Source organism: Bufo bufo, chromosome 5, assembly GCF_905171765.1.
Source record: "Bufo bufo chromosome 5, aBufBuf1.1, whole genome shotgun sequence".
Lineage (NCBI taxonomy): Eukaryota > Metazoa > Chordata > Amphibia > Anura > Bufonidae > Bufo > Bufo bufo.
Window position 1 is genome coordinate 275,083,545 of NC_053393.1, and position 288,358 is coordinate 275,371,902.

Consider the following 288,358-nt stretch of genomic DNA (forward strand, 5'->3'; position numbering starts at 1 on the left):
AAATGATGAGCACGAAATAGTACATAGTTCCCCAGCAGATCGATTGAGGCAACTACTTTTATTTACTACTGGAGAATCTACTCCTACATTTGAAATCCTTGACATGTTAAAGCCCACTTTACAGGATGATCCATTTGCATACTTGATAAAATTTGAACAGGCATATAGAATGGTCATGGAAATTGAGGATGATTCTGAACCCACTGCAATGATAAAGTCATTTGTAAAACGGTTCAAATATCTTGATCCAGTCTCCAGGGAGTTAGCACTAGGAAAGCCTACGTTACAGGAAGCGGCAACATTTATTGATCAAATAAGGAGATCCATAAAACAAAGTAGTATAAGGGTCAAAGTTGCTGCAGTCCAAAAAAAGGATGAAAATCAGGTAACAAATTCAAATCGTCCTAAATCAAACCCTCCCATGAAAAGAGACCAATATAAACAGAAAGGAAAGGTGTCATTTCAAAGAGGACAAGTTACTTGTTATTATTGTGGGAAAATAGGACATTTAAAATGGCAATGTAGGAAATTCCTAAATGAGACACAGAATGCAGGGAAAGAAAATGGTTTTGTGCCAACTGCTCCTCCTCCAGAGCAGGATCAGTCACAATCACCATATGCACCTTTAATAAGACAAATTAGAGAATTAACATTGAATAATTCGTACAAGGGGAAATCTTATGGTAATGAGATTGAGGAGACAACTGGTTTGTTACCTTCCCCATGACTAGGACGAACTATGACCTCTCGTCCTTTGGAATTAGTAGCTCCAGTTTCATTAGATGAGTGTGGGAGACCTTTTGTAAGGGGATCTTCACAGGGCAAAGAGGTGACATTTCTCATTGACACAGGAGCTCAATTAAGTGTGACTAATCAGGATTTACCTCTAACTCCAAATGCACCTGTTTGTACAATTGTTGGTTTTAGTGGAAAGAGCGGAACTAAAGCGATTTTAGCACAGAATGTTAATTTGGAAATACCAGGCTATCTGAAAACTACACTAACTACACTAAACTGCAAAATAGACATTTGGCATAGTACTAATTCTGAAAACATCATAGGAACTGACCTAATGAAAAAATGGGGTTTGGTCATTGACTTAGGAAATAAGGTGATCTGGAAAGATGTTGATGGATCTAAACCTGTAGTCATTGATCCCACTGAATACAGTCATGTTGGTACTGTTTGCCTAACCGAAGTTGTTTCTTCTGAACATTTGTGGCCAGAAACTGGTGATGATGAAGTTTTAAAAGAAATTGTACAATGTACTCCTTCTTTGTGGGCACAATTCAGGAATGATGTGGGCACAATGAAAGATGTATTAGTCAATGTGGAGGGGAGAGACCCTCCTCCCCAAAAGCAGTACAAATTGCCACCTGAATCAATTGGTCCCATGTCTAAAATCATACAGGAACTGCTTGATCAAGGCGTCATTAGAAAGGCAAATTCAGTAACAAACAATCCACTGTGGTGTACTGTGAAGACTGATGGTTCATACCGAATGTTATTGGACCTAAGATTGCTGAATAAGTATACCCCAAATGTGGCACCCATTGTTGCAGATACTCATGACATGATGGCACGACTAAATGCCAAGGCAAAGTTTTTCTCTGTTTTAGACATCAGTAATGGTTTTTTCAGCATTCCTCTTGCAAAGAGCTGTCAATACAAGTTTGCATTTAATTTCATGGATGAGCAATATGTATTTTGCAGATTACCTCAAGGAGCACATTTATCACCTAGCATATTTCATCAGGCAGTTGCAAAAGTATTGTCTAAATTTTCAAGACCCGATTGTCTGTTGCAATATGTTGATGATATTCTTTTAGCCACTGAGGATAAAGAGTTGCATTTGTCTCTCTTAGCAGAATTGTTTTCATTATTGCATGAAGCAGGTTTGAAATTGAATACCCAAAAAGTCAAGTTGTTGCAAAATGAAGTGAGATATCTTGGCGTGTTAATCAGTCCAGGAAAGAGACAGCCTCTTCAAGAAAGGGTTGAAGCTATTGCTTCTCTTCCCATTCCAACATCACACAAGGCTCTGAGACATTTCTTGGGTCTGGTAAACTTTTCCAGAGAATTCATAGAAGGCTTTGCAGAAAAAGCTAAACCTCTTTATGATCTCTTGAAAAATAATGATGATGACTCTTTTGGACCATGGGAAGAGGAACAACAGAAGGCATTTGAACTTTTAAAGCGAAGTATGCAAAACTCTCCAGCATTGTCAACAGCTATGCCTCTGGCACCTTTTGCTTTGCAGGTTCACACCTCAGACACGGCTGTGTCAGCTGTACTCTTGCAGTTGCAAGGGGGAGAATGGCGGATTTTGGGCTATTTCTCTAAGCTTCTCACACCTGTGGAAAAAGGGTTTGAAATTTGTGCAAAACATTTGGTGGGTGTTTATTTTGCTGTTAAGGCAACAGAACACATTGTTGGATTTAACAAAATCATTCTGCAGACTCCTCACTCCACACTAAAACTTCTTGAGAAAAACCTCCCAGGTGTGTCAAATCAAAGATTTGCACATTGGTTGTTGTCCTTATCATCAAAACAAATTGAGATTGATCACAAGGCCAAGTATGTACTTCCTCAATTAATGCAGTATGAAGGGAAAACTCATGAATGTTCAGAAACATTTTATGAATCATATCCTAGCTTGTTTAGGAGAGATGCAGAGAACAGTGATGAACCAGTATTTGTTGATGGTTCAAGATACTGTTCAGGGGGTAAGTATTATACAGGTTATGCTATCTGGTATCCTGATAGAGGATATGTAGTTCAGCATAGACTGCCAGGACATTATTCAGCTCAGAGAGCAGAGTTAGAAGCAGTCAAGACTGTACTGACAATGGATGAGAAAGAAAACAAGAATCCATTGGTCATTTATAGTGACAGCTCATATGTCGTGAGATCACTGACAGACTATTTACCAGTGTGGGAGAGGAGAGGATTTGTAGATTCCTCTAACAAAGTCTTGGTTCATAGTGATACACTCAAGGACATATTCAAAATAGCTTCAAAAAAATCCTAATAGCTATGCTATAGTCAAAGTCCCAGCACATAAGAAAGGCGAACATGAGTTAGTTATTGTAAACAACACTGTTGACACATTGGCTAAGGAAGCAGCTATGACAGGAGAGTTGAAGGATGAAATTGAATCTTTGAAAGCTTTACCAGTGAGGAAAACAGACACGCATTTTCCTTCTTTTGCAGAAGAACAAGCGAAGGATTCGTCCCTTGCTGCTTCTCAGGTTGATCCAAAACCTCCCTTCGTTTGTGAAAACGGGGTTTTGTGTCATGACTGTCAGGGGGAATTGCGTCCTGTTGTCCCAAAACATTTACAAATGGAATTCACCAAATACAATCATGAGAGTTTAGGTCATTTGGGTCAGGAAAAATTGTTAGGAGTTCTCAAAGAGAAATTTTATTGGGACAAAATGGAGAAGACTGTCCAAGATGTTGTTCAATCATGTCTCATTTGTGCTCAAGTCAACCCACGACCTAAAGGACAAAAACCTCCACTTTTACGAATTGCACCTGCTGATGGTCCTTGGTCTACATTACAGATAGACTACATTGGTCCTCTACCTTCAGGTAAACATGGACTCAGGTATGCATTAGTGGTGGTGGATGTATTTTCAAAATGGGTAGAGATCTTACCTGTCAGGAAAGATGATGCTCTGTCTACAGCAAGGGCATTGGTAAATCATGTGTTTTGTACTTGGGGGATCCCAAGAATGATTACCTCTGACAGAGGAAGTCATTTTACAGGAAAAATCATGCAGACAGTTTGTGCTATTCTAGGAGTACAACAAAAGTTCCATGTATCGTATCACCCACAATCTGCAGGCATTGTGGAAAGAATGAACCGAACAATTAAGACAAGAATTGCAAAAATGTTATTAGACAAAGGAAATACATGGGTTGATGCATGGGTTGATTCTCAGTATAGAGTATAAGAGGAACCGTTTCCTCTACAACACAGTATACTCCATTTGAATTAATGACTGGAAGAACAATGCCATTAATATTCCCAAACGAACCATTCTTGTCTACACCTCAAGAAGATGCAATAGCAAGGTCCAGGTGGTTACAGTTATTGCAGGAGAATTTAAATACAATTCTTCCATATGATGCATCTAAAATGCAACGCATGATACCACCTCACTCTTCTAAATTTGTAAAAGGTGCTTTTGTAATGATTAAGACCTTCAGGAAGAGTGGACCTTGGGAAAGCAATTGGGAAGGTCCCTTCGAAATAATTGACACTAGGGGACAAGTAATGATTTTGGTTCAAAGAGCACCAAATGCTTCAAAGAATACTCGCAGACAACAAAAACTGTGGGTACATGTTGATCAGTGTAAATTGTATGTACCAAAATAATGATACCGCTTTTCTTCACAGGGAATGAAACTCTTCACGTTATACACAATTCACAACAAAATAGGATGTCTTCAGAAAAGCTGTTTCATGATGGGAATGTCATTGTTGATGATGATATTTACAACTGCTACGTTCGCAGAATTCCTTGATGATAAAAAGAATAATCATGACAAAGAGACTTCAATCCTTGCACGAAGAAGAAGAGGATTTCGTCTTGAGGATTTTCTGCAAGAACAAATTCAGGAAAATTCCAGAGACATTTCCGGAAGTCTTTGTATGGGTTTTGGTGCTATCTGTTGTATTGAAATACACTTCAGACATGATACACACATTGAATTACATGCAACAGCAGGACCCAAACCAAAGTTAACACAATTACAAGGAACATTCATACATAACAATAGAACTGGTTCATGGGAATGTACATCAATAGATGTATTATACTGGAGTATTGTGATAAAAGGAAATGAGCCAGCTACATGGTCCAGAGATCTCACAAATGATAAGATAGCATTAGGAAAAGTGGGAAAATCTCAAGAGGAAATTTGGTTTCAAACCCAGAACTATGTAAAAATAATGGATCTATCAATTCTTCCCATAACAGGAAAGGTTGATGAAGATTGGGTGAAAAATTGGAGATTCCAAATAATTAGGGAACCTGTTGTAGTTAACATAACCATTAACTTCATAGGAACAAATGTTATTAATCCCGAACTTCAAGTTTCTCCAACATTGGTAAATATTCAGGAAGAAACTAATCCATTATATTTAAAATGCAGCACAAGATTAGAGATTCCATCCGAATCTGTGATAACATGGACTAAAGGAGAGGTATTTTTAGGTAGTTTATCAAATTGTCCAACTAATGTAATTCATAGAGGTCAATTTGGAAATGTGAAATGGTTTGATAAAAAGTTTATATTTTATCAAGATCATCCATCTCCTAAAGATTCAGGAATTTATCAGTGTTGCATATTAACTATAAACAACCATAAACAATATTGAAACTGTAAATGTTACTGTATGGTCACCTACAGAAAATATTTGTACCAAAGTTAAATTTGAATCATCTAGTCCTTTCCAGATTAACCATTTCCAGTCCAAGCCTCTTTTGAGGAATGGTAAATATGTCACCATAATGTGGACATTTAATATATCAGACTGGAAAATATCATCAAAATATCCTAAATGTGGAAAGCATCTTGCTAATATGGAGGAAGGTTTAGAAAGATGGTTTAAAAAGAGTGTTTCCAAGCAAACCAGAACTAAAAGAGGTATAGTAGAAGGTATTTTAGGAGGAATAGGTACCTTTGGAAGCTTGATAAATACAATGAATGTAAATTCATTACAATCAGATTTAAAAACCATAGGTTATCTGGAAAAGAAAGGAATTAAAGTACAGAAAAGTCTAAACCAACTTTTAGAGAAAATGATTGTTAATTCTATAGTTGTTTTAGGATCTTCTGTTTCACATCTTCAAGATGTTACTTTAGGTTTGATCCAAAGTGAACAAGAGTCAGAAGTAGCCAGGGCATGTATGGAAATCCAAATAGAATATTCTACTAATTTAAAAATAGTGGCTCAGGCTTTACAAAGTGGAATTACTCCACTTGGTTTATTGGAAAATTTACCTATGGAATATAATTATAGTATGAGACATATAGATTTATGGGTAAATAAGTGGTTAGGATGTAATAAGAACACATGTATAGCTACCTCATTGATTCCAGTAGCTGGAAGAGAACAAATGGTAGTTCCAGTAACTGTTTTAGGAGTCCCCGTGAGTGAAACACATTTGATTTTTTATCAATTGCAATATACGGAATTTGCATATGATGGTACTCATATAGAACAATTGGATCTTTCTTCATGTTTACACTTTGTTTCTAAAATAATCTGTTTACCGGAACAAGATAAGGAGATTTATCATTCTTGTTTCCATAATCAAACTTCTTGCCATGCACGAATTGAGAATGTATACTCAATTCATGATTTGGTAACTCAAGTTGGTCCAAACAAAGTTTGTGTACAAGTGATGTCTGAGAAAGAAAAGGTTGTAGCATTCTTTTCTTCTTGTGTACATCACGAGAATTTAACCAAGGGTTTATATTGTTTGGAAGGAGACTGGAGAGCAATCTCTATGAATTTAGGAAGACTCAATATTTCTTCCATAAATACAACCCAATTGAAAATCCTTCCAATGAAATTTAATCTCACTCAAATTGACAAATTTCCGTGGGATGAGTGGACAAAAGAAATAAAAAAAGATAAAGGTCTTTTAAAAATATTAAGTGAACAAATAAAAGAAGCAGAAATTGCATTTAATCATAAACAAGGATAATTATCAGAAATAGAACATGAATGGAATATCATGTCTGGAACATCTTGGTGGGGAAAATTGAAGAAATCTGTAAATATGTGGTCAAAATCTTCCACACAAACAGCAGTTGAGAATACGTTATCCCATCCTATTATTATTATATTTATTATTATATTTTTGTGTATTATCTATCAAGTTTTTGTTATGTATAGGATTAGGAAAACATATAGTAATATAAAGAAGGAAATTAACAAAGGAGATAACATTTTGAAAGAAATGTTAAAAGAACTTAGTATACCAATTCTATATGGAATACTGAATCAAAAATTGATCAAACAACCAAGTGCTATAACGTGGTCAATGAGTGAATGTGATACGAATGAGATACGAATGATGAGTAATTGCGTTAGATTAGGAGGTTATGATTGAAGATTTATATTTCAAATCATAATCAGGGGGAAATGTAAAATAATAAACTAACACTTTTTAGTAGGATAGGGTATTTTAAGGACCATGAAAGGTCAGCACTTGTGTGAAGTGTCAATTTTTGACAGGTTGAGACGACAATAGCATTTGGTAAGGTTAGGAATTCTCCTACTTCAGCATATTATTATTAGCTTTACAAATAAGGTATACTTAGAAGATCATGATGTAAGGGGTTTTACTTGTTAACCATATATGTCTGTTAGAATGGTAAATTTAGGATACAATGTAACTCTATGGAGAGTCAACCTATAAAATGGCTTTGTTTCATGACATAGGAGAGCATTCTTTGACGGCCACCTGTTGCTCTCAACACACACACAGACTCACACATACACGTTACTTTGGGGAAATAAGCTTTTTCATTTATTTTAATTGTTTAATTGCTTGCTTGTAACCTTTCAAGACTTATTGCTGTGCTATATTTTTCTCTTTCTAAACTTTGTAACATTCTTTTTATGAGAATTAAATCCTTCTAATTTTTATCTTTCATCACGAACTTTGCACATTTTGTGGGGCTCCTTCTAAAGCATTTCTTGAAAAATAGAGAAATGCTGGACGTTATTCTACACTTACTGACACATGGGGGGGCATCTATGGGGGGCACTTCTTACTGGCACATTATTTGGGGGCTTCTACTGAGGCTACAAAGAAGGGGTATTTTATATGGGGGGCTCTGCATTGTACTAGTATTATCGGGGGGTTTATCTGTTTCTGCAGTATAGTATTGGGGAGCACAGCGGCACAGTATTGGGGGTAGTAGGATGATTCGTCCAGAGGATGATGGAAAAGTAGTAAACTAAGATTTTTTTTTGTTGTTGTCAAAAATGGCGACAAAATGTTAGTCTGGTCTGAAGGTCTGAAAGGAGAAGATGAAGAAAGAGAACATCTACATCAAAGGAGATGTCACTGGATGTAAGAGGTATGAGGCGCTGTATTTCTGTAGTGACGGGATCAGGGGCGTAACGATCGTGGTGCGACAGCGACCAGGGGGGGAGGCAGGGCATGGGTGTGGCTGGAGGCGGGACATGGGTGGGGCCTGGAAGGGGCCCTCCCTCCCTTCTGTTCGGGTTTGGCTTGAAGAAAAGGTGGCAACCCTAAACGCCATGCGCAAAACCCGAGCATGGTACAAAGAAGTTGCGGTCTACTTGGTGCAGGTTGCCTTGTACAACTCTTTTGTACTGTTCCAGAGCTCTGGCAACACAGGGACATTCCTGCAGTTCTAGAAGGCAGTCCTCAAGGCCCTGATCTTTTCTGACCGGGAAAGAGCAGGCCAGAGTACCTCAGGAACTGGAGGCGCCAGGATTGTCCCTGGCCAACACTTTCCAGGTGTGGTTCCCCCATACTGGAAAGAAGGGACGGTCCCAAAAAAAAGTGCAGCGTGTGTAACAGGAGGGTGTAACGGAAGGACACCACCACTCAGTGTGACACGTGCCTGCCCCGATCATCCGGGCCTCTGTTTTGACTGTTGCTTCAGGGAGTGCCACACTTCCATGGAGTACTAACTTTATAATCCCCTTCCCCCATTTTTATTTATTTCTCCACAGTCTTCACAGGAATAGCTGCAAAGTGGAGGAGAAGATTCAAAATCTCCTTTTATTACACTAACATGTTCTTGTAGCCCCTTTTATTTCATTTTTACAAGGGGTAATAGGAGAAAAAGCGCCCCAAAATTCGTAGCCCAATTTCTCCCGTGTAAGGACGTAAAGTGCTCTGCGGGCGAACTACATGGCTCAGAAGAGAAGGAGCGCCATTGGGATTTTGGTTGTCCAAAATCCCAATAGCGCTCTTTCTCTTCTGAGCCGTGTAGTTCACCCGCAGATCACTCTACATCCACATATGAGGTATTTCTCTTTCGGGAGAAATTGGGCTATAAACCGTTGGGCGAATAAGTTCGTTTGCTCCACCATCAGATTCACAAATTGTTCACTGAAAAAAAACAAAAAATGTCATATTCAGTGAAGCCCACTCTGCGAATCTGGATTCCTGGTTGTCCAACAAAGTCAGGAATCAAGGGCTCAAAATCCTCTGGGGTACTCCAGCCAAGTTAACCGGTAGAGGGCTCAGGTGAACTTGCCTGGTGAGCTGGAAAACTAGTACGAGCCCCAGGGCTGCTCATACTAGTGTGGGCCACAGGGTTCCTGGCATGGGGGGCTCCTGGCTCCGCCTGGCAGCGTCTCCGCCGCCTTGGGGCTCATCATCATCACTAGATGATGAGGAGAACGAGGATGACAACAGGAAAGTGGGGTCATCCTCGTCCTCACTGGGGCTCTCCGACTCCGAGAACTGGGTTGTATGCCTCCTGGGCCGAGAACATCCGGCGGGCCATCTTAGAACGCTAAAGGGGAGTGCGTGTGTGTTTAAAACTTTATTTAGTGTGTGTGGGGGGGGGGGAAGCGGTGTGTTTTTATGTATACCCTACCCTAACCCACCCTAACCTAACAGAATCCCCGAAAAATTGCTCACAGCCCAAAAACTCGCTGATCAGCGGTACCAAGCTGATCAGCGGTGGGGTGGGCGATGCGCGAACAGTGGCCAGGCGCTCTTTTACAGCTAAGAGTGCCGGCCACAGTCAGCGCACCTACAAAAAGAAAAAAAATGCGCTTGCGCCCCAAAATATGGGACGGGGGGCAAACTGCAGCACCCCTGGGGGGACGGGGGTCGCACAAGTTGCTGTGGACCCTAGACACCCTCAGATCCGGGTGCTGCACACAAAAAATAACGTTGTTTTTTTTCACTACACCTGCCTAACCTAAAGCTCCCCCTAAATGTTTATATGCCAGATAGCACTTTATGGGGTCTCAGGGGCCACGGGTGGCGGCGGATCGTGTGGGATGCAGATGGACCGACACAGGTCTCCTCTCTTCTTACTCACACAGAAGTCTGTGGGCGGGGAGAGCGGAGCTCCAGGACGTTATCTCCAGGTCAGTCCCTCCAACCAATCACAGACGATCCTCACCCTCATCCTCCGTCATCGCCACCTCACAGGATCTACGGAGGGTGATTGGTGGTGTATATTACACCACTGATCACCCTCCTATTCCGGGTCACTGGAGACCTGAATAACCTGGAAATGCTGCAAACCGCAGGTCTGAATTGACCTGCGGTAAACAGCAGCGATCGCCGGTATGGGGAAGGGGGGGGTCACAGGACCCCCCCTCGGCATTGTCACAGGATGCCTTCTGAATGATTTCAGCAGGCACACCATTCCTAACACTGCCCGCCGCACAGCGGTGATCGGAAATACACAGGTGTCCATAAGAGGTTCTGTCACCAGAATCAACCCTATTAGACCATACGTACTGCCTGGTAGGGCTCATTATGCTGATTATGTATGATAAATAGCTGCAGAGATTCATATGCAAATAAACAATTCGAGCCCTCAGAGGCGGGGCTGAATATTCTGAGCAATGCTCTATAACACCCCCTGTGCTCTGCACCCACACCCCTCCACCCATTGACTGACAGGGCTAGACAGCAGGCTGATGTCACAGCACCACGGGGATACCGCACATGCAGCCGTCAGCGCTGACCGCGGCAGTGCAAGGGTTAATGAGCCGGCGTCAGTGTTTTCACCGATGCCGGTGCATACAGCAGGGGTCCAACTATCAGTGCCTGCCGGACCCCTGCAGCTGATCGGGCGGGAGTAGCTCCTGTGGCCGCCCGATCAGAGCGCTGTACCTGTATGGCACTGGGATTTGTGACCGTGTTTCCAGCGACATACATGTACAGCGCTGGTATCCTATGGGTTAATGACATATTATTTATTATAGTATATGCTATTAAAGAAAAAAACATATATTTTTCTGGGGACTTCAACATGCAAAGCCATTAATGTAACCTCCAAGCTATAACATTAGCACATGGTTTTCTATACTTTGAAGCTATCACATAGTACTGCGATCTGTATGATCATATATTGTGTCTGTGGATAAACCAGTAATGTATATCAGCTTTCTGAGCAGATCTCAGTGTGGTGAAGCTATAGCACACTGTGTGTATAATACACATATATATATATATACAGTAGATATGTAAAATCCAGGATACAGCTCTGTATACAGGGCCTCCTTTACTATAGTGCTGCCCATGTACTCTTAATAAAATAAAAAAGGACTACTTACATCACACACCATTTGAATTTGTCTCTGATCTAGAGCTCAATAAAATATAAAATAGAAATTTTATTAAAAGCCTGGAAGGGGCTTTGAACCCATGAACACTACATGCCAAGCAAGTGTCTTACCACTGAGTTTACCACAGTAAACCTAAGATCCCTTGTGACACTGACTAGTGAAGGACGTGAGATATCAGCGTCACACATCATTTAAATTTGCCTCTTTTCTAGGGCATAATAAAATATAAACATTTTTTAGAGGCTGAAAGGGGTTTTGAACTCATAAAGCCTGGCCAAGAGGCAACAGCATTACCACTGAGCTACCAGCTTTCCTTGTATAAGCTTGGGATTTTTGTTCAACTCATTCTCACTTTGACCCTGACCTATGAAGAGCATAAGTCAAACTCAGATGTCAGAGTCAGGTGTCAGGGTCAGGTGTCACATTGGCATTATTTTGATACTTGACTATGATATCTGACCATGTCCTAAAATGAACACTGTACATATGGTTGCATTTACAATTCCACTGGTGCTGCTCACATGCTATAACGGTTTCAGTTGCCAATTAGTTATCTCAGTTCACACCAAATCCATTAGGGGTTGGCCCTTAAGGCAGATTAGCAGCTTCCCCTTTATATAACACTAACTACTCCAATTGGAGTTCCGGCTACTCCAAGCCTTCTGAGTGCATACAGTCGACGTCGTATATAGCAAATCTGGTTAGCACACCGTATTCTTGGCCGCCAGTTATATTCTTCCCAACCGCGGACCTCTGGACCATCAACACACCCTCTAATTAATCCTTATAGCCCAAAGCCCACAGTCACTGGCGTTCCCTCCACCTCTGCCGTGGTCTAGAGTCTAAGTGCCGGCTTTAATTGGGGGGGACACCACACAAATCCCACATGTATTCTTTAGAACCTGTTATCATGGCCCCCTCTACCCCTCCAGTCCGCACTCTCGCTCGCTTGCTATTATGTCCACTTAAAGTGACACAGTCCCGATCAGAAGAAAAAGGGCATCTAAGTTTCTCACCGCACTTCCAGGGATCCAAGGGAGGGAAAGGAACACTCACGCTCCTCGAGAAAACCCCTCACTGTCCTACCTAAGTCCTGTACATTTTCTTCAGAGAGCCCCTCACATGCTTACCACCCACACCAATGGGGAGGCGACCATCAGATGGCAGGACATCAGCATAAGGCAGGTAATAATCAGCCAGCAGAGGGATGAACAAAGGAACGGGCAAAGCGGTGACCAACACGGCATCAAGCAGTAACAGCCGGCTTCATGGCCGGCCCTGATACAGTAGCTGGATTGGAGCGGCTTCAAGGCAGTAACCCAGGCGGCCTCAGGGCGATGGTCGGGCGGCATCAGGGCTTAACTCAGAGCGGGGTCACATCGGGCTGGGAGCGCGAACGCCGGAAGGAAGGGGGGGTGCGCACGTCACCAGCGTGCGTCCGCACGCATGCTCCTCCTCCTGACAATAACAACTTGATTATAACCTTAAAAACATGTGGTGTCATCACGTTCGGTTGTGATGGCCTGATGGAACCTGCTTGGCGTCAGGGGTATGGAAACCATATCAAAAATGGCCGCTTGCTCATTTGTAAGTAGGGTGCATGCTCATGCCCTTACAGGCCGGCATGCCACTTTTCTTCCGTGGAGAAGATGCAGACACATAGATTATTAAATCGAAGCTCCACAGTTCATGCAGAAGTTGCTGGTCGGAACACGGTAGACCCACGAGTGATCATCAGTCTCCGTGTCAGAGTGTCTGTGGGGGGGAAAAGTGGGGTGTCAAACCGCACTCCCTCACCTCCAGACTTGCCAGTATCCTCTGTATCCATTCCAATCTCCCAGGAGTGTATTAAGAACACCCAAGGGCTGCTTGAAAGTGTCTCCCAACACCAAAAATGGCAGGGCATTAGGGTGTCACCTATGTGTGATCCCAGACACCCCCCAATTTAAGGGAGTAGGTGGTCCCTCCATTCCTCACCACGCGTGACTGTTCCTGATGTTTGAATCAATAATTGCTGTCCTAAAAAAAGAAGACAATTAGAAAACATAGCACATGTTTTCCACAGGTGAAGGTACAGGTAACAACCACATACATAAATGGTGGAGATGACTAAATGACCCTAAATTCCACATTTAGACCTTTGGGCTTCAAAGTTTCTAATGTATAAATCCAATAGAGTTCCCTCCTCTTAAGTAATTTGGTCCTATCCCCGCCCCGTCTTAAGGTCGGTATCTGTTCTAGGATTCTAAACAGTAGATCCCTTTCTGAGTGTTTGGCCTCAGTAAAATGTTTTGATACTGGAAGATCCAATTTTTGCTTCCTGATGGTGTATCTTTTCTTTTTTTTAACATATTTTTATTCAATTTTCCATATAAATGACAATAGTACACAGTTTGTATAGGTATACATACTTTTGTAATTCAAACAAATGAGTACATTAGTCATAGATATTCACTTATGTCACTTAATATCTGACCTGATTGTCCTGATTCTCATATCAAGTCTCCAGCTAAATCCCCAGGATAGAAGGAAAGTATAAATGTGAGCCATTTTGCGTGGTATCTTTTTGCAGCTTTCTTTCCTTCCCTGTCAGCTGCCCACCTGTCTGCTAATATACATTTTTTCGTATGGTTTATGATTTCATTTATTGACGGTAACGTCAATGATAGCCAATGTGACAAGAGACACTTTTTTGTGGCTAATAGGACTACATGGGCTGCTAGAGGAACCTGGGGGCTAGTGGCCTGAAACAGCAATTTTGGTTCTATGGATAGGTTTGTTTTTAATTTATCATTAAGTTCTCCTGTTACCTTGTTCCATAACTCACTAATCCCTTTACATTCCCACATGCAATGGTACATAGTTGCCCCTGGAAGCAGGCATTTAGGGCACGCTGTCAACCTTTTACCATTAGATGTGGTGTTGGTGCTCTTGACATCAAAACCATATATTGCCCTGTGTATAAACCTAAAATGAGTCTCTTTCCAAATTTCACTGGACACTGCTCTCTGTACGTTTCTCCAACCCCTCAATATATCCTCAGCATCTACCTTTATTTTCATATCTCCTGACCATTTTTTAAAGAGAGTATCTCCTGTGTTAGAGGCGATTGTTTTCCTCACCCTCTTATATAGGAAGGCTATGGAGGATTTCCCATGTCTAAATCAAAGTCATTTTGAGAAAATTCTGCCATTGTGTTAATCAATCTACCTTTTAAGAACCTTATGATTTGGTGATATGCCAGATAGTGGTTTGAGTTTAAATCATACTTTGCTTGCAGTTCAGTAAAGGAGTAGTATTGTGACTTCTGGTTATCTCATAAGTCTATTACTGTAGTTATTCCTTTGCTTTCCCATTCCAGGAAATGTTTGTTCAATGATCCTGGTTGGAACTCTGGGTGGTGCCATGGAGATAGATACTTCGATAGTAGGAAGGGGAGCTTATATAGTTTCCTGGCTACTTTCCAAGCCGCTACCGTATCTTTAATTAGTATACTCTTTTTAATCGCAGATGGGAAAGCTGAGTATCTAGTGTGTAATAGAGCATTGAGGCTCCAAGGTTTCACCAACTGCGATTCCAAAGAGAAGTTAGAGAACATGGAGGATCCTCTAATCCAATCTATGCCATATCTCTTCAGACTTGCTATGTTATAGTGTCGTATGTCTGGGAAGCCTAAGCCCCCTTCATCTTTACTGAACATGAGTGTTTTTAGGGCGATTCTCGCTATTTTACCTGCCCAGATAAATCAACGAAAGGCACTTTGCAAGATATTAATGTCTGAATGTTTCAATAGGACCGGTATTGTTTGTAGCTGATATAGAAGTTGTGAGAAGCTTATCATTTTTATTAGATGACATCTACCCATCAACGATAGAGGGAGATGTGACCATCTCTCCAAGTCTGCTTTTATGGGTTTAATTAAGTTTGGGTAATTGAGCAGGTATAAGGACTCCAGAGTTTTTCCAATGTGGATACCTAAATATTTAATCGAAGTGTTCACTATTTTCACTGGGACATCTTTTCTCATTCAAGAATATCTATTATTAGTGAGGTATAGCATTTCGCATTTAGACACATTTACTTTGAATCCTGACACTGAACCAAAGCCAGCGAGGAGGTCAAATACTTTGGATAGGTCATGATGTGGGTGTGCCAAAAAGACCAGCAGGTCATCCGTAAACTATGCATGTTTAAGTATTTCATTTCCCACTGTAATCCCTCTGATATCTTTGTTATCGGCTATGGCTCTAGATAACGGCTCTATAGCCAAGTTGAATAACAAGGGGGATAACGGGCATCCCTGACGTGTTCCTTTTTGTAGGGCAAATCTAGGTGACAGATAACCTGGTGTATAAACTTGTGCAAAGGGTGAATTATATAATGCTGAGAGGTATTGTCTAAAGGGACCCACTAGTTTCACTGCGTCTAAAACCCTATTCAGCCAGTCCAAGGCCACATTATCAAACGCTTTTTCCGCATCAATAGCCACTATGGCCGGGGACTGGCCAAACCTAGGTCTCATCTTCAGATCATCCAATACCGTCAGTACTTTTCTGATGTTGGTTACAGAAGCTCTATTTTGTGTAAATCCTGCCTGGGCGGTGGATAGAAGACCTGGCATCAATCTCGCTAGTCTACTGGCCAGTATTTTGGATATTAGTTTTATATCAACGTTTATTAAGGAGATTGGCCTATATGAAGCAGGTGAGAGTAAGTCTTTCCCAGGTTTCGGAAGTACTTTAATATATGCAGTTTTGGCTGATTCTGACATCTGTTTCCCTGACATATATTCATTTGATAGGGTCACCAGCACTGGAGCTATTTTCTCCTTCATTACTTTGTAAAATTCGGCAAAAAAAACGTCTGGACCTGGGGCTTTATTAGTCGATAATTGGCTTATGGTGTCTGTGATTTCTTCCTGTGTGATTGGTTTATTTAAAATATCTAGGTCTTCCTGTTTAGTTTTGGGTAATGATTTGTTCTGTAGCCACTTCTCGGTTAATGTCTTACATCTTGGGTGGTCCGAATATAATTCTGTATAATATTCTTTTAAAACCTCACTAATTTCAGAAGGTAATGTATGTGTAATTCCCTTGGTGTCTTTAAGGGCTAGTATTGGGTTATTTTTGTACGGACCTTTTGCTAAACGCGCCATTAGTTTCCCTGCTTTATTCCCATATTTAAATAATTGGGCTTCAAATTTTGTCTGAAACATTGCTTCATTTTTGTTTATCCACTCCTCATACTCTATTTTCGCCTGTACCCAAGCCTTTTTATGAACCGTATTAGGACAAGTTTGGAATGAGGTATATGCCTCTTTTAGTTTGTGGCTGCATTTATTTAGTGTCACGAGTTGGAGGTCCCAGGAGAGACCACCGCATCGTCAAGCAATAAACAAACAGAAATCAGGTACAGACACACAAGAGTTTATTGCACAAACACAAACCAGGAAAGGCAGCGCAGACAAAACAAGAGCTCTATGTACCGTCAGCACAGTGGGAGAAAACCCCCACTGCGCCACTGTCTAGTAATACTCCAGAGGGGCGTGACTAAGCAACTCCTGGTATTCACTAGGACCCCAGAAGGTAGGGTTAGGCATTGCCGCAGGAAGTTGCCAGGGTCCACTCTGGAGCGTGAACTAGACAGTGACAGCAGGAACGAATGGACATCAGGTACCAGAAGGTACCGACGGCACATAGGCAAACATAACAGACAGGCAAATACAAAACAGGCCAACTAAAATATAAGCAGGAATACATAGCACGGAAACAGGAGTGACAATGAGCAGAGAAGGACTTGCTCCACCAGTGGTATACTGCGTGGCCTTGCGCATGCCACTCTGCTGCAAAGAAAGGTGCAGCAAGGGTTTGCTGAACACAGACATATGAATAAACACAAAGTAGCTAAAACATAACTGGCAGAACAAATAACAGAAAGACAGGAAAGAGGACGTCAATGAACAAGTAGGAAACCCACAGAGCACAGACAGACAGACAGACAGACATGGATCCCATGGGTCAGCAGCATGGGAGAGAGAGTACAAACAAGGAGCAGGACAAGACAACACACACCAGTAGAGCTGACACAGAACTGAGGAAACCTCAGCCTTATATACATGTTCCATGGGTGCAGCAGAGAAGCCACACCCCTGGAGCAGACAGAGAGGATTAACTCCTAATAGGAACACAGGGGAGTTAACCCATACAGAACCACAAATAGCACACAGAAACAAAACTTCAGCGAGGAGCGCCGAACGAGCAAGGACGGAAGGTCACAGCCAGAGGTAACGACTGTGACATTTAGTTTCTCCAACGTCTTTTTCTTTAGTGATGTTGTATATGCAATTATTTTCCACCGCAGTACTGCCTTAACTGCATCCCAGAGTATTTGTGTATTTTCAGTTGTGGCATTAAAGCGCATATATTCCTCCCACCAGGTAAATAAAGCAGATTCAAATTCCTCATTGCCTATCAAGGTTGAGGGAAATCTCCAAATATAATCCGTTCCCCTGGGGATCTTGTCGGATAATGTGAGGAGTACTGGCGAGTGATCAGATATCACCAATTCCTCTATAGAAATTGACTTTGCTCTGGTTTGCAGTGTGGAAGACAATAGTATGTAATCTAATCTAGACCAGGACTCCTGAGCATGGGAATAATGGGTGTATTCCCTTCCCTCTGGGTTCTTTGCCCTCCAAATATCACATGAAGATTGTGTTGTACATAATCGCTTCAATGCAGTGTTCTTATTCCTCTGAATGGTATTGTGTCCTTCGCCTGTCTTCAAGAAGGTTGCATACCTCATTCATATCCCCAGCTACTATCTGGTTAGCATAACTGTCTGATTGCAACCTATTCCCTAGATCTGCATAAAAGGATATATTAGCGTCATTTGGTCCTTACATATTATAGATACTAAGGGAGTCAGAAGGAGAATCCAGACACACCTGGAGCAGCCTCCCCTCCCCATCTTTATAACCCTCCAGGATTGTATATGGGAGGTTTTTACGGATCAGTGTTATGACCCCTGATTTTGAATGCTCAGATGGAGAGCAGAACACCTCTCCCACCCATAGTTTGTGTAGTCTATTGCATTCCGCTGCACTCAGGTGTGTTTCCTGCAATAAAGCTATGTCAGCTTTCAGCCGATTCAAGTGACGCAGAACTTTCATCCTCTTTTGAGGGGATTTTAACCCTTTCACATTCCACGTTATTATTTGCATACTTTTACTCTACCATTATTTTTTTTTATCTTTGGCTCCAATGCATCTATTCCCCAATATTTTAAAGAATAAGGAAGCATAGCATCTAATTTGAGAACGTGACAGCATCAAACATAACATGCATTTTCAAACTGGTATGATCTCACTAATAACCAGCCTAGGAATGATAGTGTAGCTTTCACTAGCCTCACTTTCCCTTGACTGTCACAGACTCCCATTTTTTCCAACATGGTGGAATGTTGGTGTCTCTCAACCTCATGTCATTCCTCTGCAATGCACAATAGTCTTGATAGTCAAAACCAAAGGATATAGCATATGAAGTTAACATAACAGTAACATTACTATGCCCGGAAGCAACTCAATGATTATACGTCTCAGAAAACCTGATATCATGAGTCCAACTCGGTGTAAGGTGTCATAACTTACAGTACAGACCAAAAGTTTGGAAACACCTTCTCATTCAAAGAGTTTTCTTTATTTTCATGACTATGAAGGCATCAAAGCTATGAATTAACACATGTGGAATTATATACATAACAAACAAGTGTGAAACAACTGAAAATATGTCATATTCTAGGTTCTTCAAAGTAGCCACCTTTTGCTTTGATTACTGCTTTGCACACTCTTGGCATTCTCTTGATGAGCTTCAAGAGGTAGTCCCCTGAAATGGTCTTCCAACAGTCTTGAAGGAGTTCCCAGAGATGCTTAGCACTTGTTGGCCCTTTTGCCTTCACTCTGCGGTCCAGCTCACCCCAAACCATCTTGATTGGGTTCAGGTCCGGTGACTGTGGAGGCCAGGTCATCTGGCGCAGCACCCCATCACTCTGCTTCATGGTCAAATAGCCCTTACTTTCAAAGTTTTCCCAATTTTTCGGCTGACTGACTGACCTTCATTTCTTAAAGTAATGATGGCCACTCGTTTTTATTTACTTAGCTGCTCTTTTCTTGCCATAATACAAATTCTAACAGTCTATTCAGTAGGACTATCAGCTGTGTATCCACCTGACTTCTCCTCAACGCAACTGATGGTCCCAACCCCATTTATAAGGCAAGCAATCCCACTTATTAACCACTTCAGCCCCCAGTGCTTAAACACCCTGAAAGACCAGGCCACTTTTTACACTTCTGACCTACACTACTTTCACCGTTTATTGCTCGGTCATGCAACTTACCACCCAAATGAATTTTACCTCCTTTTCTTCTCACTAATAGAGCTTTCATTTGGTGGTATTTCATTGCTGCTGACATTTTTACTTTTTTTGTTATTAATCGAAATTTAACGATTTTTTTGCAAAAAAATGACATTTTTCACTTTCAGTTGTAAAATTTTGCAAAAAAAACGAGATCCATATAGAAATTTTGCTCTAAATTTATAGTTCTACATGTCTTTGATAAAAAAAAATGTTTGGGTAAAAAAAAAATGGTTTGGGTAAAAGTTATAGCGTTTACAAACTATGGTACAAAAATGTGAATTTCCGCTTTTTGAAGCAGCTCTGACTTTCTGAGCACCTGTCATGTTTCCTGAGGTTCTACAATGGTCAGACAGTACAAACACCCCACAAATGACCCCATTTCGGAAAGTACACACCCTAAGGTATTCGCTGATGGGCATAGTGAGTTCATGGAACTTTTTATTTTTTGTCACAAGTTAGCGGAAAATGATGATTTTTTTTTTTTTTCTTACAAAGTCTCATATTCCACTAACTTGTGACAAAAAATAAAAGCTTCTATGAACTCACTATGCCCATCACGAAATACCTTGGGGTCTCTTCTTTCCAAAATGGGGTCACTTGTGGGGTAGTTATACTGCCCTGGCATTCTAGGGGCCCAAATGTGTGGTAAGGAGTTTGAAATCAAATTCTGTAAAAAATGACCAGTGAAATCCGAAAGGTGCTCTTTGGAATATGGGCCCCTTTGCCCACCTAGGCTGCAAAAAAGTGTCACACATCTGGTATCTCTGTATTCAGGAGAAGTTGAGGAATGTGTTTTGGGGTGTCTTTTTACATATACCCATGCTGGGTGAGATAAATATCTTGGTCAAATGCCAACTTTGTATAAAAAAATGGGAAAAGTTGTCTTTTGCCAAGATATTTCTCTCACCCAGCATGGGTATATGTAAAATGACACCCCAAAACACATTCCCCACCTTCTCCTGAGTACGGCAATACCAGATGTGTGACACTTTTTTGCAGCCTAGGTGGGCAAAGGGGCCCATATTCCAAAGAGCACCTTTTGGATTTCACAGGTCATTTTTTACAGAATTTGATTTCAAACTCCTTACCACACATTTGGGCCCCTAGAATGCCAGGGCAGTATAACTACCCCACAAGTGACCCCATTTTGGAAAGAAGACACCCCAAGGTATTCCGTGAGGGGCATGGCAAGTTCCTAGAATTTTTTATTTTTTGTCACAAGTTAGTGGAAAATGATGATTTTTTTTTTTTTTTCATACAAAGTCTCATATTCCACTAACTTGTGACAAAAAATAAAAACTTCCATGAACTCACTATGCCCATCAGCGAATACCTTAGGGTCTCTTCTTTCCAAAATGGGGTCACTTGTGGGGTAGTTATACTGCCCTGGCATTCTAGGGGCCCGAATGTGTGGTAAGGAGTTTGAAATCAAATTCTGTAAAAAATGACCTGTGAAATCCGAAAGGTGCTCTTTGGAATGTGGGCCCCTTTGCCCACCTAGGCTGCAAAAAAGTGTCACACATCTGGTATCTCTGTATTCAGGAGAAGTTGAGGAATGTGTTTTGGGGTGTCTTTTTACATATACCCATGCTGGGTGAGATAAATATCTTGGTCAAATGCCAACTTTGTATAAAAAAATGGGAAAAGTTGTCTTTTGCCAAGATATTTCTCTCACCCAGCAGGGGTATATGTAAAATGACACCCCAAAACACATTCCCCACCTTCTCCTGAGTACGGGGATACCAGATGTGTGACACTTTTTTGCAGCCTAGGTGGGCAAAGGGGCCCATATTCCAAAGAGCACCTTTCGGATTTCACAGGTCATTTTTTACAGAATTTGATTTCAAACTCCTTACCACACATTTGGGCCCCTAGAATGCCAGGGCAGTATAACTACCCCACAAGTGACCCCATTTTGGAAAGAAGAGACCCCAAGATATTCGCTGATGGGCATAGTGAGTTCATGGAAGTTTTTATTTTTTGTCACAAGTTAGTGGAATATGAGACTTTGTATGAAAAAAAAAAAAAAAAAAATCAGCATTTTCCACTAACTTGTGACAAAAAATAAAAAATTCTAGGAACTCGCCATGCCCCTCACGGAATACCTTGCGGTGTCTTCTTTCCAAAATGGGGTCACTTGTGGGGTAGTTATACTGCCCTGGCATTTTCCAGGGGCCCTAATGTGTGGTAAGTAGGTAAATGACCTGTGAAATCCTAAAGGTGCTCTTTGAAATATGGGCCCCTTTGCCCACCTAGGCTGCAAAAAAGTGTCACACATGTGGTATCGCCGTATTCAGGAGAAGTTGGGGAATGTGTTTTGGGGTGTCATTTTACATATACCCTTGCTGGGTGAGAGAAATATCTTGGCAAAAGACAACTTTTCCCATTTTTTTATACAAAGTTGGCATTTGACCAAGATATTTCTCTCACCCAGCATGGGTATATGTAAAATGACACCCCAAAACACATTCCCCAACTTCTCCTGAGTACGGCGATACCAGATGTGTGACACTTTTTTGCAGCCTAGATGCGCAAAGGTGCCCAAATTCCTTTTAGGAGGGCATTTTTAGACATTTGGATACCAGACTTCTTCTCACGCTTTGGGGCCCCTAGAATGCCAGGGCAGTATAAATACCCCACATGTGACCCCATTTTGGAAAGAAGACACCCCAAGGTATTCAATGAGGGGCATGGCGAGTTCATAGAAATTAATTTTTTTTGGCACAAGTTAGCGGAAATTGATATTTTTAATTTTTTTCTCACAAAGTCTCCCGTTCCGCTAACTTGGGACAAAGATTTCAATCTTTCATGGACTCAATATGCCCCTCATGGAATACCTGGGGGTGTCTTCTTTCCGAAATGGGGTCACATGTGGGGTATTTATACTGCCCTGGCATTCTAGGGGCCCTAAAGCGTGAGAAGAAGTCTGGAATATAAATGTCTAAAAAATTTTACGCATTTGGTTTCCGTGAGGGTTATGGTGAGTTCATGTGAGATTTTATTTTTTGACACAAGTTAGTGGAATATGAGACTTTGTAAGAAAAAAAAAATAATAATTCCGCTAACTTGGGCCAAAAAAATGTCTGAATGGAGCCTTACAGAGGGGTGATCAATGACAGGGGGGTGATCAATGACAGGGGGGTTGATCAATGACAGGGGGTTGATCAATGACAGGGGGGTGATCAATGACAGGGGGGTGATCAGGGAGTCTATATGGGGTGATAACCACAGTCATTGATCACGCCCGTGTAAGGCTTCATTCAGACGTCCGTATGCGTTTTGCGGATCCGATCCATCTATCAGTGCATCCGTAAAAATCATGCGGACATCTGAATGGAGCTTTACAGGGGGGTAAGCAATGACAGGGGGGTGATCAGGGAGTCTATATGGGGTGATCACCACAGTCATTGATCATGCCCCTGTAAGGCTTCATTCAGACGTCCGGATGCGTTTTGCGGATCCGATCCATCTATCAGTGGATCCGTAAAAATCATGCGGACGTCTGAATGGAGCTTTACAGGGGGGTAATCAATGACAGGGGTGTGATCAATGACAGGGGGGTAATCAATGACAGGGGGGTGATCAGGGAGTCTATATGGGGTGATCACCACAGTCATTGATCACGCCCCTGTAAGGCTTCATTCAGACGTCCGGATGCGTTTTGCGGATCCGATCCATCTATCAGTGGATCCGTAAAAATCATGCGGACGTCTGAATGGAGCTTTACAGGGGGGTAATCAATGACAGGGGGGTGATCAGGGAGTCTATATGGGGTGATCACCACAGTCATTGATCACGCCCCTGTAAGGCTTCATTCAGACGTCCGGATGCGTTTTGCGGATCCGATCCATCTATCAGTGGATCCGTAAAAATCATGCGGACGTCTGAATGGAGCTTTACAGGGGGGTGATCAATGACAGGGGGGTAATCAATGACAGGGGGGTGATCAGGGAGTCTATATGGGGTGATCACCACAGTCATTGATCACGCCCCTGTAAGGCTTCATTCAGACGTCCGTATGCGTTTTGCGGATCCGATCCATCTATCAGTGCATCCGTAAAAATCATGCGGACATCTGAATGGAGCTTTACGGGGGGGTAATCAATGACAGGGGGGTGATCACCACAGTCATTGATCACGCCCCTGTAAGGCTTCATTCAGACGTCCGGATGCGTTTTGCGGATCCGATCCATCTATCAGTGCATCCGTAAAAATCATGCGGACATCTGAATGGAGCTTTACAGGGGGGTGATCAGGGAGTCTATATGGGGTGATCACCACAGTCATTGATCATGCCCCTGTAAGGCTTCATTCAGACGTCCGGATGCGTTTTGCGGATCCGATCCATCTATCAGTGCATCCGTAAAAATCATGCGGACATCTGAATGGAGCTTTACAGGGGGGTGATCAGGGAGTCTATATGGGGTGATCACCACAGTCATTGATCATGCCCCTGTAAGGCTTCATTCAGACGTCCGGATGCGTTTTGCGGATCCGATCCATCTATCAGTGCATCCGTAAAAATCATGCGGACATCTGAATGGAGCTTTACAGGGGGGTAAGCAATGACAGGGGGGTGATCAGGGAGTCTATATGGGGTGATCACCACAGTCATTGATCATGCCCCTGTAAGGCTTCATTCAGACGTCCAGATGCGTTTTGCGGATCCGATCCATCTATCAGTGGATCCGTAAAAATCATGCGGACGTCTGAATGGAGCTTTACAGGGGGGTAATCAATGACAGGGGGGTAATCAATGACAGGGGGGTGATCAGGGAGTCTATATGGGGTGATCACCACAGTCATTGATCACGCCCCTGTAAGGCTTCATTCAGACGTCCGGATGCGTTTTGCAGATCCGATCCATCTATCAGTGGATCCGTAAAAATCATGCGGACGTCTGAATGGAGCTTTACAGGGGGGTAATCAATGACAGGGGGGTAATCAATGACAGGGGGGTGATCAGGGAGTCTTTATGGGGTGATCAGGGGTGATCAGGGGCTAATAAGGGGTTAATAAGTGACGGGGGGGTTTAGTGTAGTGTAGTGGTGCTTGGTGCTACTTTACTGAGCTACCTGTGTCCTCTGGTGGTCGATCCAAACAAAGGGGACCACCAGAGGACCAGGTAGCAGGTATATTAGACGCTGTTATCAAAACAGCGTCTAATATACCTGTTAGGGGTTAAAAAAAACACATCTCCAGCCTGCCAGCGAACGATCGCCGCTGGCAGGCTGGAGATCAACTCTCTTACCTTCCGTTCCTGTGAGCGCGCGCGCCTGTGTGCGCGCGTTCACAGGAAATCTCGCGTCTCGCGAGATGACGCATATATGCGTGACTCTGCGCAGGGCTGCCACCTCCGGAACGCGATCCTGCGTTAGGCGGTCCGGAGGTGGTTAAACCTGACAGGGCACACCTGTGAAGTGAAAACCATTTCAGGGGACTACCTCTTGAAGCTCATCAAGAGAATGCCAAGAGTGTGCAAAGCAGTAATCAAAGCAAAAGGTGGCTACTTTGAATAACCTAGAATATGACATATTTTCTGTTGTTTCACACTTGTTTGTTATGTATATAATTCCACATGTGTTAATTCATAATTTTGATGCCTTCAGTGTGAATCTACAATTTTCATAGTCATGAAAATAAAGAAAACTCTTTGAATGAGATAGTGTGTCCAAACTTTTGGTCTGTACTGTATATCTGCCATTAGAATGATTAGACTCAATCATATAGACTCATCACTGGTTAGAAGACTGAGTCCATCGGGCTTATTCTTAAGAACTCAGAATTCTCTTTATCATTATTTCCCGCTTAATTGGGTTAATGTTTAGTCTGCACCTTTTTCTCTCGATGGTTGAGATTTCTCGAACCTGGGTGGTCCTCTGAATGGTGGTTGTGGGACTTGGATTCCCAAGGTGTCTTTGTCTTCTTGCGCTGATGTAAAGGTGAGTATTGTACCATCCTCTTGAAAGACCTTCAGGATGGCTGGATATAATAGCGCGAATCTAGTGTGGTTCTCCTATAACGCAGTGCAGATTGTAGAGAACTCCCTCTGCTTCCTCTGTACTTCAACAGAGTAGTCTCCGAAGATAAGTAGTTTCTGTCCATTTATCTCCAACGCTGTCTTGCGCTTTTTGTAGGCTCTCAGAATTGGCACTTTATCTGTAAAGTCCAGATATTTCACAATCACTGGTCTAGGGCGTCTGGTTAGAGCACCTAAAAGCTTAGGGTTCTTATCATCTTTTCCAGACCGCAAGTCCGGGCCCATTCTGTATGCTCTTTCTGCCTTGCATTTATTGGGTATTCCCAAAGCTGCTGGGATATCATTTTCGCAAATGCAAATAAGATCTTATGACTGTATTGTCTCTGGTAAACCCACGATCCTTAAATTGCTTCTGCGTGATTGATTTTCCAGGTCGTCCACTTTGTCTTTTACGAATCTATGATCCCTTAGAATAGAGTCCAGTTTCGTTTGTAACTTGTTGCAGGAACTTTCTACATCGTGGACTTTGTGCTCCACCACTTCTAGCCTGCTGCCATGCTCTACAGCGGTGTGTTGCAGCTCCTGTAGTGTCACCCCCACTGTGCTAGATAGTGATTCCTGGAGATCTGGAAGAATTCTTTTTGCCACTTCTATGACTAATCTTACATAATCTATGTGTTTGTCATCTTAGTGCTCCAGACCAAAAAAAATGACCAGGAGCCATTGGCTCCTAAACTTAAAAATTTAGGAGCCAAATTTAAAATGCATATAATAAAAAAAAAGGACTTTGAGAAGATGAGACGCAGGTGACAGTAGTGAGCCAGCACTACATATAGGAAAAAACAGCACCACATGCCTCTCACATCCAGGGACATCTTCTGGGGGACAAGGTGACTAAAAATGGCGAATTGCGTGGTTTAGAGTTTTATTTTCTGTTACGGCCTTCACCGAGTGGAAATATTTTTTTATATTTTAATAGCTCACACTTTTTGGGACGTAGCGATATGGAATATGTTTATTCTTTATTGTTTGTAAATTTTATATGTAAAACTGGGAAGGGGGCCAATTAAACTTTTAGTATTTTGTTGTTTTTTTTACTTTTTATTTAATAACCATTTCTTCCCTTAGTGACTAGAACCTGGATCTTTTCATCCCTTGTGCTATTCACCCTGATAGATCTCTATCAGGGTGAATAGGATCTCACACATCTCCCTGCTGCCCTGTGCTCTGTGCACACAGCAGCAGGGAGCTGAACATGGCAGCCAGGGCTTCAGTAGCGTCCTGGCTGCCATGGTAACGATCTGAGCCCCAGCAGTGTAATCTGCCACTGCCACCAATGAAGGGGATGGGACCCTGTGGCCACCATATAACAATGGGGGGGAGGGGCTTGTGGCCAGTGATAATGGGGGGGGGAGAGACTTTGGGGGGGCGCACTGCACTACCAATGAATGTAATTAAAGAGGACATTTCATGGTCCAAAGAATATGAACTTAGTAGCAGGCTGCATAGAGTGGCGCCCACGGATCTAAGTGCACTTACTATTATTCCTGGGCGCCGCTCCGTTAGTCCGCTGTGGCCCCCAGTATTTTCAACATTCAGAGCAAGGAGGAGGAGACGCCAGTCCAATCAGAGCACAGAGCCAGGGAGAAAAAAAAAACTCCCTGGCTCTGAGCTCTGATTGGACAGCGCTGCTGTCAGGGAGAAGGAGAGACACTGGCATCTCCTCCTCCTTGCTCTGAATGTTGAAAATACCGGGGGCCACAGCGGACGAACGGAGCAGCGCCCAGGAATAATAGTAAGTGCACTTAGATCCCTGGGCGCTGCTCTATGCAGCCTGCTACTAAGTTCATATTCTTTGGACCCACGAAAGGTCCTCTTTAACTCCTTTACACAATTGTCTGCAGCGGTATCACAGACCCGGCACCCGGCCTCAATAACAGGGCATGCGTTCTGTGGCACCTGAGGGGTTAATTGCCGCGTATCGCATGCCCTGTTATAGAGGCCGGGTGCCGGGTCTGTGATACCACTGCCTATACTTATGTTTTACATTCATTGGTGGCGCAGTGGCGACAGCTCCTCCCCTCCTCCTCCCCTGCTATCTCCCCATTGGTGGTAGTGGCGGCCGTGTGACAGTGGAGAGGGAGGGACTCCTTCCTTCTCCACTGTGCTACTGAAGAGAACTTAGGCTGCGCAGGATCGCGGCGGTACAGTCGCAAATGGCGACAAGACTAAAAAGTCTTGTCGCCATCTGCAAATTTTAAGGCGCATTGGCGACCGTTTTGGTCGCCATCTGGAGCCCTGCATCTTCCTTCAAATCTTCACAGTCAGCGCTTGTGGATTCTGTCTGGTCGGTAACTTCTGATGATACAGTATTGTCTTCCGCCATGTCTGTTTCCCGTGCTGCGGGTTTCAGCAGCTTGCTTTGGCTTTTAGCTTTGCTTCTGCTCCCCATGTTGCGTATGTAGCGCTCCATATAGAGACGCCAGATCTCTGGAGACGGTAGTCCCGAAAATAACTCCAGTATGCAGGGGATAAGCTTTATGCAGAGTGCTTCTTCACGGAGGAGCGATTAGGCGCGTCTCACCATGTTGGCGCCGGAACCGGAAGCCCTGATGGTGTATCTGTGTCGGTTTAGCTGAGTTTTTAAATCCCAAGTGCTTTCACCCACATATTAAAGGTGACAGGGACAAATCAATAAATAGATAACATGGGACAAGTCGCATGTTAGATATTGTCTGATTTTGATCGTCTTACCCGAAACGGGGTGAACAAAAGAGTCACCTCGTAACATGAGAGTACATCCCTATATCAGATTTGACAAGTCTGTCACCCAAATTGCTGTTTCTGCGATATGAGTATAAAGGCGGAGCTTTGAACTCTTCAACATTCTAAAAATTACTGGTAAGAATTCTCCAGTGTTTTTTCAAAATGGCAGAGATGTTGCCACTGTTAGTGCTAAATTCTGACACAAAAGAGATTCTTGCCTTCAATTGTGTTTGCCACCTAGTCCCTTTCTGATCACATCTTTAGTCAAGGGCTTAATTTTTTCTAAATTAGCTTGAATAAGCTTTTTTTGGAACCAATTTCATCCAGCCTTGTATCTGCCAGAACTGTATCTTGTACAATCTTTTTGACCCTTAGCATTTGGCTAAATGGATCATGGGTCTGAGGTGATGGCTTTCAAAACGTAATAAAGTATTTTTATCTGTGGGCTTCACATATAAGTCAGTGACTAACCTATCCTCACAAATGCTGACCTGAGTGTCCAAAAACTGTATAGTTTCCCTAGAATGCGTCAAAGTAAATTTGACACTAGGGTCAATGGTGTTCAAAAAATTGTGGAACACCATGAGGTCCTCTGTGGCGCCGACCCAAATCAGGAATATGTAATCTATGTAACGCCACCACCCCAGCACATGGCTGAAGTGGTGGCTCACATAGACGACAGACTCCTCAAGATGTGACATGTAAAGATTTGCGTAGATCGGCACCACATTGGACCCCATCGCTGTTCCATGTAATTGTAGAAAAAAATCATCCCGAAATAAATAATTATTGCGTGCGAGTATGAATCTCAACAGAGCAATTAAAAATTGTAGGCAATCTGTGCTGTATTGTGTCCTCTGTAAATTCTCTTGTATTACCCGTATACCCAATTCATGTTCTATGGAAGTATATAAACTTACCACATCAAAGGATGCCAATAGGGTCCCTACGGGAATTTGTAAACTGTCTATCTTAGACAGAAAATCATTCGTATCTCTAACATAGGATATAGCTGACATAGCAAATGGACGCAAAATTTTGTCAAGAAAGATGGCTGCATTACAGAACAAGGAATCTCTACCCGAGACTATAGGTCGCCCTGGAGGAGAGGTCAACGACTTGTGGATCTTTGGCAGAGTATACAGTATGGGTGTAACTGGTTTATCACACTATAGAAAAGTGAGTATCTTCTCATCAATAATGCCATCATCTCTGGCTCTATTCAGTATATCCTTCAATTCTCTGAGTAACATGAACTTAGGATCATTATAAATTATTTCATACACATTGGTGTCTGCTAACTGGAGTCTAATCTCTTCCACATAGGATCTGGTGTCCATGACCACAACCCCACCACCTTTGTCAGCTGACTTAATGGTGAGGTTGTGGTCCGAAGCCAGATCTCTCAGTGCCGTCATTTCTGCTGATGTCATGTTTGCAAATCCAAGTGGTTGTTGGAACGTCTCCTGTTTGAGTTTCTCAATATTGCGTTTGACCGCGATACCAAAAGCCTCAATAGCAGGATGATTGATAACTGGGGAGAAATCACTTTTTAAAAATAAACCTATGCTTTTCAAACTTAACTCAATGGTTTGTGTAGTCTCAGATAATGGTCTGTCCTTTTCATCCGCAAACCAATTTTCAATTTAATTGCAAGTAGAAATCTCTGAAGATCCATTTCTAGATCAAACCATTTTGTTGTGGTTACGGGGCAATAGGACAGACCTTTGTTCAATACAGATATCTGAGCAGCATTAAGATCAACAGAGGATATATTTACCACTATATCGTCTCAAAGTTCTGCCCTTCTGGGGCTTCATATTTTTCCCTTTTCCTCTGTTTGTGCTGTCGTTTCCCCCCTCGGCGTGTTCTGCCAATGCGGGATCCCCTCCTAAAAAAGGCGTTGATGTCGTAATGGGGTTAGAGTTCTCTCTGGAAGCTGTGGCGGTCTCTCTGGACAAATGACTCTGGGATTTCTTTGGTGTAGAGTGGTAGATCCATATTTCTCTCCCCCTGTCTTCCGGTTCCTCCTTTGGTCCCCTTGCCAGTTGTATACATAGCCAGTAGTGTAATCATCCATCTCTCTCATCAATTTGCGTTGTTTCTTGCTTTGTAGATCACCTTTAAATTTTTCTAAAGGGGATACACAATTGGATATATAGGTTTCAAAATCCTCAGCAGATAACACATTTTTAAGCTTCTCTGTAATGTCATCTACTGTACATTCGCTTGTACTAATGCTTTTTCTTTTTGTAAAAATTCCACGTTCAACAAAATGATGCCAAACGCATATTTATTCGATATTTGAACGAATCTTGCACAAAAGTCAGTATTGTTCAGGAATAGGTCCGGTCTTAGATGAGAGCATATCCCTCTCGGAATCCTGTGTGAGAGGTGATATTCGCTCAAAGTGGCAAGATGCAGTTCCAAACTTATTAGACGTTTAGATTCATTTTCGAATCTCCTTTTGATGTCAATAGCAGAAAAAGTGGATAAAAAGGTCACATCTCTCACCGAATTATGTAGTATTCTCTCCTCATCCTCCAGCGTATAGGAAAACACATCCGGGTTAACGCATCTGGTTGTATGATCCATGATTCAGGTGCTTGGCTTTTTATGTTCCAATGTGTAGAAAAAGAAAAAGAAAAGAGCAGAACACATTAAATGCGGGTGCAAATCCTTATGGGTGCCTGCGACAACGGTCCCAAATGCATAAATAGAAAGAAAAAAGGCAGCACTCCAAGGTAGTGATGAAAAAAGTGGATGGTTTATTGACCCACATTTCAGCTCTCTCTCAGAGTCCATAATTAATTAATAAAATACAAAATAAATCACAAATAAAACATTGGGAGCATAATTCATCTGTCTGATCATGATTGTATCAAAATTCATTGCTAGTGATCTCATATAAAGTGCATGACATGATAGAAAACAGTGACATACGTAACACCCAGATGCCCTGCCCTTTTTGGTGTTGGGAGACACTTTCAGAGAAGCTGGTTCAACCTATCGCGAGATTACGCGAACCCTGCAGAGTGCTTCCTGGACGGTGACACGCAAGGAGGAAACCACGTGGAACGCCGAGACCAGAGAGCAACAAGCAGGAAACTAAAAGTATCGGATTCTATTTCGGGAGATACAAAGGACCCAGCGATTACTGGAGCATCAACTATATAAGCGACAGGCATTCTAAAGGGTAAGGTAAGATGGTTTATAAATACGGGGACGCCCCAATTACTAAACCCGATCATCTTCCATACTCTAATGTATATGCCTTACTTATCCCTGAGTGCGGACTCTGTATGCTGTTGAAACTTACAATACCAACAGAGTAAATCCGTTGATCTATATTGCTACATCAGCTCTACATTGTATGGACATAGCTTTCACATAAGAAGAGTAAATCCGTTGATCTATATTGCTACATCAGCGCTACATTGTATGGACACAGCTTTCACATAAGAAGATATTATCAGGTATCTACAAGATCTTTTTCACAGGACATTTTTACACAGGATATTGATCCTATTTTTTCATAGGACACTTTCTCTTATATATTTTTCACAGGATATTTTCCCCTCACAGGACATTTATTGTCTGATTTTATATGCACTTATATGCACAACTGATTGAAGCAATTATTCTTTGAAGCATATTGTCACAAAGCAATATATCCATCCTGCTAGCTATATATAGAGTGAATAAGATCGATTTACATGTGCCAAGACCACTGATCCCAGTGCATATTGATTTTATGATACATTGTATTTTGTATTTGATATTTTATTTTATGTGTGATTTTATTACATAAATATTATCTACTATAGACATACCAGCTGTTTTTATTCTTTCATTTGGATTTTTTAAATTGTCTGCATTATTTCTATTAAACTATTAAGAGACTTTATTATGATTTTTTTATTTTATGTATTAAAAACCCACCCATACAACTTAAAAAAAATATATTAAAAAATTTATGTTTTTTTTCTATGAAAAATTATCCAGCCGATCGCTTTTGGTCTGATCATAATGAAACAACGGCCTTATCATCTGGGGTGTGGCAACATTGCCAACACACTCATAGAGGTGAATATCGCTTCATTGTGATATGCAAGCCCCTTCACCACAACAAGGTAACGATCACGAAGAGGAATTGACACTTGTATGTGCCTTTTTTTTTTTTTTTTGCAGCCACAGTGCAGCACCAGAGGTTAGAAAAATTAGGCATGTACACATGCCTGAAAAATAATGTTATTATTGCAGCCACTGTTGTAGCAGCGGCCGGAAAAATTGATGTTTTCAAGGCAGAAAGGTGACTAAAACATTGCGGCTTGAACCCTAGTTGGTGGCGGAGAATTCACGAAAGTCATCCGGTATGCAGACATTAAATACAGCAGCATGGGGACCATTTTGAGGCCAAGGCATGTCATCAGGCCCTTTGTTAGTCAAACGTATCCCCCACTATCAGTCCCTTCGGGATCCATGCCTCATTCATCATAATGAAGGTGAGGTAATCAACAATTTTTTGACCGAGGTGACTTCTTTTGTCAGTGACAATGCCTCCTGCTGCACTGAAGGTCCTTTCTGACAGGACACTTGAAGCGGGGCAGGCCAGAAGTTCTATCGCAAACTAGGATAGCTCAGGCCACAGGTCAAGCCTGCACACCCAGTAGTCAAGGGGTTTATCGCTCCTCAGAGTGTCGATATCTGCAGTTAAGGCGAGGTAGTCTGCTACCTGTCGGTCGAGTCGTTCTCTAAGGCTGGATCCCGAAGGGCTGTGGCGATGTGTAGGACTGAAAAAGCTCTGCATGTCCTCCATCAACAACACATCTGTAAAGCGTCCTGTCCTTGCCACCGTGGTCGTGGTAGGAGGAGGATTACTTTCACCTCTTCCCCTGTTAGATTCCCGTTGTGCTGTGACATCCCCCTTATAAGCTGTTTATAGCATATTTTTTAGTTTTGTTTTGAACTGCTGCATCCTTTCTGACTTTCGGTAAGTTGGTAACATTTCCGCCACTTTCTGCTTATACCGGGGGTCTAGTAGCGTGGCCACCCAGTACAGGTCGTTCTACTTCATCCTTTTTATACGAGGGTCCCTCAATAGACATGATAGCATGAAAGACCCCGTTTGCACAAGGTTGGATGCCGAGCTACTCATTTCCCGTTCCTCGTCCTCACTGATGTCATTGACGGTCTGTTCTTCACCCCAGCCACGTACAACACGACGGGTCCCAGATAGGTGACAACAACGAGCACCCTGGGATGCCTGCTGTGGTTGGTCTTCCTCCTCCTCAAAGTCACATTCCTCCTCTGACTCCTCTTCCTCACACTCCTCTTCCAGCGTTGCCGCAGGTCCAGCAAGCGATGATGACAAGGCTGTTTCTGGTGGTGATGGTGACCACAACTCTTCCTCTTCACGCTCATCTACAGCCTGATCCAGCACTCTTCGCAGGGCACGCTCCAGGAAGAAAACAAATGGGATGAGGTCGCTGATGGTGCCTTCGGTGCGACTAACTAGGTTTGTCACCTCCTCAAAAGGACGCATGAGCCTACAGGCATTGCGCATGAGCGTCCAGTAACGTGGCAAAAAAATTCCCAGCTCCGCAGAGGCTGTCCTAGCACCCCGGTCATACAAATACTCGTTGACGGCTTTTTCTTGTTGGAGCAGGCGGTCGAACATTAGGAGTGTCGAATTCCAACGTGTCGGGCTGTCGCAAATCAAGCGAGGCGCTTGATTTGCGACAGCCCGACACGTTGGAATTCGACACTCCTAATGTTCGACCGCCTGCTGTTTTAGCATGTTGTTTCGGCGCTGAATGTCTGAAAAGTGCGCCATGGCCGTGTAGGAACGACTGAAATGGCCACACACCTTCCTGGCCTGCTTGAGGACGTCCTGTAAGCCTGGGTACTTAGACACAAAGCGTTGTACGATGAGATTCAACACGTGTGCCATGCACGGCACATGTGACAACTTGCCCAAATTCAATGCCGCCAACAAATTGCTTCCATTGTCACACACCACTTTGCCGATCTCCAGTTGGTGCGAGGTCAGCCACTGATCCACCTGTACGTTCAGGGCGGACAGGAGTGCTGGTCCGGTGTGGCTCTCTGCTTTCAGCGTGACACTGTCGTATCCGGGATGTGGAATAGCCCCTGGGGAGCTGGGGGGATTCAGTTGATGTGCAGCCAGACGCCGCAGCAGAAGAGGACTCAGCCGAGGAGGTTATGGAAGAGGATGGAGTAGGAGGAGTAGAGGAGGTGGCAGTAGGCCTGCCTGCAAGTCGTGGCGGTGTCACCAACTCCGCTGCAGAGCCACGCATTCCATGCTTGTCAGCCGTCAGCAGGTTGACCCAATGCGCAGTGTAGGTGATATACCTGCCCTGACCGTGCTTTGAAGACCAGGTATCAGTGGTCAGATAGACCCTTGCCCCAACACTGTATGCCAGAGATGCCATGACTTCCTTTTCAATCACTGAGTAGAGGTTTGGGATTGCCTTTATTGTGTCAGGCCATATAGTCTGTGTCGGCCTGACACACACGGGCTTGCAAATGGGATTAGATCACAGAAAAAAATTTAATAGAATTTTTTTATCTGTGAGGTATTTGTGAGTAAATGACACCCTGTAATGGTATAAGTGGCGGTCTAGCCACTAGCCAGCGGACACAATACAGACTGTGTGGCCCTGACACACACAGGCTTGCAAATGGGATTAGATCACAGAAAAAAATTAAATATTATTTTTTTTTATCTGCAAGGTATTTGTGAGTAAATGACACCCTGTAACGGTATAAGTGGAGGTCTAGCCACTAGCCAGTGGCCACAATACAGTCTGTGTGGGCCTGACACACACTGTCTTGCAAATGGGATTAGATCACAGAAAAAAATTTAATAGAATTTTTTTTTATCTGTGAGGTATTTGTGAGTAAATGACACCCTGTAACGATATAAGTGGAGGTCTAGCCACTAGCCAGTGGCCACAATACAGTCTGTGTGGGCCTGACACACGGGCTTGCAAATGGGATTAGATCACAGAAAAAAATTAAATAGAATTTTTTTTTATCTGTGAGGTATTTGTGAGTAAATGACACCCTGTAACGGTATAAGTGGAGGTCTAGCCACTAGCCAGCGGACACAATACAGTCTATGTGGGCCTGACACACACGGGCTTGCAAATGGGATTAGATCACAGAAAAAAAATTCAATCAAATTTTTTTTTTATCTGCGAGGTATTTGTGAGTAAATGACACCCTGTAACGGTATAAGTGGAGGTCTACCACTAGCCAGTGGCCACAATACAGTCTGTGTGGGCCTGACACACACGGGCTTGCAAATGGGATTAGATCACAGAAAAAAATTAAATAGAATTTTTTTTTATCTGCGAGGTATTTGTGAGTAAATGACACCCTGTAACGGTATAAGTGGAGGTCTACCCACTAGCCAGTGGCCACAATACAGTCTGTGTGGGCCTGATACACACGGGCTTGCAAATGGGATTAGATCACAGAAAAAAATTAAATAGAATTTTTTTTTATCTGCGAGGTATTTGTGAGTAAATGACACCCTGTAACGGTATAAGTGGAGGTCTACCCACTAGCCAGTGGCCACAATACAGTCTGTGTGGGCCTGATACACACAGGCTTGCAAATGGGATTAGATCACAGAAAAAAATTAAATAGAATTTTTTTTTATCTGCGAGGTATTTGTGAGTAAATGACACCCTGTAACGGTATAAGTGGAGGTCTACCACTAGCCAGTGGCCACAATACAGTCTGTGTGGGCCTGACACACACGGGCTTGCAAATGGGATTAGATCACAGAAAAAAATTAAATAGAATTTTTTTTTATCTGCGAGGTATTTGTGAGTAAATGACACCCTGTAACGGTATAAGTGGAGGTCTAGCCACTAGCCAGTGGCCACAATACAGTCTGTGTGGGCCTGATACACACGGGCTTGCAAATGGGATTAGATCACAGAAAAAAATTAAATAGAATTTTTTTTTATCTGCGAGGTATTTGTGAGTAAATGACACCCTGTAACGGTATAAGTGGAGGTCTACCCACTAGCCAGTGGCCACAATACAGTCTGTTTGGGCCTGACACACACGGGCTTGCAAATGGGATTAGATCACAGAAAAAAATTAAATATTTTTTTTTTTTATCTGCAAGGTATTTGTGAGTAAATGACACCCTGTAACGGTATAAGTGGAGGTCTAGCCACTAGCCAGTGGCCACAATACAGTCTGTGTGGGCCTGACACACACGGGCTTGCAAATGGGATTAGATCACAGAAAAAAATTAAATAGAATTTTTTTTTATCTGCGAGGTATTTGTGAGTAAATGACACCCTGTAACGGTATAAGTGGAGGTCTACCCACTAGCCAGTGGCCACAATACAGTCTGTGTGGGCCTGATACACACAGGCTTGCAAATGGGATTAGATCACAGAAAAAAATTAAATAGAATTTTTTTTTATCTGCGAGGTATTTGTGAGTAAATGACACCCTGTAACGGTATAAGTGGAGGTCTACCCACTAGCCAGTGGCCACAATACAGTCTGTGTGGGCCTGATACACACGGGCTTGCAAATGGGATTAGATCACAGAAAAAAATTAAATAGAATTTTTTTTTATCTGCGAGGTATTTGTGAGTAAATGACACCCTGTAACGGTATAAGTGGAGGTCTACCACTAGCCAGTGGCCACAATACAGTCTGTGTGGGCCTGACACACACGGGCTTGCAAATGGGATTAGATCACAGAAAAAAATTAAATAGAATTTTTTTTTATCTGCGAGGTATTTGTGAGTAAATGACACCCTGTAACGGTATAAGTGGAGGTCTAGCCACTAGCCAGTGGCCAAAATACAGTCTGTGTGGGCCTGATACACACGGGCTTGCAAATGGGATTAGATCACAGAAAAAAATTAAATAGAATTTTTTTTTATCTGCGAGGTATTTGTGAGTAAATGACACCCTGTAACGGTATAAGTGGAGGTCTAGCCACTAGCCAGCAGACACAATACAGTCTGTGTGGGCCTGACACACACGGGCTTGCAAATGGGATTAGATCACAGAAAAAAATTAAATATAATTTTTTTTTTATCTGCGAGGTATTTGTGAGTAAATGACACCCTGTAACGGTATAAGTGGAGGCCTAGCCACTAGCCAGTGGCCACAATACAGTCTGTGTGGGCCTGACACACACGGGCTTGCAAATGGGATTAGATCACCGAAAAAAAAATTATAGAATTTTTTTGATCTGCGAGGTATTTGTGAGTAAATGACACCCTGTAACGGTGTAAGTGGAGGTCTAGCCACTAGCCAGTGGCCACAATACAGTCTCTGTGGGCCTGACACACGCTGGCTTGCAAATGGGATTAGATCACAGAAAAATATTAAATAGAATTTTTTTTATCTGTGAGGTATTTTCTGTCACACCCTGTATGAATGGTGTGCACACAGTGCTGCCTGTGACTGAGCCTGCAGCCTCTCACACACGGGCAGGCAACTGCAATATATGTATATATAATTTTTTTTTTAAAAAGCAGACTGATGTACCAGCCCTGAAAAGGGCTTTTTGGGGTGCTGTCAGGACGCTGTCCTTACAGCAGATGAGTCTGTGTACACAGAACAATGCCCTAGCTAACGCTTTCCCTATTGAATCAGCAGCAGCACTCTCCCTCCTCTCACTGAGAATGCAGATTCCGAATGAATCTAAAATGGATGCTGTCCGGGAGGTGGGACGGTCTGGGAGGGAGGGTCTGCTGCTGATTGGCTGGAATGTGTCTGCTGACTGTGAGTTACAGGGTCAAAGTTTACTCAATGATGATGTATAGGGGGCGGACCGAACATCGCATATGTTCGCCCGCCGCGGCGAACGCGAACAAGCTATGTTCGCTGGGAACTATTCGCCGGCAAACTATTCGGGCCATCTCTTGTTTTCATACCTTGTCCAACTATTTGACGCTTTTCAGAAGCAGAAAGATACTTTTTCTTTCCTTTATTGCTTGAATCCTGTGTCCTGCTTAATAATGTGGAACATCCTTCTTAGTTTTCATTTAATTGAGCTCACCTGGCAAACATTAGTTTGCCAGGTGAGCCCAATTAAATATCACAGGTGTTTGAGATTGATTTCACATTATATAGATGACACTGACATAATGCTGTCAGTGTTATCCAATACATTCCAGGGTCACAACGCATCATAAATCAATATAATGATATGTGACCTCGGCAGTGCTGGGAGTTCAGGCCATCTGAAAGGGGCCTAAGACACAATACCATCCATGAGTTTAATTGAAAAACAAAAAACTGCACTTTTATAACACTTAAATCCAATTTGCATAATAATTTAGGATGCAGTGTATATGCAACTACCTAATTTTTAGCCTGTAAATAAATGTATCTAATTTTTAGTTAATATATACATAGAATATTTATTTATTTATTAATTCTTTATTTCAAACATGAATAGTTTGCAAAACCAAGAGAGGTTCCAAAACTCTAACATTGACGTATAACAAGAGTACAATGAGTATAATCAGCAACAAATATACACATCCAAAGGTTAACATGACTGATTATAGACTCAGTACAGTTGAGACAAGAAAAAAGGATGGAAAAAACATAAAAGCAATGAACAGGTGAAACAAAAAAGGGGGAGTGAGGGAGAAGGAAGGGTGACTTCCACTATGAGGTGCAGGTATAAGCAAGCAATACAACAAGAGGTGCGAATCAAGATCCAAAGACTTCACTAAGAGCCCCATAATTTATGAGAGAGAAAGGAGACTAGGTTCACAGTCCCTGCATGGTGTTGGGGAGGATGGGTCAGACGAGATTTGATTGGAGTTGTGTCCACGGGGACCAAATCCTGAGGTATCTATTCCTCGTTCTACTAGACATACTGGTAAGTTGTTCAAATAGACATATTTGGTTAACCTTCGTACTCCATTCTGGCAAGAAGGGAGGTGATTGGCTAAGCCAGTTCAGGGGAATTAAAGCTTCGGTCGCTGCCAATAGGTGAGTAATCAGATTGTTCTTAGAGGGCTTGTAAATAGAGTTGTGCCTGGCTAATACAACATGTTCTATGGTGAGTTTGAAAGAGGATGAACAAATCTTCTGAATAGTTTATTCAATACGGTTGAACAAATCTTCTGAATAGTTTATTCAATACGGTTCCAGAAGGATTTCAGTAAGAGGCACGACCATAAGATATGAGAGGAGAAGCCATGTGAGGATTAAGAATGGTCTGAACTCCTCATCAGTTAGGGCTCTCTCACACGTTGAGCTCTCTCTCCCAAGAAGAAATATAAGCTGGTCTGGAGGAAGAAGACTGAGTAAGCAGGAAAGAGGATAAGCATCCCACCTTCCTAGATAATATCATAGTAGTTGAACTTGATAGGGCAGTTTCAAATGCGGTGAGTTGTCTTTTGAAAAGAGTCTTGCGTTCAGTAAGGAGCAGTAGTTAAGTCTAAATAAATCTGAAGGATGGCAAGGGACTTGTATGACCGAAAGGTGGTGACCCAGAGGTAAGGGGATTGTTGTTTGGCAGCAAATATATCATGGGCAGGTACTGTGATGTTAAGGATTTAAGTTTTGGTTATATTTATTTTAAAATTATATTAAAATTAGAAAATTTGCCAATCTTTTTGTGATTAATGGGAGATCTGAGGAAGAGTTAGAGAAGAGGAACAAAAGATCGTCCACAAATGCAACACATTTAAGACGCACAGGACCCACCTTGAATCTGTCGATAGCGGGATCCTGGATTACACCCTGCAGGAGTGTTTCAAATACTAAAATAAAAATGGTAGGGGATAGTTGGCAACCTTGCCTCGCCCCATTTGTGATATGAAAGTTGAGGGATAAGAGGTGCCATTGATCTTGAGCAGAGTTTGTGGTTGTGCAAAAAGTTTAAAGACTGCCGAAACGATTACAGGAGGGAAGTTGAATTTTGATAAAGTGGCCTTCATAAAAAAACAATCGATATGGTCAAATGCTTTTTCAGCATCTATCCCTAAAAGTGGAAAGAGTAACTTACATTTATGAGAAGATAGTATCCAACAGTTTATAGGAGTTATCCCTTCCCTCTTGTCCCTTCACAGATCCTGCCTGTGTCTTGCCAATCAGGCCAGGAAGTTGGAGGCTAATATGAACAGCCAGGAGTTTGGCCCGATTCTTTAAGTCCAGATTTAGAAGAGAAATGGGACGATAACTCCCACAAACCTGAGGGTCTTTACCTGGTTTATGGATTAGCGTAATGTGCACTTCTTGTGACTGTTTAGTGAGGGAACTGCCCTGAAGTAAATCATTGCAAAGAGTCACGAGGTGAGGCAGTAAAATGTCTTCAAATTTCCTGTAGTACAAGAGGGGAAGTCTGTCTGGACCAGAGCTTTTCTGCTGTGACCAGGGTCAAAAGATTAGTCATGTCAATGAAGAAAAGATTGAATGGGGCCTAAGGGTATAGGTGTTGAGGTGTTTTGGAGGTTATAAAGACCTGAGTAGAATGAGTGGAAGGCCCTAGCAAGGTCTGCTGTCTGTGTATATGAATCTCCCTGGTTCCCCTTTACGGAATGAATGTATGTCCTTTCCCTTGATTTCTTGATTAAAGAGGACATAGGTTTACTTCCTTTATCACCATGTGCATACAGTTTGTGTCTGAAGTAGAGATACTGCTTGGCATGACAAAGGTCAAGTGTTTGTTTATGCTGAACTCTCAAAGCAGTAAGGCCTTTCTGCCTTTCAGGATAGGGTGTTTTATGAAGCTTTTCAGCTGTTGCTATTTGAGCCAAAAAAGAGTCAATCTTCTTTTGACTATCCTTCTTGACTCCTGTTGTCATATATATACCACAGACATATGCCTTGTGTGTTTCCCATAGTATTGATGGGGTGACATGCAGGGAGCAGTTAAGGCCAAAAAATGATTGGAGATGTTGACTAATATGAGACTGGTTAGAATCTGAGTTATGTAGGGATTCATTTAATCTCTAAATCCACTTACAGCATTTGAGAAAGAAGGTACATGGGGCGTGGTCTGAAATGGTCCGTGGGTCGAGGAAAATAAAAAAGGGAGAGAGAGAGTGCAGATGCAAAAATGTAGTCAAGGTGTTGGGAGGAATTGTGGGGGATAGCATGAAAGGTGTGATCTCTCATAAATGGGTTGCAGGACCTCCAGATGTCTATTAAGCGCATGTCATGAAGCCTGTCTTGAAACCCACTAAGCAGCACCGGAGGAATATGAATTTTTTTTTATTGAGAAATCTATAAAGGGGTCAAGGGTAAGGTTTAAGTCCGTTCACAAAATAATTGTGCCTTCTGTAAAGAGCTGCAGGGTATCTAGAACTTTGAGTAACAATTGGATTTGTCCCTGATTGGGTGCATAAACGTTGGCCAGGGTATAAATTTGCGATGCAATCTCGCCTTTGACCAATAGGAATCGCCCTATGTTGCTGTTTTAACCAAAAAGAGATGGACTGATACATTGCGATAGAGACTCCCATAGAGGCTTAGGAAGTATGACTACTATGATACCACTAGGAGAAGAGGATTTGGGGAATTTTGGGATTCCCCTGAAATGGGTTTCTTGTGAAAAAAAAGGGGGGGGTCTTCAATATGCGTAACATGAGGAGGACATGATTTCTCTTGTTAGGTGAATTAAAACCCTTCATATTAAAAGTGGTTATATTACAGTTTGAAAAGAGGAATAAAAAAGTTTTAACCAAAACTGATTGTTCAAGAAAAAAGATCGGTGCTGTGGATAAACAATCCGCAGTGCAATATGCTATAACAATGCTAATCTACATTGCTTGGTGGACCCGAACATCTCTGGTCAAAGTGCTAAGCTAGAAACAGGAAGATGTACTGAGTGGGGGAGGGGTGGAATAAAACACAAAGACGATAACTGTCCTGACCAACAGTAAACAAGCAGTACCTAATAAAAAAGAATCTAAGAATGCAACATGGAATATAGTGACTTCACATAATACTGCAAAATACCATAACTAAGTATAGAAAACGAGCAAGCCTTAAAGTGGTTGTCTTGCTTCTGAAAATGGCATTTATCATGTAGAGAAAGTTAATACAAACCACTTACTATGTATTGTGACTCTCCATATTGCTTCCTTTGCTGACTAGACTCATTTTTCAAATCACATAATACATTGCTAGTTTCCTTAGTTACGACCACCCTGTAATCGAGCAGTGGTGGTCGTGCTTGCACATTAAAGGAAAAATGTATGGCCTATACACCACCTAATATACCAGAGTCCACAGAAAATCTACTACTAAACGAGATAGACAAGGCGGCAAATCATAATGAGGTCATTATTATGGGGGACTTCAACTACCCAGATATAGACTGGGAAACTGAAACTTGTATATCTCATAAGGGAAACAGGTTCTTGGCAATAACCAAAGACAATTACCTCTCCCAACTGGTTCAGGACCCGACTAGAGGGACGGCCATACTGGACTTAGTATTAACCAATAGGCCTGACAGAACAACAAACGTGCAGGTTGGTGGACACCTGGGAAATAGTGACCATAAAGTAATAACCTTCCAATTATCATTCAAAAGAGCGTTTCTACAGGGAGGAACAAAAATACCAAACTTCAAAAAAAGCTAAATTTAGCCAACTAAGAGAGGCCATAGGCCTAACTAACTGGGACAAAGTCCTCAAAAATAAAAATACAGCCACAAAATGGGATATCTTTAAAAACATCCAAAAATCTCATTGTGAGAGGTACATACCGTATGGGAATAAGAGGTTAAGGAACAAAAAGAAACCAATGTGGATAAATAGAACTGTAAAGAAAGCAATAAATGACAAAAAGAAAGCATATAAATCACTAAAACAGGAGGGTAGCACGGAAGCACTGAAAAATTATAAGGAAAAAAATAGAACATGTAAAAAACAAATAAAAGCGGCCAAACTAGAGACCGAGAGATTAATTGCCAAAGAGAGTAAAACTAACCCTAAAATGTTCTTTAATTATATAAATGTTAAAAAGTATAAATCTGAAGGTGTCGGCCCTTTTAAAGAGTAATGAGGGGGGAATCGCAGAGAGCGACGAGGAGAAAGCAAAGCTGTTAAATATTTTTTTCTCCAATGTATTCACTGGGGAAAATAAACTGTCAGATGACATGCAGAATGTAAAAATAAATTCCCCATTAAAAGAGTCCTGTCTGACCCAGGAAGAAGTACATCAGCGACTTAAAAAGATTTAAAATAGACAAATCGCCAGGACCGGATGGCATACACCCCCATATCCTAAGGGAATTAAGTAATGTCATAGCCAGACCTTTATTTCTGATATTTGCGGACTCTATACTGACAGGGAATGTCCCACAGGATTGGCGCATGGCAAATGTGGTGCCAATATTCAAAAAGGGTCCAAAAACAGAGCCTGGAAACTATAGGCCGGTAAGTTTAACATCTGTTGTGGGTAAACTGTTTGAAGGCATCTCAACAGAAATAAGCAAATAACGCCATATCAGCATGGCTTCGAGAGGGATCGGTCATGCCAGACTAATTTAATCAGTTTCTATGAGGAGGTAAGTTCTAGACTTGACAGCGGCGAATCAATTGATGTCGTATATCTGGACTTCTCCAAAGCATTTGACACTGTACCAGATAAAAGGTTAGTATATAAAATGAGAATGCTCGGACTGGGAGAAAACGTCTGTATGTGGGTAAGTAACTGGCTCAATGATAGAAAACAGAGGGTGGTTATTAACGGTACACACTCAGATTGGGTCACTGTCACTAGTGGGGTACCTCAGGGGTCAGTATTGGGCCCTATTCTCTTCAATATATTTATTAATGATCTTGTAGAAGGCTTGCATAGTAAAGTATAAATTTTCGCAGATGACACTAAACTGTGTAAAGTAATTTACACTGAAGAGGACAGTATACTACTACAGAGGGATCTGGATAGATTGGAGGCTTGGGCAGATAAGTGGCAGATGAGGTTTAACACTGACAAATGTAAAGTTATGCACATGGGAAGGAATAATGCAAGTCACCCGTACATACTAAATGATAAAACACTCGGTAACACTGACATGGAAAAGGATCTAGGAATTTTAATAAACAGCAAACTAAGCTGCAAAAACCAGTGTCAGGCAGCTGCTGCCAAGGCCAATAAGATAATGGGTTGCATCAGAAGGGGCATAGATGCTCGTGATAAGAACATAGCCCTACCACTTTACAAATCGCTAGTCAGACCACACATGGAGTACTGTGTACAGTTCTGGGCTCCTGTAAACAAGACAGACATAGCAGAGCTGGAGAGGGTCCAGAGGAGGGCAACTAAAGTAATAACTGGAATGGGGCAACTACAGTACCCTGAAAGATTATCAACATTAGGGTTATTCACTTTAGAAAAAAGACGACTGAGGGGAGATTTAATTAATATGTATAAATATATCAGGGGTCAGTACAGAGATCTATCCCATCATCTATTTATCCCCAGAACTGTGACGAGGGGACATCCTCTGCATCTGGAGGAAAGAAGGTTTGTACACAAACATAGAAAATGATTCTTTACGATAAGAGCAGTGAGACTATGGAACTCTCTGCCTGAGGAGGTGGTGATGGTGAGTACAATAAAGGAATTCAAGAGGGGCCTGGATGTATTTCTGGAGTGTAATAATATTACAGGCTATAGCTACTAGAGAGGGGTCGTTGATCCAGGGAGTTATTCTGATTGCCTGATTGGAGTCGGGAAGGAATTTTTATTCCCCTAAAGTGGGGAAAATTGTCTTCTACCTCACAGGGTTTCTTTTTGCCTTCCTCTGGATCAACTTGCAGGATAACAGGCCGAACTGGATGGACAAATGTCTTTTTTCGGCCTTATGTACTATGTTACTATGTATACGCACTCCTGAGGTCCCAGCCAGAGTGCCTTGTATTAACTCTCTACATTATAAATGCCATTTGCTGAAGTGAGATAACCCCTTTAATGACGAACCCTAGTACAACAAGTAAATATGACCAATACAGCAAGATGAAGTAACTGGCTGGCTTGTAGGCCATCACTAAATAGAAAAAAAAGAAAAAGAGTACAAATATGAAATAATTGATGGAGAAAAACTCCAGCTGTAGTCACTTCACAGATGCTAGTAACTAATCTCCAGAGGCAAGCCCTCAGACAGGATCAGGCCTATGATGAGAACCAAAGCCATAGCAATATATGTCTCACCCTGGTCACTAGCACTGACACTACCACCGTGGGAGTCATCCGCTTCCTCATCTGCAGCAGGCTCTCCAGGCGCAATCTTGGGAAGCTTCGTCTGATAGTCTTCTGCTGCATGAATCTGCATGTCAGACAAGCTTTTGTGCAGTAACAGGGTCCTCCATGGGACAGCCCTCTTGTCCCTGCCACCTTTCACCATGTTGGGGCTGTACGACAGGTGTTTAGGTCACCATCTTCTTGGGTAAAATGGTCACTAACGAAGAAATTTCACTCCAACACAGTGGATTGGGTGCAAAACTGGCACAACCAGCTTTAAGCTCTTTATCCGAAACAGATGATTGCACAGCAATCAGTGAAGGTAGCACAGTTATACAAAAGTAAAACACAACGCTAAGCTGTCTTGCCATTAACTACAAAGAAGTATTTTTAACTACCAGGATCCTTTGCCTTTTCTGGAAAGCGTCTCCTCTTTTCCTGGGTGCAATGGATCCAGAGAAGCTGACTGCGGTTTTGAATTGGCCCCATGCTACCAGCCTATGGACTATACACTGATACCTGGACTCTACCAATTATTATTCCAAAAAAAACCACTTTGACTTCCTTTATCTCTGCTCTCACCTGCAAAGGGACAAATTCCAGGGAGTGGACATCTGAGGCACAATCTGCATTCAAGCCTCTCAAGCAGGCCTTCCCCTGAGCTTCAATTTTACATCTCCCCAATGTCTTTAAGTAGTTCTTCTTTGAGGTGGATACATCCTCTGTGGGAGCTGGAGCTGTCTTTCCCCAGAAAAGTTCTTCTGGTAAAATGGTTGCCTGAGACTTCCTCTCTAAGTCCTTCTCCTCTGCAAAACACAACTACTCCATCGAAGGGAACTGCTAGCGATTAAGTTCACCCTTGAAGAGTGGAGACATCTCCTGGAGGGTGCCTGTCATCCTGTGATCAACTATACAGACATTAAGAACCTGACATTTCCTTCTCAGGTCCATTGGTACCATATTTTTTGCTTTATGACAAACCTGTCGATAAGACGCAACTCAGGTTTTAGAGAAAGAAAATAAGAAAAAAAAAATCATATCGTATCAGATCCTCAGATTAGACCCCCATAAATATCAGGACATCACATCAGACCCTCATATCAGACCTTAGATAAGCCCTCCATGTTAGACCCCCATCAGACATCAGATCAGCACCCAGTGTCAGACCCCCAATCAGCCCTCAGCATCAGACCTTATATCATCCCTCAGTGTCAGACCCCCATCAGCCCTCAATGTCAGACCCCCCAATCAGAGTTCCTTGCTAGAACACCATCAGACCGCACACACTACATCCTGACTGGTCAGCAACTGGTGTGGCGCGCACAATCTGGTCCTAAACGCCACAAAGATGGTTGAGCTGGTCGTCGACTTCAGGAAGGGAAGGGTAGTCCCCCCCTACCTATATTGACGGATCTGAAGTCACAAGGGTACCCAGTGCCAGCCTCCTAGGCACGACAATCTCTGAGGACCTATCCTGGCATCCCAACATCTCGTCCATCATAAAGAAGGCTCACCAGCGGCTCTACTTCCTTCGACAACTGAGGAAGTTCGGCATGGCTCAGGACCTACTGAAGTCCTTCTACTCCTGTACCATCGAGTCGGTACTGTGCTCGTCCCTTCTGGTGTGGTATGCCGGCTCATCAGCCAGTGACAAGCGCAAACTACAAAGGGTAATCAGCTCGACTGCCACTACCACCCCTTAACTTTATCTTCACAGACTGCGCTCCAGGGCTCTGAAAATATCCAATGACCACTCCCATCCGGGCCATCATCCCTTCAGACGTCCGGCCGCAGGTATCAGGCCATCCCTGCAAGGACATCGAGGAGGCTGAACACTTTCTTCCTAACGGCCATCAGACTGCTGAACTCACCACGCCCCATCTCCCGCCCATAATCCCTCGCCCCTGATGTGCCCATTGGATAACCCTACCCCCCCACCCCCCACCCCTATTACTATGCCTGTACCTGTGCCTAACCCAATTCCGAGCACGATCGACTGTGTCATGTTTGGCGAATGAAGCTGATTCTGATTCTGACGATGTACGCAGTCAGGACATCGCAGCGCCGGCCCCAGGGAGGAGGTCCAAGGTCCAAGGAGAGTGAGTACTGGAAGCGCTTGCAGCGCTTCACTCCCCGCTCCCAGCACCTATTGCACTTCCATATTAGAAGCGCTCACTGGTTTTTGCTTTATAAGATGCACGGCCATTATCCCCCCCAACTTTTTTGGGGAAAAAGTGTGTCTTATAAAGCGATAAATACAGTAATTATTATTCACCCAATTTACCTTTGTCCTTTTTCCATTCTGCAGAGAAGAATAACAAGACCAATGCCCTTTCTTGCTCATTTGACCAAGCTGGCCAGGTAGAGAAGTCCCAGCACTTAATTGATCTTGCCCACATCATTTCTATTGCTCCATTTCAGCTTAAAGTCATTCTGCCAGGTAAGACATACTTACTAAACTATTTTTTATTAACATTTGCAGACAAGACAAAGAATAAGCAAAAATGAACTGTAAAACCTGTAGATAGCCATGGACAGTGAGCTCTAACCTAATGTGTTTTCTCGTGACACATTATATTTCATGTTAGTGGTGAATTTGAGTTGATACGTTTTACCTTTATGCATAAAAAAAACTAAATTTGCGGAAAATTTGGAAAAATTCACTATTTTTTAAATTAGAATTTCTCTGCTTTTAAGACGGATAGTGATACTTTATAAAATAGTTATTATTTTACATTCCCCATATGTCTACTTTATGTTGGCATCATTTTGTAAATGTCATTTTATTTTTTTAGGAAGTTTAAAATTTCTAAGAAAATTTCCAAAACCCACATTTTTAAGGACCAGTTCAGTTATGGAGTCACTTTGTGTGGCTAATATAGTGGAAACTACCCATAAATGACCCAATTTTGGAAAGTTCACCCCTCAAGATATTCAAAACTGATTTTACAAACTTTATTAACTCTTTAGGTGTTCCACAAGAATTAAAGCAAAATGGAGGGGAAATTATACAATTTCCTTTTTTTGTGCAGATTGTCCTTTTAAATCCAATTTTCCTGTAACAGCAAGGGTTAACATCCAAAGAAACCAATATTTATTACCCTGATTCTGAAGTTTGCAGAAACACCCCATATGTGGTTGTAACTTGCTGTATGAGCACACGGCAGGGTGCAGAGGGAAAGGAGCTCCATATTGTTAACGGAGGGCAGATTTTGCTGGAATGGTTTTCAGGTGCCATGTCAAATTTGAAGAGACCCTGAGATACCCTAGAAAGAAAACCCCCAAAAGTGACCCCATTTTGGAAACTACCCCTCTCAAGGAATGAATCTAGTGGTTAAGTGAATGCTTTGACCCAACAAATGTTTCATAGCATTTAGAAACACATGGATGTAAAAATGAAAAATTAACTTTTATTTCCAATATAAAGTTGCTTTAGCCCCAGATTTTTCATTTTCACAAGTGGTAACAGGAGAAAATGCACCCCACAAGTTGTTATGCATTTCTTTTTCACCAATGTAGCTGTGTGGAGGCTTGTTTTTTGAAGGATGGGCTGTAGTTTTTATTGGTATAATTTTTGGGGTTCCTCTTGTGGTAAATATTATATGATTATTTTATTCTGTGGGTTGATACAGTTATGGCGATACAAATTTATGTTGTTTTTTAATGTTTCACTACTTTTTCAGCATAAAATCACTTTTGTGTTAAAAATAAATTATATTTTGCATTGCCATATACTAAGGTCCATAACATTTATATTTTTTCACTAATGTAGCTGTGTGGGGGCTTGTTTTTTTGCGGGATGGGCTGTAGTTTTTATTGTAATCATTTTTGGGTACATTTTACCAAACTGACCAGGTAGAGGAGTCCCAGCATTTAATTGATCTTGCCCACATCATTTCTGTTGCCCCATTTTAGCTTAAAGACATTCCACCAGGTAAGACATACTGTCATGTTCAGGGGTTAGTAGAACTATTTTTATTAACATTTCCAGACAAAACAAAGAATAAGAACAAATGAACTGTAAAACCTGTACATAGACATGGACAGTGAGCCCTAACCTAGAACCCAGCCTGCTTTCCCTACCTACGGGCAGTGCAAGCCCTGGGTAGCAAGACCACAACTGGTCGACATACCTTGCTTTACTAAGGTGCAGAGACAAATACCTAGAGACACAAAGACAGAGTCATGCATAAATAAGTCAGAACCAGGAGGACAATGCAGTACAAAAATGATAGACAGAGATCGGTCAAAGGATGAGCTGACACTGGTGTATGGCTAGGAAGGGGATTAAATAGACCACCGAGTCCCTGGATCAGCACCTAATAGGCGCTCCATTTGTAAGAAACACTAGCACACAGGAATAGTCTTTTTGATCACTTTTTATACCGTTTTTCTGGAGATGAAGAGGGCAAAAATTGTATTTTACCTCCTTTTCTTCTCACTAATAGAGCTTTCATTTGGTGGTATTTCATTGCTGCTGACATTTTTACTTTTTTTGTTATTAATCGAAATTTAACGATTTTTTTGCAAAAATTGTAAAATTTTGCCAAAAAAACGACATCCATATATAAATTTTTCTATAAATTTATTGTTCTACATGTCTTTGATAAAAAAAAAATGTTTGGGTAAAAAAAAAAAAATGGTTTGGGTAAAAGTTATAGCGTTTACCAACTATGGTACAAAAATGTGAATTTCCGCTTTTTGAAGCAGCTCTGACTTTCTGAGCACCTGTCATGTTTCCTGAGGTTCTACAATGGCCAGACAGTACAAACACCCCACAAATGACCCCATTTCGGAAAGTAGACACCCTAAGGTATTCGCTGATGGGCATAGTGAGTTCATAGAACTTTTTTTATTTTTTGTCACAAGTTAGCGGAAAATGATGATTTTTTTTTTTCTTACAAAGTCTCATATTCCACTAACTTGTGACAAAAAATAGAAACTTCCATGAACTCACTATGCCCATCACGAAATACCTTGGGTGTCTTCTTTCCAAAATGGGGTCACTTGTGGGGTAGTTATACTGCCCTGGCATTTTAGGGGCCCAAATGTGTGGTAAGTAGTTTGAAATCAAAATCTGTAAAAAATGGCCGGTGAAATCCGAAAGGTGCTCTTTGGAATGTGGGCCCCTTTGCCCACCTAGGCTACAAAAAAGTGTCACACATCTGGTATTGCCGTACTCAGGAGAAGTTGGGGAATGTGTATTGGGGTGTCATTTTACATATACCCATGCTGGGTGAGAGAAATATCTTGGCAAAAGACAACTTTTCCCATTTTTTTATACAAAGTTGGCATTTGACCAAGATATTTATCTCACCCAGCATGGGTATATGCAAAATGACACCCCAAAACACATTCCCCAACTTCTCCTGAGTACGGCAATATAAGATGTGTGACACTTTTTTGCAGCCTAGGTGGGCAAAGGGGCCCACATTCCAAAGAGCACCTTTCGGATTTCACCGGCCATTTTTTACAGATTTTGATTTCAAACTACTTCGCACGCATTTGGGCCCCTAGAATGCCAGGGCAGTATAACTACCCCACCAGTGACCCCATTTTGGAAAGAAGACATCCCAAGGTATTTCGTGATGGGCATAGTGAGTTCATGGAAGTTTTTATTTTTTTTCACAAGTTAGTGGAATATGAGACTTTGTAAGAAAAAAAAATATATAAAAAATCATCATTTTCCGCTAACTTGTGACAAAAAATAAAAAATTCTAGGAACTCGCCATGCCCCTCACGGAATACCTTGGGGTGTCTTCTTTCCAAAATGGGGTCACTTGTAGGGTAGTTATACTGCCCTGGCATTCTAGGGGCCCTAATGTATGGTAAGTAGTTTGAAATCAAAATGTTTAAAAAATGACCTTTGAAATCCTAAAGGTGCTCTTTGGAATGTGGGCCCCTTTGCCCACCTAGGCTGCAAAAAAGTGTCACACATGTGGTATTGCCGTACTCAGGAGAAGTTGGGGAATGTGTTTTGGGGTGTCATTTTACATATACCTATGCTGGGTGAGATAAATATCTTGGTCAAATGCCAACTTTGTATAAAAAAAATGGGAAAAGTTGTCTTTTGCCAAGATATTTATCTCACCCAGCATGGGTATATGTAAAATGACACCCCAAAACACATTCCCCAACTTCTCCTGAGTACGGCAATACCAGATGTGTGACACTTTTTTGCAGCCTAGGTGAGCAAAAGGGGCCCACATTCCAAAGAGCACCTTTCGGATTTCACCGGCCATTTTTTACAGATTTTGATTTCAAACTACTTCGCACACATTAGGGCCCCTAGAATGCCAGGGCAGTATAACTACCGCACAAGTGACCCCATTTTGGAAAGAAGACATCCTAAGGTATTTCGTGAAGGGCATAGTGAGTTCATGGAAGTTTTTATTTTTTGTCACAAGTTAGTGGAATATGAGACTTTGTAAGAAAAAAAAAGAAAAAAATCATAATTTTCCGCTAACTTGTGACAAAAAATAAAAAATTCTAGGAACTCGCCATGCCCCTCACGGAATACCTTGGGGTGTCTTCTTTCCAAAATGGGGTCACTTGTGGGGTAGTTATACTGCCCTGGCATTCTAGGGGCCCTAATGTGTGGTAAGTAGTTTGAAATCAAAATCTGTAAAAAATGGCCAGTGAAATCCTAAAGGTGCTCTTTGGAATGTGGGCCCCTTTGCCCACCTAGGCTGCAAAAAAGTGTCACACATCTGGTATTGCCGTACTCAGGAGAAGTTGGGGAATGTGTTTTGGGGTGTCATTTTACATATACCCATGCTGGGTGAGAGAAATATCTTGGCAAAAGACAACTTTTCCCATTTTTTTATACAAAGTTGGCATTTGACCAAGATATTTCTCTCACCCAGCATGGGTATATGTAAAATGACACCCCAAAACACATTCCCCAACTTCTCCTGAGTACAGCAATGCCACATGTGTGACACTTTTTTGCAGCCTAGATGTGCAAAGGGGCCCACATTCCTTTTAGGAGGACATTTTTAGACATTTGGATCCCAGACTTCTTCGCACGCTTTAGGGCCCCTAAAATGCCAAGGCAGTATAAATACCCCACATGTGACCCCATTTTGGAAATAAGACACCCCAAGGTATTCAATGAGGGGCATGGCGAGTTCATAGAATTTTTTTTTTTTTGCCACAAGCGGAAATTGATTTTTTTTTGTTTTTTCTCACAAAGTCTCCCTTTCCGCTAACTTGGGACAAAAAATTCAATCTTTCATGGACTCAGTATGCCCCTCAGTGAATACCTTGGGGTGTCTTCTTTCCAAAATGGGGTCATTTGTGGGGTGTTTGTACTGCCCTGGCATTTGAGGGTCTCCGCAATCATTACATGTATGGCCAGCATTAGGAGTTTCTGCTATTCTCCTTATATTGAGCATACGGGTAATGAGATTTTTTTTTTCCGTTCAGCCTCAGGGCTGAAAGAAAAAATTAATGGCACAGATTTCTTCATTCGCATCGAACAATGTGGATGTAAAAATCTCTGCCCAAAAAAAAAAATGGAGGGGAAAGGCGTCTGCCAGGACATAGGAGCTCCGCCCAACATCCATACCCACTTAGCCCGTATGCCCTGGCAAACCAGATTTCTCTATTCACATCAATCGATGTGAATGAATAAATCATTGCCGGGATTTTTTTTTTATTTTTTATATTCAAAGTGTTTGCCAAAGTATATGAACACCGCCGCCTCCTCAGCTCATATGCCTCGGCAAACGTATCTTTTACTGCAGAGGAGAAATCTCGTCTTGCAGCGCCGCATACACCGACTTTTGTGTAATCTGACAGCAGCGCAATGCTTCTGTCAGAAAGCACATCAGTGCTGCAGCTAGTCGATCGGTTGGTCCACCTGGAAGGTAAAAAAAAAAAGAAAAAACCAGGCCGCAACGCAATAAATTTATTAACTTTATAATAACTTTTGAACATAACATATAAACTTTATTGAACTGAACGTTAACTTTTTTTGATTACCGGTGTTTTTTGTTTTTGTTTTTGGGACAATGTGCAAAGCGCAAATCGCCCAAAGATGTGGCGAAGTACATTATGCACTTTATCCCAGGTGAAAGGAGAGGTTTGCAGCAGCTGTGAGTAAAAGGGCCCTAATAGCCCTGTGTGCCTGTCCTGTGAGATGCAATCCCTATGCTAAGTGTACCTGTGTGTGGTACTTCCGGAAACACTCCCCTAAGCATAGGGCAGGGTGGTCAGGGCAGTCAGGACAGAAATAGCGGGTGTCACGCCTTATTCCACTCCTGCTACAGACACAAAAAAAATTTCGGGGTGACGGTTGGGTTGAGGTACCAGCAACGACATTGGGGAAATGTCGCTCGTGTAGACGGCTCACTACACTGGTGGTTGGGGCCACGGAACCTCCTGGATACAGGAGGTTCTCGATAATCTCTTCCTGAAATTTGAGGAAGGATCTTGTTCTCCCAGCCTTACTGTAGAGAACAAAACTATTATAGGCAGCCAATTAAATTAAATATACAGACACCTTCTTATACCAGCGTCTGGTGCATCGGGAAACTAAATAGGGAGCCAACATCATTGAAGTCCACCCGTCCCATTAGCGCATTATAGTCGTGGACTGAGAGGGGCTTTTCAATGACACGGGTTGCCCGTTCAATTTGTATTGTCGTGTCTGCGTGAATGGAGGAGAGCATGTAAACGTCATGCTTGTCTCTCCATTTCACCGCGAGCAGTTCTTCGTTACACAAGGCAGCCCTCTCCCCCCTTGCAAGACGGGTGGTAACGAGCCGTTGGGGGAAGCCCCGGCGACTAGGTCGCACGGTGCCACAGCAGAAAATCTGTTCTAGGAACAAATGCCTGAAGAGGGGCACACTTGTGTAAAAATTGTCCACATAAAGATGGTACCCCTTGCCAAATAAGGGTGACACCAAGTCCCAGACTGTCTTCCCACTGCTCCCCAGGTAGTCAGGGCAACCGACCGGCTCCAGGGTCTGATCTTTTCCCTCATAGATCCAAAATTTGTGGGTATAGCCTGTGGCGCTTTCACAGAGCTTATACAATTTGACCCCATACCGGGCGCGCTTGCTTGGGATGTATTGTTTGAAGCCAAGGCGCCCGGTAAAATGTATAAGGGACTCGTCTATGCAGATGTTTTGCTCAGGGGTATACAAATCTGCAAATTTCTGGTTGAAGTGGTCTATGAGGGGCCGAATTTTGTGGAGCCGGTCAAAAGCTGGGTGGCATCTGGGACTAGAGGTGCTGTTGTCGCTAAAGTGCAGGAAACGCAGGATGGTCTCAAAACGTGTCCTGGACATAGCAGCAGAGAACATGGGCATGTGATGAATTGGGTTCGTGGACCAATATGACCGCAATTCATGCTTTTTGGTTAGACCCATGTTCAGGAGACGGCCCAGAAAATTTTTAATTTCGGAAATTAGGACTGGATTCCACCGGAAAGGCTGGGCATAAAAGCTTCCCGGGTTGGCGGATATAAATTGAGTGGCATACCGATTTGTTTGTGCCACGACTAAGTCCAAGAGCTCCGCAGTCAAATACAGCTCAAAAAATCCCAGGGCCGAACCGATCTGAGCTGTCTCAACCCGAACTCCAGACTGGGCGGTGAAAGGGGGAACTACAGGTGCGGCTGAAGTTGGGGACTGCCAATCAGGGTTTGCCAGCACCTCAGGGACTCTAGGGGCTCTACGGGCCTGTCTTTGCGGTGGCTGCGACGGGGTAACTATTGCACGTGCCACCGTACCAGCTTCAACTGCCCTTCTGGTGCTCGCCACTTCACCATGTTGTACGGCAGTGCTGGTACTAGGTCCAGGATGGGCTGCGCTGCTGGTGTATGCCTCACCACGTAATCCGACAGCGCCAGCCCCACTCTGCTGCCCTTGAAACGGATCCTGCACAACCTGTGGTCTAGCGACACGGGGCCGGGTACGCCTGGTGCTATCAGGGACCTCAACCTCCTCGTCCGAACTTTGGGTCAGACTGCCACTGCTTTCTACAGGTTCATATTCTGACCCGCTAGATTCGTCAGATGAGGGTTCCCATTCCTCATCCGACTGGGTCAGAATCCTGTAGGCCTCTTCAGAAGAATACCCCCTGTTTGACATTTGGACTACTAAATTTAGGGGTATTCCCTGAGACTACCCAAGAAAAAAAGCAAGCCTGTCTTACAAATGGGAGGCTAGCGAAGTACCGGAGGCCGCTGCGATTGATAAAAAATATCAAAACTGATTTTTTTTTATCGCCGCAGTGCTTGTAAAGTGATTGTGCAGTGATAAAAAAAAAATATATTTTTTGTCACTGCGGTGGGGCGGGCGTGGGTGAACGCACGTGTGGGCGACCGATCAGGCCTGATCGGGCAAACACTGCGTTTTGGGTGGAGGGCGAGCTAAGGTGACACTAATACAATTATAGATCTGACTGTGATCAGTTTTGATCACTTACAGATACTATAAAAGTACAAATGCTGATTAGCGATACGCTAATCAGCGAATAAGTGACTGCGGTGCGGTGGGCTGGGTGCTAACTGACGCTAACTACCTAACCAAGGGACCTAAACTATCCTAAAACTATCAGTCAATACCAGTGAAAAAAAAAAAAGTGACAGTTTACACTGATCACTTTTTTCCCTTTCACTATGTGATTGACAGGGGACGATCAAGGGGTTAATTGGGGTGATGGGGGTGATGGAGGGTGATCTGGGGCTAAGTGTGGTGTTTGGTGGGTACTCACAGTGATGTCTGCTCCTCTGCTGGAACCAACCGACGAAAAGGACCAGCAGAGGAGCAGACAAGCCATTTAACACCTTATATTTATAAATATAAGGTGTTAGATGGCTTCTGATTCGATTTTTTAAAAATCAGCAACCTGCCAGCAACGATCATTGGCTGGCAGGTTGCTGACGAAATACTCCTCAAACTTTTGCCGGCCCGCGATGCGCATGCGCGGGCCGGCTCTGACCTAAATCTCGCGTCTCGCGAGAGGACGCGTATATGCGTCCAGGAGGAATCAATCGACCACCTCCAGGACTTGTCGCTGCGTTCGGCGGTCCGGAGTTGGTTAAAGTTTTACTACTTTTTCAGCATGAAATCACTTTTGTGATAAAAATAAAGTCCATAACATTTATATATATATTTTTTTTTTGGGTACATACAACTTTTTGATCATTTTTGTGGAGGTGAGGGAACAAAAACAGCAATTCAATGACTGTTTTTAACATTAGTTTTTTTACAGTGTTCACTGCACAGGATTAGTAACATGATACTTTTATAGACCAGTTCATTACGAACAGGGTGATACCTATTATGTGTAGTTTCTTTTTAAACTTATGATGAACGGATGAGAAAAGACAATTTTTACAGTATTTTTATTTACATTTTGATTTATTTTTTATAAAAAAAAATTACACTTTTTTTTACTTTTTGTCCAACACCCGGCACCCCCACCGATAAGCTGTATGAAGAGAAGAAGCGCACAGTGGGCATGTGCTGTCTCCCTTCTCTGTTCCTGTTTGCTGCTGCTGCTGCTATGTGTCTATGGCAAAGCAGCAGCGAGCAGGAAGTGAGAAGGGAGACGCGCGCACTGCCCTTCATACAGCTGATTGGCGGGGGTGCCAGGTGTCGGAGCCCCGCTGATCTGATATTGATGACCTATCCTGAGGATAGGTAATCAATATTAAAAGCCCGGAGAACCCCTTTAAAAACTGCTGCAAAACCTGGTTGACCCTTTCAGTTTGTCCATTTGTCTCAGGATGGAATACAGATAAGAATAAGAGTTTGATCCTCAGTCTCTTGCTTAATTCTCCCGAGAATATCGAGACAAACTAGACTTCTCTATCTGAGACAATAGACTTGGGTATTCTATGTAATCTAAATATATTGTAGACAAACAAAGCAGCCAATTTTTTTGCGTCAGGAAGTTTCTTCAACAGAATCAGATGACACATCTTAGAGAACCTATCAATGACCACCCAGACAACCGTCTTACCCTGGGAGAGCGGAAGGTCCGTAATGAAATCCATCAAGATGTGGATCCAAGGTCTCTGTGGAATGGGCAAGGGGCAAAGTAAACCCACAGGATGTCTCCTGGGTACCTTGGCCCTAGCACACACATCACATGCCAAGACAAAGGCAACCACATCTCGTGACCAAGTAGGCCACCAGTAGGCTCTGGAGACCAGATGTTTAGTCCCAGCAATACCCGGATGACCTGCCAGTTCAGAGCAATGGCATTCCTCCAAAACTATAAGGCCTAGATTTGTTGGAACAAACAATTTACCAGAGGGAAGATTTGGTTTAAATAAGGAATATTAATGTACCACCAACTGTATCTAATGTCCTTGTCTCCTTCTTTCACAGGTCGTGTGTCGTCCAGTAGTGAAGTGGGGACACTCGCTAAGCACACACCACGATCCACCTACCCAACAAGCTTTAATACCATTTATGTTTATCAAGTAATGTATTTTATACCATGTTCCTAATATGTGTTATCTCCGCCGATACTTCATGCCAATTCATACAGCATAACATAATCCAGATTGATTACCTGTCACCTGATGTAATTTACACTGCTCAAAAAAATAAAGGGAACACTTAAACAACACAATGTAACTCCAAGTCAATCACACTTCTGTGAAATCAAACTGTCCACTTAGGAAGCAACACGGAGTGACAATCAATTTCACATGCTGTTGTAAAAATGGGATAGACAACAGGTGGAAATTATAGGCAATTAGCAAGACACCCCCAATAAAGAAGTGGTTCTGCAGGTGGTGATCACAGACCACTTCTCAGTTCCTATGCTTCCTGGCTGATGTTTTGGTCACTTTTGAATGCTGGCGGTGCTTTCACTCTAGTGGTAGCATGAGACGGAGTCTACAACCCACACAAGTGGCTCAGGTAGTGCAGCTTATCCAGGATGGCACATCAATGCGAGCTGTGGCAAGAAGGTTTGCTGTGTCTGTCAGCGTAGTGTCCAGAGCATGGAGGCGCTACCAGGAGACAGGCCAGTACATCAGGAGACGTGGAGGAGGCCGTAGGAGGGCAACAACCCAGCAGCAGGACCGCTACCTCCGCCTTTGTGCAAGGAGGAACAGGAGGAGCACTGCCAGAGCCCTTCAAAATGACCTCCAGCAGGCCACAAATGTGCATGTGTCTGCTCAAACGGTCAGAAACAGACTCCATGAGGGTGATATGAGGGCCCGACGTCCACAGGTGGGGGTTGTGCTTACAGCCCAACACCGTGCAGGACGTTTGGCATTTGCCAGAGAACACCAAGATTGGCAAATTAGCCACTGGCGCCCTGTGCTCTTCACAGATGAAAGCAGGTTCACACTGAGCACATGTGACAGACGTGACAGAGTCTGGAGACGCCGTGGAGAACGTTCTGCTGCCTGCAACATCCTCCAGCATGACCGGTTTGGCATTGGGTCAGTAATGGTGTGTTGTGGCATTTCTTTGGAGGGCCGCACAGCCCTCCATGTGCTCGCCAGAGGTAGCCTGACTGCCATTGGGTACCGAGATGAGATCCTCAGACCCCTTGTGAGACCATATGCTGGTGCGGTTGGCCCTGGGTTACTCCTAATGCAAGACAATGCTAGACCTCATATGGCTGAAGTGTGTCAGCAGTTCCTGCAAGACGAAGGCATTGATGCTATGGACTGGCCCGCCCGTTCCCCAGACCTGAATCCAATGGAGCACATCTGGGACATCATGTCTCCCTCTATCCACCAACGTCACGTTGCACCACAGACTGTCCAGGAGTTGGCAGATGCTTTAGTCCAGGTCTGGCAGGAGATCCCTCAGGAGACCGTCCGCCACCTCATCAGGAGCATGCACAGGCGTTGTAGGGAGGTCATACAGGCAAGTGGAGGCCACACACACTACTGAGCCTCATTTTGACTTGTTTTAAGGACATTACATCAAAGTTGGATCAGACTGTAGTGTGATTTTCCACTTTAATTTTGAGTGTGACTCCAAATCCAGACCTCCATGGGTTGAAAAATTTGATTTCCATTTTTAATTTTTGTGTGATTTTGTTGTCAGCACATTAAACTATGTAAAGAACAAAGTATTTCAGAAGAATATTTAATTAAATCAGATCTAGGATGTGTTATTTTTGTGTTCCCTTTATTTTTTTGAGCAGTGTATATCTTGTTACCATCTCTCTATAAAATGGGGTCATCTATGCCTGCATTAATTGGCTTGCCTATCCTACGCTAGTTGACGTAATGATACCTCAGTTTTTGTCATTACTTTCAACAGTTCAGTAAGCAGCCTTTCTTACCGCAAGGGCAATCGCCCTATTCCAATATGGCCACAATGAACTACGCTTGCGCATGCGCATTATGCTATCAGTGAGTCCTTCCCGCATAGCCTGTAAGTAAGCGCCGGCTGCTTTCCACGCACGCGCGGTGTAACAGGCGCACTCTTCTCTAGTGCGCAAGCGCGATTTGATGACCGGAACTAATGCGCTCCTCTCTACTGCGCAAGCGCCAACTATTCTCCCGTGGAATCGCCCCATTTGGCACCACAGCCTGGGATGTTTGGAATGACCGCGCAGGTGACCAATAGAGGGAACACTACTACCCGGTGTTCCCCGCCCACCATAGCGTGGACACCAATAGCGCATAGAGCTTTGGCATTTATACCCAGACTTCCACTATGGCGGACATGCCGGCTCCATATGTACATTTTTATCAGACATAGGTAAGAAAGACTACTTCTTCTGTCCACCTAATGTTGTTATTTCTAATTTTCACTGCTGCCGTATACTGTTATTTTGAATCTTCACTGCTGCTGCATGTTGGTTACCATATTCAGCCATGTTTTACACTTGATGACTATTGAGGTGCCCTATGTGAGCCTACTTTGCTTGATTCTACACTTTATACATTATGTATGTTTTTCCTATGATACGGCCTTGTTCGTCACAGATAGTTCTTCTCTATAGACGTTTGCCTTTTACGTATGCCTTCATTAAGATTATGTTCACTACAGGGTGGGCCATTTATATGGATACACCTTAATTAAATGGGAATGGTTGGTGATATTAACTTCCTGTTTGTGGCACATTAGTATATGTGAGGGGGGAAACTTTTCAAGATGCGGCCATTTTGAAGTTGGCCATTTTGAATCCAATTTTTATTTTTTCAATAGGAAGAGGGTCATGTGACACATCAAACTTATTGGGAATTTCACAAGAAAAACAATGGTGTGGTTGGTTTTAACGTAACTTTATTCTTTCATGAGTTATTTACAAGTTTCTGACCACTTATAAAATGTGTTCAATGTGCTGCCCATTGTGTTGGATTGTCAATGCAACCCTCTTCTCCCACTCTTCACACACTGATAGCAACACCGCAGGTGAAATGCTAGCACAGGCTTCCAGTATCCGTAGTTTCAGGTGCTGCACATCTCGTATCTTCACAGCATAGACAATTGCCTTCAGATGACCCCAAAGATAAAAGTCTAAGGGGGTCAGATCGGGAGACCTTGGGGACCATTCAACTGGCCCACGACGACCAATCCACTTTCCAGGAAACTGTTCATCTAGGAATGCTCGGACCTGACACCCATAATGTGGTGGTGCACTATCTCGCTGGAAAAACTCAGGGAACGTGCCAGCTTCAGTGCAGAAAGAGGGAAACACATCATCATGTAGCAATTTCGCATATCCAGTGGCCTTGAGGTTTCCATTCATGAAGAATGGCCCCACTATCTTTGTACCCCATATACCACACCATACCATCAATTTTTTTGTTCCAACAGTCTTGGAGGGATCTATCCAATGTGGGTTAGTGTCAGACCAATAGCGGTGGTTTTGTTTGTTAACTTCACCATTCACATAAAAGTTTGCCTCATCACTGAACAAAATCTTCTGCGTAAACTGAGGGTCCTGTTCCAATTTTTGTTTTGCCCATTCTGCAAATTCAGTGCGCCAATCTGGGTCATCCTCGTTGAGATGCTGCAGTAGCTGGAGTTTGTAAGGGTGCCATTTGTGAGTAGCTAATATCCGCCGAAGGGATGTTCGACTAATGCCACTCTCCAGTGACATGCGGCGAGTGCTACGCTGTGGGCTCTTGCTGAATGAAGCTAGGACAGCCACTGATGTTTCTTCATTAGAGACAGATTTCATGCGTCCACATTTTGGCAAATCCAACACTGAACCAGTTTCACGAAACTTAGCTAGCAGTTTGCTAACTGTAGCATGGGAGATGGGTGGTCTCGTAGGGTGTCTTGCATTGAAATCTGCTGCAATGACCTGGTTACTGCATTCACCAGACATCAACACAATTTCTATCCGCTCCTCACGTGTTAACTTCGGCGACATGTCAATGGCTATAAACAAAGAGAAACTTGTAAATAACTCATTAAAGAATAAAGTTACGTTAAAACCAAGCACATTATTGTTTTTCGTGTGAAATTCCCAATAAGTTTGATGTGTCACATGACCCTCTTCCTATTGAAAAAATAAAAATTGGATTCAAAATGGCCAACTTCAAAATGGCCGCATCTTGAAAAGTTTCCCCCCTCACATATACTAATGTGCCACAAAGAGGAAGTTAATATCACCAACCATTCCCATTTTATTAAGGTGTATCCATATAAATGGCCCACCCTGTAGATTCATGCTCAATAGCGCCTCTATTGGATGACACGTTATATGTCTAATGGATGTTTTTTCTACTTTTACTTTTATGTACCAGTTTGATGAAGGGCATAATATGTAAGCCCGAAACGTTGCTTCTCAAAATGATGTAATGTCCGGCTAAATAAAACACTAATTGCATTGAAAACTTAATGTGGTGTGCTGTTTTAAATTCTGGTTGAATACCAGAGGGAAGATTACTAGGAGCCAAATCCTGACACATTCGTATTTTGACAGCAAGATCAGAACTAACGGCAACAATGACAAGACCAGGGAAAAGAATGTTACCAGGTTCAGTATTAATAGAATCACAAGAACCAAAACTACATGATAAGGCATCCGCCTTCACATTACCAGACCCAGACCCAGACCAGGCGATGAGTAACAATAAAGTTAAACCGGATAAAGAACAAGGCCCATATTGATTCCTATGGGCGGAGAAAAATGCACATGGCTTCAAATTAGTTAGGGAAGACGACCACTGAGATAGTACAGCACCCACTCCTACCTCAGAAGCATCCACCTCAACAATAAATGGTTTAGTCACATCTGGCTGAATAAGTACAGGTGGATGAATGAAGCTTCCTTTAAGTGTATCAAAGGCGGGCAGATCCTCAGGAGACCAAAGGGGAAGATTCTCCCCTTTTCTGGTTGAGTTAGTCAAAGGTTTGGCAATAACTGAAAGATTTTTAATGAATTGTCTATAATAATTATCAAAATTAGGAAGGAATTGTTGAAGGTCTTAAGAGAAGTAGTAACTAGTAAAATGGAGATGTGTAGAAGGGCACTCAACACATGGAATCACATCGAAAATAGTGGGGACATAACCATAATCCACATTTACTGGACTTTGCTTATTGGAAGAAGAAAAAAGATTAAAGAGCACGGATTTCAATTACCCGAAAGACACAATACTTGGAGAGGAACGCCCATAAGATCGAGGAAGAGGCAAGCATTCAATCTTGTGCACCCGAAAAGGATCCATCGAATGAGCTTGACTCGATTACCACAGTGCCTGGGTTAATGACATGTGGGACGCTGAAAGTTAAGTCCGCTACACGTGGAACGCCGTACACAAAATTTCCATACCCTACAGCGGATAATTTGACCACTGCTACAGCGTTTACCAGCAGAAGGCCTCGAATAAGCTCCTAAGTATAAAGCTAAGTAAAGATTCCTACTGTTTATTTGTCGAATATTGCTGTTGTGCCGATTTTAATACTATTCGATTATGTGGGATGCCACTAAATGGTTTTACTACAGACGGCCTAAGACTATACGATTATACATTAGGAAAATATCGAAAGTTCCCACAATTGCAGATTTAGGACCCTAATCTGGATGCAGCGTTGACCTGCGTTTTTTGTGGTACTGGACATTTTAATTGGAACTCCCTCCTCCCGTTATATTATATTTTTTAACAGGTCTATATTGCTCGTTAGATTGGCATTTTATGCCTATATGATATGCTTTTTATTGTGTGTTTTACTTTTGCTGTTTTTACTACTCCAGTTGTCTATTTTAGATTATGCTCAATAAATCGCAATATATTCAAATTCCCATATTTCGATGTGATTCCATTTGTTGAGTGCCCTTCTACACATCTCCATTTTATAACTTTTACCTCTTGATCTGGGTGAATCAATTGCAGTTGGAGCACCATAGAAATCCTAAATCAGGGTGAGCCGCCCCATATATTCTTCGTTTTCTTAAGAGAAGTAGGCCTCACCCAATCAACTACGGTTCGCACTTTTAAGGGATCCATACAGAAATTTTGAGATGACAGGATATAATGCAGGGCGGAAACTTCTCTTACACCAAACTCATATTTACTTAACTTTGCAAACAATTAATGGTCCCTGAATTCTTGGAGGACCTTTCTCACATGTATAGCATGAGATGACCAGTCCGGAGAAAAAAAAAAAATATCATCCAGCTATACAACAAGAAACTCACCCAGGAACCCTTGGGAAAATATCACTTACAAGGTTTTGGAACACAGACGAGGCATTACACAGCCCAAAGGGCATCACAAGGTATTCAAAATGCCCTTCGGGGGTATTGAACTCCATTTTCCATTCATCTTCCTCCCGTATTTTGATCAAATTGTAGGATCCTCTAAGGTCAATTTTAGTGAACCACTGAGCCCCAACAATTTGATTGAATAGGTCAGGAATGAGAGGAAGGGGTACTGGTTATGATTTTATTAAGTTTTCTATAATCAACACAGGGGTGCAATCCACTGTATTCTTTACTCACAAAAAAAAATCCAGCACCCGCAAGAGATACAGATGGCCAAATGTGCCTATTTTTCAGACTATCCTGAATATAATCTTACAAAGCCTGTCTTTCAGACTCATAAAGATTAAAAATTTGGCACTTGGGAAGTTTCGCACCAGGGACAAGTTCAATGGTACAATCATAGTCGCGATGAGAAGGCAAAACTTCAGAGGCCTCTTTGGAGAACACATCCTGAAAGTCCTTGATGAACTCAGGTAGTGGTCCCTCCTCTAGTTCCAGACTGGAGAGCTGGATAGTTAAGCAATAATTAGAGCACTAAGGAGCCCATTTTGTTAATTTCCCAGAACTCCAATTAAAAACTGGACTATGTGCTCTCAACCAGGGTAATCCCAAAATGATACCAACAGACAAGCTTTTCATGACATATAATGATTTTTTTTTGGAAAGAATAGACCAAATCTTCATAACCAAATAAATAGTTTTATACTCAATAAATCTTCTTGCTAATGGAGTAGTATCCACCCCAGACACTGGAATGGGTTCAGCTAGTCTATAAACCACAAGACACAAGGCAGACACAAAATTAAAATTAAAGGGGTTGACCACTCTTTAAGTTCTTTCCTCTAATGTGTGGGAGGCAGGGTGCCTTCTACTGTAAGCCAAGCCCCCTGAGCCCAGATCTGCCATGCAGCCATTTTATCCATGGTTGCATGAGACAAGGAGGAGCTTCAGAGCAAACTCGTCCATGGCAGCAGTGTAGTAGCGCATGTGCTTTTACTAATCTGACCTCTGACAGGAATCAGTTGCTTGTAGAGACGGAACTAGCATGTGATTCCTGTCAGAGTCGGAGCGGGGAGTGGGAGTAGGAGTAGGTGCGCCTGTCCATAATTGAAAATGTCAGAACCCCTGTAAAGTATATTTTTAAGTAGTTAAATGGTGTATATACAGTTGCAAGAAAAAGTATGTGAACCCTTTGGAATTATATGGATTTCTGCACAAATTGGTCATTAAATGTGATCTGATCTTCATCTAAGTCACAACAATAGACAATCACAGTCTGCTTAAACTAATAACACACAAATAGTTAAATGTTACCATGTTTTTATTGAACACACCATGTAAACATTCACAGTGCAGGTGAAAAAAGTATGTTAACCCCTAGACTAATGACATCTCCAAAATCTAATTGGAGTGAGGTGTCAGCCAACTGGAGTCTAATCAATGAGATGAGATTGGATGTGTTTGTTACAGCTGCCCTGCCCTATAAAAAACACACACCAGTTCTGGGTTTGCTTTTCACAAAAAGCTTTGCCTGATGTGAATGATGCCTCGCACAAAAGAGCTCTGAGAAGACCTACGATTAAGAATTGTTGACTTGCATAAAGCTGGAAAGGGTTATAAAAGTATCTCCAAAAGCCTTGCTGTTCATCAGTCCACGGTAAGACAAATTGTCTATAAATGGAGAAAGTTCAGCACTGCTGCTACTCTCCCTAGGAGTGGCCGTCCTGTAAAGATGACTGCAAGAGCACAGCGCAGACTGCTCAATGAGGTGAAGAAGAATCCTAGTGTCAGCTAAAGACTTACAAAGACTCTGGCATATGCTAACTTCCCTGTTAGCGAATCTACGATACGTAAAACACTAAACAAGAATGGATTTCATGGGAGGATACCACAGAGGAAGCCACTGCTGTCCAAAAAAAAACATTGCTGCACGTTTACAGTTTGCACAAGAGCACCTGGATGTTGCACAGCAATACTTGCAAAATATTCTGTGGACAGATGAAACCAAAGTTGAGTTGTTTGGAAGAAACACACAACACTATGTGTGGAGAAAAAGAGGCACAGCACACCAACATCAAAACCTCATCCCAACTGTGAAGTATGTCGGTGGGGGCATCATGATTTGGGGCTGCTTTGCTGCGTCAGGGCCTGGACGGATTGTTATCATCGAAGGAAAAATGAATTCCCAAGTTTATCAAGACATTTTGCAGGAGAACTTAAGGCCATCTGTCCACAAGCTGAAGCTCAACAGAAGATGGGTGTTGCAACAGGACAATGAACCAAAGCATAGAAGTAAATCAACAACAGAATGGCTTAAACAGAAGAAAATATGCCTTCTGGAGTGGCCCAGTCAGAGTCCTGACCTCAACCCGATTGAGATGCTGTGGCATGACCTCAAGAAAGCAATTCACACCAGACATCACAAGAATATTGCTGAACTGAAACAGTTCTGTAAAGAGTAATGGTCAAGAATTACTTCTGACTGTTGTGCACGTCTGATCTGCAACTACAGGAAACGTATGGTTTAAGTTATTGCTGCCAAAGGAGGTTCAACCAGTTATTAAATCCAAGGGTTCACATACTTTTTCCACCTGCACTGTGAATGTTTACATGGTGTGTTCAATAAAAACATGGTAATATTTACAAACCGGATTCCAAAAAAGTTGGGACACTAAACAAATTGTGAATAAAAACTGAATGCAATGATGTGGAGATGGCAAATGTCAATATTTTATTTGTAATAGAACGTAGATGACAGATCAAATGTTTAATCCGAGTAAATGTATCATTTTAAAGGAAAAATACGTTGATTCCAATTTTCACGGTGTCAACAAATCCCAAAAAAGTTGGGACAAGTAGCAATAAGAGGCTGGAAAAAGTAAATTTGAGCATAACGAAGAGCTGAAAGACCAATTAACACTAATTAGGTCAATTGGCAACATGATTGGGTATAAAAAGAACTTCTCAGAGTGGCAGTGTCTCTCAGAAGCCAAGATGGGTAGAGGATCACCAATTCCCACAATGTTGCGCAGAAAGATAGTGGAGCAATATCAGAAAGGTGTTACCCAGCGAAAAATTGCAAAGACTTTGCATCTATCATCATCAACTGTGCATAACATCATCCGAAGATTCAGAGAATCTGGAACAATCTCTGTGCGTAAGGGTCAAGGCCGTAAAACCATATTGGATGCCCGTGATCTCCGGGCCCTTAAACGACACTGCACCACAAACAGGAATGCTACTGTAAACGAAATCACAGAATGGGCTCAGGAATACTTCCAGAAACCATTGTCAGTGAACACAATCCACCGTGCCATCCGCCGTTGCCAGCTGAAACTCTACAGTGCAAAGAAGAAGCCATTTCTAAGCAAGATCCACAAGCTCAGGTGTTTTCACTGGGCCAGGGATCATTTAAAATGGAGTGTGGCAAAATGGAAGACTGTTCTGTGTTCAGACGAGTCACGATTCGAAGTTCTTTTTGGAAATCTGGGACGCCATGTCATCCGGACCAAAGAGGACAAGGACAACCCAAGTAGTTATCAACGCTCAGTTCAGAAGCCTGCATCTCTGATGGTATGGGGTTGCATGAGTGCGTGTGGCATGGGCAGCTTGCATGTCTGGAAAGGCACCATCAATGCAGAAAAATATATTCAGGTTCTTGAACAACATATGCTCCATTCCAGACGTCATCTCTTTCAGGGAAGACCCTGCATTTTTCAACAAGATAATGCCAGACCACATTCTGCATCAATCACAACATCATGGCTGCGTAGGAGAAGGATCCGGGTACTGAAATGGCAAGTCTGCAGTCCAGATCTTTCACCTATAGAGAACATTTGGCGCATCATAAAGAGGAAGGTGCAACAAAGAAGGCCCAAGACGATTGAACAGTTAGAGGCCTGTATTAGACAAGAATGGGAGAGCATTCCTATTTCTAAACTTGAGAAACTGGTCTCCTCGGTCCCCAGACGTCTGTTGAGTGTTGTAAGAAGAAGGGGAGATGCCACACAGTGGTGAAAATGGCCTTGTCCCAACTTTTTGGGGATTTGTTGACACCATGAAATTCTGATTCAACATATTTTTCCCTTAAACCCCTTAAGGACTCAGCCCTATTTCCCCTTAAGGACTTGGCCATTTTTTGCAAATCTGATCAGTGTCACTTTAAGTGCTGATAACTTTAAAACTCTTTGACTTACCCAGGCCATTCTGAGATTGTTTTTTCGTCACATATTGTACTTCATGACACTGCTAAAATTGGGTTAAAAAAGTTAATTTTTTTACATAAAAAAATACCATATTTACCAAAAATTTTGAAAAATTTGCAAATTTCAAAGTTTCAGTTTCTCTACTTCTGTAATACATAGTAATACCCCCAAAAATTGTGATGACTTTACATTCCACATATGTCTACTTCATGTTTGTAGCATTTTGGGAATGATATTTTATTTTTTGGGGATGTTACAAGGCTTAGAAGTTTAGAAGCAAATCTTGAAATTTTTCAGAAATTTACAAAAACCCAATTTTTAGGGACCACTACAGGTCTGAAGTCACTTTGCGAGGCTTACATAATAGAAACCGCCCAAAAATGACCCCATTCTATAAACTACACCCCTCAAGGTATTCAAAACTGATTTTACAAACTTCGTTAACCCTTTAGGTGTTGCACAAGAGTTATTGGCAAATGGGGATGAAATTTGAGAATTTCATTTTTTTGCCTAATTTTCCATTTTAACCCATTTTTTCCACCAACAAAGCAAGGGTTAACAGCCAAACAAGACTGTATCTTTATTGCCCTGACTCTGCCATTTACAGAAACACCCCATATGTGGCCGTAAACTTCTGTACGGGCACACAGTAGGGCGTAGAGGGAAAGGTGCGCCGTATGGTTTTTGGAAGCCAGATTTTGCTGGACTGGTTTTTTGACACCATGTCCCATTTGAAGCCCCCCTGATGCACCCCTAGAGTAGAAACTCCATAAAAGTGACCCCATCTAAGAAACTACACCCCTCAAGGTATTTAAAATTGATTTTACAAACTTTGTTAACTCTTTAGGTGTTGCACAAGATTTAATGGAAAATAGAGATACAATTTCAAAATTTCACTTTTTGGCAGATTTTCCATTTTAATATTTTTTTTTCCAGTTACAAAGCAAGGGTTAACAGCCAAACAAAACTCATTATTTATTGCCCTGATTCTGTAGTTTACAGAAACACCCCATATGTGGCCATAAACTGCTGTACGGCCACACAGCAGGGCGTAGTGTGAAAGGTGCGCCGTATGGTTTTTGGAAGCCAGATTTTGCTGGACTGTTTTTTTTACACCATGTCCCATTTGAAGCCCCCCTGATGCACCCCTAGAGTAGAAACTCCATAAAAGTGACCCCGTCTAAGAAACTACACCCCTTTAAGGTATTCAAAACTGATTTTACAAACTTTGTTAACCCTTTAGGTGTTGCACAAGATTTAATGGAAAATAGAGATACAATTTCAAAATTCCACTTTTTTGGCAGATTTTCCATTTTAATATTTTTTTTCCAGTTACAAAGCAAGGGTTAACAGCCAAACAAAACTCATTATTTATGGCCCTGATTCTGTAGTTTACAGAAACACCCCATATGTGGTCGTAAACGGGCACACGGCAGGGCGCAGAAGGAAAGGAATGCCATACGGTTTTTGGAAGGCAGATTTTGCTGGACTGTTTTTTTTGACACCATGTCCCATTTGAAGCCCTACTGATGCACCCCCAGAGTAGAAACTGCAAAAAAGTTACCCCATTTTAGAAACTACGGGATAGGGTGGCAGTTTTGTTGGTACTAGTTTAGGGTACATATGATTTTTGGTTGCTCTATATTACACTTTTTTGTGCGGCAAGGTAACAAGAAATAGATTTTTTGGCACGTTTTTTTTTTGTTATTTACAACATTCATCTGACAGGTTAGATCATGTGGTAATTTTATAGAGCAGGTTGTCACGGACGCGGCGATACCTAATATGTATACAATTTTTTTTATTTATGTAAGTTTTACACAATGATTTCATTTTTAAAACAAAAAAAATGTTTTTGTGTCTCCAAAGTCTAAGAGCCATAGTTTTTTCAGTTTTTGGGCGATTATCTTAAGTAGGGTCTCATTTTTTGTGGGATGAGATGACGGTTTGATTGGCACTATTTTGGGGTGCACATGACTTTTTGATCGCTTGATATTACACTTTTTGTGACGTAAGATGACAAAAAATGGCTTTTTTTACACTGTTTTTATTTTTATTTTTTTACGGTGGTAACCTGAGGGGTTAGGTCATGTGATATTTTTATAGAGACGGTTGATACGGACGCGGAGATACCTAATGTGTATACTTTTTTTAATTTAAGTTTTACACAATGATTTCATTTTTGAAACAAAAAAAATCATGTTTTAGTGTTTCCATAGTCTGAGAGCCATAGTTTTTTCAGTTTTTGGGCGATTATCTTGGGTAGGGTATTATTTTTTGCTGGATGAGATGATGGTTTGATTGGTACTATTTTGGCGTACATGCGACTTTTTTGATCACTTTTATTACCTTTTTTGGGAAGTAAGGTGGGCAAAACTTCAATTTCCTAATAGTTTATATTTTTTTATTTTTATGGCGTTCACCGTGCGGGGAAAGTAACATGACCCTTTTATAGATCAGGTCGTTACGGACGCGGCGATACCAAACATGTGTAGGGAATTTTATTTTTTCCATTTTTAATCAGTGATAAATGTGTTTTTTGATTTTTCCTTTTTTTTTCACTTTTTTTCACTTTTTTTTTGACCCAGACCCACTTGGTTCTTGAAGATCCAGTGGGTCTGATGTCTGTATAATACAGTACAGTACAATATATATTGTACTGTACTGTATTTTACACTTTGTCTGAACAGATCTATGCCTTTTAGCACAGATCTGTTCAGCACCATGGACAGCAGGATGCCTGAGAGGCGTCCTGTTGCCATGAGAACCTTCCCCGTCTGCTCAGTACTGGTCAGAACTGCGCAGACGGGGAAGGGTAAGGAGGGGATCTGTCGGGGGGCTGTCTGGGGGCTCTCTCCCTCCCCATCGGGGGGGCTGCAAAGGCACGGCAGCCCCTCGATGGGAGAGGGAGGGAGCTCCCTCTTACTGTTAACTTTTTCCATACAGCGGTCCGTACGGACTGCTGTATGGAAAGGGTTAAATGGCTGACATCGCATCACCGATGTCAGCCGTTTATACCAGGGTGCCAGCAATGTGCTGGCACCCTAGTATACCCACTGAACACCAACGAATTTTCAAGGGGCACCGCCCCCACCACCCACAACTCCGCCCCCCCTGCACCTCCCACCGGCAAAAAATCATGCAGGAGTGCAGGGGGGGTGTATAAAATCTGTTTGAGGGACACTAAGGTTTCTGATCCCCGCGGTCAGGGACCGCGGGAATCAGAAACTGCAAAAAGCGCAGCAAACCGCAGGTCTGAATTGATCTGCGGTTTGCGGCGTTCGCCGATAGGGGGGGTCACATGACCCCCCCTGGCGTTGTCACAGGATGCCGGCTGAATAATTTCAGCCGAAATCCCGTTCTGATTAACCCCTGGGGCGCCGGAATACCGATTTCAAGTTAGGACGTACCGGTACGCCCTGAGTCCTTAAGGACTCGGGAAATAGGGCAAACTGGTACGCCCTGCGTCCTTAAGGGGTTAAAATGGTAAATTTTCTCAGTTTAAACTTTTGTTCTGTGATTTATGTTCTATTCTGAATAAAATATTAGACGTTGGCACCTCCACATCATTTCATTCAGTTTTTATTCACGATTTGTAAAGTGTCCCAACTTTTTTGGAATCCGGTTTGTAATTCTTTGTGTGTTATTAGTTTAAGCAGACTGTGATTGTCTATTGTTGTGACTTAGATAAAGATAAGATCACATTTTATGACCAATTTGTGCAGAAATCCATATCATTCCAAAGGGTTCACATACTTTTTCTTGCAACTGTATATATGTATATATATATATATATATATATATATATATATATATTCATGTGTGTATATACACTGCTCAAAAAAATAAAGGGAACACAAAAATAACACATCCTAGATCTGAGTTAATTAAATATTCTTCTGAAATACTTTGTTCTTTACATAGTTGAATGTGCTGACAACAAAATCACACAAAAATAAAAAATGGAAATCAAATTTTTAAACCCATGGAGGTCTGGATTTGGAGTCACACTCAAAATTAAAGTGGAAAAATACACTACAGGCAGATCCAACTTTGATGTAATGTCCTTAAAACAAGTCAAAATGAGGCTCAGTAGTATGTGTGGCCTCCACGTGCCTGTATGACCTCCCTACAATGCCTGTGCATGCTCCTGATGAGGTGGCGGACGGTCTCCTGAGGGATCTCCTCCCAGACCTGGACTAAAGCATCTGCCAACTCCTGGACAGTCTGTGGTGCAACGTGACATTGGTGGATAGAGCGAGACATGATGTCCCAGATGTGCTCAATTGGATTCAGGTCTGGGGAACGGGCGGGCCAGTCCATAGCATCAATGCCTTCGTCTTGGACTGGTGACACATTCCAGCCACATGAGGTCTAACATTGTCTTGCATTAGGAGGAACCCAGGGCCAACCGCACCAGCATATGGTCTCACAAGGGGTCTGAGGATCTCATCTTGGTACCTAATGGCAGTCAGGCTATCTCTGGCGAGCACATGGAGGGCTGTGCGGCCCTCCAAAGAAATGCCACAACACACCATTACTGACCCAATGCCAAACCGGTCATGCTGGAGGATGTTGCAGGCAGCAGAACGTTCTCCGCGGCGTCTTTAGACTCTGTCATGTCTGTCACATGTGCTCAGTGTGAACCTGCTTTCATCTGTGAAGAGCACAGGGCGCTAGTGGCGAATTTGCCAATCTTGGTGTTCCCTGGCAAATGCCAAACGTCCTGCACGGTGTTGGGCTGTAAGCAAAACCCCCACCTGTGGACGTCGGGCCCTCATATCACCCTCATGGACTCTGTTTCTGACCGTTTGAGCAGACACATGCACATTTGTGGCCTGCTGGAGGTCATTTTGCAGGGCTCTGGCAGTGCTCCTCCTGTTCCTCCTTGCACAAAGGCGGAGGAAGCAGTCCTGCTGCTGGGTTGTTGCCCTCCTACGGCCTCCTCCACGTCTCCTGATGTACTGGCCTGTCTCCTGGTAGCGCCTCCATGCTCTGGACACTACGCTGACAGACACAGCAAACCTTCTTGCCACAGCTCGCATTGATGTGCCATCCTGGATAAGCTGCACTACCTGAGCCACTTGTGTGGGTTGTAGACTCCGTCTCATGCTACCACTAGAGTGAAAGCACCGCCAGCATTCAAAAGTGACCAAAACATCAGCCAGGAAGCATAGGAACTGAGAAGTGGTCTGTGGTCACCACCTGCAGAACCACTCCTTTATTGGGGGTGTCTTGCTAATTGCCTATAATTTCCACCTGTTGTCTATCCCATTTGCACAACAGCATGTGAAATTGATTGTCACTCAGTGTTGCTTCCTAAGTGGACAGTTTGATTTCACAGAAGTGTGATTGACTTGGAGTTACATTGTGTTGTTTAAGTGTTCCCTTTATTTTTTTGAGCAGTGTATATATATTATATATATGTTCATGTACACATATACATGTGTATATTTATATATATATATATTGTAAGCATCTAAAGGGTAAGGTTATTGATGGCAAGTATGTGTCACTGAGGCTGCTGCTCTCAGTGATGTAAATCCCGGAGGTAAATGGCAACCAGTGATGTTAGATTGCTGAGTTTGTGGTAGCTGGAACTTGGGTCCGGGATTTAGGAGTGACTGAAGAGTTTGGGTGGGAAGGTCACTCCCGTACTCCATCTCCTGTGTTACCACCTCACCCAGCTGGAAGCTAATTTAAAAGACACACTGTCAGTATGTGTTTGGTGTTGGTCTGCAGAGGACTTAGGAGCATTCCTCTCCACAGTGTTCCTGAGAAGGGAAAAGACAAGACTCTGCACAAAGGTGACTCCTGTATTTTGCCTGTTTAACAATTGAACTGTTATATGACACATGAGGGCTGAAGATAAGTGCTTTATGTGACTGAACTTTGATGGGCTGAAGCCAAGCCATCCTGTTGGACCAAATTTGAGTTGTGTTTTTTCCAATAAAACCCTTATGTTGCATCCAATCCTGCCGACTGCCTACCATTTGTACAGCTAATCTCCACATATGGTGTCGGATGCGGGCAAGTGGTTGCTAAGGGTAACGGCTGCATAATTTTTTTTTTACTCTGTAACCGGCTTATGTCCTAGATAAAGGCTGCTACATTGTTGCCCAGTGAGACTCCTGCCATGGAGGAGCTGGTTAAGCAGTTTGTGCAGGTCAGTGCTGCCCAGCAGGAAACCAACCGTCTGTTGCTGGAACAGATCACAGTCCTGAGAGAGAGGGTGTCAGCTCAACCAAGGAATATAGAGGAATTAGCTGGGACTGTGAATGAAAAAAAAGCAGTGCACCGCGCCTTGCAAAAAATGACTCCAGATGACGACATAGAGGCCTATCTGGCGGTGTTTGAAAGGATTGTGGAAAGGGAGAAACTCCCTGTGGCTGAATGGACTGAGGTTCTGGCGCCTTATTTGACTGGAGAGCCGCAAAAAGCATATTTTGATTTAACAGCAGAACAGGCCAAAGACTATGATATCCTTAAAGCAGAAATCATGGCCAGGCTGGGAGTCACCTTATCTGTGCGCGCTCACAGAGTCCATGAATGGCGGTTTGAAGAGAAAAAACCGCCCCGCTCTCAAATGTTTCATTTGTTACACCTTGTGCGCAAGTGGCTACAACCCGAGACACTGAGTACAGCAGACATGGTCGAACGAATCGTGCTCGACCGCTATGTGAGTGGACTTCCTTGGGACATTCACCGCTGGGTTGCTCAGGGAGACCCCAAAACCCTGGATCAATTGGTTTCACTTGTGGAGCGGTTTACCACTACCGAGACCTGTCTGAGGCCTGAAGGTAAACCACAGCAGTTCGTGGGATCCTCTGGTGGTCGTCGACAGAGAGCAACCTCCACAGCCATTTCTACCTCTGAGCAGGAGGACCGAGCCAACAGACAAAGTCTGGGTGGCTCACCCCGGGGAAAGAGGTTTTTCGTTCCAAGAAAGGTACCCTCCCGTTCTGAAGCCCCACTCGAAGGCCGACCTGACGTCCGTTGTTGGAAGTGTCAGCAACCAGGGCATATTGCAGCACACTGTTCCCAGGGGGAGGAGCCAATGGAGTGTGGTGCCACCCGCCGCCTCTCCATGTTTGCTCATCCTGTTTGCAGTGCTACACCCCTGCAGGAACCAGGTCCCCAGGAGCTTCAACTCCAGGTAAACGGGGTTAGTGTTGTGGCCCTTTTGGACTCCGGTAGCCTGGTCACCCTCTTGTGTGCTGCCGTACCCCATGACCTGGTCATCCCTGAAAGGCGGGTGGGGGTGGTTTGTATCCATGGGGACACTAGGCATTATCCGCTGGCCAAAGTGACTGTAGGGACTGGCTGCGGGACAGTGATCCATGAAGTGGGTGTGGTACCAGACTTATTACATCCATTGATTGTGGGACGTGATTTTCCGTTGTTCTGGGAACTCTGGTCTCATTCCCACTGTAATGATAGGCCTGTTGCATGTTCACCTTCTTTCAGCCCAATTCCTTTAGGGGAAGAAGCCCAAACAGATGCTGTAGGGGTGACCAATGAGGTATCAGACAGTTTTCCCCTTGAAGTATTGGCTGGGGATGAGGGTGAGGAGTCTAACCCTGAGCAGAATGTACCGGACTTGGAAGTGTCACGGGAGAACTTTGGGACTGCTCAGTTACGAGACTCCACCCTGAAACATGCATGGGAAAATGTAACTGTACTGAATGAGGTACCTCAGGAGCCTAATGCTGATCAAAGGTTTCCTCATTTTGCTGTCAGTGATAACTTACTGTATCGTGTTACTAAGATGCGTAATGAAATTGTGGAGCAATTGGTGGTACCCATACCTTATAGAAGGATGGTCCTTGATATGGCCCACACCCATTTACTTGGGGGTCATCTGGGGACTGACAAAACAAAGGAAAGAATCCTGCAAAGGTTCTATTGGCCAGGTTGTTACCAAGAGGTTGAAAGGTTTTGTCGGTCCTGCCCTACCTGCCAAGTAACGGCTCCTGTGAGTCACTTTCGGAGCCCCTTGGTTCCCCTGCCAATAATTGAGATTCCATTTGACAGAATAGCTATGGATTTGGTGGGGCCGTTAGTTAGGTCTGCCCGAGGCCACCAGTATATTTTGGTAGTGCTGGACTATGCCACCAGGTATCCTGAAGCCATTCCGTTGCGGAATACCTCCTCCAAGTGCATTGCTCGGGAGTTGGTTCATATATTTTCCGGAACTGGCCTACCAAAAGAAATACTGACTGACCAGGGTACACCTTTCATGTCCAAAGTTATGAAAGAGCTTTGCAAACTGCTGAAAATTAAGCAGCTAAGAACCTCTGTATATCATCCCCAAACAGATGGCCTCGTAGAGAGGTTCAATAAAACCTTAAAGGGGATGTTGAGAAGGGTGGTAGAAAAGGATGGGAGGGACTGGGATTGTCTGTTGCCATATCTCATGTTCTCCATCCGAGAGGTCCCCCAGTCCTCCACTGGCTTCTCTCCATTTGAGTTATTATATGGGAGACATCCCAGGGGATTGCTGGATATTGCCAAGGAGACTTGGGAGAGTGAGGCTACCCCTTACAGAAGTGTGATAGAACACGTGGCCCAAATGCAAGATCGCATCAGCAGTATTATGCCCATCGTGAGGGAACACATGCAGAAGGCCCAAGAGTCCCAGAGCAGGGTGTACAATAGAGCGGCCCGGGTGAGGCAGTTTAACCCTGGGGACAGGGTACTGGTGCTGGTTCCCACGGTAGAAAGCAAATTTCTGGCCAAGTGGCAGGGTCCTTTTGAAGTAGTAGAAAGGGTTGGAGAAGTCAATTATAAAATACATCAGCCTGGGAAAAGAAAGCCCATCCAACTCTATCACGTCAATTTAATAAAACCTTGGAAGGATAGAGAGTCCCTGGTAGCGGCCACAAAACCCCAAATGGATTGTCGCACAGATATTGAAAAGGTTGCAATAGGTGACACCCTGTCCAAACCCCAAAAACAAGAAACTAAGGAGTTTCTACAGCAGAACAGGGATATTTTTACGGACCTGCCAGGCACTACAGATGTCATTCAGCATGATATAGTCACTGACCCCGAGGTAACGATAAACCTTAAACCATACAGAATTCCTGAGGCTCGGAGACAAGCGGTCTCTGAGGAGGTAAAGCGTATGTTAGCTCTGCAGGTTATTGAGGAATCCAAAAGCGGGTGGTCCAGCCCCATTGTATTAGTGCCTAAGCCAAATGGGACCTGGCGGTTCTGCAATGACTTCCGCCGTCTAAATGAAGTCTCTAAATGCGATTCCTATCCTATGCCCCGGGTGGATGAATTAATTGAAAGGTTGGGACCAGCTAGGTATATTACCACACTTGACCTCACCAAGGGGTACTGGCAGATTCCCCTATCAGAGGAGGCAAAGGAAAAGACTGCCTTCTCCACCCCAGACGGGCTCTTTCAATATACCAGGGTGCCCTTTGGGTTACAAGGGGCACCCGCAACTTTCCAGAGAGCGATGGACAGGGTCTTGGGCCCCCATAAAAGGTACACAGCAGCATACTTAGACGATATCGTGGTCTTTAGCACGGACTGGGAATCCCATCTAGGTAAGGTACAGGCCGTACTGGATTCCCTCAGGAAAGCTGGCTTTACTGCTAACCCGGAGAAGTGCGCTATTGGGTTAGAGGAGGCTCGCTATCTGGGGTATATTGTAGGTAAGGGCACAATAAGACCACAGGTAAACAAAGTGGAGGCAATTCAGAAGTGGCCACAGCCTCGGACAAAAAAACAGGTGAAGGCGTTCTTGGGGATTGTTGGCTATTACCGCAGATTTGTCCCGAACTTTGCCTCCATTGCAGCACCATTAACAGACCTCACGAAAGGGAGAAAGTCAGTAATGGTCCAGTGGTCTCAAGAGACAGAAAAGGCGTTTCAGGACCTTAAAAAAGCCCTATGCAGTCAGCCTGTGCTGATCGCACCAGACTTCTCAAAAGAGTTTATTGTCCAGACCGATGCCTCAGAGGTTGGTTTAGGGGCAGTAATGTCACAAGAGGTAAATGGGGAAGAACACCCCATCATATATTTGAGTAGAAAACTCACCTCCTGTGAGAGAAACTACTCAATAGTGGAGAGGGAGTGTTTGGCAATAAAGTGGGCCCTCGTGGCTTTGAGGTACTATTTGGCAGGTAGGAAGTTCCGCTTGGTATCTGACCATGCCCCTTTAAAATGGATGTGCCGAAATAAAGGAAACAATGCAAGGGTAACACGGTGGTTCCTGGAGTTGCAGGACTTTAATTTTGTGGTAGAGCACAGGGCAGGGAAGCTTCATGTTAATGCTGATGCCTTGTCAAGGATTTACTGTCTATCAGGGTCAAGTGCCCAGTCCCCTGGCCTTGGGCAGAGGGGGGGGATATGTAAGCATCTAAAGGGTAAGGTTATTGATAGCAAGTATGTGTCACTGAGGCTGCTGCTCTCAGTGATGTAAATCCCGGAGGTAAATGGCAACCAGTGATGTTAGATTGCTGAGTTTGTGGTAGCTGGAACTTGGGTCCGGGATTTAGGAGTGACTGAAGAGTTTGGGTGGGAAGGTCACTCCCGTACTCCATCTCCTGTGTTACCACCTCACCCAGCTGGAAGCTAATTTAAAAGACACACTGTCAGTATGTGTTTGGTGTTGGTCTGCAGAGGACTTAGGAGCATTCCTCTCCACAGTGTTCCTGAGAAGGGAAAAGACAAGACTCTGCACAAAGGTGACTCCTGTATTTTGCCTGTTTAACAATTGAACTGTTATATGACACATGAGGGCTGAAGATAAGTGCTTTATGTGACTGAACTTTGATGGGCTGAAGCCAAGCCATCCTGTTGGACCAAATTTGAGTTGTGTTTTTTCCAATAAAACCCTTATGTTGCATCCAATCCTGCCGACTGCCTACCATTTGTACAGCTAATCTCCACAATATATATATATATATATTCATGTACACATATACATGTGTGTATGTATGTGTATATATATATATATATATATAATATATATATATATATATATATACACTCACCTAAAGAATTATTAGGAACACCATACTAATATGGTGTTGGACCCCCTTTTGCCTTCAAAACTGCCTTAATTCTACGTGTCATTGATTCAACAAGTTGCTGATAGCATTCTTTAGAAATGTTGGCCCATATTGACAGGATAGCATCTTGCAGTTGATGGAGATTTGAGGGATGCACATCCAGGGCACGAAGCTCCCGTTCCACCACATCCCAAAGATGCTCTATTGGGTTGAGATCTGGTGACTGTGGGGGCCATTTTAGTACAGTGAACTCATTGTCATGTTCAAGAAACCAATTTGAAATGATTCGAGCTTTGTGACATGGTGCATTATCCTGCTGGAAGTAGCCATCAGAGGATGGATACATGTTCTCATTCTGTTTAGGCCAAATTCAGACTCTACCATTTGAATGTCTCAACAGAAATCAAGACTCATCAGACCAGGCAACATTTTTCCAGTCTTCAACAGTCCAATTTTGGTGAGCTTGTGCAAATTGTAGCCTCTTTTTCCTATTTGCGTTGTGGCTTCACAAATGCTTTGCTGCATACCTCGGTTGTAACGAGTGGTTATTTCAGTCAACGTTGCTCTTCTATCAGCTTGAATCAGTCGGCCCATTCTCCTCTGACCTCTAGCATCCACAAGGCATTTTTGCCCACAGGACTGCCGCATACTGGATGTTTTTCCCTTTTCACACCATTCTTTGAAAACCCTAGAAATGGTTGTGCGTGAAAATCCCAGTAACTGAGCAGATTGTGACATACTCAGACCGGCCCGTCTGGCACCAACAACCATGCCACGCTCAAAATTGCTTAAATCACCTTTCTTTCCCATTCTGACATTCAGTTTGGAGTTCAGGAGATTGTCTTGACCAGGACCACCCCCCTAAATGCATTGAAGCAACTGCCATGTGATTGGTTGACTAGATAATTGCATTAATGAGAAATAGAACAGGTGTTCCTAATAATTCTTTAGGTGAGTGTGTGTGTGTGTGTGTGTGTGTATATATATATATATATATATATATATTTAGTGTTGGACTGGGGTGCCTAGGGCCCACTGTAAAGCTGCAATCAAACACTTCCTGCTACCACAATGTCAGGCAGCAGCAGGATGCTTAAGATGATTGATTATGGGGGTCTGTAAGAAGGTAACTGGAATCATTGTGGATGGGAGGTATGTGTCACCGAGGTTCCTGGCCTCGGTGAAGTACCGTAAGAGCCGGTATTTCAAGTGTCAGTAGCAGCTATTGCTAATTGACACCTAAAGATTTAGCATGGCTGGTATATCTGATCCGGGACGGCTCTTACTAGGAGTAGTCAAAGTGCTGGGTGGGTGACTACTCCCCATGTTCCAGGCCAGGTTTTGCCAGACATAAAAAACAGCCAGCACTGCCAGGTGTGTGGATTTCCCTCCCTCTGGCAATGGAGCTCAGGAGTCTGTGTGCTGTGAACTGAGGGTTGTGCTGGGATTTGAGGTTTGAGCCGGGCTGAAGGACTCAGGCCCCTCTAAAGCCGAACAGGCAGCCTATGGACTTGATGAGGCTGAACTGCTAACAGGGTGTGAATTAACACCCAGGATAAAAAGTAACTTTTATTGTTTATGGACTTTCCTTGTGTGTGAATAAACACCAAGCCACCTACGTTTTGTGATACACCTTATCTGCATTTTGTTATACACGAATGTGTGAATAAACACTGCTGTTTGATTCATGAACTTTGTACTTTGCCTCTATACTGTATCCGCTAGTCCTAACTACCAGAGCGAATTCCCACATGGTCTCTATAGCGATTTTGAGAAGGCAGGTCCTTGAGGAAAAAGGATGCTGGCTGGCCTACTTGATGCATCTATAATAATAAACTGTGTAGTTTGTTAAATAATCTACCAATGTTTTTTATATGGACATAGACAGGTTTAAATTCTGTACGCTACATATCTGTATGTGGTGGGGTCAGTCTTCTGTGTTATGTACAAGGGATGAGGGACTGGGAGCGCACATTTGTCAGGGGCCCACCGGAGGATTTATCTGTTTTCACACACACTGTGAGCAAAAGAGTAACAATGTTTTGAACTTTTGATTTTCAAGCTCCATATCTCACCATCCACAATAGCTTAAAATGTGAGACTACCATAAGTTTATAGACAATCATCTTGGCTATCTCAGAGTCATACATAAATTGATCTTGCAACTATTTAGCATTTGATTAGCTATGCAGATTCTTGTCATGTAACTGCTGTCATGGTCCTTCCTGTGAGAGAGGTGAGAAGACCGGATAGACTTGCTGCACATGAGTCTATCTGACAGGTCTCTCTGTTTTCCTCTATGTATGTTGTTGTTTGGCAGGATCTCACCTCTCCTCAGTTGCCACTCGTTATCAGTGATGAGGCTCTATTTAGATCCGCCTCACACTGCTGACCATGCGGTTGATAGTTTCTGCTTGGAGTTGCTAGTGCTGGTTTGTCTTGGATCTCCTGCTTCTCCACACATCTCTAAGCTAAGTACTTGTTGCCTTCGCTGTTTCTTATTATCTGGTGTGTGTGTTGTTTCTAGGCCTCAGGGAGACGCAGGTTCCTTCATTCTGGAAGGAACCAGCTGTCTGATCCCCTGCTACCTATCCTAGGGCTCGTCAGTTTTAGCATTGTAGGTATCCGGTGTATGAGTATTTCCACCATCAGGATCTGCTCATACTGGCAGGAGTTAGGGAAAGGCCTAGGGATTACTAGGAGGTCACCATCCCTCTTCCTTAGCTTTTGAGGCCTAGATTGTTGTCTATTTGTTGTGGTGTGTATTTGATGTTTTCCCTTCCCTTTAACCTGTGACATTATCAACTGCCTAAACCATTATCCTTTGTTTTATCAGTGCAGCTATGGATACTGTTTGTGCACTGGTCGATCGTATGCAGGGGCTGTCTTTGGAGGTGGCTGACCTCTGTATGGTCGTTGCACAGTTTCAGAGACAACAGGCGGTGGGTTCCGGCAGCGGGGACCAGGCCTGCCCTGAACCGAAGGTTGCTCTCCCGGATAGATTTTCCGGGGGAAGTGACAACTTTGTTTGGTTCAGGGAATCATGCAAATTATATTTCAGACTGCGTCATAGCTCTGACGACAGTCAGAGAGTGGGGATTATTATTTCATTGCTGAAAGGTGACGCTCAGTCTTGGGCTTTCTCTTTGCTGACTGGTTCACAATCCCTCTGGTCGGTAGATTCATTTTTCAGAGCTCTGGGACTTATCTACGATGACCCAGATTGGGTTTCCCTGGCCGAATCTAAAGTTGCATTGCTTGCGGCAGGGAGAGCGTTCAGATGAGTCCTATTGCTCTGAATTTAGGAAGTGGGCAACTGATACGGAGTGGAATGACCCAGCTCTCCGTAGTCAATTTTGTCAAGGACTGTCTGAGAATCTAAAGGACGCCTTGGCATTTCAAGCAAATCCAGAGTCATTGGAGGCGGCCATGTCTCTGGCGGTGCGTATTGATAGACGCCTGAAGGAGAGATCTAAAGTTACTCTCACTCGGGACGTATTATCATACAGGGAAGCGGTTTCTTCTGACATTCTGGGTAAAGAGACACTCAAACTCGTGTCTGGTGATGAGCCAATGCAATTGGGTCAGGTCACACCTGGGCCAGGTGATAAAAACTTTAGGGTTAAGAAAAGACTTTGCTTTTTCTGTAGTCCAGGAGGACATTTTGTTAACATCAAGGTGAAAAGGGAAAAAAAAGTCCTAATGTGTCTAGTCCTCTTCTCACTCTTGGTAGTGTGGATGCGGAAGTTGAGAATGTACTTTTGTCTTTTACTGGTAGTACCCGATTTCTCCTGCCTGCCAAGGTGGCGCTAGATTCCAAAACTGTGCAAATGGAAGTATTTATTGACAGTGGGGCAGGGGTTGTCCGTATGCATGGTTTGTCTCAAATGGTGCAGGATATTCCCCTAAAGGTGGGAGATTCTCATATTGAATTCATTTCATGTTTTGTGCTGGAGGGTTTGCCTGCTCCTCTGGTGTAAGGTTTACCATGGTTAAACAAACATAACCCTACTATCGATTGGCAAGCAACACAGATTCTCGATTGGAGTGATTTCTGCTTTGACAACTGTCTTGGCACTACGCTTTCTGTTGTAACTACTAAAATGTTACCTCCTTTCCTTTCAGATTTTTCTGATGTATTCTCCAAGGGTGGAGACCAGGAGTTGCCTCCTCATCGGTAGTATGATTGCCCCGTCAACCTTATTCACGGAGCTAGATTGCCAAAGTCTCGGTTGTATAATCTTTCACGGAGCTAGATTGCCAAAGTCTCGGTTGTATAATCTTTCACGGAGCTAGATTGCCAAAGTCTCGGTTGTATAATCTTTCTGAACGCGAAAGAGTAGCCATGTTAGAGTATCAACATAAGAATAAATTAGACCCTATCTGGGAAAGGATTTAACAATACACAATCACATAGCTACAGGCTAATTTCCTTTCTTGTCCCAGATAAAAAATGTTAACTTTTAATGATTTGTTAAAATGAAGTCAGCACATCTATTAACTATAATAAGTGAGCTCTAAACACTGTGGGTTAAAACTAGCTGATGCTCATTATTAGTGCCAGATCACTGTGTTATTGAATTGCTTCGTTTTTAGACGGTGGCTGGGAGTGCACTTCCCCACACCACCACTCTGATTGAAGTGCGTACTGGCACACACTGATCGCTTATAGCATAGCACGTATCTGTGTATTGATCAAACATTTGAAGGCACATAAACATAAGAGGTCAGCAAACTAAAACCTAAGACTGACTCCAACATGTTTCACCAGCTAATCTGGCTTCATCAGGGGTTTGAGCAGCATTGAATGCGGAACACCATGGATGGGATATAAATTACCTAGGTACTATAATTGACAGATGATTTCCCCTATCAGAGCTGCATGATGTCATTAAAGTGGGTGTGAGTCCATAGACGTATATCCAATTCGAAGTATTCAAATGAACAGCTCTGCCAATCCCTGCCTTTGGGGGGAGGGGGATGTATCTGGTCATATAATTGACAGATGATTGCCCCTATCAGAGCTGTATGATGTCATAAAAGTGGGTGTGAGTCAATAGATGTTTATCCAATTGGAAGTATTCAAATGAACAGCTCTGCCAATGCCTGCCTTTAGGGGAAGTGGTGTGTGTCTGGTCATATAATTGACAGATGATTTCCCCTATCAGAGCTGCATGATGTAATTAAAGTGGATGTAAGTCCATAGACGTTTATCCAATTGGAAGTATTCAAATGAACAGCTCTGCTAATCCCTGTCTTTGGAGGGGGGGGGATATCTCTATCTGGTCATATAAATGACAGACAATTGCCCCTATCAGAGCTGCATGATGTCATAAAAGTTGGTGTAAGTCCATACACATTTATCCAACTGGAAGTATTCAGATAAACAGCTCTGCCAATCCCCGCCTTTATGGGGAGGGGTGTGTATCTGGTCATATAATTGACAGACGATAGCCCCTATCAGAGCTGCATTATGTCATTAAAGTGGGTGTGAGTCCATAGACGTTTATCCAATTGGAAGTGTTCAGCTCTGCCCATCCCTGCCTTTAGGGGGGTGTTCTCAAAGAATGTGTTGGAGTGACAAGAATTAACTAGTCACACTCAAAATCATGATATCAGAGTACTGTCAATAAATAGCATTATAGACTACAATGGCTTCTTGTTTTTATTTCTTATTTCCGCATACTTGGGGCTCACAGAAAATCATAAGATCAAAATATTATTAGAAAACATAGATCTTGTAATACACAACAGAGTCTATAGGTGGCAGTCTGACAGATAAGGAAGTCAGACATCTGAAGCTTCCCCATCTCTCATAAATGTGAGGCCGCTGGGGGGTGGGGAATACACAGAAATACAACACATTTCCCTTTAGGTGGACAAGTAACATGGTCCGGGACAAGGGGACACATAGAAGCACACAGGGCAAGTCAATGGGGGGGGGCAACCAACAAAGTCTTAAAGTCACGCCGCTCCGTGACAGTGGAAGTTGACGCATCAGAGGTAGGGGTTGGAGCAGTCTTGTCGCAGGGTTCTTCTCCTAGCAAATGGCGCCCTTGTGCTTTTTTTCTCTAAAAAAACTCTCTTCTGCCGAAAGAAATTATGATGTAGGTAATAGAGAGTTGTTGGCCATTAAATTGGCCTACCTGCAGTCGGCTAAATGTCTGAACCCAAGGCAGGCCAGATAGTCATTGTTTTTTACTAGATTTAATTTCATTGTCACTTATCGTCCTGGGATTAAAAACATCTCTGCCATTATTAATCCGGTTGCTTTTCGTCTTGAGCTTCTGCAGGCTTTGAAGATTCATAATGTGTTTCACAAGTCATTGCTGAAAAGATTTGTTGAACCTGCTAAACTGTCCTCCCTGCCACCACCTCCTGTCATGGTGGATGGTAATCTTGAGTTTCAGATTGCCAGGATAGTGAACTCACGTATTCTTTGTGGATCTCTTCAGTACCTTGTGCACTGGAAGGGTTACGGTCCAGAGGAAAGAATGTGGGTTTCTGTGACCGACGTGAATGCCAGTCACCTTGTGAGGGCCTTTCACAGGGCGCATCCTGATAAAGTCGTCCTGGGTGTCCGGAGGCCACCCGTAGAAGGGGGGGGGTACTGTCGCGTCCCTCCTGTGTGAGAGATGAGAAGATCGTATAGACTTGCTGACAGGTCTCTGTTTTGCTCTATGTATGTTGTTGTTTGGCAAGATCTCACCTCTCCTCAGGTGCCGCTCGTTATCAGTGATGAGGCTCTATTTAGATCCGCCTCATACTGCTGACCATGCAGTTGATAGTTTCTGCTTGGAGTTGCTACTGCTGGTTTGTCTTGGATCTCCTGCTTCTCCATACATCTCTAAGCTAAGTACTTGTTGCCTTCACTGTTTCTTATTATCTGGTGTGTGTTGTTTGTAGGCCTCAGGGAGACGCAGGTTCCTTCATTCTGGAAAGAACCAGCTGTCTGATCCCCTGCTACCTATCCTAGGGCTCGTCAGTTTTAGCAGTTATCCGGTGTATGAGTATTTCCACCATCAGGATATGCTCATACTGGCAGGAGTTAGGGAAAGGCCTAGGGATTACTAGGAGGTCACATCCCTCTTCCTTAGCTTTTGAGGCCTAGATTGTTGTCTATTCGTTGTGGTGTGTGTTTGGTGTTTTCCCTTCCCTTTAACCTGTGACAACTGCATTGTTACTGTTTTGCTCCTAAAATTCAAATTTAAAATTTTTATTAGGGTACTTTAACACTAGCGTTAAAGATTTCCGGTATTGAGTTTTGTCACAGGGGCTCAATACCGGAAAAAAATGCTTCCGTTTTATCCTAATGCATTCTGAATGGAAAGCATTCAGTTCAGTATGCATTAGGATGTCTTCACTTCAGTCCCTCTTACGGTATTTAGCCAGAGAAAATACAGCAGCATGCTGTGGTATTTTCTCTGGCCAAAATTACGGAACACTTGCCGGAATGCCGGATCCGGCATTAATTTCCAATAAAATGTATTAATGCCGAGTACCAAGTGTTCCCGAAAACCGGATCCGGTTTCCCAGTCTGCGTATGCACAGACCTTTAAAAATGTGAAAAAAATAAATACCGGATCTGTTTTTCCGGATGACACTGGAGAGACGGATCTGGTATTTCAATGCATTTGTCAGACGGATCCGCATCCGGATCTGGAAACAAATGCTTTCCGTTTGCATACCCATTTCCGGATCCGGCAGGCAGTTCCGGCAACAGAACTGCCTGCCGGAATCCTCTAACACAAGTGTGAAAGTACCCTTATTTTGTTAGTATTTTGCTAATCCACCTTTGGCTTGCAACATTGCCTGAATCCTTCTGGGCACGCTCTCGATCAGATTCAAGCATGTCTCAACCGAAATCTGTTCCCAGGTCTCTTCTACACGTTCCCAATGTTGATGCATACTGGTCCTCTCACTTGGGTACAAATACAGCTTTTTCTTCAACTCTACCCACAAGTGTTTGATTGGGTTGCGGTCTGGGGGCCAATCCAGCACCTCTACTTCATTGTCATTGAACCATCTCTTCACCAATCTTGACGTATTGTTCGGGTTGTTGTCCTACTGGAGCACTATGCCATCCTTTTCATACCCATAGTACTCGAGTGTAATAAGTAACTTGTCTTGTAGGATACTCATATATAGCTCAGCATTGAGACCACCATCGATCCTGGTCAAGTATCCAACACCTTTGGCTATGAAATAACCCCATATCATTAGGCTTCCTCCACCAAACAGTTACTTCAATTTCTCAATCCGTTAGCCCTTTTCCCTTGTTTTTTCCAGGCCCATTTGCACCCATTAGAGCCCAGTATTGACTTTCGTCTCATTGCTCCAAATCACACATTTCCAATCTCTACTGTCCACTGTTCGTACTTTTTTGAAAACTCAAGCCGACACTTATGATGATATTGAAGTCAAAGCTTTTTCGCCTTTTTTTGGGCCACCATTCCAGACTTATGTAGAGTACGTCGCACGGTGCTTGCATGGACGTCTGTAGTCTCACTATTGCAAAGCATACGAGCCACCTCCACTGCCATGTTTGTCGCGCCAGAACTGATAGGCCTTGTGATGAGGCAACTTGTTGACTCCGATATTTGAGCCTGGACGTCCACATTTTGGCTTTGGAATGGATGGACAGACTTCATGTCGTATTCTTTCAACTGTCATGGCACTCACACTCACATAATGCAGTTTGGCAATTTTCTTGGCCGAGATACCGATACCGATATCGATGAGCTACATTACTGTAACTATGAATATGCATAACTAATCATATGCTAAATAGTTGCAAGTCCAATTTATCTATGACATAGCTAAGATGATTGTCTATAAAATTATGGTAGTCTCATGTTCGAAGCTGTATATGTGTGTTGTGTATATGTATTGTAAAAAGGTACAAGGAATCATCGTGGATGATAAGTACGTGTCACCGATATTCCTTGCCTCGGTGGAGTAAGAGCTGGTTTTTATGTGTCAGCAGCAGTTGCTGTTTGACACCTTAATACTTAGTATCGCTGTATAGCTGATCCGGGGCTGCTCTTACTGGGAGTAGTCAAAGTGCTGGGTGGGTGACTACTCCCCATGTTTCAGGCCGGGGTTTTTTCCAGGCATAAAAGTCAGCCAGCACTGCCAGGTGAGGAGGCTTACCCCCGTCTGACAGTGGAGCTCAGGAGGTCTGTGTGCTGTGATCTGAGGGATGTGTTATGATCCATGGCTTGAGCCGTGCTGGAAGGCTCAGACCCCTGTAAGGGCGAACAGGCCGCCTAACGCCTGCCTATGGACTTGACAAGGCAAAACTTCCAACAGGGTGTGAAGTAACACCCAGGAGAAAAGGTGACTGTTTTATATATGAACTTTTCATGTGTGTGAACGATCACCAAGCAACTTGCGTTTTTGTTTTGCTTTTACGTGTGAATAAACACTGATGATTTGAACCAAGAACTTGTACTTTGCCTCTGTACTGCACCCGCTAATCCTAACTACCAGAGCGAATCCCCACAGTATATTTATGTCCCCACAGTATATATATACAGGGTGGGCCATTTATATGGATACACCTTAATAAAATGGGAATGGTTGGTGATATTAACTTCCTGTTTGTGGCACATTAGTATATGTGAGGGGGGAAACTTTTCAAGATGGGTGGTGACCATGGCGGCCATTTTGAAGTCGGCCATTTTGAATCCAACTTTTGTTTTTTCAATAGGAAGAGGGTCATGTGACACATCAAACTTATCATCACAAGAAAAACAATGGTGTGCTTGGTTTTAAAGTAACTTTATTCTTTCATGAGTTATTTACAAGTTTCTGACCACTTATAAAATGTGTTCAATGTGCTGCCCATTGTGTTGGATTGTCAATGCAACCCTCTTCTCCCACTTTTCACACACTGATAGCAACACCGCAGGAGAAATGCTAGCACAGGCTTCCAGTATCCGTAGTTTCAGGTGCTGCACATCTCGTATCTTCACAGCATAGACAATTGCCTTCAGATGACCCCAAAGATAAAAGTCTAAGGGGGTCAGATCTTCAAAGTAGCCACCTTTTGCTTTGAATACTGCTTTGCACACTCTTGGCATTCTCTTGATGGGCTTCAAGAGGTAGTCCCCTGAAATGGTCTTCCGACAGTCTTGAAGGAGTTCCCAGAGATGCTTAGCACTTGTTGGCCCTTTTGCCTTCACTCTGCGGTCCAGCTCACCCCAAATCATCTCGATTGGGTTCAGGTCCGGTGACTGTGGAGGCCAGGTCATCTGGCGCAGAACCCCATCACTCTCCTTCATGGTCAAATAGCCCTTACTTTCAAAGTTTTCCCAATTTTTCGGCTGACTGACTGACCTTCATTTCTTAAAGTAATGATGGCCACTCGTTTTTCTTTACTTAGCTGCTTTTTTCTTGCCATAATACAAATTCTAGCAGTCTATTCCAGTGATGGTGAACCTTTTAGAGACCGAGTGCCCAAAACTGCAACCAAATACCGAGTTATTTATCGCAAAGTGCCGACACGGCAATCTAACCTAAATACCAATATAATATATCTTTCATGTCCTTTATCATTTATCTATAATAGATTAATAGCCTACATTTAATGCGCTGCCTGTGCTGTTTATAGTGTGTCGTGGGGATAATGAATGGCAGGAAAAGTCTAAAGCATATTGCTATGCCATAGACTTTTTCCAGAGCGTGGGTGCCCACATAGAGTGCTCTGAGTGCCGCCTCTGGCACCCGTGCCATAGGTTCGCCATCACTGGTCTATTCAGTAGGACTATCAGCTGTGTATCCACCTGACTTCTCCTCAACGCAACTGATGGTCCCAACCCCATTTATAAGGCAAGAAATCCCACTTATTAAACCTGACAGGGCACACCTGTGAAGTGAAAACCGTTTCAGGGGACTACCTCTTGAAGCTCATCAAGAGAATGCCAAGAGCGTGCAAAGCAGTAATCAAAGCAAAAGCTGGCTACTTTGAAGAACCTAGAATATGACATATTTTCAGTTGTTTCACACTTGTTTGTTATGTATATAATTCCACATGTGTTAATTCATAGTTTTGATGCCTTCAGTGTGAATCTACAATTTTCATAGTCATGAAAATAAAGAAAACTCTTTGAATGAGAAGGTGTGTCCAAACTTTTGGTCTGTACTGTATATATAATGGAAAAATAGAGCAGCACTCCAAAGTAGCAGTAAAAAGTGGTATCTTTATTCACCCATAGGTGACGCGACGTTTCGGCTCCAACATGAAGCCTTTCTCAAGCAATGTGAACTTTCCAAAGTGAACATATATAGTGAGAGGAAGTGACATCATCACATCAAAAAAGGGTGTTTACAAATGAACCAGCAATTAACCCATGCTGGCACGTGCAATAATAAATACATCAAAATATTACAATTGTATCAAAAGAATCTTGTGTGACAAATTCCTAACATCATGTAAAAAAGAGCAATACAGTAATTGTCAATACATAATTGGTACAAAATCAATGTGTACATAAAGTGCTAACATGAATCTCTAGCCAGGAGATCCATCTGATGACCACTTTGGGGGAATATTTTAAGGAACGCAGGATTCCAAGGGGTATGCGGTCGAATTTATCCTGTTTTTTGGTGATGATCTTTTTTGCAAGAGATTTGAAACCCTTTCCAATCAATATGCATTTTATTTTATTTTGATGAACATTGAATATCTTCAGCGTGAATTATGTTCTTTGACATGTGATATTGAGGACATTATACACAGATTAAAAGTGAATATGTCAGTTGATGATTTTAATATCTATGCGCATGTCTTGAATGAACACCTGTTGAAGTTCCAAACTCAAGCAGAGGAAGGTAAACGCATCAAATGGAACCGTGACTCTGATGACTACAAAAGGGGCTCAGTATATACTTGGCATAGTGATTCATCGACATCGCACTACAGGGATAATAACAAGAGAAGAAAACGCATTCCAACTGTTTCATCAGAGAGTGATTTTTTAAGCGACAAGATACAGATACAGTTAACAGGAAACGTAGAACCAGACGTGGCGGTCGACGCTACAAACGAAATCGACAAATCACGCAGTTTCAAGACTCGAGGCATGTCCAGCAAAGCCATGAACAAGAAGAAATGACTGTTGTTAACCTTTCTTCCAAGGAACTCACCGCAAATCAAGTGAGTGTTCTAAATAAGGGTTTTTCTATTTGTCCTACCATGCATGTGGATTGGTTGAAACTTGCATATGATTTCATTTTTCCGTTCCATTAAATTGAAAACTTGGTTCAGGGGTATAAGCAATAAGGTCACTGACAAATTTAGTGAATTATCTTTACGTGACTTTGATTTATATACCAAGAGCGACTTCACTCCCGACACGAGTAAACCTGCTGTTGATGCATTTATCAAAGGCGTACGGTTTGATATTGAGAAGTTGAGATCTAGTCATGATGATTCCACCTTTAAACATCCTAACCTCACTAGGGATGAGGTACAAGCCCTGAAACAACTTATAAACGACACCACCCTTGTCTTCAAACCTGCGGACAAGGGTGATGCTGTTGTTGTCATGGATTCCAAGAAATATGTGGCCGAGATATTACGGCAATTGAAGGATACTGATGTCTATGGAATCTTGGATGGTGATCCGAAATTTCGAATAAGCTCCATTATTCGACGGTGCCTTAATGATGCACATATGGCAGGGCTACGGCATACATATTAGGACATCGTCAGACATCATCCACAACTCCATCCTCCGTCAGGCAAAACTCCCTCCTACCTCAGACTTTAGACAAAACTCTGTCCTCCCTCATCCAAAACTCCGTCAGACATCAGCCAAAACTCCATCAGACCTCAGACATCAGCCAAAACTCCGTCCTCCCTCATCCAAAACTCCGTCCTCCCTCATCCAAAACTCCGTCCTCCCTCATCCAAAACTCCGTCCTCCCTCATCCAAAACTCCGTCCTCCCTCAGACATCAGCCAAAACTCCGTCCCCCCTCAGACATCAGCCAAAACTCCGTCCCCCCTCAGACATCAGCCAGAACTCCGTCCTCCCTCATCCAAAACTCCGTCCTCCCTCAGACATCAGCCAAAACTCCGTCCTCCCTAACTCAAAATATGCCCTACTACACACACTCTTCACCTGACGGAGCTGCTAGCTGCTGGAGAGGCAAAGGACCTGTGATGATGTCATGACATGTGACGAGTCACGTGTGTGGGAGGGGTCAGATGTGCACAGCAGCTGGTAGAGTGTACAGAACTGTAGCCATCAAATAGAGCTCTGTACTAGAGATGTGTGTGTAACCTGCATGTAGCAGTGCTGTGTACTGTGTAGCAGAGCTGTATGTGTAACCTGCATGTAGCAGAGCGGTGTACTGTGTAGCAGAGCTGTATGTGTAACCTGCATGTAGCAGAGCTGTGTACTGTGTAGCAGAGCTGTATGTGTAACCTGCATGTAGCATTGCTGTGTACTGTGTAGCAGAGCTGTATGTGTAACCTGCATGTAGCAGAGCGGTGTACTGTGTAGCAGGGCTGTATGTGTAACCTGCATGTAGCAGAGCTGTGTACTGTGTAGCAGAGCTGTATGTGTAACCTGCATGTAGCATTGCTGTGTACTGTGTAGCAGAGCTGTATGTGTAACTTGCATGTAGCAGAGCTGTGTACTGTGTAGCAGAGCTGTATGTGTAACCTGCATGTAGCAGAGCTGTATGTGTACCCTGCATGTAGCAGAGCTGTGTACTGTGTAGCAGAGCTGTATGTGTAACCTGCATATAGCAGAGCTGTGTACTGTGTAGCAGAGCTGTATGTGTAACCTGCATATAGCAGAGCTGTGTACTGTGTAGCAGAGCTGTATGTGTAACCTGCATGTAGCAGAGCTGTATGTGTACCCTGCATGTAGCAGAGCTGTGTACTGTGTAGCAGAGCTGTATGTGTAACCTGCATGTAGCATTGCTGTGTACTGTGTAGCAGAGCTGTATGTGTAACCTGCATGTAGCAGAGCTGTATGTGTACCCTGCATGTAGCAGAGCTGTGTACTGTGTAGCAGAGCTGTATGTGTAACCTGCATGTAGCATTGCTGTGTACTGTGTAGCAGAGCTGTATGTGTAACCTGCATGTAGCAGAGCGGTGTACTGTGTAGCAGAGCTGTATGTGTAACCTGCATGTAGCAGAGCTGTGTACTGTGTAGCAGAGCTGTATGTGTAACCTGCATGTAGCATTTCTGTATGTGTAACCTGCATGTAGCAGTGCTGTGTACTGTGTAGCAGATCTGTATGTGTACCCTGCATGTAGCAGAGCTGTGTACTGTGTAGTAGAGCTGTATGTGTAACCTGCATGTAGCAGAGCTGTATGTGTAACCTGCATGTAGCAGAGCTGTATGTGTAACCTGCATGTAGCAGAGCTGTGTACTGTGTAGCAAAGCTGTATGTGTAACCTGCATGTTGCAGAGCTGTATGTGTAACCTGCATGTAGCAGTGCTGTTTACTGTGTAGCACAGCTGTATGTGTAACCTGCATGTAGCAGTGCTGTGTAATGTGTAGCAGATCTGTATTTGTAACCTGCATGTAGCAGAGCTGTGTACTGTGTAGCAGAGCTGTATGTGTAACCTGCAGGTAGCAGTACTGTGTAGCAGAGATGTGTACTGTGTTACAGAGATGTGTGTGTAACCTGCATGTAGCAGAGCTGTGTACTGTGTTACAGAGATGTGTGTGTAACCTGGGAACTATAAAAATGTGTAAAAAAAAACATAAAAATTCAGATCACCCCCCTTTTCCCAAAATGAAAATAAAATAACTAAAAAAATACACATCATGGGTGTCGCAATGTGTAAAAACACCCATTGTATAAAAATATATTCCCCATACGGCAAAAATTGCTACAAAAATTTAAATAAAAAGTGATCAAAAAGTCTTAAACACCCCAGAATGGTATCAGTGAAAAGTTCAGATTGCCCTGCAAAAAATGAGCCCCCACCCAGCTCCGTACACATAATTACAAAAAAGTTATAGGGGTCAAAATATGGCGACAAAAAAAATAAATCAGATTCTGGAAATCTACTGTCACTCCGAGTTACTCAGAATTGGTAGCCCTAATTAATAAATACATGCAACATGAATGCATATATGCCGCTTCACACAAAACTAGATCACAAGTGTTAGGCCTCTTGCACATCAACGTTGTTGGTCCATTCCGTGCATTGGGGACAGCAATTTGCAGTTCCCAATGCACGGGCAACGTGCGTGCAGCGGCCGGGACAGATCCAGACCCATTCAACTTGAATGGGTCCGTGAGCATGTTCTACTTTTTTGCTGTGCGGAGGCACGGCCAGAAACACCACGGAAGCACTCTGTAGTGCTTCTGTGGGGATCTGGTCCGTGTTTCCGTTCCGTTCAAGTGAATGGGTCGACATCACGGATGCGGGATGCACACGGCTGGTGCCCTGTGTATTGCGGAACCGCCGTATGTGGTCCACAATACAACCACAGGCACACAGTGGCCAGTTACTTATAGTTTGTGCTGATAAGTTTACATACCCTTGCAGAATTTATGATTTCTTAAAGGGGTATTCTCATCTTCCCTTTTCATACTTGCCTTCCTTGAGCGCGACGTTCACTTCCTGGATTCTCCTCCCGGCCGGGCCACGCTTGCGCAGAAGACTGAAGATTTTCTCCCGGCCGGGCCGATCAATGTCCTGAACGCGCACGCCGCCGCGCATGTGCCATGGTGACTTATTCCTGGCCTGTATAGTACAGAGTCGGCGTGCGCGGCTCTGTACTATACTGGCCAGGAAGAAGTCATCATGGCGCATGCGTGGCGGCATGTGCGTTCAGGACATTGCGCGGCCCGGCCGGGAGAGAATCTTCAGTCTTCTGTGCAAGCGCGGCCCGGCGGGATTCGACAGGAGAGGTGGCCGTAACCAGGGGAGACCAAAGACAACATCAGGTAAGAGGTGACTTATTTTCTAAAAAAGGGTGGGAATTGGGTAATAAAATGTATTTAGAAAAATGATCACTGTCAAATCATTAACAGATTTAACAGTTCTCATTAAGATGAGAATACCCCTTTAACCATTGTTCAGAGAATATGAATTATAACATGGACACTTTTCTCTCGCTCATGGTTAGTGGTTGGCTGAAGCCATTTATGTCAAACAACTGTGTTTACTCTTTATTAGAGGTGGGACGAATCCAATTTTTTTTGAATCCGAATCCGAAAAGGTTCTCGAATATATTGAATCTTTCGAATCTCGAATCTCGAATCCTACGAATCCTGTACATAATTGTGTGAACGGTGTAAGAAACAAAGTCAGACCGCGTCAGTTTGTCTGAACCTCCACCTCCCAGTCACGGTCGCACCCTATATGACCGCGATGACCCCTGCTATGACCCCTGCTCCTATCACTACAGAACATACAGGGTAATACAGCGCACATACCTCTTACATCCAGTGACGTCTCCTTTGATGTAGATGTTCTCGTTCCTCATCTTCTCCTTTCAGACCTTCAGACCAGACCACCATTTTTCAGCCATTTTTCGTCTCTGCAGCTTGACAAAAAAAAATCTTAGTTTACTACTTTTCCATCATCTTCCCATCTTCTGGACAAATCATCCTAACACCCCCAATACTGTGCCGCTGTGCTCCCCAATACTATACTGCAGAAACAGATAATACCCCTGATAATACTAGTACCACACAGAGCCCCCCATATAAAATACCCCTTCTTTGTGGCCTCAGTAGATGCCCCCATAGTGCCCCCCAATAATGTGCCAATAAGAAGTGGCCCCACAGTGCCACCCAATAATGTGCCAGTAAGTGTCCCCATAGATGCCCCCCTAATCATGTGCCAGTATCAAGTGCGGAGTGCCTTTCTCCTCCTTCCCATGTGCCGGTATCATAGTGCCATCTCCCCCCCCAATGTGCCAGTATCATAGTGCCATCTCTCCCCATAATGTGCCAGTATCATAGAGCCTCCCCCCAATGTGCCAGTAGTATCATAGTGCCTCTCACCTCTCCCCCTGGCATCCTCAGACCCCCCCATCCTATAAAAGTGCCATCCACAGACCCCCCCATCCTATAACAGTGCCATCCACAGACCCCCCATCCTATAACAGTGCCATCCACAGACCCCCCCATCCTATAACAGTGCCATCCACAGACCCCCCCACCCCATAACAGTCCCATCCACAGACCCCCCACCCCATAACAGTGCCATCCACAGACCCCCCCCACTCCATAACAGTGCCATCCACAGACCCCCCCACCCCATAACAGTGCCATCCACAGACCCCCCATCCTATAACAGTGTCATCCGCAGACCCACCCCCACCCCTTAACAGTGCCATCCACAGACCCCCCCCACCCCATAACAGTGCCATCCACAGACCCCCCCACCCCATAACAGTGCCATCCACAGACCCACCCCCCACCCCATAACAGTGCCATCCACAGACCCACCCCCCACCCCATAACAGTGCCATCCACAGACCCACCCCCCACCCCATAACAGTGCCATCCACAGACCCACCCCCCACCCCATAACAGTGCCATCCACAGACCCACCCCCCACCCCTTAACAGTGCCATCCACAGATCCCCCCATTGCCGCTCCAGTAGTTATAAAATGTGTAATTCTGATTAATAATCATGCTGCCCCCTGTGTCTGTAGTATAACATTCAATGAATCTTACTCACAGGGCTACTGCTATCGTAATGCAGGCCGGCCGGGCAGACGAGCGGCAGCGTCACTGACTGACGTCACCTGCCTGCGCTGCCTGCTTCAGTTCATTCATAAAGCAGGCAGCGCAGGCAGGTGACGTCAGTCAGTGACGCTGCCGCTCGTCTGCCCGGCCGGCCTGCATTACGATAGCAGTAGCCCTGTGAGTAAGATTCATTGAATGTTATACTACAGACAGAGGGGGCAGCATGATTATTAATCAGAATTACACATTTTATAACTGTACTGGAGCGGAGGGGCCGGAGCACAGTGAACGCACCGGCCCCCAGCTCCGCCTCCCAGTCCCTCCAACCGGGATTCGTCGGATTTGTTTCAGGCAAATTACGTCGGGATTCGAGTCCACGAATCCCACGAATCCAGCAAGATTCGAGGGATTCGTGGATTCGCCAGGAATCCCCTGTCCCATCTCTACTCTTTATAAATCATAATCACAACACAAACTCCCCAAATGACCCTGATCAGAATTTTACACACCCTAGTTCTTAATACCATGTATTGCCCCCTTTAACATCAATGACAGCTGGAAGTCTTTTGTGGTAGTTGTGGATGAGGTTTTTTATTTTCTCAGATGGTAAAACTGCCCATTCTTCCTGCTGAAAAAAAAAAAGCAATTCCACCACAGTTTTACGGGATTTTTATTTACGACATTCGATGTGCGATAAAACTGGTTACTTTTTATTCTACAGGTCAGATCGATTCCGGCGATACCTTTTATATGTATAGTTTTTCTTGCGTTTTAATAGTGATAAAAAAAAAAAAAATCTGATTTATTTTTTTGTCGCCATATTTTGAGCCCTATAACTTTTCTGTAATTATGTGTACGGAGCTGGGTGGGGGCAAATTTTTTGCGGGGCAGACTGAACTTTTCACTGATACCATTCTGGGGTGTTTAAGACTTTTTGATCACTTTTTATTTAAATTTTTGTAGCAAATGAAGCGACCAAAAACGGCGAATCGGACATTTGGACTCTTTTTTTTTTTCTGTTTTGCTGTTTGACATATGGGGAATATATTTTTATACAATGGGTGTTTTTACACATTGCGACACCCATGATGTGTATTTTTTTAGTTGTTTTATTTTCATTTTGGGAAAAGCGGGTGATCTGAATTTTTATGTTTTTTTTTTTTACACTTATTTATAGTTCCCAGGTTACACACGCATCTCTGTAACACAGTACACAGCTCTGCTACATGCAGTTAGACACACTGCTCTATATACACAGTACACAGCTCTGCTACATGCAGGTTACACATACAGCTCTGCTACACAGTACACAGCTCTGCTACATGCAGGTTACACATACAGCTCTGCTACATAGTACACAGCTCTGCTACTGTCACGAGGGTGTCAAGAGCCACGTCTGACTCCGTTATACCCGGGGTCAGGAAGTCGCAGCGGGTGGCTGTGCGCTCTATGTCTAAAGATAGTGCTGTTTCTTAATGGTAGCTTTCTGGGTTTGCCTTGCAATCCTTTTTGGCTCACTCAGGGATCCGTAGCTTCTCTTCCTCAGCTGTTTCTTGTCCAGCAATCCCAACCTCCTTATATTCCCATCTCCCACTTCTCTGGTTGCCAGATATAGAGCTTAATGCCTGTATTTCTATACTGACCCACTGGAGCTGTGTAGCTGTGATTCCTGGTAGTTGTTCCAGAGCGTTACCCTCCGGATCCCTGTTGGGCTTTTGTTGTCCGCTGTTGTCGCCCACCTGGGATTATATGTTTGTCTGTATTTTCTGTCCTCTCCTTGGTGTTTCCCTTTAGTGTTAATGGTGCGGACTAGTGTTCCCACCGCCCTATTCACTACGTAGGGCTCATCTCAGGGAAAGCCAGGGTTTAGGCACGTGATTGGCGTCCGGGTGAGAAACCTGACTAGGGACGTCAGGTGCCAGCCTCAAGGTGAGTTAGGGGTCACCACCTTTCCCTCTCCCTTGGACAGGGCCTTCCCATTTCCCTCACGTATGTGATCGGCACGCCGGTCATGACATTATATCTGGTCCTTATTTTGCGTAGGTAGAAACAAAAAAAAATAATAATAATAATTTTCTTTCTGCCTATTTAGAATCCAGTATGGATCCTATTGCTGCTTTGACAAAGCAACTTCAAGGCCTGTCTTTGGAGGTGGCAGGATTGAAGGCGTCGGTCCTCCAGCAACAGCAGCAATTGCAACAGACCGCAAGCCCAGCGGTTGCTATGGGTAACCAGGTTGCTGCGGAACCCAAGGTTGTTCTTCCTGACAGATTTTGTGGGGGAAGGGACAAATTTGTGACGTTCCGTGAGGCCTGTAAGTTATATTTTAAGCTGCGCCCTTACTCCTCTGGTAATGAAGAACAGCGGGTGGGGATTGCTATTTCCCTGCTTCAGGGGGACCCGCAATCCTGGGCGTTCTCTTTACCCACTGATTCCCAGGCTCTCCGGTCAGTGGATGAATTTTTTGGGGCCTTGGGTTTCATATATGATGACCCTGACCGAGTCGCCCTAGCTGAGTCGAAATTACGGAGACTCCTACAGGGAGAGAGGCCAGCAGAGGAGTATTGCTCAGAGTTTCGTAGGTGGGATACGGATACCCAGTGGAACGACCCGGCTCTCAGGAGTCAGTTCCGCTCTGGGTTATCCGAAAGGGTTAAGGATGCGCTTGCGCTGTATGAGACCCCCTTTTCCCTGGATGCTGTTATGTCCCTTTCTATCAGAATAGATAGACGTCTTAGGGACAGATTGAAAAATCCTGAGCAATTGGTAACCCCTCCGAAGCAGCAGTTAGTCTGTACGGACCTAGACAAGCCTATGCAGCTAGGAGGAACTACTCGTCAGGTCCGTCCTCCTGAGGCTCGCTGTAGGCGTGGGATTTGTTTTTTTCTGTGGGGGGAGGGGTCATTTCATTAATGTCTGTCCTTCCTTTCTCAAAAACAAAAGACCGTCAGAACTACTAACCCCAGGCTGTGTGGAGGATGTCAGCCGGGGGATATACGTTTCCTCCATACGAACATCTCAATTTGTGTTGCCAGCGGTTGTTGTTTTTGGTGTTAAGACGGAGACTATTTCTTTCTTTCTAGACAGTGGAGCAGGGGTAAATTTGATACATGCCCATTTTGCCCGCACTATGTACGCTACAGAGACCTATTCCCATATTCTCTATTGATTCTGCTCCTCTGTCTCAGAGAAACCTCACTCACATTGTCCATAACTTACACCTTCTTGGGTTTCGCAAATTTCTATAGAAAGTTCATTAAAAATTATTCGGTGATTGTCAAACCCCTTACTGACATGACTAGGAAGGGGACTGATTTTTCTAAATGGTCTGACGCCGCTAAAATTGCATTTTCCTCTCTAAAAGAGAGGTTTACCTCGGCACCTGTACTAATCCAACCTGATGTCTCCCAGCCTTTTATTGTTGAAGTAGATGCGTCAGAGGTGGGAGTGGGGGCTGTACTGTCTCAGGGTCCGTCTCCTGGCAAATGGCATCCTTGCGCTTTCTTTTCTAAACAACTATCTGCAGCAGAGAAGAACTATGATATTGGCAATAGGGAACTATTAGCTATTAAACTAGCGTTTGAAGAATGGCGTCACTTTTTAGAGGGGGCAATCCACCCTGTCACGGTGATTACGGACCACAAAAACCTTCTGTAACTCGAATCAGCTAAGCGTCTCACCCCTAGACAAGCTAGGTGATCGCTATTTTTTACCAGGTTTTAACTTTTTCATCACCTATCGTCCTGGGGCAAAAAATACCAAGGCAGATGCATTATCTTGTAGTTTCCCTGGAGGGGGTAATGTGGGTGATCCGGTACCCATTTTACAAAGAGGAGTGGTTGTCTCGGCTGTACAATCTGTTCTGGAGGGGAAAGTGTTAGAGGCCCAGGGGGACGCCCCAGTCTCTTGCCCCTCAGAGAAATTGTTTGTACCGTTAAACCTGCGTCTCGAATTATTAAAGGAACATCATAATTCGACACTTGCTGGGCACCCGGGTAGTAAAGCAACCTTGGAGCTATTGTCTCGTCGTTTTTGGTGGCCAAGGTTGCGTCAGGATGTAATGGATTTTGTGTCTACTTGTTCTACTTGTGCACGTGCGAAAGTCTCTCATACACGCCCCGCAGGGTCTTTATTGCCACTTGTCATTCCCAATAGGCCATGGACACATCTGTCAATGGATTTCATCACTGACTTACCTTTGTCTGCGGGTAAAACAGTTATCTTGGTAGTAGTAGACAGGTTTAGCAAAATGGTACACTTCATTGCGTTACCCGCACTACCTAATGCTAAGACTCTTGCTCAGGTATTCATCAGTGAAATCGTGAAGCTTCACGGGGTCCCTTCCGATGTTGTTTCGGATCGGGGAACCCAGTTTATTTCTAAGTTTTGGAAAGCTTTTTGCTCCCGTTTGGGGGTACACTTGTCCTTTTCCTCAGCTTTCCATCCTCAGTCGAATGGACAGACTGAGCGTACCAACCAAAACCTTCAGACATATCTAAGGTGTTTTGTGTCTGAAAACCAAGAGGTATGGTCATCATATTTACCGTTAGCCGAGTTTGCTATAAATAATCGCCGTCAGGAATCCACTGGCAAGTCACCATTTCTTGGTGCATATGGTTTTCATCCACAATTCTGTACTTTCAAAGAGGGGGGGTCTTCTGGGGTTCCCAAAGAGGAACGGTTTTCGTCATCTCTTTCATCTGTATGGCAGAAGGTGCAAGCTAACTTGAAAAATATGGGAGGTAAATATAAATGCATGGCTGATAAGAAACGGTCGCCAGGTCTGGACCTAGGAGTGAATGACTATGTGTGGTTATCTACTAGGAATATTAAGTTAAAGGTTCTCTCTTGGAAACTAGGTCCTAGGTTCATTGGTCCTTACAAAATAGTAGCCATCATTAACCCCGTGGCTTTTCGCCTGGAGCTACCTCAAACTTTTAAAATCCATAACGTCTTCCATAAGTCGTTACTCAAAAAGTATGTTCCACCTCTAGAACCGTCACCGCTGCCACCCCCTCCTGTTGTTGTTGATGGTAATCTAGAGTTTCAAATATCCAAAATTGTTGATTCTTGTCGGGTCCGCCGCTCTCTACAATATCTGGTGCATTAGAGGGGTTAGGGTCCCGAGGAAAGAATGTGGGTCCCAGCGTCTGAGGTAATATCACGGTCGGCGTGGCTATCACATACGTGACACAGAGGGAGGGAACGAGGAAGGCCCTGCCCAAGTGAGAGGGAAGATGGTGACCCCTAACTCACCTGGCGGCTGGCACCTGGCTGCCCTGACGTCCCTAGACGGGTTCCTCACCCGTACGCCGATCACGTGCCTAAAGCCCTGGCTTTCCCTGAGCTGAGCCCTAGGTAGGGAACAGGGCGATGGGAACACTAGTCCGCACCACTAACTCTAAGGGAAAACACCAAGGGGAGGACAGACAACACAGACTCAACATATATTCCCAGGTGGGCGACAACAGGAGACAACAATAAGCCAAACAGGGATCCGGAGGGTAGCACACAGGAACGACAACCAGGATTAACCACTCCAGTGGGTCAGTATAGATGTCCAGGCAGGAAGCTCTATAACTGGCAACTAGAGAAGTGTGAGGGGAGAATATAAGGAGGTAGGGAGTGGCAGACACGAAACAGCTGAGGAGGAGAAGCTACGGATCCCTGAGAGAGACAAAAAGGATAGCAAGGCAAACACAGAAAACAATCATTAAGAAACACCGTGATCTTTAGATATAGAGCGCGCAGCCACCCGCTGCGACTTCCTGACCCCGGGTATAACGGAGTCAGACGTGGCTCTTGATACCCTCGTGACAGGTAAACGCCGACAGGTTAGTTCGGGCTTTTCATGCCTCTCATCCTGAGAGACCTAGTCCTGAGTGTCCGGAGGCCCCTCGTGGAAAGGGGGGTACTGTCACGAGGGTGTCAAGAGCCACGTCTGACTCCGTTATACCCGGGGTCAGGAAGTCGCAGCGGGTGGCTGCGCGCTCTATGTCTAAAGATAGTGCTGTTTCTTAATGGTAGCTTTCTGGGTTTGCCTTGCAATCCTTTTTAGCTCACTCAGGGATTCGTAGCTTCTCTTCCTCAGCTGTTTCTTGTCCAGCAATCCCAACCTCCTTATATTCCCATCCCCCACTTCTCTGGTTGCCAGATATAGAGCTTCCTGCCTGGACTTCTATACTGACCCACTGGAGCTGTGTAGCTGTGATTCCTGGTTGTTGTTCCAGAGCGTTACCCTCCGGATCCCTGTTGGGCTTTTGTTGTCCGCTGTTGTCGCCCACCTGGGATTATATGTTTGTCTGTATTTTCTGTCCTCTCCTTGGTGTTTCCCTTTAGTGTTAGTGGTGCGGACTAGTGTTCCCACCGCCCTATTCACTACGTAGGGCTCATCTCAGGGAAAGCCAGGGTTTAGGCACGTGATCGGCGTACGGGTGAGAAACCCGTCTAGGGACGTCAGGGCAGTCAGGTGCCAGCCTCAAGGTGAGTTAGGGGGTCACAGGGCCTTCCCATTTCCCTCCCTTTGCATCACGTATGTGATCAGCACGCCGGTCAAGACAGCTACATGCAGGTTACACATACAGCTCTGCTACACAGTACACAGCACTGCTACATGCAGGTTACACATACAGCTCTGCTACACAGTACACAGATATGCTACATGCAGGTTACACATACAGCTCTGCTACATGCAGGTTACACATACAGCTCTGCTACACAGTACACAGATCTGCTACATGCAGGGTACACATACAGCTCTGCTACATGCAGGTTACACATACAGCACTGCTACACAGTACACAGCTCTGCTACATGCAGGTTACACATACAGCTCTGGTACACAGTACACAGCTCTGCTACATTCAAGTTACACATACAGCTCTGCTACATGCAGGTTACACATACAGCTCTGCTACACAGTACACAGCACTGCTACATGCAGGTTACACATACAGCTATGCTACACAGTACACAGCTCTGCTACATGCAGGGTACACATACAGATCTGCTACACAGTACACAGCACTGCTACATGCAGGTTACACATACAGCTCTGCTACACAGTACACAGCTCTGCTACATGCAGGTTACACGTACAGCTCTGCTACATGCAGGTTATACATACAGCTCTGCTACACAGTACACAGCTCTGCTACATGCAGGGTACACATACAGCTCTGCTACATGCAGGTTACACATACAGCTCTGCTGCACAGTACACAGCTCTGCTACATGCAGGTTACACATACAGCTCTGGTACACAGCTCTGCTACATTCAAGTTACACATACAGCTCTGCTACATGCAGGTTACACATACAGCTCTGCTACACAGTACACAGCACTGCTACGTGCAGGTTACACATACAGCTCTGCTACATGCAGGGTACACATACAGATCTGCTACACAGTACACAGCACTGCTACATGCAGGTTACACATACAGCTCTGCCACACAGTACACCGCTCTGCTACATGCAGGTTACACATACAGCTCTGCTACACAGTACACAGCACTGCTACATGCAGGTTACACATACAGCTCTGCTACATGCAGGGTACACATACAGATCTGCTACACAGTACACAGCACTGCTACATGCAGGTTATACATACAGCTCTGCTACACAGTACACAGCTCTGCTACATGCAGGGTACACATACAGCTCTGCTACATGCAGGTTACACATACAGCTCTGCTACACAGTACACAGCTCTGCTACATGCAGGTTACACATACAGCTCTGCTACACAGTACACAGCACTGCTACATGCAGGTTACACATACAGCTCTGCTACACAGTACACAGCACTGCTACATGCAGGTTACACATACAGCTCTGCTACACAGTACACAGCACTGCTACATGCAGGTCACACATACAGCTCTGCTACACAGTACACAGCACTGCTACATGCAGGTTACACATACAGCTCTGCTACACAGTACACAGCACTGCTACATGCAGGTTACACATACAGCACTGCTACACAGTACACAGCACTGCTACATGCAGGTTACACATACATCCCTGCTACACAGTACACAGCACTGCTACATGCAGTTTACACATACAGCTCTGCTACACAGTACACAGCTATGCTACATGCAGGGTTTACACACAGCACTGCTACATGCAGGTTACACATGCAGCTCTACTGCACAGTACACAGCTCTGCTACATGCAGGTTACACATACAGCTATGCTACACAGTACACAGCTCTGCTACATGCAGGTTACACATACAGCTCTACTACACAGTACACCGCTCTTCTACATGCAGGTTACACATACAGCTCTGCTACATGCAGGTTACACATACAGCTCTGCTACACAGTACACAGCTCTGCTACATGCAGGTTACACATACAGCTCTGCTACAAAGTACACAGCTCTGCTACTTGCAGGTTACACATACAGCTCTGCTACACAGTACAGCTACATGCAGGTTACACATACAGCTCTGCTACACAGTACACAGCACTGCTACATGCAGGTTACACATGCACCTCTGCTACACAGTACACAGCTCTGCTACATGCAGGTTTCACATACAGCTCTGCTACACAGTACACAGCACTGCTACATACAGGTTACACATACAGCTTTGCTACACAGTAAACAGCTCTGCTACATGCAGGTTACACATACAGCTCTGCTACACAGTACACAGCCTGCTACATGCAGGTTACACATACAGCTCTGCTACACAGTACACAGCTCTGCTACATGCAGGGTACACATACAGCTCTGCTACACAGTACACCGCTCTGCTACATGCAGGGTACACATACAGCTCTGCTACACAGTACACAGCTCTGCTACATGCAGGTTACACATACAGCTCTGCTACACAGTACCCAGCTCTGCTACATGCAGGTTACACATACAGCTCTGCTACACAGTACACCGCTCTGCTACATGCAGTTTACACATACAGCTCTGCTACACAGTACACAGCACTGCTACATGCAGGTTACACACACATCTCTAGTACAGAGCTCTATTTGATGGCTACAGTTCTGTACACTCTACCAGCTGCTGTGCACATCTGACCCCTCCCACACACGTGACTCGTCACATGGTCATGACATCATCACAGGTCCTTTGCATCTCCAGCAGCTAGCAGCTCCGTCAGGTGAAGAGTGTGTGTAGTAGGGCATATTTTGAGTTAGGGAGGACAGAGTTTTGGCTGATGTCTGAGGGAGGACGGAGTATTGGCTGATGTCTTCGGGAGGATGGAGTTTTGGATGAGGGAGGACGGAGTTTTGGCTGATGTCTGAGGGAGGACAGAGTTTTGGCTGATGTCTGAGGGAGGACGGACTTTTGGCTGATGTCTGACGGACTTTTGGCTGATGTCTGACGGAGTTTTGGCTGATGTCTGACGGAGTTTTGGATGAGGGAGGATGGAGTTTTGGCTGATGTCTGAGAGAGGACGGAGTTTTGTCTGATGTCTGAGGGAGGACGGAGTTTTGGCTGATGTCTGACGGAGTTTTGGCTGATGTCTGACGGAGTTTTGGATGAGGGACGACGGAGTTTTGGATGAGGGACGACTGAGTTTTGGCTGATGTCTGATGGAGTTTTGGCTGATGTCTGAGGGAGGACCGAGTTTTGGATGAGGGAGGACGGAGTTTTGGATGAGATAGGACTGAGTTTTGGCTGAGGTCTGATGGAGTTTTGGATGAGGGAGGACTGAGTTTTGTCTAAAGTCTGAGGTAGCTAGTTGTATAAGGTTTATAACCCTGATAATGTTGTTTTTCCCTTCCCTTCCAGGTATAAAACCCACTTGCTCTGCTGAAATAAGATTTGGTAATTAGAGTTTTAATCTGTTGGCAAGCATTTTCCCGTAAAGTTTCAGATCATTATTGAGAAGCGAAATTGGTCTGTAATTTGAGCATTGTGAGTGGTCCTTATTAGGTTTAGGGATGATGGATATTTGCGCAGCCAACATATCTCTGGTGAATGGTTTCCCCTCTCTTGCCTCATTACAGACTGCCAATAGTAGCGGGAGTAAGACTTCTTTAAACGAGGAGTAGTAAAAGACTGGTAGACCGTCTGGCCCAGGACTCTTGTTCATTGGAGAGTTTTTTAAGGCTTGTTTCAATTCAGCTAGAGTGTGAGGTGAGGAAAGTTTTGCAGCTTGTTCTTTAGATAAAGTAGGGAGATTAATAGTATCTAACCAGTTTTGAATGAATAGTTTTTTCCCACTAATTTGGGACACGGTTGGATTAGCTTGTAAATTATATAATTGGCTGCAGTAATTACAGAACTGTTCAGCAATTAATTGGATAAAAACAGTTTTGCTGTATTGGCATTTAGTATATTTTTTAGTTCCGATCTTAGGGTGTCCAGGTGTGCCAAAGTAGTTTCATTTAATGAGCGCCTATGTTGCGACTCCAATTTTGAGATATCTGAGGTGAGTTCCTGTATCTTCTTTTGTTTCTGTTTTTTAACATGGGAACCTAAAGCAATTAGGTGGCCTCTTATAACAGTTTTGTGTGCATCCCACAGTACTGCTTGAGATAATTCCGCTGATTCATTCAAGGTGAAATATTCCTCTATCAGATCTGCTAATTTTGGGATGCTGGAGCTATTCAGTAATGTTTCATTTAACCTCCATCTATACTCTGTTTTGGGCATGTTAGGGATAGAACATGTGAGGAGGACTGGGGCATGATCTGATAGAAGAATATTCCCAATCCTGGACGATGCACAATATTGAAGTGCTTGCGTACTAAGGAAGATGTAATCTAACCTCTGGTAAGTGGAGTGAGCAGAGGAAAAATAGGTATAGTCCTTCTCGTTGGAATGCATTGCCCTCCAGACGTCTATAAGACCCTGTTGGGAAAGTGCTTTTTTTTATCTTACAAAGCGATATTTTTGACATGGATGAGGAACCAGTAGAAGAATCAAGGCTAGGGACTAATGCAACATTAAAGTCACCTCCTAGGATGACTGTGCCTTCAGCAAAAGTTTTTTTGTGTTTTCTAGAAACCATGTGGTTTGTGCAGTGTTAGGTACATATATATTACAAAAGGTGAATAATTGGGGACCTATCAATCCCTTTACAAAGATATCTACCATCCCTATCCACTAAAGTGTCTTGAAGAAAAAACTGAGTGTTTTTGTGGATGGCAATGCTGACCCCTTTTGTGGCTGTGGATGGAGAAGTGCTATGAAACCACTGGTTATAAAGCAAATGAGATAGCTTCATAACATGTCTTGTGTGAAAATGAGTTTCTTGTAATAAAGCTACCTGCACTTTTAATTTATGCAAATAATGACATACTTGGCTCCTTTTAGAAGGTGCGTTTAAGCCTCTGACATTATACGTACATATCTGTAAGCTAGCCATACACATTTTCACCTAGGTCGTGAACCAACAACCATACCTGAATCCAGTACCAGTAAAGTGCGCAACAATAGGAGGGGGGGAGGAAAGGAGTAGGATAAAGGAGGGAGGACCTACAGTAAAAAGGAAAAAGAAAAAAACCAGTAGTAACAGTTAGTTACAATATAACATCTAACGTGGGGTCTCCACATATGAGACATTTTGAACTTGGGAGTGGGTCTACAGTGGGTGGACCGAGTCCCCATTTGAGCTAGCTGTCGTGGGAAATAAAGACAGCTGATCAGATAGACCTGAGAAAAAACATTGGTGGCAGATAAAGGTGACTTAAATGTAATAAATAAATGTAATTATCTCTTACGCCACTAGGTGTCAACCTTTGAATAGAGAATCTTTTACCACAACCTTTAACTAATAATTCTCAACATATAATGAACTCTCGCAATCTGTTGAAGAGACAGTATTACTTGAGGAGAGTTAAATTAGGCGTAGCCTTCTAATACATTAAAAACATAACTTAGGCTAGAGAAGGAGGAAAATGCAAGGATAGTTACGCAGGAACCTCAGATAGTAAAACCTGCTAGAAACATGACATGGGCTCCTGTTTCACATTCAGCAAGAGTTAATGTGACCAAGCATTCGCAGGTCACCAGAGAGAAATTGTACAGACGGCGATTCAGATCAGTCCTATGTTGATCCGTCTTCAGACGAGTGGACGTCCCTGGGCTTTCTTTGATTTCTGCCGCCTATTTGTTCCTTCCTGCCAGGAGTCCCTTACGGGTAGTGAAGGTAACGAAGCCAAATTTTGTGCAGGACACCAGTCCTGAACATCCAAATCTTTAATGTCCAGAACATCACACACTCTCTGCAAATCCGCATGTGATCGGATAACTTGTTTTCTAATCGGCGTGTTGATTAGTAAGCCAAAAGGGTGAAGCCATCTATATGTTAGCTTTTATTGCTGCAGAATGTCCAGGAGAGGCTTCAGGTGTCGTCTCCTCCTGAGAGTCATGGGCGATGAGTCCTGATAAAGTGTAATGACAGAACCTTCAATGTCCGCCGTTTTATTATTTCTCGCTGCTGCAAGGATTTGTTCTTTTACTGTGAAGCTGGTCATGCGGCAAATGACATCCCTGGGAGGATCTTGTGGCTTTGGGATTGGCCTCAATGCCCTATGGACCCTGTCCATCTCTAGTTTTTCTGGAGGACACTGGTACAAGGCGGGAAAAAAACGACACCACCTCTTGTTTCAGGGGCTCCATTGAAACAGACTCAGGGACCCCCTTGAGCCTTATATTATTTCTTCTACCCCTGTTGTCCTGGTCCTCTACTAGGGCATATAAATAGTTAACGTGGGCCTGTGCATTGTCCATGCTGGTTGCCACTTGCGCCCCAAATTCAATGAGGGCTTGCTGTCCAGATTCTACTGTGTCCACTCTGGCACTTAGCTGATGTATATCCTGCTTGATTTCAGATAAATCCTGCCTGAGTGGCTCTGAAGCGTCGTGCAGGAGGTCTCTCATGAAGACTCTGGACAGTGTTAAGTCATCTGCTGTTGCTGTCTCCTCTGTGTCGCTTTCTCTCTCCCCCTCTGAGTCAGCGTCTTTACCTGCAGTTGGAGCCGCTTGGCGTGCGGTCGCCATCTTGGATTTAGACCTCACCTCGGTTTTCCTTACAAATCTGTCCAAATCGCTTTGATTTGAAGGGGTCTTCAGCTTCCCAGGTGTTTCTTTAGGTTTATCTTTGTTGATTTTTCCCATTTTGAGCTTTTAAAATCGCTGTAATATGCTCATAAGGGCTCGGTCAGCAGCAGAGCTCTTCACTCAGCCTGCATCCGGCTCGGCTGCTAGACTCCGCCCCCCTAAAGTCTGAGGTAGGAGGGAGTTTTGCCTGACGGAGGATGGAGTTGTGGATCATGTCTGACGATGTCCTAATATGTATGCCGTACAGGGGTAATAGATAGTGAGCTCATGAATTATTTTATTGTAGCTCATCCTGTAACCCCAGTACTATATGTACTACCCAAGATCCACAAGACATTGGTCGACCCACCTGGGCGACCAATAGTATCCGGTTCTGATTCTATTTTTAGTCATCCAGCCACATTCCTTGATAGATTATTAAGAGGTTTTGCTATTGGTGGTGGTACTTATATTCGTGATACCAGTGATTTTCTGGTTAGATTGAGTCAAGTGGATATTTCTGATTTTCAGAATGTAATTCTAGCATCATTTGATGTAGTTTCTTTGTATACCTCAATTGAACATTGTATGGGGATTAATGTGGTCAGGAGAATGCTGTCTACCTCCACACTGACTGATGTGGCCATGGACTTCATTTTTAGTTTGCTTACTATCTTATTGGAACATAACTATTTCTTGTTTCAAGATACGTTTTATATCCAAAAGCGGGGTGAGGCTATGGGGTCTAATATGGACCCCACTTACGCCAATATATACATGCGTGTGTTTGAGGAGGACGTCATATATCCATCTAGCCACTTCAGGTATATACTGAGGTGGTGAGATACATAGATGACGTCTTCCTCATTTGGACAGGTAGTCAGGATCAACTCATGGATTTCCATAGTTTTCTCAATGGTATTTATACATTATTGCAATTCACTTTGGTACATTCTACCAGTGAAATGCAATTTTTCTTTCACACTTGCGTTGTCCGAATCCGTCGTGTACTCCATTTGCCGGAGGTGCCCGCCGCATCCGTAACACCGCAAGTGAACTGAAAGCATTTGAAGACTGATCCCTCTTCAAAATGCGTTCAGTGTTTCTATGGCAGCCAGGACGCTATTAAAGTCCTGGTTGCCATAGTAGTAGTGGGGAGCGGGGGAGCAGTATACTTACCGTCCGTGCGGCTCCCGGGACGCTCCAGAATGATGTCAGAGCGCCCCATGAGGCATAGATGACGTGATCCATGCGATCACGTCATCCATGTGCGTGGGGCGCCCTGACGTCACTCTGAAGCGCCCCGGGAGCCGCACGGACGGTAAGTATACTGCTCCCCCGCTCCCCACTACACTTTACCATGGCAAACAGGACTTTAGCGTCCTGGCAGCCATGGTAACCATTCAGAAAAAGCTAAACGTCGGATCCGGTAATGCGCCGAAACGACGTTTAGCTTAAGGCCGGATCCGGATTAATGCCTTTCAATGGGCATTAATTCCGGATCCGGCCTTGCGGCAAGTGTTCAGGATTTTTGAACAGAGCAAAAAGCGCAGCATGCTGCGGTATTTTCTCCGGCCAAAAAACGTTCCGGTCCGGAACTGAAGACATCCTGATGCATCCTGAACGGATTTCTCTCCATTCAGAATGCATGGGGATAATCCTGATCAGGATTCTTCAGGCATAGAGCCCCGACGACGGAACTCTATGCCGGAACAGAACAACGCAAGTGTGAAAGAGCCCTGTCAATTGTTGATGGAATTTTCCACACACAGTTGTACACCAAGCCCACAGATAAGAATACTGCACTTCTGTATAATAGTTGTCATCCTAAAAAAATGATACGCTGTCTTCCATATTCGCAGATGCTTCGCATCAAGAGAATTATCTCTGATGAAGCGGGACGGATCTGTTATGCAGCCGGTAGACTTCTATTATGACGGAATGCCTCTAAAGACATTCCGTTATGCATTCCGTCACGGAATTGCGTTATGGTCCATGGTAACAGAATCCATAACACAATTCACTAAATACCACAAAACGAACCGCAAACAAATTTCAAAATATGAAAATCGCTCATGTCACAGCGCGGTCTAAAAAGCGGGCACGTCCGGAGCGCGCGCGCATCATCAGCGCGTCCGGCGTCGCCCGCGCTTCTGATAATACTATGCTTGCACCCCGCACGTCTATGCGCATTCATGCGAATGGTTTTAGGGCTGAGCGCTGAGCTGATCACTCGGCACTCGGCTGTGTAGTCTGTGTGGAGTCATGTGACGCTGGCCACGTCACATGACCCCTCTGGCTACCTATTTAAACAGGCAATCTGCTGGCCACAGATTGCCTGTTATTCAGGTTCCACCTGTGTCTCCTTGGATTCCTGGTGTACTTACCTCCTGTTTATCCGACGTCTCCCTGTCTGTTCCTGCTGTGCTGTACTGCTTTCCTGGTTCCTGATCCCGGCCTGTTCCAGATGATCCCTGGTTACTCCTTTGGTAACTGGTGAGTTGGGGATCTGAGTGCGGCTCGTGTTTGTCTAGAGTACGGGTTGGGTTCTCTGTGGAATCTGAAGTATTACCCGCAGTCATAAAGGAGTATGCTGATGTGTTCTCATCATCGTCGTCCCCGGAGTCTCTTCCTCCCCATAAACCTTATGATTGCGCCACAGTCCTGGATAAGGGGCCAAGGTTTCCTAAGGGGCGTATTTACAATCTTTCTAAACCTGAATATGAGGCCATGGAAGATTACATTAAGGAGAGTCTCATTAAGGGGCACATTAGACCCTCACTTTCTCCTATGGGGCGGGTTTTTCTTTGTTAAGAATAAGGATGGTGGTCTTAGACCCTGTATAGATTACCGGAAATTAAATAAGATTGCTATCCGGAATACTTACTCCCTCCCATTGATTCCGGATTTATTTAACCAGGTATTAGGGGCGGCCTGGTTTTCTAAGATTGATTTAAGAGGAGCATACCATTTAATCCGAATAAAGGAGGGGGACGAGTGGAAGACAGCGTTCAATACCCCGGCTGGTCACTTTAAATATCTCGTTATACCTTTTCGACTCAGCAATGCCCCGGCTGTGTTCCAAAATGTAAAGAAAAATATTCTTAGGGATTTCTTGGGAAAATTTGTCATTGTATATCTCGACGACATTTTGATATTTTCCACTGATTTTGAGAGTCATGTGTTTCATGTTAGACAGGTGTCGGAGGTGTTGATAGAGAACCAATTATCTGCTAAACAGGAAAAATGTGTCTTTGGGGTGCAGGAGACTATATTTCTCAGACATGTTCTGACTCCCCACACCATAAAGATGGATCCTAGCAAGGTTTTAGGGAATAAGGGATGGGTAAGACCATCATCCTAAAAGGCCTTACAACATTTCCTTGGATTCGCTAACTACTACTGTAAGTTCATAAAGAATTTCTTGGTAATCGCTAAACCACTGACTGACCTCACTAAAAACGGGGCGGATCTGGAAAAATGGTCTACTGAGGCCTTAGATTCATTTGAGACCCTAAAGGAGGCTTTTCAGTAGAGCTCCCGTTCTAACCCAGCCAGATTAGGAAAAACCTTTTATCGTGGAGGTGGATGCTTCTGAGGACGGGGCAGGAGCAGTCCTCTCGCAAGGTCCTGCTACCCTCACTACACAATGCTGCGCATGCGCCCGTTTTCACAACACTGACGCATGATGTCGGGTATCACGGCCCTCTGTAGCTTCCAATGATCACAACGCACATGCGCACGCTGTACTGAGCATTGACGTCAGACGCTACGGGCGTCACCTCAGAGGAGACGCTACACTTTAAGCCTCTATATAACAGCCATATCCCCGTACAGACGCTTACCTCCAGAGCGCAATTTGAAATGACTTAAGCCACAGGTAAGGCCCTCCTGGCGCCCTCTTATTCTGTCCTATTCCGTCCCATGACACTAGAGGGACACCATCCATACTTACCTACATTTTCTCCACATTCCTCTGATGATTGTATCTTTTAACTTCCCCACATAGTATTTTTCCTCTATATTAGTAACTTTATGCTGTGTCAATTATCCTTACCTCTCTCCTACCACCAAGTGCCTCTAACTTTCAATATTACCCTGGACTATATATATTTCTTCTATACCCAGTAGCAATATCTGTCATCCAAATGAAGTGATCACGTGTATTTATTGATCCATGTACCGAGGTGCTATAAACACGTAAATATTTTGTCATTATATACATTAGATAATTTTTAGTTTTTTTAGTTTTGTTAAGTTTCTTTTTTTGTTTCCCTTATTTTTCGCCATTCTGTTTGGACTGCTGAGCGGATGTGATTTGTCGTCTCAGATTTGGACTCCTATACTCTTGTAGGATGACATCATCCAGCAGCCATTAGTATTTTTCACCTGGATTATAGTATTAAGCTTTACATCACTGTTTGGTCAATGATATTTACTATAACATTGCTGTATATTCTTTTCAGATCCCTTTGATAAAGGTCGACAACGACCGAAACGTTGGGGTTGTACTGTTAGGCCAATTGTATTGTATTATTACTCGCTTTGGATGGAACAAAAATGATGTAAAAACGACTATGTATTAAAAACACTATCTGATGAAGAACATATGGTGTGCCGTGGATTTCTTCTAGGAATCAATTGACGCATGTCCTCTACGAGCACCCACTACTTAGGGTGTGCAGAAATTATGACATAGGAAATCGTGAGTTACTGGCCATTAAGTGGGCATTTGAAGAATGGAGATATTTTATTGATGGGGCAAAACATTGTGTTACTGTTGTTGCCGATCATAAGAACCTAATATTTCTCGAGTTGGCTAAAGGGTTAAATCCCCATCAGGCTAGATGGGCATTGTTTTTTACATGTTTTAATTTTTCCATCACTTTCAGACCAGGAAGTAGAAACATGAATGCCGACGCACTCTCTGTGAGTTTCTGTGCGTACCAGCCTACAGAGACTCCACCTGAAACCATTTTATCAGCTAAGGTCTTCATAGCAGCCTTATCTCAGGACATCACAACTCTTATCAAGGCTGAACAACACCTAGCTCCGTCATCCACTCTTACAGATAAGGCTACTTTCACAATGGCGTTTCTGGGTCCGTTTGTGAGATCCGTTCAGGGCTCTCACAAGCGGCCCAAAACGGATCAGTTTAGCCCCAATGCATTCTGAATGGATAAGGATCAGTTTGCCTCCATTCAGCCTCCATTCCGCTCTGGAGGCGGACACCAAAACGCTGCTTGCAGCGTTTTGATGTCCTCCTGACGATGCAGAGCCAAACGGATCCATTCTCACTTACAATGTAAGTCAATGGGGACGGATCCGTTTTCACTGACACAATATGGTGCAATTGAAAACGGATCCGCCTCCCATTGACTTTCAGTGTAAGTCAAAACGGATCCATTTGCATTATCATGAACAATGTTTTGTTCATGGTAATGCAAACGGATACGTTCTGAACGGATACAAGCGTTTGCATTATAGGTGCGGATCCGTCTGTGCAGATACCAGACGGATCCGCACCTAACGCAGGTGTGAAAGTAGCCTAAGTTGTTTGTTCCCGTACAGTTTTGTCTCCAACTGCTGGGTGAGTGTCATGATTCTGTTTTTTGTGGACATCCGGGCATTGAGGGCACTAAAGAGCTGGCTTCCAGATCATTCTGGTGGCCTACTTTAATTAGAGACGTCAAGTCTTATGTGTTGGCCTGCGAGGTTTGTGTGAGGTCTAAGACCCCTAGGACCCCTACGACCCTTACCCATTCCCAGTAGACCCTGGTCTCATATCTCGATGGATTTTATCACTGGTCTGCCACCTGCTGAGGGTAACACTGTGGTTTGGGTAGTGGTCGATAGATTCAGCAAGATGGCTCACTTTTTTCCCCTGCTTAAACTCCTGAGTGCAAAGACCCTAGCATCTTTGTTTGTGGAACAAATTGTATGTTTACATGGCATTCCAGAAAATATTGTATCTGACAGGGGTGTGCAGTTTGAGTCCAAGTTTTGGAGGGCTTTCTGTCTGAGATGCTGGATTTCTCTGTCCTTTTCATCTGCTTATCATCCTGAAAGTAATGGACAGACTGAGCGCCTCAATCAGTCAGTGGAACAATTTCTCAGGGCATATGTTTCAGATGATCAACAGTTGTGGATGAAATACCTTCCGTTAGCCGAGTTTGCTCTGAATAACCGTGTTAATTCCTCTGCTGGGGTCTCTCCTTTTTTTTTGTAACTATGGCTTTCATCCTCATTTTCTTTCTGGGTCATCCATCTCCTCATGTAATCCTGAGGCGGATAAGATCTCCTCAAAACTGTGCACAGTATGGGCTCGGGTTCAATCGAACCAAGAAAAAGCTCAAAATACTCAGAGTCAAGGCCAATAGGAGACGTTCCACGGGGGTGAACTGTTCAGGTGGGGGATAAGGTGTGGTTGTCCTCTAAAAATCTTTCACTCAAAGTTGCTTCAAAAAAGTTTGCTCCTCGCTTTATAGGGCCGTATGAAATCGTAGAGGTGAGTAATCCTGTATCATTTAGGTTAGAATTGCCCGACTCGTTCCACATTCACGATGTATTTGACAAGTCCCTACTAAAAAAATACATTGAACCTGTTGTACCGTCACAAGCCGCGCCTCTGCCTGTTCTGGTTAAGGATTCTGTGGAGTATGTGGTATCTAAAATTGTGGATGTCAGGAGAGTGCATAATTCCTTGCAGTATCTGGTGCACTGGGAGGGCTATGGACCTGATGAGCGGTCTTGGGTACCAGCTAGGGAGGTTCATGCCCCTAGAGTGGTTAGGAAATTTCATGAGGATCATCCCGAGAAGCCATCACCTGAGTCCTTGGGTCAGGTGGCCCCGCGTAAACGGGGGGTACTGTCACGGCGCGGTCTAGGAGACGGGCACGTGCGGAGCGTGCGCGCATCATCAGCGCTTCCGGCGTCGCCCACGCTCCTGATAATACTATGCGCACCTCCCGCGAGTCTATGCACATTCATGTGAATGGTTTTAGGGCTGAGCGCCCTCGGCTTTCTCCTGACCATTCTCCGCTTATTCCTTTGTACTGCACTGCCTTCCTGGTTTCGACTCGGTCCGTATTCATTCTGTTTGTTGTCTGTTCCTCCTCCCTGCACTTACACCAAGTTAGGGACTGCCGTCTAGTTGTCCCTTGTCATTAGGACTTGCGAGGCAAGTAGGCAGGGTCAGGGGCAAGGGTGGAGCGCATTGGTCACTCCCACCCCCCTGTCTGTGTGTGTGTGTGCGTGTGTTCATGACCGTTACAGCTCATTTCTAATATTAACATTGTAATGTGATCCCACACTTACGGTGTGAAAACAATTGTTTCAATTGATTACTGATAGTCTTTCGTTAGGTGTATTCTCCCAGAAACAATATGATTTTCATATGTTGATGCCCCCGATATGCCGATACTATATGCCCTGCCCAAAAAAAATATATATATATCTAAGACTTCTGTGCTCTCTATTGTGTCCGGCATTTGTTCTTTATGCAAGAGGCTGTCTGGATGGTTGGATTCTTTTTGCAGCATCTTGTATCCAGAACTGGGATATTTAAGGGATAGTAGGGATATGAAAGATATAGTTCATACAGTGATGATCTGTGTGAAGTTATTTCACAGGCCACATCATCTTTCATGACAAATAATTGCTTTTCCTTTAATGGACAGTATTATTTAAATTTAAGGAAGTGTTTATGGGGCTAACTATTCCCCTTCTATGGCAAATCTGATTATGGGATATTAAGAGGAGTTCTTCCAGTATGGTAATGCAAATCCATTTAGTGATGTGATCCACTGTTATGGAAGATACATCAATGACCTCTTGTATATTTGGTAGTGCGATGTGTCTGTCATACCACTAATTATTTTAATATACACTTTACATCTTATAATGATTTGTTTCAGATCCAGTTTTTGGATTTGTCCTTAAAGGGTGTGAGTGATCAACTCATTCAATTTACTACTTTTAGGAAGCCAACCAGGGGTAACATTGTATTGCATGCCTGAAGTGCCCATCGAAAGCATACAATAAAGGCAGTTTTTGTTGGCTAACATCATGACAGAAAACAAATTAACATTTGTCTTGTAGTATAACAATCAATTCACTGACATTAAAACATAGGGGAGAATTTATCATAAGGATAATATTTGAAGTCAGTTTTGCTTGAGTCTGCTTTTACGTATGCAGTGTCCCCATTGCAAGTGTTAATGCAAAGGTCCCCTCAAAGCACATTAGCTTAGGGGACACCTGGTTACACAGCCCCCTATGCTTGGTGTGACATATTGTCAGCCCTGTTTTGCTACTTTGGCTGCTGCTCTCACTCCCCTCCTGTGACGAATACCGTACCCCGACTGACGTGAGACGTCAACTACGTAGAGACAGCGAGATACGGTATGGTCACTGGTTACCAAGGAGTGACGTTACGCCATCCCTGAGGAGCAGGTAAGGTCAGCTTGGTACAGTGTTCACATACTCCTCCTGTCCACACGGGCACAGAGAGGCAACAAGCTGAGAGCCTTTTCACTGCCCCAGTAAAACAGCACGTCCTCAGCCCGGGAAGACTGCCACTAGCTTCTCGTTTGATATAAGCCTGTTCCGCTAACAGGATTATATAGGGTGAGAAAACAACCCGCAGTAGCGTATAACTAGGCCGAAACACAGATGTGGGGATTCATGATCGAGATACCAGAACAGCACAAGATTAAATTATATATTGAATTGCCTTAAGGGCCCACTAGACATAACACAATATACACCGAAAATATATACAGTGGTCTGAGTGGTAAATACAGATGGCGTAGTACAAACAGGGTTAAGCAGAACAAAATGGTCAGTTTACCAGGTATGAGTCTGTTGGGTTGTGATGAGTTTGTAGATGTATTCACATGGGTGGCAGTGATGTCAGCCGGTTGCAGGTCCCTCTAAACACATGGCACGATGTGACCCCCTTTCAGAGAAAGACCCGCCAGCTTGCTGGCTCAAGCCTTTTAACCTGTAGCCAGCCCCTCCCGTCCCGGCCTCTGGGAGGGGTCCACTACCCCTCTTCTGGGGCTGGCAGCAAATGAGCCACAAAACCGATTAGGGCTCACGGCTCCAGACCAGAATGTTGCAGGGAGATGGTTCTGGGACCAATGGATCTGCCTGGGTTCCGGCTACCAGTAGAGTCCAAGCATGGTACCGTTATTTGGTTTCTGTGGGGAGATATGTATATCTCACCTCCCTGGCATCCCACCGCCAAACTATGACCACGGGCCTGTTCATTGTGGCCACAGGGACACAAATATGTGTCCAGTTTATGCCTATGATGGCCGGGCGATTCATAATTCCTTATGAATGACCAGTTCCATGATGTCTGATAAATTTGATTGAACTGGGGAATGGCCTAGACCCCTGCAGAGAGGTTTTTCCTTTTACATTAGCTGGGTTCCTGGCAGGCTGAATGGAGGTGAGAGATTGTAAACAAAGGTGGCCTGCCAGAAGTTCTCTGCCATTTGGCTGGGCTTTGAAGCAGGGCCCCCCTGTGGAGTTCACTACCTCTGCTATCTGACAGCAGATGGCTGATGTGGGAACATGGCTGACTGCAGGGGCGTAACTACCATAGCTGCAGACCATGCGACTGCTATGGGGCCCAGAGCAAGAGGGGGCCCATTCTTAGTTGGGATTATCTCCTCTTCTACTGGAGGTGAAAACTTAGTCAGGACTTTACCCTCTAAAGAAACAACTTTTAGCAAATGAAGCAGTTGAAAAATGGCCCAAGGGTCATTGAAAAGGGTTTAGGCAGAAATCCTTCCGTTCTGTGTGGGGGGCCTGGTTTGATCCTTGCTATGGGGCCCGGTTTGATCCTTGCTATGGGGCCCTTACTTCTCTATGTAGGCCACTGGCTGACAGTAAATAATAATCCATATTCCTCTTCACTAGCCCTACTATCTAACAGAGGATGGCTGGTGTGGGAACATGGCTGACAGTAAATAATAATCCATATTCTTCACACCTCCACTTTGTACTTCTCTTTTGTCCACCCCCTTTTATGTGTCTTAATGGTGCTTACCATATTCATGGTTGTTTAGCTATGCAACTGCGTGAGCATTGGTAGATGTCTCATTTCCAGACAGATTTTGGCATTCCTTTACAGTATTGGCTTTTGGTATCCAGTGGTGGGAAATGGGCATTTATAGTTCCGTTTTCTCTGTGGTAAAGCTGCAGAAGACGGAAGATTTGAAGAAGGAATCTGACCTGTACCATGGAGGAGCTTCTGAGGGACCTAATTTGGCAGCTAGAGAGCAGCAGCAGTGAAGAGTGGCTGAGTAAGTGCCTTGAGGAGCAAGTGCATCAGGAACTGAGAGCTGGAGAGGCCAGATCATCTTAAGCGGCTGCTGCGCCTGTTGCTGGTGCGTTTCCTGCAGAGATACCTTATGCTGGCAGTAAGGGGTGGAGCGGTGCTGTCGAAAGGAGATGGTATCAGAATAGATTGTAAGGGTTGGAACCAGTGGAGAGCAGGAGGGAGCGCAGGATAGCAGAGGTAGCCAGCATCACACGATTTCGGCAGTGGTGTCTGGAAGAGAGGAGCAATCTGCAGAGGCTAGGAATCAGGTTGGGTCGGTGACCAGGGCTTCCAAGAGGATCAAGTGCAGCACTATCGTTAATTTCTAACGATAATTTGTTTTCCCTTAGTCCTAACAGCAGCACAGATGGGGTTAACTGCCCCTGTGGACAGATAGGACCGGCGGAATTTTAATGAGCCCAAAGAACCAATAAACGATCTTCAGCTCCCTGAAAGGGAGGAGATCACCCCCCAGCCCACCGTGTTTTTAACAAGCATAATGTATTTAGGGTGGGATATTTGTGTGCTGCTGTTAGGACTAAGGGAAAACAAATTATCGTTAGAAATTAACGATTCCCTTACGTCCTACCAGCAGCACAGATGGGGAGATAGCAAGAAGAATCCCCTAGGGAGGGTCCTCATGCCTGGCAGAACTAAGAACAGTCTGCCCAAAAGCCGAAAACTCTGCCATCCTAGCATCTATCCTATAATGGGAGATGAAGGTTGACTCAGAGCTCCAGGAGGCCGCCTTACAGATGAACTCTAAGGGGAGGAGTCTTCTCTCCGCAACCGAGGTGGAGACCGCCCTAGTAGAATGGGCTCTCACAAACTCAGGAGGATCTAAGGATTGGGAGACGAAAGCTTCCATAATGGCCTCCTTAATACAGTGACTAATGGTAGCTTTAGACGCTTTATGGCCTTTAGACTTACCGGCAAACAGGATAAGAAGATTCTCATCTATCCTGAACTCTCTAGATCTATCCACATAGATCTGGAGGCATCTTGAAATATCCAGCGGGTCTCTAGCTGGAGTATCAGAGGAGGAGGCTGTAAACAAAACTGGTAAAGAGATTACCTGATTGATGTTCTGGAAAGTAGGCACCTTAGGCCTGAAGTAGGGTAAAAACTTCAGGAGTACTCTATCCTGTAGGAAAATAATGTACGGGTGAATTGCAGAGAAAGCCTGCAATTCAGAAATTCTTTTGGCTGAAGCTATAGCCAGAAGAAAGACCATCTTTAAAGTCAAAAATTTGAAATTTACCTCCTCCAAGGGCTCGAAGGGGGGAGATGCTAGCCCCCTGAGCACTACTGAAAGATCCCACTGGGGGATAGGTTTCAGTATAGTAGGCTTTAGTCTTTCAGCTCCCTTCAGGAAGCGTTTAATGAGTGGGTCCCGAGAATGTGGCCTGTTAAGACAGGCCGAGATGGCATAAACCTGTACCTTCAAGGTAGCTGGAGATAGGCCTCTATCTAATCCATCTTGAAGAAATTGAAGTATCGCAGGAAGGGGCGGATCTGCGGATGCCACCTGTCTGGAATCACACCATGCCACGAAGATTCTCATGATCCTGGAGTAGGCCTTCTTTGTAGACTCTGCTCGGGAATGCGACAAAGTTCTCAGGACCGACTCGGAAAGCCCTTCTATGTTGGGAAGGGACTGATCAACCTCCAGGCTGTCAGGTTGAACCTGTGCAGATCTGGGCAGAGGTGAGTGTCCCACGACACCAGGGTCTGCTCCGGGGGGAGTCTCCAGTATTGTCCCCGACTCATCTGAATGAGCTGGGTAAACCAGGATCTTCTGGGCCAAAACGGTATGATGGCTATTACCGAGGCCTGATCCTGATGGATTTTCATCAATACCCTCGGTATCATGGAAAACGGAGGGAAGATGTAAGCCAGCCTGAACCTCCACGGTATTGACAGAGCATCTATCGCCAGGGGGTTGTCTTCCCTGTAGAGGGAACAGAACCTCAGCACCTTAGCGTTGAACCTGGTTGCCATGAGATCCACTTCTGGCATACCCCATCTGTGAACTAGCTGCCTGAAGATCTCCGGATGCAGAGACCACTCCATGGTCGGTAATCCTCGACTTAAGCGGTCCGCTATCATATTGAGGGAGCCTCGAATATGAACGGCAGATAGATGGGAAAGGTTCGTCTCTGCCCACCGAAGAATCACCCCGATCTCTGACAGAAGGGGCAATGATCTTGTGTTTGTTTATATAGAGAACTGCAGTCATATTGTCTGACTGGACTTTCACTGCTTTGCCCCGGATCTGAGGGGCAAAGTGAAGGAGGGCTAGCCGGATAGCTCGCATCTCGCGAAGATTGGAAGAAAGACGCCGCTCCAGAGGAGACCAAGATCCCTGTATTGAGGATCCGTCCAGGTGAGCGCCCCAGCCTACAAGGGACGCGTCTGTAGTCAATATGACCCAAGCTGGTTGGGTCATAGACTTCCCTGGTGGTAGCTGAAGCCACCATCTGAGGGAATTCCGGGTTTGACCGGACAGGGAGCACAGGGAATCTAGCCCCGCAGGGCTGCCGTTCCATAGGTGTAAGACCTCCGACTGAAGAGGACGGAGGTGCCATAGCGCCCAAGGGACTGCATCCGCAGCTTCTGACATGAGCCCCAGCATCTTCATGAGAGTCCGGATAGAGACTCGACGAGGGACATAAAGGACCTTTGCTAGGTCCTGAATCCGCGCTCTCCTTTCTGGAGTCAATCGGAGGGACATCTCCACAGAGTCGACCACGAATCCTAAGTAATGGATTGAAGTCGATGGGCTCACATTCGACTTCTGCCAGTTGATAATCCAGCCTAGGCGGAAGAGAAAAGAGATTGCGACCTGAAGATGGTGGGTAAGGATCGGAACTGAAGAGGCTATGAAAAGCCAATCGTCCAGATAAGGAATAATAGTCAGTCCTTGAAGTCTCAAAGCTGCCACCACCGACACCACCACCTTGGTGAAGATAAGGGGGGCAGAAGAGATTCCGAAGGGAAGCGCGGCGAACTGAAAGTGCCTGCGAACCCCTGAAATCTGGACCGCGATCCTGAGGAGTTTCCGGGATGCGGAATGGATCGGAATGTGAAGATACGCATCCTTGAGGTCCAGAGTAGCCATGACGTCCCCAGGGTTAAGGATATGGCTGACTGACCTTATGGTTTCCATGCGAAACCTTGTTTTCCTTATAAATCGATTGAGAAATGTCAAGTCGATGATCATCCGGAGATCTCCCGTCTTTTTGGGAACCAGGAACACTGGTGAATAAATCCCTAGGCCCCTCTCCCATGCCGGCACCTCCTCTAGGGCTCCCTTGGAAATATAGTCCTGAATGTAAGCTTCTAGGACCACTTGTTTGGCAGACCCGAAGTTTTGTGTCTCGATGAATCTCTCTGGGGGGAGAGAGATAATATCTACCCGGTACCCGAGGGAAACTATGTCCTGGACCCAGGGGTCTGCAATCAACCGACTCCAAGAGTCTTTGAAATGGGTAAGACGACCCCCCACAGGAATCTGGGGGAGGGGTACGGGAAAATCTAGCGGAGATACTGCAGGGGCAGCAGGGCTTATCCAAGAGCCTCGAAGAGGCCCATAGTCAGGAGGGTTTTGCCTCCCTGGTGGGTTTACGGGAGCGTCTCGAATATTTACGAGATGGTCCCCCCCAATCTCTGCACCTAGACTGCTGCCCTGGACGACCTCCGCCTTTCTTCTCCTGCCTGGGGCGTCCCCGAAAGGGCTGCTGGCGGAGGCTCTTCCCCTTTTTATCGGAGAGCCCCTCCATTATCTTGTCCAATTCGGACCCGAATAGCCTATCCGGTTCGAAGGGGAGACAACAAAGATTGAACTTGGACGCGTTATCAGCAATCCAAGGTTTCAACCAGAGTGGTCTGCGGGCAGCCGAAACTAGGGCCATAGTTTTGGCGGCCAGCTTCAGCTGCATCTGGGTAGAATCGACCAGAAAGTCCATGGCCAGATTGGCCGACTTGAAGGCTGCCAGGATATCATCCCTTGATACGCTCTGATCAACGTCCGTCTGGATTCGGTTAGGCTTAGAGCGTAAATAGGTGGCTACCTCCGTGGCCGCAATAGAAGTTGATGCGGAGGCAGCAGCCACCACGTAACTCCTCCTAAGGGTGCACTCTGCCCTCCGGTCTAGAGGGTCCTGCAGACTAGACCCATCGTCTGCAGGAACTAGAGTGCGCCGGGACAACTTGGCAATAGCCATGTCCACATTGGGAACGGAACCCCACGATTCCACCAAGGGTTTAGCCATCGGGTACATCAGTTTGAATTTTCTAGTGAGAACTGGACCTTTCTCAGGCTTTCTCCATTCCATGCGCATCACGGAGAGAAGGGTCTCATCCGCTCTAAAGACACGCTGTGTCCGTCCGGCGGGATCGGAGGACTCCCCCATGTCAACATCATGGTCCCCCGACCTGATGGACTTGAGTAACTTCTGCGTCTTTTCTGGAGGGAAAAAGCAAGAAGTAGATTCTTCTTCCTCAGAAGAAGAAGACCCCGGAGAACAGGGGGTAGGTCTTTCGACCGGTGCGACCACCTCCATGGGAGTCTGAGAGGGTCCTGGTAGCCTCTCATTCAGCAGCTGCACCACTCCCTTAATGGAGTCATCCACGTATGTCTTCGTCCACTGAAACATTTCTTGCATCGTGGGTTCCGTGGATGCCGTGCGACAACTCTCACATCTAGAGTACGGACAGCTGTCGTCTAAGGGGGTGTTACATTCCCCAGCTTTACGCTGATCCGGATCCTTAGGGGAAGCCATAGTCTGTAATTAGAAAGAACACCAGTAATAACACCTACAATATTACCTGGAGGTGGTGAAACAAGACCTTATGGGGGCCCACCAGCACTAGCAGAAAATAGAGCTGTAAAAGAGGAAACCACAATCCCAAGCCAAGCAATACTAAATATCTCAAGGCACAGGGAACTCTGGAGCTAACTTGTGAAAGCGACGCAACCAGAGCACTGACTGACAGGCTCTGGGCGCTTAAGACAGCTCTGGGCGCCTCAATCGTAACTAGCCCAGAGGGATAACAGAGCCTAAACAGGCTCAGCAAGCCCTAAATGTCTGCCCCACCTAATCCTAGATCCCAGGGTGACATGGGGAGAAAGTTTTAATAAAAGTAGTGAGGTTTAAACCCTCACGGCATCGCTATGGAAAAACCGGAAGTGACGTAGCGCACCTAGTGCGCGTCACTTCCGGAGATGGCGGCGCCCATAGCGCCGCCACCTGCGGCGAGAGAAGGACGGGATACCGCAGCACTCGAGTGGAAGAAGAGGGGAGGGGACACCCCCCTCCCCGACAGTACCCCAGCGGCACCCGACGGCCATAGCGCCGCTCACATGCGGCGAGGGAGGACGGGATACCACAGCTGGTTCAAAGAAGAGGGGAGGGGACACCCCTCACCCCGACGGTACCCCAGATAGAAACGCCGACCAGCCTATAATAAAGGCAATGAGAGGCCATGGAGGGCAAACTTTAGATCTAACAAAAAAATAGAGCCCCTAGCACTCTTCAGCTCCCAGAGGGGGAGCGACACCGCCAGTCTACCTGTCCAGAGGACAGAAAAAAACACGGTGGGCTGGGGGGTGATCTCCTCCCTTTCAGGGAGCTGAAGATCGTTTATTGGTTCTTTGGGCTCATTAAAATTCCGCCGGTCCTATCAGTCCACAGGGGCAGTTAACCCCATCTGTGCTGCTGGTAGGACGTAAGGGAATCTCTTATTCCCCACCTCCACACAGCAACGGAGAGGTTCTTCCAGGGATAAGCCTGGCAGCAGTCTGGAGTACTGTCGCGAAACAAAGTTGTTATGGATCAGTGAGTGTGGACCCACTGTGCCAAGTAACCGGTTTGGTGTAAGGCTAACCCTAAGGGTGTTATTCTGGTGCTTCCATGGTATTTACCCTTATCCAAATATGTTGACCTAACTGCGGGTTAGCAACCAGATCGCTACCACCTCGGATTGTCCCGGTGTAGTTGCCAGCTGACCCATTGGGGTCAGGGACTATTGCTACATAAGCACCAGGAGCTCAGGATATAGAAAACTTACCAGAAACACTGGAACACCACAGTCACTAAGGCTTGAAAGCAGTTTTTTGAGTGCACAGTTAAAGTGGTTGAAGTTAGGCACAGGATAGATTTGTGGGCGAGGTAGTGGTGATGCACACACAAGGCTGGCAGGCTAGGGAGTAGACTTGGTAGAAAGACTGAATAATTTGAACTGAAACACAAACAGAACTGACCTGAATTAGATGTGCAAGAGCACAGGATGGGTATCTGACTGAAACGTAGGCAGGAAATAACACAAGATCAATACAGTTAAGGCTACTTTCACACTGGCGTTTTGAATTCCGTTTGTGAGATCCGTTTCAGGGATCTCACAAACGGTTCAAAACAAATCAGTTCAGCCCCAATGCATTCTGAATGGATAAGGATCCACTCAGAATGCATCAGTTGGGCTGCGTTTGGTCACCGTTCCGCTTTGCAGGCGGACACCAAAACGCTGCTTGCTGCGTTTTGATGGCTGTCAGACGATGCAGAGCCAAACGGATCTGTCCGGACTCACAATTGAAATCAATGGGAACGGATCCATTTGTACTGGCTCCGCTTTGAGACGGATCAGTTTCAAAACGTTCACGTCTCTGCGCATGCCCAGTAATTTCCTTTCCCTCCCATTATCGTCGGCCATCTTGGATCATTGACTTGCTGAACACTGGTAAGTATAGGAAGATTTGTCTGTTTGTCTTTCTTTATTTTTATCTATCTATCACTGGCAAGGGGGGGGGGCTGCTGGCACTAGGGGGGGTGTGTGTGGCTGGAACAGTGGGGGGTGCTGGCACTGATGGGCTGGCTTTATGGGGGCTACTGGCTTTGGGGGATGGCTGATGGCACTGGGTTGGGGGGCTGCTGGCACTTGAAGGGGTGGTTGGAACTGTAGAGGCTGCTGGCACTGGGGGGGTGGCTTTATGGGGGCTACTGGCTCTGGGGGTGGCTGATGGCACTGGGGTGGTGGGGCTGCTGGTACTGGGGGGTGTGTGGCTGGAACTGGGTGGGGCTGCTGGCACTGCGGGGGTGTGTGTGGCTGGAACTGTGGGGGGGGGCTGGCTTTATGGGGGCTACTGGCTTTTGGGGGATGGGCTGCTGGCACTTGGGGGGGTGGTTGGAACTGTGGGGGCTGCTGGAACTGGCGGGGTGGCTTTATGGGGGCTACTGGCTCTGGGGGTGGCTGATGGCACTGGGGTGGTGGGGCTGATGGCACTGGGGGGGTGGATTTATGGGGACTACTGGCTCTGGGGGTGGCTGATGGCACTGGGGTGGTGGGGCTGCTGGCACTGGGGGTGGGTGTGGCTGGAACTGGGGGGCTGCTGACACTGGGGGGGCTGATGACACTGTGGGGGGGTTGGTTGGAACTGTGGGGGCTGATGGCACTGAGGGGGGGTTGGTTGGAACTGTGGGGCTGCTGGCACTGGGGGGGCGGCTGGAACTATGGGGGGATTATGTCACTTGGGGGGATTATGGCACCTGTGGGATAATTTTTTTTTTTTATTAGGGTCGTTAAAAAAAAAAAAAAGATTTATAGAAAGTTCTGTGATGGGCAAGCACCAATATATCTTGTAAAAAGTAAGTATTTAAAAAAAAATTGGGTTGATTATATGTGGAAATAGTGCTCTAAACAAGTTCCTTTAACGTTATCTGCATTTTGTCTGGTATTATGTTGCGTACAGATGTCATCAAAGAAACAAACAATTGATTGGAGACACCCACCCAGAAGGCACCGTCGTATTCAGAGGCCGGTAAGCATAAAATCAACGCTTGGAGTTTGTACTGTTTGATTCATTGCATTAATCAGTATGTGCTCTTATTATAGGTTTCTTCATCATCATCGGACGGATCTCCAGCTGTGGCCGGCTCACCTTCCGGGGCCCGCTCAACATTAGTGGCCTTGCCATCGTCCAGGGGAGGTGGACCAATCCCGGACCGGGGCTGTCAAGATGTAAGTATATATATATATATATATATATATATATATATATATATATATATATATATATATATATATATAAAGAAATAAGCACACTGCAGCACATCCATCTGGTGAAAAAGTGGTGGGATCCTTTATTCACCCAGGTAGCGACGTTTCGGTCCGCTTACTGGGACCATTTTCAAGCAATGCATACATTACAATTGTGGGTTTTTATGTGGTCATCTCAAATTAACATACATAAGTGATACTTAAACAAAATAGTAAAAATAAAGTACAATACATTTTAAGTGAATGCATCCGGACATCATATCAGAGCGACAATGCAGTCAAGTACATGAATACATATAGTTCAGATATAAAGAGCCATCGGTACATAAAATATATACTTATAACACTAAAGTGATAATCAAAGTTGAATAATTGTCACCTGTGTATGTGACGTTGTAGGAGGGCCTGGCATGGAATCGGGCAAGCTCAGATTACAGGTGGATACAGGATTCCGTGCTGTGTCTCGTGGATGCGGCGTCCCGGAACTAGACTTGCGCATGTCCGTGACGTCATTGAAAGAGCGGTCACATGTTCACAGTAATGTATCACATGATCACCGCGTCACAGACACCGTAAACAAAGTGCTTCGATATCAGTACGGAGTAACATCTGAGGTCAAATGTCATTCAGGATACTATTCCCAGGGTACAGAATCAGCTGATGTGCTATCAAACGATGCACTATTGCTCGAATTGTGTAGATGAGGTAGGAGGGAACAGCTACTGCTGATACCCTAGCACTCCCCACATTAACCCTTACCGGGCCAAAAGTTTCCAGAATTGACCATAATAAATGAAAAAAACGCATACAAGAAACGCATTAATGTAATTACAAAAAGAAGATGCAGTATAGTCCGGGATGAACCGCGTATATCCAGAACATCTGTCCTCCTGCTGAGCTGAACCCTTCCATCCATAGGTCCTATATGTGAGAAAAAAGGTGAAAATTGTGAATTAAAAAAATATATTATCCAAATATATTTTCAATTAAAAACATAACAAATTTCTCATTACTGGGGTCGACAAAGGCACAAGAACGTATGATCATATGAATAGCCATGGTTTGTACTCTACATTTAAGCCACTCGGCTTAATAGATTGTAATTTAAAGATCCACTCGGATTCACGCTTTTTGAGCATTTTAATGCGGTTACCTCCTGTGCGTGGCAATGGGACATGGTCTAGGATCATGAACTTCAGATCACTTTCTCCATGTCCCATATTCGCAAAATGATGGGAGACTGGCAAATCCTTTCGCTTTTTTCGTATCGAAAAACGATGCTGATTAAAGCGGGATTTGAAGTCACATGTAGTTTCCCCTACATATAAAAGCTTACAGGGACACCATAAAACATATATAACGTAACAAGAATCACAAGTTAAATAAAATTTAAGTGGATATGTAACTCCAGTATTCGGGTGAATGAAATCACGTCCCTTCACCATGTACTTGCAATTTACGCAGTGGAGGCACGGATAACTGCCACACTTTTTGGGAGCTAAGAATGACTGATGTACACCCTTTTGTGAGCCTATGTCATTTTTCACTAGTTTATCCTTAAGATTACTAGCTCTCTTATATGACATTATAGGTCTGTTACCGAATTCAGGGATATTCTTGTGTTCAGTGCCTAAAATTGGCCAGTGTTTATTGATAATTTTGCCTACATAAGTACTGGCTTCACAAAAGGTAGATACGAAGGGTATTTTTTGAGATTGATCCCTCTTAGTGCCATGAAATAGATTCCTTCTTTCTTTCCGGTTGATGCGGCTCAATTGTTGTTGTAAGACTGATGCTGGATAATGTCTCTGTCTGAAAGATTGTGTCATTTTTTCTAAAGTACTGTCGAGCGTATTAGTATCACTTACTATCCTCTTGACTCTAGTAAATTGGCTATACGGCAGTGACCGCACCATCGTCCGGGGATGAGCACTGTCATACCTCAGGACGGTGTTGCGGTCAGTGGGCTTCGTATAGACCTCAGTTTTTAACAATGTGCCAATACGTTGAACACTGACATCCAGAAAATGCAGTTCACTGGTGGAAAATTCCAAAGTGAACTGTATATCCGGAACCAGACTGTTCAAGTATGTATGAAACATATGTAATTCGGCAGCTGAGCCCGTCCAGATGACAAAAATATCGTCTATGTATCTCCACCACCTCAGCACATGGCTGAAGTGGTGGGACACATAGACGTATTGTTCCTCCAAATGAGAGACGACCATGTTGGCGTACGTGGGGGCCACATTCGTCCCCATGGCCGTCCCCCTGACCTGCATGTAATAATCATCGCCAAAAAGGAAATAATTATTATACAGGATCAACCGTAATAATCCAAGAAAAAAAGTTTGAGCCTCAGTAGAGTAGTTAGAATGTGCCAGTGCCGATTCTACAACTGCTAAACCGATGTTATGCTGTATAGAGGTATACAGACTGACGATGTCGAAGGAGGCCAAAATGGCGTCCTCCGGCATCGTCACGTCTGCTAACCTACCGAGAAAATCCGTAGTATCCTTAATATAAGATTTAGATGTAACTACATACTCTCGAAGAATTTTATCTAAAAAGATAGATGCGTTACTTAAAAGAGAACCACGGCCAGAAACAATAGGTCTGCCGGGTGGACACTGTAAATTTTTGTGGATCTTAGGTAACAAATAAAATAAAGGAGTAACTGGAAAATCTATAAGCAAAAACTCATTCAGCTGTTCGTCTATCAAGCCTATTTGTGTGTATGTATGTAACAGCAATTTTAATTCCCGTTGGATATCAAATTTGGGGTCCCTTTGGAGTTTGACATACACTGCAGGGTCAGACAATTGGCGGGCTGCTTCTGTCATGTACATAGAGGTATCCATGACCACTACCGCACCACCCTTGTCGGCAGATTTGATGGTGAGGGAGTGGTCATGGATCAATTGGTTTAATGCTTGCATTTCTTGTCTAGTCATATTCGGATGCTGAATGCGGTCACAGAGCCCCGATTGTTTTAGCTCCTGTATGTCTCGCAATACTGCATCCGAAAATACATCGAAAGCTTCAGAGGATATTTGGGGGGAAAAATCCTTTTTGAGTTTTAACCCCCAATCAGATAAACATAATTCATGCATAGGTTTAACAGCAGTACCATGAGTATCCTGAAAGTGAATTTTAAGTTTAATCAGTCGAAAAAAATATAATAAATCAGCCTCCAACTCAATACAGTTAAAGGGTTTCTGTCACCCCGCAAAACTCTTTTTTTTTTTTTTGGATAGTTAGATTCCTCATAGTGCGATATAGGAGAATATAATGCTCTTACTTACTTTCATGCGGCCGATTCTTTATAAAACGAACTTTTATAATATGTAAATGAGGCCTCTACCAGCAAGTAGGGCGTCTACTTGCTGGTAGCTGCTGCAGAAATCCGCCCCCTCGCCGTGTTGATTGACAGGGCCAGCCGTGATCTCCTCCTCCGGCCGGCCCTGTCAGTAATTCAAAAATCGCGCACCTCGCGTCATTCGGCGCAGGCGCTCTGAGATGAGGAGGCTCGTCTCCTCAGCACTCCCTCAGTGCGCCTGCGCCGATGACGTCTTCTCTTTCGGTGATGTCATCGGCGCAGGCGCACTGAGGGAGTGCTGAGGATACGAGCCTCCTCATCTCAGAGCGCCTGCGCCGAGTGACGCGAGGCGCGCGATTTTTGAATTACTGACAGGGCCAGCCGGAGGAGGAGATCACGGCTGGCCCTGTCAATCAACACGGCGAGGGGGCGGATTTCTGCAGCAGCTACCAGCAAGTAGACGCCCTACTTGCTGGTAGAGCCCTCATTTACATATTATAAAAGTTCGTTTTATAAAGAATCGGCCGCATGAAAGTAAGTAAGAGCATTATATTCTCCTATATCGCACTATGAAGAATCTAACTATCCAAAAAAAAAAATGAGTTTTGCGGGGTGACAGAAACCCTTTAATGGCACTAGCAGGACAAAAGCTTAAGCCCTTCTCTAGTAATTGTAGTTGTACAGGTGTCAAAATGTGTGAAGATATATTTACCACAGTCTGTTCAGTCAGGCATTGGTCTTTCGCAAGGATTTCTGACTCGTTGTTTTTACGGTATCGGTGTCTGTTCCGACCGCCCCTTCTTGTGGCTTTCTTGCAGTGGTTGTAGGAGGTCCTAAAAAAGTAGCAGTAATATTAGAGTCATCCCTTTTCTTTGGTCTTTTAGGTCCTTGTATTTGATTGAATCGATTCCCGTCTGTCCAATTGTATACATGTCCCGTAGAGTAATCCAATGCATCTCGTTGCCATTTAGCTCTTTTTGTTTCCTGGATCTCATTTTTTAATTTGTTCAGGTGAGGCTGAAAATTTTTGATGTAGTCATCAAAGTCCTGTGTAGACAAAATGCCTTTTAATGTGGCTTCCTCCTCCGTTTTGCTGTTTGTTGTGGAAAGCAAATCTCGGCGCATAAATTCTATATTGAGTAACATTAAATCCAACGCATATTTGTTGGAAATGTGCTCATATTTAGCGCGGAATTCCAAATCATGCGAATGCATGGATGATCTCTGCTGTGTACGCATCCCTCTGGGTATGCGGTTAGTTTTAACATATTCTACCAGAGTTGTAGAATGCAATTCTAAGGTTAAGCATTTTTTCACATCACGCTCATACCTCTTTTTAATGTCCAGTATTGAGGGAACCGAGAGAAAATCCACATTACCCCCACATGACTCCACAATCCTCTCCTTGTCGGCCTCAGTATATGAGAAAGTGGAAGGTGAAAACTGGTTTAACAGCGGATCCATCTTGCTGGATAGCATAAGACGATTGTAACACTGTTGTAATCAGCGGGTGCCAGCTCCTGTGGTATACTAAAAGTGATGAAAATTCAGGGCAGCACACCTAGTAGAAAATGCTGGGTGCCAGCGGTGTCGACACGAGATCCAAAGGCGTCAATAGACAAAGAAATAAGCACACCGCAGCACATCCATCTGGTGAAAAAGTGGTGGGATCCTTTATTCACCCAGGTAGCGACGTTTCGGTCCGCTTACTGGGACCATTTTCAAGCAATGCATACATTACAATTGTGGGTTTTTATGTGGTCATCTCAAATTAACATACATAAGTGATACTTAAACAAAATAGTAAAAATAAAGTACAATACATTTTAAGTGAATGCATCCGGACATCATATCAGAGCGACAATGCAGTCAAGTACATGAATACATATAGTTCAGATATAAAGAGCCATCGGTACATAAAATATATACTTATAACACTAAAGTGATAATCAAAGTTGAATAATTGTCACCTGTGTATGTGACGTTGTAGGAGGGCCTGGCATGGAATCGGGCAAGCTCAGATTACAGGTGGATACAGGATTCCGTGCTGTGTCTCGTGGATGCGGCGTCCCGGAACTAGACTTGCGCATGTCCGTGACGTCATTGAAAGAGCGGTCACGTGTTCACAGTAATGTATCACATGATCACCGCGTCACAGACACCGTAAACAAAGTGCTTCGATATCAGTACGGAGTAAGATCTGAGGTCAAATGTCATTCAGGATACTATTCCCAGGGTACAGAATCAGCTGATGTGCTATCAAACGATGCACTATAGCTCGAATTGTGTAGATGAGGTAGGAGGGAACAGCTACTGCTGATACCCTAGCACTCCCCACATTAACCCTTACCGGGCCAGAAGTTTCCAGAATTGACCATAATAAATGAAAAAAACGCATACAAGAAACGCATTAATGTAATTACAAAAAGAAGATGCAGTATAGTCCGGGATGAACCGCAAGACTTGCCATATTATGGGTGAATAAACCACTTGCTGATTTTATCACTATCTTGGAGTGCAGTCCTACTTCTTTGTTCTCTATACCATTGGGGATTGCCGTTACCCTACGTTGGACCTTGCACCCACATGCTGGCTGGTGCTCCCACTGGACTTTTTCTTCTCTCTCTCTATATATATATATATATATATATATATATATATATATATATATATATATATAATTTTAATACATTATGGTTAAGACATTTTTTGTTTTTGTTTCAGCAATCTGCACCTAGAGCCACCAGCGAGGATCCCCCAGTCGCCTCCAGAGTCCGCGGGAATGAGCATGGCGGTCGTAGACGTGTAAGTCTTGATTAAGTAGTTCTAATTTGCATTTTGTATTAGGATTTACAGTTAATTTTGTATTTATTTTTCTTTCAGGGTTCCAGAGGCTTCACCAGGGAAGATGAGGAGCTCGGGGTCCCTACCATCGATAACCAGCTCCTCATCTAACTGGTGGAGGCGCGTCCATCATTATGGGACCACTCCGACCACAACCATGCTGATCATCATCGGACCCAGCGGCTCTGGAGGGACATATATTCTGAACTTTCTGAGACCTGGGGGGGGATCTAAATGCGGCGGCTCAGGAGAAATGTGGTAAGTACAACAATATGTATTTTACTACATTCATATTGTTCTTTACCTTACATCATGCTAAATTTCATTTTTATGTTTTTTTTTTCTATAATCAAACTGGTTACCACGTGTTGGCGATCTATCCGGGATCGCTTCAGGAGGGATTTTAACAAGGCGGTTCAGGCCCCGAGTGGCTCCGGCGGCGGCCCTGGGGTTCCTGCGACAGACAATGGCACCAAGAAGGTAAATATTTTTTACGACTGTAAAAATAATTTATTTAAAGGGACTGTCTGAGACAGCAGAGCTTTTTGCTCCCCTGTTTTAGCCAGCCCCCTACAGTAATAGGGACAACTTTTCTCTCCGTCTGAGTGTAAGGGGCTGTTTGAGACAGCGGAGCGTTTAGCTCCCCTGTTTTGGCCAGCCCCCTACAGTCAGAGGGACAACTGTTTTCTCTGTCTGAGTGTAAGGGGCTGTCTGAGACAGCGGTGCATTTGGCTCCCCTGTTTTGGCCAGTCCCCTACAGTCAGAGGGACAACTGTTTTCTCCGTCTGAGTGTAAGGGGCTGTCTGAGACAGCTGAGCGTTTGGCTCCCCTGTTTTGGCCAGTCCCCTATGGTATAAGGTAGACATATAGTTGCAAGAAAAAGTATGTGAACCCTTTGGAATGATGTGGATTTCTGAACAAATTGGTCATAAAATGTGTTCTGATCTTCATTTAAGTCATAACAATAGACAATCACAGTCTGCTTAAACTAATAACACACAAAGAATTAAATGTTACCATGTTTTTATTGAACACACCATGTAAACATTCACAGTGCAGGTGGAAAAAGTATGTGTACCCTTGGATTTAATAACTGGTTGAACCTCCTTTGGCAGCAATAACTTCAACCAAACGTTTCCTGTAGTTGCAGATCAGACGTGCACAACTGTCAGGAGTAATTCTTGACCATTCCTCTTTACAGAACTGTTTCAGTTCAGCAATATTCTTGGGATGTCTGGTGTGAATCGCTTTCTTGAGGTCATGCCACAGCCTCTCAATCAGGTTGAGGTCAGGACTCTGACTGGGCCACTCCAGAAGGTGTATTTTCTTCTGTTTAAAGGGACACTGACAGGCCCAAAAAGCATATTTAGGTATATATATGACAGTACAGGTCTTATAAAGTGTATTAGAATCATCTAAGTATCCCCCCTTGTTCACCTTATAAATACAGTAAAATGAAGTTTTATAACCTGCTTGAATCATCTTCAATCTGCCCAAGGGGCGGCGTTTCATCTCCACTTGAGCCCAGCCAGCCTCGCCCCAACTGCCGTTTGAAGCGCCGCCTCATCTAAGTATCAAGGGGGATACTTAGATGATTCTAATACACTTTATAAGACCTGTACTGTCATATATATACCTAAATATGCCTTTTGGGCCTGTCAGTATCCCTTTAAGCCATTCTGTTGTTGATTTACTTCTATGCTTTGGGTCGTTGTCCTGTTGCAACACCCATCTTCTGTTGAGCTTCAGCTGGTGGACAGATGGCCTTAAGTTCTCCTGCAAAATGTCTTCATAAACTTGGGAATTTATTTTTTCCTTCGATGATAGCAATCTGTCCAGGCCCTGACACAGCAAAGCAGCCCCAAACCATGATGCCCCCACCACCATACTTCTCAGTTGGGATGAGGTTTTGATATTGGTGTGCTGTGCCTCTTTTTCTCCACACATAGTGTTGTGTGTTTCTTCCAAACAACTCAACTTTGGTTTCATCTGTCCACAGAATATTTTGCCAGTACTGCTGTGGAACATCCAGGTGCTTCTGTGCAAACTGGAAACGTGCAGCAATGTTTTTTTTGGACAGCTTCCTCTGTGGTATCCTCCCATGAAATCCATTCTTGTTTAGTGTTTTACGTATCGTAGATTCGATAACAGGGATGTTAGCATACAGTACAGACCAAAAGTTTGGACACACCTTCTTATTCAAAGAGTTTTCTTTATTTTCATGACTATGAAAATTGTAGATTCACACTGAAGGCATCAAAACTATGAATTAACACATGTGGAATTATATACATAACAAACAAGTGTGAAACAACTGAAAATATGTCATATTCTAGGTTCTTCAAAGTAGCCACCTTTTGCTTTGATTACTGCTTTGCACACTCTTGGCATTCTCTTGATGAGCTTCAAGAGGTAGTCCCCTGAAATAGTTTTCACTTTACAGGTGTGCCCTGTCAGGTTTAATAAGTGGGATTTCTTGCCTTATAAATGGGGTTGGGACCATCAGTTGCGTTGAGGAGAAGTCAGGTGGATAGTCCTACTGAATAGACTGTTAGCTGCTTTTTTCTTGCCATAATACAAATTCTAAGTAAAGAAAAACTAGTGGCCATCATTACTTTAAGAAATGAAGGTCAGTCAGTCAGCTGAAAAATTGGGAAAACTTTGAAAGTAAGGGCTATTTGACCATGAAGGAGAGTGATGGGGTGCTGCGCCAGATGACCTGGCCTCCACAGTCACCGGACCTGAACCCAATCGAGATGGTTTGGAGTGAGCTGGACCGCAGAGTGAAGGCAAAAGGGCCAACAAGTGCTAAGCATCTCTGGGAACTCCTTCAAGACTGTTGGAAGACCATTTCAGGGGATTACCTCTTGAAGCTCATCAAGAGAATGCCAAGAGTGTGCAAAGCAGTAATCAAAGCAAAAGGTGGCTACTTTGAAGAACCTAGAATATGACATATTTTCAGTTGTTTCACACTTGTTTGTTATGTATATAATGCCACATGTGTTAATTCATAGTTTTGATGCCTTCATAGTCATGAAAATAAAGAAAACTCTTTGAATGAGGTGTGTCCAAAATTTTGGTCTGTACTGTATGTCAGAGACTTTTGTAAGGCTTTAGCTGACACTCTAGGACTCTTATTCACCTCATTGAGCAGTCTGTGCTGTGCTCTTGCAGTCATCTTTACAGGACGGCCACTCCTAGGGAGAGTAGCAGCAGTGCTGAACTTTCTCCATTTATAGACAATTTGTCTTACCGTGGACTGATGAACAGCAAGGCTTTTGGAGATTCTTTTATAACCCCTTCCAGCTTTATTCAAGTCAACAATTCTTAATCGTAGGTCTTCTGAGAGCTCTTATGTGCGAGGCATCATTCACATCAGGCAATGCTTCTTATGAAAGGCAAACCCAGAACTGGTGTGTGTTTTTTTTTATAGGGCAGGGCAGCTGTAACCAACACCTCCAATCTCATCTCATTGATTGGACTCCAGTTGGCTGACACCTCACTTCAATTAGCTCTTGGAGATGTCATTAGTCTAGGGGTTCACATACTTTGTCCACCTGCACTGTGAATGTTTACATGGTGTGTTCAATAAAAACATGGTAACATTTAACTATTTGTGTGTTATTAGTTTAAGCAGACTGTGATTGTCTATTGTTGTGACTTAGATAAAGATCAGATCACATTTTATGACCAATTTGTGCAGAAATCCATATCATTCCAAAGGGTTCACATACTTTTTCTTGCAACTGTAGCATAGCACATGGATGTTTTATTTAAAGGACAATTCTTTACTTTCCTTCTTTTTTTTTTTTTCTTACAAAACTGCCAGCAGCACTCGGGAGCCTGAACAACCTCCTGAGGCGGAACCGGAACGGATCGCCAGCGCCAGCACTCCTGTCCTTCATGCATCGGCTCAGGACAATCCTGGTCCCCTACCGGATCCCTCTGCTCAACAGAGGCTCTTTGGTTTCTGCCAAAATTTGAGAGCCCTGGGGAGCAGACAGAGATCCGGTAGACCAAATCAAACTGATTATGCGAACCTTGTAGAGGTCGTTTCCGACGCTCTGGAAGGTTTTGCCGAACATCAGAAGGAGTTTAGTGCTGACTTGATTCGCCGCTGGGAGGGGGCGGAGTCGGCGATTCAACGCAGCCCAAACTACCATTATGGGCTAAGCATAATTAGTTTGATGGACTCAATGACGCCCGAGCAGTTGCATGAGTTTAAGATCATGCTAGAGAATGGATCATGGCAAATTATGCACCGCCCCCACCCCCATCCCACACCTACCCCCATCCCACACCAGTGGCCATTACCGCCAACCTTCCCATTCCCACCCCTCCGAGCATGTGTTCCCTTCTGTCTCTTTTTCTTCTTCTCCTCCCCACTATTTTCCTCAAACTTCTTTCCAAACTCCCTCTACCTCTACACATGCTCGGGTCCCCTCCTCCTCAGACTCTTCCTTTCTCCACACCCCACAATTTCGCCCTGCATCCTTTCCTGTGGGCCGTAGTTTAATCTCAGATAATCGACAGGACAGGGGGGCTACCATTGCCAGCCCCAGACCACCAACCCCAAGACAGTCCACCTCCCCTCCCAATTTTGCACAGTTGTGAAAGGTTAAATATGTTTATTTTTTTTAAATGTTTTTAATTATACAAAAATAAAAAAAATTATAGTTTACTTCACTGTGTCTGTGTTTTTATTGTCCTGTACAGGGTAACCTTGGCCACTACAGCTGCGTTGAAATTAAAACTACCCTAGTCTCACTACTGTGCATTTATTATAACACCCTTGGTAGTTTTTTTTTTTCAAAACAGCATTAGTGCCAATGCTGGAAGAACCATAAACATGACCATCAATAATGAGATTTCTTTTGGCTCTTTATTGATCGTAGACCCTATGATTGGCACATGAACAAGCAAATGCTTGTTTATTGTTCAATCTTGTTCCCTTTCATATGAGCCCTTGTGGGAGTCACAGTCCATCAGCATCATCATGAATTCATTAACAAATTGTAATTTTATAAGTGTAGTTTGATTAATGATTTCCCGATGACGCTCTGACATAACTAGTGTGATTACCACAAGGGACATACAGCTGTTAAAGGGGTATTCACATTAGACAATGGGGGGATTTTGCTTGAATATGCCCCCATTGTTTGATAGGTGTGGGTTCCATTGCTGGGACCCGCACCTATATCGAAAACGGAGCGGGGAGCACTGTTGCTGGAGGACCACAGATTTCCCGGGGTCCGTCCACCACCAAACGCTAATCCCTGCCTCTCCCACAGAAATGAATGGAGGGCGGCTGCGCATGCGCAGCGCGCCCTCCTCCACTTTCTTGGCTCCGTTCTCAATATAGGTGAGGGTACCAGCGGTGGGACCTGCACCATATATAAGACAATGGGGGCATATCCTAGCGATATGCCCCAAAGTGTCTGAGATGAGAAAACCCCTTTAAGGCCTCTTGCACACGACTTTATGCCCTCAGAGACATACGGTCCGTGAGCGGGCCATATGTCCCGTAGTGGCATTGATCGTGCGCACGAGAGTACACAGCATCATAGTGTACAATGATTCTGTGCAAGTCGAGCTGCCCGCGGGGCTATTGTCTAGCACTAATAGATCATATAAGTGTGGGACAATAGCCCAGTGTGCGGCACAACATGGTCAGCATCATGATGCTCTGTAATCCTGTATGCACGATCAATGACGATCAGGGACATATGGCCCGCTAACGAACGCAATAAATCTTTTAGTGCATGTAGTCGGGTACAAGAGTCCTAAAGGAGTGGTCCGTGATCAAAGCTAAAACCGGACCGACTTGGAATTTCAACAAGACGGCCCGGGAGAAATTAGGAGCATGACAACCCTGGGGATCTGAATACATGAAGAGGGGGGACACTTTGAGATGCTACTCATTCCAAAACGGATACGAACGTGACAAACGGATCCGCATTACAGACAGATCCGTTTGTACGGATCCGTCTGAATGGCTTCCGTTTGTCTCCGTTTAGTAATTTTATTGACGGATCCATTTCAAATGCGTTTCAAAAGGATTCGTGAAACGTCAGTGTGAGAGTAGCCTAAATTGCAACAGCACTAGACTATCAAACACCTTTGCTGGTCACCAGGAAACCTAAAGCTCAAGAATCCCTGCATTGAGAGGGTGCCTTATATAAGTAATAATATTAATAATCTTTAACATATTCCGGAGTGCTTTACAATCAGGAGGTTCATGTACAAACAGAGTCATAAATAACATGGCAAACAAGTCAACAATTAAAACAAGAGGAATGAGGCACCTGCTCGCAAGAGCTTACCCTCTACAAGTGCTTATTTTGTACAATGGTCCATCTTAACATTAGGGGAGTATATAAAAAGCTGCATGAGCCAGTCACTAGCCGATATCTGTAGTGCATTTGAATGCATGCGGTCAGGGGTGTACATAAAAATCATTGGGCCCCATAGCAAGAATCTGAATTGGGCCTCTATGTCCAGATGCGCCAGATCCGGCACTACCATGATTTTCATCATTCTGATCCTATGATAGAGAGCATAACAGCGAACGTCATTAGTGCAGAATCCTAGAAAGCCTAATATACACCTCAGCTGGTGCAGAACATCATAATGGTGTTAAGAGAACTACAAGTCTCTGGGTACAATGGGGCCGGCAGGCACTCTGATAACCACTAGCAATCACAGATTCAGAGAGCTGTAACAGGTTGTTCTCTGCTGTAACAGTTTGCTGGAACTACTACCAGCAGCGTAAAACAGGTGAAAATTAGTGGGTAATACATGGAGGGGTAAAAAGGGAGAGAACTATAACTCTAACCAGACTGACCCTGTGAGGCCTCATGGTGGATGGAAGGACTTGCGAGTTGGTGTAAGTCGCCATCGGATAAGGACCAGGCCAGGGTCAGCGGTCCAGAAGGCTTCCCAGAGAGAGAGAGAGGACCGGGCACAGTATCGACTTGCGGGCTCTGCTGTGTACGCTGCTTTGGGGACGGTTGTTAATTTAGGCTGGTACAGTGACTCTGAGCCTGGGGTATAGGGTATTCTGGACACTCCACTGTTGCTACATTACAAGGCTACTCCAGCATCCAGGCTGGGAGTACTCAGGGCACGTGAACAGTGTCATTTGGGGGCAAGAGAAAGGAATGTGAGGTGTTTATTGTATTTGATATATATACTCGTTGTAATTACTGTTAATTTCATTGTTCAGTAAAGTTAATGTTTTTGCATCAGGAGCTGGTGTCCTTGTTGCTTTCCTTATTCCATGACCTTGCTGTATCCTGGTGGTCCCTCCCCGGTTCACGGTCTTACAACTTGGCGTAGTCGGCAGGATACAGCGACGTTATGGACGGGAACGCGGCGGGATATCGTCCCCCAGCGCCAGTGGCACCGGATCAGGACCCAGCTCAAGGGGAGCTGTTGCGCCATCTTCTAAAATGTGAGAGAGTCCAAGGGGGGTGTGCCAAAGAACTACCGTGGCTAAGCCCCATTGCTCGAACTGCATGCCAACAACCCCGTTACGTGGCACGTTTAAGTGGAATGGCGTCCGAGAGGTCGATGTCGCAGGATGATTGGAAGAGAGTCACAAATGGCTGGCCAGAAGAGCAGGTCCGTCTGAACCAGAGGGCCAACGCTGGTTTACCCCCTCACAGTGCTATGCACAGAAAGAGTGTGAATGGGGAATGTTGCCGAGGACGACAACCTTTTAGTGGGGTGGTATGTAAGATGGAGAAACAGCCACTGATACTTGAATGCTGTTTCTGAGACTGTCATTCCGTTTTTCTGCCACAAGAGGCTGCTGTTTCCCCACACAGCGAAGTTACTGCCGGATATAGATATGCAAAACAGATGATGACTCATGCTGATGACTCATGCTGCTGTGTGACAGACAGAGCAGGAAATGGTGACATGAGGAGACATGCTTGTGCAAAGTCTGAATACAGGATCCAGTGCCATCCTCAGGTCTGTGGGACTTGGAACGGTCAAAGTGACTGTCAGAAGTGATTGATGCCTGTCAGCAATGCAGATGTTGCCAAGGGAGAAAGGATCGGTTCACGGAAGGTCAGTTGGACCGTGGAATGTGGTTACAGACTCTGTGAGGCCTCATGGTGGATGGAAGGACTTGCGAGTTGGTGTAAGTCGCCATCGGATAAGGACCAGGCCAGGGTCAGCGGTCCAGAAGGCTTCCCAGAGAGAGAGAGAGGACCGGGCACAGTATCGACTTGCGGGCTCTGCTGTGTACACTGCTTTGGGTACGGTTGTTAATTTAGGCTGGTACAGTGACTCTGAGCCTGGGGTATAGGGTATTCTGGACACTCCACTGTTGCTACATTACAAGGCTACTCCAGCATCCAGGCTGGGAGTACTCAGGGCATGTGAACAGTGTCACTTGGGGGCAAGAGAAAGGAATGTGAGGTGTTTATTGTATTTGATATATATACTCGTTGTAATTACTGTTAATTTCATTGTTCAGTAAAGTTAATGTTTTTGCATCAGGAGCTGGTGTCCGTGTCGCTTTCCCTATTCCATGACCTTGCTGTATCCTGGGGGTCCCTCCCCGGTTCACGGTCTTACAACTTGGCGTAGTCGGCAGGATACAGCGACCGTTATGGACGGGAACGCGGCGGGAGATCGTCCCCCAGCGCCAGTGGCACTGGATCAGGACCCAGCCCAGGGGGAGCTGTTGCGCCATCTTCTAAAATGTGAGAGAGTCCAAGGGGGGTGTGCCAAAGAACTACCGTGGCTGAGCCCCATTGCCCGAACTGCATGCCAACAACCCCGTTACGTGGCACATTTAAGTGGGGTGGCGTCCGAGAGGTCGATGTCGCAGGATGATTGGAAGAGAGTCACAAATGGCTGGCCAGAAGAGCAGGTCCGTCTGAACCAGAGGGCCAACACTGGTTTACCCCCTCACAGCGCTATGCACAGAGTGTGGATGGGGAATGTTGCCGAGGACGACAACCTTTTAGTGGGGTGGTATGTAAGATGGAGAAACAGCCACTGATACTTGAATGCTGTTTCTGAGACTGTCATTCCGTTTTTCTGCCACAAGAGGCTGCTGTTTCCCCACACAGCGAAGTTACTGCCGGATATAGATATGCAAAACAGATGATTACTCATGCTGATGACTCATGCTGCTGTGTGACAGACAGAGCAGGAAATGGTGACATGAGGAGACATGCTTGTGCAAAGGCTGAATACAGGATCCAGTGCCATCCTCAGGTCTGTGGGACTTGGAACGGTCAAAGTGACTGTCAGAAGTGACTGATGCCTGTCAGCAATGCAGATGTTGCCAAGGGAGAAAGGATCGGTTCACGGAAGGTCAGTTGGACCGTGGAATGTGGTTACAGACCCTGTGAGGCCTCATGGTGGATGGAAGGACTTGCGAGTTGGTGTAAGTCGCCATCGGATAAGGACCAGGCCAGGGTCAGCGGTCCAGAAGGCTTCCCAGAGAGAGAGAGAGGACCGGGCACAGTATCGACTTGTGGACTCTGCTGTGTACACTGCTTTGGGTACGGTTGTTAATTTAGGCTGGTACAGTGACTCTGAGCCTGGGGTATAGGGTATTCTGGACACTCCACTGTTGCTACATTACAAGGCTACTCCAGCATCCAGGCTGGGAGTACTCAGCGCATGTGAACAGTGTCATTTGGGGGCAAGAGAAAGGAATGTGAGGTGTTTATTGTATTTGATATATATACTCGTTGTAATTACTGTTAATTTCATTGTTCAGTAAAGTTAATGTTTTTGCATCAGGAGCTGGTGTCCGTGTCACTTTCCCTATTCCATGACCTTGCTGTATCCTGGGGGTCCCTCCCCGGTTCACGGTCTTACAACTTGGCGTAGTCGGCAGGATACAGCGACCGTTATGGATGGGAACGCGGCGGGAGATCGTCCCCCAGCGCCAGTGGCACCGGATCAGGACCCAGCTCAGGGGGAGCTGTTGCGCCATCTTCTAAAATGTGAGAGAGTCCAAGGGGGGTGTGCCAAAGAACTACCGTGGCTGAGCCCCATTGCCCGAACTGCATGCCAACAACCCCGTTACGTGGCACGTTTAAGTGGGGTGGCGTCCGAGAGGTCGATGTCGCAGGATGATTGGAAGAGAGTCACAAATGGCTGGCCAGAAGAGCAGGTCCGTCTGAACCAGAGGGCCAACACTGGTTTACCCCCTCACAGCTCTATGCACAGAAAGAGTGTGGATGGGGAATGTTGCCGAGGACGACAACCTTTTAGTGGGGTGGTATGTAAGATGGAGAAACAGCCACTGATACTTGAATGCTGTTTCTGAGACTGTCATTCTGTTTTTCTGCCACAAGAGGCTGCTGTTTCCCCACACAGCGAAGTTACTGCCGGATATAGATATGCAAAACAGATGATGACTCATGCTGATGACTCATGCTGCTGTGTGACAGACAGAGCAGGAAATGGTGACATGAGGAGACATGCTTGTGCAAAGGCTGAATACAGGATCCAGTGCCATCCTCAGGTCTGTGGGACTTGGAACGGTCAAAGTGACTGTCAGAAGTGACTGATGACTGTCAGCAATGCAGATGTTGCCAAGGGAGAAAGGATCGGTTCACGGAAGTTCAGTTGGACCGTGGAATGTGGTTACAGACCCTGTGAGGCCTCATGGTGGATGGAAGGACTTGCGAGTTGGTGTAAGTTGCCATCGGATAAGGACCAGGCCAGGGTCAGCGATCCAGAAGGCTTCCCAGAGAGAGAGAGAGAGGACCGGGTCCCGGAAGGCTGGAAGAGCTGTGGAACGGTTGGAGTTACCAGGAGAGGTGGAGTTGCTCAGCTTGGAGAAGAACTAGTCCGCCATTTTGTGAGCTGCATGAGAGAACCGTGTGGATCTGGATTCTGTTCGCAGGAATGAGTATCGGCGTCAGGAAGCTGATCAGAACAGAGGGTCAGAGTACAGGTTCTGCAGGGTCACATGTTGTGGCAGGGACTTGCTGTCAGTTTGGAGCAACCAGTAAACACAGGACATACCCAGGTCAGTGACTTAGCGGCACGGTTATTAACTTGTAGGCTCTGCCGCGTGCGCCAGCGGTCAGGTCCGTTACCCTGCGGCACAGTATCGACTTGCGGGCTCTGCTGTGTATGCCGCTTTGGGTACGGTTGTTAATTTGGGCTGGTACAGTGACTCTGAGCCTGGGGTATAGGGTATTCTGGACACTCCACTGTTGCTACACTACAAGGCTACTCCAGCATCCAGGCTGGGAGTACTCAGGGCACGTGAACAGTGTCATTTGGGGGCAAGAGAAAGGAATGTGAGGTGTTTATTGTATTTGATATATTTACTCGTTGTAATTACTGTAAATTTCATTGTTCAGTAAAGTTAATGTTTTTGCATCAGGAGCTGGTGTCCGTGTCGCTTTCCTTATTCCATGACCTTGCTGTATCCTGGGGGTCCCTCCCCGGTTCACGGTCTTACACACTTCAGGACATAGACTGGGAGCAACTATTGTCACATAATGACACTAATGCTAAATGGGAGTGCTTTAAATCTACTTTGGATAAGTATATTGTTAAATACATTCCTAGAGGTAACAAGTACAAGCAAATAAAATTAAACCCCACATGGCTTACAAATAGTGAAAAAGGACTATAAATGACAAAAATAGGGCCTTTAAGAAATAAAAAAATTAAAAGTGAACAAGGCCCAGGTCCAGATGGATCACACCATAGAGTTCTACAGGAGCTCAGTTCAGTTATTGCTTTGCCTCTATTTATAATATTCACAGATTCTTTAATGACAGGTATTGTACCAAGAGACTGGCGCAAGGCGAATGGGTTACCCAATTTCACCAGGAAATTATAGACCAGCAAGCTTAATATCCATAGTTGGAAAAATATTTGAGGGCCTTCTACGTGACTACATACAGGATTATGTAACTGTGAATAATATAATAAGTGATAGCCAACATGGTTTTACTAAGAACAGAAGCTGTCAAACTAACCTGATTTGTTTTTATGAGGAGGTGAGTAGAAGCTGGGACAGAGGGAAGGCTGTCGATATTGTGTTTTTGGAAAGGCGTTTGATACTGTCCCACACGGATAACTAATGGGTAAATTGAGGTCTATTGGTTTAGAAAATATAATTTGTAATTGGATTGAAAATTCGCTTCACGATCATATCCAAAGAGTTGTGGTCAATGATTCCTACTCTGAATGGTCCCTGGTTATAAGTGGTGTACCCCAAGGTTCTGGGCTTGGTTCCCTATTATTTAACGTATTCATCAATGACATAGAGGATGGGATTAATAGTGCTGTTTCTATTTTTGCAGATGACACCAATCTTTGTAATAAAGTCCAGTCTATAGAAGATGTTAATAAGTTACAAGCTGACTTGGACAAACTTACTGTTTGGGCCTCCACTTGGCAGATGAGGTTCAATATAGATAAATATAAAGTTATGCACTTGGGAGCTAATAATCTGCATGCAGCATATGTCCTAGGGGGAGTAAAACTAGGAGAGTCACTTGTTGAGAAGGATCTAGGTCTATTAATAGATCATAGACTAAATAACAGCATAAAATGCCAGTCAGCTGCCTGTAAGGCCAACAGAATTTTGTCTTATATTTAAAGAGGTATGGACTTACGGGACAGGGATGTAATATTGCCACTATACAAAGCGATAGTGCAGCCTCAACTGGAATATGCAATTCAGTTCTGGGCACCAGTCCATAAGAAGGATGCCCTGGAGTTTGAAAAAGTGCAAAGGAGAGCAAATAAACTCATAAAGGGCCTGGAAGATCTTAGTTATGAGTAAAGATTAAATTAACTAAATTTGTTTAGCCTTGAAAAAAGACGTCTAAGGGGGGGACCTGATTAACCTGTACAAATATATAAATATACATATATATATACAAAAAATATCAAGAGAAGCTTGTGTTTTGAAATCCCTCAAAAAACAAAGGGCCACTCCCTACGCCTTGAGAAAAAAAGATTCAGTCATAAGAGGCGACAGGCGACAGGCATTCTTTACAGTAAGGTCTGTGAATCTCTGAAATAGCCTGCCGCAGGAGCTGGTCACAGCAAATACAGTAGATGGCTTTAACCACCTGCCATCTGGGCCATTTGCCCCCTTCCTGACCAGGCCAAATTTTGCAAAACTGACATATCTCACTTTATGTGGTAATAAGTTTGGAACGCCTTTATTTATCCAAGTCATTCAGAGATTGTTTTCTCGTGACACATTGTACTTCATGATAGTCATAAATTTGAGTCAAAATATTTCACCTTTATTTATGAAAAAATCCCAAATTTACCCAAAAATTTGAAAAATTCGCAATTTTCTAAATTTCAATTTCTCTGCTTTTAAAACAGAAAGTGATACCTCATAAAATATTTATTATTTAACATTCCCCATATGTCTATTTTATGTTGGCATCATTTTGGAAATGTCATTTTATTTTTTTAGGACGTTAGAAGGCTTAGAAGTTTAGAAGCAATTCTTCAAATTTTTAAGAAAATTGCCAAAACCCACTTTTTAAGGACCAGTTCAGGTCTGAAGTCACTTTGTGGGGCCTACATAGTGGCTACCCCCATAAATGACCCCATTGTAGAAACTACACCCCTCAAGGTATTCAAAACCGATTTTACAAACTTTGTTAACCCTTTAGGCGTTCCACAAGAATTAAAGGAAAATGGAGATCAAATTTTTTAATTTCACTTTTTTGGCAGATTTTCCATTTTAATCAATTTTTTTCTTTAACACATCAATGGTTAACAGCCAAACAAAACTCAATATTTATTACCCAGATTCTGCGGTTTACAGAAACACCCCACATGTGGTCATAAACTGCTGTATGGGCACATGGCAGGGTGCAGAAGAAAAGGAACTCCACATGGTTTTTAGATGCCATGTCCCATTTGAAGCCCCTGATGCACCCTTACAGTAGAAACTCCCAAGAAGTGACCCCATTTTGGGAACTAGGGGATAAGGTGCCAGTTTTATTAGTACTATTTTTGGGTACATATGATTTTTTGATCATTCTTTATAACACTTTATGGGGCAAGGTGACCAAAAAATTGGTTGTTTTAGCACAGTTTCTATTTATTTATTTTTACAGCGTTCACCTGAGGGGTTCAGTCAAGTGACATTTTTATAGAGCAGATTGTTACAGACGTGGCGATACCTAATATGTATACTTTTTCTCATTTATTAAAGTTTTACACAATAATAACATTTTTGAAACAAAAAAAATATGTTTTAATGTGTCCATGTTCTGAGAGCTATAGTTTTTTTTATTTTTTGAGAGATTTTCTTATGTAGGGGCTCATTTTTTGCGGGATGAGGTGACGGTTTTATTGGTACTATTTTGTGGGACATACGCGTTTTTGATCACTTGGTGTTGCACCTTTTGTGATGCAAGGTGACAAAAATTGCTTGTTTTGACAGTTTTTTTTTACGGTGTTCACCCGAGGGGTTAGGTCATGTGATATTTTTATAGAGCTGGTTTTTACGGACGCGGCAATACCTAATATGTATACTTTCTTTTATTTGTTTCACTTTAACACAATAATAGCATTTTTGAAACCAAAAAAATTATGTTTTAGTGTCTCCATGTTCTAAGAGCTATAGTTTTTTTATTTTTTGAGAGATTTTCTTATGTAGGGCTCATTTTTTGCGGGATGAGGTGACAGTTTTATTGGTACTATTTTGTGGGACATACACGTTTTTTATCACTTGGTGTTGCACCTTTTGTGATGCAAGGTGACAAAAATTGCTTGTTTTGACAGTTTTTTTTTACGGTGTTCACCCGAGGGGTTAGCTCATGTGATATTTTTATAGAGCTGGTTTTTACGGACGCGGCAATACCTAATATGTATACTTTTTTTTATTTTTTCTATTTTTAACTTTTTTTTTCATTCCTTACTTGGGGACTTTTTTTTTTACATGTGAAACTTTTTTTTATTTTTTTATTTTCAACCTTTTATTTTTATTTTTTTTATTTTTTTTATTTTACACTTTTCGTCCCCCATAAGGTCATACAAGACCTCTGGGGGACATTTGCTTCACTTTTATTTATTTTTTTCATTGTTGATTTTTCCTGTAACTGGGGCTGACATAGTAGCCCCAGTTACAGGACAAATACACCCCTAGAGAGGCTGTACAGCAGCAATCCAGCGCTGTACAGCCTCAGAGCAGGGCTGATCGAGGTCTCTGAGAGACCTCACACAGCCCCTGCACTCTCCGGTCACGGCGGTCACATGACCGCCGGGCCGGAACAGGAAGCGCAGGGACACCTGGGCACTGTACAGCGGTGAGCGCTGTGTCTGCAGCGATCTGGAAGGCAGGGACACCTGGGCACTGTCCCTGCCTTGTCTTAGGGTTGCCCTGCTGTCACTGACAGCGGGCAACCCGATCAGCAGCTGCACGATTAGCGTGCAGCTGCTATTTCTGAAAGGACGTTCTAAAACGTGCTTTCAGAAATAGACGTCCACCCATAGGACGTTTATATCCTATGGGCGGACGTAAAGCGGTTAAAAAAGGTTTAGATGACTTTTTAATTCAAAATAACATGTCATAGAGGCTTATGACAATGTATAGAAATTATGTTCTACACACCCTTTCCCTTTGGCCCAACCCCTTTTTAAAAGGAAGATGGACATTGATCCAGGGATTTGTTCCTTGGATTGATATAGCAGGATTACAGATTGGACTTGATGGACTTTTGTCTTTTTCCAACCTTAACAACTATGAAACTATGTAGTCCTTACATAACTACCATAGTGGCTACATTGCCCTACTTGCCCTAGATACCAACTAAATACCTTTAATATTGCCTACTAAAAGTCTATATGTAATATACGCTGTGAGAACGTGCTACTGATTAAAATTAGCAAGCACTGGTCCCTGATGTATAAGCTATTGCTGCAGATAAGGGTGACAGGTGTGCACTGCCTGTCAGAAAACTCTTATTATCTATCTATATGCTATCTATATTTGGCCTAGTCAGTTGAACTCACTGACTTACTGCAGATGCTCCAGACCTTTGCTAGACATCTAAAAACTATTCACTGCCCCCCAAAATGTTTTGCCAGATAGACTGGCTTCATCAGGGGTAGAGGGCAGGGCTAGTGTGAGACGCTGTGAACCCAGCTTATAATACCTCCTATGGAGTATATTTCAGCTCTAGCCTATAGTGTGGGTGCTCGTCACTGCAGTAAACAACCCCCTTGGAAATTCAGCCAATGGTCATTAGTTACGTAGTGAAGGGAGGTGTTTACCTGATGACGCACTGCGCCAACTTCTGTGCGTGCCGACTTAGACTCTGGGATCACCACTGCGCTCCTCCTCTGAGGCTGCGCAACATCTTTAACATTTTTACAGAGAATGCTCATGAAAATAGCTGAACCAGCGCTCTGCTTTTTTCACCGGCCCTATAGAAAATGAATGGAGGGCGGCTGCTCATGCGCAGTGTGCCCTCCTTCACTTTCAGGGCTCCGTTCTCGATATAGGTGTGGGTGCTAGTGGTGGTACCCGCACCTATAAGACAATGGGGGCATATCCTAGCGATATGCCCCCATTGTCTGTCATGAGACAACCCCTTTAATGTTACCAGAGTCTGAACAAAAGTGTTTTTATTGAATAGCTTGTTATGTTAAAGCAATGTAATAACTATAGATGACCTTGTGGATCGTATTTATAGATCCTGATTTAATTGATATAACTAAATATATTGTAGTTGTGCATGTGAAGGAAGGCTGTCAATGCCTTCCATTTTGGAGAAATTATTATATAAATGATATAGTAAATGTAATTTCAAACAAACGTGCCAATGTATGCTGACATATCATCTATTATTGTCACTTATCTGAATGCATCTTTTAGAAAATAGCCCACAGCAGTGATATTTCAATGATTATAAAGACACATGATTCACGGTATCTTACAAGCTCCCATTATGTATGAATGTATGAATCTAAAGATAACGTACAAAAATCTATAAATAGAAAGAATAAAATAAAGCTCCTATCTTATAAAAAAGATGAAAAAGTAAAGCCTTCACTGAGTTCTTTACTGCTAAGGCTTTCCAACCTATAGATCCACCTAGTTTCTTCCTGTAATAATATTTTGCCTAGATTTCCTCTCCTTGGTCCTAAGGTTTTTTTGCAAACACCCCAGAAGCTGAGACATTTGTTTTTGCCTTCATGATATTCCCTCACGTGTTTAGAAATTGTGGTATCAGCCTTGGTTTTGATACTGCTGATATGTTAGCAAATGCGACGTGGTGTCACGGATGGTGTACAGGAAACAAGACAATACCATATAAACAATGTCTCTCTGGATCCACAACTTAGGAACAAAGGGAGACCCCTGCAATAGACCTGCCGCTCTCCCTCACTGCTCAGCCTATGCGAACACCCCAAAGGTGGATGGCCGCATATCCACGTTCCTCGGCTATCTATTACCTGAAGACCCTACAATAGTGAAGGGACACGACCACCGGCTCCCTACACTGACACGGAGGGAGTCAGGGTCACCTGGATCCAGAAAAGACAAAATCATAAATACATAAACAGCACTTATCTTGCAGACGACTGAGGACTGGGAACTGGGAACAGCATGCACACACACTCCAGGAAGTTGTATCAGCCGCACACTACTGCATTATGGGGAGGAACTCAAAGGGTAGCAATCAGTCCAACTGCATGACAGCTGAGATAGACTAACGAGATGAGAAACTAAACCAAAACAAAGAAATTCAAGGAGGAGGATCTGAGAAGCTCCTGTGAGCGCTTCTCAGCTGTCTGGCTGTGACAGTACCCCTCCCTCTAGGAGTGGACTCCGGACACTCAGAGCCCACCTTCTCAGGATGGGACCTATGGAAAGGCCTGATGAGACGAGAGGCCTTAATGTCCGTCACTGGGACCCACATCCTCTCCTCAGGACCATAACCCTCCCAATGAACGAGGTACTGGAGGGAACCGCGGACAAGACGAGAATCCACAATCCTAGAGACCTGAAATTCAAGATTTCCATCAACCATAATCGGAGGAGGAGGCAAAGGCGAGGGTACAATAGGTTGAACATAAGGTTTCAATAAGGACTTATGAAAAACATTATGGATTTTCCAAGTCTGAGGAAGATCAAGACGGTAGGCAACAGGATTGATGACAGACAGGATCTTGTAAGGCCCAATAAACCTAGGACCCAACTTCCAGGAGGGAACCTTCAATTTGATATTCTTGGTAGACAACCACACCAGATCACCAACATTCAGGTCCGGACCAGGCACACGTCTCTTATCCGCCACACGCTTATATCTCTCACTCATGCTCTTTAGATTATCCTGAATCTTTTGCCAAATAGATGACAAAGACGAGGAGAATCTGTCCTCATCAGGCAAACCAGAAGAGCCCTCTCCCGAGAAAGTCCCAAACTGCGGATGGAACCCATATGCACCAAAAAATGGTGACTTATCAGAGGACTCCTGACGACGGTTATTTAAAGCAAACTCAGCAAGGGACAAAAAAGAACACCAATCCTCCTGATTCTCCGCCACAAAACAGCGCAGATATGTCTCCAGATTCTGATTGACGCGCTCTGTCTGGCCATTCGACTGCGGATGGAAAGCAGAAGAGAATGACAACCGAACCCCCAAGCGAGAACAGAAAGCCTTCCAGAATCTGGAAACAAACTGCGTGCCCCTATCAGAGACTATGTCTGAAGGAATCCCATGCAATTTGACAATGTGGTCAATAAATGCCTGCGCCAGCGTCTTAGCATTGGACAAACCAGGGAAAGGGATAAAATGCACCATTTTGCTAAAACGGTCCACCACCACCAGAATCACAGACTTCCCCGAGGAACGAGGCAAGTCCGTTATGAAGTCCATGGACAGATGTGTCCAAGGACGGGAAGGAATGGGCAAAGGAAGGAGAGGACCTGATGGCCGTGAATGAGGGACCTTGGCACGAGCGCAAGTCTCGCAAGCTGCCACAAAACCCTCAACCGACTTACGAAGCGCAGGCCACCAGAATCTCCGAGCGATGAGATCCAGTGTGGCTCTTGCCCCCGGGTGCCCAGCAAGGACCGTGTCGTGGTGTTCTTTAAAAATCTTGTGTCTCAAAGCGAGAGGCACAAACAACCTCCCAGGAGGACAAAGATCAGGAGCTTCTGACTGGGCTGCCTGCACCTCTGCCTCCAATTCAGGAAAAAGAGCAGAGACCACCACACCTTCAGCCAAAATGGGACCCGGGTCTTCAAAATTCCCACCTCCCGGAAAACAACGTGACAGGGCATCTGCCTTCACATTCTTAACCCCAGGGCGGAACGTAACAACAAAATTAAACCTTGAAAAGAACAAAGACCATCTGGCCTGTCTCGGGTTCAGACGCTTGGCTGACTCCAAGTAGGCCAGATTTTTATGGTCAGTAAACACGGTAATAGGGTGTCTGGCTCCCTCTAGCCAATGGCGCCATTCCTCAAAAGCCAACTTGATGGCCAACAATTCCCTATCTCCCACATCATAATTTCTCTCTGCGGAGGAGAGTTTCTTTGAGAAAAAGGCACACGGTTGCCATTTGGCAGGAGAGGAACCCTGAGACAAGACCGCACCCACCCCTACCTCAGAAGCATCAACCTCAACTATGCAGGGTAACGAAATATCAGGTTGTACTAGGATGGGAGCGGAAGCAAAACTCTCCTTGATATTAGAAAAGGCCTTACGCGCCTCTACCGACCAGGAAGAAAAATCTACCCCCTTTCTGGTCATATCAGTGAGTGGTTTAACAACAGAGGAATAATTCAAAATAAATTTCCTGTAATAATTGGCAAAGCCCAAAAAACGCATCAGCGCCTTCTGATTCTCAGGAAGCTCCCACTCAAGCACAGCGGGGACCTTCTCGGGGTCCATGCGAAAACCAGAAGCGGAGACAAGAAACCCCAGAAATTGGATTTCTGGAACCGCAAACACACATTTTTCCAGTTTCGCGTATAATTTATTCTCCCGCAGGATGAGCAAGACCTGACGTAAGTGTTCCTTATGAGTCTTGAAATCAGGAGAAAAAATCAAAATGTCATCCAAATACACTAATACAAATTTTCCCATTAAATGATAAAAAATGCTGTTCACGAAATGCTGAAAAACGGCTGGGGCATTCATCAAACCAAAAGGCATAACCAAATTCTCAAGATGGCCCTCAGGGGTATTGAAAGCCGTCTTCCATTCGTCTCCTTCTCTGACCCTAACCAGGTTGTATGCCCCTCTTAGGTCTAATTTGGAAAAGACTTTAGCCCCAACAACCTGGTTAAACAGGTCCGGGATCAGAGGAAGCGGATAAGGATCACGAATAGTGATACTGTTCAGCTCCCTGAAATCCAGACAAGGTCTTAAAGAACCATCTTTTTTCTTAACAAAGAAAAAACCAGCGGCAACAGGTGACTTCGAGGGTCGTATGTGTCCTTTTCTCAGACTCTCAGAGATATAAGCACGCATAGCGACCCTCTCAGGTTGGGAGAGATTGTATAAACGAGATTTAGGCAGCTTGGCGCCTGGGATAAGATTAATAGGGCAATCATACTCCCTGTGCGGAGGTAAACCCTGAACTCCACTCTCAGAGAAGACATCCAAAAATTCAGAGAGGAAAGGTGGTACAGTCTTAGTAGAAACCTCAGAAACAGATGTTATGAGGCAATTCTCTCTGCAAAAGTTACTCCAACCATTTATTTGCCTCGCTTGCCAATCAATGGTGGGGTTATGTTTAGTGAGCCAGGGTAGCCCCAACACTAGAGAAGTAGGCAAACCGCTAAGGACGAAACATGACACATCCTCAACATGAGCATCACTCACAATTAAACGGATATTGTGAACTATGCCCTTTAATGATTTCTGAGAAAGTGGAGCTGAATCAATAGCAAAAACAGGAATATCCTTTCCCAAAGTGCATACCTGGAAACCATGAGTTATTGCAAATTGATTATCAATGAGGTTGACAGCTGCTCCACTATCCACAAAAATCTCACAAAAAATGCTCTTGCTCTCTAGCGCCACCCTAGCAGGCAGGACAAAACGGGAACTACAAGCAAACGGAAAACCTTCAATTTCCGCCTCAACCCTGCCAATAGTAACAGACGGAACATTTTTAAAAGATTTTTTCCTTTTTGTCTCTTTATTACTCCCAGAAAACTGCCTGAATCTCCTAGAGGGACAAACATTTGCCAGATGATTTATACCTCCACAACAAAAACAAACCCTCCCCTGCGGGCTGAATCTTCTATTGTCAGAGGCAATCAACCCCAGCTGCATGGACTCCTGCTCAGAAGGGGCTGACAGCGACTGAGACCCCTGTGCACAGAATGAGACCGCTGCACTGTCCCGGGACTGAGTATGACAGGAAGAAGAGATCTCTCCTCTCTCTCTAAGACGCCTGTCAATACCAACAGCCTGAGACATAGCAGAATCCAAGGAGGTAGGTCTTTCATGAAAGGCAAATGCATCTTTCAATCCCTCTGAAAGACCATAGCAAAATTGACTTCGGAGTGCAGCATCATTCCAACCCGTATCTGCTGCCCATCTCCGAAATTCTGAACAGTATATCTCTGCGGATTGTTTACCCTGGCATAACAGACGTAGTCTAGACTCAGCCAGAGCAATACGATCCGGATCATCATATATTTGACCCAGGGCTAAAAAGAATTCATCCACTGAACGAAGGGGCCGTGCCCCCTCCGGCAGCGAAAAGGCCCAGGACTGAGCGTTACCCCTGAGCAGCGATATAATGATCCCCACCCTCCGTTCTTCATCACCAGAAGAATGGGGAAGAAGGCGAAAATGGAGTTTGCAAGCCTCTCTAAAACGCACAAAATTCTCACTACCCCCGGAGAACGTATCCGGGAGCGAGATCTTAGGCTCAGCACAAACTCCATGAACGCAAGCTGAACCGGTCACTTGAAACTGAGAAAAAGTCTTACGGAGATCAGCTACCTCCAAAGAAAGACCCTGAAAGCGTTCAGCCAAAAGTGAAACCGGATCCATGCTTGAGACGGTTTTGGCGGCTGATAATGTCACGGATGGTGTACAGGAAACAAGACAATACCATATAAACAATGTCTCTCTGGATCCACAACTAAGAAACAAAGGGAGACCCCTGCAATAGACCTGCCGCTCTCCCTCACTGCTCAGCCTATGCGAACACACCAAAGGTGGATGGCCGCATATCCACGTTCCTCGGCTATCTATTACCTGAAGACCCTACAATAGTGAAGGGACACGACCACCGGCTCCCTACACTGACACGGAGGGAGTCAGGGTCACCTGGATCCAGAAAAGACAAAATCATAAATACATAAACAGCACTTATCTTGCAGACGACTGAGGACTGGGAACTGGGAACAGCATGCACACACACTCCAGGAAGTTGTATCAGCCGCACACTACTGCATTATGGGGAGGAACTTAAAGGGTAGCAATCAGTCCAACTGCATGACAGCTGAGATAGACTAACGAGATGAGAAACTAAACCAAAACAGAGAAATTCAAGGAGGAGGATCTGAGAAGCTCCTGTGAGCGCTTCTCAGCTGTCTGGCTGTGACACGTGGAAATTCTTGTGTGGTTTTTCCCACATATATTTTTGAACAATGACATTGGGCAATATATATTATGTCAGTGGTCTGACAATTGATCAACTCTTAATTGGTAAATTATTTATTTTTATTTTTAACGAAGCAACAAAAAGTGCATTTGCAACATGGGTACATGCCCACCACTTTCGCCACATGTTTTTTATTGGCCTAGAGCAGGGATACCCAACCTGCGGCCCTCCAGATGTTGCAAAACTACAACTCCCAGCATGCCTGGACAGCCTACAGCTATTTGTCTATATCAGGGCATTGTGAGAGTTGTAGTTTTGCAACAGCTGGAGGGCTGCAGGTTGTGCATCCCTGGCCTAGAGAAATAACTGTGAACCAGAGTATCTCTCAAATCGTTATAGTGGAAGACCACGCTGCTGTTCACTCCTCCTCCTTTCACAGTACAAGACTGGTTACTGGCATGGAGAAGAACCTTCAAGCTCCACAGATGGGCGTCTCTCCTCTACCCAACCCTCTGGTAGGTAATCAAGGAATCGCAACCATAGTGAAGAACTGACTTTCTCCATATATTAAAATGGTTTATTATACTTACAAACAGATTCTTGTTAAAAACATGTAAAATCATAAGATGCACACACACAGGTATCGCCCGACCCAGGTTTTGCTTGCACGCTTCTTCAGGAGCCAATAACCACACTTAGTGACCCGATCTTATAAATCAAAATCATCCTCCCACCCATTGCTGACATCATCCAATCAAGTTCAGAAACCCACAAATGTGCAAAGATAATACAATAAAAACACTAAATACGCAATCCCTCCCATCATAAGCAATCCCTCCTAATACATATCATGTCTCTCCTATCCTTATTCAAAATGGTTTGAAATTATTCCGCCAATATCATTCATAAAACTCCTCCTGTCACATGATTCAACATCTGATCCTGATCACGTGACAAGTTCTATTCAACTATTACTAGGTACCACCCCTTACTACCACAGGTCCTACTTCACCCAACCTACCGGTATGTTGTATATAAAAGTTAAAAAGAGAGAAAGAAAAACTAAATTAAACATGGTTTCAAATCACATTCTATATTAAGTCCATTCAGTTGGAGTGTCTCCAGATTGTACTTCCACTCCACCTCCCTTTTGTTTATTTTAGCAATGTAGTCCGTCCCCCCGCCAATGCGTTTTCACCAGTTCTACACCCATAAATGGCAAACCCTTCGGGTCCTTCTGATGACATCTCTTAAAGTGTAGGGGAACACTATGTGTTTCTAGTTCCTTTTTATCCTTTTTATGTTACGGATATGTTCTTGAACCCTAATTTTGAGTTTTCTAGTTGTTCTTCCTACGTACTAAAGGCTACAAGGGAACTCCCGTACGTAGATTACCCCTGTACTCTCACATGTAATGTTCCCCTTAACCTTGAAGGACTGTCCTTTCTTCTTGGAACAGACTACTTGCGTTGTCCTTACTTTATCTTTTCTACTCTTATTTTTACAAGGGAGGCAGAACCCACATCACATTAATTTATTCCCTTCTATCCTATCATCGATCTTACACTCCGCACTCCATACCAAATGCTGTTGGAGATTGGGGGCCTTCTTAAAAATAACAGTGGGGTGTTTCGGGAGGACATTTCCTAGGACGGGGTCATTCTTCAATATCCTCCAATTTTTATGGATCACATTTTTTATCCTACCTACATTAGTACTAAACTGAGTCAGAAAACTAAACTTAACCCTTTCAGTAGTTGCCACATTTCCTATCTTTACACCCTCTTCTACCTCTTTCTTACATTTGATCAATTCCTCCTCCACATAACCTTTCTCCAAAAACCGGTCTTTGATAATCTGGCTCTGCTCACGGAAATCTCTTTCTTCTGTACAATTATGGTGCACCCTTTAAAATTGCCCCTTGGGAATATCCCTAAACCATGGATTATAGTGACAACTTGTAACGTCAATATAAGCATTGACATCCGTGGCTTTAAAAAAGGTCTTGGTTTTTAACTTGCCCTCATCCACAAAAATCAGCAGATCAAGAAAATCTATCGAGGTGGCACTAATGGTGCTGGTAAAAATAAGATTCCAATCATTGATGTTTATCCCCGCAATAAACTCCTCCAAGCCTTGCCTCTCCCCTTTCCAAATAAGCAGGCAGTCATCAATATAACGCCGCCATATAATTAACTCTCCTTTTCTGTTTTTTTATTTAATGTCGGTCTGATGTTATCTCTCTCCCAAGACGCCATAAAGAGGTTGGCGAAACTTGGGGCGAATTTCGCCCCCATCGCTGTCCCGGTGCACTGAAGGTAGTAGGTGTCCTCAAAAATAAAATAATTATGGCAAAGGCAGAAATCAGTACAATCTACTATAAAAAAATTTTTGGGCAGGACTCATTTTCAGAATTCCTATCCAAAGCCTCCTCCACTCCCCTAAGCCCCAAATGTTTGGGGATAATAGTATAAAGTGAGGTCACATCAATGGTAGCCAGTAATATATCCTCTCTATTTGAGCCCCAACTGTCCACTAATTGAATCACACTACCAGAGTCCTTCAGATATGATGGAACTTGTACCACAAGGTCCTGGAGAAAATAGTCAATGTACTCCGAGAGCCTAGTGGTCACGGAATTAATTCCTGAGACGATAGGTCTCCCTGGTTGATCCACCAAATTTTTGTGGATTTTGGGCAGGTGGTAGATCACAGGTGTAACAGGGTGCCTAATTTGTAGATAATCCAGTTCCTTTTTATTAAAATGCCCTTTTCATACCCTTCCTGAAGTAATTTATTCATTTCTCTTTTATATTCTAAAAACTGATTTGTTTTAAATTTCTGATACGTATCTTCATCTAAGATAAGCCTTTGCATCTCCTTCTCATATTTTTACGTGTCCATTATAACTATCCCTCCCCCCTTATCTGCCGGCTCTATTAACTTAGTGTTACTTTACAGATTTTTCAATGCTGATTTTTCTTACTTTGTTAGGATGTAATTTATTTGGTTTATTGTCAATTCTTTCCAATTCCCGCAACATTCCTCTTTTAAAACTTTCCATACAATCATTCTCCTTTATTTTGGGGAAATTTTGGACTTATCACGCAACTGAGTGTGAACAACACCATTCAACATTCATGCGTTTTTTAAGGGTGGTACCTGATTACTTAAAAAATATTTTGTAATATTAAGTTTTCTAATATATTTATGGATATCCAAAAAGGTTTCAAATTTATTTTGTTTATAGTTGGGCGTAAATTTTAGACCTCTTCCCAATATCCGTTACTCCTGCTCCGATAAAACATAGGAGCTTAAATTAAAAATCCCCTTTACTTCCCTCTGCTCTTCTTGTGGTTGGGACTGCTGTTTGCCTCTTCCTCTCTTTCCTCTGTATGCAATATTTTTTTGGGGGTATTCATCCTGTCTAAATCCCTTTTTTCTTCTATTCTGCTGTCTCTTTGTACTCCCTTCATTATTTGGTGCGGAAAATGTCGTTTTTCCGGGGCCCCATCTATTTATACACAAGATTGTGGGGGATCTTCATTCCGACTTATTTGTGAAAAATACTAGTCATACTGTAGAAAGTGCAACGTGCCGGTCTGCAAGGGAGAACACGTGAGGTTCACGGTGGGCCAAAAGGGTACAACAGTTCATCAGTTACTCACGGTTAGCAGATTCCCCCCTGGGCCAGCAGTGCAGTGAAGGGGAGAACAGCACTGGATTCTCCGGGGCACAGTCTATTACAGGGGACACTGGCCAGGTGGTAATCGAGGTGCCCTTGATGGTGATTGGGTTTCTGAGTGCTTATGCGGCTGGGCCCCTGACTTAGGTAATGTCGTGACTAGGGATGAGCGAACCCGAACTGTATAAGTCCGTGTTCGGGTTCGGTGTTCGGCGCTTTCTTGGCGCTTTTTGAAAGGCTGCAAAGCAGCCAATCAACAAGCGTCACACTACTTGCCCCAAGAGGCCATCACAGCCTTGCCTACTATTGGCATGGCTGTGATTGGCCAGTGCAGCATGTGACCCAGCCTCTATATAAGCTTGGGTCACGTTGCGCTGCACGTCACTCTGCTGATTCAAGCATAGGGAGAGGTTGCAGCTGCGACGTTAGGGCGAGATTAGGCAGTGATTAACTCCTCCATAAGACTTCATTCTGTGATCGATCTGCAGCTGTGGATCATTGAAGTGCTAGTATTGACTTGCTCACTTTTTTGAGGTTGCCCAGAGCGTTTTTAGATCACTTTTTTTCTGGGGTGATCGGCGGCCATTTTGTGACTTGTGGTGCGCCAGCACAAGCTATCACCAAGTGTATTTAACCATCAATAGTGTGGTTATTTTGTGCTATATCCTACATCAGCTGCAGGCTGAGCCTGTGTCACCGAAGTGCATTTAACCATCAACAGTCTGGTTATTTTTTGGCCATATACTACATCAGCTGCAGGCTGAGCCTGTGTCACCGAAGTGCATTTAACCATCAACAGTCTGATTATTTTTTGGCCATATACTACATCTGGTGCAGGCTGAGCCTGTGTCACCCAAGTGCATTTAACCATCAACAGTGTGGTTATTTTTTGGCCATATACTACATCAGGGGCAAGTTGAGCCTGTCACCCAGCGCCTAAAAAATAGACCTGACATTTCTATTCAAGCAAATCTGTACTGTTTTAGCTGGTCAAGTTATTTGTAGTGACCGTAAAAGCACACTTTTTTTTCAGGGTTGAAAAACTATTCCCAAATTTGCCATTCTCCAAATAACTAGTTTCTGGTATTTGAGGCCTACTTGAAATCTATCCCAAAAAGGATATCTTACATTGAAGGTACTGATAGTGTCATTCAGAAAAACCTAAGACACACGCTACCGTGCAGATAGAAGTCTGATTCTGAGATTAAACCTTAACCTGTCACACAGTGCAAAAAAAAACAGGTCTCACATTTCTATTCAAGCAAATCTGTACTGTTTTAACTGCTCAAGTTATTTGTAGTGACCGTAAAAGCACACTTTTTTTTCTGGGTTGAAAAACTATTCCCAAATTTGCCATTCTCAAAATTGTGGTGAACGGGAACAATGAGGAAAACATCTAATAAGGGACGCGGACGCGGACGTGGACATGGTCGTGGTGGTGTTAGTGGACCCTCTGGTGCTGGGAGAGGACGTGGCCGTTCTGCCACAGCCACACGTCCTAGTGTACCAACTACCTCAGGTCCCAGTAGCCGCCAGAATTTACAGGGATATTTAGTGGGGCCCAATGCCGTTCTAAGGATGGTAAGGCCTGAGCAGGTACAGGCATTAGTCAATTGGGTGGCCGACAGTGCATCCAGCACGTTCACATTATCTCCCACCCAGTCTTCTGCAGAAAGCGCACAGATGGCGCATGAAAACCAAGCCCATCAGTCTGTCACATCACCCCCATGCATATCAGGGAAACTGTCTGAGCCTCAAGTTATGCAGCAGTCTCTTATGATGTTTGAAGAGATAGAATGGGTGGAAGAGATAGAATGCACTAACGCACAGCCACTTATGTTTCCTGATGATGAGGACATGGGAATACCACCTCAGCACGTCTCTGATGATGACGAAACAAAGGTGCCAACTGCTGCGTCTTTCTGCAGTGTGCAGACTGAACAGGAGGTCAGGGGTCAAGACTGGGTGGAAGACGATGCAGGGGACGATGAAGTCCTAGACCCCACATGGAATAAAGGTCGTGCCACTGACTTTCACAGTTCGGAGGAAGAGGCAGTGGTGAGACCGAGCCAACAGCGTAGCAAAAGAGGGAGCAGTGGGCAAAATCAGAACACCCGCCGCCAAGAGACTCCGCCTGCTACTGACCGCCGCCATCTGGGACCGAGCACCCCAAAGGCAGCTTCAAGGAGTTCCCTGGCATGGCACTTCTTCAAACAATGTGCTGACGACAAGACCCGAGTGGTTTGCACGCTGTGCCATCAGAGCCTGAAGCGAGGCATTAACGTTCTGAACCTTAGCACAACCTGCATGACCAGGCACCTGCATGCAAAGCATGAACTGCAGTGGAGTAAACACCTTAAAAACAAGGAAGTCACTCAGGCTCCCCCTGCTGCCTCTTCTGCTGCTGCCGCCTCGGCCTCTTCTGCTGCTGCCGCCGCCTCGGCTTCTTCTGCTGCTGCTGCCACCGCCTCGGCCTCTTCCTCTGCCTCTGGAAGAACGTTGGCACCTGCCGCCCAGCAAACATGGGATGTAAAACCAACACCACCACCTGCGTCACCAAGCATCTCAACCATGTCACACGGCAGCGTTCAGCTCTCCATCTCACAAACATTTGAGAGAAAGCGTAAATTCCCACCTAGCCACCCTCGATCCCTGGCCCTCAATGCCAGCATTTCTAAACTACTGGCCTATGAAATGCTGTCATTTAGGCTGGTGGACACACACAGCTTCAAACAGCTCATGTCACTTGCTGTCCCACAGTATGTTGTTCCCAGCCGCCACTACTTCTCCAAGAGAGCCGTGCCTTCCCTGCACAAACAAGTGTCCGATAAAATCAAGTGTGCACTGCGCAACGCCATCTGTGGCAAGGTCCACCTAACCACAGATACGTGGACCAGTAAGCACGGCCAGGGACGCTATATCTCCCTAACTGCACACTGGGTAAATGTAGTGGCGGCTGGGCCCCAGGCGGAGAGCTGTTTGGCGCACGTCCTTCCGCCGCCAAGGATCGCAGGGCAACATTCTTTGCCTCCTGTCTCCTCCTCCTCCTACTCAGCTTCCTCCTCCTCTTCTTCCACCTGCTCATCCAGTCAGCCACACACCTTCACCACCAACTTCAGCACAGCCCGGGGTAAACGTCAGCAGGCCATTCTGAAACTCATATGTTTGGGGGACAGGCCCCACACCACCCAGGAGTTGTGGCGGGGTATAGAACAACAGACCGACGAGTGGTTGCTGCCGGTGAGCCTCAAGCCCGGCCTGGTGGTGTGCGATAATGGGCGAAATCTCGTTGCAGCTCTGGGACTAGCCGGTTTGACGCACATCCCTTGCCTGGCGCATGTGCTGAATTTGGTGGTGCAGAAGTTCATTCGCAACTACCCCGACATGTCAGAGCTGCTGCATAAAGTGCGGGCCGTCTGTTCGCGCTTCCGGCGTTCACACCCTGCCGCTGCTCGCCTGTCTGCACTACAGCATAACTTCCGCCTTCCCGCTCACCGCCTCATATGCGACGTACCCACCAGGTGGAACTCCACCTTGCATATGCTGGACAGACTGTGCGAGCAGCAGCAGGCCATAGTGGAGTTTCAGCTGCAGCACGCACGGGTCAGTCGCACTGTGGATCAGACACACTTCACCACCAATGACTGGGCCTCCATGCGAGACCTGTGTGCCCTGTTGCGCTGTTTCGAGTACTCCACCAACATGGCCAGTGGCGATGACGCCGTTATCAGCGTTACAATACCACTTCTATGTCTCCTTGAGAAAACACTTAGGGCGATGATGGAAGAGGAGGTGGCCCAGGAGGAAGAGGAGGAAGAGGGGTCATTTTTAGCACTTTCAGGCCAGTCTCTTCGAAGTGACTCAGAGGGAGGTTTTTTGCAACACCAGAGGCCAGGTACAAATGTGGCCAGACAGGGCCCACTACTGGAGGACGAGGAGGACGAGGATGAGGAGGAGGTGAAGGAGGATGAGGATGAAGCATGTTCACAGCGGGGTGGCACCCAAAGCAGCTCGGGCCCATCACTGGTGCGTGGCTGGGGGGAAACACAGGACGATGACGATACGCCTCCGACAGAGGACAGCTTGTCCTTAACTCTGGGCAGCCTGGCACACATGAGCGACTACATGCTGCAGTGCCTGCGCAACGACAGCAGAGTTGCCCACATTTTAACGTGTGCGGACTACTGGGTTGTACAAAGACAATGTGCCCACCTTACTTCCTACACTGGAGCGTGATAGGAAGATGTTCGAGTACAAGCGCACGTTGGTAGACGCGCTACTGAGAGCATTCCCAAATGTCACAGGGGAACCAGTGGAAGCCCAAGGCGAAGGCAGAGGAGGAGCAAGAGGTCGCCAACGCAGCTGTGTCACGCCCAGCTCCTCTGAGGGCAGGGTTAGCATGGCAGAGATGTGGAAAAGTTTTGTCAACACGCCACAGCTAAGTGCACCACCACCTGATACGGAACGTGTTAGCAGGAGGCAACATTTCACTAACATGGTGGAACAGTACCTGTGCACACCCCTCCACGTACTGACTGATGGTTCGGCCCCATTCAACTTCTGGGTCTCCAAATTGTCCACGTGGCCAGAGCTAGCCTTTTATGCCTTGGAGGTGCTGGCCTGCCCGGCGGCCAGCGTTTTGTCTGAACGTGTATTCGGCACGGCAGGGGGCGTCATTACAGACAAACGCAGTCGCCTGTCTACAGCCAATGTGGACAAGCTGACGTTCATAAAAATGAACCAGGCATGGATCCCACAGGACCTGTCCATCCCTTGTGCAGATTAGATATTAACTACCTCCCCTTAACAATATATTATTCTACTCCAGGGCACTTCCTCATTCAATACTATTTTTAATTTCATTTTACCATTATATTGCGGGGCAACCCAAAGTTGAATGAACCTCTCCTCTGTCTGGGTGCCGGGGCCTAAATGTGTGACAGTGGCCTGTTCCAGTGGTGGGTGACGTGAAGCCTGATTCTCTGCTATGACATGAAGACTTATTCTGTGCTGACATGAAGCCAGATTCTCTGTTACGCGACCTCTCTCCTCTGCCTGGGTGCCTGGGCCTAATTATGTGACAGTGGCCTGTTCCAGTGGTGGGTGACGTGAAGCCTGATTCTCTGCTATGACATGAAGACAGATTCTGCGCTGACATAAGGCCAGATTCTCTGTTACGGGACCTCTCTCCTCTGCCTGGGTGCCTGGGCCTAAATGTGTGACAGTGGCCTGTTCCAGTGGTGGGTGACGTGAAGCCTGATTCTCTGCTATGACATGAAGACAGATTCTGTGCTGACATAAGGCCAGATTCTCTGTTACAGGACCTCTCTCCTCTGTCTGGGTGCCGGGGCCTAAATGTGTGACAGTGGCCTGTTCCAGTGGTGGGTGACGTGAAGCCTGATTCTCTGCTATGACATGAAGACTGATTCTGCGCTGACATAAGGCCAGATTCTCTGTTACGGGACCTCTCTCCTCTGCCTGGGTGCCTGGGCCTAAATGTGTGACAGTGGCCTGTTCCAGTGGTGGGTGACGTGATGCCTGATTCTCTGCTATGACATGAAGACTGATTCTGCGCTGACATAAGGCCAGATTCTCTGTTACGGGACCTCTCTCCTCTGCCTGGGTGCCTGGGCCTAAATGTGTGACAGTGGCCTGTTCCAGTGGTGGGTGACGTGATGCCTGATTCTCTGCTATGACATGAAGACTGATTCTGCGCTGACATAAGGCCAGATTCTCTGTTACGGGACCTCTCTCCTCTGCCTGGGTGCCTGGGCCTAAATGTGTGACAGTGGCCTGTTCCAGTGGTGGGTGACGTGATGCCTGATTCTCTGCTATGACATGAAGACTGATTCTGCGCTGACATAAGGCCAGATTCTCTGTTACGGGACCTCTCTCCTCTGCCTGGGTGCCTGGGCCTAAATGTGTGACAGTGGCCTGTTCCAGTGGTGGGTGACGTGATGCCTGATTCTCTGCTATGACATGAAGACTGATTCTGCGCTGACATAAGGCCAGATTCTCTGTTACGGGACCTCTCTCCTCTGCCTGGGTGCCTGGGCCTAAATGTGTGACAGTGGCCTGTTCCAGTGGTGGGTGACGTGATGCCTGATTCTCTGCTATGACATGAAGACTGATTCTGCGCTGACATAAGGCCAGATTCTCTGTTACGGGACCTCTCTCCTCTGCCTGGGTGCCTGGGCCTAAATGTGTGACAGTGGCCTGTTCCAGTGGTGGGTGACGTGATGCCTGATTCTCTGCTATGACATGAAGACTGATTCTGCGCTGACATAAGGCCAGATTCTCTGTTACGGGACCTCTCTCCTCTGCCTGGGTGCCTGGGCCTAAATGTGTGACAGTGGCCTGTTCCAGTGGTGGGTGACGTGATGCCTGATTCTCTGCTATGACATGAAGACTGATTCTGCGCTGACATAAGGCCAGATTCTCTGTTACGGGACCTCTCTCCTCTGCCTGGGTGCCTGGGCCTAAATGTGTGACAGTGGCCTGTTCCAGTGGTGGGTGACGTGATGCCTGATTCTCTGCTATGACATGAAGACTGATTCTGCGCTGACATAAGGCCAGATTCTCTGTTACGGGACCTCTCTCCTCTGCCTGGGTGCCTGGGCCTAAATGTGTGACAGTGGCCTGTTCCAGTGGTGGGTGACGTGATGCCTGATTCTCTGCTATGACATGAAGACAGATTCTGTGCTGACATAAGGCCAGATTCTCTGTTACAGGACCTCTCTCCTCTGTCTGGGTGCCGGGGCCTAAATGTGTGACAGTGGCCTGTTCCAGTGGTGGGTGACGTGAAGCCTGATTCTCTGCTATGACATGAAGACTGATTCTGCGCTGGCATAAGGCCAGATTCTCTGTTACGGGACCTCTCTCCTCTGCCTGGGTGCCTGGGCCTAAATGTGTGACAGTGGCCTGTTCCAGTGGTGGGTAACGTGAAGCCTGATTCTCTGCTATGACATGAAGACAGATTCTGTGCTGACATAAGGCCAGATTCTCTGTTACAGGACCTCTCTCCTCTGTCTAGGTGCCGGGGCCTAAATGTGTGACAGTGGCCTGTTCCAGTGGTGGGTGACGTGAAGCCTGATTCTCTGCTATGACATGAAGACTGATTCTGCGCTGACATAAGGCCAGATTCTCTGTTACGGGACCTCTCTCCTCTGCCTGGGTGCCTGGGCCTAAATGTGTGACAGTGGCCTGTTCCAGTGGTGGGTGACGTGATGCCTGATTCTCTGCTATGACATGAAGACAGATTCTGTGCTGACATAAGGCCAGATTCTCTGTTACGGGACCTCTCTCCTCTGCCTAGGTGCCTGGGCCTAAATGTGTGACAGTGGCCTGTTCCAGTGGTGAGTGACGTGATGCCTGATTCTCTGCTATGACATGAAGACAGATTCTGTGCTGACATAAGGCCAGATTCTCTGTTACAGGACCTCTCTCCTCTGTCTGGGTGCCGGGGCCTAAATGTGTGACAGTGGCCTGTTCCAGTGGTGGGTGACGTGAAGCCTGATTCTCTGCTATGACATGAAGACTGATTCTGCGCTGACATAAGGCCAGATTCTCTGTTACGGGACCTCTCTCCTCTGCCTGGGTGCCTGGGCCTAAATGTGTGACAGTGGCCTGTTCCAGTGGTGGGTAACGTGAAGCCTGATTCTCTGCTATGACATGAAGACAGATTCTGTGCTGACATAAGGCCAGATTCTCTGTTACAGGACCTCTCTCCTCTGTCTAGGTGCCGGGGCCTAAATGTGTGACAGTGGCCTGTTCCAGTGGTGGGTGACGTGAAGCCTGATTCTCTGCTATGACATGAAGACTGATTCTGCGCTGACATAAGGCCAGATTCTCTGTTACGGGACCTCTCTCCTCTGCCTGGGTGCCTGGGCCTAAATGTGTGACAGTGGCCTGTTCCAGTGGTGGGTGACGTGATGCCTGATTCTCTGCTATGACATGAAGACAGATTCTGTGCTGACATAAGGCCAGATTCTCTGTTACGGGACCTCTCTCCTCTGCCTGGGTGCCTGGGCCTAAATGTGTGACAGTGGCCTGTTCCAGTGGTGGGTGACGTGATGCCTGATTCTCTGCTATGACATGAAGACAGATTCTGTGCTGACATAAGGCCAGATTCTCTGTTACATGACCTCTCTCCTCTGTCTGGGTGCCGGGGCCTAAATGTGTGACAGTGGCCTGTTCCAGTGGTGGGTGACGTGAAGCCTGATTCTCTGCTATGACATGAAGACTGATTCTGCGCTGACATAAGGCCAAATTCTCTGTTACGGGACCTCTCTCCTCTGCCTGGGTGCCTGGGCCTAAATGTGTGACAGTGGCCTGTTCCAGTGGTGGGTGACGTGAAGCCTGATTCTCTGCTATGACATGAAGACAGATTCTGTGCTGACATAAGGCCAGATTCTCTGTTACAGGACCTCTCTCCTCTGTCTGGGTGCTGGGGCCTAAATGTGTGACAGTGGCCTGTTCCAGTGGTGGGTTACGTGAAGCCTGATTCTCTGCTATGACATGAAGACTGATTCTGCGCTGACATAAGGCCAGATTCTCTGTTACGGGACCTCTCTCCTCTGCCTGGGTGCCTGGGCCTAAATGTGTGACAGTGGCCTGTTCCAGTGGTGGGTGACGTGATGCCTGATTCTCTGCTATGATATGAAGACTGATTCTGCGCTGACATAAGGCCAGATTCTCTGTTACGGGACCTCTCTCCTCTGCCTGGGTGCCTGGGCCTAAATGTGTGACAGTGGCCTGTTCCAGTGGTGGGTGACGTGATGCCTGATTCTCTGCTATGACATGAAGACAGATTCTGTGCTGACATAAGGCCAGATTCTCTGTTACGGTACCTCTCTCCTCTGCCTGGGTGCCTGGGCCTAAATGTGTGACAGTGGCCTGTTCCAGTGGTGGGTGACGTGAAGCCTGATTCTCTGCTATGACATGAAGACTGATTCTGTGCTGACATGAAGCCAGATTCTCTGCTATGGCATGAAGAGACTGATTCTGTGCTGACATGAAGCCAGATTCTTTGCTATGGCATGAAGAGACTGATTCTCTGCTGACGTGAAGCCAGATTCTCTGCTATGGGACCTCTGTCCAATTGATATTGGGTCATTTTTATTTTTTTTATTTTTATTTTAATTCATTTCCCTATCCACATTTGTTTGCAGGGGATTTGCCTACATGTTGCTGCCTTTTGCAGCCCTCTAGCTCTTTCCTGGGCTGTTTTACAGCCTTTTTAGTGCCCAAAAGTTCGGGTCCCCATTGACTTCAATGGGGTTCGGGTTCGGGACGAAGTTCGGGTCGGGTTCGGATCCCGAACCCGAACATTTCCGGGAAGTTCGGCTGAACTTCTCGAACCCGAACATCCAGGTGTTCGCTCAACTCTAGTCGTGACGCCAGCACCTTGATGGTGCAAAATGATGAGAGTGGTTGCAGTATGGAGATAGAAGAATGAGGCAGGTTTAAATTCAACTAAGAACTTTACTGGAACCATGATCTTGACAACAGTTTACATCCAGTTATGAAACAGTCTCTTATAAACATGCAGGTTGGATGTGATAAATCCCAGTAACAGGCTGTACATGTAGTGATGTCTCAGGCTATAGTAGGTAGTTACGTACTCACTGATATTCAGCTCTTTGCCTTGCTTCAGTCTCAGTAGAGGTAGTTCAAGTCTTTATCTTCTACACACAAGTGATGCAACAGATATTTTATCTGTTGTTAAAATAACGGTGAGGCTGCCAGAAGCTAATAAATCCTTCACCTTGGTACAAAGGCGCCTAGAACCTAGAATAATGGCTTTGTCCTTCCTTTGTCTTTTCCACAATCAACTTAAAGGGAACCTGTCACCGGGATTTTGGGTATAGAGCTGAGGACAGGGGTTGCTAGATGGCCGCTAGCACATCCGCAATATCCAGTCCCCATAACTCTGTGTGCTTTTATTGTGGAAAAAAAACTATTTGATACATATGCAAATTAACATAAAAGAGTCTTACTTGTGTGACCAGAGAAGAGTCATATTTTCAAGCTCTGACTCATCTCAGGGTAATTTTCATATGTATCAAATCGTTTTTTTTTCCACAATAAAAGCACAGAGAGCCATGGGGACTGGGTATTGCGGATGTGCTAGCGGCAATCTAGCAACCTATGTCCTCAGCTCTATACTCAAAATCCCGGTGACGGGTTCCCTTTAACAAAATCCACTTGATACTCCAAAAGAGTAGATGGTAGAATACAGACTTCACCTCTGCCTATTTTCCTGGCTTGACACTGAGATATAAATTGGCTCCTCTGGACCATGGAGCTCAAGAGAGAGCTGAAAGGAGAGGGGACCTCTCCTACTCCCTTTCTCCTCATTCCATCTCATTCTTCCTCCAAACTCTAACTCCAACTCCCTGACTAGGCCTGAACTAAGCTATATATACTGTGGTGCTATCTCCATCTAGTGGTGGAATGTGTGTAGTGCACCTGACAGCCTGGTAACAGGGATTTCACATAAGAATAAAATGCAGCATGATACAACATATGACAAAACAAGCTTTTGCAGTGCCCACATACACTAGTGGGACGCTGCATACCCAGCTTGTTTAATATGTGTCGGCCTCAACACATTCAGGACATGAAGAAGTCTCCTGAAAAATATAAAGGGAAAGCATGCAGGCAGGCATACAGATATAAATAACAAAACAGTATGAAAATACACATTATAGAAATACACATTATAAAAACATTATAAATTATGTGGATTAAAAGGGATGTGGGGGCAGCATTTCTTCCGAACTTGCCGGTGACACAAATGGGTGTTGATCTCACAAACATAATATAAAGTCCATGGAAAAGTCCAACCAAGTCTTTAGAATATAAAACCTTTTAGTGCAGCATAATAAGGAAAGTGCAAAAAGTCTGTTGACTTGTAAACATAGGAATTGCATAAAAACAAGCACAGAAAAATGTCCTGCTGGGTAACAAAGAAGGACTCCCTAGTGGCATAGTCATTGGAGAATGGCCTACAGGCCTACTCACGTGTCACTTTCGATGAGACTTCTTTCTTCTCATGGTTCGGAAGGCTGTTCACTCCCATAAGCGAATCTGGGCTTGCCCTGGACCAGACCTTTGTAAAGGTGGGTTCAGGCTCCTTGAATCCTCTCCGGATGGTTCCACTGAGCTGGGTACCACTTGGTCTTCTGTCCCACGATTCTGGCTTGCGAGAAGCTCCTCTGGGATTGGAGGTGAAGTACGAGGCCAATATGAGTAATGGCGCGTCGTGTATTCCTGGTAAGCCTCCCAAACTAGTCTGTCGTCCTCCTCATAGCTCTGAGCAGGCAGGGCTAAACTTTCCAGTCGTACCTGGGCACTACTAACCGGACCCTCTCGTTCACTTTGTCGCAATTCTGGTTCTTCAGTTAGGGCTTCAGAGATCAGCATGCTCAGCGGAGTAAATCCAGTCGTCGAACCCCACGGAACGAGTTGCGTGGTTGTGCAGATCCGTATGGGCTGCACCTCTCTTATCAGGCGCGGATCTACCGGGTCAAACATGATCTTGTTCCTTCTCCCGGACGGCAAGGCCGAAGCTCCAGCCGCTTTAACCATGTAAGCCATTACGGGGCTTTTTGATCTCTCTCCCTCTGAGGCTGGCAGTCCTTCACCTGATTGGTATGCAGACGGTGCACCCATCTCATACTCTAGCTCTGTCACGGTGGGGAGTGGGGAAAACCCACCACCGTGCAATGACAGTGGCTGCAACACCAGATTGCAGGAAACAGGGAGCAGGTCACCTCCTAATGCAACCCTGAAATCTCCCTAGACTCCTAGTGCATGAGCCGCCTCTGAAGGTAAGGGGCTCATGATCACCAACCTAGAACCCTAGGTATCCCTGCTATGCCCTAGGCCTGATGACAGGGCAGAGACCACCCATTCATCCTTCACCACGGATGAATGTTGTCCCCAGAGGCCCAGTAACTGGCAGGATGCAAGACTATGGGATAAGCAGTACGGCAGGTAAGTAACACAGCAATAAAACAAATGCTATCCACACTTACCTGCCGCAGCCGAGATGGAAGGATGGCTCCAGGCTGGGAAGCCCACAGTCTTGCTATTGCTTAAACCCCTCCGGGAAAGCAAGCCCCTTTCGGAGCAGGCACACCAATATATAAACCTCCAAACAAAGACCACACCAAAACAACATACACTAGGTGGGGCAGGAATAACAGAAACACACCAGAGGGGACACACAGCCAGGGCAAGGTAAACAATATAACAAATAAGGGTGGTTCACACAGACCAATACATTCAGCCAGGGAGCAGAGTTCCTACACAGACTGACAACAAAATCAAACTGACCTCAGGCTCCACCACACCAACATATAAGGAGGCCTGAGGTCACACCCACCACACCTAGCAGACACATCTTAACCCTGTGCATACCAAAATGGGGAAACACCAAATCCAAGGAAAAGTGCCTCACATGCAAACCACGTTGCCAAAGGCAACTGCACGTGCAGACACAGAGTCACGACCTAGCCAAGGGTCGTGACAGGCTCAGGCTGTGACATAACGGTAAGCTTAGCATCTCTCTGCGTGTCCGGAAGCAGCCACTCATCTAGCAGACTGATCCATTGATCATGCAGGCTCCACCTTTCCTCTTGCACGCCCCCTAGGTTCTGCAGCATAGGGGAGGTGGCGCTCATATTGTAATCCATGGTAATGAGGTGATGGCGCAGCAGAAATGATTTTCCTGCACTTTTCAAGGGGCGGCACCCTATTTTTCCCGCCGAACAGGGTGTTTTGCAGGATGATGGCGCCATAAATTAGACAAGAAGGCCTCCGGCGGCCATTTTAGGTTCAAGGTCAAAGTCAATTGAGTCACAGCAAGCTGTTCTAGTGACACAAAAATCAGCTATTTCTTCAGTTTTAACAGTGCGATTTCAAAGTAGACAATTAGCACAGTATACCCATGCAGTTTTTAAGTAGTTTAAACAGTTCTTTAGCCCAATAAAACAGCCAAACAAATGGGGCTCATTCACATAAGGCACAGAGGATATAAATCCTGTTCTATAAGGCATAGAGGATATAAATCCTGTTCGTGATGCCAATTTTATGCAACGTTTCGGTCCGCAGGGGAGAAGATGTGAGGTTCACGGTGGGCCAAAAGGGTGCAACAGTTCATTGGTTACTCACGCTTAGCAGATGCCTCCCTGGGCCAGCAGTGCAGTGAAGGGGAGAACAGCACTGGATTCTCCGGGGCACACTCTATTACAGGGGACACCGGCCAGGTGGTGATTGAGGTGCCCTTGATGGTGATTGGGTTTCTGAGTGCTTGTGCGGCTGGACCCCTGACTTAGGTAATGTCATGATGCCAGCACCTTGATGGTGCAAAATGATGAGAGTGGTTGTAGTATGGAGATAGAAGAATGAGGCAGGTTTGAATCCAACTAAGAACTTTACTGGAACCATGATCTTGACAACAGTTTACAGTTTTCTCTTATAAACATGCAGGTTTGATGTGATAAATCCCAGTAACAGGCTGTACATGTAGTGATGTCTCAGGCTATAGTAGGTAGTTATGTACTTACTGATATTCAGCTTTTTTGCCTTGCTCCAGTCTCAGTAGAGGTAGTTCAAGTCTTTATCTTCTACACACAAGTGATGCACACAAGTCATTAAAATAACGGTGAGGCTGCCAGAAGCTAATAAATCCTTCACCTTGGTACAAAGGCGCCTAGAGCCTAGAATAATAGCTTTGTCCTTCCTTTGTCTTTTCCACAATCAACTAAACAAAATACACTTTATACTCCGGAAGAGTAGATGGTAGAATACAGACTTCACCTCTGCCTATTTTCCTGGCTTGACACTGAGATATAAATTGGCTCCTCTGGACCATGGAGCCCAAGAGAGAGCTAAGAGGAGAGGGGACCTCTCCTTCCCCCTTGCTCCTCACTCCATCTCCTTCTTCCTCCAAACTCCAACTCCCTGACTAGGACTGAACTGAGCTATATATACTGTGGTGCTATCCCCATCTAGTGGTGGAATGTGTGTAGTGCACCTGACAGCCTGGTAACAGGGATTTCACATAAGAATAAAATGCAGCATGATACAACATATGACAAAACAAGCTTTTGCAGTGCCCACGTACAATAGTGGGACGCTGCAAAAGTAGAAAGTAAGGACAGCGCAAGTAGTCTGTTCTAAGAAGAAAGCACAGTCCTTCAAGGTTAAGGGGAACATTACATGTGAGAGTACAGGGGTAATCTATGTACTGGAGTTCCCTTGTGGCCTCCAGTATATAGGAAGAACAACTAGGAAACTCAAAATTAGGGTTCAAGAACATATCCGTAACATAAAAAAAAGGACTAGAAACACATAGCATTCCCCTACACTTTAAGAAATGTCATCAGAAGGACCTGAAAGGTTTGGGATTTATGGGTGTAGAACTGGTGAAAACGCATTGGCGGGGGAGGGGGGAAGGGGGAACTACATTGCTAAAATAAACAAAAGGGAGGTGGAGTGGATGTACAATCTGGAGACACTCCAACCGAATGGACTTAATATCGAATGTGATTTGAAACCATGTTTAATTTAGTTTTTCTTTCTCTCTTTTTTAACTTTTATATACAACATATACCGGTAGGTTGGGTGAAGTAGGACCTGTGGTAGTAAGGGGTGGTATCTAGTAATGGTTGGATAGAACTTGTCACGTGATCAGGATCAGATGTTGAATCATGTGACAGGAAGAGTTTTATGAATGATATTGGCGGAATCTTCCTGGAATCATTTCAAACAATTTTGATTAAGGATAGGAGACATGATATGTATTAGGAAGAATTGCTTATGGTATTTAATGTTTTTATTGTATTATCTTTGCACATTTGTGGGTTTCTGAACTTGACTGGATGATAATGTCACAGGTAACCACCCATAAAACTTAACTTTTAATATCTAATAATAAACCACATAACAGTAAAATAAGAAAACAAAATTGAAGATATCATTAGATTGATACTTAGCTTTGGTGCTAGGAATGGCAGAGATTCGGCCTAATATATAGCTATGGGCTCTCTCCCTATAGCTGACCCTCTCACTATTTGTGCCCTGCATATAAATTGAATGGTCGCCCCGATAGGGGTGATCCCGTATCAGGAACCTCCTGACTGCCCCTGGATGGCCCTGAGTCGGGATGTCCCTGGTTGCTGTTGTATGCTAACCTATTAGTTAATCGTTATTGTAATGGCTAACGACAAAAGGTACAAAAAAAAAATAAAAAATATACCATAAAAAGTAATGAAGGTTTAGAGACAGATCATGAAATGATGAGTCTATCTCCTACTTATACTTGTAGATACATACTATTAGTTGTCAGATAGCACATAATCCCATATTCTAGTTAAACAGAGTGTTTGACATCACCCAGAGTTGGTGGTATCAATATCCCTTTATTTTCATAGATATTATGATGCCATCCAAGTTGAAGACACCATTGTCCTGAAGCGTTTCACCCTTACTGTATTTGGGTTCATCAGGGGACCAGATTGCATTCAGAAACAGGGGTATAAATAGTGCCTTAGTATCTAAATGATATTTCAATTGGTAATTATGACATTGATAAATATTTGTCTACTTGCGTATGACGGATGAGGGCGTTATACCCGATATCTCCATGTAGTAGCAGCCACCTGTAATATGATGTAATATAAATAAAACACTGTGGGGGATTCAATCAGCACAACTCTATATGCAGGTGCACATCGCTATGGCGAAATACATATAAAAAGAAAAAGACACAAATGCAATAGCACTCAGCAACCAGCATTCTGCCCTGCCTCTATGCTAAAACACTATTTTGCTTTTAGGTGCCATAAATTAGCATACAACTGTTTTTTAGGAATTGGATACCAGGTTATGGTTGGCTTTATGAGTTGTAACATGCAGAAAGATATGTCTGTATTGCTGTGTGTAGTACTGACTAATTGCCAGGGTCCAGTAATCAGAAATACAAAATAGTACTTCAGTGGTGTTTCCGCCAACCTTTTAGATGGTAAATCTACGGGGCCCAGTCCATATATGATAACTCTGAACAAGTGACACTGCCGTCTATATCCGAATTAGAACAATAGGTTAAGATGTATTGTCTCTTCTTTACCAAAGAGTCATCCCAGCTAAGTAAAATCACTAATGCAGGGACAGAGGCTTTGGTCCATAATACATTAGACAATGTATGGAGAGGAAGGAACAAAGTTCGTGGCACTCACCGAAGTAGTTTCAATGTTGCAGCGTTTTTCTTTCAAGACTTCATAGGAAGGCGATGCACAAATCGGATCCAGGGGCGGACACACTGTGGCAAATAGTAGCGGCTACGGCCATTTCGCCTGACAAGTCGCGCTTCTTCTGGCCGCTATGAACGTCATGGTGCACGCTTGTGCTTAGTTCCTCCTATCTCTAACCCTTTGCTACAAGTATTGAGTGCACAAAAAGAACAATGGCCACATCTGTAATTACCTCTAGGTTTCTTCAGCCATGTCCCTTCCTGCGGTGTGCTGTATACACTTTTGACTAGCTTATCTTTGAGGGTAGGGCACCTTCTAAATGTGACTAGGGGTCGTTGGTTGGAGAAGCTATTCAAAGAGGGATCCCCTTTCAATAGATCCCAATCCTCATTAATAGCCTGTTTAATTGCCACAGCGGCAGGGCTATACTTAAAAGAAAAAGCAAACCGGGGGGGGGGGGTGTTGTATTACTTCTCTTTTGCATGAGTAGGGAATTGCGATCCAGCTTGGCGGCCCTGCTAAGAGCTGCTGAGACACTCCTCGATAACCCCGATCCAGCAGCCTACTCTTAAGTTCGCCAGCCTGCTTGAGAAAACCGGCATCGGTGTCGTTGATCCTCCGTACGGGACAGCATGCTTCACCGATGGCGGATGGAAGCTGGTCTGGTGGAGGAGAAAATTAGTCGCCGTAGGCTTGCGGAAGCCCCTGGTGTGTATGGCACCATCTGTAACTGTGACGCGCACATCAAGAAAATCAAGGGACCCACCACCAAAATTGATGGTGAATCTCATATTCATCCGGTTGCGCGTGTTGAGGTAATCAGCAAAAGCATGGCAAGACGCTTCACTCCCCGACCAGACCAGAAATATATCATCCACATATCTCACGAGACCGGTGTGCCCATTGCGGTACCTAGTAAATGGCGGTACCACTGGCCATCAAACTGGAAGACATTGTTTGTGAGAACAAGGTCTAATGCTTCATGAATTAAGTTTTTGAACACCGTGTTCTTGTCGCTTCGACTGAGGACGCGGTTGATGGCCCTAAGCCCTAAATCATGGGGGATTCGGGTATATAGGCTTTCAACATCCAGGGATACCAGGCTAAACTCACTCCACCACTCAAGGGATTTGAGTGCCCGGAGGAAGTCGCCTGTGTCCTTTAGCCTGTGTCCTTTAGCTAAAATCAGTGCTTGCCAGCATTGGTCTTAGGAGCCAATCAACGTAGCCAGACAGAGGCTCAGTCACGGACCCGATCCTGGCAATGATGGGACGGCCCGGGGGTCGGGTCAGTGATTTGTGAATTTTTGGTACAAAGTACCAAATGGGGACCTTGGGGTGTGCAGGGATGAGTCGGTCCATCATGCCTTTAGGCAAGAATCCAGCCATGATGTACTGATTTACTAGTGCATGAAGCTTGGACGAGATCCCAAGAATAGGGTCCCCTCTGAGCTTAGAATACACTGTGTTGTCCTCTAATTGCCTGCCTGCCTCCTCCAGGTAATAATTCCTGGACATCAGGACCACGTTCCCTCCCTTGTCGGCCGGCTTTATTACGATATTATCCTGTTTACTTAACCACAAGAGGGCACGAGACTCTTCTGTCGAGAGATTGGAGCGTGCTACCGGGTACATCAGCGCACGCATCTCTCTCAACACCCGCTTGTGGAACAGGTCTATCGCTGAGCCGGCTGGCATGGGAGGAAGGAAGGTGGACCCGACGTCTCCTGTGTATTTATCTGACTGGCCCTGTTTGCCTAGTGGCTCCTCTGGCTCCATGCATAATACATTAGCAATGATATTATTTCTGGGCCAGTTTACCTTTAAAGCAGTGTTTTCTGTCAGCATGCGGCGTCCGATGGCCTCCCGTCGTCTGCGACATTACAGAGCGTCGGTCAGTCATGTTGGGCGCTTAGAAATAGCCGCCGGCTGATGACGTCACAGGGTCACATGGTCGGAGCTTGGTCATGTAATGTATCACATGCTGATGACGTTACAGGGTCACATGATCAGAGCTTGGTCATGTGATGTATGCACATTGTGCTTTGGTCCAGGTTTATTGATGACATTATGTTACTATGGGCAGGCACGGAGGCAGAGTTCAATCTATTCATGAGTGATCTCAACTGTAACCATATAGGCCTTTACTTCACGTCTGAGCTCCAACATGATCGGATCACTTTTTTAGATATTCAAATTGAACGTGGGCACAATGATTCCATCAAAACCACCCTGTTTAGGAAAAAGACATCTACAAACAGTCTTTTGAGGTGGGACAGTTTCCACCCGGTCCCAATAAAAAGGGGTATACCAAAGGGACAGTTCCTGAGAATCCACAGGAATTGCTCTGAACAAGGGGATTTTGCTGTGGAGGCACAGAAACTGTTCAATCGGTTTAAAAACAGAGGTTACCCAGACTTTTGCCTCTATGAGCAGGGCCGGACTGGCCTTCCGGGATACAGTGAAATTTCCCGTTAGGTCGGCAGGCCTGAGTGCCGCAAGGCCGCGGCCCTGGTGACAAGTGGGGGCGTCCGGCAGCAGGGCACAGCAGGAGATGAGCGCTTCCATTGTGGAAGCGCTCATCTTTATAGTCATCTGTATCGCCGTCCTCAGGACGGCGATACAGATGTCTATGCTGCGGCAGGGGAGGGAGAGGTGTGTCCCCTCCTGTTCCTCTGATAGGCTGCCAGAACTAGGCCGGCAGCCTATCAGAGGCCGGTGACGTCATCGCGCCGCCTGAGCCGTATAGCAAGGGACACAGGCCGGAAGAGGCCTGCATCGAATCACTGGAGGTAAGTATAAGTGGCACATAAGGGGGCTACTAGCACATGATAAGAGGGGCTACTGGCACATGATAAGGGTGGATACTGGCACATGATAAGGGGGGTTACTGGCACATGATATGGGGGCTATTGGCATATGATATGGGGGCTATTGGCACATTATATGGGGGCTATTGGCACATAAGTGGGGCTACTGGCACATAATAAGGGGGGCTACTGGCACATGATAAGGGGGCTATTGGCACATGATAAGGGGGCTACTGGCACATAAGGGGGGCTACTGGCACATGATAAGGGGCGGCTACTGGCACATAAGGGGGACTACTGGCACATAATAAGGTGGGTTACTGGCACATAATAAGGGGGGGCTACTGGCACATGATAGGGGGGGCACTCTGGCTACTGGCACATGATATGGGGGCCTCTGGCTGCTGGCACATGATGGTGTAGGGGCTCTTATTACTGGCACATGATTGGGGGCATCTTACTGGCACATGATTGGGTGGCATCTATGGGGGCACACTTTACTGGCACATGATTGGGGGCATCTATGGGGGCACATCTTACTGGCACATAATTGGGCCATCTATTGGGGCACTTATTACTAGCAGATTATTGGGTGGCACTATAGGGGCATCTACTGAGGCTAAAAAGAAGAGGTATTTTATATGGGGGGCTCTGTATAGGGGCATTGTTTTACTGGGACACATTATGGTGGGTACTATGGGGAAGGGGGGAGCACTATGGGGTCATCTATGGGGGCACTAAGAAGGGGTATTTTATATTGGCACATTATGGGAACATTAGCTCAACCTGGGGCTTACAAAGGGGTATGTTTTGCACATTATAAGGAGAATTATTACTACTGGGTAGAGTTGAGCGAACACCTGGATGTTCGGGTTCGAGAAGTTCGGCTGAACTTCCCGGAAATGTTCGGGTTCGGGATCCGAACCCGAACCGAACTTCGTCCCGAACCCGAACCCCATTGAAGTCAATGGGGACCCGAACTTTTGGGCACTAAAAAGGCTGTAAAACAGCCCAGGAAAGAGCTAGAGGGCTGCAAAAGGCAGCAACATGTTGGTAAATCCCCTGCAAACAAATGTGGATAGGGAAATGAATTAAAATAAAAAAATAAATAAAAAAAATGACCCAATATCAATTGGACAGAGGTCCCATAGCAGAGAATCTGGCTTCACATCAGCAGAGAATCAGTCTCTTCATGCCATAGCAAAGAATCTGGCTTCATGTCAGCACAGAATCAGTCTCTTCATGCCATAGCAGAGAATCTGGCTTCATGTCACCCACCACTGGAACAGGCCACTGTCACATATTTAGGCCCAGGCACCCAGGCAGAGGAGAGAGGTCCCGTAACAGAGAATCTGGCCTTATGTCAGCGCAGAATCTGTCTTCATGTCATAGCAGAGAATCAGGCTTCACGTCACCCACCACTGGAACAGGCCACTGTCACACATTTAGGCCCAGGCACCCAGGCAGAGGAGAGAGGTCCCGTAACAGAGAATCTGGCCTTATGTCAGCGCAGAATCTGTCTTCATGTCATAGCAGAGAATCAGGCTTCACGTCACCCACCACTAGAACAGGCCACTGTCACACATTTAGGCCCAGGCACCCAGGCAGAGGAGAGAGGTCCCGTAACAGAGAATCTGGCCTTATGTCAGTGCAGAATCTGTCTTCATGTCATAGCAGAGAATCAGGCTTCACGTCACCCACCACTGGAACAGGCCACTGTCACATATTTAGGCCCAGGCACCCAGGCAGAGGAGAGAGGTCCCGTAACAGAGAATCTGGCCTTATGTCAGCGCAGAATCTGTCTTCATGTCATAGCAGAGAATCAGGCTTCACGTCACCCACCACTGGAACAGGCCACTGTCACACATTTAGGCCCAGGCACCCAGGCAGAGGAGAGAGGTCCTGTAACAGAGAATCTGGCCTTATGTCAGCGCAGAATCTGTCTTCATGTCATAGCAGAGAATCAGGCTTCACGTCACCCACCACTGGAACAGGCCACTGTCACATATTTAGGCCCAGGCACCCAGGCAGAGGAGAGAGGTCCCGTAACAGAGAATCTGGCCTTATGTCAGCGCAGAATCTGTCTTCATGTCATAGCAGAGAATCAGGCTTCACGTCACCCACCACTGGAACAGGCCACTGTCACATATTTAGGCCCAGGCACCCAGGCAGAGGAGAGAGGTCCCGTAACAGAGAATCTGGCCTTATGTCAGCGCAGAATCTGTCTTCATGTCATAGCAGAGAATCAGGCTTCACGTCACCCACCACTGGAACAGGCCACTGTCACACATTTAGGCCCAGGCACCCAGGCAGAGGAGAGAGGTCCTGTAACAGAGAATCTGGCCTTATGTCAGCGCAGAATCTGTCTTCATGTCATAGCAGAGAATCAGGCTTCACGTCACCCACCATTTGAACAGGCCACTGTCACACATTTAGGCCCAGGCACCCAGGCAGAGGAGAGAGGTCCTGTAACAGAGAATCTGGCCTTATGTCAGCGCAGAATCTGTCTTCATGTCATAGCAGAGAATCAGGCTTCACGTCACCCACCACTAGAACAGGCCACTGTCACACATTTAGACCCAGGCACCCAGGCAGAGGAGAGAGGTCCTGTAACAGAGAATCTGGCCTTATGTCAGCGCAGAATCTGTCTTCATGTCATAGCAGAGAATCAGGCTTCACGTCACCCACCACTAGAACAGGCCACTGTCACACATTTAGACCCAGGCACCCAGGCAGAGGAGAGAGGTCCCGTAACAGAGAATCTGGCCTTATGTCAGCGCAGAATCTGTCTTCATGTCATAGCAGAGAATCAGGCTTCACGTCACCCACCACTGGAACAGGCCACTGTCACATATTTAGGCCCAGGCACCCAGGCAGAGGAGAGAGGTCCCGTAACAGAGAATCTGGCCTTATGTCAGCGCAGAATCTGTCTTCATGTCATAGCAGAGAATCAGGCTTCACGTCACCCACCACTGGAACAGGCCACTGTCACACATTTAGGCCCAGGCACCCAGGCAGAGGAGAGAGGTCCTGTAACAGAGAATCTGGCCTTATGTCAGCGCAGAATCTGTCTTCATGTCATAGCAGAGAATCAGGCTTCACGTCACCCACCACTGGAACAGGCCACTGTCACACATTTAGGCCCAGGCACCCAGGCAGAGGAGAGAGGTCCTGTAACAGAGAATCTGGCCTTATGTCAGCGCAGAATCTGTCTTCATGTCATAGCAGAGAATCAGGCTTCACGTCACCCACCACTGGAACAGGCCACTGTCGCACATTTAGGCCCAGGCACCCAGGCAGAGGAGAGAGGTCCCGTAACAGATAATCTGGCCTTATGTCAGCGCAGAATCTGTCTTCATGTCATAGCAGAGAATCAGGCTTCACGTCACCCACCACTGGAACAGGCCACTGTCACATATTTAGGCCCAGGCACCCAGGCAGAGGAGAGAGGTCCCGTAACAGAGAATCTGGCCTTATGTCAGCGCAGAATCTGTCTTCATGTCATAGCAGAGAATCAGGCTTCACGTCACCCACCACTGGAACAGGCCACTGTCGCACATTTAGGCCCAGGCACCCAGGTAGAGGAGAGAGGTCCCGTAACAGAGAATCTGGCCTTATGTCAGCGCAGAATCTGTCTTCATGTCATAGCAGAGAATCAGGCTTCACGTCACCCACCACTAGAACAGGCCACTGTCACAGATTTAGGCCCAGGCACCCAGGCAGAGGAGAGAGGTCCCGTAACAGAGAATTTGGCCTTATGTCAGCGCAGAATCTGTCTTCATGTCATAACAGAGAATCAGGCTTCACGTCACCCACCACTAGAACAGGCCACTGTCACACATTTAGGCCCAGGCACCCAGGCAGAGGAGAGAGGTCCCGTAACAGAGAATCTGGCCTTATGTCAGCGCAGAATCTGTCTTCATGTTATAGCAGAGAATCAGGCTTCACGTCACCCACCACTGGAACAGGCCACTGTCACACATTTAGGCCCCGGCACCCAGGCAGAGGAGAGGTTCATTCAACTTCGGGTTGCCCCGCAATATAATGGTAAAATGAAATTAAAAATAGTATTGAATGAGGAAGTGCCCTGGAGTAGAATAATATATTGTTAAGGGGAGGTAGTTAATATCTAATCTGCACAAGGGATTGACAGGTCCTGTGGGATCCATGCCTGGTTCATTTTTATGAACGTCAGCTTGTCCACATTGGCTGTAGACAGGCGGCTGCGTTTGTCTGTAATGACGCCCCCTGCCGTGCTGAATACACGTTCAGACAAAACGCTGGCCGCCGTGCAGGCCAGCACCTCCAAGGCATAAAAGGCTAACTCTGGCCACGTGGACAATTTGGAGACCCAGAAGATGAATGGGGCCGAACCATCAGTCAGTACGTGGAGGGGTGTGCACAGGTACTGTTCCACCATGTTAGTGAAATGTTGCCTCCTGCTAACACGTTCCGTATCAGGTGGTGGTACAGTTAGCTGTGGCGTGTTGACAAAACTTTTCCACATCTCTGCCATGCTAACCCTGCCCTCAGAAGAGCTGGCCGTGACACAGCTGCGTTGGCGACCTCTTGATCCTCCTCTGCCTTCGCCTTGGGCTTCCACTGGTTCCCCTGTGACATTTGGGAATGCTCTCAGTAGCGCGTCTACCAACATGCGCTTGTACTCGCGCATCTTCCTATCACGCTCCAGTGTAGGAAGTAAGGTGGGCACATTGTCTTTGTACCGGGGATCCAGCAGGGTGGCAACCCAGTAGTCCGCACACGTTAAAATGTGGGCAACTCTGCTGTCGTTGCGCAGGCACTGCAGCATGTAGTCGCTCATGTGTGCCAGGCTGCCCAGAGGTAAGGACAAGCTGTCCTCTGTGGGAGGCGTATCGTCATCGTCCTGTGTTTCCCCCCAGCCACGCACCAGTGATGGGCCCGAGCTGCTTTGGGTGCCACCCCACTGTGAACATGCTTCATCCTCATCCTCCTCCACCTCCTCCTCATCCTCGTCCTCCTCGTCCTCCAGTAGTGGGCCCTGTCTGGCCACATTTGTACCTGGCCTCTGGTGTTGCAAGAAACCTCCCTCTGAGTCACTTCGAAGAGACTGGCCTGAAAGTGCTAAAAATGACCCCTCTTCCTCCTCTTCCTCCTCGGCCACCTCCTCTTCCATCATCGCCCTAAGTGTTTTCTCAAGGAGACATAGAAGTGGTATTGTAACGCTGATAACGGCGTCATCGCCACTGGCCATGTTGGTGGAGTACTCAAAACAACGCAACAGGGCACACAGGTCTCGCATGGAGGCCCAGTCATTGGTGGTGAAGTGTGTCTGATCCACAGTGCGACTGACCCGTGCGTGCTGCAGCTGAAACTCCACTATAGCCTGCTGCTGCTCGCACAGTCTGTCCAGCATATGCAAGGTGGAGTTCCACCTGGTGGGTACGTCGCATATGAGCCGGTGAGCGGGAAGGCCGAAGTTACGCTGTAGAGCAGACAGGCGAGCAGCGGCAGGGTGTGAACACCGGAAGCGCGAACAGACGGCCCGCACTTTATGCAGCAGCTCTGACATGTCGGGGTAGTTGCGAATGAACTTCTGCACCACCAAATTCAGCATCTGCGCCAGGCAAGGGATGTGCGTCAAACCGGCCAGTCCCAGAGCTGCAACGAGATTTCGCCCATTATCGCACACCACCAGGCCGGGCTTGAGGCTCACCGGCAGCAACCACTCGTCGGTCTGTTGTTCTATACCCCGCCACAACTCCTGTGCGGTGTGGGGCCTGTCCCCCAAACATATGAGTTTCAGAATGGCCTGCTGACGTTTACCCCGGGCTGTGCTGAAGTTGGTGGTGAAGGTGTGTGGCTGACTGGATGAGCAGGTGGAAGAAGAGGAGGAGGAAGCTGAGTAGGAGGAGGAGGAGACAGGAGACAGGAGGCAAAGAATGTTGCCCTGCGATCCTTGGCGGCGGAAGGACGTGCGCCAAACAGCTCTCCGCCTGGGGCCCAGCCGCCACTACATTTACCCAGTGTGCAGTTAGGGAGATATAGCGTCCCTGGCCGTGCTTACTGGTCCACGTATCTGTGGTTAGGTGGACCTTGCCACAGATGGCGTTGCGCAGTGCACACTTGATTTTATCGGACACTTGTTTGTGCAGGGAAGGCACGGCTCTCTTGGAGAAGTAGTGGCGGCTGGGAACAACATACTGTGGGACAGCAAGTGACATGAGCTGTTTAAAGCTGTGTGTGTCCACCAGCCTAAATTACAGCATTTCATAGGCCAGTAGTTTAGAAATGCTGGCATTGAGGGCCAGGGATCGAGGGTGGCTAGGTGGGAATTTACGCTTTCTCTCAAATGTTTGTGAGATGGAGAGCTGAACGCTGCCGTGTGACATGGTTGAGATGCTTGGTGACGCAGGTGGTGGTGTTGGTGGTACATCCCATGTTTGCTGGGCGGCAGGTGCCAACGTTCCTCCAGAGGCAGAGGAAGAGGCCGAGGCGGCGGCAGCAGCAGCAGAAGAGGCCGAGGCGGCGGCAGCAGCAGAAGAAGCCGAGGCGGCAGCAGCAGAAGAGGCAGCAGGGGGAGCCTGAGTGACTTCCTTGTTTTTAAGGTGTTTACTCCACTGCAGTTCATGCTTTGCATGCAGGTGCCTGGTCATGCAGGTTGTGCTAAGGTTAAGAACGTTAATGCCTCGCTTCAGGCTCTGATGGCACAGCGTGCAAACCACTCGGGTCTTGTCGTCAGCACATTGTTTGAAGAAGTGCCATGCCAGGGAACTCCTTGAAGCTGCCTTTGGGGTGCTCGGTCCCAGATGGCGGCGGTCAGTAGCAGGCGGAGTCTCTTGGCGGCGGGTGTTCTGATTTTGCCCACTGCTCCCTCTTTTGCTACGCTGTTGGCTCGGTCTCACCACTGCCTCTTCCTCCGAACTGTGAAAGTCAGTGGCACGACCTTCATTCCATGTGGGGTCTAGGACCTCATCGTCCCCTGCATCGTCTTCCACCCAGTCTTGATCCCTGACCTCCTGTTCAGTCTGCACACTGCAGAAAGACGCAGCAGTTGGCACCTGTGTTTCGTCATCATCAGAGACGTGCTGAGGTGGTATTCCCATGTCCTCATCATCAGGAAAAATAAGTCGTTGTGCGTTAGTGTATTCTATCTCTTCCACCCCTGGGGAAGGGCTAGGTGGATGCCCTTGGGAAACCCTGGCAGCAGAGTCTTCAAACAGCATAAGAGACTGCTGCATAACTTGAGGCTCAGACAGTTTCCCTGATATGCATGGGGGTGATGTGACAGACCGATGGGCTTGGTTTGCATGCGCCATCTGTGCGCTTTCTGCAGAAGACTGGGTGGGAGATAATGTGAACGTGCTGGATCCACTGTCGGCCACCCAATTGACTAATGCCTGTACCTGCTCAGGCCTTACCATCTTTAGAACGGCATTGGGCCCCACCAAATATCGCTGTAAATTCTGCTGGCTACTGGGACCTGAGGTACTTGGTTCACTAGGACGTGTGGCTGTGGCAGAACGGCCACGTCCTCTCCCAGCACCAGAGGGTCCACTAACACCACCACGACCATGTCCAAGTCTGCGTCCCTTATTAGATGTTTTCCTCATTGTTCCCGTTCACCACAATTTTGAGAATGGCAAATTTGGGAATAGTTTTTCAACCCAGAAAAAAAAATGTGCTTTTACGGTCACTACAAATAACTTGACCAGCTAAAACAGTTCAGATTTGGTTGAATAGAGATGTGAGGCCTGTTTTTTTTTGCGCTGTCTGACAGGTATAGGTTTAATCACAGAATCAGACTTCTATCTGCACTGTAGCGTGTGTCTTAGGTTTTTCTGAATGACACTATTCAGCACCTTCAATGTAAGATATCCTTTTTGGGATAGATTTCAAGTAGGCCTCAAATACCAGAAACTAGTTATTTTGAGAATGGCAAATTTGGGAATAGTTTTTCAACCCAGAACAAAAAGTGTGCTTTTACGGTCACTACAAATAACTTGACCAGCTAAAACAGTTCAGATTTGGTTGAATAGAAATGTGAGGCCTGTTTTTTTTTGCGCTGTGTGACAGGTATAGGTTTAATCACAGAATCAGACTTCTATCTGCACGGTAGCGTGTGTCTTAGGTTTTTCTGAATGGCACTATCAGCACCTTCAATGTAAGATATCCTTTTTGGGATAGATTTCAAGTAGGCCTCGAATACCAGAATCTACTTATTTTGAGAATGGCAAATTAGGGAATAGTTTTTCAACCCAGAAAAAAAAAAGTGCTTTTACGGTCACTACAAATAACTTGACCAGCTAAAACAGTACAGATTTGGTTGAATAGAGATGTGAGGCCTGTTTTTTTTTGCGCTGTGTGACAGATATAGGTTTAATCACAGAATCAGACTTCTATCTGCACGGTAGCGTGTGTCTTAGGTTTTTCTGAATGGCACTATCAGCACCTTCAATGTAAGATATCCTTTTTGGGATAGATTTCAAGTAGGCCTCAAATACCAGAAACTAGTTATTTTGAGAATGGCAAATTTGGGAATAGTTTTTCAACCCAGAAAAAAAAATGTGCTTTTACGGTCACTACAAATAACTTGACCAGCTAAAACAGTACAGATTTGGTTGAATAGAGATGTGAGGCCTGTTTTTTTTTGCGCTGTGTGACAGGTATAGGTTTAATCACAGAATCAGACTTCTATCTGCACGGTAGCATGTGTCTTAGGTTTTTCTCAATGGCACTATTAGCACCTTCAATGTAAGATATCCTTTTTGGGATAGATTTCAAGTAGGCCTCAAATACCAGAAACTAGTTATTTTGAGAATGGCAAATTTGGAAATAGTTTTTCAACCCAGAAAAAAAAATGTGCTTTTACGGTCACTACAAATAACTTGACCAGCTAAAACAGTACAGATTTGGTTGAATAGAGATGTGAGGCCTGTTTTTTTTTGCGCTGTGTGACAGGTATAGGTTTAATCACAGAATCAGACTTCTATGAGCACGGTAGTGTGTGTCTTAGGTTTTTCTGAATGACACTATTCAGCACCTTCAATGTAAGATATCCTTTTTGGGATAGATTTCAAGTAGGCCTCAAATACCAGAAACTAGCTATTTTGAGAATGGCAAATTTGGGAATAGTTTTTCAACCCAGAACAAAAAGTGTGCTTTTACGGTCACTACAAATAACTTACCAGCTAAAACAGTACAGATTTGGTTGAATAGAGATGTGAGGCCTGTTTTTTTTTGCGCTGTGTGACAGGTATAGGTTTAATCACAGAATCAGACTTCTATCTGCACGGTAGCGTGTGTCTTAGGTTTTTCTGAATGGCACTATCAGCACCTTTAATGTAAGATATCCTTTTTGGGATAGATTTCAAGTAGGCCTCAAATATCAGAAACTAGTTATTTTGAGAATGGCAAATTTGGGAATAGTTTTTCAACCCAGAAAAAAAAATGTGCTTTTACGGTCACTACAAATAACTTGACCAGCTAAAACAGTACAGATTTGGTTGAATAGAGATGTGAGGCCTGTTTTTTTTTGCGCTGTGTGACAGGTATAGGTTTAATCACAGAATCAGACTTCTATCTGCACGGTAGCATGTGTCTTAGGTTTTTCTGAATGGCACTATTAGCACCTTCAATGTAAGATATCCTTTTTGGGATAGATTTCAAGTAGGCCTCAAATACCAGAAACTAGTTATTTTGAGAATGGCAAATTTGGAAATCGTTTTTCAAACCAGAAAAAAAAATGTGCTTTTACGGTCACTACAAATAACTTGACCAGCTAAAACAGTACAGATTTGGTTGAATAGAGATGTGAGGCCTGTTTTTTTTTGCGCTGTGTGACAGGTATAGGTTTAATCACAGAATCAGACTTCTATCAGCACGGTAGCGTGTGTCTTAGGTTTTTCTGAATGACACTATTCAGCACCTTCAATGTAAGATATCCTTTTTGGGATAGATTTCAAGTAGGCCTCAAATACCAGAAACTAGTTATTTTGAGAATGGCAAATTTGGGAATAGTTTTTCAACCCAGAAAAAAAAATGTGCTTTTACGGTCACTACAAATAACTTGACCAGCTAAAACAGTTCAGATTTGGTTGAATAGAAATGTGAGGCCTGTTTTTTTTTGCGCTGTGTGACAGGTATAGGTTTAATCACAGAATCAGACTTCTATCTGCACGGTAGCGTGTGTCTTAGGTTTTTCTGAATGACACTATTCAGCACCTTCAATGTAAAATATCCTTTTTGGGATAGATTTCAAGTAGGCCTCAAATATCAGAAACTAGTTATTTTGAGAATGGCAAATTTGGGAATAGTTTTTCAACCCAGAAAAAAAAATGTGCTTTTACGGTCACTACAAATAACTTGACCAGCTAAAACAGTACAGATTTGGTTGAATAGAAATGTGAGGCCTGTTTTTTTTTGCGCTGTGTGACAGGTATAGGTTTAATCACAGAATCAGACTTCTATCTGCACGGTAGCGTGTGTCTTAGGTTTTTCTGAATGGCACTATCAGCACCTTCAATGTAAGATATCCTTTTTGGGATAGATTTCAAGTAGGCCTCAAATACCACAAACTAGTTATTTTGAGAATGCCAAATTTGGGAATAGTTTTTCAACCCAGAAAAAAAAATGTGCTTTTACGGTCACTACAAATAACTTGACCAGCTAAAACAGTACAGATTTGGTTGAATAGAGATGTGAGGCCTGTTTTTTTTTGAGCTGTGTGACAGGTATAGGTTTAATCACAGAATCAGACTTCTATCAGCACGGTAGCGTGTGTCTTAGGTTTTTCTGAATGACACTATTCAGCACCTTCAATGTAAGATATCCTTTTTGGGATAGATTTCAAGTAGGCCTCAAATATCAGAAACTAGTTATTTTGAGAATGGCAAATTTGGGAATAGTTTTTCAACCCAGAAAAAAATATGTGCTTTTACGGTCACTACAAATAACTTGACCAGCTAAAACAGTACAGATTTGGTTGAATAGAAATGTGAGTCCTGTTTTTTTTTGCGCTGTGTGACAGGTATAGGTTTAATCACAGAATCAGACTTCTATCTGCACGGTAGCGTGTGTCTTAGGTTTTTCTGAATGGCACTATCAGCACCTTCAATGTAAGATATCCTTTTTGGGATAGATTTCAAGTAGGCCTCAAATACCAGAAACTAGTTATTTTGAGAATGGCAAATTTGGGAATAGTTTTTCAACCCAGAAAAAAAAATGTGCTTTTACGGTCACTACAAATAACTTGACCAGCTAAAACAGTACAGATTTGGTTGAATAGAGATGTGAGGCCTGGTTTTTTTTTGCGCTGTGTGACAGGTATAGGTTTAATCACAGAATCAGACTTCTATCAGCACGGAAGCGTGTGTCTTAGGTTTTTCTGAATGACACTATTCAGCACCTTCAATGTAAGATATCCTTTTTGGGATAGATTTCAAGTAGGCCTCAAATATCAGAAACTAGTTATTTTGAGAATGGCAAATTTGGGAATAGTTTTTCAACCCAGAAAAAAAAAAGTGCTTTTACGGTCACTACAAATAACTTGACCAGCTAAAACAGTACAGATTTGGTTGAATAGAGATGTGAGGCCTGTTTTTTTTTGCTCTGTGTGACAGGTATAGGTTTAATCACAGAATCAGACTTCTATCAGCACGGTAGCGTGTGTCTTAGGTTTTTCTGAATGACACTATTCAGCACCTTCAATGTAAGATATCCTTTTTGGGATAGATTTCAAGTAGGCCTCAAATACCAGAAACTAGTTATTTTGAGAATGGCAAATTTGGGAATAGTTTTTCAACCCAGAACAAAAATTGTGCTTTTACGGTCACTACAAATAACTTGACCAGCTAAAACAGTTCAGATTTGGTTGAATAGAAATGTGAGGCCTGTTTTTTTTTGCGCTGTGTGACAGGTATAGGTTTAATCACAGAATCAGACTTCTATCTGCACGGTAGCGTGTGTCTTAGGTTTTTCTGAATGACACTATTCAGCACCTTCAATGTAAGATATCCTTTTTGGGATAGATTTCAAGTAGGCCTCAAATATCAGAAACTAGTTATTTTGAGAATGGCAAATTTGGGAATAGTTTTTCAACCCAGAAAAAAAAATGTGCTTTTACGGTCACTACAAATAACTTGACCAGCTAAAACAGTACAGATTTGGTTGAATAGAAATGTGAGGCCTGTTTTTTTTTGCGCTGTGTGACAGGTATAGGTTTAATCACAGAGTCAGACTTCTATCTGCACGGTAGCGTGTGTCTTAGGTTTTTCTGAATCGCACTATTCAGCACCTTCAATGTAAGATATCCTTTTTGGGATAGATTTCAAGTAGGCCTCAAATACCAGAAACTAGTTATTTTGAGAATGGCAAATTTGGGAATAGTTTTTCAACCCAGAAAAAAAAATGTGCTTTTACGGTCACTACAAATAACTTGACCACCTAAAACAGTACAGATTTGGTTGAATAGAGATGTGAGGCCTGTTTTTTTTTGAGCTGTGTGACAGGTATAGGTTTAATCACAGAATCAGACTTCTATCAGCACGGTAGCGTGTGTCTTAGGTTTTTCTGAATGACACTATTCAGCACCTTCAATGTAAGATATCCTTTTTGGGATAGATTTCAAGTAGGCCTCAAATATCAGAAACTAGTTATTTTGAGAATGGCAAATTTGGGAATAGTTTTTCAACCCAGAAAAAAATATGTGCTTTTACGGTCACTACAAATAACTTGACCAGCTAAAACAGTACAGATTCGGTTGAATAGAAATGTGAGGCCTGTTTTTTTTTGCGCTGTGTGACAGGTATAGGTTTAATCACAGAATCAGACTTCTATCTGCACGGTAGCGTGTGTCTTAGGTTTTTCTGAATGGCACTATCAGCACCTTCAATGTAAGATATCCTTTTTGGGATAGATTTCAAGTAGGCCTCAAATACCACAAACTAGTTATTTTGAGAATGCCAAATTTGGGAATAGTTTTTCAACCCAGAAAAAAAAATGTGCTTTTACGGTCACTACAAATAACTTGACCAGCTAAAACAGTACAGATTTGGTTGAATAGAGATGTGAGGCCTGTTTTTTTTTGAGCTGTGTGACAGGTATAGGTTTAATCACAGAATCAGACTTCTATCAGCACGGTAGCGTGTGTCTTAGGTTTTTCTGAATGACACTATTCAGCACCTTCAATGTAAGATATCCTTTTTGGGATAGATTTCAAGTAGGCCTCAAATATCAGAAACTAGTTATTTTGAGAATGGCAAATTTGGGAATAGTTTTTCAACCCAGAAAAAAAAATGTGCTTTTACGGTCACTACAAATAACTTGACCAGCTAAAACAGTACAGATTTGGTTGAATAGAGATGTGAGGCCTGTTTTTTTTTTCGCTGTGTGACAGGTATAGGTTTAATCACAGAATCAGACTTCTATCAGCACGGAAGCGTGTGTCTTAGGTTTTTCTGAATGACACTATTCAGCACCTTCAATGTAAGATATCCTTTTTGGGATAGATTTCAAGTAGGCCTCAAATATCAGAAACTAGTTATTTTGAGAATGGCAAATTTGGGAATAGTTTTTCAACCCAGAAAAAAAAAAGTGCTTTTACGGTCACTACAAATAACTTGACCAGCTAAAACAGTACAGATTTGGTTGAATAGAGATGTGAGGCCTGTTTTTTTTTTGCTCTGTGTGACAGGTATAGGTTTAATCACAGAATCAGACTTCTATCAGCACGGTAGCGTGTGTCTTAGGTTTTTCTGAATGACACTATTCAGCACCTTCAATGTAAGATATCCTTTTTGGGATAGATTTCAAGTAGGCCGCAAATACCAGAAACTAGTTATTTTGAGAATGGCAAATTTGGGAATAGTTTTTCAACCCAGAACAAAAATTGTGCTTTTACGGTCACTACAAATAACTTGACCAGCTAAAACAGTTCAGATTTGGTTGAATAGAAATGTGAGGCCTGTTTTTTTTTGCGCTGTGTGACAGGTATAGGTTTAATCACAGAATCAGACTTCTATCTGCACGGTAGCGTGTGTCTTAGGTTTTTCTGAATGACACTATTCAGCACCTTCAATGTAAGATATCCTTTTTGGGATAGATTTCAAGTAGGCCTCAAATATCAGAAACTAGTTATTTTGAGAATGGCAAATTTGGGAATAGTTTTTCAACCCAGAAAAAAAAATGTGCTTTTACGGTCACTACAAATAACTTGACCAGCTAAAACAGTACAGATTTGGTTGAATAGAAATGTGAGGCCTCTTTTTTTTTGCGCTGTGTGACAGGTATAGGTTTAATCACAGAATCAGACTTCTATCTGCACGGTAGCGTGTGTCTTAGGTTTTTCTGAATCGCACTATTCAGCACCTTCAATGTAAGATATCCTTTTTGGGATAGATTTCAAGTAGGCCTCAAATACCAGAAACTAGTTATTTTGAGAATGGCAAATTTGGGAATAGTTTTTCAACCCAGAAAAAAAAATGTGCTTTTACGGTCACTACAAATAACTTGACCACCTAAAACAGTACAGATTTGGTTGAATAGAGATGTGAGGCCTGTTTTTTTTTGAGCTGTGTGACAGGTATAGGTTTAATCACAGAATCAGACTTCTATCAGCACGGTAGCGTGTGTCTTAGGTTTTTCTGAATGACACTATTCAGCACCTTCAATGTAAGATATCCTTTTTGGGATAGATTTCAAGTAGGCCTCAAATATCAGAAACTAGTTATTTTGAGAATGGCAAATTTGGGAATAGTTTTTCAACCCAGAAAAAAATATGTGCTTTTACGGTCACTACAAATAACTTGACCAGCTAAAACAGTACAGATTTGGTTGAATAGAAATGTGAGGCCTGTTTTTTTTTGCGCTGTGTGACAGGTATAGGTTTAATCACAGAATCAGACTTCTATCTGCACGGTAGCGTGTGTCTTAGGTTTTTCTGAATGGCACTATCAGCACCTTCAATGTAAGATATCCTTTTTGGGATAGATTTCAAGTAGGCCTCAAATACCAGAAACTAGTTATTTTGAGAATGGCAAATTTGGGAATAGTTTTTCAACCCAGAAAAAAAAATGTACTTTTACGGTCACTACAAATAACTTGACCAGCTAAAACAGTACAGATTTGGTTGAATAGAGATGTGAGGCCTGTTTTTTTTTGCGCTGTGTGACAGGTATAGGTTTAATCACAGAATCAGACTTCTATCAGCACGGTAGCGTGTGTCTTAGGTTTTTCTGAATGACACTATTCAGCACCTTCAATGTAAGATATCCTTTTTGGGATAGATTTCAAGTAGGCCTCAAATATCAGAAACTAGTTATTTTGAGAATGGCAAATTTGGGAATAGTTTTTCAACCCAGAAAAAAAAATGTGCTTTTACGGTCACTACAAATAACTTGACCAGCTAAAACAGTACAGATGTGGTTGAATAGAAATGTCAGGTCTATTTTTTAGGCGCTGGGTGACAGGCTCAACTTGCCCCTGATGTAGTATATGGCCAAAAAATAACCACACTGTTGATGGTTAAATGCACTTGGGTGACACAGGCTCAGCCTGCACCAGATGTAGTATATGGCCAAAAAATAATCAGACTGTTGATGGTTAAATGCACTTCGGTGACACAGGCTCAGCCTGCAGCTGATGTAGTATATGGCCAAAAAATAACCAGGCTGTTGATGGTTAAATGCACTTCGGTGACACAGGCTCAGCCTGCAGCTGATGTTGGATATAGCACAAAATAACCACACTATTGATGGTTAAATACACTTGGTGATAGCTTGTGCTGGCGCACCACAAGTCACAAAATGGCCGCCGATCACCCCAGAAAAAAAGTGATCTAAAAACGCTCTGGGCAGCCTCAAAAAATGTGAGCAAGTCAATATTAGCACTTCAATGATCCACAGCTGCAGATCGATCACAGAATGAAGTCTTTTGGAGGAGTTAATCTGCCTAATCTCGCCCTAACGTCGCAGCTGCAACCTCTCCCTATGCTTGAATCAGCAGAGTGACGTGCAGCGCTACGTGACCCAAGCTTATATAGAGGCTGGGTCACAAGCTGCACTGGCCAATCACAGCCATGCCAATAGTAGGCAAGGCTGTGATGGCCTCTTGGGGCAAGTAGTATGACGCTTGTTGATTGGCTGCTTTGCAGCCTTTCAAAAAGCGCCAAGAAAGCGCCGAACACCGAACCCGAACCCGGACTTTTACGAAAATGTTCGGGTTCGGGTCCGTGTCACGGACACCCCAAAATTCGGTACGAACCCGAACTATACAGTTCGGGTTCGCTCATCCCTACTACTGGGGGGAGCATTATGGTGGGCTTTATTACTCCCCCATGGTATGAGCTCCCTAGTAGCAGCACCAGCCTCTCCCTGCTCTGCTATCCCTCTGCCCCTTCTCCAAATCCTTATTATGAAATCTTTGTCATTAGGATAAAACACAACATCAGCTCCACCGAGCCCCCCAGCCAAAGTGTTGAAGTGGTGTCCGAGATCCCCAAGGGCCAAGCCAAGTAATTGTAAGTTTTCATGTGAAATAGGTTGTTGATCTTTATTATCGATTTTACATTGCAGATTTTTTTTTTTTTTGCAGCATATGGGTGAGATTTTATAAATATTTTTATTATTTGGTCGAAAGGCTCATTGGGGGGAGGGGGGATTGTAACAGGGCTGCTGTAAAATATCTAAAATAGCTGGTCAAGTAAAATGTTGCATGCAATAATCATTAAATAGGTGGCCAACAAAAAAAGGGTGGGTCAAAGGGCGTGGTAAAACACTGTCTGAGCATGCTGAGAGTTGTAGTTTTGCACCAGTTGGAGGCATCCTGGTTGGGAAAACACTGTGATAATATGAACAATGGGGGTGTGGGGCAAAGTTCATATTCGTGTTTACACACGTGTTTTAAAATGAATGCTTTCTCCTATTATAAACAAGTAAATAATGACGCAATACTGTGCGGCTGGTATGCAACTTTTTCCAGGGCTGGTTTTTATCCCCAGTCCGGCCCTGTCTATGAAGCTTGGGACCATGCACGATCAGTGGATCAGTTGTCACTGTTCCAATCAAAAAGAAGAGATACATCACAAGAACTAATTAGAGTGATTGGAACATACAATACTGAGGACAAACAAGTATGAGATGTTATGAACCGATAAAAAAGTAAAAAATATGTAGAAGTACATAGAAATAAACAACAAGAAATACATAGAGAATCTCAGGAAGTTAATAATAATTCCCATCAGGGATTGACAGATATAGAGCTAGGCAGGGAGGAAAGAATAAACACCTATAATGTACCAGTCAGTAATAGGTACGAGGAATTGGCAGGACAACATTTTTTAGACTATACCCCGGCACATCACAGGACACGCACGAGATACAGAGACGAGACACCACCACGACACAGGTCACCTTACAATTTGAGGCACAAGAGCACCAAGTATCAACATCCCATAGGAAAGAATCCCCACCCCAATCATCAAACACGGAACCAACACATGCACTATCACAACAACAATGTAAATTCACAATACAGACACCTAGAAAGAGAAAGACGAGAAGAAGCAAGAGAAAGGGAGTCACAACACAGGAGACACTCACAAACCCAGAGATGGGATCAATAATTAATTTAAGTTCTAAAATTCTCACTACCCCACGAATTAATTTATTGAATAAGGGGCTGAAGTTTGCCCCGTCCAATACTATAGATAAATTTTCTACCTACATAGGTGTTCAAAAATTCATTAGGAATCTCTGTCTTAGGAAATATTATATGAAAAATCCTCTGACTAAAGACTCTCATGATTGTAAGTCAATGGACTCCCTATAGTGTCCGGAATAGGATCTATCACTTCCAACCTATCTAGATACATAGATACTCAGCTCCAACCTCTGGTAAAAAAACACCAAAACTTACTTAAGAGACACTACACAGATCATCCAGATCTTGGAAGGATTGGTGGTTGAACCAGGTTGGATCATAGGGACTCTAGACATCCAATCCCTATATACAGTTATAGATCATCAACAAGGATTGGAAGCGGTTAAACAACAACTAATAAAGAATGGCACATTTGAAGATCCCCAGATTGGATTAATATTAGAAGGGATCCAATATATCCTACAACATAATTATTTTTATTTTGAGAGGGAGTATTATTTGCAGAAACGTGGCACCGCCATGGGAACCAGCTTTGCCCCAAGTTATGCAAATTTATTTTTGGCAGAATGGGAATCATCCACCATTGAACCCAGACTTGGGGTAGATCTGGTCCTATGGCAGCGCTACATCGATGATGTAATATTTATTTGGAACAAGGGAGAAACAGAACTGATGAGATTCTTAGAGGAAATTAATAAAAACAATCTAAATTTAATTTTCTCATCTAATATTAAGGAAGAAACAGAATTTCTGGATTTGTTAATAAGAAGAGATGATAATCGCTATTCTTGTAGCACGTACCAGAAACCAACTGCCAAGCATAGCTTTATCCTCTTTAATAGTTGTCACCTACCCAGGTGGCTACTGAACGTCCCTTCCGGACAATTCCGCAGGATTAAAATAAATTGTACGGAAGCAGACAGGTTTGAGGAAGAGGCAGCCAAAATGAAGTTTCATTTTTTAGATAAAAAATATCCAGCTATAATTCTGGATGAATTCTTGAATAGGGTGAGAGGAATGGAAAGAAAGGTATTTTTTGAAGAAAAAGCAGAAATTAAGAAATCTGAGGACTCTAAGATGGATATTAAGATAATTTTGCCCTTCAACAGCAACTACAAAAGAATCAATACCATCATAACTAAACATTGGTATCACATATTGAGTGATAAAGTAATATGCCCACAACTGTCTAACACACCCCAGATAGTGTATACAAAGGCTCCAAGCCTTAAACTTAAAGTAGCCCTGTCAGTAAAAGAGAAAAGACCCACAAAGACAGATTTAGGATCCTTTATGAATCTTAAAGGGTTCTTTAAATGTGGGAGATGCATGGGGTGCAGAGTGAGTCTACAAGAAAGAAAAACATCTACAGTACAGTCAGCACACAATTCTTTTGTTTGGGAGATTAATGACTGCCTTACATGTAACTCCTCTGGAGTCATTTATTTGATACAGTGTCGATGTAAACGCCAGTATATTGGCAGAACGAAAAGACTATTGAAAACCAGAATAAGTGAACATGTATCAAATATTAAAAAAGGTTATTTAAAACATTCACTCTCCAAACATTACGATGAGGTACATAACAGAGATCCATCCAATCTGATCTTTGTGGGACTCGAAAAAAATCAATAAACATTGGAGAGGGGGCGACTATATCAAGAGGATGTCCAGAGCTGAATCAAAACACATTTACGAATTTGGCTGTCTATTACCAGCAGGCCTGAATTCAGATCTGGAGATCTTCGGTTTTCTGTAGGATGGTGGTCCCTTCTCTGACAGAGGGTCCAATGTTTGGCCGTTTATCGGCACTGTGACCCTCCCTCGAAGTAGGGACCACCACCCCTAACCTCCGAGCCCCAAAACCGGTCTTCGTCTACTGCTAGAATTTCGATTCATTCTACTCATTGTCAGAATCCCTATTCACTTCCTGCCTGAATTTCCATTCATTGACAGAATCTCTATTTATTGCGTATAGCCTGTTATTTTGCTGCAATATATTTATTGTGTTCCCTCAAATATATTAATTATGTTCCCCCAACTAGATTAATAATATATATGTAGGTATTCCAGCTTATTGACCAAAATTTTTTTGAAATTATATTTATTGGTCGAATTTTATATGAAAGAATGATATAGATGGACCATTTTTTACTCAAAGTTTTTTACTCAAAGTCTTTTAACATTTTATATGATTTGTGGTTTATACATATGATGATATTATTCTAAGGCTACATTCACACGTCAGTATTTTTCTATAATCCGATTTTCTGTCCGTTTTTTGCGGATCCGTTGTTCCTGAAAATGTTTCCGTATGTCATCCGTTTTTTGCGGATCCGCAAAAAACGGAAACATGTATAAATTTCAATAAGCAAATAAAGTTGTTTGGATTTCTTGAAAAAAAATAAAAAAAAATAAAAATTTAATTTCCAGGAACGGATTCCGTATAAAACGGATGACATACGGAATGACATCCGTATGTCTTCCGTTTTTTGCGGATCCATTGACTTTGTATTGTACCAGGATCCGATTTTTAAGGAAAAGAATAGGACATGTTTTATATTTAAACGGACATGCGGAACGGAACAACGGAAACGGACAGCACACATTGTGCTGTCCGTTTTTTTCCAGGACCCATTGAAAATGAATGGGTCCAGATCTGGTCCAGATCTGTTCCAGAAAAAACGGAACAGATCAGGAAAGAAAAAACGGACGTGTGAATGGACCCTTACTTGAATGATTTAGTAGGATACAATCCCACAATATAATAGATACATTTTTAGAAAAAACGCAACAAAGCAGAAAAAAACGCAGACATACCGCATCAAAAACGTATTGAAGAAATTATATCTGTGCAATCCAGAATCCAGATTTTCTGGACGACCAAATGGAATATAAAAGGTGGAGAGGTACGATTGGCGCTTGACCACTGAGGAAGGGGTGTAGACGCCCTGAAACGCGTCTGGTGAAAGAAGGAGAAGCGCCTACCTAACAAACTGGACCTCCACTATATATTGCATGGCCATGCGATAAAGATTTTCAGCTAATTCATCAATACAGCCTATAGCAACAGACGCCGCCAATAAGGTATTACTCCTGTGCTCCTAATCCCGCAATACTGTGACGTCATCAGCCCGAGGTATGCGACGCGAGACGCTGAGTGCTGCCGGCACCGCTCGCCCCTCGTGGAACGAGAGTAACACACGTCTCAGTGGAACGTTTCAACAGGAGACAGGTAGGAACCTGGAATTATCATTCTAATATCGAGTGACTTAAAATCTATTGACCTTGGCAGCAACGCTAAACAGCTGAAAAAGTTAATATAAAGGCAAATTTTGGACAGATCTGCTGTACTGACTATCACTTGCTTGCATTTATTGAGGATAAGTCACTCTCATAAGTGACCCACTATAGAAATCTTTAGGACGCTCCTTTTGATTTGCAGTCTGCGGTACTTAATGTATTAACAGGGACTATCTATTGCAACATACAAGTTGCCTAAAGAGACTTTTTTTTGGACGTATTTAACAATCCCTGCTATCTACGCTATCAAATATTGTGGGAATAGGGGCACCACCCCGACACCAGTACATTTATTATTGGTACCAATTTCATTTTATTTTATTGTATAGTTTTAAAATTGTGTGATATATGAATTTTGTGGAATTTTGTGCTATTCATGTATTTTATATGGAAGGTTTTATCGTATAAATAATCCTCTTATTAATGAATATATCCCTTATGGTCCAAACGTTGTGAGTGCTCACTCACTTTTTACCATGAACCGATATTGGTCACTACTAAAAATAGATCCAGATCTAGATAAATGTCTACCTGATAATCCAGTGATTACATACTGGCGAGGTCGAAGTATTGGGGACACACTGGTCCACAGTCATCTTGAGTCTCAACATAAAAATACATGGCTCCAGAACAGGAGCTTGGGTATGTTCAGATGTGGGAAGTGTAAGGCGTGTCCTTTTATCAACATGGGTAGCACATTCACGGACAGCTCAGGAAATAAAATGTATTCAGCACAGAGCTTTGCCAATTGTAACACGGAAGGATTAGTCTATTTGGCACAATGTGACTGATTTAAAATACGTAGGAAAAACTTGCAGGCCATTCAAAAAACGGATTTTAGAACATATATGGAATATACGAAATAGACAAAATAAACCCCTAGCCAGACATGTTTTACTGTACCATGAGGGAAATGTCAAATCGATACATTTCTCTGTAAAGCTCCAACGGGTGTGGACCCGCTGTGCCACATAGCGGAATCTAAGTTTTCCCCTGGTCTTCACCCTTTATCCCGCTCCAGGATGCGGAAGCTGGTCTTAGCTGCAGGGGAAACACCAGGTCACTACCACAAGAATGGTCCCCGCTAAGTGGCAGCTGGCCGAGCAGGTCAGAATGCCCCGGTGCAAGCACTGGGGATACAAGCAGGTGGAGCGAGCTGTCGCTGGATGGAAGAAGCGCAGCAGCAGAGTCAGATGAAGCAGAGCTGAGTTGGTGATTAAGCAGAGATGGAGCTGTTAGAACAGCAGAGCTGAATAGCTCAGGTGAAGCAGGTGTAATAAGCTGAACAGCAGACAGAGGCGTGGTCGACAATCTGAATCATACACTTTAGAGCAGCGAGATACAGGAGGATCAGGCAGAGACGAGGTCAGGATACAGGCTAAGGTCGGAAGCAGGATAACAACACAGGAACAACGAGCTGGAACCTTTGCTGTAGAAAACTACAATATTGCTCGGGCATCACAAGAAGGGGGAAGGACCCTTATAAAGGTGGTGCCTGGCCGGGATTGGAGAGAAGGCAGAATCAGGTGCGTGCACGAACCCTTAAAGAAACAGGATGCGTGCGGCTCCTACAAGGTGCAACTCAAGCTGTCGCCGCCTGCAACAGTGCAGGAAAGCAGGTCCAGAGCTTGCAGCAGAGAGGAGGAGCCTTGTGTGCAGTTTGACTGAGGTACATAGCAGGATGCGCTGCACGCTGGCGGCTGCCAACTGCCATTGTTACAGTATCCCCCTCACGCCCCTTCTTCTTGGTCCTGATGTGCTGAAAAAAATCTTTGAGAAGATTCGGAGCATGTACATTTTCCTCCGGCTCCCAGGAATGTTCCTCAGGACCATAATTCTTCCAGTCTACAAGGAAGTACCTCTTGCCACCAACTACCTTGAAATCGAGGATGTTCTGTACTTCAAATTAGATTATTCGCCAGTAGGAACGGAAGTAGTGGTGGAGGGGGGTCTGGAAAAGGAGTTGAGAACCAATGGTTTCAGGAGAGATACATGGAAGGAGTTTGAAATCCGGAGGGTAGGAGGCAACCGGAATTTGCAGGAAACAAGGTTGATGAGCTCTTGGATCTCAAACGGGCCCAGAAACCGGGGAGCAAATTTGTAACAGGGTACCTTCATGCGGATGTTCCGGGAGGAAAGCCAGACTTTGTCGCCAGGAGAGAACTGAGGAGGTGGTCTACGTCTGGTATCTGCATTCTTCTTCATACGGGTAACTGCCTGAGAGTTAGAGTCCTTAGTCTGTCTCCAGATGCTGAGGAAGTCTCTGAACAAAGAATTAGCAGCCAGTACCTCAGAAGATGCAGACAGGGGTAAAGGAGCACGGGGATGAAGTCCATACACTATATAGAAGGGAGAAAAGCCTGTAGATTCTCCGGAATTGCTGTTGTAAGAGAATTCCGCCCAAGGCAGGAGCTGAACCCAGTCATCATGCTGAGCAGAGACAAAGTGACGTAGGTAGTTCTCCAAATTCTGGTTAATTCGTCACAACTTGCCCATTAGACTGAGGATGGTAACCAGAAGAGAAATCCAACTTGACCTCAAGTAGCCCACAGAGCGCTCGCCAGAATTTGGAAGTGAATTGTACCCCGCGATCAGACACAATGTGCAGAGGTAGACCATGAAGGCGGAAGATGTGTTCTATAAACAGACAGGCCAATCGATTAGCATTAGGCAAGCCAGGAAGCGGAATAAAATGTGCCATCTTGATAAATCTGTCTACCACTACCCAGATTACGGAACAGCCAGCAGAGGACGGGAGATCTGTGATAAAGTCCATAGCGATGTGCTGCCAGGGGACTTCAGAAATGGGTAACAGTAGTAGAAAGCCCGTGGGTTTGGTTCAGGAAGCCTTGTTGCGGGCACAGGAGGTACAGGCAGACAAAAACTTCTGAACATCTTTGGGTAGGGTCGGCCACCAATAGTGACAGGACAGCAAATCAAGGGTCTTACGCACCCCAGGGGGACCAGCATACTTGGAGCAATGTCCCCAAGAAAGAATTTTTCTCCTCTTGGCCTGCGGAACTAAGATCTTCCACGGAGGAATATCTCTCACACGGACTGGCGCCACAGAAACCAGACAAGACGGTTCTATGATATGTTGAGGTTCTTTAATCTGATCCGCTGGGTCGAAACAACGGGAAAGTGCATCAGCCTTTACATTTTTATCAGTCGGTCGGAAAGGCAGAAGAAAATTGAATCTGGCAAAGAAAAGTGCCCATCGAGTCTGATGTGGATTTAGACGTTGTGCAGACTGTAGATATGTCAGATTCTTGTGGTCAGTGTATATCACCACAGGATGCAGAGCCCCCTCCAGAAGGTATCTGTAACGGTCGCGTTCACACACACACACAGGGGGGAGGGAAGTGACCACTGCGCTCCACCCTTACCCCTGGCCCTGCCTACTTGCCTCGCGAGTCCTAATGACAGGGGACAACTGGACGGCAATCCCTAACTTGGAATAAGTGCAGGGATGACAGACAGACAAACAAAAGGACGTGAACGGACCGAGTCAATACCAGGAAAGCTACAAAGTACAAATGGAGCAAGCAGAGAATTGTCAGGAGAAGCCGGGGTTATAAATACCAGGAGAGACGTGAAGTACCAAAGGAGTCAGCAGAGGATCGTCAGGAGGAGGCCGGGGTCCGAATACCAGGAGAGCAGCAAAGTACACAAGGAGCAGGCAGAGGATCGTCAGGAATTCAGCAGGAGGTAAGTACGCCAGGAAAGACCAAATCACAGGTGGAACCTAAATTAACAGGCAACCTGTGGCCAGCAGGCTGCCTGTATTTATAGTGGGGAGTGAGAGTCTTGTGACGTGGCCAGCGTCACATGACCGACAGACCAACCAGTCGAGCACCGAGTGATCAGCTCGGCGCTCAAGGCAGACTTAGGAGCAGGGAGCCACCCAGCTAGTAAAGCCTCCCTGGGAACGAGGTAAAACACAGATCCTCGTTCCTGAAGCTAAGCAGCAGGTCTGCGGCTAATGGGGTACCGAGTGTACCTTCGGAACCCCGTTACAGTACCCCCCCTTTTACGAGGGGCCACCGGACCCAAGACTTTAGGCGATGGCCTTTCAGGGTGTTCTAAATGAAATTTTCGAACAAGTCTAGGAGCATGAACCTCCCTGGCAGGTACCCAAGATCTCTCTTCAGGTCCATACCCCTTCCAGTGAATCAGGTACTGCAAGGAATTACGCACCTTCCTGACTTCCACTATTTTAGACACCACATACTCGACAGCATCATTAACAAGAACCGGAGGAGGCGAGGCTTTCGATGGTACTACCGGTTCAAAATATTTTTTAAGTAGAGATTTATGGAACACATTATGAATGTGGAATGACTCGGGCAGCTCCAACCTAAATGATACCGGGTTAATCACCTCCGTGATCTTATATGGTCCAATAAAATGAGGAGCAAACTTTTTAGAATCTACCTTAAGAGAGAGATTCTTGGAGGACAGCCATACCTTATCCCCAACCTGTAAATTCACCCCCCTTGAACGTCTCCTATCGGCCTTGAGTTTCTGAGAACTTTGAGCCTTTTCTAAGTTCGATTGAACCCGGGCCCAAACTGTGCACAGTTCAGAGGAGAACCTATCCGCCTCAGGGTTAGAGGAGGAGACGGATGACCCAGAATGAAAACGGGGATGGAAACCATGGTTACAAAAGAAAGGTGAAACCCCAGCAGAAGAATTGACACGGTTATTCAAAGCAAATTCAGCCAATGGAAGAAATTTCACCCATAATTAGCAACATACAACCTCAAGAATTGTTCCACAGACTGATTAAGGCGTTCAGTCTGCCCATTACTCTCAGGGTGGTAGGCAGAGGAAAAAGACAATGAAATTTTACATTTTTGACAGAAGGCCCTCCAGAATTTGGACACAAACTGCACACCCCTGTCAGAAACAATATTTTCCGGGATACCATGCAATCGAACAATTTCTTTTACAAAAATAGACGCCAGGGTTTTGGCATTCGGGAGTTTAGACAGGGGAATGAAATGGACCATCTTGCTAAACCTATCGACCACTACCCAAACTACAGTCTTACCCTCCGCCGGCGGTAGGTCAGTGATAAAGTCCATCGAGATATGGGACCAGGGTCTACTGGGAATGGGTAGGGGTCGTAGGTTACCAGCAGGGCGAGTCCTAGGTGTCTTGGACCTGGCACAAACCTCACAGGCTGACACGTAGGACTTGACATCCCTAGTTAGAGTGGGCCACCAATAAGATCTAGAAACCAGATCCTTAGTGCCCTCAATACCCGGATGTCCACAAAAGGCAGAATCGTGACACTCACCCAACAGCTGGAGACAAAATTGTACGGGAACAAACAACTTATCTGTTGGGGTGGATACCTCCACAAATAAAAGGTTTCTCCTGATCAGGCTGGATCAGAATGGGAAGAAATGGCCTCAGTAGACCAATTCTCCAAATCCGCCCCTTTCTTAGTAAGGTCGGTCAACGGTTTAGCAATTACGGAAAAATTCATAATAAATTTACGATAGTAATTGGCGAAACCTAAGAACCGTTGTAAGGCTTTTAAGGATGAAGGTCTTACCCATTCCTTAATTGCTAGTACCTTACCAGGATCCATCTTGAAGGCGTGAGGAGTCAGAACGTGCCCTAGAAATAGAATCTCCTGTACACCAAAGACACATTTCTCTTGCTTAGCGGATAGCTGATTCTCCCTCAACACCTCTAATACTTGTTTAACATGAGACACATGGGATTTGAAGTCAGGAGAGAATATCAAAATGTCGTCAAGATAGACAATAACAAATTTACCTAAGAACCCCCTAAGAATGTCATTCATGAAGTTTTGGAACACAGCTGGGGCATTGCTGAGTCCAAAAGGCATCACCTGATATTCAAAGTGTCCTACCGGGGTATTGAACACCGTCTTCCATTCGTCTCCCTCCTTGATTCGGATTAGATTGTATGCCCCTTTCAGGTCAATTTTGGAAAACCAGGTTGCCCCCAGAACCTGGTTAAATAAATCCGGAATCAATGGGAAGGAGTATCTATTCTGGACAGTGATTTTATTTAATCTCTGGTAATCGATACATGGCCTAAGAGCACCATCTTTTTTCTTAATGAAGAAAAACCCCGCCCCCATAGGAGAGACAGATGGTCTAATATGCCCTTTACCAAGGCTCTCCTTAATATAATCTTCCATGGCCTTGCGTTCGGGCATAGAAAGATTATAAATTCGTCCCTTAGGAAACTTGGCCCCCTCTACTAGCTCTATGGTACAAGCATAAGGTCTATGGGGGGGTAGAACCTCCGGGGTTGGTGATGAGAATACATCAGAATATTCTCTAACAACAGAGGGTAAAGTATCAGACTTTACTGAGACCCCAGCCTGTACCACGGACAAGCACGAGTCACACTTAGGCCCCCATCTCACCAACTCCCCATTGGACCAATCTATAGTGGGGTTATGTAGTCGGAGCCAAGGCAACCCTAGTACCACCTCAGCCGGTAGGTTCTCCAGGACTAAAAGCGAACATCTCTCTGAGTGGAACACACCCACGGTTAGAGAAATCTCCGAGGTACATAAGCTCACCGTACCACCAATAAGAGGAGTAGCATCAATAGCCATGACATGAATAGGAGTTGGTAAGGCAAACATAGGAATACCCAATCTTATAGCATACTCAGAGTCAATAAAGCTAGCCGCTGAGCCAGAATCAATAAAGGCCTTACCCGGCCATTTATCTACTCCCAGAGAAATCGTAATGGGTACCGAAAGCTTACATTTAAAAAATTGAGGGTGTACCTGGTCTTTAGGTTGCCTTGCCTTAGGAGACTTGACAGAGAGGACCTTCCTAGGACACTGGTTGATCCAATGGTCAGGATCTCTACAGTAAAAGCATTCTCCACGTCTGCGGCGAAGATTCCCTCGGGTCATGCCAACCTGCATGGGTTCCTCGGTGGAGACCTCAGCATTGTCTCTGGGATAGGCCTCTGGCTGGACCACCATCTGGGAAGAGAACTGTTGTTCCTGTCGTCTCTCTCTAACCCGTCGGTCAAGTCGGACAACAAGGGTCATCATCTCCTCTAAGGTCTCTGGAAGTTGATAACTGACCAGAAGATCCTTTAATTTATCAGACAGACCTGACCTGAACTGACTCTTCGGGGCTGGTTCGTTCCATCCTGAGGGGACACACCACCTTCTGAATTGGGTGCAATAATCCTCCGCTGGTAGATTGCCCTGAACCAGTGCCTTTAGAGCCGTCTCGGCTACTAGAGCCCTGTCTGGTTCATCATAGAGGGTACCCAGGGCCTGAAAGAACCCCTCTACAGAAGATAAACAACTGGCACCAGCAGGTAAAGAGAACGCCCAGTCCTGGGGATCACCCTGTAATCGGGAAATGATAATGCCCATGCGTTGACTCTCGGGGCCAGAGGACACGGGGCGCAAATGGAAGTACAGTTTGCAATTCTCCTTAAAAGAGAGAAACTTCTTCCGGTCCCCAGCAAAGGGTTCTGGGAGCTTAATCTGAGGCTCAAAATGCGGACTGGAGGCCTGAGGAGTGGAAGAACCTTGCCCTAACTCAAAAGAACTGAGTTTTTCCCCTAACACCTGCACCATCTGCGTCAGATTAGAGACATGGTCAGTCAGGGTCACCAGAGGATTCATTATACAGTGGTTATTGGGCCTGTTAATCTGTAACGGTCGCGTTCACACACACACAGGGGGGAGGGAAGTGACCACTGCGCTCCACCCTTACCCCTGGCCCTGCCTACTTGCCTCGCGAGTCCTAATGACAGGGGACAACTGGACGGCAATCCCTAACTTGGAATAAGTGCAGGGATGACAGACAGACAAACAACAGGACGTGACCGGACCGAGTCAATACCAGGAAAGCTACAAAGTACAAATGGAGCAAGCAGAGAATTGTCAGGAGAAGCCGGGGTCATAAATACCAGGAGAGACGTGAAGTACCAAAGGAGTCAGCAGAGGATCGTCAGGAGGAGGCCGGGGTCCGAATACCAGGAGAGCAGCAAAGTACACAAGGAGCAGGCAGAGGATCGTCGGGAATTCAGCAGGAGGTAAGTACGCCAGGAAAGACCAAATCAAAGGTGGAACCTAAATTAACAGGCAACCTGTGGCCAGCAGGCTGCCTGTATTTATAGTGGGGAGTGAGGGTCATGTGACGTGGCCAGCGTCACATGACCGACAGACCAACCAGTCGAGCACCGAGTGATCAGCTCGGCGCTCAAGGCAGACTTAGGAGCAGGGAGCTACCCAGCTAGTAAAGCCGCCCTGGGAACGAGGTAAAACACAGATCCTCATTCCCGAAGCTAAGCAGCAGGTCTGCGGCTAATAGGGGACCGAGTCTACCTTCGGAACCCCGTTACAGTATCTCCATTCTTCCAAGGCCATCTTGATAGCCAGCAGCTCTCTATCGCCGCCGATGGAATAGTTTCTTTCTGTAGAAGAGAAGAGCTTGGAGAAGAAACCACATGAGACAAATCTCCCTTTGGATTTCTTCTGTAGTAGGACAGCACCTGCTCCAATAGAGGAAGCATCCACTTCAAGGAAGAACTGTTTGGAGGTATCCAGATGACGGAGAACAGGAGAAGCGGCAAAGCAGTCTTTGAGAAGCAGGAAAACATACTGAGCTTCAGGGGTCCACTTCTTTGCATCCACCCCTTTCTTCATCAGAGCAGAAATAGGAGCTGTGAGGGAAGAGAAGTTCGGGATGAACTGTCTATAGAAGTTGGCAAACCCCAGGAACCTTTGAATGGCACGGAGACCTTGAGGACGAGGTCAGTTCAGGACGGCTGAGACCTTGTCGGGGTCCATTTGCAGACCAGAGCAGGAAACAATGTATCCCAGGAAGGGTAAGGTGGACTGCTCAAAGACACACTTTTCGAGCTTAGCATACAGACCATTCTCCCTTAATTGCTGCAAAACCAGGCGCACTTGCTTCCGGTGAGTGGTCAAGTCGGGGGAATAGATGAGAATATCATCGAGATACACCACTACACAGTTGTACAACAGGTCCTGGAAGATATCGTTCACAAATTCTTGAAAAACTGCAGGAGCATTGCATAGGTACTCATAGTGGCCATCACGGGTATAGAATGCCGTCTTCCACTCGTCGCTTTCACGGATTCAGATCAGGTTATACGCACCATGCAGATCCAACTTAGAAAATATCTGGGCGCCTCGTATACGGTCGAACAGTTCAGAAATCAGAGGCAGAGGGTACTTGTTCTTGACCGTGATCTTGTTTAGCCCACGATAATCTATGCATGGACGGAGAGACCCATCTTTCTTGGCCACGAAGAAGAAACCGGAGAAGTAGACTTTTGGATAAATACCCTCTTGAGGTTTTCCTTAAAGGGGTTATCCGACTTAAATAAATCTATTCTAATTGCATTTATTGTAGACCAGTGAAAGATTCCTAAAATCACTTTCATTACCTATCTATCACTGTTTGGCCAGTTCAGTTCAGGGTCATGTTACACCTGACGTCAGTAAGCCTGCTCTGCTGGTGACGTTTCGTTTACAAGCTTTTCCCTGCTTGAGGGAGTGTCCAGGCTGTGTAAACGAGACGTCAGAGCCTCTGTGCCCTCCCCCCTCCAGCTCTTGTCACTGCCTTGGCTCTGCTATGCAATCACTCATGTGCAGTACATACCAAGGTGATCTCTTCTCCAGCAGCACAGGGTATGTTTGTCCCTCCTGCATTCACTGGGGCTAGAGGTGGCAGTTTGTAAACGTTCCCCTCTGCATCTGGGGATCGTTATTACAGCCCTGGGTCGTCGTCGTCGTCCCCCACACTAGTACACATTCAACACCCCCTGGGAAATATAAATAAATTATTGGCCATCATTATTATGATCATCATCATTATTCAGCTATATAAAATCCTTATCTGCCACTAATATATGGATTTATCTAAGCAATATCCATATTGAATATATATTTGAATAATATAGATATTGCTTAGATACAGATAATGCTAATGATATTTTCACACTAGCGGCAGGACGTATCCGACAGGCTGTTCACCCTGTCGGATCCGCCCTGCCGCTATTTGGCCGTGCCGCTAGACGGATCCGTTATTGCAATTCATTTCTAGACGGATCCGCACCTGGATCCGTCTACAAATGCTGTCACTTGTCACACTGATCGGCGGATCCAGCAGGCACGCAGCTCCGACGACGGATCCGCCCTTCCGGTCTGCGCATGCACAGAACATGAAAACTGTGAAAAAGACTGCAAGAGGATAGACGCGGATAGCGGATAGACGGATCCGTTATTGCAATGCATTTCTAGACGGATCCGCACCTGGATCCGTCTACAAATGCTGTCAGTTGTCACACTGATTGGCGGATCCGGCGGGCAGCTCCGACGATGGAACTGCCTGCCGGATCACACTAACGCTAGTGTGAAAGTACCATAAAAAGTCGAAAATCCAGGACTTTTAGTCAAGTGGCCGCTCGCTGTGCACTGCCGTGCTGCGCCATAGCTCCACCACCGTCCCCTTTATAGTCAATGGGGACAGAGCGGCAGTCCAGCGGCACGGCAAAATAGCGGCTGGCCGGATCCGACAGGGTGAACAGCCTGTTGGATCGATCCTGCCTCTAGTGTGAAAGTAGCCTTAGGCTCCATTCACACATCCGCAAATGGGTCCACATTTGTTCTGCAATTTTGCGGAACGGGTGCGGACCCATTCATTTTCTATGGTGACGGAATTTGGAATTAGTGCAAATACGTCCTCCTTGATATACTGTAATAACAGAAAGAAATTTTTTAGACTAGAAACAAAACCAAACATGAAAGAAATGTATGTAAAATAACATAACTTACACTGTGCAGCTGCAATGTGACAGGAAGATCTTCTGCCCTGTGTGTGTATTTATTTATTTTTATGCAAAGTGCAGAGCAGGGTGAGGGGAAGGTCAGGTTGTTCACACCCAGAAATATTCATGAGGCAGAGCTCAGGCTTTGTTGGTACACGCCCCCTCACCTTGTACTTGAGCATGTAAACAAAGCAATGACAGGACCATGAAAAGGTGCAAATATGGGTTTTAACTTGATGAAATCAATCTTAACCAAATTATATGTATATCCTGATGGATTTTAAGTGTTTTTTTATTTTTTTATTAACTCGGATAACCCCTTTAACATACTCGGCCATAGCCTGAGTCTCGGGCAGAGATAATGGATAAACCCTTCTGCGAGGTGGAGAAGTCCCAGGTAGAAGATCGATTGGACAGTCATAAGACCGATGAGGTAGTAAAATCTCAGCCCTCTTACAGAAAACGTCCTCATATGCCACATATTGAGGAGGCAGACCTGACAGTTTCATAGGGACCGGACGAGGAGACGTTGGGCGAACCACACACAGACAGGTAGTATGGCACTGAGGACCCCAGCAGAGAATATCCCCCATACTCCAGTCTAAGACAGGAGAATGCTGCTGTAGCCAGGGCAATCCCAGAAGCACTGGGTCTGTGGAATCTGGCAGGACATAGAAATATATTTCTTCAGAATGTAGCACCCCGACTTGGAGTTTAACAGGAGCAGTGATGAACTGAATAGGCCTGGGCAGGGGTTGTCCATTTACAATAGTTGCCACCAGAGGCTTCGCCAGACGAGTAGTGGATAACTGGCACTGGGTCACCAGGGCTTTATTAACAAAATTTCCGGTTGCGCTGGAGTACAGGAAGGCAGGTAGACATATACTGGTTTTCCTAGAGGACAAGACTACAGGAACAAGAAGTTTGGGAGAATTGTCTCTTTTAACTAAGGTCACTTCTCCCATAGAGCCTAGGCGCAGAAGTTTTCCGCCTTCTGGGGCAGGTACAAACAATGTGACCCTTTCCGCCACAGTAGAGGCACAAGTTTTCTGCTCGTCGCCGCTGGCGCTCCTGGTCAGAGAGCTTCAGGTGTTCCACCTGCGTAGACTCTTCAGGCGGAACCGCAGCAGGAGTCTGAACAGTCCTCTGGAAGACAGGTGCGAGTCTAGATGTCCGACTCACCCTTGCGGCTTGAGAGAAACGTTTTCGAAACCGCACGTGTGGCCAAAATGACCAAAGTGTCCAGAGAAACAGGAAGGTCCCTTCCCACAAGTTCATATTTAATACGGTCACTGTCATTGCGCCTTGACGCAGACGAAGGAGCACAGAAGCTGTAGACGAGGCATGACCTGGTTCCGCAAACACCATGCGGAAGACAGTTAGGAAGGTCTGGAGGTTTGCAGTCTCAGGTCTGCTTCACTCCCATATAGGATTAGCCCAGGCTAGAACTTCTCCAGAGAGCAGAGAGACTATGAAAGCTACTTTCGCTCGGTCAGACTGGAACTTGTCTCCATGTAGCTCAAAGTGGATCAGGCACTGATTCAGGAACCCTCTGCAGGCTTTTGGATCACCACTGTAACGTGGAGGCAAAGGCAGCTGGACAGCAGTTATGCCATGGTGTGAATACGATGCAACAGGATTTGCAGGAGTCGCTGGGACTTGTGGTACAGCAGGAGCAGGTGTAGATAGCAAGTGCAGACGGGTGGATATCGTGTTCAGACACTGCAGCATGACATCTTGGCATTCGCTCTGGCGTTGTAGCTCTTGGTATAAATCTTGCACCACAGGCTTGGGCTTGCCAGCGGGGTCCATGGCCTGAGCAAACTGTAATGCTCCAACGGGTGCCACTTACCGGTTTGGCTTTGGGCCAAACTTGGGAGCGGAATCTAAGTGTTCCCCTGGTTTACACCCTTTATCCCGCTCCAGGATGTGGAAGCTGGTCTTAGCTGCAGGGAAAACACCAGGTCGCTATCGCAAGAATGCCCTGTTGCAAGCACTGGGGATACAGGCAGGTGGAGCGAGCTGTCGCTGGATGGAAGAAGCGCAGCAAAAGAGTCAGATTAAGCAGAGCTTGAGCTGTTAGAACAGCAGAGCTGAATAGATAAGGTCCAGCAGGTGTAACAAGCTGAACAGCAGACAGAGGCGTGGTCGACAATCCGAATCATACAATTTAGAGCAGCGAGGTACAGGAGGATCAAGCAGAGACGAGGTCAGGATACAGGCTAAGGTCGGAAGCAGGATAACAACACAGGAATAACGAGCTGGAACCTTTGTTGTAGAAAACTACAATATTGCTCAGGCATCACAGGAAGTGCAGTGTCCCACTCAAGTAACCGTGGGCCCCACAAACGTATCTTAATTATGTATTAATGTCATGTGATATGCCTGTATTTTGTATTTTATCTCCTGTCATATACTCCATGTCACAATGTGATTCCATATGCAAATATAGTCAGGGTGCAGTCAGGGTGCACTACACTTGTTTCTCCACAAGATGGAGCAGTGTCAGTTTGTATATATAGCTTAGCTCAGACCTAAGTTAGGCTGTGCAGTGCTGTGCAGTGCAGTTCAGTTCAGTTCAGTTCAGTTCCTGGTTTAGGTGAATCCAAACCAGTGCAGATGAGCTCAGGTAAATCCAAGTGAGAGTTCAGTTGAATGCAGTTCTCTCATGAGCCTACAAGAAAGCAACAGCCATGTAGCTGAATATCTGAAGGGAGGCATCTTCCTAGTGTCTCTACTCTGTCCCTGTCGGTTCCATAGCCCAGGGTTAAGGCCTGCAAGTATTCTTCCTAGAGGTGAGCAATCCACACCTATAGATCGCTCTTTCAGGGTGACCAATGTCTAAACTGCATGCAGCCGAGTATATATGGAATTATCATGTTTATGCAAGACAAAGGATTAGCAAGATAGTCATTACCTGAGGACTTATTAGGCACCTTTGTAGTAGGTGTAGAAGATAGCTTGAAGCATCTACATCTCCAGTTTAAATCCTGAGGACAGTCAGGCCAACTGTCAGAACAACATTGGAATAGAAGTTTCAGGATTCAGAAAAGCACCTTTATTCAATGATTAGGATCAGTTGTTACCAGTGTAAGACTTTCATTGTTACCAGCCTAGTCTGAGCAGTAGCTTTCCTATGTATTACAAGAGCCTGTACTTCATTGAGGATTTGCATTTCCCTTTCCCCATATGCATGGGAGATTGTGCTTAATGCCGGATTGTAACAAGAGACTGTTTTAATGCCATTGGATGTATTGTTATCAAGAAACATCTACAATAAAGTTCCCTTTTGAGTTTCATCCTGCTGGCCTCAGACTCAGTTCCTCTATTAACACTATAGTAAATGGTTGTACCTCCATAAAAAGGTACTAGCGTCACGACTACAAGGGACCTTGCCACTGGCACATTAATACAGACCACCAAGGGCACCTCAAACCAACATCTGGCCAGTGTCCCTTACACCAGAGCGTGCCCCAGAGAATTCTTGTACTATTTTCCTTTTCACTTATGCAAGCCTGCCCAGGGACGACGTAACCGCGAGTAACCAGAACTTTATTTACCTCTGCCCACCTATTGCTCACACAATGACCTCACACATAATTCCCCTGCAAGGTCTGGCATACCGCATAATTAAAATTGGCGTCACAAACAGGATTCCATATTCCTCTGTGCCTTATAGAACAGGATTTCTAATAAATATCCCATGTGCCTTTAATGAACTGGATTTGTGAATCGCTGCATTTGTGCACTGCAATAGTTAAAATTGGCGCTGTGTGTGAACAGGACTTGCAAAACCTGCTTTATTGTGGATTGCCGATTGTGAATAAGCCCCAACTGTTTATTGCTTCTATTGGGCCAAGGAACTGTTAAAACTGCTTAAAGACTGTCTGCATGTGTTGCGCTATTCATCTACTACCAAACCGCATTGTTTAAACTGCAAAATTGTGGATTTTTGAAATGTCAGTAGCGCTGCTTGCTGTATTTGAATGGACTGTTTTTGCATTTAAAATGGCCGCCGAAAGATTTGTAATTGTTTGCTGCGCCATCACTGAGCAGCTTGGCGGTAAAAACTAAAGACACTCCCCCCTAAAAGCGGAAAAACTTGGCGCCACAGCATTTGAAAAAAAAACTGTGCCACAGACCAAGCCTCATTTGCATGGATTACAATATGTGCACTGCCTCCCCTGTACTGGATTACCTAGGGGGCGTGCCATAAAAAGGAGAAAGTCTGACTAAGCAATGGAAAGGATTGATGAATGTCCTGCTGTCTGCAAGCATGCCGGAGACTGCGCTATCAAGAATGACGGACACCGGAACAGTTACCAAGACTCCTTCATCTGCCGATGCACAGCCCGGAGTCACAGCATTTGAAATGTGTGAGCCACCTGCTTACTCTCCGGGACCGGAGAGGTCGCCCTGCCCCTGCCTAAATTTGAATGGAGGTTTCCCTAAGCCGAATCCCTTATGGCCTACTTTAATGAAGGAGATACGTGCCGCTGCAGTACGCAAAATGACACAAGCCAAGATATACTTTGAAGAAGTTGCTAAAGCCATACATGAGGACCCAAGAGAATGTCAGCCTCGCCTGGAATGGAGGTCGGGCACTGTCATCGCCTTTGACAATGGGTTCGGGTTTATAAAAGATCTTACCACTGGCCGTGATCTATATGTAAACTGCAGATCGGAGAAGCGCCTGCAGCCTAAGTCTGAAAACTGTGAGGAAGCCGATGAACTATCTGAAACTACCCCAGAGGTTCCCAGTAAGCCGATTCAAGCTGTTAGGAAAATTTACTCTCTTGCCTAACGGTGTGTCCCTGACACATGATTTCAGTGGCCAGCTTGAATTAAGTCTTACCGGTACCGGGAGAATGAACTAGATTGACCAGATGAACACATGTCTATTTCCAATCCATTCTGGTTTATTCACAGCTGGCAAACAGTTTTAATAGAGGGGGTTGAGCTTCCTTTACATCCAATCATATGTTAGCATTAGTATTTGACCAATAGTATGGTCACACATAAGCTCTGCATTAACATAATAGCTGACTCATAGTAACAGCATTTGACCAATCAGGTATATACACATAAGCTAGCAGACACTTGAGCCAGATGTCCTTATATGGCTTGAACTGTTCATACTTTCAACATGTATGGATTTCCTGAAACAGTTTAAGGAAGTGTCTCACATTCCATAGGGGGAAGGGAGGTTTTGTAGTGCACTAACCAAATGTAATACACGTGGCTAAATGAGACAAAATGGAGTCACATATATCCCATCAAATCCCCTCTTAGAACCTTATATATATATATATATATATATATATATATATACTATATGGTTCTTTCTCTGCTCTTCCTTGGTTTGCTTATAAGCCTTTAGGTATTCCATGTACCCTTCAGGAGTATAATCCTCAGGCTTTGTTGAGGTTGTGTAAACCTCTTCTACCTCTACCGGAGTATAGAGGAATGTCGAGTGTACCCCTCTTTCGGCCACCTTTTTGACATATGGCTAGAAGGGAGGGCACACACTACAGACAACAGCAGAGACCCACTATTGCAGCGACCACGGCAAATGCCACTCCTAAAACATACCTTATTTGACCAAAGTCAGGTATTCAGCCAAAAAGCCAGTCCCACCAACCTTGGTCAACATCCTGTTTTATATGTTTTCTCATCTCTTCTAGTTTGCCTATTTTATCTTTTATTCCACGGGAGTGATCTAATAAATTGAAACAACACATCCCTGGAACGCTGAGCATCCTATACCATGTTGGAGCAATAAATAATCAATAGTTGCCTTATTCTGCAAGATAGCCTTTTTATACGATTGTATATCCAGCAGCATATCTTGCAGAACTGCACTAGTGACATTTATCTGTTTTACCGTAAAACAGGCAAGTTTTGATATTGTCCTGTGGTTATATATGGCCAAACCTGGTACTCCTATCAAAGATACCCCTAAACTCATATATTCTGATCTAAAGAGGAGATTCACATTATAATCACAATTTTCTGGTAACTGTAGGGAAGTGTCTCTCGTGTATCGTGTCTGCATTGCTGGGAATAGTGGTATCATTGCTAATGTCCACCTGGCTATTGTACAGGGTCCCTCTGTAATATTGGCCGGTATATATGTGTGACTAGTATTCCCACAGGCCAATACCCATCCTGAGGTACATGTTTGTCTAGGGATGGTACTGTTTTTGTAATATTACATTGCATATTCTTTCCTGATATTATCTTTTTACAACTACCTAAATCTCTATCACAAATATTTGGTTTAGTCTTGTTCTGCATTTTTGCTTGTATGCAGGGAGGCAATAGTGTCTCATTACAGGAGAAGTTATAACATATTTCTGCTGCTGTGACAAGACCTGTAATTACTTCTATCATATTACTTTGCAGAGTCTCATATGTAGGACAGTCATAACAAGCATGATAAGGATTTACATATCCATATTTAACATCATGATCCTCCATATCTGCGTCATTCCATTGGGAACGTAGGAGCCCCGTCCATACAGCTACTGGGGTGGGGACCGCTACCAGACATGTCTCCAAAATGTTAGATGCGGATAAAGTGGTTTGGAGACAAAAGTCAGTTAAGTTCAGAGTTTTGGCCAGGTACAGCCATAAGTTCTCCTTTGTTTTCCACAGATTGTCTTCCCCTCTGCATTCTGTTTCCAGGTATATCTGTCTGTTCCACAGCCATGGGACAGTAAGTAGGAGACACAAAATTACAATTATTAAGGCACTACATCTCAGCCATCTCGAGGAATTTCCCGACTGCGTCATCTTGTTGGGGGTCAAGGCTGTCTGCCTCCATTAGTACCCCTTCTGTATCTTCTTCGAGGTCAAGGCTGTCTGCCTCCGTTAGTACCTCTGGGCCTCGTTGGAGGTCAGGGCTATCTGCCCCCGTTAGTACCTCTCTTTTCTTCACCAACTTAATCCTTGTGGCGTGGATCCACGTGGGCGATTGTTCAGTGAGGACTGCTGTTCTGGTGATCACGACTACCTCGGTGGCTGGTCCGTAGGTGAAGCTTCCTGGTTCCTTTCCCTTCTTTAAGATCTTGATCATCACCTGGTCGCCTATCCGGAATGGACGGGTTGATTCCTGTGAAAGAGAAGGAGACTTACAAGCAACTTATTCTTCAGTTTTACTGAGGACTTTGATCAGATTAGTAACATACTCCTCCCTGATCAGGTCCAAGTCCCCTTCCTGTACTACCAGGGGGCGTCTTGCCCATGGTGTGGGGAAAGGCCTACCCATGAGTATCTCAATGCTGTTTATGTCCTACTCTGTGGAAATGTGCTACTTAAGATGGAAGCACTGTATTGGGGGAATGCATAACTTCCCCTCTTTGCAGACTAATTCTAATCCTGTCTTAGGATTTTTCTGCAATACTGGATAACACCAGTCTTGCTGTTCCTGTTCAGTGGCATACCACTGAAGATCAGTAAGCATTTGCAACATCTCAGGGGTTGGAGGTGCCAAACATGGCATCTCCCAATGGTTATACAAACCTGTGAGGTTGCTTTTGGCCACTCATTTCGCCATCTTAACTGCCAGCGCATTGCCCTGTGAGACATGATCCTTACCATCTGCTGCCGTAAATCCTCTCCTCTGCCAGATCATACCATGGTCCCACACTACCCCATGTGTGTACCTACTCTCAGTATGAATGGTGACAGGTCTATCAGCATGTAGAATACATGTCCTAGTGAGTGCAATAAGCTCAGCTGCCTGCTGTGTTGAGTGCGGATGTCCTTGAGTAGGCCTACAACATCATGAGTGGTGTGCAAAATGGTGTAATGTCACATTGTGAAAGAATTTGCCGACTCTACCATCATAGCACAGGCTGCAAGAGAACGCAGACATGCTGGCATCCCCTGGACAGAGGTGGGCATTACCTTTGAGAAAAACACACAAGGACGCAACTTGCCTCCGTTTTCTTGTGTCAGTACACCCGCCATGGTTTTACAATTTTGGCGTGCAAACATGTGGAAGGGCATATTATAGTCAGGGAGGCCCAGCCCTGGACTCGACATGAGCGAACATTTCAGATAATCAAATGCATTGTACATTTCAGAAGACCATTTAATCAAATCTGGATTTCCATCCAGAGTGGCTTGCCTCAAAACATTGTCAATAGTGGGAGCAATCAGTAATCCATTGTCTACCGTTTATCATACCAAGGAAAGATAACATTTCTTTCCTGGTGTGCGGGGCGACCAAACCCGCAATAGACTGGACTCTTTCGTTGCTGATTCTCCGTTCACCTTTTGTGAGGACAAAGCCCAAGTATTCAACCTGCATTTTACACCATTGCATTTGCTTAAGTGTCACTTTGTGACCACATCCTGACAACCATTATAACAGTGATAAACCATCCTGAATGCTGGCCTCCGCTGACATGCTACACAGTAATAAATCATCGACATATTGCAGCAGCACAGAACCTTGGGGGGATGTACCATTACTCTAACATCGCTCGGAGGACTATGCTGTACAGTACAGGTGAATCAGCATATCCATGGGGATTCTCTGCACCAGGTCAGTTGGCGTCTGTCAAAGGAAAAAGCAAAAAGTAGTCTGGTTATCTTATCAACTGGGATAGAAAAGAAAGCATTTTTCAGATCTATCACACTGAACCAAACAGCGTCTGCTGGAATGGCAGATAATAATTAAGTGACATCAGGTACAACAGGGGCTATAGGCACAATGATGTTGTTGATGGCCCTTAAATCCTGTACAAAGCGGGCAGCACCATCTGCCTTTGTCACTGGATTCACGGGTGTGCTGTAGGGTGAAATCACCTCTTCCAGGATTCCCTTTTGTAGGAATTCTTCTATCATTGGCCTAAGCCCATCAAGTTTCTCTTTTAACAGCAGGTATTGTTTCTGGAACACTGAGATGACACCTGGTTTCACAGTAGCTGTGTAATGTGTGCAATCTATGAATCCTGTGTCATATTCATTTGAGGACCATAATGCAGGGTTAATGTTATTCTGGGTGGTCCTGTATGTTTGCAAGAATCAGTGGCACTGGTGTAGAGACTGGAATGAGACCTGAGTGTATTCTAATGCCCTGAGTCTTTGCTGATACCTGCAAGTCAAGCTTAATGAACAAATCTCTCCCTAATAGGCTGACTGGGCAATCTAGTATAATGCTAAATACATGACATGATGTATTCCCTGTCCATGGTTTCTACTGGTAAGGAATCTGTTCTGTATGTCCTTGTCAGTACCCCATTTATTCCCATAGAGGGCTCACATTTCCTTCCTCCCACTCTGAGTCACCTAAGTCCACCCCTTTTGGTGGACGCTTTGGTCTGTCTTCTGTTCTGCCATTAGTATCTTAGCTGTCCATACGAGCAGAGCTCTGATGTTAAGCACAACACTGAACATGTAACATGTAACTGCAAACATTGAAACAAACAGATCTGACAATACAGACATGAACACACAAAGGGCCCATAAAAACTTTTCATTGAAATAAAAATGTACAGCTTGATCAATGCTGTTGGTACCAATAAAAAAAAAAAAAAAACTTCCAAGAAAATAAAATAAAATTCTTAATGCGCATATTTAAAAACAAATACCGTATTCCATACGCATTAATATACATTTTCATGTACTCATCTTCACAAACCAGCTCATAACCACGCCCTTATACATAAAATATGAATTGCGCACACACAGCTCTGCTACGTACATACAACTCAGAGCCACACCCATTCACATTCCACTGAATCATGTATCTTTCACCCAATCACACAATCTCTTTGTTACATTCCAAAATTTGCAGCACAGACAAACACAGCTTTCCGGGAAGCAGATATTCATACCACACCCAGAATTGCTGATGGTCTGTCACTGTAAAACAATGTACATGTTAATCATACAGTCATTTTGTTAAAATTAACAAATCATCTTATATGCCATGTAGTTTTTTTGTTTAGTGTTACACACATCGCCCCCCACCGTACACAACCATGCCTTCTACTTCCACTTGTCTTGCGTCTCCCATTTCAGGAGTGTTCAAACAGGGGAAGTAAAGCAATACATCAAGACGTTCAGCTGTACCACATGTTCCTCAAACTTTTACTCACATCTGAATAAGGACTTATTGGGTGCAACCTTAGATTGATACGAGTGGACACTTCCAATTAGCATCATCACTGCAGGCACATTTTAAACCATCGGAACATACAATTGGGAAAGATCTAATCCAATACTGGAGCCCTGTCTGGAATATCTTAGAAATAACACAGGTTAGTATCTTCACATTCTGCTGATGCATTTACCAATTAGCAGCCCCCTCCCCCCCTCAACCCCCATATGAAATTCCTGAGCAGAGGAGGGGGGTGAGATGGGAGGGGGCTCTCTCTGAAAACACATCTCAGACAGAACAGGAAGAATTTTTTTTTTTTTTTTGTGGGACTACAAGTGACATTTTGGAGTTTACTGCAGATGTGGTGGGGGGGGGAGGGATGCCTCATGGCAACTTCTTTGTTCTCTATAGGATTCAAAATCCTCCATCTTGAAATAAGAAATGCTGCTCATTTCATTTCTCTAACTTCAAGTTCTCTCAGTCACTTCCCTATACACTTTTTCACCATAACTCAGCTTGCACCAGGCTATTATTATCCTTCAACAACTTCTCTCTTCAACTATCAATACACTTATGCATTAACTGTCCATCTTTTAGTGCTGTAATCTCTAATTTTAGGACTATAAATCGTCACTATTTAAACACACACAGATCATTAGGGCAACAAAACTTAACCAGTTCATTTCTGAACGTTTAACACAAGCCCTTTCTAATTGCAAACACTGAGACACTTTTTCCCTTGCCATGAATTAACTTCCTGACTCTGCTGTGTCTTGTCACTCACTATAGCCCCCCTTCACAATCACAGGAGCTCTGATGTAACCAGTCTGTAAGCTTCTAACAGCTTTTTGCAGCTTTTCATCCCTGCCAGCCTGGCATAACATTCTGTTTCACATTTTAACTGTCAATTCTCACATCTTGCCCAATTGTCTACTCATGTGTTAACTAGAAAATAATTTGTGGGACTAGACCGTGCAACAAAGTTTACATGTTGGCAGTGATAGAAACAGAATGATTTCAAAGCGGGATGCGACCGTAAACTTACCACCCGGCCAACATCTCACACAGACAGATAATCTTAATACTTCTAAAATACTTATACTATATATACATAAGAGTTAATTCAAGCTTGTATCCTTCTGTTCCCGGAACAGATATCCTTATATAGTGCACTATCTCTTAACGATACGGACTCAAATGAGCCTCTTACAATCAACATTTTATAACGATATGGACTCAATGATATGAGCCGCTTACAATCAACATTTGTGTGTCCCAGACATCGCAGTCCACTGAAATCATAAATAGATGGTTCGACTTACTTGAATGGGATTTTGGTCATTGCTCCCAGGTCCAAGGCGGACAAAAATTGATGTCTTTCACGGTAGACCTGAAGAGTTGACCCTCCCAATCCCGGAAACTGAGCCCCCAAAGCTGTTAGGAAAATTTACTCTCTTGCCTAACGGTGTGTCCCTGACACATGATTTCAGTGGCCAGCTTGAATTAAGTCTTACCGGTACCGGGAGAATGAACTAGATTGACCAGATGAACACATGTCTATTTCCAATCCATTCTGGTTTATTCACAGCTGGCAAACAGTTTTAATAGAGGGGGTTGAGCTTCCTTTACATCCAATCATATGTTAGCATTAGTATTTGACCAATAGTATGGTCACACATAAGCTCTGCATTAACATAATAGCTGACTCATAGTAACAGCATTTGACCAATCAGGTATATACACATAAGCTAGCAGACACTTGAGCCAGATGTCCTTATATGGCTTGAACTGTTCATACTTTCAACATGTATGGATTTCCTGAAACAGTTTAAGGAAGTGTCTCACATTCCATAGGGGGAAGGGAGGTTTTGTAGTGCACTAATCAAATGTAATACACGTGGCTAAATGAGACAAAATGGAGTCACATATATCCCATCACATACCACTAACCAAGAAAAAGCCACCTTTATTGGACCAAACATTTTCTGGCAACCTACTGTGTTGGATCGCCCTATCAGTCCATACCCATCACCGGAGCTGCCGCGCAAAGTCCAAACGCCTGAGGACATTGTGAATCAGGAACGGTTCAGCGCATACTTGGATCGGATGCATCAAGACAAGATAAAACCTGCTGCTGCAGAGCCTGATCCCAAAGCCCAAAATCTACAAGAGAAAATTGCCAGACTAGAGGTACATCTAGAAGATCTATGCCACCTTGCCGCACTCCAGGCAGACCAGACTCAACATGGTGAGTGTGAAAAACCCAATCACTTGAGAAAAACTCACCCCTTTGGACTCTGCTACATCAGAGCCAATTAACACTGTACCTTTAAATACAAAAGCTATCCCTGATGAGCCTTTGATTTCAGCATCTGTAAGAAAACTATCTTATGCTACCAGCCGGGTTCGTCTACAAAAAGCATCTGACCCACAACCTAAAGAACCAATGCAATGGGTAGGTCTTTTTCTAATTTACCTGCCAACAAACACAATTACTAAGGTGAACCCTTTATTTGATCCAAACTACCGACCTCAGTTAAAAGCAGAGCCTGGATTCACCATCTTTGATGACCAGGGTGGAATGGACACTTATTTGTGAATAGGCTTGCTCTTTTATTCCAATTTTCCATGACTTTTTCCAGTTTGGGATTTCCATTGTTGCTACAATGTTTAGCTGTTGCCAGTTCACCACGGCTAGTGACAAGTTCCTAAAGTCACTCTTTTGATCCAAATGCCACATTGTGCCTGTTTCAGGATTTCCTACTGAACACTCATACTCATCACCACCGTTGTGCCTGTTTATTTTTGCACATTTTTCCCTTTTAACCCCCCTTTTCAGGTTGATTAGGAATTTTTGCAATGGACCATGTTTTATAATGTTTTAAGCCATATGCCCAGAAAGACATTTTCTGTGATCATTTGCACTAAACTATTTTCTTAAAAAGTTTTATATGCTATAATATTATATTTGCACTTTGACATATATACCAATGCTATTTGTGACTCTTATTGCTTGCCATGGACTCTATTGCCCTTACTGATGATCGTTGCCCATATTTCCCCGTCAAGCACTGAACAATGTCAACGCCCATTATTCACCCAAACTACTACTGATATATATTATACAGTACAGACCAAAAGTTTGGACACACCTTCTCATTCAAAGAGTTTTCTTTATTTTCATGACTATGAAAATTGTAGATTCACACTGAAGGCATCAAAACTATGAATTAACACATGTGGAATTATATACATAACAAACAAGTGTGAAACAACTGAAAATATGTCATATTCTAGGTTCTTCAAAGTAGCCACCTTTTGCTTTGATTACTGCTTTGCACACTCTTGACATTCTTTTGATGAGCTTCAAGAGGTAGTCCCCTGAAATGGTTTTCACTTCACAGGTGTGCCCTGTCAGGTTTAATAAGTGGGATTTCTTGCCTTATAAAAGGGGTTGGGACCATCAGTTGCGTTGAGGAGAAGTCAGGTGGATACACAGCTGATAGTCCTACTGAATAGACTGTTAGAATTTGTATTATGGCAAGAAAAAAAGCAGCTAAGTAAAGAAAAACGAGTGGCCATCATTACTTTAAGAAATGAAGGTCAGTCAGTCAGCCAAAAAATTGGGAAAACTTTGAAAGTAAGGGCTATTTGACCATGAAGGAGAGTGATGGGGTGCTGCGCCAGATGACCTGGCCTCCACAGTCACCGGACCTGAACCCAATCGAGATGGTTTGGAGTGAGCTGGACCGCAGAGTGAAGGCAAAAGGGCCAACAAGTGCTAAGCATCTCTGGGAACTCCTTCAAGACTGTTGGAAGACCATTTCAGGTGACTACCTCTTGAAGCTCATCAAGAGAATGCCAAGAGTGTGCAAAGCAGTAATCAAAGCAAAAGGTGGCTACTTTGAAGAACCTAGAATATGACATATTTTCAGTTGTTTCACACTTGTTTGTTATGTATATAATTCCACATGTGTTAATTCATAGTTTTGATGCCTTGAAAATAAAGAAAACTCTTTGAATGAGAAGGTGTGTCCAAACTTTTGGTCTGTACTGTATGTGATATGTGACGTATTTGCCTAAAGTGTATTTGTATTACATTGCAAAGTCCATATTTATATTTGCTCTTTTTGGAGGTGATTGTATGTGGCGTATGTATTGGTGTTTTTCAGATGACCGTCTTCCTACTACTGGATGTGTCGGGGGCGACGCATGTTATACTACGGTGTGTCCCACTCAAGTAACCGTGGGCCCCGCAAACGTATCTTAATTATGTATTAATGTCATATGATATGCCTGTATTTTGTATTTTATCTCCCGTCATATACTCCATGTCACAATGTAATTCCATATGCAAATATCCTTTACGCAGGCCTAGTCAGGGTGCACTACCCTTGTTTCTCCACAAGATGGAGCAGTGTCAGTGTGTATATATAGCTTAGCTCAGACCTAAGTTAGGCTGTGCAGTTCTGTGCAGTGCTGTGCAGTGCTGTGCTGTGCAGTTCAGTTCAGTTCCTGGTTTAGGTGAATCCAAACCAGTGCAGATGAGCTCAGGTAAATCCAAGTGAGAGTTCAGTTGAATGCAGTTCTCTCATAAGCCTACAAGAAAGCAACAGCCATGTAGCTGAATTATCTGGAGGGAGGCATCTTCCTAGCCTCTCTACTCTGTTCCTGTCAGTTCCATAGCCCAGGGTTAAGGCCTGCAAGTATTCTTCCTAGAGGTGAGCAATCCACTCCTATAGATCGCTCTTCCAGGGTGACCAATGTCTAAACTGCATGCAGCTGAGTATATAAGGAATTATCACGTTTATGCAAGACAAAGGATTAGCAAGATAGTCATTACCTGAGGACTTATTAGGCACCTTTGTAGTAGGTGTAGGAGATAGCTTGAAGCATCTACATCGGATTGTATCAAGAGACTGTTTTAATGCCATTGGATGTATTGTTATCAAGAATCATCTACAGTAAAGTTCCCTTTTGAGTTTCATCCTGCTGGCCTCAGACTCAGTTCCTCTATTAACACTATAGTAAATGGTTGTACTTCCATAAAAAGGGATTGGCGTCACGACTACAAGGGACCTTGCCACTGGCACATTAATACAGGCCACCAAGGGCACCTCAAACCAACATCTGGCCAGTGACCCTTATACCAGAGCGTGCCCCAGAGAATCCTTGTACCATTCTCCTTTTCACTTATGCGAGCCTGCCCAGGGATGACGTAACTGTGAGTAACCAGAACTGTATTTTCCTCGGCCCACCTATTGCTCACACCGTGACCTCACACATAATTGCCCTGCAATGTTTGGCATACCTTAGAAGGGGGAAGCACCCTTATAAAGGTGGTGCCTGGCCGGGATTGGAGAGAAGGCAGAATCAGGGGCCTGCACGAACCCTTAAAGCAGCGGTGGGGAACCATTTTGCTGCCAAGGGCCATTTGGATATTTGGAACATCATTCGGGGGCCATACAAAATTCTCAATAAAAATTTTTTACTGCTGTATTTGGTCAAACATATAATTGACTTAGGGATAAGTTACAGAAATTGCACTTCAATTAAAATAATCTAGAGGGCTGTATTTTTGCAGCACAAAATAGCGCCTGCACTATATATATACAGTATATTACATACAATACAGGCGCCATATTGACCACACATAGCAGTCTAATTTTTAAGTTCAGAATGTTACTTATTTGACATTAATGGCAGGAAGCTAAACCCAGGGGGTCCAGAGAGGGGTTCACCCAGCTTTCACTCTCCCTGCCTCTTTCTTCGCAACTGTCCCTGCCTTTGTCCCTTTCTCAGCAAAATATCTGCCCCCACCTCCATCAGCCTGAAATCAGCCTCCTATCAGACCCCCCAGGCCTACATCAGCCTCAGATCAGACTCCCATCAGACCTCTAAGCCTCAGATTAGACCCCAATCAGACCCTTCCTAGCTTCAGATCAGACTCCCATCAGACCCCCAGCCTCAGACCAGACCCGGATCAGACGCCCAGCCTCAGATCAGCCCCCATCAGACCCCCCAGGGTCAGATCAGCCCCTATAAGACCCCCCAGCCTCAGATCAGACCTTCATAATACCCTCCCTAGCCTCAGATCAGCCCCCATCAGACCCTCCCCAGCCTCAGATCAGCCCCCATCAGCCCCCCTAGTCTCAGATCAGACCCCTATCAAACCCCAGCCTCAGATCAGACACCCCCAGCCTCAGATCAGACCCTCCCAAGCCTCAGATCAGACCCCCATCAGACCCTCCCCACCCTCCTTTAGCCTCAGATCAGCCCCAATCAGACATCAGATCAGATACTGTATTTAAGATAAACAAATAAACTTACCTCTCCAGCTCCGTACGGCGCTGCCTCTTGGCAGATTCACTTACCCTCCCTGTTCTTCTTCCTGCCGCACTATATTGTCACCTCACACCGCACAGCGTCAGGTCATAGTGCACGTCTACGTGCACTGCGTCCTGACGCTGGATGTGTCAGGACACAGTGTGGGGCTGAAAGAAGACCAGGGAAGGTGAGGACAGCCAGTGCAGTGCTGTTCTCACCTTCCTGTGCCTCCCGTATGCTAATGACCGCTTCCATAATGGAAGGGGTCATAAGCATTTTCACATTATGTTCTGGCAGGGGGCCGGGGGCCACATGAAATGATACCGTGGGCCGCATATGGCCCTCGGGCCGGAGGTTCCCCACCCCTGCCTTAAAGAAACAGGACGCGTGCAGCTCCTACAAGGTCAAACTGAAGCTGTCCCGGCCTGCGACAGTGCAGGAAAGCGGGTCCGGAGCCTGCAGAGGAGAGGAGGAGCCTTGTGTGCAGTTCGACTGAGGTACATAGCAGCATGCGCTGCACGCTGGCGGCTGCCAACTGCCATTGCTACATTATCTATGATCAAAACCATCAATACAAGGGGGGATCTAGACAAGATCCTGAGACAAAAACAGTCCAGGTGGATCTTCACCTTCAAAACTACGGTTTCACAAGGTATTAATGATGGAATCGATTTTGCGTGCTTTCTATAGTCCAGATCCATAATCATATGAAGGGGTCCTACATCCCTTGATATAAATATGGAATAGCCAAATAACATAGGGGTCTATGTGACCCCAATGGCTCTCCATTGTGCAGGCATGGCCAACCTGCGGCTCTCCAGCTGTTGTGAAACTACAATTCCCACCATGCCCTGCTGTAGGCTGATAGCTGTTGGCAGTCTGGGCATGTTATGTTATGTTATGTTATGTTACTAAGTCCTTGTATAGCGCTCTAGAGGAACTCAATCCGATCGAAGCGCTTGTGGACGGCTATATTGGTGGGCCCCTACGTCATCCTACACAAATAGCCAGGTCTTAACCAGCTTGCTGAATTCCAGGTAATCTGGTATTGTTCTGATATATTCTGGGAGGGAGTTCCAGATCTTGGGGGCTAATACTGAGAAACGTCTGTCCCCCCTTGTCTTGAGGCGGGTTCTTGGCACCGACAAAAGGGAGGCTGAGGTGGATCTCAGTTCTCTAGGAGGATGGTAACGTGTTATCTTTTTTTGCAGATAGATGGGGCCTGTTTTGTAGAGAGCTTTGTGTGTTAAGCAGCACAGCTTAAACTGCACTCTCTCTTTCACTGGGAGCCAGTGGAGTTCCCTGCGTGCTTTTGTAACAGAGTCTGTCCAGTCTAGTTTCTTGATGAGCCGGATGGCTCTGTTTTGACAGAGTTGCAAAGCTCTCAGATCTTTCTCTGGTAGCCCCGCATACATTGCCATAGTCCAGGTGAGAGTTGACTAGCGCTCCCACCACGACCTGTCTGCATGTGTTGGGGAGAAACGGTAGGGCTTTTTTTAAGAGGAATAGGGCGAAGTTTGCTTTCCGTATTACTTCTTTAATCTGGGGACGGAGGCTCATTTCTTGATCCAAAATTATCCCCAGACTCTTTCCTTGTGTGGCGATGGCAACGTTTTCCCCAAAGATAAACGGGGCGGCAGCCTCAGGTGTTTTATGTAGTGCAATAAGCTCAGTCTTGGTCGGGTTGAGTTTGAGGTGGTTATGTGCTAGCCAGTTCCTGGCCTTATTTAGTCCTTCTTGCGTGAGTTTATAGTCATCAGCGGATTTCGATACTCTCAAAAGGATCTGTGTATCGTCCGCATAAGACTCATAGCTGATGTTATACTCCTTCAGAATGGCGAGCAGAGGTCGGACATAAATGTTAAAAAGTAATGGCGAGAGGGGAGATCCCTGAGGGACTCCCCACTCCACCTTCTCGACTGGGGAAAAGAATAAGCCCAGTTTGACTCTCTGAGTTCTGTTTTTCAGGAAAGAGTCAAACCAGGCAAGTCCGTGGTTATCTACTCCAATGTCAGCTTTTAATCTATTTAGGAGGATGGAATGGCTGATAGTGTCGAAGGCTGCCGACATATCTATGAGAACCAGCCAGGTCCCCCCTCCCTCGTCAGCGACCCCTAGGGCTTCATCCCAAAGGCTCACCAGGGCTGATTCCGTGCTGTGTGTTGGCCTGAAGCCCGACTGATGTTCATCTAGAAGTCGATGCTTTTCTACGTGCAGCTGGAGTTGGCTTGCCACTGCTATCTCCATGATTTTAGCTATTAGGTGGATGTTAGTAATCGGTCTGAAGTTGGCCATCATATTTATGTCTGCTCCTGGTTTCTTGAGGAGGGGAGTTATGATTCCTAACTTGAGAGTCTCGGGGACGTTACCACTGAGAAAGGAGTCATTCATAATTGTTAGAATTAACGGGGCAATGGTGGTCGTGCATTCAATAAGAGATTTAGTTTGGATATTGGAGAGGGGATAAGTTGCTTTGGACATGTTTTTCATGCTTTTAGTTAGGTCTTCAAGTTTTACTGGGCATAGAGTGAAGGTGTGGGTAGGGTTTGTCACGTTGTTCTCTATGGGGGGGACTGCTGCCTGTTGAGCTAGCAGGATGTCGTCTTGGATGTCATCAACTTTTTGTTTAAAAAATTTCGAGATGTCGTTGCAGAGGTCTTGGGATTCGGGGATAGTGGTTTTGAGGCCATCAGGGTTAGCTAGATCGAAAATGATCTGAAAGATCTTTTTAGGCTTTTGAGCAGCGTTTTCGATCTCGCTAGCAAAATGGTCTTGTTTAGCCTTGAAGATTGCTTTGTGGTAAATTGTCAGTTGGGTCTTATATTTTAGCTGTGATTCTTCTATCGGATTTTTCCTCCATGCCCTCTCTAGTCTGTTGCATTCTATTTTCACTATTTTTAGTTCTCTCGTATACCACGGTGCTTTTTTCCCTGATTTCTTTACCAGTCTCAAGGGGGCATGTTGGTCCGCCGTTTTTTTGACGATGTTGTCAAATTGTAATGTGAGTTTCTCACAGGGCAGTTTGAGGTCGATTTTGCTGATGTGTTCTTCTAGGGTAGGTAGAATTTTGTCATATGTCAGGTTGTTGTTATTTCTTCGCCAATTTTTTTCTCCTGTGGTTAGCTGCTTCGTATTAATTGGGATGTGGAGTTCGAAGGCTATGAGTCTATGGTCAGTCCAGAGCAATTCTTCGGGATCTTCTACCGTTAATTTTAGATTTTTTAAAAAAATCGGATCGAGCAGGTGACCCGCTTTATGTGTGGGTTTGTCAACCCTTAAAGTGAGCTGGGCTAAGTCGAGCTGTGTGGTGACTTTTTGGGCTGAGGTATCTTGTTTATCGTTGAACCAAAGGTTAAGGTCCCCTAGAATAAGAAGTCTATGATGTTTTATTGTGAGATCCGTGGCCCATTCTATGAAGTTGTCTGTGAAATGAGTGCGGGGTCCTGGGGGTCTGTAACATAACGCTGTTATTATTGTATATTTATTTTCTAACGTCAGACGTGCTATGAGTGTTTCCCATGATAGGTTTTCCGTGGGAAGGTTAATTTCTGTTATTTTTATTGTGTTTTTATGTACAATCGCTATCCCTCCCCCCTGTTTGTTAGGCCTATTCTTTATGATGATGTTGTAGTCTGGTGGGAGAATTTCCCCGATGTCAACCCTGGACTTTTCTGTAAACCATGATTCCGTAATGAACAGACATTCATAGTTTCTATCTATGCATAGATCGCGAATTTCATATTTATTCTTAACTGCCAATCTGGCATGCTGGGAGTTGAAGTTTTGCAACATCTGGAGAGCCTCAGGTTGGCCATCCCTGCCATAGTCGTTGGAAAACCCTGTTTTGATCCTCTCACAGTAGATGTTATAACGATAAGTTTCTATATTACACACTATATACTACTATAATATTTTGGTAGATATGACTGATATAATTAAATATTAAAATAAAATATAATAATGCCACCCATAAGATAAACACATCCATCTTTATTCCAATGAGATGGTTTTTACCGAATTATGGTTAAGCTTGTCTTTTTTCAAATGCTAGAAATATAATGCTGCAGCTTAGTGCAGGGATCAAGGACCTTTGAAACACTGCGGTCATGTGATACATCACATGACCAAGCTCTGATCATGTGACCCTGTAATGTCATTAGCATGTGATACATCACATGACCAAGCTCCGACCATGTGACGCTATTTCAAAGCGCCCGACATGACTGACTGATGCTCTGTAATGTCACAGCCGCCGGGAGGCCATCGGACGCCGCACGCTGACAGAAAACACTGCTTTAAAGGTAAACTGGCCCAGAAATAATATCATTGCTAATGTATTATGGACCAAAGCCTCTGTCCCTGCATTAGTGATTTTACTTAGCTGGGATGACTCTTTGGTAAAGAAGAGACAATACATCTTAACCTATTGTTCTGATTCGGATATAGAAGGCAGTGTCACTGGTTCAGAGTTATCATATATGGACTGGGCCCTGTAGAGTTACCGTCTAAAAGGTCGGCGGAGACACCACTAAAGTACTATTATGTCCTTCTGATTACTGGACCCCGGCAATTAGTCAGTACTACACACGGCAATACAGACATATCTTTCTGCATGTTACAACTCATAAAGCCAACAATAACCAGGTATCCAATTCCTAATAAACTGTCAAATGCTAATTTATGGCACCTAAAAGCAAAATAGTGTTTTATTTATATTACATCATATTACAGGTGGCTGCTACTACATGGAGATATCGGGTATAACGCCCTCATCTGTGATACGCAAGTAGACAAATATTTATCAATGTCATAATTACCAATTGAAATATCATTTAGATACTAAGGCACTATTTATACCCCTGCTTCTGGTCCCCTGATGAACCCGAGTACAGTAAGGGTGAAACGCGTCGGACCAATGGTGTCATCAACTTGCATCCCATCTTTACAACAACCAGCTTTTTTAGAGAAAAGTCAGATCCCTTATCAACTACGGGACCGGGGCAGGACGGACAAGGGGCAATAAATGATCTTCAGATCATTAACTTGACTTTTAGGTCTCTTAGCTCTGTTGAGATGGGGGTTCTTAAGAGGGGACTTTCGTTCGTACCCACTACGAATTTTAGTCTCTTCACATGGACTAAGGATCCCCATCTCTTCTGCAGGAGACTAAAATGGCACAAACTTTTCAGGAATTCGAATAGACAGAGATGTGAAAGCCTTGGACTGGATGAGGGGGATTTTATGGACCTTTAGATCCTTATTGAATTAGGGGAGGAAAGTGTACGTGATCCAGGCAAGGGTCCCTTCACTGCATTAAAATCTAAGAGCAAAAGAATGCCACCCCCCTCAAATTATGAATGTGTGGACATCTTCCTCCAGATGGTAATCACTGACCTGGACCGACTGGGTAGAGTTGACCCCAGAACTTTTAATCTCTCTTTTGCTGAAATGCAGGCATTGAGGACACTGGAGAAATATAGATTCCATTATCATCAAACCGTCCGAAAGGCGGCAATCTGGTCATTCTTGACCAGGATGCCTATCTACTTATGTGTCTTGATCTTTTGAAAGATAAGGATGGATATAGGGTATTATCTTCAAACCCTACTCCATCCTTTCTGGAGGACCTAAAACTGATATTGTTGGGGGGTCTTAACAAAAAGGTCATTAGCCTATCCAAATATGAGTTCCTTCTTCCTGTAAACCCCTGTATAGCGACTTTCTATGGATTACCTAAGATACACAAAGGTACAACACCACTTAGGGGCCGCCCGATTGTCTCAGGGGTAAATTCCCTGACATAAAATTGCAGTATATATCTTGACCAGGTTCTGAGGCAGTTTGTTGTGTCCCTACCTGCGTACACGAGGGACACTATGGACTTCCTTAATAAGATCGAAACACTCAACCTGGACCCTGACTGTCTACTAGCGAGTATCGACGTAGAGTTGCTCTATAGTTCCATCCCGCACCACTACGGACTCATAGCCGTTGAATACTTTTTTTTTTCATAAATGTCTATTTTATTGAAAGTTTTGTGTATTCACAATAAAGTATCATAGAAAAGCAGATGTACGTGTGTCCGTCTATCAAACGAATGAACATTATAGCCACAGTGAGCTCAAATACAGAAGATATAACATAATGTCAAGAGACAAAAACATATTCGAGTAACATTATAGAGGAGAGCTATAAGCTATATCGGAGCAAAGATCCAGAGTGGTCGTTAGAAGGATCATTGAAAATAAACAATAATAAAAAAAAAAGAACATTAAAGACAGACAGGGGGGAAGACATTACAAGACAAGACCAAATGAGGGACATGGGGAGTAGGAAGGCTAGTTACGACACTGGTTACGTGTAGATTTCAAAATGTTTGTCCCATAACTGCCATACTTTTTCAAACCTAGCATTCTGCGCCTCCATCATAGCCATTAAGCGTTCCATTCGACGCACCTCCGTAACATTAGCAATAAGATCTAGTCACGATGGCGGGATGTGCTTCTTCCAAAAACTCGCAATCAGGCGTCTAGCCGCAGTTAGAATATGCAGAGTGAGTTTGAGGATATGTCTTTTTAGCGAGACATGTGGCATATTCAATAAGTAAATACTAGGGTCCAATGGGAACCTAATGCTGAGAAGTTGGAAGAGAACATCCCGCACCATCAACCAATATGGACGTATCAGAGGACATTCCCAGAAAATATGGATATGAGAGCCCATCTCCGTATCACAGCGCCAACATCTATCCAAAATAGCAGGGTTAAGGTGTTTCAGAAATTGGGGAGTGTGATACCAGAACATTAACACCTTATATGAGTTCTCCCGGTGGGTGACACATGAAGAAGTCATTGCCGTCCTGTTCCAAATCAGCCGCCACTCTTCAGCTGAAAGAGTGCGGTCTAAAATCCTCTCCCACTTAGCCATGTATACATGTTTATGTAACTCAGTAGGGAGAGGGGTAGATAAAATAACATAAATATTCAATATCAATCCTTTAGTGGAGTCTGATAGCTTACATAGTTGTTCAAACGCCAATGGCTTAGACACTTTGGGTGAGTTATGCATACTAGTCAGAAAATGCGTTAATTGGGTATAGTGGTAATGAGTATAGTCTGGCAATTGAAAGGAAAGTTTGAGGCTTTCCCATGGCAGTATTCGCAGTGTCCTGTAATCAATTATATCCGCAAGGCAAAAAAGTCTGTTAGCAAACCAATGTTTTGCAAAAGACGGTTCCATACCTGCGGGCAACAGAGGGTTGAATAGGAAGGGGGTCATAGATGATTTTTCGGTAACAAGAGAGAACCGATGTTTACAGACCCTCCATATATGGTACGTGAGAGCGATAGGATCTAATAACTTCGGGAAAAGTGTAGGTGGCAAAGGCGACCAAAGGAGGGAGTTAGGATGGACCGGGGCTATCCACAATTTCTCTATTTCCACCCACCTGGAGTATGCCAGTAGCGTGGACCATGCAGATATTCTTCTAAGGTGTGTGGCCCAATAGTACTTAACGATGTCTGGCATGGCCAAACCGCCCTGTGATTTAAGGGCAGTAAGGGTGGAGCAAGCAATACGATGTCTCTTCCCGTTCCAGATAAAATGAAGCACTGAGGACTGGAAGCTTCTCAATTCCCTGTTAGGTACTGAAACCGGCAGGGTTTCAAAGAGGTACAATAGTTTAGGTAATATAGACATCCTAACAGCGGCAATACGGCCGAAAAGATATATCAGCAACGGCATCCACCTAGACATAAGGGCCCTCAGGTCCCTAAATACCTTGGAAAAGTTTTTAGCGTATAGAGAGGAGTATTTATTAGATAAGTGCACCCCCAGGTAATGTATATAATCTTCTTTCCACTGAAAGTGAAAGTTAGCCTGTACAGTCGCCTGCGTATGAGAGGGGAGATTAAGGGGTAAGGCCTCCGTCTTGGACGTGTTTTCCTTGTAACCAGAGAGCCTGCCATAGGTCCCCAGTAAATCAAATAGATTCGGGAGCGTAACATGTGGATCTGTCAACGTAAGCAGAGCATCATCTGCAAACATTGATAGTTTATATTCGATAGCATTGACCTTGACCCCATGAATGTCCGGATGGGCTCTAAATGCAGCTGTTAAAGGTTCAATACAGAGCACAAAGAGTAACGGGGACAGGGGGCAGCCCTGGTGTGTGCCATTATAAACGTGAAACACCTTCGAAGGTGCATGTGGGAGTTTAATAGACGCCGTGGCATGGGAATACAGTGCCTTTAGGGCATCCAAGAACGCTCCCCTAAAGCCAAAGGTCCGCAAGGTGGAGAACATGAATTACCAATTCAAGCGGTCAAACGCTTTTTCCGGATAAAGCCCCAATATCAAGGCAGGAGTTTTGTATTCATTGATAATTTCAATAAGGTCTATAGTTCTCCTTGTGTTGGCTCCACCCTGCAGACCCCTGACAAAACCCACCTGGTCCTTGTGGATCTGCTGTGGTAACCAATAAGCTAGTCTATTAGCTAAGGCTTTTGTAAAGATCTTTAGGTCTGAGTTCAGAAGAGCTATGGGCCTGTAATTTGCACAGTCCTTAGGGTCCTTCCCTGGCTTAGGAATGAGCGTGTGGCGAAACCAACCTCACCACTGGGTTTTGGAGGGGCCTGGATGCCAGCCTCTTGCCCCAGGATTATGGCCCATACTAACTTTGAAGGAGAAGACAGACCGGCCGCACAGCTTAAATCTGTTGAACTGTTTTGGACAGAAAAGCCATGAGTACAGCCAGGCCCAAGAGACTTTTACAACTAATTCGTGCTATGTTGGGATGTTAAATGTCTACGTTGAATAGTGAGGTCTGTTCCATTGTCTCTCTGTGTGTATTGGCGATTGCCCTCTGTCCTGAGAGATAATTGAATTACAACTCGGTTGTCTCCAGGACAGAGGACATTGTGTATTCTCCTGCCTGTGATGATTATGTTAACTATGGTGTACCATGATTATATCACAGACAGAGGGGAGGATTCTATGTGGGTAGCCTTTGTGTTATTAGTAATTGTATTTTGATGATTGCGTCTCAGACAATGCCAGTGTGTTAGTTAATTGCGTCTCAGACAATGCCAGTGTGTTAGTTAATTGCGTCAAAGACAATGCTCATTGTATTTTGTTGATTGCGTTACAGACAGAGGGAAGGGGGTTTTGTGTACAATTGCTGGGATGGTTTCAATACTGTAAATGCATGTGATTGGCTAAAATATAAACTGTCACAGTCTTCTACAAGGGCCCCAGGGGGAGTGTCCCTTGCTAGGAGACCTGCATAAAAGGCTGAAAAATAACCCATTAAAGAGTTCCTGTTTTACATTCAACATAGAGCCTCGTCTCATGTGTGTGGGGATTGCTATACGCTGAAGATTTGCTATACTCCCCTGGCTATAACTACTAGCTCTTGTAAGAGCTGTTCCTGGCTCCTGTGGTGGTTTTGGTGTAGAGTGGAGTGCTTGGAGTCCTCGGGAAGCACTGGGAGCATCCATCAATGGAGGTACCCGGTCGGGGTGCAAGGAGATCTGTTACAAGCGTTATGTAAGAATGCAAAAGTGTTGAGGGGACTGGGTTACCCTTCAGGAGAGAGTTGAACATAGAAGCCATGTGGGGTAGGAGAATGGAAGAAAATGTTTTATAGTACCCATAGGGCAAGCCATCGGGTCCAGGGGACTTATTATTCGGAGGTTGTTTTAACACTTCGTCCAATTCTTCAGTAGTGATCTGAGTATTAAGCGAGGACACCGCCTCGTCTGATAATTTAGGGAGGTTACATTTGGTCAGGAAGTTATGAAAGAGGTGTTGACGCTCTGTATCATCGGACGGCAATTGCTGTGGAAGGGAGTATAAAGCCACATAGTATTCCTGGAATAAGGCTGAAATATCATTAGGATCATACACTAAGGATCCATCTGCCCTTTTCATAACCGTTGGGGATCCCAAGACTCTGGACTCCCGCAACTGTCGTGCCAGGTTGGTATGCGATGCGACTTATTGCCCCATGTGTAAAACCACTGTCGAGAATAGAGTAACAGTTTCTCTGTTTTCTGATACGCCAGTTCACGCAGCCTAGTCCTTAAACGGACTATGCGGCGCAACAGATGCCGCGAGGCCCGAGTCTGTGATTGGGCCTCCAACTCTCTCAATTGTATCATAAGAGTGCGTTGCTTAAGATTACGATCCCTCTTCAACCTAGTTCCCAGTGCAATGCAAAAACCGCCTTATGAGCCTCCCACAATATGGATGTGGAGGACACAGAAGCCTGGTTTAACTCAAAGTACTCCTTAAGTGAGTCTTGGAGTTCATTTCTAGTTATGGGATTGGCGAGGAGGGTTTCATTCAGACGCCAGTGACAGATTTTTGTGTGATGTCCAGTTACTTTAATATTGATAAAAATAGGCGCGATGTCAGACCATGAGATAGTTCCCACTTCAGCCAAGTCTAACATCCAAAGAACCGGAACATTCCCGAAGAAGTAGTCAATACGGGAATGGGTTCGATGGGGATGCGAATAAAAAGTGAATCCTCTAGAGGAGGGGTAATTGATCCTCCAGAAGTCATAAAGCTCATATTGTCTGACCAGGCGCCGAAATGAACGTGAAAGCCGGCGTTGAGCAGCTGAAATGGAATTCATATTAGAAGACAGCCTATCTCTATGCTCAGAGAAGGAAACATTAAAATCTCCCCCAATGAGCATTGCCGTCAGTAAATATGTGAACAGTGTCCTGAAAACTTTATGGAGGAATGCAATTTGACCTGAATTGGGGGCATACAGATTACATAACACCATACGGACACCATTAAGGGAGACTCGGATAATTACATATCTGCCATCCGGGTCCGAAACATGAGAATCCACCTGGAGAGGGCAGTTAGCAGTCAAAAGAATAGCAACCCCCGCCGTTTTTTTGTTTGCCGGAGGAGGCTGCATAAATTCGAGGGAATGATTTAGAGGCAAATTTAAAGGAACCCTCCTTGTCAAAGTGAGTTTCCTGCAAAAAAAACTACGTCTGCCCCCTGGGAACGACATTCGGTGAGGGCTAGTCTTCTTTTTACATTAGAGTTTAGCCCCTTCACATTCAATGACATACATTTAAGCATTGTAGCGGGTGAGGAGGAGCAATAAGCATATGGAGGAACTTACATCATGCAGCTGTCGGTGTGTTGATGGACAAGGGACCATCAGAGGTATACATAATGAGTAAAGGGCAAGGACGCAGCATGTAAAACATAAGAAGGGGAAGGGGAACACAGAAGGGATCGGGGAGGAAGCAGACAAACAAGAACAGATAGCAGAAACATATCAAAGCGGCAAAACTTTGGGTAATAACACCAAGAGCGGGGACAAAAAGGTATAACTACAATATGTCATACCGCACCTCTCCCTACAGGTAGGAAGGGCAAAAAAAAAAAACATGTGGGGGAAAGTGACTAAACCCCTCCAAAGGCCGGGTGTTCAAAAAGGAAGAGCTGACAACAGATAGAAACAAGTAAGGTACAATATACCAAACATGTGATGACATTTCACAGATCACTTGCCAATTCTGGAGGCTATCAGAGCAAATGGGAAACCCCACCGGTACGATATCTTCCGCTCGCGTAAGATCACCAGTAGGGGCTGCAGGACCCTCCGTTTATGCAATGTCAGCCAAGAGAGATCTTGATACACTTGAACCTTGGCGCCATGAAAGTCAATGGATTTCAGCAACCGGGCCTTGGCCATAATGACTTCTTTCAGCTTGAAGTTGTGTACACAGCAAATTACATCTCGCGGATACGCAGAGGAGGGTTTGGGGCGAAGTGCCCTGTGTACTCGGTCCAGCTTAATGGCTTGCGGTTGTGGGGTGCCCAGTATCATATTGAACAGATCAGATAGCATGTCTTGTAAATTTTCATCTGCGGGGGGCTCAGGCAGCCCTCTGATCCGGATGTTGTTCCGGCGCCCCCTATTATCTAAATCTTCCAGATGGCGGGTAATTTCCCGGATGGTTTGGGAATGCGCTAGTATCACAGATTGCAATTGGGAGACATATTTGCAAGTGACATCATGGTCAGTCTCTATCGATTCAATGCGGGCTGATAGCTGTTTAAAGTCCTGTCTGAGGGCAGATATTTCAGATTTGCACGCACTTTTTACCTCAGAAACGAGCGCTTTAAAGTCCTCCTTAGTAGGTAGGTGTTGTAATGTTTGGTGTAACAAAGTGGATGCCTGAGAGGACTGCATCATCTCCTCATCCCCTTCACCCATAGTGTCCGACACCTGGTCCCATTCTGCCTGCTCCTCCTCAGCTGCAGGCTGGGAGAGGGACAACTCCTTAACCCCTGAAGATTGACCGGGGCAGTCACGGCACCTCTGTGATGGCATGTCTGTTCGCCGGTTTTGGCGGCATGGTAGTGGCAGGGACACACTGAGCACCTGGTTCTGGGGCAGTTTCAGCGGCGTCTCTTCCGGAGCCCTCCCCAGGTCTGGGAATGTATTCCTCCACTAGTGGGGACAGTGAGGAAGCAGGCGCCCTTGGTATCTGGAGCGATGGAGAGCCGGACAGCTGTGGGCTCGCGACGTGCGCAACAGGCGTGCAGGCTTCAGAGGTCCGAGCCGGATGTAGGCCGCGGGCAGCAGATGGAAGAGCTGGGCCCCTGGAAAAGTAGGAGTCCAGTGTCGAGGACCTCAGGTAAGTGGTCAGTGCTGGTCCAGGGGTGTTCGGGCAGGTCTTCTTCCCCATATGTCGTGCTGGAGTAGCGGCAGAGTCTCCTTGCTAGCAGCAGGCGGCGGAGCTCAGCTTCTACGCGGCCATCTTAGAAGACGTCCAGGCCACGCCCCCGTTGAATACTTTTTAAGGACAAGAGGTACACACTGTGGCTTACACAACATCTTTATCTTACAGTTATTGGAATTTACACTTACTCACAACTTTTTTCTTTTGAATGCACGTTTCTACCACCAGCACAGGGGGACAGCAATGGGCAGCCCCTGTGCCCCCACGTATGCCAACCTCCTCCTGGGATGGTGGGAAGACACATGTGTGTTCCCTGACCGAACAGTCTGGTGGGTTGACAACATTATATTTTGGACACGCTACATTGACAACATCTTTTTGGTGTGGAAGGGTGGATCGGGGGAGTTTAAAAGGTTTATTGATGATCTTAATAACAATGAAATTGGCCTCCGATTCACCTATGAATTAGACCTTAACACAATCACCTTTCTAGATGTACGGGTGACAAAGGAGGGTGACAGACTTGTGACGAACATACATAGGAAAGCCACGGCCACTAATTGATTGCTTCACTGGAATAGCCATCACCCTGTCCCCTTTGAACGGGGTATACCCAGAGGTCAATATCTCAGAGTCAGGAGGAATTGCTCTGAGGGCGAGTCCTTTTTCAGTGAAGCAAGGAGATTACAGGACAGATTTAGGGCCAGGGGATATCCGCAGACGATTCTGAATGAGGCCTTCAAACATGCACAGGAGAAGAATCGGCCTGACCTTCTTGTCCCGAGACATAGAGCCTTAGATAAACATCAACTGCTGCGGATTATCTCCACTTTTGACATAGCTAACCAAGAAGTGATTTTTGTTTTGAAGAAATACTGGCCTATACTGCGGATGGACTCTGATCTATCGATGTTGTCACTGATCACCCCTCTGTCAAGTATCGGCTGGGAAAAAGCATTAAAGATCGTATTGTGCACAGCCACTTTACACCCCCAGTCAAAATGGGTACATTGCTGGACCGTAAACCTATAGGTGTTTTCTGATGTGGCTTCTGTAAGGCATGTGAATATATCTCAACATCTAAGGTTATCACGTGCTCTGTAACCAAACAGACCTTCCAGGTCAGGGAGTTTGTCAATTGTAGGAGTAAAGGGGCAATATATATCTGCCAGTGTACGTGTCCAATGGACTATATAGGTAAAACAGTGAGAGAGTGGAGGAGGAGGATCTTTGAACATGTGAATGATATAGTGAAAAAGAATGCCACACCGGTGGCACTGCATGTAAATGACTACCATGGGGGGGGGGGACCCGAGATGTTTAAGAATCTCGGTTCTTGAATTCTTGAATTGGTACCTCCTTCCCCCCCCGGGGGGGGGGGGGTGAGTGGGACAGGAAGATCCTTCAAAAGGAATGTGAATGGATAAATTGGTTCCGGTCCCAGTCCCCCCACGGGATTAATGAGAGATTAACTTTTTTCTTGTTTTCTCTGACTGTTATTAAAAAGGCAGACAGTGCCCTGTTTCTCTGTTGCCTCTGTCTGACACTGCCGGGCCCACTGTAAAATTTTGTATCCATTAACTGGCCAGATGCGAGAAGCATCTTATAATAGAACATTATCGAGATCAATGAATATAACCTTTTCATTTCTACGATTGACACCCTCTATCATCTAAGGAAGGTGTCTATGGACAGTATGAGACTATGGTTCTACTAATGACTGTACCTCATAACTTTATTGGAGGATTTCCCTCCCTATACACTTTCTACATTAGTAATTTTTATCTAGATATCCCCCTTAAGTATATATTGCCCCTAGTGCTTTTTTTCACTTATGGAGGCTGCTATTTGTATATTCAAATAAGGTTAGGATATTCCATCTGGCCAAGCTCGTTAACTTGTACCTCTATTACCTGGAGAAATTGTCCTTTCAATTAGATCATGTATCTGCGGTCCATTGCGTTCCACTTACCGGAAACACGTGACCGGAACTGCGTGTTCATATTGAGGATTATTTTGCGTTCCATTGGCCGGAAATGACTAGTTCCAGAGACCGGAAGTGACGGCAACTGGTAGTCGACGCGGTCGCATCGCATTGACTGTGGGTGGGAACTTTTGATTATGAGGAGTGTATTTAAAAGGGGGGCATCGGGCGCATATTGTAATGGGCCTATGGAGGAGTAGGGACGATTTACCCTAGAGATGGATGACTGATGTAAGTAGGGATATACATCCCCCCTGAGTTCTTACTATTCTGACGGTCTATGGTCTAGGCTATTTAAGTGTATTGATGCCATCCAACAAATCATTGGAACGCCTTGGTGCATACAGAGACTGTGAGTTCTGGTTTGTGGTTATTGGTGGAGGTAATGTTTTGGGACGTGTTGGGTTCTATACCACATTTTTTTCTCCTCCACAGATGCCTTTATGGAAGTCTAACCTCACTGGATATTGACTTCTGACTAGTCTTCTATCTTATGGTCTGCACTAGGTCCTAATGAGTCTGATCTCCTCCTGCCATCATCAAATGGCCCCCTTATTACTGTTTTGATATCATATGTACAACGGGTACTAATATATCATTAGCCACCTAATTATTACCGGACAGAGATAAATACCGAAAAAATACCGACCCACAAGGAGCCATAAATGTCGCCAAAAAATTGAACCATAATCTTTACAAAGTGAAAATCGAGCTTTATTGATAACACATAACAATTACATACATGATGGTAAAAGGCAGCACAAAGGTGGAACACAAAGATGAGGAACAGGACCCAAGGGGGGGCCGAGAGGTCAGCACACCAACAAGCAGGGAAAAGAATACAAGATGGTAAACACCAAGACACCTCAGAATAATAAGCCCCAAACAATGCTATAATGGAGGCAAATATGAGGATAAAAAGACTTGGTGATTAAAAAAGATAATAAGCATACCCTGAATGGTGTGTCGATCTCTCAGCCACCTCCTGACCCAACGCCGTTTCGCCAGTAAACTGGCTTCTTCATTATTGGTATTCGGCACCAAAATAATGGATATCATTACATCATTATTGGTATCCGCTATCTAAGATATCATATGAGCTTACTGACACCCTGATGATCCCACATAGTGGGGGAAGCAAGTTATTATGATTGATGTATATTTATTCATGGGGTGTATTGAATGACGTATACCTTGATGCACTGTTTACCTTGTTAGCTGTCGTATCACAGCACTTTGGCTGTATACATAGTCCATCAATTGAACCTATTTTTATAGGGGAGGGTGTATGTATTGTTTGTCTTTTGTCATATCTTATCTTCCACTTGCAGGCACCTATTTAAATATTTATTAACCCCTACCACTGTGTTAGGGCTGTTTTAGGATCTTATCAGTCCAGGTTCGAGGACAGGGAGTCCCCACCATTAGGGGTCGTCCCTGGGCTAAGCAATAGACCAGGGTGAGTTAATAGGGATAGTTCTCCCCACTCTCCGGATATCTTTATAGTTGCCTGCTGTGGAATTATCTGAGTTGACCCTCAGTGATTATTGTTCTGTTTGTCTATTAATCCATTTATTTTAAGGATATATAATTAAAGTTTATTAATTTTAAGGGTTAAAATAACTGCTGGAGCTGTCATCAACTTGGATGGCATCATAATATCTATAAAATAAAGGGCTATTGATACCACCAACTCTGGGTGATGTCAAACACTCTGTCTAACTAGAATATTGGATTATGTGCTATCTGACAACTAATAGTATGTATCTACAAGTATAAGTAGGAGATAGACTAATCATTTCATGATCTGTCTCTAAACTTTCATTACTTTTTATGGTATTTGTTTCTTTTATTTTTTGTACCTTTAGTCGTTAGCCATTACAATAATGATTAATAGGTTAGCATACAACAGCGACCAGGGACATCCCGACTCAGGGCCATCCAGGGGCAGTCAGGAGGTTCCTGATACGGGATTGCCCCTATCGGGGCGGCCATTCCGTTTATAGGCAGGGCACAAATAGCGAGAGGGTCAGCTATAGGGAGAGAGCCCATAGCTATATATTAGGCCCAATCTCTGCCATTCCTAGCCCCGAAGCTAAATGTATAAAACATTTTTAAAGTGCAAAGATTTTGTTGTAAAACAAATGAGCACAGAAAAGTCCTTCTGGGTACTTGACTTGGGGTAAAAATGGGTTAAACATGGTAAAACACACAATCAAAGTGCAACATTCTTGAGGCAGATGGAGTTCTCGATGGAGTCCTTGCAAAAGAACTTAGAGAGGGGCTCAATACAAAACAGGAAGAGAAGTCCTCTCAAACAATAGCAGCTCCTGCTCCATAATAATGATAAGACGGCCTACTTAATTGTAGGGATCCGAGCAGGAAGACACATCCGTCGGAATAGGGCTCCCCAGAATCCCAAGAATCAGGAGATGATCCTTCTGGACGTCCCTCCATTACTTTCTGTTGAAGGGTAACTGGCAAGTTGAGGTCTTGCTTTACTTTTTCAAAGACAGGGAGCGGTTCCTTTTTCTCTTTGTAAATCAGCCCAGCAATAGGGTCACTCCTGGTCACATGATTGGTACTCTCAGACGACTTCTTTGGTATTGAGGGACCAGCCGGTTCCTCTCCATGAAGTGGAACTACAATCATTTGTGATGGCTGTACAGCCAGCTGCTGAAACAACATTTCACAGTCCTCTGTAGAGATATTGAGGGTCTGTGGCTTGGGCCTCTTTCTTCTGACCCTTTCCCTTTGAGGTTTGGGTTTGGTGTCTGGATCTTTAGTAGCAATGGCAGGTTGCCAGAGGATATTAGTTCCCGCAAACCCAGTAGCTTATTGATTCTGGATTGTACTGGGTGGTATGTATTTTGCATCAGGCGGCCGCGCAGGGGCGGTAGGAAGCTTCTCTTCTAATTCCTCCTCAGAATCAGAGTCCTGAACAGGCTCCTGGGGCTCTGTGGGTTGGCCTGGCCTACGGACTGCAGTGGCCCACGTGTACCCTCTGCAGGGTTGAACTCGACCACCTCGCCAATATACAGGCTATGGATCCAAGGGGGAAGTTCCTTTCTTTTTACAGACCGGCGATTCACATAGTACTCACGGTCTGTTGATAAGTCGCGGATGAACCAGAACCCTCTCTGCTTACAGAAGTCCAATACTCGGCCCAGTTTGCGTACCAGTACCGGGAAATCCTCTACAGGGGCCTCCAACAGTTTACGGGTAAGTCCTTCATTATAGTGCTTACAAGCATGATTACTTGGCAGCCGGGCAGCTTATATCTCTGCTGACGCGGTGTGCTCCATGGTGGACCACGCTATGGGGGGTATCTTTTCAGAGTGACTGGACCTTTCGGCTGATTTATGCGACTGCATGCTGACCTGCACTTTCTTTTGCAGACTCAGGACCACAGTCTTCACTGCGCTCCCTCCAGTGACGATCCCAGAACTCCTGCACGCGAACTTGCAGCTCTGGAGTCATCTCTGTGGGGGTCCAAGGTAGAGCGGTGATAGGTTTCCGTCTGGAATCACTTTCAGGTGCAGAGCGCTCCGATCCTTCAGCCATGTTGCTCCTGCACTTTCTCTATCTAGTTCTGCAGTGATCGGTACTTCTGCTTCTAGCGTGCGCACGCACGTCCCGCTCTTCCGAAGTTCTAGGCCCGCCTCCCAGGTCTGTTTGAGTGACGGGAGCGGCGCAACCACTATCCACCACACTGGGGGCGGTCTCAGCAAGTCGGACCTTTGGCACAATATCGGTCAGTACCCCTATAGGATTCGGTTGTTTGGTGACACACAATACTGGGGCAGTCTTTTGTGTACAAAGATGTTCATACGGGACTATATCTGTGTCTGTGCTGTCGTCCCAACTGTTTATAGGTAGGCACATTGTCAAGCCACACATGGTTCCACCCATTTTGGTGCGATGGTAGGGCTCTTCCTAGGGTATGGAGGGCGGTGCGATATTGCATACAGGGTCCGCCTCTCAGAACCCACACAGTACAGGTAGGATGGGCTTGAATCGGACAACTTTGCATAAAGGGTCGGCACACTGGTTTTCCCGCTCTGCAGGGGGTGTCGCCAATTAGCACAGTGATGGGACAGTATTATTTTTTAAATCTGAGTTCCGGTGGCCATATTACAGTAGTTGAACAGTAACAGTCTATTCACTGACAGCAAGTAGTTATAGTGACACACAAATGTTGCATTTTCACACTTTTGACACTGCGATTTTGATGTTGGCATAGCATATAGCACCTCCATATACTTTGCAAACAATTTGGACAGTTCTGGACCCCAAAACAGCACACAATAAGCAAAAGTCTCTCAATATGATAAAGGGGCTTATTCACATGAGACAGTCTCTCAATAATGGCGCAGGGGTTAATTATCCTATTCGTGACGCCGATAAAAATTTATGCAGCCAGCCAGTCGCAGGGGGAACACGTGAGGTTCGCGGTGGACAGATGAGGGGTCAAATGGTATAACACACAGTTCATCAGTTTACTCACGGTTAGCAGATAGCCTCCCTGGGCTGGCAGCACAGTGTTGAGGTGGACAGCACGAAATCCTCCGGGGCATGCTCTGTGGTAGGAAGCATCAGCCAAGATGGTGGTTGAGGTGCCCTTGATGTTAAGGGTGCTTAGGGTGCTTTGATGGTTTTTGTCGTGACGCCAGTACCGTTAATGGTGGTACAACCATAGGTAGTAATAATGAGGTAGACATTGGTAAGATTCAACTCACAACTTTTACTTTGGATGTCTTTCAGTTTCAGTAGTACAATTATGCAGTCTGTAGATGATACAGAGGTAATTCTGCAAATCCACTGTTTAAGGCTTGTCAGGTTTTTGGTAGGTTTTGGAGCAGTGGGTTAGGTGTACCTGATTCCTTTAGATGCCTTGGATCCTATTCCTTGTCTTTCCCTACAAGCTAAATATTTTTAGACAGGAAAACTCAACTGTCCCTTAGAAGGGTGGTGTGGCTGCCTGAAGCTAATAAACCTCCACCATGCAAAGGTGTCTGTGGCCCTTAATAGTGGCTCTTATCACCGATGAATTCCTAGGAATGCTTGTTTCTTTTCCAGGGAGGCAAACTCTTCTCCTTCTGGTCAGGGATGCAAGTCTATAGTCCAAAAAGGGAAAAAAATGGAAGGCTCAAACACCTCAATGGAGGATAACAGTGGGTGCTCTATTCTCTGGGTCACCTACCCAGTATAGAAAGTCATAGAATGAAAAACAAGGGATGAATAGGCACAACCACTTTCTAGAGTGTATACTAGAGGTTTAATTTCAGCACACAGGTATTATAACACAAATGTTAAAAGACACATATTATCAAATGGCATTCTTAAAATGGTAGTATACAGCAAATAATCAATAATAATGATAAAATAGCAGCAGTCAATGATAAAATATGTAGCAGCAATCGGTAGATAGTAAAATTGTAGCAGCCAAAGTCACTAGAAGTAGCAGCAATATATATCTGATTGACAATGAAATTCCCAATATATTGAGGTAGAAATGAGGAAGAAAGATGCCCAGTGTATATAGCACTTATATCTGTATATCACGTTTGGTGAAGTACAAGTCCTCACTAATATGTGTACAAAGTTTCAGTGCCTAATATAGCACAAAGTCACTCACCGCTCCTTCTCTCTGCTTTATGAATATATGCGGCATGTAAAGCTTACTCACGTATATTGCAGTCCAAGAGGTGCGGGGAATTGGTTGTTCGTGTGGATGCTGGAGACGCTGGAGACGCTGGAGACACGTGTGTCCTAAGCAATCATGCAGTCAAGGACCTTCTGCTATGTCATCCAGTGGGTGTCTCCTTGATGACGTATTGAGTCAAGTGACTGGTCAGGTGATCCAGGTCCTAGGCCGATATAGGCAAAACACTTTGAATTCTCGCAGGTCCTTTATGTAATTCTTCTTTCTTTTAATGGAGTTTTCTGTGCGCACATGTCCTCTTATTGAGTCCGGTACCGATTATGTAAAGTGAAGACACCGCAGTTAGCTGGACTAGACGCGTTTCGAGGCTACTTGCCTCTTCCTCAATCACATGGCAGTTGCTTCAATGCATTTAGGGGGGTGGTCCTGGTCAAGACAATCTCCTGAACTCCAAACTGAATGTCAGAATGGGAAAGAAAGGTGATTTAAGCAATTTTGAGCGTGGCATGGTTGTTGGTGCCAGACGGGCCGGTCTGTGTATTTCACAATCTGCTCAGTTACTGGGATTTTCACGCACAACCATTTCTAGGTTTTACAAAGAATGGTGTGAAAAGGGAAAAACATCCAGTATGCGGCAGTCCTATGGGCGAAAATGCCTTGTGGATGCTAGAGGTCAGAGTAGAATGGGCCGACTGATTCAAGCTGATAGAAGAGCAACGTTGACTGAAATAAGCACTCGTTACAACCGAGGTATGCAGCAAAGCATTTGTGAAGCCACAACACGCACAACCTTGAGGCGGATGGGCTACAACAGCAGAAGACCACACTGGGTGCCACTAATCTCCACTACAAATAGGAAAAAGAGGCTACAATTTGCACGAGCTCACCAAAATTGGACTGTTGAAGACTGGAAAAATGTTGCCTGGTCTGATGAGTCTCGATTTCTGTTGAGACATTCAAATGGTAGAGTCCGAATTTGGCGTAAACAGAATGAGAACATGTATCCATCTTCTGATGGCTACTTCCAGCAGGATAATGCACCATGTCACAAAGCTCGAATCATTTCAAATTGGTTTCTTGAACATGACAATGAGTTCACTGTACTAAAATGCCCCCCACAGTCACCAGATCTCAACCCAATAGAGCATCTTTGGGATGTGGTGGAACGGGAGCTTCGTGCCCTGGATGTGCATCCCTCAAATCTCCATCAACTGCAAGATGCTATCCTATCAATATGGGCCAACATTTCTAAAGAATGCTATCAGCACCTTGTTGAATCAATGCCACGTAGAATTAAGGCAGTTCTGAAGGCAAAAGGGGCTCCAACACCATATTAGTATGGTGTTCCTAATAATTCTTTAGGTGAGTGTATATGCAACACACATGCACATAAATACACCATATATACACTACACACACATACCACCCAACTTTTAAAAAGTCTAAGAAGCCAAACTATCAGCGGCGCACGAAGTCTCAACAAGTTTTTTAAAGCGCTGACCCACATCTCTAACTCCCCCCAATGTCTACCTGTACATGTCCCAACCCTGCCTAGTCTTCATTGTGCCCCCCACACAGTAGTTATGCCAGATCTGGGATGGTTGGGAAGTATGCATTAGTGTTGATCGAGCACCATACCGAGCACCCGAGAACAATGGAAGTCAATGGGAGAACCCGAGCATTAAACCAGGCACCCCCTGCTCTGAAGAGGGGAGGGTGTCTGGTTCATACGAAAAGTTCCTAAATTGATGGAAACACCACTGAAATGGTTCGGGAATAGCATGGAGTGGATGTTTGGATGCATCTTGGACTCCCAGGTCGCTGCTGGATACGATGTTGTCCAAGTAGGCTGCCACTTTTACAGACTGACAATATTACGCACCAAACCGAAGATAAAATCGATTTTAGACAGAGGAAAAATTGTTAGGAAACATTCTTTCCTGTATATTTGCTTGTATATAAAGTGCAAGTGCTGCCAAAAATTTCAAGGAAGAGGCACTCCAATACAATCTGTTTATCACATAAAGGATGGCCTCATTCACATCGTGGTACAATTGTTCAGGTAGTGGGAGTCCTACACTCATAAGGCCTATGCACTAAGTGAAAGGGCTGCCCAAAATTACAAGGAACCGGCGCTCCAATACACCCTTTATTACACATAAAGGAGGGCATCATACACCCTTGAAAAATGATGATGATTGATGGCCTGCTGTTGAGATGACCCTCCCAAAAATTATATGTAAGGGCCTGCAGCTGAGCTGACCCTCAAAAAAAAGTTATATGCGAGGGCCTGCAGGTGACCTGACCCTGTAAAAGATTGTAGGTAAAGGCCTGCTGGTGAGATTACCCTGTAAAACATTATATGCAAGGGCCTGCCGGTGAGCTGACCCTGTTAAAGATTGTAGGTTAGGGCCTGGAGCTGAGCTGACCCTCAAAAAAATTATATGCAAGGGCCTGCAGCTGAGCTGACCCTCAAAAAAATTATATGTGAGAGCCTGCAGGTGAGCTGACCCTGTAAAACATTATATGTGAGCGCCTGCAGGTGAGCTGACCCTGTAAAAGATTGTAGGTGAGGGCCTGCTGGAGAGCTGACCATTTAAAAAACTATATGCGAGGGTCTGCAGGTGAGCTGACCCTGTAAAATATTGTAGGTGAGGGCCTGCTGGTCAGCTGACCTTGTAATACATTATATGCGAAGGGCATATATGCGAGGGCATTATATGCGCCGAATAAGCATGTTGATATGATGGAGGAGGAGGATGAGAAAAGGAAGATTCATATACCCTTGTTTGTGGAAGGGGTGCATGGGAATACAGTGTATTTAGTACATTAGAAGCAACACATTTAAAGTGCCTTTATGTTCAGCCGCTTTCCTCTGGTGGAGTCGAGAAGTCATGGTCAATCCAGGCCTTGTTAATTTTTAAGAGTCAACCTGTAAGCATTTTCAGTTGACAGGCGGATACGCTTATCTGTTATAATGCCACCAGCAGCACTAAGCCCCCGCCAGACAAAATGCTGGCAGCAGGGCAGGCCAGCACCTCCAAGGCGTAGATTGGACACCCAGTAGTTGGAAGGCACTGAGGGATCATTGAGGACGCTGACATGGTGCTATGTACTCCTTCACCATCTTCCAAAATTTTTCCCTCCTTTTCTCAGTAGGCCACGCATCAGGGTGAGGGTGCTGGTGGGGTGTCATGAAACTGTCCCAGGCTTTGGAGAGTGTTGCCCTGCCTCTGTTGGAACTGCTGTGTGTTCCCCTTGCCTCCCCTCCTCGGTTGCCCAAGGAACTACGGACTCTGCCGCCAGCGTTGCCAGATGGAAAAAAAAATTAGCAATTTTTTAACAAGGACCTTCTGGTATTGCACCGTTTTGCTCATCCTCTCCACCGGAGGAATGAGAGATGAGAAGTTCTCTTTGTAGTGGGGGTCGAGAAGGGTGAACAACTAGTAATCCGTATTGTCTAAAATGCGTATAATGCGCGGGTCGCTGTAACGGCAGCCTAACATAAAGTCAACAATGTGTGCCAGAGTACCAACAGGCAAGACTGTCGTCATCAGGAAGATGACTCTCAATCTCCTCATCCTCTTCCTCCTCTTCTGCCCACCCACGCAGAACAGATGGAAATTCCATGGGTACTACCCTCTGTAGCGGTGGCAACTGTGTCCTGCTCCTCCTCATTGTCCAATTCACGCTGAGAAGACGAACTGAAGGTGGTCTGGCTATCACCCTGTGTAATGTCTTCCCCCATTTCCACCTCTTCCACATGTAAAGCGTCATCCTTAATTGTGAGCAGCGAGCTTTTGAGTAGACACTGAAGTGGGATGGTTATGCTGATAATAGCGTTATCGCCGCTCACCATCTGTTTTGATTCCTCAAAGTTTCTTAAAACCTCACAGAGGTCAGACATCCATGCCCACTCCTCGCTTGTGAATATCGGAAGTTGACTGAAAAAGTGACGACAATGTTGCAGCTGGTAATCCACTACTGCCCTCTTCTGCTCACAAAGCCTGGCCAACATGTGGAACGTGGAGTTCCAGCGCGTGGTCATGTCGCACAACAGCCGGTGAGCTGGCAATTTCCAGCACTGCTGCATTGTTGACAGACCGGCTGAAGCTGTCGATGACTTGTGGAAATGTGCACACACACGGCGCACCTTCACCAGTAGCTCAGGCAAATTGGGGTAGGTTTTGAGAAACCGCTGAACCGCTAAGTTTAAGACGTGGGCTAGGCATCGGATGTGTGTGAGCTTGCCGAGCTACAAAGCCGCCACCAAGTTACGTCCATTATCAGACACAACCATGCCTGGTTCTAGGTTGAGTGGCGAGAGCCACAGCTCAGTCTGGTCTCTTATTCCCTGCCACAGCTCTGCGGCGGTGTGCTGTTTGTCACCTAAGCAGATCAGCTTCAGCACGGCCTGTTGCCGCTTCCCCACTGCAGTGCTACGCTGCTTCCAGATACCGACTGATGTCTGACTGGTGCTGCAAGAGGATAATTCCAAGGTCGAAGTGGAGGAGGAGGCGGAGGAGGAGAAGTGGGGATTGGAGCCACTAATGTAGGTGGTGGCAGAAACCCTGATGGAATTGGGGCCCACAATCCTTGGTGTCGGTAGCACCTGTGCCATCCCAGGGTACGACTCGCTCCCGGCCGCAACAACGTTCACCTAGTGTGCGGTCAGGGAAATGTAGCATCCCTGGCCGAATGCACTTGTCCATGTGTCCGTGGTTAAGTGGACCTTCCCAGTAACTGCTTTGATCAGGGCACGTGTGATGTTACGGGACACATGTTGGTGTAAGGCGGGCACGGCACACCTTGAAAAATAGTGGTGGCTGGGGACTGCGTAACACGGGACGGCCGCTGACATCAGGCTGTGGAAGGCCTCAGTGTCCACAAGCCTAAATGGCAACATTTCCAGGGCCAGTAATTTGGAAAGTTGCGCATTTAGTGCTATGGCCTATGGGTGGGTGGGTGGGTGGCTGGGTATTTGCGCTTGCGTTCAAATGCCTGGGATTAAGACAATTGTACTCTGCGCTGGGACACGGAAGTGGATATGGTCGCTGATGGTGCTTGTAAAGGTCCAGGTGCAGGGCGTGAGGCATCTGGGCCTGCGCCTTTGACAGGGGATTGGCCAGCACGTAACACAGGGGAAGAGGAGGCAGTGGTGTGACCCGCAGACACAGACTGTGGACCCAGGCGTTTGGCCCACTTATTTAGAGTGCTTGGATGCCATGTGGCGGATCATGCTGGTTGTGGTGAGGTTGCTAGTGTTCACATCCCAGCTCATTTTGGTACGGCACAGGTTGCAAACTCCTATTCTTTTGTCGTCCTAGCTTTCCTCAAAAAAGCGCCATACTGCGGAACACATACCCCTTGGCAATGGAGATTTCCACAAGGGGGTGCTCCGTGGAACAGTTGCAGACCTGTCCGGTGTGGCCTGCCTTCTCCCTTTTGCCACCCCACTGTCTCTTCCAGCCTGTTGCGGTGCAGCAGATCCCTCTCCCTCTGTTCTGCTGTCCTCGCTCGGCTTTCCACCTTCCCAGGTTGGGTCAGTGACTTCATCGTCCACCACCTCCTCTTCCACTTCCTCACTCTGCTCATCCTCCTGACTTGTTGACCTAACCACAACCTCAGTGATTGACAACTGTGTCTCATCCTCTTCATCAACCTCTTGAGACAGTAATTTCCATTGACTTATTGGCAACTGTCTCATCATCATCCACCTCATTAAACAGTAATTGCCATTCCCCACTGTCATCTTCTTGTGACTTGGGATGCTCAAGAGTTTGGGAATCAGGGCACAAGATCTGTCCCTCCTCAAGCGTGCTTGGCGAGAGGGTTAAATCAAGGAATGGCGCAGAAAATAGCTCCTTGGAATATCCGAGTGTGGGATCACTTGTTTGCCCAGACTCTCCATGGTGGGAGGAAGGAGGATCAGGGTGATGATTGTGTTGAGCAGACTCTTGGCTACCGAGACTGGACTTGGTGGAAGACAGGGTGGTGCTTAAGCGACAGGAAGCATTATCTGCTGCAATCCAACCGACCACCTGGTTGCTTTGGTCTGACTTCAAGAGTTGTGTCCTGCGCCACCCTGCAAACTGGGACATGAAGCTAGGTATCGTAGATGATTGTTTTCTTGTGCTCTGGCAGCAGGCACAGTTTCAACGCGCCCAGTGCCTCTGCGTGCACCATCACGGCTACTTCCCCATCCCTTACTGCTCGCCTTCTTTATATTAAATGTTAAATATGCTTGAAAGTATCTCACACTTACAGTAGCATAGGATTTGGAAGTGTATGCGTTATACAGGAGAGGTACCGGGACCGGTAATTTCACTGTCCAAAGTGCACACTTTACACTCGAGATGTGGCACTGGTAATGTCACTGTCAGAAGCGGACAACGTCTATTGAAAAAGTACACTTTACACTGGAGATGTGGCACAGCTAATGTCACTGTCCGCAGCGGACACAGTCTATGGAAAAAGTACACTGGATGTCACAGATATTTTTTGGATGCGCACACTTTAGGCTGCTTTCACACTCGCGTTTTGTGCGGATCCGACGGATCTGCACGAATAATGCAAACGCTTGTATCCGTTAATAACGGATCCGTTTGCATTATACATTAAAAAAAAGTCTAAGTCAAAACGGATCCGTCTTGACTTACATTGAAAGTCAATGGGGGACGGATCCGTTTTCAATTGCACCATATTGTGTCAGTGAAAAACGGATCCGTTAGGCTCCGCATAGTCAGACTGTCACAAAAACGCTGCAAGCTGCGTTTAAGTGACCGTCTAAAAAACGCACCGGAGGCCGAATGCAGCCAAATTGATGCATTTCTGAACTGATCCTTATCCATTCAGAATACAGTGGGGCTTAACTGATCTGTTTTGGTCAGCTTGTGAGAGCCCTGAAATGGATCTCACAAGCGGACCCAGAAACGCCAGTGTGAAAGTAGCCTTACACTGGAGATGAGGCGCAGCTAATGTCGCTGTCCGCAGTGGACACCGTCTATTGAAAAAGTACACTGGATGTCACAGATATTTTTTGGATGCGCACACTTTACACTAGAAATGTGGCACAGCTAATGTCACTGTCTGCAGTGGACACTGTCTACGGAAAAAGTACACTGGATGTCACTGATTTAGGCCTCATGCACACGACAGTATTTTTTCACGGTCTGCAAAACGGGGTTCCGTTGTTCTGTGATCGGTGTCGTTTTTTCTTCTGTGTGTCTTCCGTGATAAAAAAAAAATCGTTTTGGTGTCCGCCTGGCAGTGCGGAGCCAAACGGATCCGTCCTGACTTACAATGCAAGTCAATGGGGACGGATCCGTTTGACGTTGACACAATATGGTGCAATTGCAAACGGATCCGTCCCCCATTGACTTTCAATGTAAAGTCAGGGTATATTTTAACTTGAAGCGTCCCCATCGCCATGGGAACGCCTCTATGTTAGAATATACCATCGGATTTGAGTTAGATCTGAAAACTCAGATCCAACACTATATTCTAACACAGAGGCGTTCCCATGGTGATGGGGACGCTTCAAGTTAGAATATACTAAGAACTGTGTACATGACTGCCCCCTGCTGCCTGGCAGCATCCGATCTCTTACAGGGGGCTGTGATCCGCACAATTAACCCCTCAGGTGCCGCACCTGAGGGGTTAATTGTGCGGATCATAGCCCCCTGTAAGAGATCAGGTGCTGCCAGGCAGGTGGGGGCAGACCCCCCTCCCTCCCCTGTATTACATTCATTGGTGGCCACTGCAGCCCCCCTCCCTCCCTCCCCTGTATTACATTTATTGGTGGCCAGTGCGGCCCCCTCCCTCCCTCCCCTGTATTACATTCATTGGTGGCCAGTGCGGCCCCCCCTCCCTCCTTCCCCTGTATTACATTCATTGGTGGCCACTGCGGCCCCACTCCCTCCCTCCCCTGTATTAGATTTATTGGTGGCCAGTGCGGCCCCCCTCCCTCCCCTGTATTACATTCATTGGTGACCAGTGCGGACCCCCCTCCCTCCCCTGTATTACATTCATTGGTGGCCAGTGCGGCCCCCCTCCCTCCCCTGTATTACATTCATTGGTGGCCAGTGCGGCCTCCCCTCTCCCCCCCCTCCTAATTTAAATCCCCCCCATCATTGGTGGCAGAGTTCCGATCGGAGTCCCAGTTTAATCGCTGGGGCTCCGATCGGTAACCATGGCAACCAGGATGCTACTGCAGTCCTGGCTGCCATGGTTACTTAGCAATTTTAGAAGCATTATACTTACCTTCGCTGTCTGTGGCCGGCCGGGCGCTCCTCCTACTGGTAAGTGAAAGGTCTGTGCGGCGCATTGCTTATAGCACAGACCTTTCACTTACCAGTAGGAGGAGCAGAGAGGAGGGCTTGAGCGGCTTCCTGGGCATTGGCCCACTGGGAAATTTCTCTGTAAGGTCTATGGCCAATCTGCCCCTAGTCCCTAGTGCCTATCACGTCTCTCCCTACACTAAGTTCACAGTAAAATGGAGGACACCGGCAGGATGAGGCTCTTTATAGGGCTGTGACATTACAGGGGCTGGGTATCTGCTAATTATCTGGCTGCACGGCATTATGTGTGATCCCTCATTTCCAGGCTTCTTACTTTCACTTTGTAACATGTGCAGCTCAGAAACTCAGAAAACACCAAACATTTGGCTTCCTATCAAGGTTCATACAAGCCACCATGTCCATGTACAGGAAACCAAACTAATATATTAAATTAATGACACCCTCACTTAACCTCATGATAAACAACCGCACGAGAGAGGGATGCTCAGTCTCTTATTTGTTATTCATCCTGGTAATGGACACACTATTACAATCTATACAACAAAACAACCCTTTGGTGACCTCCTACGTGTACAGCGGAAGTCGCCACTTTAAATATGGCACCCGCTAGCGCCTGCAGTGGGCGCCATTAGCCCACGGGTTTCTGCTGTTTCAAACAGCAGAGACCCATGGTGGATGTATGTGATCAGCCCTACGGATGTATGTGATCAGACCAACCACTCAGATGTCAAATGTGACTATGACATTTGACCGGTCATGAAGCGGGAGCCGCACGCTTCTGCACCTGTAACAGCATTCCCCGGCTGAGATTGAGGAACCTATTATGTAGTAGTAATAGCTTGAAGCCTCAAGCAGGCTTCAGTAGCTATTACTAGAATATACCAATACAGGCCAGCAGGGGGCAGCACTGTATTGGTATATTGTAAATGGAGTGTTCTATGATTACCATATAGCCATCACAAAACACAATGAACAATCTAATAATTGGCAGTTATAGGGTGACTTAAAAAAAGCTAAAAAAAAAGTCAAAAAGTTTAAAAATATAAAAGAGCAATTCACCCACCAAATGAAAATAAACAATAAAAAAATACATACAATATAATGGGAAATCCCCATACTATTAAAATATAACAATATTGGAGGGCGGAGTCTAGCAGCCGAGCCGGATGCAGGCTGAGTGAAGAGCTCTGCTGCTGACCGAGCCCTTTTGAGCATATTAAAGCGATTTTCAAAGCTCAAAATGGGAAAGATCAACAAGGACAAACCTAAAGAAACTCCTGGGAAGCTGAGGACCGCTTCAAATCAAAGCGATCTGGACAGATTTGTGAAGAAGACCGAAGTGAGGTCAGAATCCAAGATGGCGACCGCTCGCCGAACGGCTCTAACTGCAGGTAAAGGCGCTGACTCAGAGGGGGAGAGAGATAGTGATACAGAGGAGACAACACCAGCAGACGACTTACCTCTGTCCAGAGTCTTCATGAGAGACCTCCTGCATGACGCTTTAGAACCCCTCAGGCAGGATTTATCTGAAATTAAACAAGATATGCATCAGCTAAGTGCCAGAGTGGAAGCACTAGAATCTGGGCAGCAAACCCTCATTGAATTTGGGGAACAAGTGGCAACCAATATGGACAATGCTCAAGCCCAAAGTTAATTATTTGTATGCCCTAGTAGAGGACCAAGACAACAGGGGTAGAAGAAACAATATAAGACTCAAAGGAGTCCCTGAGTCTGTTTCAATGGAGTCCCTGAAGCAAGAGGTGGTGCAGTTTTTCTCCCGCCTTGTACCAGAATGTCCTCCAGAAAAGCTAGAGATGGACAGGATCCATAGGGCACTGCGGCCTATCCCGAAACCACAAGACCCTCCTAGGGATGTCATTTGCCGCATGACCAGCTTCATAGCAAAGGAACAAATCCTCGCTGCAGCGAGATACAACAAAACGGTGGACATTGAAGGTTCCGTCATTACACTATATCAGGACCTTTCGCCCATAACTCTCAGAAAGAGACGGCACCTGAAGCCTCTCCTGGACATTCTACAGCAAAAAAAGCTGACCTATCGATGGCTTCATCCTTTCGGATTACTAATCAACACACCAATTAGAAAACAAGTTATCCGGTCGCACGCTGATCTACAGAGGGTGTGTGAAGTTCTGGACATTAAAGATCTGGATGTTCAAGACTGGTGCCCTGCACAGAATTTGGCCACGTTACCTTCACTACCCGTCAGAGATTCCTGGCAGGAAGGAACAAATAGGCGGCAGAAATCTAAGAAGGCCCAGGGTCGACTGCTCGTCTGAGGATGGTTTAACATGGGACGGATCTGGAACGCCGTCTGCACAAAATCTCTCTGGTGACCTAAACATGCTAGGTCACACTAACTCTTGTTAAGTGTGAAATAGAAACCTATGTCATGTTGCTGACAAGTTTAATTATATGAGGTTTCTATGTCACCATTCCTGATTTTCCTCCACTTCTAGCCTAAGTTATATATATTTAAGGTTCTGGAAGGCCTTTTCAAATCTTGTTCTCCTCAAGTGTTAATGTCTCTTCCACAGATTGTGAGTTCAAATCTGTGTGGAATTGCATTGGTTAAAGATTGTGGTATATTGTCTTATACTCAAAGGGTGACACCTAGTGGCAAAAGAAATGATTACAATTGTTCACAGCAAGTCACCTCATTATGCCATCAATGTTTCCTGGGTTTATCTGACAAGTTGTCAATATTTCCCATAACAACTAGCTCAAGTGGGGACTTGGTCCACCCACGGTAGACCCACTCCCAAGATCAAATGTCTCATTTATGGAGACTCCACGTTAGTTGTTATATTGTAACTAACCGTTACCACTGTTTTTTTTACTTTTTCTGCTATAGGTCCTCCCTCCTTTATCCTTCTCCTTTCCTTCCCCCCTCCTATTGTTGCGCACATTACTGGTACTGGATTCAGGTAGGGTTGAAGGTTCGCGACCTAAATGGAAATGTGTATGTCTAGCTTACAGATATGTACGTACAATGTTAGGGGATGAAATGCTCCCTCTAAAAGGAGCCAAGTGTGTCATTATCTGCATAAAATGAGAGTGCAGGTGGCTTTGCTACAGGAAACCCATTTTCGCTCAAACCATGTCCCTAAGCTGTCTCATTTGCTTTATAGCCAATGGTTTCACAGCACATCTCCATTCACGGCCACCAAAGGGGTCAGCATTGCCATTCATAAAAACACTCTGTTTATTCTTCAAGACAATTTGGTGGATGGGAATGGGAGATATATATATTTGTAAAGGGTTTGATAGGTCCCCAGTTATTCACTTTTTGTAATATATATATATACCTAATACTACACAAACGACATGGTTGCTAGATAACTTAAAAAAACTTGAGAATTTTGCTGAGGGCATTGTCATTCTAGGCGGTGACTTTACTGTCGCATTAGTTCCTAGCCTTGACTCTTCCACTGGATTTTCATCCATGTGAAAAAATATCGCTTTGTAAGATACAAAAAGCACTTTCTCAACAGGGCCTGATAGACGTTTGGAGAGCAATGCATTCTAATGAGAAGGACTATACCTATTTTTCCTCTGCTCACCGCTCTTACCAGAGGTTAGATAATATTTTCCTTGGTATGCAAGCACTCCAATACTGTGCCTCGTCCGAGATTGGGAATATTCTTCTGTCAGATCATGCCCCAGTTTTCCTCACATGTTCTATCCCTAACATGCCCAAAACAGAATATAGATGGAGGTTAAATGAAACATTACTAAATAGCTCCAGTATCCCAAAGTTAACAGATCTGATAGAGGAATATTTCACCTTGAATGAATCAGCAGATTTATCTCAAGCGGTAATATGGGACGCCCATAAGGCTGTTATAAGAGGTACCTCCTGACGAAGCCGCTGAGGTGAAACGCGCGTCGAGGTCTCGCGCTCAGGGCCTGTCATTCATCTCACCACCATGTCTTCAGGTACGTCCCGTCATTAGCACGGTTCCACACTGCGTACAGGGCACCCTTGCATGTATCCACATTGGGTCCTCTGTACTTAGGCGCACGTTAGTAATTTTTGATTCCAGCCAGTGATCAATATTTATTGTGTTACTTTTATTGGCTGATTGTGGTGCCTATACTATTCCGTGTATGTCAGCTACGGCTTTGGGTCTACCATATTTGGTCTGTGGTACCCCGTGTACTATACCCTAATTGGGGAGACCATTATATGCAATACCAATCTGGTTATCCCAGAGCCTTAGCTTTATCTTTTGGTCGTACCCATCTGTGCCTTATATTGCGCAGTTCCATGGTGGTGTTCTTGATGCGACTGGCCTTGTGCTTCTCCGTGTACTGTATAACATCCTGTTGTTCTCCATATCTTTTATATTTTATAATAAATGACATTTTTTGATACAATATTCCACTTGTTTGGTTTTTTGTTATAAGAGGGCATCTGATTGCTTTGGGAGCCCAAAATAAAAAACAGAAACTAAGGAGAATAGAGGAACTCACCTCAGCTATTTCTAAATTGGAGTCACAACATAGGCGTACATTAAAAGAGGATACTTTGGCACACCTGGACACCCTAAGATCAGAACTAAAAAATATACTGAATGCCAACACTGCAAAACTGTTCCTGTCCACTCAATATAAATATTATGCGCATGGAAATAAGGCCACAAAAGTTCTCATGTCTCAAATTAAAAAACAAAAAATGAAGTCCTACATTTCCCATATAAAATCCCAGAACTCGCAGGAAGTTTATAAAACGGAATTGATTGCTGAACAGTTCTGTAAGTACTATAGTCAGCTATATAACTTACAGGCTAATCCAACCACGTCCCAAATAAATGAGAAAACACTACTCATTCAAAACTGGTTAGACACTCTTAAACTCCCTACTTTAACTAAAGAACAAGCTGCAAAACTTTCCTCACCTCACACTCTAGCTGAATTGAAAATGGCCCTAAAGAACTCTCCATTGAACAAGAGCCCTGGGCCAGACGGCCTACCAGTCTTTTACTATTCCTCTTTTAAGGAAGTCTTACTGCCGCGGCTATTGGCGGTTTGCAACGAAGCAGGGGAGGGGAAACCATTCACCAGAGATATGTTGTCTGCGCAAATATCCATCATCCCTAAACCTAACAAGGACCACTCTCTATGCTCCAATTACAGGCCAATTTCGCTCCTCAATAATGACCTGAAATTATATGCAAAAATGATTGCCAACAGATTAAAACTCTACTTACCGGATCTTATTTCGGCTGAGCAGGTGGGTTTTATACCTGGAAGGGAAGGGAAAAACAACATAATCAGGGTTATAAATCTTATACAACTAGCTACCAAATCCAATTCTCCATTGGCTATATTAAGTATGGACGCTGAGAAAGCATTTGACAGAGTGGATTGGCTCTTTATGACTCAAACGTTGTCAAAATTTGGAATCACAGATACATTCATACGTGGGGTTATGGCAATGTACTACAATCCTACAGCATGCATCCTGGTGAATGGTACCCTATCTCCTGTATTCGCAATCTCAAACGGCACACGCCAAGGATGCCCCCTTTCTCCCTTACTGTTTGTATTGGTCATAGAAACGCTTCTTCAATCATTCAGACAAAATGCTGAAATAGAAGGAATGAAAGTGGGGTCGGTTACCCACCAATCAGCTGCTTTTGCTGATGATGTACTCTTACTTATCCCCAACCCAATCCGAGCCTTTCCAGCAATTATGTCTACCCTTCAGACCTACCACTCGCTATCCAATTTTTCAGTGAATTTATCTAAATCCACAGTCCTAAACGTGACCCTGAGGGCGACAACTATGGCCTCTTTACAAAAAAACACCCCTTTTCAATGGACTAATGAATCTACAGTATTCTTAGGGATAACTTTGACACCAGACTTCTCAAACCTGTTTTGGGACAACTTCCAACCATTGCCAAAACGTTTAGAGGATCTATTGGGTTCTTGGGATATTCTATTTATTTCATGGTTCGGGCAAAGAACACTGATTAAAACAATACTGCTGCCCACTGTCCTTTACTATCTGCAAGCATTGCCGATCCCAATCCCAAAGGCTTATTTTGTAAAAATGCAGGGAATCTTAACAAAATTCCTATGGGGTGGTAAGAGATCTAGGCTACCTCTCACTCTTATGGTGCAACACCCTAGAAATGGTGGACTTGGTATTCCAGATCTATATACATACCATAAGGCAGTAATTGCACTTAGTTGCCTAGAATGGTTGAGACCCTCCTCAGAACGGTTAGACCTAACTACAGAAGATAATATGTTAAATCTCCCACTTCATTCCCTCATTTTCTTGGACCAATCCCCAAAACACGCTAAATTACAAACATATAATATCATCACTAAGTATGCTTTGGACATGTGGAAGGACTCTAAATGGAAAAAACATCTATTAACTAATTGCAGGTTCGAGATGTACTTTGTCACTCCTCAACCCAGTTCTGGGAAACCATATCAGACAGAGCCAAAGCTATTGCCACTCCGGTTTTGTCGCTATGTCCAGAAAATGATGTCCCAACTTTCGAAGACCTGGAGAAACTCCCTACAGTAGCATGCCTTTCTAACTTCCAAAAAGCTCATTTTATTCACTCTATGAAATCCCACCTTAAAAATCTTAGTGCGCCTTTAGAAAAAAACTTTTTTGAGAAAATGGCTCTGCAATTAAAAGACTCAAAGGGAAAAATATCTAAATTATATAGCCTTCTATTGGCCCTATCACGCCCGGACAAGTTTTCTTTCATATCAAAATGGGAGAGTGAGCTAAATATCCAGTTTTCAGCAAAGGAAATACATAGTGTCCTGATAGCTCTTCATAGGGTTTCCAGGTGTGTCAGACTACAAGAGAACAGCTATAAGGTACTTACTCAATGGTACTATACGCCACAAAGAATTAACCGCATGTTTGCTGAATGCAGCCCAAACTGCTGGAGATGTGAACAAGACATAGGCACCCACAGCCATTTATGGTGGAATTGCACTAGGATTGCTTCCTACTGGCGGGAGATATGTAAGGTCATTTCTGAAGTCTGTAAGATGCCGTTTCCGGCCTCTCCGAAAGTGTGTCTCTTTGGGGTGTTCGGGGATCTCAGGTGCCATAGAGACACGCAAAGGTTGAGTCAGATTCTATTGGCAGCTTCCAGAATACTCGTCGCAGTTTACTGGAAAAAGAATGAGTTACCCCCAATAAAACAATGGGTTAATAGATGTGATCAATTGTACCGCCTTGAGCAGATAGCTCACTGGGAAGTCCGAACACCACACAGATTTGAGGCGATTTGGAAACCTTGGAAGAATTATAGAGGTTTCTCAAACTGAATTGCTTAGCATTATGGTTTCGTGAACACCAATGAGATCTCTGCACTAATTAATCTGGACCAAGTTCTACCTTTCTGTAACATTATAAATGCTTCCCCCCCCCCTTTCCTTTCCTTCCCTCGGACCTTCCTACATCCCTCCCTATTTCTGTTTGTTATACTTTGATTTGATTTTTTCTATTTGATTGTACTGTATCAGATGTATTCTTATATTGGCGCCCTTGCAGGGCAAGCAACGAGTGTACGTCCTAACTGTTGTAAAACCAATAAAAATAATTTTAAAACAAAATATAACAATATTTATCCCATACAGTGAATGGTGTAAAGTAAAAAAAAAAAATTTAAATGGCCAGTTTGTAATTTTTTGGTCACTTCACCTACCCAAAAAATTAAATAAAAAGTGATCAAAAAGTCACACACACTCCAAAATGAAAAGCACAGATCACCCTTCAAAAAAATGAGCTCTTACAGCTCTGTACACATATGTACAAAATGTTATAGGGGTCAGAATATGGCGATAAGAAGAAAAATATATATTTTTATCAAGGTTTTTATGTTTTTTCTGTATTAAAAAGCAAGAAAAATTATACAAGCATGGTATCATTGTAATTGTACTGACCTGGAGAATGAAGGAAACAGGCCACTTTTACTGCATTAGAGAACGCCATAAAAAAACACAACCCATAAAACTGTGGAAGAATTGCATTTTCTTTTTCCAATTCCACCCCATTTGAATTTTTTTTCCTGCTCCCCACTACATCATATGCAATATTAAATAGTAAGCAATCAATCACCAAGTACAACTTCCCTCAAAAGGCTATGTGAATGTAAAAATCTAAAAGTTATCGCTCTTGGAAGGTGGGGAGTGAAAAAAAAATATGCAAAAAATGGAAAATTGCAGGTCCTCTAAGGGCTAAAGACCTTACACACAATGACATACAATACAAAACAGCTTCTTATGCTGATAACCTCCTATTTTTAATCTCAAACCCTGAAATGGCCTTCCCAGAACTGAACACACTGCTTAAAGCGAACCTTTCACCTGCATTTCACTTAATAAACTATCAAAAGTACCTTATAGATCATCCTCATTGTGTTATCATACAGTCTTGTCCCGCTTTTCTGCCATGTATATGCATGAAAAAATCGCCTTATAAAGTACTCTTCTCCAGCTCCACAAGTCACGTTAGAAGTCAAGGGGGTAGCTCTTCCCTCACTCCAGGCTGTAACTCCCCTGCCCTAACCCCGCATCTATGCAGTCTAATTGACACCCGGCTCAGTCGCCGGGACCGCGCTTGTACAGACAGCGCATGCGCCGTCGGACTCAAGCGCGATCCTGTAACTGAATCGCGCATGCGCCGTCCCCGATGCCTGCCTGTACAAGCGCCGTCCCGGCGACTGCATAGAGGCGGGGTTAGGGCAGGGGAGTTACAGCCTGGAGTGAGGGAAGGGCTACCCCCTTGACTTCTAACGTAACTTGTGGAGCTGGAGAAGAGTACTTTATAAGGCGATTTTTTTCATGCATATACATGGCAGAAAAGCGGGACAAGACTGTATGATAACACAATGAGGATGATCTATAAGGTACTTTTGATAGTTTATTAAGTGAAATGCAGGTGAAAGGTTCGCTTTAATACTTTTGGTGAAATCTCAAACTTCAAAATGAATACCAGCAAATCACAAGCATTAAATATTACAATCCTCCGATTGCCTAAATCAAATAAAACTAAATTCTCCACTTGAATGGCCAGATAAATATATACAATACTTAGGTGTCAAAATTTCTGCAGATTTAAATCAATTATTTGACCTCAACTTTAAACCTCTACTTTCATCCCTACCAGCCATCATACATTCTTGGTCCCCTGCATTCCTATCTTGGATAGGAAGAAAAAACATATTATATTCCATAATTATACCAAAACCTACCTTGTCCAGGTCCTTCCAGTTTCACTAGCGAAGCATTTTTTTCAGTAAGTTGAAAGGATTTGTTTGTGTATGGCCTCATGCACACAACAGTATTTTTTTGCGGTCCGCAAAACGGGGTTCCGTTGTTCCGTGATTCGTTTCTGTTTTTGGTTCCGTGTGTCTTCCTTTATTTTTGGAGGGAGGACCACCAGATATAAAGGAATGTAAAAAAAAGTCTAAGACAGGTTTGCCATGCAAATGATAGGAAAAAAACGGACGCGGATGACAATCTTGTGTGCCTCTGTGGGGTTGAGCACAGATACGTCTGTGTCACTATTAGTCATCCTTTTAGGTGTCGTTATTGTGTTATGTAGTCAGCTGCACCGTGTACCTTTTGGTATCCTTACCAATAGGGCTGTATACACTGTGCATACTGGTATATCCATTTTGTCCGTGCCTAACTCAGTCCACCATTTAGATTAATTATCAGCCCGTATATCTTAGGGTTAACTAGGAGTTGCCAGTGAGGTTCGAGGACGGGGGGTCTCCACCTTCAGGAGTCGCCCCTGGGCACAGGGCCTAGCCTTAGGAATTATTATTAGGGTCATCTATTCCCCACTCTAGTAATTTGGTGGACGTCTTATGCACGGACACAATAGGACATAATGTTTGTTGTATGAATACTATTAAAGATTATTTATTATTTAGGGTTATACTGTAGCTGGACCTTCTATTCTTACCTCTAACTCATTATATTTAACTATATCCATTTAGGCTGGATTTTGATTATCAGACCATTTTGGCAGCAGACTTTCAAGATTATCAATAGTCGGTGCCTCCCAATCAAACCTGAGATACAGTAACTCTACTCTCTCTTTCCCCCAAATGTGAAAAAGAAACTCAGCCTCCTCATAAATTATATGCTGGCTCCAACCAGCATGCTACTTCTAGTACATTGGAAATCTTAAGAGGCCTCCTCTACTCTACACTGGCTAAATAAAACAGACCAAATCACAAGATACGAGGAGATCTCTAATTGGTAATCACAAACACATCAGGCTTTTTCCCAAATCTGAGTGGCTTGGTCTCTACATAGATCCCACCTTTACGACTCCTGCACTCTATAATATCTTACCTTACAAAGCACACCTAGGCTAAGCCCACACCCAATTCATAAAATACTATATATACTCCTAGTGCAGAACTTTACTCAACTACCTCTACAAATATTACCTGGATGGATTTGCCTGGAGGATGACAGCCCCTCCCAGTTTTCTTTACTCCTTCCCTCCCTCCCTTTTCTTCACTTCTTACTCCTCTTCTCCCCCCCCCTTCACACACACATTCTAAGTGGCTACAGTTCTTGTAACTGTTATAATAGGTGGCGACTATATATAGTATACAACTTTATAGAATGTTAGGATGACTTTCTTATATCAGCGCTTTTTCACGAGAAGAATATTTAGATATATGCTTTTTCTTCTAGGCTATTCATTATTTTGCTCATGTGACTACTTAAGTGTCAGCGCTTGCTTACTACATTTCTATGTAACTGTCACTTATGTTCTGTTTTGAAAATGTCAATAAATATTTTAAAAGAACTAGTGACAAAATGGCACAGACAATAGAAGACAATACCTTAAATATACCAAGCCAAAGTCAATACCAGGAGAATGTAAATAAAACCAAATTAGAACTGAGAGAAGAAAAGCAGAGTAGCCAGAAGTCCAAAACCAGGAAGTCATGTCAATTCCAAAAGGGTCAGTCAATGGGGGGTTTCGGACCACAATCCAATTAATATAAATATTAACACAAAAAAAAAATGAAAAAGAGGGATGAACATAAGTATAGGATGGATAAATATGATGGATACACACAATAAGATCTTGCGAGAGATAAGAAAATTTTCTGAGATGAACGATGGATCAACGACAGACAATATGATATGGGAGGCTGCCAAGGCCTTTATTAGAGGGATTATTACAAAGTATACAGTAATATATAAGAAAGGAATAAGGGAGAAAATAACAAAATTGGAAGGTGAGGCAGAAAAAAATGAAAAAAATTACATTGCAAACCCTACAGATCAAAATTACACTCTCTGGACAGAGAAGGCCTCTGAATTAAAGGATGAATTGTTTCTATTGGCAGAACAACAAAAAGAAAATCATGTAAGGGATAACTATATTTATGCACATATTCCGGGGGAAAAATTTGCGGCCCTGGTAGCGACCCAAACAAAAAAGAATAAGTATATCCACTGTATAATGGATGAAACGGGACATAAAAATACTGAGCAAACAGCCAAAATCGAGGTACTCCAAAAATACTTTGTGGATATATACAGTAGTAAGATAAACAAAAACTCAGAGCAAATACAACAGTTTTTGGATGAAATTACTATTTCGAGGCTAGAAATAGATCAACGTAAGTCCCTGGAAGCTCCCTTAACCCCGACAGAAGTGAAGGATATGTTAAATGGGATAACAAAGAACAAGGCCCCAGGAATAGATGGCATCCCGTTCGAGGTGTATGCCCAATATAAAGAAATACTAACTCCGAAACTGCTTAGATCATGGGATTCAGCGAAGCAGGTGGGAAAATTGCCAGACTCTATGCGAGAAGCCTTGATTACACTCATTTTAAAACCAGGTAAGGACCCTGCCATGATGGATTCATATCGTCCTATTTCATTGATCACTACAGACAATAAAATATTGGCAAAAATTTGGGCAAATAGACTCAGGAGTGTGATCTCTCGGCTTGTTCATGAGGACCAATCGGGATTCATGTTGGGTAAAGCTACTACAGAGAATATTATGAGATATTTTGTGAATACCCAGTTTGAACCCACAAATTGTGGTGAATGGCTGATTGTAACTATAGATGCCTCCAAGGCTTTTGATACGATTGAATGGCCCTTCCTGTTTAATACAATAAAGAAAATGGGATTTGGCGATTGCTTTGTAGCATGGGTAAAACTGCTGTACACGGAAATTTCCGCAAGGGTGATAGTAAATGGAGAATACTCAGGTCAGATACCAATTGGCAGAGGGGTTAAACAGGGTTGCCCCCTCTCCCCTCTGCTATTTGCTATAGCTATTGAACCGCTTGCAGATATGATCAGACAGGACCTGGGAATTGTGGGGTTTAGATATTGCACCCACGAGGAAAAAATTGCTTTATATGCGGATGACATTATGCTATTTGTGGGTTCACATGGATCACTAAATAGGATATTTCAAGTATTCGAGCAATTTGATAAACATGCGGGACTTAGTATAAACTGGTCTAAATCGGCGTGTATCCCGATTGATCCTCTGAACAATTTTAGACCGGGACAGTTGAAAATTAAGAAGATTAATGAACCCGTCAAATACTTGGGAATACAGATTACTCCGGATCCCAATGACTATGTTAGACTAAATGTGATCCCGAAAATCCAGGAAATTAAGAAGAAAATAGAGGTATGGAAAAGGTTGTATATGTCGATGGCAGGACGTATTTCATTGGTTAAGATGTGTGTACTACCCGCCTTGAACTATATTCTTTGGAATACACCAGTGATAATCCCCAAAAGATACTTTAAAATAATAGCCAGTCTATTAACTGAGTTAATATGGCGAGGAAAAAAAACAAGGATAAAGGCACAGATATTGAGTATCCAGGAGAAGGAGGGTGGATTATCCGTACCAGATTTGGAACTTTATTTTAGCGCAGGGATTATAAAAAATATGATATCATGGAGTAATACGCAAAGTTATAAGGATATAAAAGCAGGGATAAATAAAAGACTGGAGAAATGTAATATTTTTCAAGTTATGGAAACAGGTATTCTGGCCCAACAGGGACGTAAACATATACCTTTGATTCTGTTGATGGCCAAGATCTGGGAGACGGTAAAAGAGTTATGGCCCAAAATTGGGCTTTATGAAGACACCATATTATGGGATAATAATGGCCTCACAGAATTAAAGTTAATTGAGCAGAAGATCTGGTGGAAATACGGAATATACAAATTAGGTCAGGTATGGGAGGCGGGGGATATAATACCCTATGAAGAGTTAAAAAGGAAATACCAACTGCAAAACATAGGGTTGAGGTTCTATTATTTACAACTAAAATATGAATTGTATAAGACGATAAGGAAAGGCACGCAAATAACCAATTTGCCACAGGCTTTGGATAATATCACTAAGCTAACATCTGGCAAGAAATTGATTTCAAGAATATACCAATGGCTGTCTTACCAAAAGAATAACAGAAGAGCAGTTGATAACCTGATCCATAAATGGCAGGGTATTCTGGACCCTTTGCGGGAAGATTTTTGGGATTCAGCTATACAGGCAAAGACCATGGTTTCAAGGAATTTCTCTTATAGAATAACTCAATTTAATATATTGTATCGTCTCTACTACTCTCCTAAAAAATTAATGAGGTACTATAGAACTAAAGTCTTCATTTGCCAAAAATGTTGAGAGATAAGAGTGGATGATACACATATATTATGGACATGCATAAAAATTCTAAACTATTGGGCAAAGATAATTAAAAAAGTAGAGGAATACCATCAGTTTACGGTGCCTAGACATTTTGAGGAATGTATTTTAGGAGTGATGGATGGACTGGAAGTGCCCCAACATAGGGAAATTGCAACTAAACTATTGTTCCAAGCCAGGAAATGTATAGTTGGACATTGGGGGGGGAGCGAGGACCCTACAGTTAAAGAATGGGAGAACCGTACAAGGATGTTTCTAGCCAGAGAGGAGTTCCACTTGACTGGGTTTAAGAAAAAACACAGATTTGCCAGGTTCTGGCAGAAATGGCTAAATAAAAACTGAGGGTTGGCAGGTGATTTTTATTTTTATTTAAATTTTTTTTTTTTTTTTTTTTTTTACAACCGACATACTACGGGTGTGGGGCTGGGGAAATATTTATATGTAATTAACTAATATAATTATGTGATAACAATATGATTATTGTATTAATTATGTAAGAATTTGAAAAATTGTAATAAAGATTTATATAAAAATAAAAAAATGAACTGAACCTTAGCCCAGACTGTGCACAGTTCCTTTGCAACCATATCTACCTCTGGATTGTCAGAAGACGCAAATTAAAAAGATCCACACTGAGGGTGAAAACCAGTAATAAGAAATGTATATGATTATTGATGCCAAACTCTTTTACTGAACTTATCAACAACTACCCACACCACAGGTAGGTCTGTAATGAAGTCCATGGATAGATGGGACCATGGTCTAACGGGAATGTGTAAAGGCTGTAACTTGCCAACCGTCCAAGTCCTAGGTGTCTTAGACCTGGCACAAACCTTGCAAGCTGATAAGATTAAAATATCTGTGGACATTGTAGACCACCAGTAATGCCTAGAGATTAATCTCTTTGTACTTACAGTTCCAGGATGTCCATTTAATACTGAATCATGACACTCAGCCAGAAGTCAATGAAGCCAGGTCAATGAGTCAATCAGCCAGGATGAATAATTTACTTTCTGGACAATTCTGAGGGGCAAGATCTTGATTTCTTTTGATCTCTTCCACCAGGTTGGAAGAAATGGAGGCAATAACAATACTTGTAGGTAAAATGGAGTCTGGTTGCATGTCTGGAGGATGAATGGCACAAAAACTCCTAGACAATTTTCACCAGAAAATGTTAATGGCAATTTATTTTTATTTTTTTAACCGGCCTACTAGGTATACACTGCGTGCAGAATTATTAGGCAAATGAGTATTTTGACCACATCATCCTCTTTATGCATGTTGTCTTACTCCAAGCTGTATAGGTTCGAAAGCCTACTACCAATTAAGCATATTAGGTGATGTGCATCTCTGTAATGAGAAGGGGTGTGGTCTAATGACATCAACACCCTATATTAGGTGTGCATAATTATTAGGCAACTTCCTTTCCTTTGGCAAAATGGGTCAAAAGAAGGACTTGACAGGCTCAGAAAAGTCAAAAATAGTGAGATATCTTGCAGAGGGATGCAGCACTCTTAAAATTGCAAAGCTTCTGAAGCGTGATCATCGAACAATCAAGCGTTTCATTCAAAATAGTCAACAGGGTCGCAAGAATCGTGTGGAAAAACCAAGGCGCAAAATAACTGCCCATGAACTGAGAAAAGTCAAGCGTGCAGCTGCCAAGATGCCACTTGCCACCAGTTTGGCCATATTTCAGAGCTGCAACATCACTGGAGTGCCCAAAAGCACAAGGTGTGCAATACTCAGAGACATGGCCAAGGTAAGAAAGGCTGAAAGACGACCACCACTGAACAAGACACACAAGCTGAAACGTCAAGACTGGGCCAAGAAATATCTCAAGACTGATTTTTCTAAGGTTTTATGGACTGATGAAATGAGAGTGAGTCTTGATGGGCCAGATGGATGGGCCCGTGGCTGGATTGGTAAAGGGCAGAGAGCTCCAGTCCGACTCAGACGCCAGCAAGGTGGAGGTGGAGTACTGGTTTGGGCTGGTATCATCAAAGATGAGCTTGTGGGGCCTTTTCGGGTTGAGGATGGAGTCAAGCTCAACTCCCAGTCCTACTGCCAGTTTCTGGAAGACACCTTCTTCAAGCAGTGGTACAGGAAGAAGTCTGCATCCTTCAAGAAAAACATGATTTTCATGCAGGACAATGCTCCATCACACGCGTCCAAGTACTCCACAGCGTGGCTAGCAAGAAAGGCTATAAAAGAAGAAAATCTAATGACATGGCCTCCTTGTTCACCTGATCTGAACCTCATTGAGAACCTGTGGTCCATCATCAAATGTGAGATTTACAAGGAGGGAAAACAGTACACCTCTCTGAACAGTGTCTGGGAGGCTGTGGTTGCTGCTGCACGCAATGTTGATGGTGAACAGATCAAAACACTGACAGAATCCATGGATGGCAGGCTTTTGAGTGTCCTTGCAAAGAAAGGTGGCTATATTGGTCACTGATTTGTTTTTGTTTTGTTTTTGAATGTCAGAAATGTATATTTGTGAATGTTGAGATGTTATATTGGTTTCACTGGTAAAAATAAATAATTGAAATGGGTATATATTTGTTTTTTGTTAAGTTGCCTAATAATTATGCACGGTAATAGTCACCTGCACACACAGATATCCCCCTAAAATAGCTAAAACTAAAAACAAACTAAAAACTACTTCCAAAAATATTCAGCTTTGATATTAATGAGTTTTTTGGGTTCATTGAGAACATGGTTGTTGTTTAATAATAAAATTAATCCTCAAAAATACAACTTGCCTAATAATTCTGCACTCCCTGTAGCAGTGGTACTATACACCCCAAAAAATTGGTTAATTTCACCAGAAAATGTTAATGAGATTTTTTTTATTATTTAACCGGCCTACTAGGTATAGCAGTGGTACTATACACCCAAAAATTGGTTACTTTCACCAGAAAATGTTAATGACAATTTTATTTTATTTTTTAAAAACGGCCTACTATGTATAGCAGTGGTACTATACACCCAAAAAATTGTTAATTTCACCAAAAAAAGGTTAATGACAATTTTTTATTTTTTTTTAACCGGCCTACTAGGTATAGCAGTGGTACTATACATCCAAAAATTGGTTAATTTCACCCGAAAATGTAAATGACCAAGTAGTAAAATTATATAAAATGAAACATGTACAAAAATAAAAATTAGATTTATGAGGTGGAGTTCCATATGGAGTAGGAGTTTGAGGAGGCGGTGGACGTAGCGGAGTAGGTAGAAGCGGCTGTGGAGGAGGACGAGATAGCCAACACAGGTTTTTGGTTTTAATTAAATTTTTTACAATTAAGGTACACTCCAAAAGGGTGTGAAATATCCAAAATACAAACATGAGCAATTGCGGTGCAGTATAACAATGGCTGGTTAGTTCCGGTATACATGTCTATTCTGGACAAGGTACGTACAGGTCCTGTGGGATCCATGCCTGGTTCATTTTAATGAATGTGAGCTTGTCCACATTGGCTGTGGACAGGCGGCTGGGCTTGTCTGTGATGACGCCCCCTGCCGTGCTAAGCACACGTTCAGATAATACACTGGTTGCAGGGCAGACCAGCACCTCCAAGGTGTAAAGGGCTAGATCAGGCCATGTGCCCAATTTGGAGACCCAGAAGTTGAAGGGGGCAGACCCATCATTCAGTACGTGTAGGCGTGTGCACACATGTTGCTCCACCATGTTGGTGAAATGCTGCCTCCTGTTAAGACGTTCCATATCAGCTGGTGGTGCTGGTTTTTGTGGCGTGCTGACAAAGCTTTTCCACATTTCAGCCATGCTAAACCTGCCTTCTGAGGTGCTGGTGGTGCCCCAGCTGCGTTGGCGACCTCTTCCTCGTCCTCTGCCTTCGCCTTGTGCTTCCACTGTGCCCTCGCTGTTAGGTGGGAATGCCACCAGCAGAGCATCTACCAGCGTGCGCTTGTACTCACGCATCTTCCGATCACGCTCCAGTGAGGGAATTAAGGACGGTACGTTGTCCTTGTAACGGGGATCCAGCAGTGTGGCCACCCAGTAATCAGCACAACTTAGAATGTGGGCAACTCGGCGGTCGTTGCAGAGACACTGCAGCATGTAATCGCTCATGTGTGCCAGGCTGCCCAGAGGCAACGAAAAGCTGTCCTCTGTGGGAGGTGTATCGTCTGCAAATACCTACCCAAAGTAAAAAAAATTAAAAATCCTATGGATGGACGTGATTATGTGATCAGAGAGTTCTTTAACTGTCGAAGCAGTGGTATTATTTACATCGCCTCATGTAATTGTCCTAAATTATATGTGGGCAAGACCACACAGGAATTGAGGCGCAGAATATCTTGTCACATCAGTGCCATAAATACGGGCAAAGACACGTCATTATACAGACATATAACCTATGCCCATGGCGGAGACTTGGAGGTCCTCAAATTTTGGGGACTTGAGAAGAAAATGTTGGGACCGAGGAGAGGCAATTTAGATACCAAACTCCTACAGGAAGAGGCCAGATGGATATACAAATTACAGACCCTGAGTCCAGGTGGCCTAAATGAGGGCTTCTCATATACGGCCTTCATCTAAACATAACATAACGCTATAGTGACAAGTATTAATAAATAATAAGGTAGAAAAACTATATACCAAAACAATAAACTAGAAGAAATGACAATATAGACCTCAGTCTGACTGCAGAAAATTACCGCCGTGTAATCATAGGATAGCCAAATTGATCCTCTTCCTCCACATCCGTTTAATTGTAGGATAGTCAAAACAATCCTGCCCCCCTCTCCTATTCCATATCTCTCCATATATAAAGGAATTTTGTCAAATTGTCAATCCCATGGAGAAGAAACCGATTGTAGTGTCATTGTCAGTGAAAAGTATAAAGTATGGTGGATGGAATATATCCTGGTACTTCTGACAAATAACAAACAACGTATATCAACAAATAAAAAATATATGAAAAAGCTGATTGATTGAGTTCCAACTTTCCTGCGATACATGCCACCCTATGGTATAATATAAAGCATGGTGGACGCATCACATCCTGGCAAATCCTATATTAGGACAATAAATCCCTGCTATGGGACAGTATAAAACCTGGTGGTTGCACCACACATTAACAATTTTGATACAAAAGATAATAAATTAATCCAATAAGGCTTTATAATCTCTTCTTAATTGGGATAGGGACTGAATTTCTCCTTTATGTGTAGATAAACAATACATATTAACCACTTGCCGCAACTGTAACGCCGAAAGGCGTCATCGCGGCGGCTCCCCCAGGCTACGCTAACGCCGATTGGCGTCATCTCGCGTGAGCCGAGATTTCCTGTGAACGCGCGCACACAGGCGCGCGCGCTCACAGGAACGGAAGGTAAGAGAGTGGATCTCCAGCCTGCCAGCGGCGATCGTTCGCTGGCAGGCTGGAGATGTGATTTTTTTAACCCCTGAAAGGTATATCAGACGCTGTTTTGATAACAGCGTCTAATATACCTGCTACCTGGTCCTCTGGTGGTTCCCTTTGTTTGGATCGACCACCAGAGGACACAGGTAGCTCAGTAATATGTTGCACCAAGCACCACTACACTACACCCCCCCCTGTCACTTATTAACCCCTTATTCACCCTTGATCACCCCTGATCACCCCAAATACACTCCCTGATCACCCCCCTGTCATTGATTACCCCCCTGTCATTGATTACCCCCCTGTAAAGCTCCATTCAGACGTCCGCATGATTTTTACGGATCCACTGATAGATGGATCGGATCCGCAAAACGCATACGGACGTCTGAATGGAGCCTTACAGGGGCGTGATCAATGACTGTGGTGATCACCCCATATAGACTCCCTGATCACCCCCCTGTCATTGATTACCCCCCTGTAAAGCTCCATTCAGATGTCCGCATGATTTTTACGGATCCACTGATAGATGGATCGGATCCGCAAAACGCATACGGACGTCTGAATGGAGCCTTACAGTGGCGTGATCAATGACTGTGGTGATCACCCCATATAGACTCCCTGATCACCCCCCTGTCATTGATTACCCCCCTGTAAAGCTCCATTCAGACGTCCGCATGATTTTTACGGATCCACTGATAGATGGATCGGATCCGCAAAACGCATACGGACGTCTGAATGAAGCCTTACAGGGGCGTGATCAATGACTGTGGTGATCACCCCATATAGACTCCCTGATCACCCCCCTGTCATTGATTACCCCCCTGTAAAGCTCCATTCAGACGTCGGCATGATTTTTACGGATCCACTGATAGATGGATCGGATCCGCAAAACGCATATGGACGTCTGAATGGAGCCTTACAGGGGCGTGATCAATGACTGTGGTGATCACCACATATAGAATCCCTGATCACCCCCCTGTCATTGATTACCCCCCTGTAAAGCTCCATTCAGATGTCCGCATGATTTTTACGGATCCACTGATAGATGGATCGGATCCGCAAAACACATACAGGCGTCTCCCTGGAGCCTTCCAGGGGGGGTGATCACCCCATATAGACTCCCTGATCACCCCCCTGTCATTGATCACCCCCCCTGTCATTGATCAACCCCCCTGTCATTGATCACCCCCCCTGTCATTGATCACCCCCCCTGTCATTGATCACCCCCCTGTCATTGATCACCCCCCCTGTCATTGATCACCCCCCCTGTCAGGCTGCATTCAGATCTCCGTATGATTTTTACGGATCCACGGATACATGGATCGGATCCGCAAAACACATACGGACATCTGAATGGAGCGTTATAGGGGGGTGATCAATGACAGGGGGGTGATCACCCCATATAGACTCCCTGATCACCCCCCTGTCATTGATCACCCCCCTGTCATTGATCACCCCCCTGTAAGGCTCCATTCAGACATTTTTTTGGCCCAAGTTAGCGGAAATTTTTTTTTTTTCTTACAAAGTCTCATATTCCACTAACTTGTGTCAAAAAATAAAATCTCACATGAACTCACCATACCCCTCACGGAATCCAAATGCGTAAAATTTTTTAGAGATTTATATTCCAGACTTCTTCTCACGCTTTAGGGCCCCTAGAATGCCAGGGCAGTATAAATACCCCACATGTGACCCCATTTCGGAAAGAAGACACCCCAAGGTATTCCGTGAGGGGCATATTGAGTCCTTGAACGATTGAAATTTTTGTCCCAAGTTAGCGGAAAGGGAGACTTTGTGAGAAAAAAATAAATAAAATCAATTTCCGCTAACTTGTGCCAAAAAAAAAAAAATTCTATGAACTCGCCATGCCCCTCATTGAATACCTTGGGGTGTCTTCTTTCCAAAATGGGGTCACATGTGGGTTATTTATACTGCCCTGGCATTCTAGGGGCCCTAAAGCGTGAGAAGAAGTCTGGGATCCAAATGTCTAAAAATGCCCTCATAAAAGGAATGTGGGCCCCTTTGCGCATCTAGGCTGCAAAAAAGTGTCACACATCTGGTATCGCCGTACTCAGGAGAAGTTGGGCAATGTGTTTTGGGGTGTCATTTTACATATACCCATGCTGGGTGAGATAAATATCTTGGTCAAATGCCAACTTTGTATAAAAAAATGATGTTTCTCTCACCCAGCATGAGTATATGTAAAAAGACACCCCAAAACACATTCCCCAACTTCTCCTGAATACGGCGATACCAGATGTGTGACACTTTTTTGCAGCCTAGGTGGGAAAAGGGGCCCACATTCCAAAGAGCACCTTTAGGATTTCACAGGTCATTTACCTACTTACCACACATTAGGGCCCCTGGAAAATGCCAGGGCAGTATAACTACCCCACAAGTGACCCCATTTTGGAAAGAAGACACCCCAAGGTATTCCGTGAGGGGCATGGCGAGTTCCTAGAATTTTATATTTTTTGTCACAAGTTAGCGGAAAATGATGATTTTTTTTTTTCTTACAAAGTCTCATATTCCACTAACTTGTGACAAAAAATAAAAACTTCCATGAACTCACTATGCCCATCACGAAATACCTGGGGGTGTCTTCTTTCCAAAATGGGGTCACTTGTGGGGTAGTTATACTGCCCTGGCATTCTAGGGGCCCAAATGTGTGGTAAGAAGTTTGAAATCAAAATGTGTAAAAAATGACCAGTGAAATCCGAAAGGTGCTCTTTGGAATATGGGCCCCTTTGCCCACCTAGGCTGCAAAAAAGTGTCACACATCTGGTATCTCCGTACTCAGGAGAAGTTGGGGAATGTGTTTTGGGGTGTCATTTTACATATACCCATGCTGGGTGAGAGAAATATCTTGGCAAAAGACAACTTTTCCCATTTTTTTATACAAAGTTGGCATTTGACCAAGATATTTATCTCACCCAGCATGGGTATATGTAAAATGACACCCCAAAACACATTCCCCAACTTCTCCTGAGTACGGCGATACCACATGTGTGGCACTTTTTTGCAGCCTAGGTGGGCAAAGGGGCCCATATTCCAAAGAGCGCCTTTCGGATTTCACTGGTCATTTTTTACAGAATTTGATTTCAAACTCCTTACCACACATTTGGGCCCCTAGAATGCCAGGGCAGTATAACTACCCCACAAGTGACCCCATTTTGGAAAGAAGAGACCCCAAGGTATTCGCTGATGGGCATAGTGAGTTCATGGAAGTTTTTATTTTTTGTCACAAGTTAGTGGAATATGAGACTTTGTAAGAAAAAAATAAAAAAAATAAAAATCATCATTTTCCACTAACTTGTGACAAAAAATAAAAAATTCTAGGAACTCGCCATGCCCCTCACGGAATACCTTAGGGTGTCTTCTTTCCAAAATGGGGTCACTTGTGGGGTAGTTATACTGCCCTGGCATTCTAGGGGCCCAAATGTGTGGTAAGGAGTTTGAAATCAAATTCTGTAAAAAATGACCAGTGAAATCCGAAAGGTGCTCTTTGGAATATGGGCCCCTTTGCCCACCTAGGCTGCAAAAAAGTGTCACACATCTGGTATCTCCGTATTCAGGAGAAGTTGGGGAATGTGTTTTGTGGTGTCATTTTACATATACCCATGCTGGGTGAGAGAAATATCTTGTCAAAAGACAACTTTTCCCATTTTTTTATACAAAGTTGGCATTTGACCAAGATATTTATCTCACCCAGCATGGGTATATGTAAAATGACACCCCAAAACACATTCCCCAACTTCTCCTGAGTACGGCGATACCACATGTGTGGCACTTTTTTGCAGCCTAGGTGGGCAAAGGGGCCCATATTCCAAAGTGCACCTTTCGGATTTCACTGGTCATTTTTTACAGAATTTGATTTCAAACTCCTTACCACACATTTGGGCCCCTAGAATGCCAGGGCAGTATAACTACCCCACAAGTGACCCCATTTTGGAAGGAAGACACCCCAAGGTATTCGCTGATGGGCATAGTGAGTTCATGGAAGTTTTTATTTTTTGTCACAAGTTAGTGGAATATGAGACTTTGTAAGAAAAAAAAAAATTCAAAAAAATCATCATTTTCCACTAACTTGTGACAAAAAATAAAAAATTCTAGGAACTCGCCATGCCCCTCACGGAATACCTTGGGGTGTCTTCTTTCCAAAATGGGGTCACTTGTGGGGTAGTTATACTGCCCTGGCATTCTAGGGGCCCAAATGTGTGGTAAGGAGTTTGAAATCAAATTCTGTAAAAAATGACCAGTGAAATCCGAAAGGTGCTCTTTGGAATATGGGCCCCTTTGCCCACCTAGGCTGCAAAAAAGTGTCACACATCTGGTATCTCCGTATTCAGGAGAAGTTGGGGAATGTGTTTTGGGGTGTCATTTTACATATACCCATGCTGGGTGAGAGAAATATCTTGGCAAAAGACAACTTTTCCCATTTTTTTATACAAAGTTGGCATTTGACCAAACTTCATGGAAGTTTTTATTTTTTGTCACAAGTTAGTGAAATATGAGACTTTGTAAGAAAAAAAAAATAAAATCATCATTTTCCGCTAACTTGTGACAAAAAAAATAAAGTACTATGAACTCACTATGCCCATCAGCGAATACCTTAGGGTGTCTACTTTCCGAAATGGGGTCATTTGTGGGGTGTTTGTACTGTCTGGCCATTGTAGAACCTCAGGAAACATGACAGGTGCTCAGAAAGTCAGAGCTGCTTCAAAAAGCGGAAATTCACATTTTTGTACCATAGTTATAACGCTATAACTTTTAGCCAAACCATTTTTTTTTTACCCAAACATTTTTTTTTTATCAAAGACATGTAGAACAATAAATTTAGCGAAAAATTTATATATGGATGTCGTTTTTTTTGCAAAATTTTGCAACTGAAAGTGAAAAATGTCATTTTTTTGCAAAAAAAATCGTTAAATTTCGATTAATAACAAAAAAAGTTAAAATGTCAGCAGCAATGAAATACCACCAAATGAAAGCTCTATTAGTGAGAAGAAAAGGAGGTAAAATTTATTTGGGTGGTAAGTTGCATGACCGAGCAATAAACCGCTAAAGTTGTGGAGTGCCGATTTGTAAAAAAGGGCCTGGTCTTTAGGGGGGTATAAACCTGTGGTCCTTAAGTGGTTAATACACAGCATGGATGGATTAATACAGTTGGGAGGCTATACATGGTCTTAAATCCAACTGAGGAGGAGAAGGGAGTGTTTACAAACAATGGGGGTGGAGCGTTGTGACGATCGCATCCATGCAGGTAGATCGCAAGTGTCCTCCCATCCATACCATATGCCGTGTTTACCTGGCAATGCAGATGACAAGGAAGTAGAGGGAGGCGCACAGGATGTGCGTCGGCAGTATGACCTGACCGGCATGTGGAGGAGTGGATCAGCGACTGTGATTGGTCGCTGGTGATGGCTTTGATAGGTGGGCGGGATCTGTGAGAGTATTAAAGAAGGTCCTATGGAGCGCGCCCGCTCATATACCCCGTATCCCCTGACGAAGCCACAGTTTGTGGCGAAACATGTCGGGAGGGGTGGTATAAGCGGAACGTCTTTTAGACAGTGCACAGTGTAAGGGATGATTGCTACTAGTACGCTGCAGCTAGCAGCCTGAGCAGATAAGGAGAGTGTGAGAGTGTAGGAATTCTGATTACAGAGCCAATTGATGCCTCTATGAGAGAGTAATAGAGGACGTAGTACAGCCCCAGCAGTGTGAAAGAGGAGGGTGACAGTGGAAAGGGAGACTGGTGACTCATTGGTAGCCCTGCGTAGGAGATATATGGCTACAACAAATAGAGAAACAGCAACAATGTTAGCTACATGGTAACCTTGAAGACAGGGGCCAGTTAGCAGAGAATCTCGGCAGGAGAGATACCTTCACCAGTGCTCCGCATGTGATCCACTGTCAGTAATCCGCATAATAACTGCTAGTGATAATATCATCCTACACCAACTGGTGGGATTAGGTACACCCTACAAAGGGACCCCATCAAACTACTGTGAATGTAATCCGTGAATGCCATCACACCACTCTGTTACAATCCCACCATACACTGGACACTGATAATTTTAAAATAGTTTTTCTTTGTAGTGTGTTTTGTCAAGTAATTAATAAAGACAAAAATTTTAACTTTAGTTAGGGACCCCTACAGGGATTTCAGGTCTCACCAGACCAATGTTGCAATTATATAAATATCCCGAGGGTCTCTAAAAGGGACTTTGATTAAATATCGTCTGTGTCCTCTGTATCCCCCCATCCATGCACCAGTGATGGCCATGAGCTGGTCTGGGTGCCACCCTGCTGTGAACATGGTTCCTCCTCCTCCATCTCCTCCTCCTCATCCTCCACCTCCTCATCCTCCAGAACTGTGCCCTGGCTGGACAATTGTGTACCTTGGGTTTGTGAGTGCAGGAACCCACCCTCGGAGCCACTTGGGAATGACTGGCCGGAAACCCTACGAAATGATCCCTCTTCCTCCTCCTCCTCACCCGTGCGTGCTGCAGCTGAAACTCCACTATCGCCTGCTGCTCGCACAGTCTGGCCAGCATGTGCAAGGTGGAGTTCCACCTTGTGGGCACGTCACATATGAGGCAGTGAGCGGGAAGGCCGAAGTTACGCTGCAGCGCTGACAGTCGAGCAGCAGCAGGGTGAGAAAGCCGAAAGCGTGCACAAACGGCCCGCACTTTATGCAGCAGCTCTGACATGTCGGGGTAATTTTTAAGGAATCTCTGCACCACCAAATTCAGCACATGCGCCAGGCAAGGGATATGCGTCAAACCGGCTAGTCCCACAGCTGCTACGAGATTTTGCCCATTATCGCACACCACCAGGCCGGGCTTGAGTCTGACTGGCACAAACCACTAATCGGTCTGTTGTTCAAGGCCGGTCCACAGCTCCTGCGCGGTGTGGGGTTTGTCCCCCAAACAGATAAGTTTTAAAACTGCCTGCTGTCGTTTACCCCTGGCTGTGCTGAAGTTGGTGGTGAAAGTGTTACGCTGACCAGATGAGGAGCTGGTAGAGGATGAGGAAGCAGAGTAGGAGGAGGAAGCAACAGGAGGCAAACTGAAGCGCCCTGCAATCCTCTGTGGTGGAAGGACATGCGCCAAACTGCTATCCGTCTCAGGCCCAGCCGCCACTGCATTTACCCAGTGTGCTGTTATGGAGATATAACGGCCCTGACCGTGCTTACTGGTCCACGTATCCATAGTCAGGTGCACATTGCCACAGATGGAATTGCGCAGTGCACACCTGATTTTGTCCACTACTTGGTTGTGAAGGGAAGGGATGGCTCGCCTTGAAAAGTAGTGGTGACTGGGCACAACGTACTGTGGGACAGCTATTGCCATAAGGCCTTTAAAACTATCCGTCTCCACCAGACGGAATGACAGCATTTCAAAGGCCAGTAATTTAGAAATGCTGGCATTCAGGGCTAGGGATCGTGGGTGGGTAGAGGGGTACTTCCTCTTCCTCTCAAGCGTTTGGGATATGGAGAGCTGAACGCTTGCGTGGGACATTGTGGAGATGCTTGGTGACCCAGGTGTTGGTGTTGCTGGCAGATCCTCTGTTTGCGGGGTGGCAGGTGGCACTGTCACTCCAGAGGTGGATGAAGAGGCCGCGACTGCAGCAGAAGAGGAAGCAGGAGGAGACAGAGACCTTTCTTGTTTTTTGAGGTGTCTACTCCACTGCAGCTCGTGCTTTGCACTTAAATGCCTGGTCATGCAGGTTGTGCTCAGGTTGAGAACATTTATGCCTCGCTTCAGGCTCTGATTGCACAGCGTGCAAACCACTCGTGTCTTGTCGTCAGCACATTGTCTAAAGAACTGCCACGCCAGGGAACTCCTTGGAGCTGGCTTTGGTGTGCTCGGTCCCTTGCTGCAGTGGGCAGTAGCAGGCGTACTGTCTAGAGGACGGCTGCTCCGCTTTTGCACCCTGCTCCCTCTTCTGCTGTGCTGGTGGCTCTGTGCGACCACCGCCTCTTCCTCCGAACTACATAGGTCACTCGCATGACCTTGATTCCATGTGGGGTCGAGGACCTCATCGTCCTCCACATCATCTTCCACCCAGTCTTCACCCCTGCCCTCCTTGTCGGTCTGCACACTTTCGAAAGCCCCAGCAGTTGGCACCTGTGTTTCGTCATCATCCGAAATGTGCTTCGATGGTCCTCCCATGTACTCATCTTGAAAGATAAGTGGTTGGGCATCGGTGCACTCAATCTCTTCCACTTCTGGGGCAGGGCTAGGTGGATGGCCCTGGGAAACCCTGCAAACAGAGTCATCAAAAAGCAGAAGAGATTGCTGCATGACTTGGGGCTCAGACTGCTTGGCTGATTTGCAAGGGGGTGAGGTGAAAAACTGATGGACATCGGCTGCAGGTGCCAACTGTGGTCTTTCAGCAGGAGACTGGGTGGGAGAAAATGTGAAGGAACTGGATCCACTGTTAGCAACCCAATCTACTATCGCCTGTACTTGAACAGGCCTCACCATTCATAGAGCAGTATTAGGCCCGACCAAATACTGCTGCAGGTTTTGTCGCCTACTCGCACCTGAGGAAGGAGTTTCACTTGTGCGTGTATCTGGCACAGATCGACCACGTCCTCTCCCTGCAACAGGAGCTCCACCAGCAGCGCCACGACCTGGGCCACGTACCTTATTTGACACTCTCCTCATATTTTTTGAATTTAGGATCTTGCCCTAAATGGGTGTTTAATTAATAGTATAATAGAACGACAGTATTTAAAGGGTGTATCTCACACGGTCTGAACCAGTGTAGGCCTGAATTAAATATATCTTTGCACAAAATGGCTGTATTTCAAATGGCTGTATTTCAAATCCCTAAATCAAACCCCTGTATGTAGAGGGAGTTTCTCAAAAGGCCTGAACCACTGTAGGCCTGAAGTAAATATTTCTTTGCCCAAAATGGCTGCATTTCAAATGGCTGTATTTCAAATCCCTAAATCAAACCCCTGTATATAGAGGGTGTATCTCACAGGGCCTGAACAAGTGTAGGCCTGAAGTAAATATTTCTTTGCCCAAAATGGCTGTATTTCAAATGGCTGTATTTCAACTGCCTGATTCAAACCCCTGTATGTAGAGAAGGTATCTGACATGGTCTGAACCAGTGTAGGCCTGAAGTATATATTTCTTTGCACAAAATGGCTGTATTTCAAATGGCTGTATTTCAAATCCCTGAATCAAACCCCTGTATGTAGAGGGAGTATCTCACAGGGCCTAAACCAGTATAGGCCTGAATTAAATATTTATTTTCACAAAATGGCTGTATTTCAAATGGCTGTATTTGAAATCCCTGAATAAAACCCCTGTATGTAGAGGGAGTATCTCACAGGGCATGAACCAGTATAGGCCTGAATTAAATATTTATTTGCACAAAATGGCTGTATTTCAAAAGCCTGATTCAAACCCCTGTATGTAGAGGGGATATCTGAAACGGTCTGAACCAGTGTAGGCCTGAATTAAATATTTCTTTGCCCAAAATGGCTGTATTTCAAATGGCTGTATTTAAAATGCCTGAATCAAAGCCCTGTATGTAGAGGGTGTATCTCACACGGTCTGAACCAGTGTAGGCCTGAATTAAATATTTCTTTGGCCAAAATGGCTATATTTCAAATGCCTGAATCAAACCCCTGTATGTAGAGGGTGTATCTCACACTGTCTGAACCAGTGTAGGTCTAAATTAAATATTTCTTTACCCAAAATGGCTGTATTTCAAATGCCTGAATCAAACCTCTGTATGTGGAGGGTGTTTCTCACACGGTCTGAACCAGTGTAGGCCTGAATTAAATATTTCTTTGCCCAAAATGGCTGTACTTCAAATGGCTGTATTTCAAATGCCTGAATAAAACCCCTGTTTGAAGAGGGTGTATCTCAAAGAGCCTGAACCAGTGTAAGCCTAAATAAAATATTTCTTTGCCCAAAATGGCTGTATTTCAAATGCCTGAATCAAACCCCTTAATGTAGATGGTGTATCTCACAGGGCCTGAACCAGTGTAGGCCTAAATTAAATATTTCTTTGCCCAAAATAGCTGTATTTCAAATGGCTGTATTTCAAATGCCTGAATAAAACCCCTGTATGTAGAGGGTGTATCTCACACAGTCTAAACCAGTGAAGGCCTGAATTAAATATTTCTTTGCCCAAAATGGCTATATTTCAAATGGCGGTATTTCAAATGCCTGAATCAAACCCTTGTATGTAGAGGGTGTATCTCACACGGTCTGAACCTGTGTAGGCCTGAATTCAATATTGGTGCACCAAATTGCTGTATTTCAAATGCCTGAATCAAACCCCTGTATGTAGAGGGTGTATCTCATGCGGCCTGAACCAGTGTAGGCCTGAATTAAATATTGGTGCACCAAATGGCTGTATTTCAAATGCCTGAATCAAACCCCTGTATGTAGAGGGTGTATCTCACACTGTCTGAACCAGTGTAGGCCTGAATTCATTATTGGTGCACCAAATGGCTGTATTTCAAATGCCTGAATCAAACCCCTGTATGTAGAGGGTGTATCTCACACTGTCTGAACCAGTGTAGGCCTGAATTAAATATTTCTTTGCCGAAAATGGCTGTATTTCAAATGGCTGTATTTCAAATGCCTGAATCAAACCCCTGTATGTAGAGGGTGTATCTCACACTGTCTGAACCAGTGTAGGCCTGAATTTTATATTTCTTTGCCCAAAATGGCTGTATTTCAAATGGCTGTATTTCAAATGCCTGAATCAAACCCCTGTATGTAGTGCATGTATCTCACAGGGCCTGTACCAGTAAAGGCCTGAATTTAATATTTATTTGCCCAAAATGGCTGTATTTCAAATGCATGAATCAAACCACTGTATATAGAGGGTGTATCTCACACTGTCTGAACCAGTGTAGGCCTGAATTAAATATTTATTTGCCCAAAATGGCTGTATTTCAAATGCCTGAATCAAACCCCTGTATGGGGAGGGTGTTTCTAACACGATCTGAACCAGTGTAGGCCTGAATTAAATATTTATTTGCCCAAAATAGCTGCATTTCAAATGGCTGTATTTCAAATGCCTGAATAAAACCTCTGCATGAAGAGGGTGTATCTCAAAGGGCCTGAACCAGTGTAAGCCTAAATAAAATATTTCTTTGCCCAAAATGGCTGTATTTCAAATGGCTGTATTTCAAATGCCTGAATCAAACTCCTGTATTTAGAGGGTGTATCTCACACGGTCTTAACCTGTGTAGGCCTGAATTCAATATTGGTGCACCAAATGGCTGTATTTCAAATGCCTGAATCAAACCCCTGTATGTAGAGGGTGTATCTCACACGGCCTGAACCAATGTAGGCCTGAATGCCTTATTGGTGCACCAAATGGCTGTATTTCAAATGCCTGAATCAAACCCCTATATGTAGAGGGTGTTTCTCACACTGTCTGAACCAGTTTAGGCCTGAATTAAATATTTATTTCCCCAAAATGGCTTGACGAGGGTATTGGTTATCTATGTTCGCCTCGACCATTACTTTCATACCCACCTTACTCACCTCTAACCACCATTACACTTTTCCACCCCAGAGCCCTAATCCCAATAAAACTCGGACCACCAATTGGAAATGTAATGGCCACAGCAGCCGTTTATTAAATAACATTTACAACCATAACATAACATAATACAGTATAAAACCCCAATGGGGGGAGGTCCTTGAAGCCCCAAAACATCGAGCTGTCAAACCAGGGTGAGCCATTCTTGCCTCCAGCCGTACCGCCCAGCTCAAAGGCACCATTGAATGACCCCCCCTCGATTCACCACAACCGCTCGGTCCACCTGGGAGTCCAGCCCCCACCGTGGGGCCCCCCCAATTGTCCTCAGATTCCACCGTGCCCAACTCCAAGGACCCCCCCCCCCCCACCGCCACAAGCCGCCGTGACAAAAAACCCACTCCCCACAATAAATCCCAGCACCACAACCCCGCTCCCCTCCATTCCAAAACTGCCCAACAAAAAGGGGGAGGGTGGGTGGGAGCTTTTCTCTCTACCTAAAATGGCCCCTAGCCTTCTTCTTCCCTGCCTATTTAACCCCTCGACTCCACCCCCTCACACCCCTAACATATCCGAACCTATTCTCCCTGCCAAAGCCCCCTCCCTCTCCCCTAGCCCGACCACTCCCCCCCC